Source organism: Stegodyphus dumicola, chromosome 4 (assembly GCF_044657685.1).
Source record: "Stegodyphus dumicola isolate Sdum_Otavi_A_Nest chromosome 4, ASM4465768v1".
NCBI lineage: Eukaryota > Metazoa > Arthropoda > Arachnida > Araneae > Eresidae > Stegodyphus > Stegodyphus dumicola.
Genome location: NC_140771.1, coordinates 62,341,831 through 62,630,188, shown reverse-complemented (window position 1 = coordinate 62,630,188; position 288,358 = coordinate 62,341,831). Strand labels below are relative to the sequence as shown.

Genomic DNA, 288,358 nt, shown 5'->3' with positions numbered 1-288,358 from the left:
TTGTGCAGCTCATATTCTACACAATACTATTCAAACAGCATATGACTTACTTCTGGTGAATCTTGAAAATATTATTGCAAAAATTTATTCGTATATATATACTGTTCGTGTTGAAAGTTTGAAGGATTTATGTGGAAGCTTTCATTGAAGTCTTCAAAGGCCATTGTGCACCTTCTTGAAATCAATGCAAGGAAACGCATCAGTGAAACTTAGACGAAACGGTATCACCTGGGGATTTGTGTCTGTGTAGACTTGCCTAATCCGCAGTTGAGATGCTAGGTAAGATCTATGGCATCACAGTTCCACAAAAAAAAAAAATACATTACCCTTTCTCGACAAACTGTCGAATTCACGAGAAAAAATATTTGATGACCTCAAATCCTTGTACAGTAGACAAGAATCACCGTGAAAAGGAAAAGAAAATCCAATATTGTTGCATAGTTTTCAAGTTAATCTAAATAATTTCACGCCATTGAGCAAAATGACCACGAAAGTTTAAGCCCAGTTTAAATAACAGTGGTAATCATCCAAGACCAAATATGCTTTCAGGATTTCCTTACCCCTTGCTGGTTTTCTAGACAGAATGCTTAGTAAGATAATCAGGTATTACAAAGCTGTCGAGCATCGCCACTCTTCACCCTCTCCCACATCACGCACATGTGCTCGTGAACCACCCGCAATCGTGGGAGAGAAAATTCGCGCCCGATTGAATGACCACCGGTCAGTGCAAGACGCTAATTCTCTTAACCGTGACAGGAAGAGGGGAGCATGAAGTGGGGTCCTGGGTGAGTGGTTGTTGGTGGGCCGTGCTCCAGAAAGACGCAAATTACACGACGCTTTCTCGAGTGGGGATGGGAGAAGCCGAGGGGTGACGGTACTAACCCTGTTATTTGGAAGATCCAAATGTGGGGTTAACGATAAATGTCGAAAATATTGCACATCCCAGCGAGGAACGGCTTTCAATCTCCAAACGGAACCACAATGCTTTCCGGCTTTATGTGACAATAGAAATGCCAGCCCCTGACGCTGTTTGTTATTAATAAATAATCCATTTTATTCCGGGGCATATTGAATTTCAGGAAGTCGGAGAATGTTACACTTTTGAAAATGAGGTTTGTATAGTTCTTTTTCCCTGTCGTTATGTGTATATACAGATATATTTATTTTGTAACTATTTGTTCATTTTTGCTTTGGAAGCTCTGTAAAATAGGCATGGACAAGCTGCAGCTATTTGACTCGCGTTGTAATAAGTAGTACATTATATAGATATCAAATAAAACGAGTTACTATTACCGTGAAATTTCAAAATCGGGAGAATGTCAATATTCAAATAGTCGCTTAATGTATGTGTGGAATATTTTCTAAATATTCTTATTTCTCACGTACACCGGCAAATGTCGACATTCACTGTGCATTGATAGTGCATGTTGAATAAAAATATTTTTGTTGACTTGATTATGTGATTAACGTTATACAATCTTATTTTTTGCAAAAACTTAAAATTATGACACTTTTTTTAAACTGAATTGCACAAAAGTCCCTTGCTTTTACAACGCCTCTCTGTTCACCTTCTCAGCTTCTCCGTTTGGACCTTCATCAGAGCATATCTGTACTTTTCGTCATGCATCGGTGATGGTCCGAATGTATAATAATATAACCAAATATTCTATCTTTCACCGACGTATTTGATGTGTTAATATTTAAGACAACTTTTTTTCTCCTCAAGAAACGTTATTAAAGAAAATTTAGTTACTGCGGATAGATGATGAGGAATGAATCAAGAATATTTAGTTTACTATCTATTGAGATAGCATAAGAAATATGCAGATCGAATATATTTTTTATTGTTTCGAAACATATCCAATGTTTCGAAGCTTTCTGATGCTAGAGACATGTATGACAGCAACTTGCATTCAGAAAACTAAAATATATGTAGCCATCAACATTATTACATCTAATGAATTAACAAAATGATTTAAAAATAGCTCTATCTCCGTATTTTGTTTGTCATACGAGTTACATATGAAAAACTCAATTATTATCTGCTAAGATGGGGATTATTTTGCAATAATATTAGTTACTAACTCGATTGCAATTTTTAACATCATGCACTGTCTTATTTATTTGTGGGATTTAAGAATTTAAACATAAGAAAAGTCACTGGTATTCTTTTTCAAATTACTATATTATTTTCCTCCCGAATGGAAAAATTTTACTTTATAATAAAAATCATTACAGCTTTTTCAGATTTCTTTCAACTCCTATTAAAATCATTTCATATTTGCGATCAGAGCTAAAAAAAATGGTAAATCCTAAGAAAACTCTTCGTTTTCTGTGTGATAAAACTTTTAAATACAACGTAGAAGTGATTTTATTTTATATGCAAGAAGAATAAAATTTCTCGAAAATAGGACAGTAGCAATAAAAATTTATGAGTAACTAAGTTAATAATAATAAAAAAAGAAAGAAAAAACATCTGAAATGTTTCACATTTTAAGGTCTCCCAAAAGGGTTTGTTAAGGTTTTTTATGCTCTCGCTCAGTTAGCAGTCTACCAGTCTGCTCTTGCACGTACTCCTGCTAACCCCCCCCCCTTTTTTTTTTTTTTTTTTTTTTTTTTTTTTTTTTGTCTTTTTAGTTTTATTAAGAATTATGCAGTGTTAAGTGTTTGCATACTTTTTTTTTTTTTTTTTTTTTTCCTCCCCCACCCAACCTTTTCTCAGTATTCAGTTTTTTAGTAAAATGGTTTACAAAACTTTTTTTTTTCTTTTATTATTAACGTACGTTGTAATACTTTATTTTTTTAATATCACGTTCTTCGCCCTTACGCAATATAAAATTCAATTCTGCGACAGAATAGCAAAATATTTAACAAATCTTTAGAATTTCCGATAGACTGTCTCGCGGGCTAAACATAAAAATGATTTTTTCCGTACAGTGTTTCCAAAGCTCTCTTTCGAATCGTTAAATTTCTTAATAAACAAAAAAATCCGTTAAAATTTTACAAATGTGAGATTAATAACAAAAAATATATGACCTTATTCTATGAAAATCTTTAATATTTTTAATTAAATAGATCATGAAGTAAACGCGTTTTTATTATTTAAATCAATCCGATTCAAAAATAAGAAACGAATATCGTGCTTTCAAATAACTTAATTTGTAAATCCAAAACAAACAGATTCGATTGGAAGGTTAAATATCATAGTTTGACGAAGGGGAAGAGACATCAATGAAATATGAAACAACGCATTTGTAGCGATTCGACGCAAAACCACATTTCCACACTAATAACTGTTATGTGCTAAAAAGAAAGATAAAAACGGAAGGTTTATTAGTTTATTTAAACTTTTCTTTCAAGTCGTTAACTGCTTTTACATTAAAACATTTTTAATAATTTCACTGAAACTTTAAAAAAATCTAACTGTGGCTCTTGATATTATTTGATATATCGATATACTTGTTATTTAGCAAATGCAAATTATAAAATTTGTTATACCTACTTTGGGCAGAATACGAAAAGAATAATGCGAATAACATGCAGTTTTATATATTATATATTGCAAAATACCTATGTTATTATAATATTGTTTTGAATTATGAAAATGTTATTGTTGTATATCATGATATTCTAGTAACTTTTTTTTTTTTTTTTTTTTTTTTTTTTTTAGGTTATGGAATAATAAACAAAAAAGGCAACGAAAGACAAGAATGGATTGAGGAAATCACAAATATTCCACTATGGTCAAGGGACAGATCTGTTGCCATGTTTCGCCTCGCTACAGGCCATGATTGCCTCTCCAAGCATCTATAAAATTATAAAATCGTATAAAAATACTGTCAAGTCCTCTTTGCCAGTTGTGCAACATTCGTGAGGAAATGGACGCGAGCCATTTGAGTCATTGCCCAGCACTGGGCTCGGTACACTTGGAGAAATACTGGAGAGTTGGCACAAGATGAACGATTTATAGACTTATACTGTTGTTTTAGTTTTATTACCTTTTTTTTTTTTTTTTTTTTTTTTTTTTTTTTTTTTTTTTTTTTTTTTTTTTCTGTTAATATGTTAGTATTTCTGACTACAGTTGTCTTCTAATCTGACATCGGAAATAAAGAAAAAAAATTAATACACAAACTGAATGATTTCTGCCAAAACTGTATGAATTTTTATTTACAGTTTACTGGCTTAAATTAACATATAAATTCCTTTAGTGTGCAAAATAAGTTCCGATGTGATTTTCTTCGATGTTCCAAACACTAGGAAGCTACTACAAACAGCTCTTCGCAAATGTTGTTTTACGGAAAACACAGAACCCCTTCTTTTCTTTTACGCACTCCCGGAGTAGCCAGGTCTCAGACTGTAGCGTCATTATAATTTATAAAGTAGGGAAAGCGAAAAATGAGCAATGCCCTCGCCGGGACTTGAACCTGGACCGATTACGCACTAAATGTACCTTATATATTCCCTCATACCTTATATACTCCCTCTTTTTAAAGGGCGACTGGAGATTAGGGAACTCAATCCCAAATCCTGGTGGGGAAGAATCATCATCCACCAACTTTTTTTTTTTTTTTTTAGCTCGGGCACCACTATAAAGACATTAAGATTTTATTCATGTCAGGAAATTAAAGAAATCGCCAATTCCCTCGTCGGGACTCCAACCTGGACCTCTCGAATAAGCGACACGTCTGCTATTGTTACACCACGAGCCATGCTCGAAGGAGAGAGAAGGTGCTGCCATTCTACAAAACATTAGATGTTTAATCCTAACAAGCGCAGTGATTTTCAACCTTTGTCGATTCAACTCAAGAAACACATAACACTATATATGTGTATATATATGTATATATTAAATGCAATCCGTAATATCCTCTAAAAATTTTTAAAAATCGTTGAAAATATATCAAGTCACACTTTATTTAAAAAAAATTATTATTCCATAGCATTGTAAAAACTGATCTACTAATTGAAGTATTAATAATAATGGGAGGGAGAATTGAATTAATCGAGACGTTTAGTTTTGTGGTCCATATGATATTAAAATATTCTTCCTTATTTTCATTTTATAAAAAGAGGACTATGCGATTTTAATTTCAATTTAATACTATAATATCCAGTTCAAAATTGCAAGTTTTCACGGAGGGGGAAGGGAAACAACGTCATGAAACGTGATGTGATCTGATTTAATTGGATTTATATAGGTAAATTAGTTTGGTTTGGCTATTTGAGTATGCCAAAGTAAAAGGAGGTCATCGGGGAGGACTTTCTAAAGAAAACTAGTCTTACTCATGTTACACATTGGGAAAACCACGAAAACTAACCATGCAGCCAATCCGTTCGAGTGGATTCTAACCCAGGACGAGTTACCACTATTCAGTATTCTTTATGTAAGTAATAGTTGACTACACTACGTTTAAGTTTATTAAATGGAAATTTCTCATCAATATCAATATGTACGTTTTATCATCAGCGAACTGACGACACTGAAAGGTCACCCTGGCGTTGATCTCACCTTCATCAAATCGAAAAAGTATGAAAAGCTCCAGATCCAACATCAACTTGAACGAATACCTCCACACGGTTGTCTGCACATAAAGTCTATCAAAATGAAGAAATCTTCCTTGAATGTATAACTTTCTATTTACCCTTAAAATATTCACTATAGACTTTTATGTTTCTAAACAGGTAAACTGACGTGTTCAAGATCCACGCTGTGCAGAAAGGCGACTTGAGATATTGCGGACGTATCCCGAGGGGAAGATGGCGCCCACCGTATGTCATTCAAAAACGGGAAAAAGCGGGATCCCATGAAATATGGTCCTATGAAGCGGTTATTTTTCAAGTTCCCATCAAATCCCCGCTCCTTCCGGATCGGATTGTTGGAGAAGAAAAGATGGATCTATATCGGTAAAGAAGGCGAGAGAGAGATGGCCTATCCGTTTCTGTGAATTCAAAAAGCATCAGCAAGGGAATGGAATTTAGTTGGCGACCCTCTGGGAAGACATAAATAATGCCCAGCTTGCATGGCGTGATGGAACGGTCGCCACAATCGTAAGGGAAGGGGTGGGGTCAAGAAAATATCGTATTACTCTTCTATTCAAAGAATAAGACGTAATCGTACCCTTATATGATAGTTACCATAATTTTTATTCTACATTTTGGACCACTTTCTATTTTTTTGCTGTTAGTGGCAGAATATGTCAAATCTGTATATCAATAACTGAATAACTCTGCTCGAAGTAAGTCGTGCTCCTGTATCTACGATTTCAGATATCCGACGATTACATTGAGAATAGCAAAGAAATTATGCTCCTATATATACTCTAATTATAGTGGACCGTATTTTACTTAATACTGAATATACGATGTACTTTATTATTATGTGTTAAGAATTATATAATTAATTACCTAATCTATTAATTAATCAGGTGAAATTTTGCCGGTCGACTAAATTGCTCGAGTAATCGAATTTTCAATGCTTAAAAATATATAATCCGAATTTCTCAATGTCTTCTTCAATTTTATATTAAATATATTTACTGAAAAGAAATCCGGAGACATGTGTCATTTTAAAACCTTACTTGCAGATTATTTAAATTAATGTTTTTAAGCATAGCCATTTCACGAATCATGCGCGGAAGCCACAGTACTAGACCTGAACTCCAAATTTTTGCAATACATAACACATCATAAATGTGGCAAAATCTATAGTCTCAGTTAAAATAATAAACTACAAACAGGGCATATGTCACATCCAGAGCATTACGTACTGCAGCACCGGAGGCAGAATTTAGGAGCTGAAGGTTTTTTAGTATTTCGAGAAGCACAGAGCAGCAAAATTTAAGAATTCCAAAATTTTTAGAATTCAAAAGAAACACAAGGCAGCAGAATTTAGGAGCGCAGGGGGTGGGATTTTGAAAATTTTAAGAAGGAAACGGGAAGTAGAACTTGCAACTGGCAGAAATTGCGCCGGGCGGCGAAATGCTTAACGCCGGCCCTGGTTAGAAGTAAAATTTCAGAAAGGCTGAGTGAAACTAAAGTACATGCACTGGAGATGGGAAAGGAGCACTAATTTTAGATTTTAATAAAACATCAAGCTCGCATATGTTTTCCATTTATATATTTTCAGAGCTGTATAAAAAAATTCCCTTGTTGGGCACTAGTACATGGAAGCACAGGTTTGCGCTTCCAGCTAGTAAAACCTTTAATCGTGATAAGCCATTTTGCCAAGGGATATTGGTGTATTAGCATCATAAATTGTTGTGATGGATTTTTGTGTCACATGTGTGTGGTAGTTTGATATTGCTATAGAAAGGTCGAACAACGAATAATTTTGCAACGAACTTGAGAAATCTACCTCAGAAAAACCGATTAGGCTTCAGCAAACTTACGGCGATAAGGCAGTGAGTCAGACGCAATGTTTTGAGTAGCACAGGTACTTCAAACGCGGAAAAGAATGTCCCTTGAAGATGATGAGCGAAGCAGATTATATATCAGCATCTTCGGTAAAAATGTGAACCGAATTCGGGAACTTATGCAGGCGGATCTTCGGAAAATGGTAACTACATTGATGACTTTACTGGTCTGTCGAGCGAATCGGTGCAAATTACCCCAGTATTGGAATTTAACATGTGGAGTGTCGCAGATTAAGACTGCTTCTCGAGTGCTGAACTATAACTAGAAAAAAGCATCGTGTCATAACGTAGCAAAATTACCGTGAGAGTGAAATGGATAATCCAAATTTCACGTTCAGAATCACTAGCGCGGAGAAGATCTAGCCGAATCGTAAAACAATGATGGTCCAGCTTACTCAAAATGATTTCCAGGCCGCATTCCAACTGTGGTAGGAACGTTGATGATGGGTGATGTCCACTTTTATCCAGTAGAAGTTGAGACAAAAAGGAAATAGTGGATTTAAACTTAAAATTCACTGCTAACCGGACACCTTGCAACTTTGACCTGGACTTAGCAGTTTTTTTCTTCTCCGAGTTATCCATTCGCACATTTGTCCCCGTCTATTTTCCTAGTTTGGTTGTACAGTTAGCGATAATTTACTAAACTTGACGTATTAATGGACAGCACGTTTTTCTTCGATAGAGGACTGTACTATGTCAAGCACGAAATTATGAACCAATATTGAAATAAAATTCACAGGGATATGACTGATTAAACTGTAATTTAAACCTAAATTTAAAACAAAAATCTTTCACACAGATTCACTTAAAACTGACTTACAGCAATACCTTTCATAATCTGGCTAAGTGATTCCGCCATTATCTCATACTGTTCGAAATCAGATTAACTGAAAACTAAACGTATACAAAAAAAAATTGTAAGTTCCCGGAGAAAAACTTTTTTTCCTTCCTCTTTTCAACAAATAATACCCAGTTTAAAGATTTAAATGTCTTTATCATGAATAATTTTTTTAAATGCATACTTATGATGATTAATTTTTTATTGCCTAAATATTTCAATATCGATTGCGTGCAGATTTTTCTTTCCCCTTTTCACTTCAGACATTTCTCTACAGTAACGAATTATATCGTACATCTTTCGGCGAAATGTAAAGCTACTTTCAGCTTCAGAATATATTCCCATTACAGGCTCTGGCAAAGTTTCCATCACTTCAATAGTTTTTTATAGTTCTTCAGCTGTGAATAGGAATAATAATGATGGTTGTTTAACTGTTGTCCAGCGACAGCTGTCAAGAATTCAACAACGGAGAATCACAGAAAAAATGTGCATCGTGTCGCATAACTTTAAAATCTTACAGAAAGAGACTTGATTATATAATGGAAACAAAAGTGATCACTTATATATTAAAAGTAATTTTGTGTATTATTTTCGAAGAACTTATTTTTATTCTGCTCAAATAAAATTTAGTTTGTTTTGAGATTCTTAATTCGGACCACAGTGAATATGAACTAATCGAAGTCGGACTATGCGAGATAATGCTGTAAATAAATTTGTAAATACTCTCTTTTCTAATGTTTATTAAAAAGCATGAAATTTCTATTTGATATATTAATTAAAAAAAAACAGTGAGAAACGACAAAGCTTCCTTTTTTTTTTTTTTTTTTTTTTTTTTAAAGGACGGTAACCGGCAACTAGAATTTAATTTAATGAAATGAAACCTTATATCAGGCATTCTAAAAACTATTTCTATGATACGTATGATGACTTCTGATTATTATGTTAGAATAAAACGAAATAGTCACCGATACAAGCGTGGCAGATGGGATAGATTTTTGATCCTTTAACTCACTCTCATATTTGATACTCTCACTTTGAAATTCAGTATTAATAAGTGGTTAAAGTTATGAAGACATATATATATCTATCTATTAATAATTGCCTGGCGTTTTATTTAACAGCCATTAGCCGTGTGCCATTACAAGGGCCGGAAGTGGTGGCCATTTCATTATAAAATCAGCTGCCAGGTAGCAACCGTTGCCTCCTATAAAGGAACGGACAGTTACAGCCAAAGAATCTCTAAACCAAATAATCTCCATAGAGATTCTTTGGTTACAGCCATGCGTTCTCCGCGATTCGAGCTCGGGTCCATTGCTATGGCTTTCAGGGTCACTAACCACTAAACCACTTGGGTGGTATTTATCAGGATATTGGAAATAATAATAAAAAAAAAATGATTATTAATTCGAATTCCTTTTCCATGAAAATAGCAATATAAACGTAATGTACAGTAAAAAAACTTGCCTAATTAATTATACAAAATAATCGAATGTAGTGAGGAAATGTTACTCGAAAGAATGCATAGTAGGGGTATTAAAAGTTATAACCTTACTAAAAGTATGTTCTAACAGGCGTAGATTGCGTAGTTTCAAATAAAATAGGACTGACTTTTATTTGTTTACCTGTTGCAGGAACAACGTTTTCGAAGCAGCATTTCAATTTACTCAAATTTTCCTCATTTTAGAAAATGCGAGCCACCGATTTGCATAGAACATATATGAGGTTGAAAAGGTAAAATTATTCAAAATAAGTATCCTGATGTATATTTGAGAACAATTTTTTATGGAGAGATAAGTAACAGCATCTTTCCGCCCACCCACCCCCTCCAGATGAAATTACTTTTTTATTGCACGTACTAAAGCTGAGTAACTACAGACGAGAAACACTGGCAGTTCGGATCCAGTCTTTGTTTCCAATGGAGGAAAATGCATGCTGCCCTAAAAGTCGGGTACCGAAGCATCCCTCTCTTTAGAAGGAGAGATCTCGCTTGACTTACTGTATTTAATTAATCTAACACTTTATTGGGTTCTCAAGTATAAGTTTTTTAAATAGTATGTCGAAGACTGAAATCTGAAGCTAGCTGAATAAACTAATTACGTTTAATAGTTATTAAGGAAGGAAGTTATTTCTAAATCCACGCATTTTAATTTAATTTTTTTTAATCAAAATTACAAAAAAGCAACATTTTTAGTCTTTCTAATTTACGTTTATTTCAGTATTTAGCACTATCAAATTTATATAAACTGTACTGTATGATAAGTAATTTTGTTTAAAATACGATCAAACGGAGAAAACGCCAGTAGCCTGCTCTGTAGAAGTTAGTACTATAAAATAATATGCTAAATTCGGCAAATGGTCGCCAAATATAAGCCATTGAATAAAACTGACCTTCGAATAAGGCTGGTAAATTTGCGAGGTCTTGGATGTATGGGATGTTTATTTACATGCAACCTGCTTCGTTTCACTTTCTATGTGTATGGAGGGCGGGATTTCATCTCAAAGTATACACTTTCCCCTTTCGGCTAATCTTCTACCGATTGATAAGGGCCATCAGCAGCAGAGCCATAAAGTTGGTGAACACTGGTTGTTCTGCCCGACGTTCGAATTCCGGCGAACAGGCTGGCTGCATGGGCGTTTTCCTGGTTTTCCCCATTTGTAACGTACAGAGGCTGTTCGCACATTTTTTAGACGATTTCGGTAAGAGGTAATAAAACATCGTTTGCTGCAAAAGAAGTAATTGCAATTGTACTATGTTTTTAAAAGTCAAAATTATCGTCTGTGGCTTGAAAGTTTTGTTTTTATTCAAAATGGCGAATTTAACAAAGCAGTGGTTCGAAAGCTACATTTACGCTCTTTCCTAAGAGAAATATGCATACTCCGTTATCCAAAAACGATGTGAGAGTCATGGTATTGTGATATCTAAAGCTTCGATAGGTAATATCATCAACAAGAAAGGAAAAAAACGTCAAATTGGAGCCTCAAGTGGGACAAAAATTCCAAACAAGTATCCAAGGAAAAAACGACGGACATCTTCGGCTATTGTAAAGGTACGTTGTTTAATGTTAAAAGAAAATCCCCCTAGTCAAAGGACAGTTGCAAAATCATTAAAATGCTCGGTGTCCACTGTAAACAAAATGATAAACGTTGATTTAAATCTTAAGAAAGCGAAAAACGCAATGTGCATCGTCTTCGTCCAAAGCATATCGCTCAACGCAGGACACGCTGCAGAGTTCTATATGAGAAACACTTATCCAAAGGAAAATGGAAAACAATTGTCACAATAGATGAAGCATGGATGTATTTAAATGATTGTAACAAAGAAAGGGCCGTTTATTATCATAAAAGGGGAGAAAAAAATTTAAGTACATGGTTCAAAGAATCGAAAGAAAGTTTTTCTAAGGGATTCATAATTGTTGCTGGTTTCTTATAATGGCAAGTTAAAAATAAAGAGAGTGCAAAAAAATGTCAAGATTAACTCCAAATACTATCAGGAACATATTTTATGGCCAATGTTTCTGAATGAAATACCATCGCTTTACCCACAGTGCCATTAATCTGTGAGACTCCATCGCTTTACCCACAGTGCCATTAATCTGTGAGACTCCATCAGCACAAAGCTAGCAGTCACACATCAAAATCCACTGTAAATTCCTAAAAGAAATGGAACAAAAAAACTGGTATCAAGGCCATACCCTTCACTGATATCCCTACTAAATCTCCCGATGTGTCACCTATGGATTTTTGTGCTTTCGGACTTTTAAAAACTGCATTATCCAAACGTTGTCCCAAAACCCTAACAGGACTCTGGAAAGCTGTTCGGGAAGAATGGATAGAATACCTCTTCTGCCACTTCAAAAGGCATTATTATCCTGGAAATTGCGGTGTCGAAAGATAGTTCAGAATAAGGGATGTCAAATAGAACATTTAAAGCACAAGAATTTTATGTAATTTAGTTTTGTGAATACAATATGCATTGTCTAAAAAATATGTGAACAGCCTCTGTATATACAAGCAAGTTTCCCTTAGAAAGTCCCCTCAGACAGATAGCGCTCAAGTACTTTGCATAATCAAATAAACCAAACCAAACTGAAATGACACCAAAGCGGAACGCTGATGTCAGTGTACTGCTGGGAAAGGTGTCTTTCGAAGAAGATGGATGATGTTCAAGTTTAAGTAAGTAGTGCACATTTTTGTCAACAGTGTTAATCAGGGAATTATTTTGATTTACCTTGAGGTGAATTGCCCAAAATTTGGTGATGCATGCTCAAAATTTGGTGAGGTAAATTTTGGGGAATGCATCATATTATGTGAGTAATATGTAAATATTGTTGTACATTATTCTTGGCACAATTTTATGGAGTAGTGATTTCAAAACTTATATCGTGGTTCGACTTCATGGCTTACGTCATGATTTTGCCATGCTTTTTATAATTTTGTCACTAAGTAACAGCAGCAAAATAGCAATGAAAAGTGCGCCAAATTCCATAACATTCCCCGGATGTGAAGCTAAATATTTATAACTTTGACATCTTACTAAATCTGTAAGAGCCATTGACAAGGAAACATTCTTACAGAAGAGATCTATGACTTAAAAATGTTCACCTGGTAATATTAATAATAACAGCTGTGCTTTGTAGCATCGAGTCCCTTTCAGACACCGGGGTGGAACATTATAAATGTGGGGAAAAGTTACATTATAGTAGTATGAGCTTGTTAAATGATATGAAAAATAGCATCACAATATTTTATTATAAGCTCCATTATTTTATAATTAATTTTCGTATTTTGGATGTATTTCTCTAAGAAAAGGAAAAGTAATGCAATTTATCTTTCATTTATTATGGCAGTACCTTTCATACGGCCTTCAATAAAAGTACTGTTTTATATTGTACAAATTTAACGCTTTTCTATTGTGTGATTTTGTTGTATGATGGAACACACGGATTCAAATCAACGAATATTCTGTGATCTTCCGGAAGAGAGCATAATCTGTTTTCAAATATTTCTTTTTAAGTTTTTACGACCCAACTAAAATGCATTTCTTCACCGCCGAGCGCCGAACGAGCACTGACTGACTGGGAATCATTCATGCCCCTTCCGTTGTTGTTGTCTTGCACATATTACATGGAACAATGGTTGCAGAGCCTACTCCGAAGAAAGATTGGACTTCTTTTCTTCATCCCCAATTTTGAGGAAGAGCACCCCGGGGGGGTTTCCGGGGTCTCCCTTTCCTCTCCTACCAATCCACACGAGAAGACTTTCGGCTCTCTGCATATTTAGAGTGCCTCCATGCCGCACCGACACTATACATTTACAAACATCCATGTCTTTTCTGGGATTCGAGCCCGGGCCCTTCGGTACCGTAGTAGGCTCCCCTAACCATTATACTGTCTGGGCGACACCCATTCCGTAGTCTTTAACATTAGGTTTATGGACATTTTTGTATACCTATACTTACTGACAGCAGTAAAATTTACTGGTATAGGAAACATGTATTTTCTTAAGAAAAGATTAAATTATTTTAAAAATACTTGAGATTTTCCTTTAATTTATTCATTATTTATTTTATGCTTTGAAATTTTACTGTCATTTTTCATTTTCCGATTTCCTGTCGGAATGCAAAAGAGTTCGTGTGTATTTAAGTGAGGGTTTGACGTTGTTAAGACAGAGCGTGTTCTGCCGCGTGAATGCCACGTTACTAGGTTGACTATTACTATACTTGCCGATAATTAAATTCATGATAGTGAAGTCTGACTCTACTTCGCGTTAAATTACTCTGTGGAGCCTCTGGCTGTTATTTATTTAAATTAAGCTTTACGTTTTAACTTCTAATTTGAGTATCTCGCTCAACATCTACAGAAAGGTTGGTCACAATTTCCAATGGTGAAAGATTTAAAACCTTATACCCTTATAATCTTAGCACTGGAACTACCAATAACCGTGAATTTGTCCTTTTTTTTCGGGGGGGGGGTATTTTTTGTTTTTATCGGTGTAAAAAAAGTTACAGTAGTTTCAGAGTTTATGGCAAACTTACCAGTGCTTGTATCAAAGCAATCTTTGATGATACTAACTATTTCCTCTACCAATTCAGCATTTCTACTTGAATAACTCATGACAACTAAAGAAGGATATTTCTTCAGAATAAAGTCAAATAAGTAGTTTCCTCTAATTCATTAATGATATTGCTAATACTCATAATAATCTAACACTTTCTTCTCAATCGTCTTTACTCTCACAAACTAAAATTTTATTTCAAACGATTTGACAATTGACTGAGACTCGAGGAATGTAGATTGTTCCTTAGTCTTGAGACTAACGCTTTATGTTTAAGCATTACGATTTGACAATTGACTGGGACTCGAGGAATGTAGATTGTTCCTTAGTCTTGAGACTAACGCTTTATGTTTAAGCATTACGATTTGACAATTGACTGGGACTCGAGGAATGTAGATTGTTCCTTAGTCTTGAGACTAACGCTTTATGTTTAAGCATTAGACATGTACGACTAATGGGTGATCACACGTGACATATCCCTTGCTCTGGCGAACTGCGGTGCGTTGATATTCGGTTCGAAGTTATCGAAGGATATTTCCTCTGATTTATGATTTTGGTTTAGTTTCTACATTCTAACTACTTCAGAACAGACAAACAAACAGTCAACAGAAAAATAATTTATAAATTCTTTTTTTATTACATTTAACTGTGAAACTAGCTTGCCAGTCATTTTGACGAGTGTCCGTAGAGATAGGTATACATCATATAAAACTGTGAAATTAAAGTGCTGAAAGGGAAATAAATTTGCGTATGTATTTTTTTCATTATACATCGGTAATTCTCAGCATAAGTTAGAAAACTATAAAAATAATATTTTTTGTAATTTTGCTCGTGAAATCCGAAATCCGTCAAAATGGCAAGTCTCGTAATTATAGTGCTAAGTAAGAAAATGCTATGCACGGGATTAAGACATCTTTACAAATGGTTTTAAAAATGTATCAGACTGTAGAATGTGAACCTGATATCTAATGGTGAAATTTTTGCATTAGCCACATAGTTCTAAACTGCGTGAGCTTTACGTAATTCAGAATGAAATAAGTATGACAAGACCTAATTACATAACCTAAAAACCTAACATTCCTGGAAGCAAATATTCTTCAAAAAATTACCATCTGAATTACATACAGTTTCGAAAAATCCCTATGCTCATGATTATTGTCAAAACTGTATTTAAAGAAACATGGAAGATAACTATTCGTTCAGGTTTATTTTTGAAAAAGCACTGGAGAGTTTTCGATAAAATTACTACAGCTTATTTAATTGTAAAAATAGATTAAAAACTGATATACATTTTATGAAGTTTCTTTCAAACTATAAATGGATATGAGGTAAACCAAACGAATAAAATAATTGTTTATTTATTTAGCATTTAATTATCATTAAAATTTTCAATCCATCATACTGATGGATTGAAAATGGTGACATCTGTTCCTTTTCATTGCATACTGAAATGAAATTCATTTTCTGGCACCTTATCTTCTCCCTCCTTTCAGCATGTCGTCGTGGTAGCACTCTCGGCACGTATTCGAGGGGTCCAGGTTCGAGTCCCGGAGAGGGCATTACTCAATTTTCTCGTCTTTTGCTTCAAATTAACCTAATGACTCTACAACTTTATTTAAATCTAGGTTCTTCTTAATAAAAATCCATCTTTGATTACATTAATAAATATTGCTTTGACTTTTCAAAGCACAAACATGTAACTTCTATCTTAAACACAATTATAAATACAATTATTATATCAACTCCTTAGAATATTCTTCTAAAGTTGCCATTCCAGCAAAGCATAATGCTATTTCCTTTATTTTTGACTCGCGATCTTATCGTATGTGAAAGTAGTTTTACAATTCACAGTTATACGCCATTCTTTCAACCAGTTTTTTCAGTCTACGTATCTTGATGGTCGTTAAATATTTCGAAGTTTTCTTCAAGGTCTAAAGTTTCTTGAAATAAAAGTGAGCTGTAAAAGGTGACTTATTTTTGAAATGGGAAAAACGAAACATCGATTTTCTTGAGGAAGCTTAATTAACGAAAAATCTTTGATTAATTAGAAAGTTCCAGAATTTCTAATTAATCAAGATTCCTCTATAATTAAAATCAGTAATTTTCTACAATTTCAATCAGCTTATTTTCCTGTGCTTACCAATTACTGAGGCCCTTCTGTAGAATGGGATTTTATTACGTTAAAGATGATCCATGCGAACTAACTTTCTCATACACGTACGAAGATACACAAAAAAGATCTCTACATTTTTATTTATCCTCTTACTTATCTACGAGTAGGCATCCATCTTTTCCTCTCTTGCGGGTTGAATAGCGCAGGTGGCGATTCCAAGATCCAACTCCCACCCTTGTCTACCCCCACTATCCTCACTCTACCCCCCTCCCACCAGAGAAATGGATGAAAGTGGTCAACTGATTTCTCTCCCTAGCTTTTTGAAGAAAGAAGCACCGTGTAATATATTTTGTTTTTTATTTCCATCTTTTTCTATTCATTTCTTACTTATTTAGTTTTTGGGGGAATCCAGCGAGAGAAAACTCGGCCAATGACATATGGAGTGAGAGGGATACCCTTTATTTTTATTCTTTGTTGAATAAAGTAATATATCTTGTCCTCTATACAATAACTCGAGCCAAAGTCACTCTTTTGTTATCTTCTACATCTATTGATTTCAAGAGCTCTTGTAGCTGTAATGGTTTGTTGCTGGGCTTCTTTAATTTCCTTGTAATTTCATTAACTCTTCTTAACTTCTTAAGCTGTCACAAAGTATTGTTTGGATATCGATAACGTCTCTTTAACTCCGAGTTTGGTTTCTTAATTACATATTAATTTCGATACCGAACAATTCGCTATTCTATATACTGCTATAGCCAGAATACCAAAATTAGGAATTTACTGTGCATATATGTATGCCTTAATCTATATATATATAAGCGGCTTCAGTGTTTGTCGCCGATAGTTTATTGGTTCCTTGCGTAACTGTAAATTGTTTTATTCTGCGTGCAGTGCAGCGCGTCACGAATATTATGAGAAAGCTAAGCTGAAATTATTAAAAATACAGAAGCACGTGCATTTAATATTTACTAAATAAATTTAACGTCTATATATAATAATATGCAACCGTCAAAAACCGGTAACGATGAAAAAACAAATAAAATTAAATAAATAAAGATCTTTATTATATGCGGCTTAAGTGTCTGTTTGTCGCCGATAGTTTATTGGTAACTGTACTAGCTAATGGGGTGAAGTTGCCACTGCACAGGGTTGCCGTTTCAACTGAGACATAGACAATTTCCTGTAAAACTTGCCTTTGCTATGACCATCAATAAGTCTCAAGGCCAAACGCTTAAGCGTGTTGGCATTTTTTTACCTGAGCCTGTATTTGGACGCGGTCAACTTGGTGTTGCCCGTTCAAGAGTTCGTGAAAGAACGGACGTAAAACTAAAAATAATTGATGGTCCTCTGCAAGGCGAGCTTAAAAATGATGGAAAGATCTACACAAGAAATGTTGTGTACAAAGACATCTTTGACATGTGAATTAACATTTTATTATTTAAATCACCTTTATTTATTGAGCTAGCGGTGGCTCTTAAGCAATTTACCGCCAGTGGTTTCCTTCATTGTACTCTACTTTAAACAATTAAGCACGTAGAAGGGGGAAACCCCGTGGGGCAGTAAGCAAAGGGGCGTCCTCGCCGCCTACCCTGGGTAATTCAGTTTGAATTAGCAGATAGCTTTGCACAAATCGTTTTAATTACAATTTATAATATCTAGAACAGTGGTCATTTCGTATGACCACCAGGCTTTCTAGTAATTTATAAACTAGCACACCATAATACACAGTATCATATATAATTCAGCTATCACAGTACACGAAGGAATTAATTTACTGTATACTAGTATAAACTAGCACACGGTAGTAGCATGAAAATGACAGTTCTGCATCAGGTGGATCAGGGGGCGTGGTCAATGACATCACAGAGAGCGGGGCCAAAGACAACGTCATCACACTAGGAGGCGTGGTTTCGACTGGAGTTGAGTTGTTGGTAGACTGCTGGTTGAGTTGTAGACCTCCTGCTTTTCATTTAAAGTTAGTTTTTTTTAATTTGGCAGCGGGAAATATTTTCTGCATTTAATTTTGATGATATAAAAATGCTGCCCTCTATTAATGAAAAAGTGAATTATATGTTTTAAAAATATATTTTTTAAGTCTGGTGTTAAAATTATTCAATGCGCGACTCTGAAAAGAATGTAAAAGAAACAAATATAAAAAAAGACTTTCCTTTAATGAAACTACAAGATAATTTTTTTTTATTACTCAATTTTATTCTGATACTTTTATTCTTTCTAGTTTTCCATGAAACTTTAACTTATTTCTCAGGTTTTCTGTTCATAATAACATATTTATTTACTGTCATATTTTTTTAATACTTAACGTGTCTAATTTATTTGTAATATTTTATTTAATTTCCACATACTATTTTTTTCATACCTTTCATAGCATTTCAGCATACCCTGATTTTTAACTTATATATTATATTTCACAAACGGTCCCGCACGTGCTGTTTATTTGTTACATTACTTAATTTTAGATGCAATTTCACACTTTTTTTAACGTTATAATGTTCAATATATTCTGAATTTTAACTTCATTTACATTTTTTAAACCATTCTAGTATTCTATACACACTTTAACTTAGTGGTTTGAAATTGTATTTAAAAAGAAACGTTTATTTTTCATGATCTTAGTTCTTTTACTAAATTTTCTACAGAATTTCTAATTTCTTTCACGTGTTTAACAATATCTTCCTTACATTACCGAATATTTTTAAAAAAAACTTAAGTCTATAACTTTTAATTGCTTTTCTTACGTTCATGATTTCCCTTCTGTGTTTATATTTCTTAATTCTAGTTTAACTTATTTATTATAATGTTTTTATTTCTGTCTCATAACTCGTAATTCCAACATTTTATCCCTTTTTATTCATTTTAACGATATGGATTGTTTTCATTTACTCCATATTCAAATATTTCCTTACAATTTTTATAATACTTGTTTTATTCCTCGATCATAATAGATCATCTACAGGTTTTACTCAGAAATTTCCATTCACAACTTTACAGTTTAATACCATTTATATCTAAATGTATTTCTTTCTCATATAGTTTTATGGTCTTCAAAGTTTCTAACATCATGTTTAGTTTTAAATCCCGATTACCTTTAAGTGTGTTGATAATTTTCATTTCTAATTTTACAACCACGTTCAGTGTTTCATCCACACATACCAAAATATTTCTTACATTTTCTGATATTTAGTCTATGTCATATTTCAGTACTTCAAATGAATTTACACTGCTCACACTATTATTTTTCATGTTTTAGAGACACTAACTATACTAATTTTACTATTTTTCCTGCACTAATTGCATCTATGTCAGCACTCATGATAAACTAGCAATTGTTTTGCATCACATGCATAAAGAAATTCTTAAAACCAACTTTTTCAATATCGTACTCAAATTACTGTTTTCCAGATGGGAATTACCAGTATTCTTTGGTTTTACTCTGTTACATCTTTTTAAATTTTAACATCTTACTTTTAATTCTAACATACATCTTTTAAACAGTTTTCTTTTAATGATAACCTTACCTTATTTGTTCAAATTAATTCTTTCATTCACCTACTTTGCTACCTTTCAGTACCTTCATAATTCACTATGCAAACGCAATGTCTTTCACTGACATTCTGTTTAATAATACCACAAGTTTCCTTAATTGACAAAAAGCGAATTATTTCTCATTTCAAAATAGAACTACTATATTTTTGCACAAACATTACCTTTATCCATTCAAGCCACCCCTTAACCTGTAACTGACGTAGCGATAGGAAAGGAGATTCTTATCATATGCTCTTTCGACATTTGAGGTTTCTAGAACTTCTTTGACAAGTATATCAATACCATCAGAAAATATACTTAACACTTTTACCCAGTTTAAAGGCAACATACTGTTATAAGAATGGTTTTAGTTAAATTTATAACACAAATAAACGCATTTTGTGCTAAATAGGCATAAACATTTAGATTCAGAATATTTCTTTTTAATCCGATGTAAGACTTTAATTTCATTCATGATACGGATTGTCTCTTGATTTTCTTTTTGTTTACCTTACACTAATAGAAAATTTTTATTTTACAAGTTCAGCTTTTAATGAAATAGAAATAAAAACTACGATACACCTGCTGTTTTTAAGAAAAGAAACTTTGATATATTTCTGGAAATGTAAATGCTTTTAGAGTTTTCTTTCAATAACGTTGATTTTCATTACTTTACTAACTTCAATAATTCTCTTATTAGCTAATATGAATGAAAGAAGATTGTCAAAAATGTGACACAGTATAATTCTTACGAACATACATACCTTTACCAGCATACAGATATTACCGATTGAAATGAAGAAAGACACAGATATTTTACTCCAATCTACATTAAATTAAAAAAAAAATATTTAAACTTTCATACATTCCAAAGAATAAACGAAAACTCAATAGATATTGTCATGTTTGTATATATGAGATAAAAGTTTTACGAATGGTATTTAAAGTAATGCTTAGAACTTCATAAAAGCGAACATTCACTATGTTAATACACATATCATCAGTTATTTACATTAATCAATGTAATATTAATCATTACATATACTATATGCATATATATTTAAAGTTTAATTGTCTTACAATTGAATAATTAACTATTGGGAGAAAGAGGTTCATATCATACACAATTTAATTCACATGGAACAAATTTTTCCATCAACCACATTGAACCACGTTTATTAAATTCGCCAAAGCTCTTTTATTTCTGCATTTTCACACTCACGACACATTTTAAATGTAACTATTGATTACCATTTCAAACACCGATATCATAACTCAGTGTAAAACTACATCATAACTCATTTTTTCCCTACTAACTACAATTTTATATGTTCAAGAAGTACATCTAAGACATGATCATTTTCTATGTTCTAGCAAATCGATTCAATTGCGAACATACTATTAAGACTTGCGATTTTAGAAGACTTGCATGTATTAACGATGTCAACGTTTCTTCGTTTTTGTAAGATTCGCATCAAATCATGTCGCATTCGAATGTGGTGTAAGAGATCACTTTTTCTTTTAAACACTTGTAAACAATGGATGCAATTTATAAGAAGAGAAGTATCATGCTGTTTCAAAACATCATCATCAGCATATTTCTGTTTCTTTTGACACCGGCAATATTTAAAAAAAAAAGTTTCGTGAGATATTCTTCAAATTCTGTTTTACTTGAAAAAATGTCCGAACTTTCAATACGATGTAAAGTTTCATATTGTTTTAAATTCTTATGCTCACTAAATATTTTTTATCACGATTTACTCTTAAAAGTAACTTTATAAGTTTTCATATCCTTTTTACATGAAAAGAACTTGTGATTATTCACTACAAAATTCTAAGGCGACTTTTCAAACTACAAACTTAAATTTCTTAGGACATACACTACATCTGATGTTTCTTTCATGAGATTTCAAATATCTCTTCAGATTACTCGTATTCAAGAAACCTTACAAATATATCACATAAGTTCAGCGAATAATCGCTTCATAAACTCTTAAATTTTCAACACGAATGAATCACTTGAAGCATATACTGCACTGTAAACATACAATACTTAAAAAAATTGTTATAAAAAATAAAAATACATTCATTTCACAAAGAAGCTTTTCTATTTAAATACATTTATTTATTTCCAAAGAACAAGTTTCTGTATTATACATAAAATATACTTAGAATTTTCTTTCATTAGTTAATATCAAATTAACAACAATATCCATTTACTGATATTTGATATACATGTTTGCTTTAAAATTAAAACTAAAATTTCAATATATTTCTATTAAAAAAACATAATGAAAAAAAAAATACTCATAACATCAACCAAAGGCAGAAATTTAAATAGAATAGCTGTACTTATATTAGTGCATTTTTATAATCTTCATAACATTTCGATTCAAAAAACCTATTACAAAATAAATGAAACATTTTTTTCTGCCTTAAAGAATCTCTTATATTTTTAAAATTAATACATAAAAATATATCTTCACCAATATATTTAATTCTGTCCTCAACACTTATTATAATGCAATCATGTCTTGTTTGTGAAGGATGATTTACAATGCAACCTTCGCATTTATATAGCTTTTTTATCACTGAATTTAATTCAGTTTTGATAGAGTTTATGAGTTCTTTAAAAAGTTCATCATCATCACTTACCATATCCGAACAATTGTTTTTACATTTGATTTGCAACGGTAAAATAATTTCAAAAATACTTTTATATAAAGTATTAGATACATCAGGAATAATTTCTTTCAATTTTTTTAAAATATCACAGTTTACTTTTAGGTATGTAGGTTTTAGTTTAAAAGAATTTTCATCTTGTTTAAAAACTTGTTGAAAAATACACTCACCTTCTTTGTTGAAAACTACCAACTCATTATTGCAAATGATGCTGTCACTCGTATAGACAAGATTAAATTCATATATTTTTGAGGAAAATTCTTGCCATGTTGCAGGAGTTATAACAACACCGCGTGTAGTAGGGTATAATATTTTATTTTGTTCCACACATTCACGTAGATGAATGTTCATTCTGTTTTCAAACTGATTTATGGACACAAAATATCCCCAACCAAGTGTCCACTGTGCAATCAACTTCGAACTTTCTTTTTTCTCTTCTCGATTATTCGGCATGAAGATATTTTCAGGAACAGACTTCATATAGTGGGCAAACCAGTCATCCTCTGGAAGTTCATCCTGTAGACTTCACGTTATCATGATAACGTGCAGCGCTTATCAAGGGTCTTCCTTCACTTCTGTATGTATTGTCAAACTTGGAATAGCAACAACAACCTTAAGATAATACATTCTTTCGCGTATGATTATCAGAGTTTTAGAAATTTTCCATTACTCTATCATGATAAGTGGATGATGCTTTTTAGATTCTTCTTATGCATATATGTAATATCGAGGTTCAGAATAGCAACATTAGGACACTATAACTCTTTCCCACCATCCTATCATGATTATTTTTACACATATGACGCCGGAAAGACTGGCTTCACAAACAAGACATGACAAGAATGTATTACGATAAGTGTTGATGAAATCATTTCGTTAATGTATGTTTTAGATAATTTTTGCTATTTAAGAATGCTACGTATTTCTATATCATTCAGAATTGTCGTTAGATTCAAAAGCGAATATGAGGAATATATGTGATACAGAGTTAAATGTGGAATTATACGAAGAATTTTATTCACGAAATGAAGCTGATATTTTGCTAGATGAACTATCAAATTATGATTTTAAAAATATTAGTTTTGAAATTATTGGGACTCAGTATGTTCCACGAAGAAAAGTACTCGGTTTTGGTGATGAAGGACTTAGTTACGAATTCTCTGGAACGAGCATTTGTGCAGAACCATGGACTCAAACTCTTCTAAATGTAAAAGATTATGTTGAAACGATAACTGGCAAAAAATATAATTTTGCTTTATTGAACTATTATCCTGACGGAGTGGCGAAAATTTCAACGCATAAAGACAATGAAACTTGTCTCGAACCTGAAAGTGATATACCTATCATCAGTTTAGGTGCAAAACGTCAAATGGTATTTACCAGACGAAATTTCACATCTCGAAGCGTGGACTTAACTCATGGAACTCTCCTTGTAATGAAACACCCAACGAATCAATTTTGGATGCACGGAATACCCTCTCAACCTGACGTTAAAGATCCTAGAATTAGTATCACATTCCGAAACATAAAAATTTCGAAAATTAAAAAACGACGCTTGGAAGATAATGAGGATGAACTTCCAGAGGATGACTGGTTTGCCCACTATATGAAGTCTGTTCCTGAAAATATCTTCATGCCGAATAATCGAGAAGAGAAAAAAGAAAGTTCGAAGTTGATTGCACAGTGGACACTTGGTTGGGGATATTTTGTGTCCATAAATCAGTTTGAAAACAGAATGAACATTCATCTACGTGAATGTGTGGAACAAAATAAAATATTATACCCTACTACACGCGGTGTTGTTATAACTCCTGCAACATGGCAAGAATTTTCCTCAAAAATATATGAATTTAATCTTGTCTATACGAGTGACAGCATCATTTGCAATAATGAGTTGGTAGTTTTCAACAAAGAAGGTGAGTGTATTTTTCAACAAGTTTTTAAACAAGATGAAAATTCTTTTAAACTAAAACCTACATACCTAAAAGTAAACTGTGATATTTTAAAAAAATTGAAAGAAATTATTCCTGATGTATCTAATACTTTATATAAAAGTATTTTTGAAATTATTTTACCGTTGCAAATCAAATGTAAAAACAATTGTTCGGATATGGTAAGTGATGATGATGAACTTTTTAAAGAACTCATAAACTCTATCAAAACTGAATTAAATTCAGTGATAAAAAAGCTATATAAATGCGAAGGTTGCATTGTAAATCATCCTTCACAAACAAGACATGATTGCATTATAATAAGTGTTGAGGACAGAATTAAATATATTGGTGAAGATATATTTTTATGTATTAATTTTAAAAATATAAGAGATTCTTTAAGGCAGAAAAAAATGTTTCATTTATTTTGTAATAGGTTTTTTGAATCGAAATGTTATGAAGATTATAAAAATGCACTAATATAAGTACAGCTATTCTATTTAAATTTCTGCCTTTGGTTGATGTTATGAGTATTTTTTTTTTCATTATGTTTTTTTTCATTATGTTTTTTTTAATAGAAATATATTGAAATTTTAGTTTTAATTTTAAAGCAAACATGTATTTCAAATATCAGTAAATGGATATTGTTGTTAATTTGATATTAACTAATGAAAGAAAATTCTAAGTATATTTTATGTATAATACTGAAACTTGTTCTTTGGAAATAAATAAATGTATTTAAATAGAAAAGCTTCTTTGTGAAATGAATGTATTTTTATTTTTTATAACAATTTTTTTAAGTATTGTATGTTTACAGTGCAGTATATGCTTCAAGTGATTCATTCGTGTTGAAAATTTAAGAGTTTATGAAGCGATTATTCGCTGAACTCATGTGATATATTTGTAAGGTTTCTTGAATACGAGTAATCTGAAGAGATATTTGAAATCTCATGAAAGAAACATCAGATGTAGTGTATGTCCTAAGAAATTTAAGTTTGTAGTTTGAAAAGTCGCCTTAGAATTTTGTAGTGAATAATCACAAGTTGTTTTCATGTAAAAAGGATATGAAAACTTATAAAGTTACTTTTAAGAGTAAATCGTGATAAAAAATATTTAGTGAGCATAAGAATTTAAAATAATATGAAACTTTACATCGTATTGAAAGTTCGGACATTTTTTCAAGTAAAACAGAATTTGAAGAATATCTCACGAAACTTTTTTTTTAAATGTTGCCGGTGTCAAAAGAAACAGAAATATGCTGATGATGATGTTTTGAAACAGCATGATACTTCTCTTCTTATAAATTGCATACATTGTTTACAAGTGTTTAAAAGAAAAAGTGATCTCTTACACCACATTCGAATGCGACATGATTTGATGCGAATCTTACAAAAACGAAGAAACGTTGACATCGTTAATACATGCAAGTCTTCTAAAATCGCAAGTCTTAATAGTATGTTCGCAATTGAATCGATTTGCTAGAACATAGAAAATGATCATGTCTTAGATGTACTTCTTGAACATATAAAATTGTAGTTAGTAGGGAAAAAATGAGTTATGATGTAGTTTTACACTGAGTTATGATATCGGTGTTTGAAATGGTAATCAATAGTTACATTTAAAATGTGTCGTGAGTGTGAAAATGCAGAAATAAAAGAGCTTTGGCGAATTTAATAAACGTGGTTCAATGTGGTTGATGGAAAAATTTGTTCCATGTGAATTAAATAGTGTAAGATATGAACCTCTTTCTCTCAATAGTTAATTATTCAATTGTAAGACAATTAAACTTTAAATATATATGCATATAGTATATGTAATGATTAATATTACATTGATTAATGTAAATAACTGATGATATGTGTATTAACATAGTGAATGTTCGCTTTTATGAAGTTCTAAGCATTACTTTAAATACCATTCATAAAACTTTTATCTCATATATACAAACATGACAATATCTATTGAGTTTTCGTTTATTCTTTGGAATGTATGAAAGTTTAAATATTTTTTTTTAATTTAATGTAGATTGGAGTAAAATATCTGTATCTTTCTTCATTTCAATCGGTAATATCTGTATGCTGGTAAAGGTATGTATGTTCGTAAGAATTATACTGTGTCACATTTTTGACAATCTTCTTTCATTCATATTAGCTAATAAGAGAATTATTGAAGTTAGTAAAGTAATGAAAATCAACGTTATTGAAAGAAAACTCTAAAAGCATTTACATTTCCAGAAATATATCAAAGTTTCTTTTCTTAAAAACAGCAGGTGTATCGTAGTTTTTATTTCTATTTCATTAAAAGCTGAACTTGTAAAATAAAAATTTTCTATTAGTGTAAGGTAAACAAAAAGAAAATCAAGAGACAATCCGTATCATGAATGAAATTAAAGTCTTACATCGGATTAAAAAGAAATATTCTGAATCTAAATGTTTATGCCTATTTAGCACAAAATGCGTTTATTTGTGTTATAAATTTAACTAAAACCATTCTTATAACAGTATGTTGCCTTTAAACTGGGTAAAAGTGTTAAGTATATTTTCTGATGGTATTGATATACTTGTCAAAGAAGTTCTAGAAACCTCAAATGTCGAAAGAGCATATGATAAGAATCTCCTTTCCTATCGCTACGTCAGTTACAGGTTAAGGGGTGGCTTGAATGGATAAAGGTAATGTTTGTGCAAAAATATAGTAGTTCTATTTTGAAATGAGAAATAATTCGCTTTTTGTCAATTAAGGAAACTTGTGGTATTATTAAACAGAATGTCAGTGAAAGACATTGCGTTTGCATAGTGAATTATGAAGGTACTGAAAGGTAGCAAAGTAGGTGAATGAAAGAATTAATTTGAACAAATAAGGTAAGGTTATCATTAAAAGAAAAAACTGTTTAAAAGATGTATGTTAGAATTAAAAGTAAGATGTTAAAATTTAAAAAGATGTAACAGAGTAAAACCAAAGAATACTGGTAATTCCCATCTGGAAAACAGTAATTTGAGTACGATATTGAAAAAGTTGGTTTTAAGAATTTCTTTATGCATGTGATGCAAAACAATTGCTAGTTTATCATGAGTGCTGACATAGATGCAATTAGTGCAGGAAAAATAGTAAAATTAGTATAGTTAGTGTCTCTAAAACATGAAAAATAATAGTGTGAGCAGTGTAAATTCATTTGAAGTACTGAAATATGACATAGACTAAATATCAGAAAATGTAAGAAATATTTTGGTATGTGTGGATGAAACACTGAACGTGGTTGTAAAATTAGAAATGAAAATTATCAACACACTTAAAGGTAATCGGGATTTAAAACTAAATATGATGTTAGAAACTTTGAAGACCATAAAACTATATGAGAAAGAAATACATTTAGATATAAATGGTATTAAACTGTAAAGTTATGAATGGAAATTTCTGAGTAAAACCTGTAGATGATCTATTATGATCGAGGAATAAAACAAGTATTATAAAAATTGTAAGGAAATATTTGAATATGGAGTAAATGAAAACAATCCATATCGTTAAAATGAATAAAAAGGGATAAAATGTTGGAATTACGAGTTATGAGACAGAAATAAAAACATTATAATAAATAAGTTAAACTAGAATTAAGAAATATAAACACAGAAGGGAAATCATGAACGTAAGAAAAGCAATTAAAAGTTATAGACTTAAGTTTTTTTTAAAAATATTCGGTAATGTAAGGAAGATATTGTTAAACACGTGAAAGAAATTAGAAATTCTGTAGAAAATTTAGTAAAAGAACTAAGATCATGAAAAATAAACGTTTCTTTTTAAATACAATTTCAAACCACTAAGTTAAAGTGTGTATAGAATACTAGAATGGTTTAAAAAATGTAAATGAAGTTAAAATTCAGAATATATTGAACATTATAACGTTAAAAAAAGTGTGAAATTGCATCTAAAATTAAGTAATGTAACAAATAAACAGCACGTGCGGGACCGTTTGTGAAATATAATATATAAGTTAAAAATCAGGGTATGCTGAAATGCTATGAAAGGTATGAAAAAAATAGTATGTGGAAATTAAATAAAATATTACAAATAAATTAGACACGTTAAGTATTAAAAAATATGACAGTAAATAAATATGTTATTATGAACAGAAAACCTGAGAAATAAGTTAAAGTTTCATGGAAAACTAGAAAGAATAAAAGTATCAGAATAAAATTGAGTAATAAAAAAAAAATTATCTTGTAGTTTCATTAAAGGAAAGTCTTTTTTTATATTTGTTTCTTTTACATTCTTTTCAGAGTCGCGCATTGAATAATTTTAACACCAGACTTAAAAAATATATTTTTAAAACATATAATTCACTTTTTCATTAATAGAGGGCAGCATTGTTATATCATCAAAATTAAATGCAGAAAATATTTCCCGCTGCCAAATTAAAAAAAACTAACTTTAAATGAAAAGCAGGAGGTCTACAACTCAACCAGCAGTCTACCAACAACTCAACTACACTCGAAACCACGCCTCCTAGTGTGATGACGTTGTCTTTGGCCCCGCCCTCTGTGATGTCATTGACCACGCCCCCTGATCCACTGATCCACCTGATGCAGAACTGTCATTTTCATGCTACTCACGGTAATACACAGTATCATATATAATTCGACAGTTATCACACAACACGCGGGAATGAGTTGATTGTATACTAGTATAAACTAGTGCACTGTAATGCACAATATCATGTAAACTAGTACAGCTAGAACACGCAGTAATGAGTTAAATGTGAATAGTTGTATATTTTAATACTGTATAAACTACCACAACGTGTGCTATAACATACAGTAATGAAACAAAGTATACGATGAGAGGCAATAACTATTATATTCATCATGTCCTGAAATATCCATAACCCGACTTTATTTTCGCAACCATTGCTCGCAGACATTTACTTCTCAGAACAAAACTGTTTTAAATGACGCAAAGATTCATGTTTTAACATTTTTTAATAAAAAAAAAAAAAATGCTTCTGTGAAAATTACGAAATCTAACATTTTATGTGTTCTTTCGGTCCCTATATTTTTATTCAGGAAAATTTTGTGTTCATTATAAGAAATAAAACACAAAAAATGTGACTCCCGCACAGCAAATATTGACCAAGATATGTAATATTAAAATTGGAGATCACATTCAGATGCAGTACATAGACTGAATGTTTGCAGTTGCATGTGTCTAAAAATAAAATATCAGTTTAAAAAAAAAAAAAAAAAAAAAAAAAAAACTGAAAGGTTTTCAGATTTTAAATTACGTCCAAAGGGGCGTTTTCTCAACGTTTTGTAGGTCACCTTAATTTATTAAATATCATGTTCTTAAATCGCAATTAAACCCTAAAATTCAGTTCAATAGCAACATCGCAAAATTATTTTAAAATGAGCATATCTTTAGAATTTCCGATACACAGTTCCGCACGCTAGAGATATTTTTTTTTCCCGTACAGTGTTGCCATTGCTCGCTTTTAAATCATTGAGTTTGTTAATCAAAAATTCATTAAAGTTTTACAAAATATGAAATAGGTAGTAATAAAACAAATTCCAAATTTGGGCTTCCAGATGCCCATATTCGGGTGGAAACGTACGTTATTCAACATTGGATGGCTCTAAGTACCGTTGCTTTATCACAATGCCAGAAACATATATACATTTATGCAAATTCTTCATTATTTAAATTCTTTAAATATAATACAAGGCGATAATATTTAGTGGCAACAATTTGAAAAGTGAATCGGACATTTATAGTGAACCAACGCAAAAGGCCAAAAGGAAAATAATAGTCCTTCAGGGCAAGTTGTCCCTTTGAATTAAAAAAGGGTTTCTGAAGTTGAGAGACTAAGTGATGAGCATTTCTATGCAGATTATTATGAAAATTATGCATCAATTTAATTTTTTTTCTTCAAACTGGAGATCCTACTGACAGAATCATACACTAGCAGGCTTCAGTACTAGCACGTAGACGATTCGTAATATTATTTTCATAAATTAAAAGCGAAAATTATTTGTACTTTAATTAATTTTATACGATTACTATACTATGACTCTAAAATAAAAAACATCAGGCGAATATTAATAAAATATCTAGACTTTGAAAACTTATAAATTAATGTGTGAAAATTCTTTTGGCAAAAAACTGTACAAAAGCTATAAATTAAGACACTATTAAGGAAAGAAAAGAATATGACTGAGTGGTATTTAAGGGGAACAATAATCCTCGAGTGATTCTAATTTATACATTAACAGATCTATTAATGAAAACTGATGACGATCCCAAAAATCTCAAAATTTCAAATGAAATATATCGGTCAAATTTGTGTCGTACGGGAGTCAAACTTTTTGTGCATTATATTTTATAACGAGTAAAAAATTTTCCTGAATATAAGTGTAGGTATCGGAAGAACATATAAAAAATTAGAATTCGTAATTTTTACAAAATTCACTTCTTTAAATTTAAAAATGCCAAAACCATGATTATTCACATTATTTTTAACATTTTTATATTTTGAAGTACAGATCTACAACCAATAATAAAGAGCGGGTAAGGACTTCCCTGGACCTATATATATTAATATAATACCCACATTCCTCTTATTATTGAGTATACTATACTCGCGGTCAACTTAAGTTGAGAACACTGGATATGGTAGAAAGTCTATGCGTCCGCCGTAGAATATAGTTTTACCATTCCGATTATAGTCGATTGGTTAAAATTACGATATGAAGCGTAAATATTACTGAGCAAAGAGAATGGAAAGAAAAACGTATGCGGAACAATAGATTGTGTTGTATATAGCTTTTTATTTTAAAATGTATTAATATCACGTCAAACATTCGATGACCAATACAATAGGAAGTTTGTCCCTTTTTGGTGAAACTGCGAACTCCATCAACCCGACCTCACTCCACTCTCTCTGAGAAAAGCAATTAAGCCTTCATTCACTCACTGATTGGAAGAAGAAGGTGGGTGTGTTAGGCTTTATGAGTGTGATGACTTCATGGTTTAATAAGGCACCATTTAGCAAGACGAAACAAACATTTATTAAATATATAATTCAAAGCATAATATAATAGTTACTCAGAGCAGTACGTCGCTCCTACCGCATAGTACAATCTACTACCTTCCTCTTCCGAGGCTAACATGCAACTCCTAATAAATACATTAACCCTTCTCGAAGAAGAGCTACCTGCGCCAAGCATGCTCTGTTGATCGCCAAACAGTCGCCAGATATCACACCCCCGTCGTAAGATTGTTGTTGATATTATTTACAAATCAATCAGCAATCTGGAAACTAAAATCTAGCAACTGTTTGCGATCAACGTGAAAAAGAAAAAAAAAACTACATATACTTTTATACATTCTCTCCTAATTTTCAAATCTCAATTACTATAGACATACCTCAATTTACTACATAAACATAGATAACACATTTTTATATATAAACATAGATAAATCATTTTTAACTTCACTTGTTCCGAACCTTATTATTATTGTAACAATTTATCAATTCTTAATTCAAAGAAACCAAGTTGATATTTTCTTTTATAAACATGTTAAAATATACCCTAGTATTATTCCAATGATGACAGTAAAATTATTAAGTTTCTTATATATATATAAAATTATATTCTTAACATTCCTTTTAATTAATGATGCTGCAGCATGATTTAAATCCTTGGGAGACAAATATCTAAATTTACCACTTACCTCGAATATTTGTTATCCAATAATTTCTCTATCTATTTCAAATTACATAAACATCTTATTTGCACAAAATTGTAAAATGATTATGAAAAGCAAAGAAAACTATCTAATTATTAACTATACAAAATGTTCGTGAAGATGAACAGTAAATTAATGTTCAAAGTTCACAAGTGGGAAGTCTGGATAATGCATCCGCGTTTGACAGTTTTTTTCCAGGGCAATGTTCTATTTCGAGATTATATTTCTGCAAAGCTATGGCCCATCGTTGTAATTTGGACGATTGCGGAGCATTTCTCACTATAAAGGCCAGAGGATTATGATCAGTCACAATTTTCACCGATGAACCGAATATCCAAGGTTCAAACTTCTTCAATGCCCATACTATAGCATAAGCTTCTCGCTCTATTGTCGGCCAGCTCTGTTGAGGTTTCGATAATTTCTTGCTCGCGTAGCAGATGGGAAATTGCTTCTCTCCCCTTTGCTGTGACAAACATGCACCTATTCCGATTGGTGTGTGGAAAAAATGTCACCCGGAAAAAAGGGAAAAGAAAAGAATGTCCCCGGAAAATAAGGAACGGAAAAAATGTCACTCGGAAAATAAGGAACGGAAAAAAAGGAGCTCTAAAATCTCGCCAAATAATGTCGCCGATTGGAGATGGGGAAACCTGCCAAACGGGCAGGGTTACAGCGGGCTCTCTTGAGGGAGGTTTTAAGGGTAAGACGTTGAGCTGGCTGCAGCTGAGCAAGGTCATTTCGACAGCAGGTTTTTCCAACTTGTCTGCGGGAAAATCGTATGTTCTCCCCCGTGATTTGCTTCACCCGTTTCCTTAAAGAAACCGACCCACCTCACCCGGAAGGAAAGAATTCACGGGGAGCAAATGTTTCTCCTCTGTTAAATAATGATTGCCGGTCTTTAAACTAAATTTCATCCATCCCTAACTGGAAGCTAACAGCTTGTTCACATTAAAGTGTTGATAAATGACGAATTGTTAGTAAAGACGGCACACGAAAGCTGCTAAACAGAACTATTGGCATAGTATAGTCTGTTATTTTTTATTACGGTTTAACGAATCTAGCAATAATATTATATTATGCATTCCGTTATTTAATCCATCCGTAATATGAAATATAATTTTCTAAACACTAATGGTTTTTCATCAGTTAATTTATAAAACGACAGATATTTTATAGTGTCATTTTTCTTTTCCACTTTAACGGTTTATCATTAAGTCCAAAGAGATCCTGGAGGACTATTCTTTTCGTTTTGCGATTTTGCGTTGAATCACTATAAACGGCGAATCACTTTTCAAACTGTTGCCACCAAATGTTAGAGTCCTGCATTATACTCGAAGAAATTAAATAATGCAAAATCTGCATAAATATATGCATATTTCTCGCATTGTGATAAAACAACGGTACATAGTCTCAAAACGACATTTTGCGTGGTTTCACTTTCTGCGTTGATTCACTTTTCAAACTGTTGCTAAAAATATTATTGCCATGCATTATATTTAAAGAAACTAAATAATGAAGATTCTGCATGAATGCATGAATGTTTCTCGCATTTTCAAAAAACAACAGTACCTAGAGCCATCCAATTTTGAATAACGTAGTACTCCAACCAAACATGAGCACTTGAAATTCCGAATTTGGAATTTGTTTTATTAGCTATTCCCAATTTTGCTAAACTTTAACGAATTTTTTAATTAACAAACTCATCGATTTAAAAGCGTGCAACGGGAACACTGTACGAAAAAAGAAATGTATCTCCAGCGCCCGAAACTGTGTATTGGAAATTCTTAAATTTTGCGATTTTTAAATATTTTGTGATATTGCTGTGGAATTGAATTTTATGGTAAAGTGCGAAGAACATTGTATTTAATAAATAAAGGTACCACACAAAACGTTAAAAAAAATCCTTTTGGGCGCAATATGAAATATGAAAGCTTTCAGATTTTCCTTTAAATAATGAAAAATCTGCATAAATGTATGTATATTTCTCGCATTGTGATAAAACAACGGTACATAGAGCCATCGAATTCTGAATGACGTAATCCTCCTACGAATATGGGCATGTGGAAGACCAAATTTGAAATTTGGAATTTAATTTATTATCGATTTTATATTTTGCAAAACTTTAACGAATTTTTGAGTAACAATCTCAGCGATTTAAAAGGGAGCAATGGCAACACTCTACGGGTGGGAAAAACCTTTTTGTCTCCAGCGCGCGGAATTGTGTATCGGAAATTCTAAAGATATGCTGCGGCATTGCTATTGAATTGAATTTTATGGTTTAAGTGCAAAGAACATGATATTTAATAAATAAAGGTAACACACAAAACATTAAAAAAACGCCCTTTGGACGTAATTGAAAATCTGAAAACTCAGATATTTTTTTTTTTTTTCCTCAGTGGCGTGGTAAAATGAATCATTAAAAACGAAGCTGAGCTTCTTAATTACATTTTGCAGCTTTAGAATGATACCGCTAATTTGATTATCCAGAACTCGAAGTATTGAATAAATTTGAGTTAAAGAAAATTCAAAATTAATGCGAAAGAATTTGTTTTAGCAAATTTCGTGAGATAGATTATGTTCTGCTGTTCTCTAATTTTTAATTAGGACCGTAAAAGAAATGTTTCTTGACGAAGAGGTGAAAACTGTTGAAAACAGTCAATTTCCTATTTATGAGAAAACTTTATTATGACTTTGGAGATTAAAAAGTACATATAAACATTATAGTTCTCATTTTTCATGTTTAAATAATTAGTAAGAAATATGGATTCTAATGCAGCAATTGTAGTGTAATTTTAAATGAACTATTTATAACATTGTTATCAATGAAGCAACAATCGTATAATTAAAAAAATGAATGCAAAATTCTATTCTTATTGTTTTGAGCTCAAGTTCTATGTTTCAAGAGCTTTCAAGTCTGAATTAATTACTTTTCAGACTTAAAATTGCAGTATAACTTTTGTATTTAAAATTTTGTTAGCAGTTTCTTAGCAGTTCTAAAACAAATATCATGCAGAATTTTAGCAGTATTAGAAAAGGACTCAAAAAGAGCTGACAAGGAAACTTCCTATCTTTTGGCTTTTTTAATTGTTGAAGTGTATGGAGTCAAAATTAAAGCTACTAACAACCAGTTTTAAAGGTTGTTATTAATTAAAACGTCTGTAATTTAATAAGCATCATGTTTATGAGGAAATGACAATTCAGATAATAAGTATTATCGTTTCCTAGTCATTCCTAGTATCATCAGGGCCGGTGCCAGAGCATATGCAATCGGTGCGGCCGCACCGGGCGGCAGAATTGAGAGAACGCAAAATTTTTAGAACTTTGGAAAGAGCTTGGCAGCAGAATTTTGAAGTTGTAAAGCAGACACCGTGCGGCAAAACGTCTAGCGCCGGCCTTGAGCATCATTCCAAGTCTTAGTAAATCAGCTTAGAATAATTAGAACTGATTCAGAAGTCAAACAACAAAAATCAGCGTTATATTTACAAAATTTTTCACAGGACTAGTTTCGATGGTTTTACCGAACCACCATCCTCAGCTGCAAAACCGCAAATGGTAAGAAATATTGCGGTTTTGCAGCTGAGGATGGTGGTTCGGTAAAACCATCGAAACTAGTCCTGTGAAAAATTTTGTAAATATAACGCTGATTTTTGTTGTTTGACTTCTGAATTAGTATTTATTCGGCGTGTTATTGTGTCTTAGTTAGAACTGATTTATAGGAATTTAGCAAAACTGCGCTGAAGTAACATATCATTGATAAAAGTATATCCCAGGAGAAAATATTCTTCTTATTATACTATACTGTTCCCTTAAAAAGAATGTAATATTTAGCAATCATACTTAGTATTGCCGATTTTTCAAGAAACACAAAATTCACAAGGTTTTGCAAGCGAGTACACCATTCAATACTTTACAAATGAGTCGCACTTGATCAAACAAACCATAGGCTTATACACAACCGTCCAGGAGTAATTTAGTCAGGTATTTTTTTAAATGTTAATATGCAAAATATAGAATTAATACTAAATATACATAAATTTTAGACTTGAGCCTTATTGACGTGCTTTCGTGGTGTAGTGGTCTGCACGCTGGGCGCATATTCCAGAGATCCGCGGTTCGATTCCCGGAGAGGTGGTTGCTCATTTTTCAAGTCCCCTGCTTCCATAAAATATCGAATGTCTCTGCAATCTAAGTGAAGAAATATTCGACATAACAGACATTTAACTTTTTCTTATAATATAAATTTTGCGAGGGAACAGTTTTACATTCAGCTGAAAATAAGTTTATGTATTCTGCAGTAAAAATTTACATTCATTCAATTAATTATTTATGTGTACTGAAAATTGTTTTTTCATTTTATGTAAAATTTATCTGGCGAAATTGAATTTAGAAATTTTCTGCATTGGCTATAATTTTCTTCCTTCTGCAAAGATTGGTATATACGTAAACGAGACTTATTTTGTCGAATGCCGTAAGAGCATTGCCGTATCCTTTTGTGTTAATATATTCAAAAATTTTAAATGCTATCACGTAAATTACAGCATTATATGTTACATGAAGGGGATTAAATTGAATCCAAATTCAAAATATTTACATGTCTTTTCACTCATATTTCTAACAATTTTATTTTCATAGGGAAAGTTACCAAACACTGATGATATAATAAAATTGACAGTAATTTGTGTTCTATATTCTTAAGCAGAATACATAATGCAGCTCATCAGCGCTCCAGCGGTCGCCAGGGCCGTAGCTAGAAGGGGGCAAGGAGGGGCATCGGTCCCTGGGCGCAGAATCCACGGGGCGCCAAACTGATATTACGACATTGTAGAATTAAATGTTTTCCATCCTTGGCAAGCAGTAAGGGGCGCGATATCTTCAGTTGTTCCTGGGCGCTGAAAACCCTAGCTACGACTCTGGCGGTCGCTTAACACTGATAGTTCGACAGGGGCTCAAATCCCAGCAAACAAGCTGGTTGCAAGATAATTTAGTTATTTCTTCATGTGTAAGGTAAATACAATCAAGTTTCCCTTTCTCATACTTCGTTAAGTCCTCCACGAAGGCATCCCTTCTCTTAGACATACATTATGCTTTGCCACGATTCAAATAACCACCAAAGAAGAAATGAGGAGAAAATGCAGTAGATACTAGCTATTCAAGGGATAGAACAATTATTAATAGATGTAGAAGAGCATTTTTGAAATCATTTCTTGAGTACCAATTCCGGGGAGTTCTAAATCACCGAGAGTTCTTAAATGTTAAATAACTTCAGTGCCTTAATTGGATTGATGGAGTTGAATTTTTTTAATTTTAAAATTTGCAATTTGCTAGAAAAGACGAATTTTCTGCTCAAGTGCTTGCAACAATATTGAAAATTCAAAATTTGCGAATCTATGGGCGACGTGCGTCATTAATTACATCAAATGCTTCTAATAATTCTTCTAATAACTATTTTAGAGTTTAACATAAAAACTCTAAAATTGCAGGGACTGTAAATAATCTAAAGATATTTAGAAATACAACAAGATTTGACAGTTGAGGAAAATTGGAAAATACACTATTTATCATAAAAGATGAACTGAAAATAATTATAATGTAAGAAAGAAAAATGTTCTCCTTTCTTTTTGTTTATTTTCACAATTTAAAAAAAAATTATATAAATCTAAAATTTGATTACTCAGGGAAATTGCTATAAATTGAGCATAAAACAAATCAGTGCGAGAATGGTTTTGCATACGAACTGCGACTGCAACACATTTCAACCAGTTTTAACCAGCCTCAGATGTTAAAAAGTTCCAGAATTAAGATCTTCTTATTGTAAATGCACAAAGTTTAAATCTTGGCATAAAATTAAATAACTTGGGCATTTAAAGCCCGAATATTGGAAAATATCATAATTAAGAATTTTTAAATTTTTGCAATAGCATACGTACAAAATAATGATCAACAATTGATTCAAGGCTTTCATACGAATACAATAATCCGAATGGAATGTAAAAGATTATTACTATTCTAATTTATATTGAAAGTTGTTACACGACCTTGAAAAATCAATATTATAATTTATAAGGCAGACATGTAAATGAAATTATTAAATGCCACAAAAATGCAAACATAATGAGACTTTTCTAATGCGACTACTAACGGCCGCTTCAAGCCATTTTTAGGCCACTTATATAGATGGTTGCATTAGAGAGGCAAATGTATAAAAGCCTGTTTATTTATGTTGTAGGAAACACTTTTAGAGTTCGCCGTCATGAGATTCTCTGTACTTATATGTAAAACAGTTACAAATAATACGTCTTACTAAAACGATCTGACATATTTAGGCTTCTAAAATGATGTCAAAAATTTCAAAAAGGAAATCTAACACAAAAAAAATCCTGATTTGGTTAATTTAAAGCAGTTAACACAGTTTATGATAAATAAAACATTAATTAAAGCATCACAGGCTTCAGTATGAGAAAAAATTAGCATGATCATCAAATCAGACTATTTAGGTTATGGATATGGATGCCTTCATGGAGGACTGTTTATAGCGGGTAGTTGACAAAAATTATTTCATACGTCGGATAGAAACTGACTCGTATTTATGTTACACATGGAGAAAAACACGAAAATTTCCTGGTAAGCAGCACATCCGCCATGGTTTGAACGCCAGTCGAACTACCAATATTCAACGATTTTTATCTCTCGCCTGCTAGTGGTCAAAGGCCATTTAAGTTATTCTCTGAATTTCAAAGTTATCAGTTTATGCTTTATTACACAATTATTCATGCTCAGATTTTTGGAAACAAGAGATAAATTAAAAACTGGAATTCTAGATAACCAATTTAAATAATTAAATTTATTTAATTTTCCGTTTTGATACGTTTTACGTTATGAATACGAAAAGCTCCCACGTATGACTTATTTGGAGCTCAATTTGGAGAGTAGAATGAATAAGCTTCTTTAATTTGGTTTGATTTACTTGACTATAACAAAGCGCACGAAAGGTATCTGCCTAAGAGAATGGTTGCCTTCGTGGAGGGCTTCCTAAGGAAAACTAGCTCGTAACCACGTTATATAGGGGAAAAACCACGAAAAGCTGCTTTGCTAGGAATCGAACCCAGATCTAACAACCAGGGTATTCAGCAACTTAACCGCTCGGCCGCTTTTAAGTTTCCATAAGCTTTACACGTAATTGTAATTAATATAACTACTATAAGTAAAATCCTTTCTAAGATATCTATCAGCCATCCATCAGATTTCAGCCTATCAGCGGCCGAGCGGTAAAGACGCTGAACACTGGTAGTTTGGTTCGAGATTCCAATACCGCGAAGCGAATGGGCTGGCTGCATGGGCACTCTCGTGGTTTTCCCCATATGTAATATGTATACGAGCCAGTTTCCCTTAGAAAGTTCTCCACGAAGGCATCCCTCCCTTTAGGTAGATAGCCCTCGTGCGCTTTGCCATAATTGAATAGTCCTAATCCATCCATGTTTCTAGTTGATTTTTGGTATTCTGTGAAGATCACCACCCTAGAAAGATGATATTCAGTGCAAGCGTTTGTTTATACCCATAGAAATGCCTGTCACTTTTGAAAGTGATCGTCTTAGAGATGGTCGCCAATCGTTTATGGGCTACTAGATGGTGCAGCTCTGAGTAGGTTACGCATTGGTGCATTGTAAAATGCATTAAATCCTCTCTAATACGATCATCCACGTTTCTAATTATTTTGGTCTTTGGTGGAAGTGGTCGTCTTAAAGAGATAATGCTCGGTACAAGTGTTAATTTCTACTCTGAGAAATTATTTTGGAAGAGGTTGCCATAAGAGGTTTCATTGCATATTAAATGTTTAAATCCAGATCGCGTGGTTATAGGAACCATTTTACTTAGATTTTAAAATTTTAGTAAAATAAAAAATCTGAAAGGTTTCAGATTTTAAATTACGTCCAAAGGGGCCTTTTTTTTAACATTTTGTGTGTTACCTTTATTTATTAAATATCATATTCTTCGCACTTAACCCGCGGGAAGGCGCGTGGGATGTATCATACCCCAACCCTACATAAAAGTGGAATATTCCTAACTTGTGAAACTGAAATTCTGTGTTGCTTTCAGCAGCTGAGTTTCTAGTTGTGGTTGACTTTCAGAACCACTTTTTCTTTGCCTGTGTGTTTCAGAAAAAGATTTATCGGTATTTTGTTGGAACTGGGGTATGACACACACCACGCGCCTGTCCGCGTAAGCGTTTTTCTGATTTTATTCCTAGAGTGTAACAGTAAATATTTCTACTCCCAAGGGATTTTAAAGTACTTGACATTATATTCTTAAAAATTTCCAATGGTAATTTTCTAATGCATTATGGTGAAAAGAATGACTCCCTATAAATTGGAGATGCAATGCCTGTGAGATTTATTAGAAAGATTTGAAAGCGATGAAGATTTCATTTCGGAAACTGAAGATGAAACTAGGAATATTTTCTACAGTGTTTTGGTTTCGAAAAGATAAAACATTAATTCCTGATGTTCCTAAAAAAGCAAAAACCGTTCTTATGCTTTCAACATTATATAACGATCATACTATAGATGATACTATCGGAGAAAATAAAACGTCAGGAATTATATGTTTTTATAATTATGACTAAAGGAGCAGTGGATATGGGGGATGAAATGTCAGCAAAATTATTCAATTGCCAGAATAACAAGGAGGTGGCCAATTGTAATTTTCTTTCCTGCACTGAATGTTGCTGTAATAAATGCTTTAATTATATTACATTCAACTGCTAATCCACCAACCAGAAACAGAAGTCTGTTTTTGAAGGACTTAGCATTACAATTAATGAAAAAAGTATTGAACAAAGATCAGAGATTAATACTTTACCGAGAAACTAACGTACTGCATGCAAAACAAAAGCAGAAGTTTTGACGAAGAATTAAAACGAATACATGAAATTCGAAACAACTAAGTATGAAAGATAAATTCTTTGCCCTCGCGCCAAGGACAGAAGAACGTGAATGCAATTTTTAAAATGTGAAAACATTCTGTTCCAAGAACACGTGAACTTATTTCGTTCAAAGTGTGAAGAAATAAAATAAGCATTCTGTATTAGAGATGCAATGAAACTTAGAGGCATGATGTTTATTTTTTATTATTTTCATTTATCTTAATTTTAACTCTAAGATTATTTTGGAAATTAATTTTTTGAAACCCAATTATTTTTCTCGTATTTATAATACTCGAGAATAAGAAAAACAGCTTTAAAACTAAATAAAACTATTTTTATCATATTTTAAATATCGGGGTATGTGATACCCCACGCGCCCACTCTAGTAACTTTTCTTGGTGCGCCTTCCGCCGGGTTAAACCATAAAATTCAGTTCAAGAGCAGTATCGCAAAATAATTTTAAATTGAGCACATTTTTAGAATTTCCGATTCACAGGCTCACGCGCTGGAGATAAGCGCTGGAGATAAAAATGTTTTTTCTGTACAACATTGCCATGGCTCGCTTTGAAATTCTTGCGTTTGTTAATCAAAAATCCGTTACAAAATATAAAATCGATAATAAAACAAATTCCAAATTTCAAATTTGGGCTTCCAGTTGCCCATATTCGCAGTAGGATTACGTCATTCGAAACTCGATGGCTCTAGGTACCGTTGTTTTATCACAATATTTGGTGGCAACAGTTTGAAAAGTGAAACGGACATTCAGAGTGATTCGACGCAAAATCGCAAAATGAAAACATTAGTCCCTCAGGGACTAATAATTTTGAAATAAACCTCTTAATTTTAATAACTGTGGTATTCTTGTTTTCAAACTTAAGTGCAAAATTAAACAATTGTTTCCTGTGCAGATGCGTTACTTTTAATTAAAATCAAATGAGAAAAAAAAATTATGCAAAAATTAATTAGGTAAAAAATTTAGTCCTATTCTTATCGCAAACCGTAACTTGAAATTGCATCTACAACTGTTTCTTATGCCAAAGCTCTGGATGAATTAGTTTTCTGTTGTGCGTCAATAAATGTTTCACTAAACTGCAGCTTAAGGCTATAACAACATGCGGTGCCAGGAGAGTAATTACTAAAGACCTGACAATGACCTACGCTGGACAACCCGCCTTCCCCCCTGGCTTCCATCGCGAAAGCTTCCCTCTCTAAACAACCCTCTATTTTTAACCTTAACGAAGAAACCATGGAGGTAGGCTTCATGGAAGAAACAAGCAGCCAACACATCTTCTTGCTTCTACTCGCACATGTTTCCGGTCATCCGAAGTTACGGTTGTTGAGATAAAACTTTTATCACCCAGCTTGGCGATCTTTCTAAACATGCCTTATATTTCCCATTGCAAACGTAGGGTGACATTTTTTCCGTTCCTTATTTTCCGGGGATATTCTTTCCGTTTCCCTTTTTTCCGGGTGACATTTTTTCCTACAACCATTCCGATTTGGGATGCATCAGAATGAATGACAAACGGATCCTGCAGTGTTGGGGTGATCAGCTCCGTTGACATCGCTAATCGTTCCTTCAGTTGTTGAAATGTTGACTCATGAATTTCTTTCCATTCGAGTATTTCCGGTTGTTTATTTTTCGTGAGTTCTGTGAGTGGGTAGGCGATCTCTATATACCCTGGGATATAATCGCGATAATAATTACATAGTCCTAACAGACTTTTAAGATCTCTTTTCGTTTTCGGCGTTTCCAGCTTCTTGATTGCCTCTATTTTCTCGGGATCTGGTTGATGTTTTCCTGATCCAATGATGTGTCCTAAATATTTAATTTGAGGTTTTGCAAACGAACATTTCTTCGAATTGATAGTAAATCCAAGTGACTCTAGTTTGGTAAAAACTTTATCCAGATGTCGGAGATGAGTGTCGAAATCCGTGGAAAATATAGCTATGTCATCAATATAGGCTCTTGAAAATTGTTGAAATTCTTTCAGCGCGTTATTCATTACTCTCTGAAAAGTTGCTGCTGCGTTCCTTAATCCAAAGGGTAGCACTTTAAACTGATATTGACCTCGATGAGTTTTGAACGATGTGTACTCTTTACTTTGTTCCTCCATGGGAATTGCCCAATATCCTTTCAGCAAATCTAAAGTTGTTATGACGTTGGCTCTTCCTATACTGTGCATTAAATCAATGGCATTTTGCATAGGAAAATCATCTGGCTTCGTCACTGCATTCAAAGCTCGATAATCTAAACACAATCTGATATCTCCATTTTTTTTGCTTACACAAATTACTGGATGAGCTATTTCTGCATTACTTTCTTCTATTAGTCCCGATTTCAATAATTCTTCTACTTCTTCATCGACCTTGGGTTTCAATGCTTCAGGAATCCTATAAATGTAAGGTTTCTTCCTCTCCATATTGGGTATTAATCTAATTTTATGAGCTTCAACTTTAGCTATTTTCAGCTTTCCGGTGAATAGTGCTCGGTGTTTGTTGATAAGAGCTATCAATTTTCTTCTCTGCTGCGGATTCAAATTTTCTAAATTCAGATTTGCATCTATTTTAAAATCTTCCAGGGGGGTCGAGAGATCTTTTCCTGGTAAAGTTATAATTTCTCCAAATTCTTCTTCATTTTCAAATATCACTCCAACTGCATTGACACTAGCTTGGAATTTTCTAATTTTATTTGCATGAACATGTTTGATCTTTCCATCAGGTAGTTTTACTTTATAGGAATGAGGTGGGCAATGATTCACGATTTCTCCTGGACCAGTCCATCGTGCATAGAGTTTGTTATTTGAATCTGGTATGAGTAAATAAACTTGTTCTCCGATTTTGAAATTTTTTGGTATTGATCTCCGATTAAAGTACTCAGCATATTTTTGTTGTTTATCACTTGCAATTAAATTGGCTTGTTCGGCTGCTTGTTCTAACCTTATTTTTAAAAGTTGTAAGTAATTCACTGCCGATTCACTTAGATTAGGTGGTATAGGTATTTCTCCTGACCATGAAGACTTCAGTACTGCTAAAGGACCTCTTGGTTGTCTTCCATACATCAGCTGAAATGGTGAGACACCCGTGGTGCAGTTTGGTACTTCTCTGTATGCAAAGGGCAGGTATGGGATGTGCTTATCCCAATTCGAAGGATCAGTTCTGATGACATGATGTAACATTTGCTTGAAGGACTCGTTCCATCTTTCTACTAATCCATTTGAAGCACTGTAAGCAGGTGTAGAGAACCTAGGGTGAGAACCTAGTCTTTTCTGGAATTCTTTAGTTAATTTTGAAACCAAGTTACTTCCGTTGTCACTAGCTATTGTATTAGGGATTCCTGTTCTCATGAAAATCTCCAAAAGCGCGTCGCAAGTGGCTTTTGCTGTCAAGCTTCTCAGTGGAATGGCTTCTGGCCATCGGGAATGTTGATCTACCAGACATAACACATATTTATGTTTCCTAGCAGAGGAAGGTTCAATAGGTCCAATAATGTCGATGTTAACTGTTTCGAAAGGTAATCCTGGCCTTCTGACCGGTGTGATGGGAATCTTGTCAGATCGCTTTTCTGGACTTTTCAACTGACAATCTTTGCACGTTTTACAAAAGGTTTCAACATCTTGTGCTAATCCAGGCCAATAAAATGAATATCGTATTCGCTCCTTTGTTTTTCTTATCCCAAGATGTGCACCGAAAATGGAACTATGTGCTAATTCCAACACTTGTGCTCTTCTACTAAGTGGAAGCACTAACTGAAAAACATTCTGTCCTAATATTTTTTCTTGGTGATGTAAAAGATGATCAATAAATAAATAATTTCCTTTTTTTTCTATTGCTAGCTTCCATGCTTCTCTCAGTGAGGGACAGTTAACTTGCTCTTCGCGTAGGCGTTCAGCAGACGATAAGTCTGTGTTTACATAAACACTCGCCTTCTTCCCTTCCTCCTCTTCGTTTTTCTCCTCCATAAGCATTAGCGGGGGGGAATCGACGCTGTCGTTTGACTGTGCATTGGCGAAAAAAGTTTGTAAGTTTTCGCTTCCGTAATTGTTTCTTTCTGCGTTTGGTTCTTCTGCCGCAGGATTAATCAACAGTTTGTATATTTCTGGAGTTATTAGGCAAGGCACATTTAGCTTATCAGTCACTGCAATTAATGTATCCACAAAATTAAATATATTGCTTCCATGATCTTTATGGTAAATAGGTACACGGCAAACTTTTGCTTCAATTGGTTGTCCGAAAGCAGGTGTTAGCAATATTTTACCTCCTTCTCTCTCCTCTAAATTTGGAATGAGCGATGAATGTACGATCGTTATCTGCGTTCCAGAGTCTACGATAGCTTCGATTTTCTCAGAGTTAATAAAAATATCTACTTTTTGCAGTGGTTGAACGATGCGTTCTGCGAATTCAGATCGTAGATGGGATGAGTCTACTTTAGCTACGATGGCTTCTTCTTTTGATGTTCTGTTTGAATTTTTTTGAGTTTTGGAATCATCCTTTCCCTTCTTATTTACTGCAGTTTCGTTCTTTCTTCTTTTGTCTGGACAATCTCTCGCGATGTGTTGATAATTTCCACAAATATAACATTCTTTTCTTCTCGCGTGAAATCTTTCGTGTTTTGGATATTCTTTTCTCATGGGTGGTGGAATATATTTGTCGTGTGCACATGTTGTATCCAGGAATCTCGGTGATCGCTTAATTCCATTTCGAACTTCGTCGAAAGATTTTCCTTTGGCCGTGAGATAAATATCACATTCTGTAGCTAATTCTTGAGGCTTCAGCCATTTATTTCCTTGGCGTATTGCGACGTGTGCAGCTGTTTCTTCATCTAATGCTTGGAATAATTTATCGGAAATAATTAACTCCTTGAGTGTTTCGAAATCCTTTACTTCTCTTGACTTGCAGTAATAGTCCCATGTAGCTGTTAGTCTTGAAGCGAACTGGATATGCGTTTCGCCGGAATAACGTTTAGTTTTTCTGAAGTTTTCTAAACAGGTTTGAGGAGTAGGTTGATATTCCTTCAGAACAAGAGTTTTCACTTTTTCGTAATTTTGCAGATCTTCCTCCTTTATATAAACAAGAACATTTGAAGCTTTTTCTCCAATTAATTTCAATAATATTTCTGATTTGTATTCTTCAGGAACCTTCTTGTGCTTAAATGCTCTTTCGATAGAATCGAAAAATATATTCCATTCTTCTGCTCTCTTCGGTACTGGTATAGTCAGTGTTTCTACTCCTTTGATCAGCTTGTCCAGGGAAATTTCGGTTTCTCGTTCTGTGTTTTGTATTAAAGGTGTTGTACTTCTACTTCCTTCATTTTGAGTTGCTCGAATCTTCGCTAGTTCTATTTCGTGTTCTCTTTCTGTTCTTATTCTTTCTTCTTCCATTTGCATTCTTTCCATTTCTTCTTTTCTTTTTCTATTCTCCACTGTAGTAATCAGAATTTCTTTCACGAAATCAGCATCTTCGATGTATTCCTTGCTATTCTGGAGTTTGTGTTTCAGTTCTACCAGCTTCAAATCTGGGGATGCTTCTTCGCCAATTTCCAATAGAACTGTTACTAAATCCTCTTTCTTTGCGTTTTTGAACATTTTCTTCTATTTTCCTTTAGAATCAAGCCTTTCAAACTCTCGATTAAATAATTCTCACGTTTTTACTCTCTTTTGCAAATGAACACTTCTTTCGTTAGTTAGGCTTAACTTTACGCCTCTTCCGTTTTCAACGCTCTAAGCTTCTAACCTCTCTGGTTTTCTCGAAAGAGAGCGTGTTGTGATGACTTCATGGTTTAATAAGGCACCATTTAGCAAGACGAAACAAACATTTATTAAATATATAATTCAAAGCATAATATAATAGTTACTCAGAGCAGTACGTCGCTCCTACCGCATAGTACAATCTACTACCTTCCTCTTCCGAGGCTAACATGCAACTCCTAATAAATACATTAACCCTTCTCGAAGAAGAGCTACCTGCGCCAAGCATGCTCTGTTGATCGCCAAACAGTCGCCAGATATCACAATGAGATTACAGTAAAGCCTCGAAGGCTATCTGCCTAAGGGAAGGGATGCCTTCGTGGAGAACTTTCTAAGGAAAACTGGCCTTGTACACACGTTACACACGGGAAAAAGACAAAAACGCCCCAGGCAGCCAGCCCGTTCGAAGAATTCATAATATTCATAACCAGGTAATTTAGCCTCATTTTACAAATTTGTTTTTATTTCATATTTACAGTTATCATAAAAGTTAATTTTCACAGGCATACTTTGGCTCTTTCTTTTCGTATTTTTAATTACATTATCTTTTCTTAGCGGTAATCCAAAATAGGTCTTCGAACACTTAAAACATACAAAATTACCTTCCATACTAATCACACCGAATACAAGAAATCAGTAACAGCTTAACGCTTCAAGCTTCTTATTCAGGCTTAAATTCTGCAAAGTGACAAAATTTAGTGGAATAACAACATGTCTTTAGTTGCCAATCTCATGATAGATCGCCAATTCTGTATAACAGATGCCAGCCAAAAACGCCAACGAAGCTGGTCATTGGGCGCACAAGGGGGCTCCCGAGGGTCCGGAAACTTCATCGACCTTAATTGTTTTTTTCGATTGATTATAATCCTATGTATATAGTACGTAAAATAATTCCAAACAAAGCTAACAATAATTTCAGTTCTAATAAATGAAAAAATAAAATTTCTTTTTCTTTTTTTCCCCTTCGAAACCGAACTGCATGCCAACATAAAACACCCTCTAATTCTCAGAACTGAACTATTCATTTGCTTCCTATTGTACTCTGTATTGTGTTCTTGAAGGAATTGGTTATCTTTCCTCCCTATTTTATTAACAGACAAGGTCAAAAGTTGAGTCATCTCACCACGTGCACTGGTAAGCCCACGTGACAACAAAGTCAAATTTTGTGGGCGCCCCACAAAAATCAGAGTACTAAAAAATTAGTATCAGAAACTTTCAAAAAGGGGAAACACGCTGTAGAATATTTAAAAAAAAAAAAAAAAAAAAAAAAAAACACGATTCATTAAAATATGATCAGCAATGCCTCGAAATTTACTCAAATTTGAGGGAAAAAAAAATGGTGAAAATTCTATCGTTAGTATCAATAAAATATTAGGCAAAAAGAAAGCTGAAGAAGTTTCTAAAAATTTACAAATTTTATGTAATATGAAAACTGTAATTTTCATCGGTAAGCAAGGAATTTCTTCAAGGGGGCATTCGGATTACGGTCCCTTAAATTTAACCGAGCAAACAAATAAAAATGCAGGAAATTCTCGAGCGCTGGTTAAATTTCCTGTAGTAGCTGGGAATGATTTTCTACAAAAACATTTGAAAGACAATAAGAGAAATACTTACATCAGTTGTCAGTTGGAGAACACAAAACTAAATAATTTCATCAATCAATGAAATTATATTATAAGATATTGTCAATCGTGTAAATATAAGTGAGTGTTTCAGCATCACTGCAGACAAAAGGACCGATATTTGCAGGTATTCAGCAGTTAGCTTTAGCTGTAAGTTTTATTTATGATAATTTAATTCATGAAGAATTCCTACAATTTATTCCAGTTACTAGTTGTACTGGCATTGATCTAGCATCAACGGTTTTAAAATCTTTGAGATCAATAGGAATAAATTAATAGTTTTCGAAGGGACAAGGTTACGATGGAGCTAGATCAGTCGTAAATGAAAGTTGTAAATGTTTATTTAAAAGAAAAAATAACCTCTTGCTTTATACGTCCGATCTAGTTGGCACAGTTAAAATCTACCAATAGCAATATCCGATTCATACAATATATCGGAGATCTAGTATTCGTATGGGAATTGTATCAGAAATTTAAAATTTTTTTCAAACATCAAAAGAGCAACATTGTCTAAAACCTAAAATTGAAGAATATTGCCCAGAGTAAAAAAAATAAATAAATAAAATAAATTGGTTGAAATGCGCATGACAAGATGGGGTTGAAAGACACGATTCTGTAATCGTCCTGGTGGAGCTTTTAATGCCGTTTTGGCAGCCCTTGAAGAAATTTCATTTTGGAAACACAGAGGCGCCTCATGCAGCTTTAATTCATGCCTCGTGATTCAAATATGCTTTCTTAATATCCCTTATGTGTTTAAGTAATTTGTTTGCTGTAACTAAAAAGTTTAAATTAAAAAAGTGAATATTTACAATCGATTACTCTTGATTTAAAGAAAGCTCTAAATTAGGCAGACTCAGTAATTGAAAGCCTCGAGGATTTTAAAACTAATGTCGAAATCGAAATCGAAATCGAGTGAATGGTTAAGCGGCATTTAGTAGCCTCTGCTACTTTAACCGTCTCTGTTGGAGATATGCCCTAAGGCGTTGGGAAGAATTAAAAATTAAGGTGATTTAAAACTAATGTCGATTGTATCTTCTTTATATATATAAGCGGCTAAAGTGTGTGTCGCCGATAGTTTATTGTTGCCACTCGAAAAAACGAGGGCGGAAATTAACGTTTCCGCAGTTTTTAATTAATATCTCGGCCGATTAAAGTCGTACGAAGATGAGAACGGTATCGATGGGTTCGAAGAAATTTTTGGAATTCGAGGATACGCGTCACGAATTTCAACTCCGAGCCGTTCCGTAGATATTCGAGAAAACGAATTTGGCACGTAGCCAAATCCCTGTAATAGGGAAAGCACAAGAAAGAAAGTGGAAAATGTAGGGAAAACATAGGAGAAAATTAGTTTTTAATTAATATCCCAAGAAGAAGCGAATGGTCAAAATGGCGTCCCATGGACCTGCGGAATCCAACGGTGTGCTTTGCTAAGCCCGGGAGCCAGCTGTTTCGGAGGAGATGATGTTAGTTCACCCCATATATATATACGGCTTAAGTGTCTGTTTGTCGCCGATAGTTTATTGGTTGCTTGCGTAACTGTACTAGCCAATGGGGTGAAGTTGCCACGGCACAGGGTTGCCGTTTCAATTGAGACGTAGACAATTTCCTGTAAAACTTGCCTTTGCTATGACCATCCATAAATCTCAGGGCATTTTTTACCTGAACCTGCATTTGGACACGGTCAACTTTATGTTGCCTGTTCAAGAGTTCGTGCAAGAACGAACGTAAAATTAAAAATAATTTATAGCCCTATGCAAAACGACCTTGAAAATGATGGAAAGATCTACACAAGAAATGTTGCGTACAAAGAGATCTTTGATATGTGAATTAACATTTCATTATTTCAATCACCTTTATTGATTGAGCTAGCGGTGGGCTTTTTAGAAATGTACCGCCAGTGGTTTCCTTCACTGCACTCTACTTTAAGCAATTAAGCAAGTAGAAGGGGAGAGACACCGTGGGGTAGTAAGTAAAGGGGCGCCCTCGCCACCTGCCTTGGGTAATTCAGTTTAAATTAGCAGACACCTTTGCACAAGTCATTTTAATTACAATTTATAATATCTAGAACAGAGGTCATTTTAGAAAAATTTTCGTGCTTTATGAAGCCAACTTATAATGCAGAAAATGTAAATGACTTTTTGAAATTGGTCGAATTTTATTCAAAAGGAGAACCTTTATTTTTAAAGCGGAAATATGTTTTACTTTCAGAGCTGAAACTCTTTAAGATGACATTAAAACGTGATTTCTGACCATCCGGTTTTGAATATTATTTGTCCTGCAATGATGAATTTTATCCTCTTGTTAAAAGCCCTTTAAGAATTTTGTGCACTAATCCTATTAACTGTACAAGTGTGAGATCTTCTCGAGTTTGAGAAAACTAAAAACATACATATGAAGTAGCAGGCAGAATAAACGTGGTGGTTGGACTGCTGAATGGTCTTGGACTGCTGAATTCAAGTAATATCACTATCACTCATGAGAAAACTATAAATGAAATTAAAAAAATTTAATTTAAAACTGTTTCAGATTTTAAATTACGTCCTAAGGGGCGTTTTTTAAATATTTTATCTGTTACCTTTATTTATTAAATATCACGTAAACCATAAAATTCAGTTCAAGAGCAATATCGCAAAATAGTTTTAAACTGAGCATATCTTTAGAATTTCCGATACGCAGTCTCACTTTACTTTACTTTACTTTAGCAATCTTGCTTTTAAGCAAGAAGAAAGAAGATGAGGACTTTGGCGAACGCCGTTTCCTCCAGTCCATGAGGCTTGGTAAGTTAGAAGTTGGATAAATTTACTTGTAAACAAACCAATATGAAGTTGAAAAATGTACGCACTGGAGATAAAAATGTTTTTTCTGTACAATGTTGCCATTGCTCGCTTTGAAATCCTTGAGTTTGTCCATCAAAAATTAGGTAAAGATTTACAAAATATGAAACTGATAATAAAACAAATTCCAAATTTCAAATTTGGCTTCCACATGCCCATATTCGCAGAAGGATTACGTCACTTAAAATTCGATGGCTCTATGTACCGTTGTTTTATCATAATGCGAGAAATATACATACATTTATGCAGATTTTTCATTATTTAATTTCTTCAAATATAATGCAACATTTGGTGCTTAACATTTAACAACATAATGCTTAACATTTGGTGGAAACAGTTTGAAAAGTGTAACGGACATTTATAGTGAATCAATGCAAAATTGCAAAACGAAAACAATAGTCCTTCAGGGACAAAGCCCCTTTGGACTAAAAAAGAATAGAACCTGAAAACCTGAAAAAAAAAAAAGAGGGAAGGAGCTACGGCATTTTGGACTTTAAAAATTAAACTCTGGCTGATATACACTCTGGACAATCATTTTTAAAACACCACCACTTATTTTTGGCGATTATAGTAAAATTACCATTCCCTATTTTATTTTTGTCTATTTAAAACATTTTTAAGGGGTAAAATCCTATTGGGAGGGTTTTTTTTTTTTTTTTTTTTTAAGAACGAACAAGAAATTTTCCTAGTGACAAATTTTGGATGTGGGATATTCTTTCATTCCACCACCCCCCTCTACTAATAATTTCTTCTTTCCATAATGTCTTTTCCTCACCTCGCTTAAAAACAGTCATTTTTTCTTCCCATTCCAAATTTCAATAAACGACGCCTCCTATATCATGTTCCTATATCTTATTAACTGGTGAAATCAAAATCTGCGAATAATTTAGGAAGAACACCTACGCTTCATGAGCAATAATCTAATGACTGGAATGGAATAGTTAAGGCACGGAGTTTCACAAAAGAAAGGACAATCAACAATAACCTGCTAAGAGCAAGACATTATTTTGACAATAGATCTAAAGAAGGCACCCGAGACGTGATGTCGGTTCCAAAATATTAGCTACTTGATACAGATGTCAAAATCGCCGCCACTGTCTGTTTTTGTATTGCTTTGAAGATCTGCCATAGATCTTTCCAAACCCCCAGCTATTAGAAATGACAACAGCTCCAGAAAACATTCCCCATGCCGTAGTTGACTTCCTTTACTTCTTCGAACCCTGGTCATTAGAACCCCTTTGAAAGCTGTCGATTCTTTATTCTTTCTCTTTTTCGTCTTTTTTAACTACGCCAAAATGTTTTTGTCCTTAAAAAAAGACCATATGATTGATAGAGCGAGGTTTTGAGTATTGTTTATAGCCGAAAGCATTTTGAATAAGCACTCAAGTTTCTGTTTGTCTTTTTTTTATTTTTATTTTTTTTTTTATTTTATTTTTTTTTTTTGGCGAAAAGGGATGTAGATCTTCATAAAGTTGGCAAATTTTCGCCTTTTTTGCGAGCATGAATAACGTCGTAATTGGGAAAGAAAAAAAAAAAAAAAACCCTGAAACCGTCGTAAGTGATGAATTTTTCGTGTGACACAATTTTCAACCAATGTAATCCTTCTCTCCCCCCCCCAGAAAAGCAAAGAAAAAAGTGCAGTGGTTGCAATTTATTAAATCGCTTCTTCTCCTTTCTGGTGCCTTATAATAAATAATTTAATCTTTCTAACTAGTTTTGATTTGTTTCACAATCTCAAAACATCTGCGGGCTATCTGCCTACGGGGATGGCATCTTTCGTGGAAAAATTTCTAAGAGAAATTGGCTCGTATCCTCACCGCACATGGGGAAAGATCGCAAGAACGGCCATATAGCCAGCCAGTTCGCCTGGAATCGAACCCAGGTCAAATTGCCAGTATTCATCGGCTTTTAGGCCCTGATAACCCTCTTAATCTCATTAGCAATTTTTTTTAAACAATTTACTAAATCAGAAGTTACCAGCTTCTGTATATTGAGTTGCTAGTTGGCTACCATTATTATAAAATAATTCCCTTCGTAATATATTTAAGAATATAGTGCAAGAATGCAATGCATCTTTTATTTTATAACAAGTATGATGAAGGCCAGAGCCGGTGCAACTGACGCGGCTTCATTTAGAGACAGAATTTAAAAGGCGGAAAATTGTTTAGAACTTACTGAGTCACCAACAGCAGAAGTTAGGACCCTTCAGAGATTGCCTCGGGAGGCAAAATGGTTAGCGCCGGCTCAGAATATGATCAGCATTTAAGATAATTGAACTGCGAGTCGAAGAAATGTAATATATTTGTGCGGTGAATTATATATGCATGTAGTACATATCTCATGGTATGTATTTTTTCCTTTAAATGAAATGATGTTTTCGCTATTAGCTAAAGCTCAACTCAAATTTTTCTCAATGAATAAATGTTACCAATATAACCACTCTTAAAAAAAAAAAAAAAAAAAAAAAAATCTCAGTTAATTAGACACAAATGATGTTGCTGTGCTTTATCTCAATTGTCTTACCTAATCAATAAGTCCACGAATTTTATTGCGACAAGGAAAGCAAGATAGTGTCTATTATTGGTTGTACAGATTAAAGTACGATTTTGCCCTGTTCCGTCCCTGTTTCGATGGAGAATCCCCTGCTGGACGGATCCGAAAGGTCTCTCGCCCCTCTTCACCTCCCAACAAACCACTCAAAAGGTCTTTCGACTAAAAGTACATTTTGAGTGCTCCCATGCCGCGCAAACACTATTCTGGTCTATAGAGTTATTCTATTCTATTCTGGTCTATACACACTAAAATAGAATAGAATAGAAGAACTCTATAGCCCATTAGAATACAATAGGAATATAATAGGAAATTAAAACAATATAATTGAATAGAATAAATCTATAGCGCAAATGAGTGCCAATAGAATAACTCTGTAACGCCATAGAATAGAATGCTAATCGCAATAGGATAGAATAGGATAAGCCTATAAACCGACAGAATAGAACAGAAAACCCAAATAGAATAGAACGGAATAACTCTAAAGCCCAACAGAATTCCATGCAAGCATCCTTCCCTGGATGCCCTCTCCAGGATAGGAATCCGAACCCAACAAATGACACAAGCAGTTAGGAGTTCTAACCACTATAGAAGATAGATCAAAGAAACAGAGCAGAAATAAATGTGCTATTTCAAATTTATATTTTCGCCTAGCATAACTATTATATTATTTAATGTAAGTATGAAGAAAATCAATTATAAAAAAATATTAGTTAATAATAGCTGTTTATCATTATTATTTTCCTTAATTCCAAAGTTTATTCTTATACTTCAAATAGTCTCGATACCTTCGAACAACTGATCCGATTTGCTAATTTTTTTAAATAAACTAAATAAAAAATAATCAAATAAATTAAAATATAAAAATAAAGCAAATTATATAACTAGAATTCTGTTTATAATCTGTCATAGTTCTTGTATCTTTAATAGAAATATTATTAAAATTACGTCTTAAACCATTCTAATAATCGTTTTAAATTAACCAATATTCAACAGATTTTTTTTTTTTTTTTTTTTTTTTTTTTTTTTTGTTGTTATATACACTTCTGCGCATCGCAGTTAGGCACAAGCATATGAATATGAAATTTTCTAAAGGCGTAGCCAGCTACGAACAACAAGAAATATTTCTGCGCAGCCTTTCAGAAACAATCAGCCAGTCTTATGATTTATTTTAAATAATCACCATTCCTGCTGAAGGTATATTCTTGATAATTGTAATTTTCTTGCTTGCACGATTTCTCCGAAACCATTGGACATCTACATGTTATACCAGTCCTATATACAAAAGCCCACCAGCGGCCGAGTGGTAAAGTCGCTGAACACTGGTAGTTCGGTCCGAGGTTCGAATCCCGCGAACGGGCTGGCTGTATGGGCGTTTTCGTGGTTTTCCTCATGTGTAACGTGTATACGAGCCAGTTTCCCTTAGAAAGTCCTCCACGAAGGCATCCCTCCCCTTAGGCAGATAGCCTTCGAGGTTTTGTCATAATCACACACACACACCGAAACCATTGGTCAGAATTTCAAAACAATTTGACCAACTTTATAAAAAAAGTGAGAAACTTTATAAAGAAGAATTAATGTGCTCTCTCTTAAAAATTTTAGAAATAGTCTTTAATTATGTTAAAGAATAACTGATTTTTGAGCTACGAAAATAAAATAAATAAATAAAGTGTTATTTTTTAAGAAAATATAATTCTATAATGTTTACCGAAAGTCATTATAACTGTACATTATTTTTTTACTTTTAAAAAAAAATCAGCTAAGAAAACTGGTTTGTTTCGATAATGATGTGCGCAATGATGTTACAATATTATGTAGATGATAGAAAAAGATATTTTATTAAAAATATTTTAATATCTGGGATGTGAAAGAAAGTAGAAAATAAATTATTAATTAAGTAAATTAAGTATAGGAATAAGTATACAAAATTTCATGCTCATAAACCAGTTATAAGTATACTGAGCTATATAATGCATTGCATTTGGAGGATATTTTGATATTTTAAAGGCACCTGATCCTTACGATATTCACCATTCTTTATACATTAACACATCCATAATACAAACATTTTGTTAAAATCTATATTTGAGCAGTGCAATACATTAAATTTTACAAAGCAAATTAATATTTTATTCGCCATTCAAAGTTATTGAGGTAAAGGAGATGCTATTTTGTGCGGAACTGTCACTAAACTATACAAACTACTATTATTCATCCAGCAATTAATTTTTCTTGTACGTAAGTGTCTTTGCTTTTCGATTTGTGCGCATGTGCCATTTCTTGACATTAAAATAAGGAGCATAAGTTACACTTTCGAAAAAGTATTTCAGGAAAATGGGCTTTCGGAAAAGAATTTCAGTTCGAAAAACAGTAATTTTAAGTTATTTCGTTAATTATTTTAAAATTTTATATTCTACGCAAACATTTTTCGTATTTGCATATATTTTTATCCTTTTATCCACTGTGATTTTTTTTTAATTATGTTCTTTCAGTTCTATAGCAAAGACTTAATTATTTTCGATATTATCAAAAACGTAAAATGTTACTATCTTCCCATGTCTATGCTTGATTTTTTTTACCGTTTCATCACAAACGATATCTTTCTTAAATTAGCATTTCTTTAATGCCAACTGGCAATCCGTGACTTTCAGCCATTTTGAAGGTTCTTCGTATTTCCAGTCAAATAACAATTCAAGGTGTAATTCTTTTCATATTTTACGGTAAGTAATAAACATAAATTTGTATAATGAATAAGAATTCTGTGTATATAAAGAAGTTATGTTTTATGAGATATGAATCTGATGTGTCATGATATGAAATTATGAATTATGTTTTATGACATGTGGAATAAAACTGATGTTGTATAAGTTTATTATCGCAATTTTTTACCTTCGGAATTTTTAAGTGTCCACGTATTACATAAAACTGTGTTTTTATTGACTATCATATGTTTCAACATATGTATGCATAAAAATTTTAAATATGTAATATGAAGTCATCATCCAATAGAAAAGTTGAAAAGGTAAAGATAATATAAAGTGTTCATATATTATAATAACCGATTAGTGAATTTAATTATTGTAAATCGGAAGTGATAAAATTATTTCTTAAAGAATTCAGCTGAAGTGCGGACACATTTTTATTACATTAAAATTTTTCTCAATATATTAATAACTATCAGTAATAAAAAGCAAAATTTCCTTTTTGTATTCAAGAAAGTAATTTTTTTATTAGTAAATAAACTAATCGTTTGTAAAATAAAAAATATAATTTTAATACTTTTAACTATTTTTGACCTTCGCAAGTCGTGGTTGTGTTGGCTTGAATCTAATTGCACAAAATTACTGCAAAATATTTTTTAAATATTATTAATACGCACCAAATTATAATTTAATTAAAATATAGCAATAAATTCAGGAATAAAATTAAATTCAATACTTTAAATTTTAACATTATAGGTATAATTTCATCCAAAGTGAATTTTGTTTTGAAAGTACTCAAATATGTTTATTTGGTAATTTTTTCTCCTGCTCATATCTGTCTAGTCTATCAACAATGATAACTTTATCGTAATGCAAATAATTATTTCGCTTGAAATTATCTTAAAATTGCGCATTTCTTCCTAATAGCACTCGTCTGATTTCTTTTAAAAAGCTTGAAAGTTTAAAATAGTAAAATATATATAAATTATTCCCTAATCAAGAGAATATACATTCCGGATTTTTTTATTCTTCAGAATTTTAAAATCATTAATATTGATATCTGTGTATGATGAGGGAAAAAAATGTTCTGGATTCTGTTTATTGCTTCTAAATGTTTACTCCTCAGACACTCTTTTCATACAAGATGCGATGTAAAAATATTTGAGACGTTTTCAACTTTTTTTGTAATTATTAATGGATAATAAAAGCAAATTTACTGAAGCATTATATAAAATATTTTAAATTTTTCTGATAAGTTTATATCTTTCGCAAAGTTGAGCCGTTCATTTACTTAAATATTTCTACTGATTGCAGAGGGCATCCGATGTTTTTTTTTTTTTTTTTTTTTTTTTTTTTTTTTTTTTATATCTACTTATTCAGTATTTAAACATTTCATTTTACAATTACAAGTCATAACTATTTTTTGCATATGCTATTTCTATGTAAAATATATTACTAAAAATTTGAAAAATTTATGTGTTTGTTTTTAAAAGTATATACAAGTCTAGGTAGACCGTTTCAGTTACTTTACAATTTTCGTAATATCAACTCTGCGTTATATACTCAATTATTCGCACCTCACCGGAAAGGTACAAGGTTAATTTTTCAGTCTCTTTTCTTTTGATTTCAATTTTGCTATTCAAATTTTGGAATAAATATTTTTGCTTTTGCTCCCACAACTCAATGTAGCTTTTGCCTTTGTCTACTGGATTTATTGGCGAAATGCAAGATTACTGTACTTTCTAAATCTACTACAGCTAATACGGTTATCTCTCAGGTGCTAAACCCGGCCGGAATACAGGCCTCAAAATGTTAACTAACTATTCTTTTTTTTTTTAAATGATGTTTATAATTCTATTTTCCCTATTCTAATTCCTGTACGCGATTTTCGTTACATAAAAATAAAGTTTAAATACATTATTTCTCAACCTTTTCGTATGCTGTATCCATTGGTAGCCAAATTTACTTCCAGCACATTATTTTCCTAAACACGCTTCAAAAAATTTCTACTATCTGAAGACTTTCTGGGATAGTTTTTAATTTACTGGTAATTATTGTATTAAACAATCTCAAAGCTGTTTAAATAATCTTGTTTTTATCTTAACCTTCTTCCTTAAGAGTCGTGGGGGGAGGGAATTGTTTTTATTTTTTTATTCCCTCTGAGAAAAACTCTAATTTCTTTAGACATTTAAAAAAAAATTAATTATTTTGGTTTAATATCGGAACCAAATTTTTTAAATAAAAAATCTGCAACTGGCAGATAAGGGATTCTCAAAGTATTTCCGCGAAGAAGTTGACTGCTTGGCGTCGTATGGATTTCTTTAGTTCTATACATCTTGTTATATGAAAATTCAGGGGCCCACCAGCGGCCGAGTGGTAAAGTCGCTGAACACTGGTAGTTCGATCCGAGGTTCGAATCCCGCGAACGGTATAGCTGCATGGGTGTTTTCGTGGTTTTCCCTGTGTGTAACGTGTATACGAGCCAGTTTCTTAAAAAGTCCTCCACGAAGGCCTCCCTCCCTTAAGGCAGATAGCCCTCGAGTGCTTTGCCGTAATCTAATAAACCAACCAACCATGAAAATTCAGTTTTCAGGCGGATGTGGAGCTCATAATTCAGCTCATTACAATCTTATTTCGTACATATACTACTATAGGTAAACAAGCTGATGAAAGTTTCATCAAGAAATCGCTTTTCCCCCCCCCCTTTATTTTTTAAAAGAAATAGCTCAAAATCTTCACTTGAAAGTTTAAATGTTAGTGTCATCGCCTGAAAGTTGCTTGCTACACTTGGAGATAAGCCTACCATAGTTTTCGAACTGCCGTTTAAGGTCACAATTTACCCACTGCACCAATGAGATTGCTCTATTTCACTCTTTCAAAGAACAGACTTCATGCTCTTTGCCTTAAAGTCTATTGGTGAAAGATATTCAAGGAATTGGCCAAATATCACATAGTTTGTCCCATTTTATTTTTTAAATCTTAAAAATTAAAATCCTTGTAATCCTTGTATATTTACAAGGATTTTAAATTTTAAAATCATGTAAAATTAAAATTTAAAATCTTGTAAATATACAAGGGTAAAATCTTTGAGTATAATATTTATTTGCAAAAGGACATTTATTTGATGTCTCTTAAACTTTAGTTTAGATATGTACAGTAACGGAAATTTTCTTTTGCAGTTTAGTGAAGTTTAAGTGAAGTAATTAATTAATTTAATGAAGAAATTAATGAAACAATAATCTCATAAAAAAACCTTACAAAACACAGTTTATAAAATATTCTTTTTGCTGCTATTTTTATTATTTTTCAAAATATTTGCTCTGAAGTTTTTTCTCTTTCATTTTCATACTCATATTTCATATTTTGTCATTTTTTTAAGTACAATGCAGAAAGTTTTGCGAGTTAAATCATAATTTTTTTTAATTCGGCTAAATAGAAAGCAGCCTTAGATTGGAGCAAGTTTTAAATAAACACCTCGCCTTTTAAGGCGATCAGACATAAATCCCTGTTCTTCAGATGTAAAAATATTGAGAAAGAAGTAGACATGTATCTGATCGACCTTTGAAAGCAAAGAAGTTTATTTAAAACTTTCTCCAATCTAAATTTTTCATTTTTCCTAATTTTAACTTCTACTTTGGCGATTTTCTCTTTCAGTTCGATCATAATGTGTTATTTTAACAGATTTGGCGATTAAAAAAAAAAAAAAGAAGGCAAAGCAACCCCGCTGCACAACTCAAGATTTTCGGATTTACACTACGTCAACAAGACCCTATATCATATCAACAGGTGGCACGCTCCTCTTAATTTAAGACTTTTACAGCCTTCCCTGTCGGTATTCCTCTCAAAATAGGCGTCGATTCAGATCTTTTTTTCGCCATGACTATTAACTACGTACACCATTTTTCTGTTCCCGACACCGTTGCCTAGAGGACTTAATGGCTTTTTCAGAACTCGACCTTCATTTTGTTATGTCCTACATTACATGATTTATGATGACAAAGAAGTCACTTGTGATGGAACAATGTTTGCTTTTACCAAGATGAATCGCAGTTAGTAAGTTGCACCTAAATGTTATACTCTAAGGTTTTTTTTTTTTTTTTTTTCTTTTCCCGAAAGTTCTGAAGGCACCGAAATCTGAACCCGTTGTCTGAGCATTCTTTGTTAAATTCGGCGGGAGCCACACAGAATTTTCGAGACTCCAGGCCTTTAACATCTGGAAGGTGTTGAAATTTGAACTGATGGGTGAACATATCCTGTTAAATAGTACAGACATCTTTAAGTTCTTTTGTACTTTAGGCTCAATTTTTGTTTACGTATCTGACACAACGTATGTGCATGGTTTAATTTTGCTTGGACTTCTCCGAGAAGAAGCTGTTACTAGATTTATTCGAAGCTCAAGACTGAAAGTTACCTTTCTGCACTGCTATTTAGGATGAGAAGCTTTTAGCTCCGAAATATATCCCATTAGCGTTAATGTAAAATACGTTCCTTTATGCCTTTTTACCATTTTAAAGTAACATCATTTTATACCATTTTGTTCATAATTTCTTAAATTAAAAAAATATGCTTTTACAGTAATTCTTTTAATAAATAAAGAATAAATTAAGACATATTAAAAAATTATTTTATAATACTTTGAAATTCAGAATACTTTTATAAGCGACAATAACAATACACTTGATTTAAAAGTGGCCAAATATCACATAGTTTGTCCCATCTTATTTTTTAAATCTTAAAAATTCTGTTTAAAAATTTTTGTATTTGAGTAAAATAAAGATTATCAAGCGAATTTTGCACGCTTGATAATCTTTATTTTACTCAAATACAAATTTAAACAAACTTATTGTAGATCTGCTATTTTAAGCAAACTTATTGCAGATCATGTACTTCTCACCTACACAGTTTCAGATTCCGAAATCATAAGAATTCGATTATTTTAACAAGTTAGAAAAATTAATTATTATTGAAGGATTTTTAATTTCTTTCAGAATCCAAGCTGTTCGCATTCAGATGTGGCTACTACAATTTTTGGCTTAACGTCCGTACTGGCTAAATACAAGGGTTGGAACTTTAATAGTGGCAACACAGCTGAAAAAACGCTAAGCAACAAAACCAAAGAATATCGCGTATACCACACGTAAACTACATACCTACCTTACCTCTCAGCAAAAAGACTCGTCCTGCTTACGTCATGCGCATGCGGAGTGACGCGAGGAACAAATCCTTGTATTAGCTCGCGGTCTAAAAGTAAGTGTTGTCAGGATGTTTTCAAAACAAGAACAACGATGTTGGATAAAAATTGAATGTGCCAGAGGTCGTACAGCACAACAGTGTCATCAAGGGCTTCAAGAGGCTTGCGGGGAATCTGCATTGCCTTACAAAACCGTATCAAGATGGGTGAAAGCATTCAATGAAGGACGCCAAAACGTGGCAGACATGCTTCGGCCAGGTCGTCCGAGTGTCAGCGATGCAGACGTGCAAGCTGTTGCCGCACTAATGGACAGTGATCGCCACCAAACGATTCGTCAGCTGGCCAGACAAACAGGATTAGCGCATACGACTGTGCTGCACATTCTGAAGGAACGCCTGTCCATGAAAAAAATTGCTTCACGATGGGTTCCACATCAATTGACGGAAATGCAGAAATGGCTACGATACGATGCTGCCCGAACCCACCTGGAGCGCTATGAGCGCGAAGGAGATGCTTTTTTATGCCGTATCATTACGCTGGATGAGACTTGGGCTCGATCATACCAGCCAGAACTGAAACGCCAATCAAACGAAAGGCGTCATCACGGGTCACCACGACGTTCAAAATTTCGTCAGAACCCAGCAATGTGAAAGTTATGGTGATTCTCGTGTACGACTGTGATGGTGTCATCCTAATGCATACCATTTTCCCACAGCAGACCGTCACTGCGCAGTATTACTGCTCATTTTTGGAGCACAATCTCCGACCAGCTTTGAGAAAAAAACGGCGACACTTTCTGCAGAACGCTCCTCTCATTTTGCATGACAATGCAGCGATGGCTGTGACTGATTTGTTCAAGCGATGGGGCTGGGAAGTGCTTTACCATCCACCATACTCCCCAGATCTAAGCCCTTGTGACTATGACTTAATTCCTAAGATGAAGGAACCACTTCGTGGCACTCGCTTCCAAACTGTTGCTGAGATTCTTGCGGCAGTAGACCGGTCCATTCAAACTATCAACAAAACAGGTGCTGCTACAGGTATTCTGCGACTTCCACATCGTTGGAAACGGGTTGTACACAATGCTAGCGACTATATTGAAGGACTGTAAAACATGGTGACATGAATCACTTTTGAATTCCTTGTAAATAAATAGTTGCCACTATTAAAGTTCCAACCCTCGTAATCAGATATGTATTAAAATAAATGCAAATATATATATCCACTGGCTGCACACTTAGTCTTTAAGCATTCCTCGTGAATGACAAAAGTCATCGGACATTTAGTCGTCTCTTCACAAAAACTTTGTCCGGAATGTACCGCACCAGATTATGTTACGCTCTCAAGGAAGAGGATGGACGGCTAAAACTTCCATGCTTTCTCTGAGATATGTTGAGCTCTTTTCTGGCCAAGGAATAAAGTTGCCGAATACTAGTATTTCAACATGTTCTCAATTCAAGGCAAGCAGTTTGGCTGCATGGGCATTTTAGTCGATATTCTCATGTGTAAAGTGGATACGAGCCAGTTTGTCCTTGGAAAGTTCTCCATGTAGGCATCTTTCTTTCCACAGATAGCCCTAGCGTGCTTTACTATAAGCACATAAACCAAACCCTCTAGTAGCTCTACCACTTTGAGATTCAATTCCGAGCTCGGTTAAGTGGTTGCCCGAGCTCGATTGAGTGCTCGATTAAGCCTGCTGTCATAGCAGGGCGGTCCGCTTGTATGTATCAGAAATATGGATAAATATGCAGAAATATTTTAAAAAAACTCAAAAAATATACACTGGATTTTATATAAAAATTGTACATTACAATCCTTTAATTATTCACTGAAAAAACTGGAAAAGAGGCTGAATAATTTTTATTCGTATTGGTTCTTCCGAATGGCTGCATTCTTCCATTTTAGTCAAGGTGTTTAGCGTACGCAGATTAATTATACACTGGATTATATTATAATGCTGAAATATTTTTGTATCTCTAATATTTTCTCAAAAATGGCTATACTTCCCCTTTCCATCCTCGTTTTTCAGGTGTACGAATTGGCATCCAGCCAGACCTCTCATTATCGTAATCTTAATTTTTCTGTAAGCTTTCTAAATAAATGTATTTGTTAAAGTTGAAAGAAAAATAAATTCTTATCAACGCACAAAAGTTGCCTCGTCGTCATCAACTTATTTGAGGAATTTTCTTATCATTTTGTTAACAAAACGAATCAGAAATTTGGGTATTCCTTTTTTTCCTTATCTTTCCCCTTTGCACTGATGCGGATTATCTAGCTTATTTTAACGGTCATAACCTTGTCTATATAAAAAGTCAGTACGAGTGTAACCCAACAGGGCGCAAATTCAAGGTCACTGCAATGATAAAATATAAACAGATAATTCTGAGAGTTGCCATGTTTTCGTGTTATATTTCAACATCGTAAATACTGCTTAATGAGTTACCGAAACATTTTATTTGCAAAACACTTGAGAAAATCCATAATGAATGTTTTCTTTTAAAGAATACTTTATCTAATCTATGTATACTGTATTTACTTGCATATTTCTCCATTTGGAGTACTTTTGCCCTTAGACTTTTCAGGATATGATTTAGGAACTTTTAATTTGTGTTATCAACGTGTAAGATATGGATAGAGAGCAGAGTACATTTTCTGAGGGGAAAGGAACAATATTGAAAGCATTAACTGTAACTGACATTTTAGGAATCCCGTATACCTATTCGTATGCGTTTTTTAAACTACGAAGTTTTCTTTTTTTAGTGCTTCTCTCGGTATTAGTATTACGGTGGAGTGATTTACCTCTCTGAATTTTCTAAGGTAAAGTTGGTAAAAAAAGGGAGGGAAAAACAGTAGATACAATATGTTATATATTAGTTGATTATGTTAATAAACTAAACATGATTATATTTATTTTATTCATCACTGAAGTGATTATAAATTAATTCATGTTATTATAAATAAATTATAATTTATAAACTAATGCTCATTTAATTATACCCATCATATGAGTGTTCGTAAACGTGATTATATACATTATATTCATGATTTACATATTATATTAATAAACGGAAAGGGAATTTTCATTTGTTTGGATCAAATCTTGAAAGGAATTTTTAGCTTACTTTTCTGCTGCGATCACAGTACATTATTCCTCAACAAAGTTTTCATATATTACTTAATTTTTATTTAATTTTATACTTACATGTTATCCCGTCGGCTGTGAAACTTTCGCCAAGCAGAGCGACTTAGCGCACATTATGGATAAGCTTACTGTAATAAAACACTCATAACATCTGGCTTTCATCATTCTTCGTATGCTCCGTTTTGTTTTCCATGAATAAGAATATAAATTAACTGTTATTGCTGTATTTTTAAATTTGGAATATGCCTTCTACAGAACAGATGCCATTGGATTATATTAAAGGTTACGATATCCTGTTACAAAAAAAGTGGATACGATATGGCTGGGTGAATCTGGCAGACAAAACAGTTTTATATTGAAACAATTGCTTGCGGGAAGTTTGTGCTCAAAGCTTTCTAACACTGCTTCAAGTAAAACCGAACGGCCTAACAAAAATGGTAGAAATTGACGAAAACCTTTTTCCGGAAGACAGAAACGGATCTGGTCGAATAGCGATACCCCGTTAAATAAAGAGGTGTCAGTTATTTCAGAATTTTGCAAGAACTATTGGCACAATTTTAGTAGGATCTCCACCAGCTTTCATTGTCGAGGGAATAATACATAAGTACCTTTTATTTTTTTACTTAATCTGTGTAAATGTATAAATTCTTCTCTGAAGTCAAGGTATTCATTGTAAGCTTTAAATGCTTAAATCATCTGATAAATGGAAAATAGTCTTAATGAAGATTTCTCGGAATTTCTGGCATAATTTATCCCATTTTAGCAAAACTGCTCATTTTTTAGGTACCTTAAAAATGCTGGTAATATCGGATTTTTGAATCAAACATATAAATCGTCACCGTTTGCTGTCCCACAGTTTTAAGGCTTAAGTAAAAGAACTTTTAAATCAAATAAATGTAAATGAAATCAAAGCAATTAAACTGATTTATTTAGGGTCTATCTGCCAACGAAAGGGAGACAATATGAACAACTCTTTAAGTAAAATTGCCTCTTACTCATGTTAACACATGAAGAAAACCACGAAACTGTCTGTGTAATCTGTCAGCGAGAACTGGAGTCCGGATCGAACTACCAATGTTCGGCGTTCTTAGCCACTAGGCCAGTGATGAGCATCGGATAAATTAAGAAGCTATTTATATTTGATTAATGTCTTAACCTTTTCCTGAATTGCATCATTTCGAGACTAATTCATGTCACATGATTCTTACATAATGGTCGGGACGTAAATGCAACTAAAACTCAAATCAATAAAACTTTCAAAGCATTATTAAGTATCCAGTCAAAATGCAGTGACATCGGAATGTAGAAATGCAGTGAAATCGGAATGCAGTGAAATCTATGTAACTCATTTTGAATTAAGATTTCATCCTGAACACAAGGCAATTTTCCTTCCACCTCTGCTGCCGCAAAGACTGTCATTTGTTGCTTTCCCTTCTAATACGAAATATGTTTAAAATATAACTATTCTGGAACAGCCACGATTAATATGCCAAGTACTTTTGGCCCCAAAACTTCAACTGAAATCAAAAGGATTATTTAATCTGTCTCGGCTGCCAAGTTTTCTCTTTATTACAGATCAACTTATAAGAAATGCAATATCTCAACATCCTACGCCATAAAAATTTCTACAGCATTACATGTGAATGTCATATGACATGGATTAGTCTCGAAATGACACAACTAAAAAAATGTCAATACTATTTTTAGAATACGGAAAGGAAATACTCAAATTAAAATTAAATATTATGAGGCTACGAATAATTTAAATTATAACTTATATTTACATACTCTTTGTCTTATATGCACACACATATAAAAAACATTAATACATATGGCTTTATACTTTGTTGCACTTTAGTACCTACCTGCCAACAAAATAAATTTTAAGATTACTTAATTGCTAACTTTCGCAATTGTTCTAGTCAGCAATTTTTTAATCATGGGATCTTGGAAAATTCATGTGGATTGAAAATGCGCATCACATCCTTAATCGTCAATGTCCAAATGGTAACCAAATAGCTAAATTAACTGCACAGATAGAATTGCTTTCTGGACTGGAGACTGGATTTTATTATTCGATTATGGCAAAATGCTTTAAGGGTTCCTACCAGAGGGATGGATACCAGCTTGCAAGGTCTAAATTCAGCCGGAGTTTTTCAGCAGCTAGATTTTATTTTAATAATAAATACGCAAAAAAAGAAACCAATTCTCACTTCCGAATGTATGCCTATCTCTATCTAGAGGAAAAACATTTTGATGGAGGTTGAGACATTTAAGGGAAGAAAAATCCCGCCTACATGTCAGAGGCTTATTCTCCAGAAAGCGCAATGAATTTATACCAGCGGGTAAAATTTTTCATTCCGGAAAGTTCTATTAGCGATTACGTACGTCTCGTACGTACTTGTTACTTGTACGTCCGACGCTAGTTCCATTACACAGCTCCTGTATACTTTTTAAACGATATAACTATACGCGGGGACCACTACTGTCACTTGTACAGAACCTTACATTTGTTCTCACGATGTTATCAGATCGGATTCGGAAGAATTTTTTTCCTTTGGCATTCTGCTTCACTGCTAGAATCGGCAGGGCATCGTGGTCAGAAAGCGCACTGCACTTCTGTCTTTGTTTTTGAAACTGTAATTCTCCATAAAAAATTTTTTCTATACTTTCATACTGTTTCTACCATTTTCTCTATTCTTATTAGGGGTGCTATATTCAGTTTACCTTTTTTTCATTAGCACTCTGAAAAAAAAAAAAAAAATTGTCTTTGTTTCTATCATCCCTTGAAATAATGCATTATACCGCATATTCGGGGTTTAAATTCAGCTAAAGCTCAGTTGAGCTATTTCTTAGTTTTTAAATGAAATTTTAACTCCAACTTGAGCCTCAGGTAAGACGAGGTCCCGTATTTTTTTTATTTAATTGCTTAACATTAATTTAATAATTTATTAAATATATATATCTTTTCACAAATTGAGTCATTAAATTTTAATTTAATTATTCGAATTATTTTAATTATTATTTACTTCATTACTTTATTAGTTATTTTATTTATTTTTCCTCTTCTTCCTTGACGACCTTCCGTTGAGCTCCGGCAATTAATTTTTAGAAAGTGAGCTCCGACTGGCCTGTGTTAAAAAATTGTAGGTCACTTTACAACGTTATTCCCTTAGGAAGTGTTCCGACATTTGCCAATTGGTTAAGACTACTGAATGTTGGCATTTCGACCCAGTTTCGATCCTTGGCGAATGGGCTGGCGGTATGGTTAGTTTCAGGGATTTCCCAATGTATAACATGAATGTCAGTCAGTTTACAGCTTCGTGTGCTTGACCATATTCAAGTAACCTATCCTAGCCTAGTCTTTAAAAGGTACCCCATCAGATATCAAATGCATAAGACCGCTGATTACTAGTATTAAGTCCAAACTTCAGTTTCTGGCAAATGATTTGGCAACTTGAAGTTTCCGTTGTTTTTCTCACGTGTAACAGTGAAAGCAAGTCAATATCTTTCTAAAAAGCCCTCCACAAAGGCATCTCTTTAAATAGGTAGTCCTCAAGTGCTTTTCTGCAATCTATTTAAAATGCTAAACATATGACATCCTCCCTGATCCAGATAACTTTGTCTGCTCTGGCGTAATCACTTTATACAGCTAAATCCCAACAATTCATTGATTGGGATTGGAAGACGTGTGTCACTGGTGTTTGTGTGTGTGCTTTGTTCGAAGAACGGGAACCAATATCCTTCGCTTCCAACGAAAGTTACCTCGGACAGCGTGCGAGCTTGGATTATTCAATAAACTTATTGAATTCGATTTGACTTTTATCCGATAGTCTTTCGATGATGTTTACAAAGATCTTCTTTTTAAGGATTCTATAAAGCCACAGACTTGGCGCTTTTATTTGAATTACATGATAAACTGCTTAAGGCATTCGATGAATTTCAACAATCAAATCCCTGGATCCTGAGGAGAGACGATCTCCTGGACCGCCATGTGGCGTAGATTGATTATTGATTAACCACGTGCAAGGTAAGTGTGAACTTCTTGGTGACAATCGTGATTCTAATACTAGTCTTAATTTTGTTTACCAAACTCTAAAGAAACTTGATTCTTCTAGTGATTATCAGCTCAAATTCTAGTTTTATTTCTACCAACTCTGATACTGTGAAGGTCTCTGATGTTTGTAATGTAGCTAGCTGTGCTAGTAGTCGTAATTATACAACTGGAATGAGTACTTCTAAAACTGGAAAAAAATCCCATAAAATTTTTAAAACGCAATCACAGTTAAACACAGTTAAGTTATGAAATCATGTGAAGACATTTGACTTCGTAACAATTTTTTTATTTACCTAAGACTAATGAGGAATTTATTAATGTGGAAAATGTTGTTGAGGATTGTTCAGTGAATACCCACGTGGTACGCAAGAGAAATGCTGAATCCCGTCAGGGTCAAACCAATTATGATTCAATCCTACGAGAAATTCTCACATTTCTTAAGAATTCTAAATAATTACACGTAAACAAATTTTACAGGCCGTGTTAACGGAGCGTTTTTGAAAGTAATGCTAAACTCCACGGATGATCATAGAATTACAACTAAGTTAATATAATTATTTAAACTGATCATTACTTAATCAGAAGTAATGCAGAACAACCAATAAAGCTGATAAACAGAGAGTCAGCAATTGATTTACCTAAGGAAGAAATTCAGGAAGAATAATGAATACTAGGATTTACAATAAATACGGTAGAGCAATTATTTAGGCTTAAAATCAAAAGACTAATGACCTTGTATCAAGGGCAACTTAACCCAGGTATTGAGCGAATATGATATCGCAAATGTTTAAGTTTTATTGTTTCTGTGGTTCCATATAAAGCCAGAGGCGATGTGGTTCAGTGCCACAATTGTCAACACTTTAATAATCACTCTTGTGAGTTCTGTAAGCTTAAGCCGAGGAGCATTTAGTATGCGGGTTCTTACGAAACTGTAGATTATACTGCCAAGAAATTAGATGTGGTGAAACTCTGCCGAGTTATTTCAGCAGTTGATTTCAAAACTTTCAAGTGAATTCGATTTGGGGTACAGCTTTTGCCCAAGTACCCAAGAATTTCCGTCGAAATGGTATATACAAAGGATTGCTAGCCCCCAACGAAAGTATCCTTTGAGCAGTTGGATTTCTGGATATCTAGAAGCTGGTTAATAAGTCCTTTTGCACATGGGTATAACAGGAACTTTGCACATGAATAATAAGTTCATCTGCACATGTGTACGCCTCTTAATTAAGTTTAGCTAATTTAAAGGGAAAAAGTGGATACTTTGTCTGTTTCCAATATTAATTACTTCTAAAATGTTTCGATTATTAGTTTCAAGGCGATCTACAATTGCTAAAGTTCAATATGTGGACTCACCCGCAAATTGATTTTCACTATAACTAAAAGCAAGAGAGTGCTGGCATTGTTTCCACTGAAAATGTTTATAAATCTCTTCCGAAAGCGAGGGTGAAGCTCAAGTTTATTTACAAAAAGCAAACTCACAAAACCGAAGGGGGCCCAAGGGGCTCCTTATGGCTCCGGACCCCTTCTTTACAGCTTCGTTAACTATAACGATGTCTACAGTTTTAAGAGGGGAGAGAAACAATTGGCTTTCATTCTGGAAACTTCTGCTGATGGGTTTTAAGCTATTCGTTGCCTCCAAGGACGATTTGCTAAGCTGTGTATCGAAATATCCCGATTTTAAAAGCCAGCTAATCGCTTGCAGAAAGATTATTACTTTTGTATTTATTTATTCAGGGAAAGTCAATCCCTTACCTTGCACATTCTTTTGAAACCTTAGTAGTTCAGATAATTTGAATTTTTCATCGTGAATGTGTGAAGAAGTTAGACTATAAGGATTCTTTATGCTTTCTAACATAACCTAATGCGGAGTTAGATTCGAATTCTGCAGTTGTTACCATCACTTTTTTTTGGAGGGGGGCAGGAAAGCACACGTATAGCCAGCCTCTTTGCAGAGATATGACCCAACTATCAGCATCCGAGTGGTAAAATCGCCGAAACACTGGCAGTTCGACCTCGGTTTTCTTCGAAGCGCACGGGCTGGCTTGTATAGACGTTTTCCCCACTTTCCTGATATGTAACGTAGATATGAGACAGTTTTCCTTAAGAAGTGCTCCAATAAGGTCCCCCTTCCCTTAGGCAGATAGCCCTCACCTGATTTGCAGTACCCAAATTAACTAACGGGAACAAAGCATCACTTTTAAGATTTTATTCCTGATATAACTATTTAATTAAAAATTCGTTTTTATGAAACTTAAGAAGCTAATTGTTGGTATATATCCCGGATCTCCACCCCCCCTTTTTTTTTTTTTTTTTTTTTTCTTTCCATTCATTTTTTTGAAGGAATGATTTTCCCAATCGACCCGCCTAATATTTTTTCAATAGGAATTAACACACAACATAATCATAATGCAAAAAATTGCGTATCTATATAAAGAAACTTAGAATAAGACCATGAGCAAAAGTTTTCAAAAAAGGTGCTGATTAGATTTATTTTTAATTATTTTTTGTTATTATTATTTTTAATTTAACAAACTTTAAGTTTTCAGGCACAAAATCACAGATTCTAATTACGCAGAAGTTCGATTTTAATTAATATGATAGCTGAGCATGATATATTGATGTAATTTTTTTTAATACTTGATGTAAAATTGCTTAATTTGATTTTTAAATCACATCGTTAAAAAATACTTAACCCGTTTCTTGTTTCCCATACTTAGTTTTCGTTCTTTTTGTTTGATTTTTAATTGCGTTTTTTGTGTTATATTGCACTTAATGCATTAAAAAATATTTGAAAGATATTGTTTTTATAACATATTAAATAATTTTAGTTAATTTTTTTTTTGTTTTATATTTATTTTATGATTTCTTCCTTACTACCTGAGGCTCAACAGTAACCGAATGGTTAAGACCTTTAAAACTAGTAGCTCGATCTGGCTTTTGTTCAAACCAAAGGAACAGGCGGCTGCATGGTTAGTTTTCGTGGCGTGAATACAAACCAGTTTCCCTCAGCACGTCTTTCACGAAGGCATCCGTTCTCTTAGGTAGATATCTCCCGTGGCTTTGCCATAAATAATCTAATATAACCTTACTACCTGATATAGCTTTATATCAATAAGCAATTGATTATCAATTTATTATAATTTTTTTTTAGTAATCGATGGAATTTTGATTATGTCGAGCAGTTTGCCGTGCATATTTGTCTGTTCACTCCCAAGTCCATCCTTGGATCATCACTGATCGCCTTTAAAAGTTCATTGACCCACAGAAGGTAAATATAGACTCCAATGATAAACTCTGATCTGCATAATCTCTGCGTAAAAAATAGTGATTGCAGAATTCTTATTAAACATGATCAGTGGAGTGGAATGAATTTATTTATATTAAATAATAACGTAATCGCATAAGTAGTTATCTAAAATAAGGCAGCTGTTACTGTTCATTAGAGAGCCCACCAGCCGCTGAGCAGTAAAATCGCTTGTTTGATCCAGGTTTAAATTTCTCCAAAGTGGTTGGGTGCATAGGTGTTTTCGTGATTTACCCCATGTGTAGAGTCAGTGCGTGTCAGTTGCCCTTAAAATACCCTCTCGAAGGTATCTTTCCATAGGCAGCCCTTACTTATTTTGCTATAATCTAAATGATCCATTTCCCTATGTGTAACGTAAACATAGAACTTATTTCCCTTAGAAAATACTCGAAGAAGATACAGCTCTCATTAACTAACATTAATGTGTTTTGCACTATCAAATAATCAAACTCAACAATACGTCTACCTAGTCACAGTAATGAGCCTTTGGTTCTTAATGACATAAATATTATATATTAGTATAAAGTTTTGTTATCTAACACTCTAATCGTCATTGCCAGGATGGCTAAAGCCCTCAAAATGATAATAGTCTCAAGTTTGATTCCCGACACTTGAAAAAATTAACTGAAAAGTTTTCTTTAAAAAAAAGGTCCTCTGAGGTCTTTGATTTTCTTTCCTTCAGCAGATAATTCGCAAATGATTTGCTAAAATTAACTTTTGCACTTAATCCACACGAATAAATTAATTTCTTCGAGCTAACCCACCAGAGCCGAGTATTTAAAAATCCTAACATCGGTTCTCACTAAAATGATTTTTTATGAGATTCACTTCTCTATACGTAATGTTAGGCCTAATCAGTTTCTGGTAGAAAGTCCTTTCACGAAAAACATCTCTTCGAAAGACATAAACCCTCGCACGCCTTGGCGTAATCGATTAACCAGTCAGCCAAATAATGCCGAGACCTCCTTGCTTCCACGTTTTGGCAACACTAATGTAATTTGTGCTCATTTTTTTTAACGATCCTCATTTTGTTTACTGCAGCATCGTTAAATCATCGGATCTGTCGTATACTGCAGAGACACTTGTAGTTCTACCCATTTTCAAATGTTCGCATAGGTTAGGCTGTTATTTCGAATTTGAAAAAGCAAACGAATGTTATCTGCTTAAGGGAATGAATGCATTTGTGGAGTACTTGCTAAGCTGGTTCATGTTGAAAATTGTGAAAACAAACTATGTAGCCATCCCGTTTGGCTAGGTTCGACCGAATGAATTGCTAGCATTCAGTTTTCTAACACTCGGCCACGGTGGCCGGGTACAAAATCTCCACAAAGATAAACTAACCAACTGAATTGATTTCGAATGCCTTAAGAATAAGGCTGAATTGTTTTCGAATACCTTAAGGCAATAAAACTGCGATGCATTATATCTTTTTTCATACTGGAGATACAAAGTTGATACAAAAATGTGCATCCGATTTCTAATTACTAATGTAGAATCATGCTCAAATGCTATGTAGTTCAAAAAAATCTTGTTTATAATGCCATTAATCCTTCCAAATTACTTCACTAATTATCATGCAGACATTACCAGTTTTCGATAAAGGGAAATCTTAAGCAGTTATGTAATGAATGCGTTTTGTGTCAATTTAGGGGCGTTACTCGGTTTTGGCAGACAAAAGCATGAAAATGTTCTTTAATAAATAACCTAACAATGTTTTAAGTCGATCTAATTGTAGCTAAAATAGTATTTTATTCATAAAAATTGCACATTATTATTATATTAAAGTAAAATTTTATTTTTTATCCTCAGTAATATACACAGTGTTTTACAAAGAATATACGTATTACAAAGTGTTATTTTGTCCAAACTATCGATCACTGCGCCTCGGCTCGGCTATTGGCGAAACGAATACGTAGCCTACTTTATATTAATAGCCGCTAAATGTCAGTTGTCTTCTGTTTTGCGTTGTAACCGTCACATGTTTGAAATGGCTACTCCGCAGCAGAAATCATTTTGTGCTTTCAAGTTTGCGAAGTGCAATTCCTTGATTACAGTGCAAAGACGATTCAAGTTGAGGTACCAAAGTGATCCTCCGAATGGGTGGAACATTCGCAGACGGTATCGACAGTTTGTAAATACAGGATGTATATGTAAAGGAAAGAGTCCTGGCAGCCCTCGTGTTCCCGACGAAATGTTACATGAATTCAAACTCCTTTCCAACACAGTCCTTCAAAATCAACTCTTCGTGCCAGTCGGGAGTTACAATTGCCTATAGCAACAATTGGTGTGTTTTAATATGTCGGTTGGTTATGAAGCCGTACAAGTTACATTTGCTACAGGCTCTGCATCCTGATGACAAACGCAAACTTGTGGCATTTTGTAACGAGATTATTGATGCTATTGACAATAACACTTTCGCATAACGCATCGTGTTCAGTGAAGCAACTTTTCATGTTAGTTGTCATGTAAACAAACACAATGTTCGAATTTGGGGCCTACAGAACCCACATGCAGTCACTGAACATGTAAGAGATTCGCCCAAAATCAATGTGTTTTGTGCGATATCCCGATTATCTGTTTATGCCCCATTCTTCTTTCATGGAAATACGGTTAACGGTCAGCAGTATCTCGCCATGTTACAAAACTGGTTGTTTCCGAGGCTGCACGAAGACAACTTCATTTTTCAACAAGACGGGGCACCCCCCTCACTGGTGTCGCCAAGTGCGTGATTATGTGAATGAAACTCTACCGAACCGTTGGATTGATCGTCAAGGAGCGGGCGACTTAGCATGTCTCAACTGGCCTTCACGGTCACCTATTCGTCACCCTGTGACTTCTTCCTGTGGGGTTTCATTAAAAACAAGGCTTATGTACCACCACTCCCACAGAACCTGGAAGAGGTGAAGAATCGGATCGGTACTGTCATAACATCAGTGACGACGAACATGCTTTCCCGAGTATGGGAGGAATTTGAGTATCGATGTGACATTATTCGTGTCGCTGATGGAGGACATATTGAATATCTGCAATCTGAACTTGAGAGGTTCGTACATATGCGAGTAAAATTTCGTATGTCATACAGTTTAATAAATATATGCATTCGAAATATCTATATTCTTTTTGAAACACTCTATATATCTGGTAATAAAAGGGACTTGAAAGTTAGATTTCATATATCAGATTATGCATAGGTACAGGTAAAAATTTTTCTTCACAGAAACACTTTTGCACTCACCTTTATAATTACATCAAGAAACTCAAGTTAACATATTTTTATTCTAACATCCACAGTATTTTTTTAGTCCAAAATTGCTCTGTCTTGAAACGTAATTTTTCGTTGCTTTACTTTAATGTGTTGTTTAATTTTTTTTTTTTTTTTTTTTCATTTAAGTCTGCTGCCGAAAAATTTAAGATATTTACTTTTCAAATTTAATCTTTTTGTTAACTGATGAACAAACTAAGCTGCTAAAAGCAATGCATGCAGTTCTTAAGAATATTATCTTCTTACTAATTCAGAAGTCAAACAACAAAAATCAACGTTGTTGTTTGATTTCTGAATTAGTATTTATTCGGTGTGTTATTGTGTCTTAATTATTATCTTCTTAGTTTTGAATCTGATACAATTAAATAAAAATGCATGATATGTCTAATTAAAGCATTAAATATTTGCACCAAATTGTACTGCACATTTTTTTCTTTTTAAATATGCAGAAGGTATATAACGTTTCCGTATTAATTTAAATGCATATTCATCTAATATCCTATAAAATGCTTTGCTATTCTACCCGGACCATGTCTATCAATAATCTCTACTGATAAATCATATTAAACTTTAAAAGAACCCCTTTTTGGAGATCGTTAAAACCTAAACCTTTTCCTTTCTTTTTCCAAAACTTTTACATTTTCTCTTTTCCAGTTTTTTACTTCCATGTAGGAAGTAAAGGAAGTTTTGTAATCACAAAAAATTTCGAGCATCATAGTTCAACGAAAATATCCATTTTGACAGCTATCGAATCAATTTAACGATCTCTTTCAGTGACATCTGTACATAAGAGTTCTTTCCCCCCCCGAAGCGAATTACAAAACTGATTTAAAATGGATTCAAAAGACATTTTTTTCGTAGCGTCTGTATGTATGTATATATATTATTATAAGGGCACAGCCCGATCCTCCTAGCCGGCCGTATGATCAAAAAAATAGGACTGGCCATAGCTGTATGTACGTATCTCGCATAACTCAAAAACGAGTAGCCTTAGAACGTTTAAATTTTGTACATAGGATTGCTATAACATGTAATTATCTCCCGGTTGAGGTTTATATGCCTTTAATTAATATGCATGCAATAGTTGTAGAATTATCAACAATTTAAAGTTATTTAAGTGCGGCTAAGTCTAATTTTGTTTACTATAGCAGCCGTATTTGTTTGCATTTGAAACTTAGCAGAATAATAAATTAAGTTTTTCTGCACCTTCAGTGTCTTTTTGCCGAATGGGAACAAAAGGAAACTTTTAGTTTTGTGCGTCAATAAACCTGCCCGCTGGCCGAATTGCTTGCGTTTATGTAGAAACTGCAATTTTAATTGTAAACATTGTTTTTTAACTTGTTTTAACTGCATTTGGTGTTTTATGTTTTCTATATCTTTGAATTTTTAATGAAGATATTTTGAGTTTTTATGTACTTTTACCTTACTGCGAATTAATTAAATGAGAAATATCTCAATGAAATTCAAGGAAATAAGTTTAAATGAAAGGCAGGGGAAAATGCGTATAATTTAATATTCCGTACAAGATGTCATGTGGTGTACACATCAGACTTCTGCTCTTTAATTTCAAACAAATTCAGTGACTGATTAATTTTCAGATTTAAGGCAGGTAGGCAAATAGTATTTATTATAAAATAAAATTTCAGGTTTATCCGATGAATTCAATTTTTTTAAGTGTGCCTAGTTATTGAAAGAAACTCGTTTTGAGAAAACATGATAATCCAAACAAAGTGGTTTAACAAAGCACCTAATTTTTTTTAACCTCATTGCACCATAATCAAGATGTGATGATTGTTCAATAGCTTGACATTTTCTCTTAGCTTTTAAGGGTTCCTGCTCTCTGATTTTTTTTTAATCATTATTTTAAATTTGAAAAATTGTTCCCGTCAATCTATCGAAGCCTTTTACTGATTGGTTTCCAGCTGTACAGTTCGATAAAAAGTACCTTCATTAAAATATGCAACTATATCAACCTCTTCAGTTTATAACATGCAGCATAACAGACGCATAAGTGTGGCTCTAGTAGCACCAATATGAACATCTTAATTTGCTTTAAATACATGCTGTAAAGTTCGTAAGTGTTATTTATCGCTGAGATTTGATATATTGAGTTGATGTTAGTCAAGAATGCCTTTAAGAAGATGAAGAAGCCATTGTCAACAGCTGAGTGAGTTTAAATGAGGTCGTGTTATAAGGCTACGAGAAGGTGGATAATCTTTCTGCGATACTGCAAAAAGACTGTATCCACTGTATGTGATTATTGCTAGCAGTGGTGAAGGGAAGGTACTGACTCGGAAAGACCAGGTTCCAAGCGGCCACGTGGCATTACTGAGAGGAAAGACTGCTGTATTCGGGGTATGCTTGTGGCGCATCGTACTCGATCTCCAGCAGAAATTCGAGCCAAAGAATACGCATTGTAATAAGACATTCTTTATTCGAGCTGCAGTTGGCACCCCACCGACACAACGAACTGTTCGGTTACTTGAAGGACAACTCCAAGCTAGGAATGTGATTATTCGCCGTGGCCGTTGCGTCGTCAATACATATTTTTCTTTATATGATTGTATTCTAGCTTGCCTTATTATATTAAGTTGATTTAGTTTAATAATTTTGTTTAACCTATTATATATTTAAGAGTATTTTCCTTTATATGCCTATATTATATCTTGCCATATTATATTATTAAATCTATTTAATTAAAAAATTTTGTTTGTCTACTGTATACCTCTAGCTGTCTTAAATCTTAAAAGAAGAAGAAGGAAAAAAAAAAAAAAAAACTTTTTTCAATTGAACACATGTTCTAGAATTACTGAAATATTACCTAGAATTAATGACTTTTTCCTGGAAAAGAATTTATTTAGAAGGGTTTTCTCAGTGTTGATAATGAGGTGTATTGTATGCATATAACAGTGTAACAGTAAACAAATTGTTTCATTAACGCTTAAAAGACGGTTGTCGAAAAATTGTTCAAAATTGCAGTATCTCAAAAAACGCCTCCGACCGATATAGCGACCAGAGAATAATAGCGTGAGATATAATACAGTAATATAAAGAAAAATGTCTTTACGGTGAAAAGTCCTAGATCACGGCCAGCTGGAAAACACCGAAGGTCCCGAAAAGTTCTAAATTCCCGAAGATCACGGCTAGATGCCGTGTAGCGTGCATTCCATTGCTTCCAAACCACTGTCGTTTCCGACGTCAGTGGTTTCAAGCTAGTCTCATTGGGAGACGGAGTGGACCTGTTGTGTTTTTTGATGAAAGCTAGTTTGCCTTGGTGACAGTGATGGCTTGTGTTCCTTAGAAGGAATTTAGATGAGCACCTGCAACCAGACTATCTCACAGGAGACCTATACCTGAAGTTGTGGCCTGGGGAGCGATTTCATATGACAGCAGAAGCGCTATCATGGTTGTCTCGCGCACCCTAATTGCAAATTGGTACGTCAGTCTGATCATTCAACCTGTTCTGTTGCTATTCATGAATAATATTTCATTAACTGTCCCTGTATTGACCTACTGAGTGTAACAAGCATAGAACTCCATACCCCAAACTGACATCCGTCACATGTACTATTCAATGTTTGTACGTTTGCAAGCTTGCATAAATTCTGGCGGTTGCAACGGTTAACCAGCATTTCATATTTCAAATGGCTTTTCTTGCGCATGCGTTAACCTGTGATCTTGATCAACTAAATATGTTACCTAGACAAACGTATTACCGAAATGTCATTTGCTCTGCACTAAATTATTCTTGGTGTTGGGATTTGGGATTTTATTTCCATCAGTGTACATACCGTATCTACAAAAGTCCTTAACTTTCCCTTACTTCCGCAATTGTTGGTATACACTTCCAGTAGAAAAATGTTTAAACTGAAGCAAATATTCATGTTTTGTCATTTTAAAATTTAATAGGATATTTTTCGAAATTACAAAATTTACTTTGTTATATTCTTGCCGTTTTTAATGCAATCAACACTACTAAACGTGTACATATTTTAGGTAGCATTAAAAGTCAGATTTCCTTTTCTGTCTTCCGATTCCTGTACTTATATAAGAAACTGTTACTCGTAAAAGATAAAATAAAAAGGTAAGACTCCTGTACGAAAAAAAAAAAAAAAAAAAAAAAACTGAGATATTTCATTTCAAAGTTCGAAATTATATCCAAGGGCCCTTCATAAACTGAAGAGCGAAACGTTTGTATTTCTGCGTAACTAAAAATAAATAAATGAATAAATAAGTAACAGTTAAAAAAGGCTTCTTATCTTGGCAGATTAAGTGAAATGCATTTCTAAAAAAAAAAAGTATCTTAAAAAAGCATTGATAAATAGAACACTTTTCAGAAAGATTGTCTACAAAATTTGTATTCTAAAATTAACCGACAGACTTCAGTATTGGCACACATAGCAAAGAGGTAAGATTATTTGCATAAATTTAAAAAAAATTATAATTTATGCAAATAATCTTACCCTATAATCATACAGAAAAGTTAAATTAAAAAAATTTATAATTTAACTTTTCTGTATGATTATTAAATTGATTCTAAATTAACAAATTTGTGTGAGAATACTAATGGCGTATTTTTAGAGTTTGAAATCTTGTAAATTAAGAATTCTGTCGTCCTACCAGTTGTAATAAAATTATACCTCAAATAATGTTACACATAAACCACAAAAGAAAATCAATGCCATTCAAAGAGAAAAAGTCAATCTCTATTATAATTCCTTTATTAACCGACCCAAGACAAATTCAAAATATCAAAAATCGGAAATTTTAGTATTAAATATCTCGGTGAATATTTATCCCACAGAAAGCAAACTTTTTGAATTTTATTTTTATAATAAGTATTAAATTTTCCTAAATACGAATATAGGTATCGGGAGTAGCATAAAAAATGTTAGATTTCATAATCTGTCCTAAATTTCCCCTCTTTTTCCCCTTAAACTTGAAACTGCTAAAACACGACTATTTGTTTAATTTAAAGCATTATTACTTCCTTGTACCAAGTAAATGAAGTATTGTAATCGCCAAAAATTTCAGTTATCAGATTTCAATAGAAATATCCAGTTTGACCGTCCCGAATCCATTTCAACTATCTTTTTGAGTGACATGTGTACAAAATTTACCCTGAATGCAACTGTCGACTCAAAGTGGCAATAAGAACGGAATTCTGCTTTGCAAGGCAGAAGAGTCCACGATTTCCCAAGAACTGACAAAGTGGCATTGCACTATGACCATGTTTTGAATCAGTACATTACAGGTCCCCCCTTTCCTCACGTACTTCCATGACAGAGGTATGTGCCCACGGATCTCTGCACATGCGAAAGAAGTGACCCTGATCATTACATTTTTGACTGTATTCTGATAGACGGTAAATATCCGATTAAGCCTAAAAATAATCTAATACCGTTTAAAAAATACGCAATCAAGAACAGACACCTTAGTCATCAGAGACATTCTTATACATATCCAAAGACTTGGACTGCATATTTGTCATATCTAACGCTAATGCATCTCCAAAATATTACTAAAATGTATGTATTTAAATTTTATAATTTAATGTCCCAACAATATCATTTTTCTATATGCAATGCTGATGGGCGGGAATTCCAAGGAATTGCTTGTTACACCTTCCGCCATAGAAAGGACATTTATATACATATACATTTAGACTTTTGGAATCGTCAGTTGTTCTACTTTTCAAGGATAGTCTCTTCTCCGTACGATTTATGTATGCTAATAATACCAGAAATCAGTGATACCAGAAAGTCCTCTCGAGTGGTTGATGGTAGGGGAGAGTGGTGGGAGACTCATGGACCGACCCCGGAGTGTTCTCCCTCAAATTTGTGGGGAGAAAGCTTAACAGTTAGCTAGGTTCAGCAATACCTTAATTACCTGTGGTACTACGGAGGGGCTGGCCCAGTTTCTACCTTACCTGTACATAGGGACAGAATAAAGGACACTGTATTTATCTTGCATAACTCAAGAACAAATTAACCGTAGAACTGTGAAAGTTTGTATATGAGACTGCTATAACATCTACTCGTGCAATGTTTTCCATTATTGCAATTGGCAATATACACTCAAGAGCCAAAACATTATGACCAGCCCTACATTTTTCGATGAACGCGCCTGGATGACGTGGAAGGTACGTGATCAGGTGGAAGTGGTATTTAACTGCTGCTGGAGAGTCTGAAAAATCATTCTTTCACTTAACTTCTGTGTGTGATGGGAAAGGCTGCGGATCTAAGCGACTTTGATAGAGGGCAGATTGTAATAGCTCGAAGGCTCGGAACAAGTATTTCCGAAACTGCACGACTCGTGGGTTGTTCGCGACCTACAGTTGTTAGTACGTATGAAAAGTGGATGAATGACGGTGAAACCAGCAGTAGACGACGTGGTGTTGGACGTCCACACGCTATCAAAGAAAAAGGTCGTCGGAGACTGTCTCGCATGGTGAAACAAAACCGGAGCCAAATAGCGGCTCAGCTGACAGCCGAATACAATGCAGGGCCAAGTAGAAAAATATCGGAGCCCACTGTTCAGCGGACACTGTTGGATATAGGGCTACGCAGCAAACGTCTCACTCGTGTGCCTTTGATGATCAAGCGTCATCGCCAACTGCGCCTGCGCTGGGCCCGAGAACATCGCGACTGGTCCATGGATCAGTGGGAGAGAGTTGCCTGGTCAGATGAATCACGGTTTGTCATTCATCACGCCGTGTCAGGATACGCCGTCTTCCAGGCGAACAGTTGCTCCCTCAGTGCACAGTAGGTCATAAACAACCCAGTAGAACGGTGTTCTGGTACACCAGGGTACCTGGGCCGAAGGCCCTACCCCTTGTAGAACAGCTAGAAGTTTCGATTGTTGTGAGGAAATAACCAAGATGAGGACCTAGAATAGTTGTGAAAAAGAAAAATATAATTACACAACATAAAAAGTACTTAATCTTGGGTAACGAGAGCTGTAAATACTGCCGAGACAGGTAGAAAACGCTAAGCTGGTACGAACAGTCCTGCAAATCATCGAAAAGCGCGAGATTCGAAGGTCCTAAATTCTGATTCGCCGGAGCCAGTCACGTGGGAGGTCACCCTCCCAAGAGCTGACCCCGAGCGATGCTGCTTAGGAATCCCGTCAAGGGACATTGAAACGGTGTAGAACAGTTGAGAAAGTAAGTCTCCTCGACACTGGAATGCAGAACTGTAGAATTCTTCTTCAGCAATTTTCATTAGGTAAACTGCAGCTTAGAAGCCAATTGAGAGCTTTTCGGCAGAAGTTTTGGCTTTCTTGATGCTTGTGAGTAGGTGCAGTATTTTTTCAATGAAATCCTGAAGTTTATCTTCTTGGGGCCCAGACTGACCTTCGTCATTTTCAGCTGTGCGTTGGCTTTGTCTCCTTTTTAGCACTTCGCTGTAGAGGGTACCTCTAGCTAAGGGTGTTTTGCCATCAGGTCCTTCAGAGAGGCGTGGGAACATGTACGCATTCAGTGTTGATGTAGTGTTTTTCCGGGGTGCTTGATGTCGGTCAAATTTCTTCTTATAAACTTCACATCCTCGATAGCTTGCGACATGATTCTTTCCGCAGAATAGACAGGTGGGAGTGCCATCTTGGTTCTTAGGGCAAGTGTTACTGCGATGGCTATCGCCGCACTTACATCTTATTTCCCCCAGGAAGAATGCGATTAAACCAGTAGTCTTTTGTCTTTTGCATGCGCGAGAGCCTTGTGAAATTCAGAGCGAGTTAGTTGACCCATCTCAGAAAGAACGTCGGGTGCCGTCCAGTACTATCTGAGTTTAAACGTGGTCAACTAGCGATCATTTGCTGGTCGCATCCGAGTTGGACCTTGTCGTGGTCTGGGGGCTCCCTCGCAAGAGGGTCTAAAGCAACTCCACCCGCCAAGTAGCAGTTCCGGTGAGAACTCCAGGGTACCGGTTCTGTGAACAGCAGCTACCACGTAAGTCGGACCCCTAACGGTTCATGTGGTAGTCCCATAGGAAGATAGGACACAATCCCTACACCCCACGTACGCAGTACAAGCACAAAGTACGATGGCGGGCAAGCGTTCCAAAGATTCTAAGAGATCTGATGATCCAGATAGCGAAGGGCTATCAGAGAATCAAAACTCCAACAGCGGATGGCAGTTGGAAAAGGAACATCACACGGAGCAGAGCAGACCAGTAAGTCCTGACAAAGATAATTTGTCGGTCAAAGCTCCAAAAACAGATAGGTCACACAAACAGAAAGGACACAAGAGCTCAGAAGAGCACGAAATTGATCCGGTGGATCTGTCAACTATGAAGAAAGCACATGAGTGTTTGATAAATCTAGAAGGACTGTTAGCCAAAGAGGCCATTCCTAGAAAGTTAGTCAATAAAATCAGAGATGAGTTCGTAGGATTATTAGATCTAGTGACTAAGCAAAATCTAAAAATAGCGCAACTGGAAGGACAGTTGGAACAGACGCAACATTTAGAAGATTACGTACAAGGATTAATCACAGTGGAGAAAAAGACTTTTGCCGAGGTCGCCAGAACAAGACCCAGATCGCGAAACAAGAGTAGATAAGAGATGAAAAGATCAGTGTCAAGAAAGAGAGAGGAAGGTCAGGAACATGTCCTATTGGTATGTCCCACCAAGGACAAAGAATGTACCTCAGACAAACTAAAACAAAAGTTAGTGCAGTCAATTAACCCGACTAAACTAAAGATAGGGATTAAAAGAGTCAAAAAGATAAACAAAGGAGGCTTGCTCATAGAAGTTCCTAACAAAGACGACCTAGTTATCCTAGAGGACGCCATCAAAGAAAACAGGAAAACAAAAGATAACATGGAGACCAGAATTCCAGCTAAATGGAAACCCAGAGTTATCATATATAACGTAAACTCCGAAATCGAGAAAGACGAAGTGACAAAGCTAATTAGGAAACAAAACGAGAAACTAGAAAATGGAGAAATTGAAACACTTTTCCCTATAAGAGCCAAATACGGCCAACACTGGGTATTATCAGTAGACCCAGCAACTTTCCAGACGATGACAACTATATATAAGTCAATATCAAATGGTCTCGACTAAGAGTCAAGGAATACCTCAAAGTATCCCGTTGTGCAAAATGCTTGGGATTCAATCACGGTACGAAGAACTGCACGAGTCAAAGGGTCTGTGCAGGTTGCGAAGACCACGACCATGAAATGAAGGAATGTAAAGCAAAAGAGAAAAAATGCATAAACTGCGCGATGGCAAATAACAAATTCAATGCAGGTTTCAATCCGAACCACGACGTCAGAAGTACAAAATGCCCATGCTATGAAAGAGAGTTAGAAAAAGTCATAAGTAGAACCAACTATGGACTGTGAAATCTTACAACTAAATTTACAGCACTCTAGGAGTGCGACAGAAAAAATGAAGATAAAATTAGCACAAAAAGATAGAATTAAAATAGCATGTGTGCAAGAACCGTACATCGTGAAAAACAAGATGTACGGACTACCAATAGTATACAGAAAGTACTATTACGAGAAAAATGCCAAAGCTGCAATAATAATAACAGACAACAAAATCCCAGTCTGTCAGATGTACAGTGATCCCCTGATAGTAGCACTCAGAATAGAGACAGCGGTCCCATTCCTGTTAATTTCGGCGTACTGCCTACCTTCACAAGAAATGAATGAAATAATAGCAACAATGCAAAAACTAATTATGGATAATGCGATGACCACAATAGTATGCGGTGATCTAAACGCGAAACACCCCATTTGGAGTCCGACCCCAGCAGACCCACGAGGTACAAAAGTCTGCGAATTCTTAGCAGCAACAGGACTAACGGTGATAAATGATGATCAAACAACCCCAACCTTTGCAGGAGCAAGGGGAAATTCATGGGTCGACCTCACTTTAATCAAGCAAATAGATGACAACATTCATTTACAAAACTGGAAAATAGATGATGATGAAAACGGCAGTGATCACAACAACATTTACTTTGAAGTGTTCATAGGTACACTCCCAATAACGAAGTGAAAGAGTTCATGTAGAGAAAACGGACTGGCTGGACTTTAAACAAGAAATTATGCGCAAGTACAAACTCAAAGATATCCAGACTCCAGAAGATATTGACGAACATATAAGTCAAGCCACTCGGCTGATCCACGAAGCATACGATAATACCAGAAGAGACCGTAACTCCGGAACTCTCAGGAAAAGATACACCCCATGGTGGTCTCCAGAAATAGGTCAGATGAGAAAACTCGTATGCGCCATCAGGAAGAGATTCCAGAAGGCTCCGCCCGAAGTAAGACCACACTACAGGCAAAAGTATAAAATCTATGCAGCGAAGTATAAAAAGACGTTGTACAAAGAGAAAAGGAAATACTGGAACGACTACTGGGAAAGTATTACCACGAACACCCCATTCGGTACTTACTTCGAGATGATAAAAAATAAGCGAACGAGTCCGCTCCAGATTAGTGCGATTGAAAAAGAAGATGGCACGATGACTAGAACATTAGCAGAAGCGATTGAAGTGATTATAAAACATCACTTTCCAGAAGACGATCAAAATGACGATGACGCACATCACGCTCAAATCCGAAGTGACTCCAAGATCCCGCCCGATACAACAAATGACCTCCCATTTACGAAAGAGGAAATCCAGAGGACGGTGAACGGAGTGAAGAAGAGGAAAGCCCCAGGGCTAGACCACTTAACAATCAACGCAGTAGAAGAATTAAGAATCGCGAACGAAGACAGCTTCTGCAAATTAATGAATAGCTGCCTCGACCACGGTTACTTTCCTGACTCCTGGAAGAACGCTGAACTAGTGCTTATCCCAAAAGACGGAAAGGACAATAAAAGACCAAATGCGTATAGACCCATATGCCTGCTCTCAGCTTGGGGTAAGGTGTTGGATAAGCTGGTCACGCAGAGACTAACTTACCACCTAGAAAAGAACAACCTTCTAAATGACAAACAGTTCGGGTTTCGAAAAGGAAAGAGCACGGTTGATGCTGTCGACCACCTACAACGTATGATCCAGAGAAATAGGCGAGAAAATCAGCACACCTGTGTCATCTCACTGGATGTCGCCTCGGCGTTCAACCAGTTGTGGTGGCCAGGTCTTAAAAAGAGATTGAAAGAGCTAAGATGCCCCAGAAACATCTATAATTTAATAGACAGCTATCTTACGAGAAGGAAGGTCACCTACAATAGAGATGGTCTTAGCATCACCAAAGAATACTTCAAAGGCGCGCCTCAAGGGTCGAACATCGGCCCCATCCTATGGATTATAATGGCCGACTCCGCCCTATAGATAGACTTTGAAGATGCAGCTACAATCCAGGCCTACGCGGATGACTTTATTATAATCATCAAAGGAGGTAATCGCACAATCATAGAGAGAAAGGCAGCGATCGCCCTTAGCAAACTCACAGAATGGAGTACAAGAAATAAACTCAAATTCAGCGTGGAAAAAACGCAGATGATACCATTCCCGAAAGGAAGTAAAATAGAGTCAAATCCTCCTAGAATCAAGTGGAATAACATCCCACTGCGAAGGCAAGATACCCTGCAATACCTGGGTTTTCTGCTGGACAAGAAACTTACCTGGGTTCCCCATTTAACTGAACTGAGAAACAAGACGAATATCATTATAAACAGCATAAATCGAACCATGAATGAAAGATGGACATTAAGAGGGAAAATTATGAAAGATCTCTACCTCCGGGCAGTGGAAAGGATGATTCTCTATGGCAGCCCAGTATGGATGTCGGATACCGTCAGAGTACAGACGAAACTAGCACAAATACAAAGGATAGCCCTGCTAAAAATGACATCAGCATTCACGACCACCTCTACGGCAGCCTTGCAGATCTTAGCAGGAGTCCTGCCTCTCGATCTCAAGGCGCACAGAGAAAAGATGATATACCGAATGCTCCACTATAAAGAAGACGCCACTCATGATGGCATACGTATACTACAATTCGACGCTATAGAGAAAGTACGAGACGATGCTCAACTACACCCAGCAACCCCTAGAAAGATCCCATGGTCAAAGACCCTGCCTTCCGGACAAGGACTAGAGATATTTACAGATGGATCTCGCATAAACAGTCAAGTCGGCGCCGCTTTCGTGGCGTTTTACCACGGACAAGAAATACACAGAGAAGGCTACAGGCTCTCAGACGATGCAACGGTTTATCAGGCAGAGTCACAGGCCCTCAAAAAGGCAGCCCTATGGGCAGGAGAACACCCTTCAGAACAGATTAGCTTCTTTACAGACAGCATGAGTGTTCTACAAGCGCTGAATAAAATAGGGAAAGTAGCGGAACATGCTGCCACGCTAAAGGAAATACTAAACTCATTAGACCGAAGGACTCTCCTATGCTGGGTCAGAGGCCACACTGGGCTCCACGGAAACGAGCTTGCGGACGCTCATGCCAAGGCAGCAACTTCCAGACCAGCAATAGACGTGGAAGTTCCAATATCGACAGATGCAGCTAAACGCCTCATCACAAAATACCTTTGCGACGTGTGGCAGGATAGATGGCACGAAGAAGACAATGGACGGATTGCGTACCGCTTCTTCCCGTATGTAAGCACTAAACGCCTCCGCTCCAATTTCTTCATGATGCAAGCTTTGACCGGACACGGCAAGTTCCCAGCTTACTTTCAGAGATTCCTGAACCGCAATGTAAGATGTGCCTGCGGCACCCCAGGCCATCAAGCAGACGCCCTTCACTACATCAAAGACTGTAGGCTGGTAGACGAAATAAGATCCCGACACTTCCCGGCAAATTTCCAGGATCATCCGTTAGCCTCCTTCGCTACAGACTACTACAAGGTGAAAGGAGTGACCAGAATTATTACAGAGCTGAACCAGAGGCCAGATGTCTTCCTAGAAGAGTACTAAACCAGGTCTGCGTACCTGATGATATCAACTACCTGTACATATGTAAATAGCTAGTCCAAATAGGACACTATATGTTAACTTCTAATTTTTCTTTACTAATCTAGATGTTGTCATGTTTTCGTAATAATGTATTGTATGTTTATAATAAAGGACGCAAGTCCACCACAGCTAGATTACTAGCGCAACGATCGGAATGATTTCCAACCCGGTAGTGCCTTCTCATGATATGGCGGAACCGGTTAGTGCTAAAAACACTAGTTACATCTTATTTTAAGGTCATACACAGGCCGGTGGTGGTGGTATTATGCTCTGCGGGACGTTCTCTTGGGCGTCTCTGGACCCGTGGTTGTGGTAGAGCACACCATGAATGCTACAGGGTATCTGAACATCATTGCGGACCAGTTGCACCCTTACATGGCCTCTGTTTTTCCAGCTGGAAATGGAATGTTCCAACAGGACAACGCCCAGTGTCACAAGGCTAAAATTGTGTTGGCGTGGTTTCAGGAACATGATGCTGATTTCCAGTTAATGTCCTGGCCGCCAAACTCATCGGATCTCAATCCGATAGAACACATTTGGGATGTCATGGGACAGCAGCTCAGAGGTCAAAGACCACCAATTCGCAATATCTCGGATTTGCGTGATCGTTGCTACAACATCTGGTACAATCTGTCTCCGGCCATCTATCAAGGACTTGTGGCATCCATGCCAAGGCGGGTTGAAGCTGTGTTGCGCGCCAAAGGTGGCCCAACTCGTTATTGACAGGTGGTCAATAATATTTTGGCTCTTGAGCGTATATGATAAAATATACCCCCTTACCCGGCCTTTATTTTCGCAATCATTGGTCCTACAGTCACATCCTATTACAGAAGTGTTTTAATTGACAATAACATTCGTGGTTTGGCAAAGCACGAATCAATTAAAAAAAAAGTTTGGGACAAATAAAAAATCTAACTCTGTTTCGGTCTCCAGATGGGTGTCTACTACCAACGCTTACGAAAATAAAGGCCGGATAAGAACTTTTATGAATACGGTGTACATTCAAGTAAATGTTCTATCAAATTCAAATATCTGAAAATTTTTTATATTTTCTTTATCAAACCTGATTCAGAAAAGTTTAAACGTAATAATGTTGACATATATCGAACATAATAATGACAAAGAAAATGATTTATTTAAAAGAAACCTTTTAAAAATTCTGGATCAAAAGGGGTGTGGCAGTCTTATTTTACATTTTTACTTCCTTGTACGAAGTAAAAAGGAAGTATTGTAATCGCGAAAAGTTTCAGGCATCAGCATATTTCAACGTAAATATCCATTTTGACCGCTATCGAATGCAATTTAACGATGTTCTTGCGTGATATCTGTACGTAAGGACAGAATAAAAGACTCGTTTCCTCCAAAAAAATATAAAACTGCTTTAAAATTAATTCTGAAGAGAATTTTTCGTGTCGTCTGTACGAACGTATGTATGTACGTACGTATTTCGCATAACTCAAAAACGAGTAGCCTCAGAACGTTGAAATTTTGTATATAGGACTGCTATAACATGTAGATGTGCACCTCGTATTTTGGTCGCAATCGGCCGCACCAAACGTATATAAATATATTTATATATATATCCACTGTGTTACCCGGCTCAGTGATTTCAGTTTCTTTACTCTTATATATTTGTAAATTGTACATTTTTTGCTTTAAAAATGATTGAATTATGTTGTTTTATCTTCCGGTTGAGGTTTTTATGCCTTTAGTAAATCTCTATGCAATATTTTTAGAATTATCAACAATTTTAAAGTTGTTTAAGTGCCGCTGAGCCTGATCCTTTTCTTGATGGCGGCCATTTTTTGTTTACATTTGAAACAGCAGACTAGTGGATTTGTTGCCAATCTAGAGAAACATAGCTTCGCAACAACAAAGATAACGCCTTCATATATTATTGCGAATTAAATCATGCTTAATCCTTTCTGGAACTTTTTCGAGGAAATAAGTGTTTAAGATTTACTTCGTAATTTTTAATATAGATATTTTGAGTTTTTATGCATTTTTGCCTTCTCACGAAGTGAGAACTGAATTAATTGAATGAGAAATACTCAATCGTCTATGAAAAACTTTTTTTTTTTTTTTTTTGGTTGTTGTTTTATTTGCTTAATTTCTTTTATACATCATTCTAGCTTTATTACAGTATTTGAATAGAAAGTGTGGCAACGATGAGATTCTATAATTCTATTCTATTCTATTCTTTAAATGATATAAATTTTGTGCATTATGAGTTATAATATGAACGAAATATAATACTGTTAAGTGAATCTAGCGCCAGAGTGTCGCTATGGTAAACAAATACTAGAGTGAATTTTAAAGAATGCATTTATTCTATTGTAGTTTATGCGCTGTCGGCGAAGTAGATTTAATTCAATCCAAGAAGTTTAAATGAAATGCAAGAAAAAAGGCGTATAATTTAATATTCCGTACAAGGAAGTCATGTGGTGTACACATCAGATTTTTTATCTTAATTTTCTAATGTTTTCTAATGTTTGGCCTGTCAGAATTAAACATGACATATATTTCTGGAATCAGCAAGGTTCGCTTTATTTTTTAAAATCAGTTTTTAGATGGTTAATTTGTTCTTACTCCCCTTCAAATATTTCGGTAATCTTGTTGGCTATTCGCAATTGTTTAATAATGAGGAAATAAAAGAAAAAGGTGTATATTTCTTTCCCCCTTTCCAAATTCAGCTACAATCCCTCAAGCTTTGACATGATTCCCAGAAAATAGGAATATCGCTGCCAACATATTTCTTCTTTTTTCTTATCTTCTTTTTTACCGTATCTCCCATTGTGTTACCATGAGTTGATTCTTGTTCTGTTTGCTTAGCAACTTCTGTTGTGATGACTAGTGCCAACATTTCACCCCCCTCCTCTTCTCCATTACAAGCGATGTAGAGGATGACTGGTATTCGAGACATGTCTATCTACATCAACACCCTGTGTTTCTCACGGGTTCAGAAGTAATTGCAAAGTATTTTAATAATAGTGTTAACGATCACAATTCAGTACGTTATATTATGCACCAAAATATTGGCATCGCTATTTATTATTAACACCTCATGAAGGCATTAGTGGCTTCATTTCACGAATTTCCTGCGCTGGCAAAAAAGAGATTATTCTCAAGCAGCATGGGTTCAAATAAATAAGTATATTATTGTGGAAAATAACTTATAATATAATAAATGTATCGGGTGGCCAAGATAAACCGAGCCGGACTTGCTTTGGTTCAGATTATGTTGGGCCAATAATCTGAACCAAAGCAAGTACTGATATTTATCTACTCAAAAGTAATACGAATAATTACGTAAAAAAGTAATACGAATACAACAGTAATACGAATTTATTTACTCAAAAGCAATACGTCCGGCGTTATGCTGCTCCTCTTAATACAGTACTTAGGAAAATATTTATTGCAAACTTTGCCAGCAAGTAATTCAAAAAAAGATGCACGACTACGCCTTGAATTACTTTCTTGTTAAATAAGAGCAAACATCCCCACATAGCGTCAATTGTATGATCGAATATTACCATAACAATACCTTCTCTTCTTACCGTTAGGCACTACTGTTTTGAGCAGTTCCCTTTAAATACTTTGGATCTTTATCTTGAACTTTTTGTCCGTCTCCATCTGTAATTTGAGAATTTTTACTAAATTTTGGGCTGCTATTTCTAGCCACTATTTTCTTGTTGCTGTTTTCAGCCACTATTTTTAGCAATTGTTTACTGCTCTTAGTAAAGGCATAGAATCGATTTACTCAGGTATAAGTTATTAAGAAATAATTCGATCACAGAAATGAACGACTGAAGAAACTTTAATGACTGAAATTATTATTTTTATTTCATTCAATTCTAATATGCAATAATCAAACTCAGAGTTTTCTAGCAATTCTAGGAAGTCTTTCTCTGCTACAGGCAAGTCTGGGTGGATTCCATTCGCCCTCCATTTTGCCATTAATAAATTTATATCGCTTCATAGTTAATATTTTTAGTCCTGTCCATATAGCATTTCTGCGACGACATTTCTTGAACGATCGGAAGATTTTTTTAGAGTTTTTTTCGAATGTATAAGACTTACACTCAGTTCTATCTACTCTCTTAGATTTAGTTAAGTTAGACGACAAATTATTTAAATTTTTGGTTATAGCTGGATTTCTAAAGCGATATTAAATTTTGCTTTGCTGAGTGGTAGCATTCTGGAGTCGTTCTAGTAACATTTCTCTAGTCAAGTGGACGATGACTGTGCGGTAGCGTAGGTTAATGTAAAAGGTTCAAAATTTCGATAAGGACTTTTCAAAGACCAATGTTATAGGTTAAGCTGGATATTCAGTTTCGTATAACATTGCAATTTCTTTGACCTTATCAGAAGAATAAAAGATTTCATACGCCTTTACGGAGATCAAGACGTCATAATTAACACAATAGCAAATACTCTTCTGAGACGCACACAGATAAATTTTTCTATACATGCTTTTTTAAGTATGAACAAATTATAAAAGCACGTATTTCACATGAATACATTCCTGCTTCCGTTATTTGCAAGTATTAATCACTAGTCCCCTTCTCCTGCGAGAATACTGTTGGAAGGATTTGTCAAAATAGGCACACCTTTGATGTAGGTATCAAGAGTGATTCATGGTAAAAGAATTTTCCAATGGGCTCAACCTTCCGATTCATTTATCCACAGAATGTTTGCTTTTGCAGAAATAAAAGCAAACCCCCCCCTTTTTTTTTTTTTTTTTTAACATTTAGAAGAAAGTTGGTGGTATTTTCATTAACAGAATTTCCTTTCCAGGCAGAATTAAAATTGTTGCCAGAAATTTGTATAGTATAAGCCTCCTGGCCAAGCGATTCAGGGAAAATGAACGTCTCGAATACACAATTCAGCCTTCTCTTTATGGCATGAATACAAGTGGCGTTTTTATGTTGGAATAATAAAATAGATATTTTATTTCATTTTATTTAATAAAATAGATAATGGTTTTTTTAACGAATTGAAACTGGTATTTTGAATAGCTCATTTTAAATTTATGATCTTACGTTTTCTATCTGAATTTCTAGCGTTTTATTCTGAAACTAGTGCACCAGTTGTTAACTATAACTTTGTTTAATTAACAGCATATGGCAAGGCCCACGTTAGCTGTTCTAATCTAACGTGAAGAATGTTTTTGGGAAGAACTTTCTTTCATTTAATTTAAAACTGTTCCAGATGTTAAACTGGAATTCGAATACAAAAAGCTGTCAATACAAAAATCCATATCACTTTTCAAATGATGCTGCCAAATGTTGTCGCCATGTACATTATTTGGGTGGGTGGGGGGAAATAAGGTTTTTTTTTTACACTCTCGCTGAGCTCGCAGTCTTTTCATCCGAGGGAGGCTGTATAGAAACGTGTAAGGCGCTCAAAGAAGCTGCCAGGGAATGTAGCCCGACTTGGTGTTAATGTCCCCCTTTTAGCTTTGTTATTAAGCCTCCCCCCCGCACTGACGCCATAAACAGTTGAACAGCAAATTAAAAAAAAATTTAAAATTTGCATAGCAGTATACGCATAAAATTTCCGATGCAGTGTTAAGTATTGGCATACATTTTTCTAATTTGTTTTAGCCCAAACGTCGTTAGCCCAGAACGGCTATTAAATTCGTTTTGGCATTTTGCGTCGATTCACTTTCTGCGTTGATTCACTTTTCAAACTGTTGCCACCAACTATTACAGCCCTGTATTATATTTAGAGAAATTAAATAATGAAGAATCTACATAAATGTATGTATGTTTCTCGCACTGTGATAAACAACGGTACCTAGAGCGTTTCCACCCGAATAACGTACGTTTCCACCCGAATGTGGGCCTCTGGAAGCCATAATTTGGAATTTGTTTTATTACCTATTTTATATTTTGTCAGACATTAAAGAATTTTTGATTAAGAAACTGAATGATTTCAATGGCAACAATGTACGAGGGGAAAAAAAATAGCTCAAGCCCGCGAGACTGTGAATCCGAAATTCTAAAGATATGCTCCTTTTAAAATTATTTTGCGATACTGCTGTTGAACTGAATTTTATGGTTTAAGTGCGAAGACCATGATATGTAATAAATAAAGGTAACACACAAAACGTTTTAAAAAAGGGAGTTGCTATTGGGCTTCATGCTGGAGGAAACGTTTTAAATGTGAGAAGGATATCGGAATGGATTTTTGTCTGCGCTGATGCTGTTCGCCGCTTTTTTGTCGAGCCGATCTGCAGCTTCGTTGCATTCTCTTTCACATCCATACTAATTTTGCATTTGAGTGGCTGTGGTTGTTAAGAAGCATTAGTATTTCTGATACAAGGGGTGAGTTGTGTCCATTATTATTGACAGCCAAAAGTGATGACATGCCATCAGTACATATTGTTGTTCAGATGGGACAGTTGTTAGCGTCTCAGACTGAAGTACCAATGGTTCCAAGTTCGATTCCCGGAGAAAGCAGGGATGTTTGTAAGCGTATAGTGTCTGTGCCGCAAAGGGGCACTCAAAATATACAGTGAGCCAGAAGTCGTCTCAAGAAGTTGGTAGTAGGTGAAGCGAGATCGGGGGTATTTTTATATTCATATTCGATATTTATTATACTGCATTATTGTTCAGTTCTCTACAAATATCCAGAAAATTAAAGGGAAGTGTTTCCTATATTGTTTGAGACATTAGGATTTTTTGGAAGCAGAAACGTGAAAAATGAGCAATGCCCTCGCCGGAACTCGAACTTCGGATCTCTCGAATATGCTTCGAGCGTGCTGATCGTTACACCACGAAGGCATGCTAAGAAGGCGGGAGAAATACCTTATATACTCCCTTTTAAAGGGCAAATTGGGATTAGGGGACCCAATCGCCAAATTCTGGAGAATCCTCATCCACGACCCTTTTTAGTTCGGGCGCCACTGTAGAGACATTCAGATATTTTGGAAGCAGAAGGCTTGAAAAATGAGTAGTGCCCTCGCCGGGACTCGAACCTCTCGAATACGCGCCGAACGAGCTGACCATTACAGCACGAAAGCATGCTAAGAAGGAGGGAGAAATACCTTATACTATTATGTACTTCTTTGTCCCCTGTAGCCTTATGACTGAAGCACCTACCTATCTGTCATTATCGTGTAATCTTTTTTAGATTCCATTGGTTTTGCAATAGAATATTTTGGCACCTCATTTCTAAGTGTGATTATGATGTAACTTAAAAAGTGGTGTTCCTTCTATTCGCGGAAATATTTGGCCTGACTAGAATTGCCGATTTAGCTTTAACTTATAACTCGAGTAAAGACGAAACACTTTCGTATTTACGTATTTTTATCAATTAATGTTCATTGAACGGGATTTGGTTTGTTCCCCTTGAAAAGTCAACTAATTTCCGATCAATGACAATGATTACATGTTTTTATTTTTCCTTTTACAATTGAAATTTATTCTTCGTGATGATTTAACTCCAGTCCCCGTTAAAACATTATTAACATTTTGCTTTCAAATTACTTCAAAACATCTTTCAAAATATAACTTACCAGTATGGATTCACACTTTTAAAATAATTCTACTTTAATTAAACTTAGGAGATAATATAATCAATTAATCAATACTGTTTAGGAAATAAATTATTATTAACTAACTTTGCAGCAATTGCGCAGGTAATAATAACTTGTATTCGCACTAAATGGATTTAAGATCATACAACATTTAATAACTACAAGTATATATAGTATTGTAAACCGGTAACGCACTGTGTTATTGTACCAATATCTGGTATTTAATATTTTGTATATTCAGTATTTAATCGCCAAATGTGTCGCACAGAGTGGAACTACCGTATGCTACTTTTTCTCCCCTCTTGATATCTATAGATTTCACTATATTAATTGTCGCCCAGACGGTATAGTGGTTAGAGGAGCCTATTACGGTACCGAAGGGCCCGGGTTCGAATCCCGGAGAAGACATGGATGTTTGTAAATGTATAACGTCGGTGCGGCATGGCGGCACTTTAAATATGTGCCGAGCCGAATGTCCTTTCGTATGGATTGGTGGAAGCAGAGAGGGGTGGGAGACCCTCGGAATTTCCCCCGGGGTGCTGTCCCTCAAAATTGGGGATGGAAAATTAGAAGTTCAACCTCTCTTCGGAGTTGGCTCTGGCAACCATTGTTCCATGTAATACAACAACAACCTATATTCATTATTGCAGTTTTTATTTTTAGTTTATTTTTCCTGTACTAAGAACTCAGCATTTTGGAATTATATTTACATTTTGTAACTATATACAGATTTAACTGGCACATAAATATTATCTCTAATATACATGAACAATGTTTCTCTAATAAGTATAATCAACAATATATAATATTCGTTAGTTCTTATAATTGTCCACAAAATGTGTATGAACAAATAATAGTTCATGTCAAAAAATTGTGATTGCGTAAAAACTATGTTTTTGGGGAGAATCAATAAATACCTTCTCATTTGCTACGACCGTCCTACGGCGAGGAATAGTAAGTAGAAGAAGGTTGTGAGGCTTTAATCAATCGGATCGGCAGCCATCCCTTACAGAATTTCGGGTGTTCTCCAATAAAATTTGTGCAGAACTGCACAGTTAGTGCAGCGACACTATACCTGTACGATCCACGGTAAACTTCTGTTTCCCACCCCCTTCACATCTACCTTACCTGCCAGTACATATATGATATCGGTGCTGTTTCATCTGTTGCTACGTGTTTGATGGCTGTACTGGTTGCTAAAGCTTCGGCATGGAAGATGCTACTATACGGATGCAGCTCAGTTTTCTATGTACGGGTTATGTCGTGGCCGTTGTATCAGATGTATGCGCTGCCCACTCCTTCATCTGAGTTTTCTTAATTTTATCGACAATGATTCGCATTCATATGCCTTTACGTCGTCATTTGTCGTTCCAGGTAGTCAGTAGAGCCGTAGATGATATTGCGAAATATGGCATCCCTTCGAAGCTGTATGACCTATGTGTATGTCGCTTCCTGTTCTACTTCTTAGGCTGTTCTACTTCTTAGGTACTTTATTCTACTTCTTAACTCTAGCGAACGGGCTGGCTTCAAGAGCATTTTTGCGGGTTACCGCATGTGTTACATTGATATGAGACAGTTTCTCTTAGCAAGTTCTCCACGGAGGCCACAATACCTTCAGTTAGATGCTCTTTCGTGCTTTGCCTTCATCAAAAAAATCATTTCAGCTTAGAGCGATCCTGGGTGAGAGCAACGTGTACCTTGGTAGCCTAAGAATATAAATCATTATATGGATATAACATAAGGGCTATTTCCTACGGGGAGGGTTGCCTTCGCAGAGGGCTTTTTAAGAAAACTAGCTTTTATTTACGCTATACACGGAAAGAATCGTGAAAACGCTAATGCGTACAAGTCATTCGTCGTGATTTGAACGAGGATCGAACTACCGATCTTAATCACTCGGGCGCTGATAAATAAAACATTATAAGTATTTTTCATTCACGTCATTCATTTTTATTTATATACACGAGATGGCTAAATAACAAACTTTATGCTTTAAAATCAAATGTTGAGGTGTGCAGTGGGGGATATAATTGACGTAATATAAACAATTAACTGTACCTTTTCTTTCAACATTCTTTATTTTTGCCATTCTTAATATTAAATACAAAATTTATGGAAATAGTTTGCGTTATGTTTGAAAATAATACATAGCTAATTGTGGCCGTTGTTAGACTCGATTCGACTCGACATGCTCTATCTAAGTAATTCACTATGTTACATTTTCGATTTCTTATTCTTGAACTGTTAGTCAAACATTGATTTGAAGCTCAAAGAAGAAAAAAAAAAAAAAAAAAAAAATGCAGCTATTAGATCGGCGATTAACAAATTAAAAATTCGAAAATCGTAAATTATATGGTTGAAAAACAATTTTTCTTAAAAAAGCCACAGATTGTCGCTGAACCAGACCATGAATTATTAAAGCACTAGGCATATTCCAAGACTATAAAAAGAGCGGCCGAGAGGTAAAGATGCTGAACACTGGTAGGGACGGTTACGGTTTCGAATTCTAGCGAACGGGCTAGGTGCATGGACGCTTTCTGTACCTAGCCCGTTCGCTAGAATTCGCTAGACCAGACAATTTTCTGTATGTCTAACGTGTATACCAGCCAGTTCCTCTTAGAAAGTCTTCCTCGAAGGCATCCCTTCCCTTAGTCAGATAGCCTTCAAGTGTTTTTTAAATAAACTAAACCATTCGAACAATAAAGAAGCTGAGATATACTCGTTGCGTGATGGACTGTAAATTTTTCAAAGTAAAATGCAGCAATTTTCAACTTTTCGTCGTGTAATGGAAAACTTTTCTATCGTAAAATTCTCATGTGTTGGCTTTTCTGAAATAAAAACAGAAAAGGCTGGGGGGGATACAAAAAATAGTTATATTGTAACTCTAATTAAGCGACATGTCGTGTAAACTTTAAAACAGATCTTAGAGCATAGATAAGGAAATGGGGTATCTGAGGTCGTATTAGCGTCGAATATATGGATTCTAATTCCAAATGAAATGTAGTCTGCAAAGACTTCCATTTTTACTCATTAGAATATAAATCTAGAATCCGCATAAGTATATTAAATTTCTTGCTTCTAAAGCAAATCGAAGTGAGAAGAAATGGAGGTGGGGAAAAAGGAAACATTTTCCTGATACAATGAATGAAAATTATATTCCTTATTTCCTAGGTGCGTCAATAATTCACCTATAGCTTAGTTGAAGAAAGAAATGTTATTAGTATGACTATAAAGTAATATGATAGCCTGAAAATTTCACATAAAATTAAGTTATGGGAAACATGAAAGTTATGAAATTCGGGTAATTCAGAAAGCTTTTCGCAAAACAGAGCATGTGCAAAACCGAAACTATTTTCCCGCCTATAGGCGAGTAGGTGTCCACCCCCGACATGTTTGAGCCGGTTATGATTGGCGAGGCGTCGACATATTCATAACTCTTCATAACTTTCTCCCTTTCCCATTGATCAAGATTATCCAACAAGAGATGACATCATATACGTACGACCAATAGTAGAAAGGCGCAATAGTTGCGTCATAGGAGACGAAAGGAACGAATGAAGTGCTAGAATTTTGTATTTAGCGCTTTTTTGGCGAGATTTGCGTTTTAACTCCTTAATTCTCGTAAATGCATCTCTGAAGGTGCAATTCCCAAGTGCGAATTCAAACCTTTCCAAGTGTAATACATATATACAGTTATAAATACGTATATATGCGATGACATCATATGTGAACAACATTCTTACTAAACGACACATTAGTAACTTTTTGGATCCAGGTGAGTGACATATGACATCAGGCACATTTTTCAATAGTTACAATGATGACGTAAAATGTTCATAAAATTTTTATCAGCTAGCTAGTTGTATTGCGAATCACAACAATCACATCGCTTAAATACATTATAAATTATTTCAGTTAGCTATAGTGTTTAAATATAAAGATGCAAATTATTAAAAAGTATTGCTTTTAAATATCTAAATTTTCAAAAACACTGCAATTATAATTTGAAAGTTTTCTTTTTTTAAATACGACAGAGGACACTAAGAGAAGGGCTACCTTTGTGGGAGGCTTTCGAGAGAAAGCTGGTTGATATTCACGTTACATTTGGGAAAAGCGATGAAAACCAACCAGGCAACTAGCCCTTTCGCCTGATATCAAACCTGTGTCGAACTTCCAGCACTCGAAGGTTTTTAACCATTCGACTACTGATGGAGCTTGAAAGTTAAATGATCAACACCAAGAAAATTATACTCTATGAGGTCTAAGATCAATTTATATCTTATACTCTCGAAAGGAGCTTTTGTTTCTGATTATTTTAATACCTGGAGGATGCTAGTCTTCGCTACGCAAATTTAGCGTCCTAGTAAAACATCACTTTTTCCACTTTACCAGCTGGAAAATATTTGTTGCAAAGCAAGCGATGCAGTATTAAAAAGTGTAGCGCTGCTTCTAGAAGAAGTCTTTTCTTTATAAAACTATCTTCACGTATCCTTTATTTATGACAGAATAACATAAAAAACTTGTTATTGCTATTTTAAACCGTTTCTCTCTGGCATTACTATTTTGAACAGCTCGTTTTAAGTATATGATTTTATTATCTGTATCCTCAATCTAAAAAATAACTCTTAAAGTAATAGGATTATTGCAATTGTGTCAAGTGTGAAACATAGTTCTGAACACCACAAATATATATAATATATATATATATATAATTTATTTCTTAAACAGTATTGATTAATTGATTATATTATCTCTATATATATTAATATTAGCTCAAAAGGCGTTAGCCCAGGGGGGCTATTAATTTCGTTTTGGCATTTTGCGTTGAAAACTTTAAATGTCAGTTTCACTTTTCAAATTGTTGCCACCATAAATCTTACCGCCCTGTATTATATTTAAAGGAATTAAATAATGAAGAATCTGCATAAATGTATGTACCGCATTGGGATAAAACGACGGTACCTAAAGCCATCAAATTTTGAATAACGTATGTTTCCACCCGAATATGGAAGGCCGAGTTTGAAATTTGTTTTATTATCTATTTCGTATTTTGTAAAACTCAACGATTTCAAAGCGAGCAATGGAAACACTGTGCTTAAAAAAAAACATTTCTGTCTCCAGTGTGCGAAACTGTGTGTCGGAAGTTCTAAAGATATGCTCATTTAAAAATTATTTTGCGATATTGCTGTTGAAGTGAATTTTATGGTTTAAGTGCGAAGAACAGAGAATGGAGAAAAGTTCCGATATAAATCCTTAATATTTTATCTAAGGAACTTGTTATTCAAAATTTAACACATGTTTAGTGCTATGCCATTCACTTTAACCGAATTTGGTTAAAGTTACTGGCTTCTTAGTTGTCATTCATATACCTACCATCTTAAGCAGAAGGCCATCTAAATAAACCATGGGTTATTTAATTCCTTAAAGAAGTATTAATTAATTTAATTACTGAACCATGAACCGCTTAATTTTTCAGAAAGTTTCAATAGGATTCGAATACTTAAACCGTTAACTAAAACCATTTTTATAACAAAAATTCACGACACTTGGGCACGATACACATACCTATCGTCTAAAAATTTAGCCCATTATTGTTCAATGGGACTCGTTTGTAATATTTTCAGTTTAGTACTTTACCAATTTCATACCTTATTCTTTTACTAATACTTTTGTTCATTTATAAACAGATGTGAAAAACCCTTCGGAAAATGTAGTAGATAAAGAAATGGCTTGGCATTCTGTGGGTGTTAGGCCTCGATAGGAAGCAGTATGACAATTCGTATCGATTCCGTCTTCTCATTACAAGGTAAGTGTTTCTTATTACCCTTGTTTTTAAAAAATTAAAATTACAGTAATTTTCTACCACCCAAGTAAGGAAATTAGTTATTTAATTTTATATCAATTTGAATCATTTCTGGTTGAAAACAGTGATCATATATTAATCTGCCTTTAAAAATAATAAAAAATTAAATTCAAAGTCGAAATTGGCTCTGGTTTATTTCTATGAATTAATTACTGGACATAAATAAATTTTTAACGTTAAAACCAACAAACAACAAAAAATAAAAAGGAAATTTTTTTAGAAAGTTAAGTTCTTGAAAAACGTCTTCACGTATAAATAAATGGTTTACTGAAGCAGCGCAGTGTTACAATCGCAAAACTTTCGTTTTCAAATATGCATTTTAACCAATAAAAAATGTTCTACGCAAAATCCTGCTGTACATTAGCGTGTAGCCTCTTACTTTACAACAGGCACTATAAAGCTATTCTTCACCCTAAACCATGACTCGTAACCATGGCAACGACTATTGCGGAAGAAAAAAAATTGAACCCTCTAATTTGCTAAAATCTCTTAATTCGCTCTATGCGGCGATGACGGTCATGAGGGGATAATAGCTACAACCATAAATGTCTGTTTTAAAATACCAGACTATAGCAGTGGGGATATCTTTATATTGAAGATAGGGACATTTTTTAGGGTTTCAATAGCACCAAAATGTATGTAATTTTTTAAATGGAACTATGTAATACCAAATATTATTTCAATTAATAACAAAAATAGAAGGATTTCTAAAAACACTGGCGTTTTGTTACTTCTTATTTATGACGTTTTGAAAATAAGCTAATGAGGGCTCGAAAACAAAGCTTCAACATGTTACCAGCAGAACAGCCATCATTAATAAAACACACCGTTAATAAAATATTATAATTAATAGAAACATTTAAGAATTTTTTGAAGCAAGGAAATCGAAGAAATCCACAGTGCTCTCGCCGGGATTCGAGAAGCGGACCTTTCGATTGCTAACCCTACGTGCTAACAAGTAACACCACGAAAGCATGTGGAAAGAAGGGAGAAAATACCTTATAAATGACTCTCTGTTTCTTTTTAAGATAATAGTGAATAGAAATAAACAATATTTTCTTAATAAATAATAATATTTTGTAATAGAAACAAAATGTCAGCTTGCATCTCTTACACCCCTTCAAAAAAAATCACTTATACGTGGGTTCTTCCATCCTACCATGAAAACAAAATTTGCCAGATGCTTATAATTACCGGCGGCCTACCAGAGAAGAAGCTTGAACTCGGTTAGTTCGATCTAGATTCAAAGTCTTAAACAGGTTAAGGCCCACCAGCGGCCGAGCGGTAAAATCGCTGAACACTGGTAGTTCGGTCCGAGGTTCGAATCCCGCGAACGGGCTGGCTGCATGGGCGTTTTCGCGGTTTTCCCCATGTGTAACGTGTATACGAGCCAGTTTCCCTTAGAAAGTCCTCCACGAAGGCATCCCTCCCCTTAGGCAGATAGCCCTAGTGTGCTTTGCCGTATTCTCAATACACACTTAAACAGGTTCAGCTGCATGAGCGTTACGTGGTCTTCTAATCGTCTTACGTGAACACTAGCTATATTCCCTTGAAAAGTCTTCCACAAAGGCACCGTCTTATTTGGCAGACAACTCCCATGGTTTGAAAGATTCTTATAGACTTTGGTTCATATTCAGGAGGAACGGTCTGACTGCATACGTTTTATGTGAATAAGTGACTGTTTTCCTCAGAAAATCTTCCGTGAAGACATTCCTTCATTGACAGAGGTAGGCCTGGTGGGCTTTTTAGTAATTCAGAAAATAGAAATGATAACCAGCGTCATTCTTATGAAAATTGGCAGTTTCTGCAGCAAACCCTGTGCCCTATAAAGGGAGAATTGGTGATTTTAGAGCTGGCCTGTCAAACGTAAAACTAGATCTTGTAGATGTTTATTAATCACAGTACTAAATGGTTACAAAAATTAGCATGTAAAGGGCAAATACAGAATACTTGGGATATCTATTGTTTATCGCTTAAAAAAATTAGTGATTTCTAGAAGTCGTGCATGGATAATTTTTAAAATACCCGGAGGAACAAGACTGAAATTTTTTATGCTCGATACCTTTTGTCTTAATCCAATCTAATTCCTACGTACGTGTAATTTTGGGGTATATATTCACACATATCGCCTGCAAAAGTTTTATACATTAGTACAATGAAGTTTTTCTCAAAACCTCGCGATACGCATATATACAGTTTCCATTTATTTTGGAACAAATGCACATTTTTCCTCTGGGGAAAAAAAAAAAAAAAAAAAGAGAGAGAGAGAGAGAGACTAAAGAGAAGATTCTTGAAAGATAAAGTAATAAGAATGCGATAATAAACAACATACATAACTTTGAGCAACTGACTGCTAATTATAAATTAATTCGTAATTAAAAGTATAGATATATAGATATACAGTAAGACCCCGCTTAACGCTGTTTCGTTTAGCGCTGTTTCGGTTTAGCGCTCTTTTATTTCAACCCGGGGATTCCACGAAATCGCTCGCAGCATACGGGAATTCCCCGAAATACTATTATGCAGAGATAGGTTTCAAATACATATCCGAAAGAGTGTACTTGTATTTCTTGTTTGTGTGGTATTGTACAGACATATTTTGAAGGGGTAAATGTGGAAGATGTCGAAGAAATAATTCAAGAAGCAGCGGCTAGTCTTTCTAATGATGAGCTCAAGGAATTAACTGAACAAGAAGAAAACAAAAATGTTGACAGCAGTGATTCAGAAGAAGAGCAAAAAGAACTTTCGATGGCGTTTGTAAAAAGGAGTTTGTCTATCATAACTGAAATAATGGATCAATTCATTGAAAATGATCCGAATTTTGACAGGAGCTCAAAAGTAAGGCGTGGTGTTAGAGATGCTCTATCCGTTTATAAAGAACTTTTAAGAGAACAACGCAAAAGAAAAAGGCAAACAACATTAGATGCTTTTGTCACAAAAAGGCAGAACACTGAAAACGCGGACGGCTAACTAAATATGACTGAGAATTTTATTTGTTTTTTTTTAAGAATATTCGTTTTGTTATTTATATTTTGTTTTTATTTTTGCAAGAAATAATAATGTGATATTAATTTGGGCTTTAAGAAATAAATGTTTGGTTTTATTTTTATTAAAAAAACATACTTTTTAAATTTAATACCTAACCAATTTCCTAGCCATCTTCCCCTAACCCCAATATTTACATGTAAAGATAGCCTCGTTTAGCGCTGTTTCGCATTACGCTTTACTTTGATGGAACGTATCCCCCCGCGTTAAGCGGGGTCTTACTGTATATAGAGGCAGAAAGCGACATCAAAACCATTCCTGACCCAATAGAAATTGCCTCCAATTCATTGCTTTAGGAATCATTGATGCAGACTAAAGCTACATTAAAAGAAGGTAATTTTTTAAAATGAAAATGAGAGAATTTTTTGATTTAATGATAATTTTAGCAATGAATTGGAGGCAATTTCTTGGCAGTCACTAAATAGAAATATGACTAAACAATGAGGAGACAGTTTCTTTTAAGCATCAAATTCTTAAACATTTCTCCTTCAACGGTTGAAATTAATTTATTTCAGAAACTTCTAATTTTTAGCAGAAAATTTTCCTTTTTGGATTTGTAAGCTATTATGGACGTTATTTTCTGATTAGGAACGAGTTATATTGCATAGCGAGAAACCGTATCGTACGTGGTAACAGATTTCATTATACCTTTTGGTATAATAAATTAAGATTTGTTTTAAATGTCTGTTTCGTTGACCCATTTTGTGCTCTTTGATACGATTGAAAAATTGCTTTTAGCATTTGTTAGCACTGCTTATATCAGCTTTAAATTATGCGTAAGCTCAGTTACTTACATAAAATTTAAAACTCTGAAATCAAGTATTTTGTAAGTTTTATCAAGTACTTCATAATCTTTTAGGATCAAAATAGTTGCCAGTGCCTGTCAAAATTTAGTACAAAATTTTGTCGAAATCTTAAAATATTTTTCCAACAGATTTGTTACACTTATTCAACGTCAACTTCAAAGACTTTGTTAGTTTCATTGGTATTATCTGATATGCCATCTAAGAAAGTTGAAAGCAAAACCTGACTCGCAAATCAAACTATTTATCAAAATCTTATCAGACTTCTCTTTGAAGTTCTCCATCTGTGGGTTTTAGGAAATAATTAATGGTGATTCTAATCTTCGGTAACTATTTGCAAAGTAATTGCTGCTCTCTATGAAAAAGAACAATAGACAGTGAGTCAAGGAAATCTCAATACTCCTACCATACATTCTGATAACTAAATGTTGTGGGCTCATCTAGTTAACTGCCGAAAAGGCCCCGCAAATTCCTGTTCGTATTGGACAACAACATTACGAAGGTCCATGTCTTTTGTGACGTTTCCCGGCCTTTCAGATATGACCGAGTTACCACACTCAAGATATTGTGATTAAACATTTATATTATGCACAGTGTCACCAAATCAAGCAAAACAATTCCTTTTCGTTATACTTTAAAACATCATTTGTTCGAACAAAGAGACTTTACTGATGTTTCGTGGCTAGGCATGCTTCTTTTCATATCTACAGTCAAACATATTCGCTACAACAAACCTCCAAGTATAACGAACGATCTTTTTAATTTCATTTAATTTCCTATTTAAATTATGTTACTCGGCTAGAGCGAACTACCAGATGTTTGAAAACTGGATAGAACGTAATTTAAGGATATCTTCTACTGAAACTTTTTCGTTCTGCTTCATGCTTTAACTGAAAAATTACTATTGATTAAAATCATCCTTGTTTAGGACGTTCGAATTTTATCTATGTTTGAAAAGCGGAAAATATTTTTACGTTACCTGTCATTTTTTATCTTCCCCCTAATCTTTATCTATGTTTTAAGAAAAAGCTGTGCTAGGTAACTGTATTATACACTGACGTATAATAAGCATATCTTAGGTACCCAACAGTATTCTTTACTACTAAGTGAACGAATGTTAATGGATTATCTAGAAGGCCGTCAGACAGCTCTTTTCAAGGCTGGTGCTATAACGGAAATTTTTGCTATTCAGAGAAAGAGGTAGTATTGATTAGTTTCTTAAAGGCGTGAAACTACACAGGTGAGTCATCTTTTAGGGAATGGAAATGTTTTATCTTTATCAGTTTGTTTCAGTATTTAAAATGTCGTCCGAGTTCTGTCTTACGAGGGATTTTTCATTCTTTTCATCATAAAGAACTATTGCACCTTTGCCCTGCAATGTACATATTTTGAAAGAAGTGTAGGTTTTCTCTTTGGGTATATTACAGATTGGGGAAGAAATTATGTTCTTTTTCTTATTTCCCAGAACGACAAAGCTTCTTCATGTATTCTTTTACTTAACTGTCTCTAAATCGAAAATCCATACGTGTGGCGAACAGTTAACGAGCAGCATTCTGTACTGAAGGTGAGATGAGCATTATTGAAAAAGTACAGACTCTATGTAAGTTAAATCTGTACCTTTCCGCAATATAATTTATCCAGATCTATAATTACTAGCAGCAACCTAGTAATCATGGGGAAAATGTTTGGATACGAGGGAAAAGTTTGAAAAGGCCGAGCATTGAAGATATTCAAGACGCATTGTTGAAATGAGTCACCCCTCAAAGAAGCTGCAACTCGTTATCTGGATATATGCTAAATATAAATGTATATTTAGATGGCGGTGTGTAATTTTAGGGACGGACCTAAACCATTAATTTAAGCTGACTAATTCATCGTGTAAAATATTAATGTATGGCGAAACTAAAAAACTAACAGAAAGAAATTTATTAAGTGCCGTTCAGTATAATTTTTTTTTTTTTAATTAGACGTAATTACAGGAAACCTGACAACAGTTTTATTTATTTATTTTTTTTATTTATTAGAATTTTTTTTTTTTTTTTTTTTTTTTTTTTTTTTTTTTTTTTTTTAGACAATGGATATAGCAGGACACCAGATTCAGCAAACCAAACTTTCGGCCCCCTAAGTTCATTAAGCGGGGTTCAAATGCATTTAACCAATGGTCAAGTGACCAGACCCACAGGTGAAATTACATCACAGTGTGCCTGACGTCATTAAATAATTCCACTGTGACTTGTTTGTGGGACCCAATCATATCTCAAAGGCAGGAAATAAACTTTTTGTCGTGCTTTCGGTTTGGTTTCCAATCGCTAAATGGGTTAAGATTTATTAGATGTAGAAGAACAGTAGGGACATCTATGTCTAAAGGATTAATGCCTTCGTGATGGATTTTATGAGGGACACTAGCTCATACTTACTTTACAATGTAGAAAAAAAACACATGAAGACTCACGCAGAGCTTTTGTAATCAACAATAGTTTTTCCCCAGGATCAATAAACGTACCTTAATATTATTCATTCTTCCTTTATGAACTTAAGGTCTACGACAAATCCTTCAAGAAATATTTATTTAATCGCCTAATCTTATGGCAACAGCCATGTGCATATGTTCTTGAGTTCTAAAGTTTACGTATTATTACAAAATAATAATAATAATGAATCCGTAAGTGAATAAATAATAAGTGCGAATTGTTTATTTTACTTCTCGCATTAAGGTGAAAATCTACATATGAATGTCATCTTTAAACAAAATATATCTGTTCCTATGTCGGTGGATCTAATTCACCCAAGAGATAATTATCAGTCGTATAGAAATGCTAATTACTTTTAGTGACAGTGAAAACTGGTTTGCCTGCGTAAATGAAAGAACACTTCCTCTGCTGCTTTTCATGAATGAATCTTGAGGAATAAAAAGTAACAGAGGATGATTTTTAATATCTATAGTAACAATGAAAACCCAGTTTATAACAATTTGATTCAATTAAAGCCAGTTGATTTGGAGTTATCGCAAATGAAAGCTGTTTTTCAGATTCGAATCTTCTAAAGATAAAAGATATAAATATAAATATATATATATATATTTCCTACAGATAAAAGAAAATTCTTGGCTTTGAAGAATTCTTTTCAAGAACAGAAGCATTTAAGAACATTGTCTCACAAAACTAAATGACTGGGAAAAAAAATTTGAAGATCTCAAAGCCGATTTTATTATAAACTGTTGAATATCTTATTTAATACTGAAATCGAGTTTTATGGAGGAGGGGATTGGTTATTTATAATATCCACATAAACTACCATCCAGTTATTTACATGCATATCAATTTATTTTTTTTTAACCTTTGGTCTAGTTTATAAAGCACTCAGTTTCATTTCCATTGTGAAGCTAATTTTTTTTTTCCTCGTTCTACATCTTTACTTGCATAGAACGCAACGAAATGCTTGTAAGTCGGTATATAAACTGGGAAAGTCCATTTGACAAGTCTGCAAACGACTAGCAAAAAAAAAAAAAAAAAAAAAAAAGGAATGTGACTGATAGTTGACAGTGTAAATTCTTCAGCCACTTTGTAAGTAAAATAATTCTTCAGCCACTTTGTGAATGGGGAGGAATGGGTTATACTGGTAATTCAGCTAAAAGAACAAAACGTATTACCGGATTCATTACATAGGTTTCAAAAACGCAAAAGAAAAGATAAAAAAGAATGAAAAATTAGAATACTCTAGCAAATCTTTAAACAAAACAGAAAACATACGGGCGTTCATTAGTATAAATATGCATGGTAATATAGTGCTGAAATGAAAATGCACTTATACAGTTTGAACTGTATAGCTCATGTTAAGAGTATTATAGTAAACATTTTAATTAAACTGCAACATTATTTTAAAGATATATTCTGTTTAACCAGCAGAGTTATACGGAAGGCCGAGTAATCGGGAGTTAATTTGAGGGACTAGTGTTTATTTCTTTGGAATTGAATTTTTCGGTTTTATGTATTCAAAAGACATATTTCTACTATTTTTGAATTATTAAACTAAAATATTGTTTCTCAAGTTTTGGAATACAAAATGTACCAATTAACTGTGAAGCTGTAGTATAAAACTGAACGAAATAATTATTTTATAATGTGTCCATTCTGTTTCTTTTCCATATTTTCTTGTAGTTTCTGATTTATGGGTAAATTCACTTCTAAATATGTATCAGACAATTAATTATTAATCTATGCCACTTGTAATTTATTCATGAGCTGAAATCTTCCTTAAAATAAGAAAAAAATCCCAAACAGAATTTCTGACCTCTCCCCCAAAAACTTCACTTTTTGACATTCACACCTCAAATTTTAACACACATGATTAAATTTATACTCAGATACAATACTTTAATATTTTTATTGTCTTTTTGTAAATATGGCACACCGAATTTCACATTAAAGTGAATATCTCTTTTTGTATCTTCAGTATGTGCGCAGTGATTCATACAAACGGCAACTGTAATGGTGGCCAGCGATTGCAAACTTGAAAACAGGTGTTTTGTCCCTTTATGCCATGGCATCCTTGTGCTTGAAAAAGTGCCCCTGATTACATGCACAAGTTCTTGATGCCACGGTATGTGCAGTGGTATATATTAAAAGGTCATGCAACTTGCGCCTCTGAATAAAGGACAACTTCAGGCTTTCTCTAATGCTCAAGTGCAATTACGAAAGTGGGAGAAAAGAAAATTAATCTTCTGAAGAGACGATGAGTCAATGACGTTACAAAAAGCCAGGAAAGTTAAAGACTGCTAGTCGAGGAGAGCAAATTTTCTAGTATAATATAAGTATCTTGTACCTCGGATAATACTGCAAATGAAAACTCGTATAAAATTTATACATTCGATACACTATATAATACCCATTCGTTATAGCGACGATTAGATTACTAGGATTAATGTCATACAAAATATCCGGCTGACGAGGATGTATTAAATCTCTTTTCGCTATATTGTCTACTAGATATAACTTGATTCCCACCCAGAGTCGTAGCTAGGGTTTTCAACGCCCAGGGACAGCTGAAAATTTCGCGCCCCCTACTGCTTGCCAAGGATGGAAAGCATTTAATCCTAAAATGTCGTAACATCAGTTTGGCACCCCTTGGATTCTGCGCCCGGGGACAGATGCCCCCCTTACCCCCCTCTAGCTACGCCCCTGTTCCCATCCCCTTATAAGACGCAAGAGACCATTACAACGTGCGTCACCTGTAGAATTTTAGAATGATAGTTTGCGTCTTCTTGGAATTAAAAAAAAAAAAAATTACAACATGAAAAAATAGATGTATAGGATAGATTAATAGGATTTTTATACAAGTCCTTAAAAAGTGCTTGAAAATGTTTCTTTAAAAATTTTCAATAAAACAAATATTCCGAGCGTATACAGAATATCTTACTTATTCTTGGACCAATAACGCCTCCCTGAATTACATTGGCGCCCATCGGTGGACTGTATCGCCCATATTGAGAAACTGCTGCCCACCAGCGGCCGAGCTGTAAAGACGTTGAACACTGGTAATTTGGTCCGAGGTTCGAATCCCGCGAACGAGCTGGCTGCATGGGGGTTTTCGTGGTTTTCCCCATGTGTAACGTGTATACGAGCCAATTTCCCTTAGAAAGTCCTCCACGAAGGCATCCCTCCCTTCAGGCAGATAGCTTTCGTGTGCTTTGCCATAATTAAATAATCCAATCCATTTGAAAACTGCAGTTTACCTGAATAACGAATCTGCAAATGCAAATAGTGGTTAGGGAAGCCTGACTGCGATATCGAAGGGCCTGGGTTCGAGTCCCGGAGAAGGCATGGTTGTAACTGTCCGTCCCTTCATAGGAGGCGATGGTGGCCCGCCTATTAGGTGCCTCCATAAAAGAGACCACCACACCTGGCCTTATATAGATTAATGTACTATGTTACACTGTAACTGTTCACAATCTGCCATTGTGGGGGAGAGAATCTGCAAAATACTTCTATAGCTCACGCTAGTGATGATAAATTTTCAGTGTTAAAGGAGAATGAAAACGTTCGTAATAGATGTAAACGTAATGTAATAGATGCAGAGTGCTCCAAACACACCCATTTACTCTGAAGGGCTGCTACTGTTTATCAGAACTGGAGTAGTCGATTTCATGTGTCGAATAGCTCCACTATATGTGAAGTTCAAATTTTTCAAATGTCTCCATAGTGAAGAAAACTAATTTTTTGTCAATGTTCAACATTATCGATTGTGCCAGATTCTCCGTTAGCTCAGATAAACCCTATATAAAAGGCCCTTTAAAGTATCCCAGAATAACTGAGTAAGGGGGCCGATACTCTTTAAACAAATCAGCTAGTGTTAGCAGAACATGATTAAGAGTATAAGAAGAATCCTTAGTATGCACATAATGGCCCAAAATAATCGAAATATTTTGCAGGATACTAGATGAATATGCATTTAGACTAATGATGAAACGTAACATACCTTCTACAGATTTGAAAATTTAAAAAGTATAGCGTAACTGAACAAAAATATTGAATGTATAAGGTATTTTCCCTGCCTTCTTAGCATGCTTTCGTGGTGTAGTGGTCAGCACGCTCAGCGCGTATTCGAGAGGTCCGTGGTTCGAGGCCCGGCGAGGGCAATGCTCATTTTCCATCTTTTTTGCTTCGAAATAACTTAATGTATCTACAAATGAAATGCATTTTCATTTCAATCAATCCGATTAAAATTTAAAAAATAATATTTTTAATAATATAAATGCATATATTGCTTTTAAACAACTTAGTTTCTCAGTTCGAGCGATAAATATTTTACACTTTGCCAAATGAAAACAGACTCGAATGAAAAGTGAAACAACGCGTAATGAACCAATGTAAAATAGTGTTTGAAGACGAGCAACCCTTCTGGGCTTATAACTCTTCAAAAAAGAAAATAAATAAAATAAAATAAAATAGTAACTTGAAAATGCAGGTGAACCCCCTCCCCCCCCCAAAAAAAAGAGGAACTCGTAATTTGCTTTTGTCATGCAGAATTAAATATTTGCTTTGTTACGTCGGTAGCCGATTAAACATCTAATTTCACATTCAGTTTTATCTATGGCTATTGCAAAGAAATATATATATAACACAAATTTTTTTTAAAAAAATGGATTCTTTGTAACGAATGTAGATTTGAATGAGTTATTAAAATGAGTAAAAACGAAATGTACGTCACATACTTTTTTAAAGGGGTAATGTAGAAAGGCATATTTTTGCATAAATGAATTAATATTTTAAATATTGAATACAGTTTTATAGTTTGAATAGTCTATTAATTAAATATGAAGAATGAGACTTATTTTTCCTTAAAATAGATTTTACCCTTTCCACATAGGGAACCATTTTTCAAACTACAAATATTTTCCATATTTTTTGTTTAATTTTATAATGCCATATAAACCTCAATTGTTTTTATCCCGGACTTATGCATAACATTACACAAGTTTATATTGCGAGAAAATTCTTAATAACGTTGAAAGTTAAGATTGAGAAATATGTCATTTGAGATTTTAATTGAATACTTATTAATCAAATTTAATTGTTATATACTTCATAATTTCCATGCATATATATACACATAGGACTGAAAAATAAGTAATAAAATATCGAAGGGTGTATATTAAAAGTAGAATATCCATTAATTTAAATATACTAATGCAGAGAGTTGGTCAGGTTTAATGTAATATTATAGTTATGTTTTAAGGCAATTATAAAAATTTTAAGCTGTTTTACATATAAATACATGTATGTACAATATATATGAAAATTATCCATCTTGAAATGAAAATCTAACACTACACAATTTGCAAAATTATTTCATCTAAAAGCGTATAAACAAGATCTTTTATTGCATGCTTATAAAAGAAAATACTCTCGATTCCCGATGAGTACTACGTTCTTAACTCAAAATCGTGATTAATCTGAAGAATAGTTTAAAAAGAAGAAAAAAAAAAAAAAAAAAAAAAAGAGAGAGAGAGAGAGAGAAAAGAATAACCCATAGTAGAATTAAAATAAAAATGCATCATCAACAATTTACTTGCATCATCAACCAGTTTAACCGGGAAAATAAATTCGCTTGTACACTAAATTCAATTGGTATAATAAATTCATTTGTATAAATCAGTATACTAAATAGTTTGCATACTATATTCAAACAAAAACCAAATTAAAAATGAAGGAGCTGAGTTTTAAATGACAGTTATCTCGGTTGTAGCATTAAGCTGAGTTACTTTGTAGCACTATACTGTCATTACTGATATCACACGCATTTTTCTTTCCTTCTTTTGTGTTTTTCTATGGACAGTTTTGCTTTATGTTGAGGATAGTTTTCCGTAGGAATTTAGTAAACAAACTAACCTTTATTCTAGATTCAATTCGCTTAATCTGCAATCCGGCTAATCCTCCTCCGGTTAATAGGGAGTTGACTGTGTAGCAAAAAATAGAAGGTACTCAAAACTTTCTCTCTGCTGACTATATAGTCTGTTAAAGATATTTCAAGGTCTTCCACTGCCTCATTTGCGATCGTAGCATGTGTCGTGATCACTGCATAGTTCTTATTTTCTTCACCTCATCTGAGACTCAACAACAGTCAGCCTTCGTTCGCGTGCTTTCATGAAACTAAACTCGCTAAATGGAAATGAAGTGCATTTGTGTGTGTTGGGGGGGGGGGAGACAATTGAGGAGACTTGGCTATCTGCCACAACTATTGATTACGAGACAAGCTGGTCAGGAAAATTACATTGAATTGTCAATTTTAGAGTAACAGACTATCTATATTTTGATATAGCTATCTATATTTTGAGTTCTTCACCGTTCAATGAAGAAAACTAAGAGGAACTAATGGTCTATAAAACGTGTTGAAAAACATGATCAGGGAGGTTCCATTTCAGGAGTTGAAGTAGTGTTAGCACTGGAGGACTCGAACTGGGACTCGAGGTCCAACCTCTGTCGAAACTGATTGATTATTACGAAATACTGTATGGTCCAAATAACTGAGTGCCATGAAAAGTAAGTATTATATTCTGAGGGAAATTTTCACCCCCAATGGAGTATGCAGTCGAGCGAATAATTCGGCAATGAGCAAAAAAAACGGGAGACGACTTGCTAGAAAATATTTCTTTACGGAAGGCGAGATCTCCTGTAACATGTCTAGATATGTCACCTCATTTATTTCACCCCCCGGAAAAACAAAAGGAATACACTAACATAAATACAATAACTTCAAAATTCCAGAGATGCATAAGCACGATAACAGAAATCTTCTGTTTTCTACAAAGACTAGTTTTTTTTTTTTTTTTTTTTTTTTTTTTTTTTCTCCCATACTACGAATTTTTGTGTTTCAAGCATGAGCGAAAATCTTTGTATTTCATTGTATTCATTTTGGAGAAAGGGTCATCAGAGAGGAGGTAAACATATTTTTTTCAGTCAGAACCATGAGCAGTACTGCTCAATTTTTGAACGAAATATTAACTGCAGAAAATCGAGAAACGAACATACATACCTACAGATTATTCATTACTTAATAATTAAAGAAAATCAAAAATATATATTCGAGAATATATTGTTGCCAAGCGACGTTGCATAAGATCTTCTATTTAACATCGATATTCTAAAATTGTGCTGCTCATCAGTATAAGAAAATAAATCATTTATAAAGTTATTTTATTTGTGCTTCTTAATAACATTTTTCATAAACTTGTAGAGTCATTAGGTTATTTCGAAAGAAGAGTATAGGAAAAAAGAGCGATACTCTCGCCGAGACTCGAACCATGGACCTCTCGAAGATGCACCGAGCGTGCTGATTACTACACCACGAAGGCATGCTAAGATACTGCGATATACTGTATTGTATTGTACTGGGTTTCTATTGCCTGAGCAATACTTCCCAGTCATGCAAAGAGTTCCATGCGGAGCGTGGTATTAGAAAATTCCTGATTGAGTTTCCTCTAAGGGGAGAAATAACAGGGAGAAAAGGGAATACGGCGCAATTTTCGCCTGGGCTTAAGAAGGCGGGAGAAATACCTTATAAACTGTTACACTCTAAATCAACTGATATCAATTGTTATACTTTGTGTAGTAAACAAAGATCTTTTTCTAGTCCAATGCCACAATTTACTAGGTCACACAGATGAAAAGGGCCTGACAGTATAACATAACGTAGTGCAATACCTAAAGAATTTGAAAAAATTCGACTAAAGACATCTGTAACATAAAAATAAGTAGTGATTATTATATTTTAGAAAGCGTTTCAAAATACTTTAAAAGGGTACTGAGTGTTACCACTAAAAACTAAACTAAACTCGGCGGCACAAACACCCTTTAGATAGCCATGGCCGGCCGTGACCTGATATCTGCTTTCTAGACCGTGGTCTCAGACTTGCTTGTGCATCTTACCCTGGACAAGTCGTCAGCTTGTCGCAGGACTACCGGTGTTTAGTCCCCAAGTGAACTTTGTACTCATTTTATCGACCCACTCCAGGGATGAAAAGCCAAGTCAACTTTGCCCAGCCCGGGGATCGAACCTCCGACGTGTGGTGCTGCTGTGAAACGCGTTAGTCACTGCGCCACCAGGCCTAGTGCTACGACTACAATTAGCAAAATTTGCTAATTGTAGTAATCGAGTAGATGATAAATATCTCGATAGCGAAACTTCACGTGAAATGCCCTGAAATTTAGACTTTTATAAATAGCAAAATAGAGATTAATTAACTCAATTTGAAAAGGATTCCTTAAAATTTTAGATATAATTAATACAACAAGTGTTAATTATGAATGTAATTCATACTTAAGCATTAATTATACGTAAAACAATCATTAATAATTCAGCTTTCATTAATACTCATTATTAATTTAGCTGTAATTAATAGTGACCCTTAATACACATAATAAAAATAATAATTTAGAATAACGTTAATAAATATATTAGGAACAATTTTTAAAGATTAATTTCAAATTTTTTCTTTTTTTTTTTTTTAACTTTTAAAATGAAACTAGAAGTATGAACAAAATTTTTTCTATAGTTTCATTGAGAATTACGTAAATTTTATATTTAAAAAATAAACTTTGACAGAGCATCGCAGAAACTTAAACTAAACATTTTCTGAGAAACTAAAACATAAACTAAACATGCTGTTGAGAGGAGCAATTCAAATCGAAAAGAATCCGCTAATGATAGTAATCCGCTCCGTTGGCACAACTTCGCATAAATAACAGTGGAACTGTTTTGGGAATTTGGCGCTATCATTTGGCGACGCATAGTTGACTCCACTGCGTACTGTCATGGGCAACCCTTGCGGTCGCCTTACTGCGAGGTGGAGGATCCCTGTTACGCGATCAGTATCGGAGCGAAAGTGGCTTTTGCAGCACTCCCCGTCGAGCAGTGTTTCGGGAGCCAGAAAACTTTCTCTTTTCCTCTCAGGAACATCAATGTGATTATTCCACCGATTCTTCTCTACGGAGGCCACGCGCCAAAAGAGCTCATTCCACCGTTGCCCGAAGTTGAATGCAAAATGGCGTCCGATTAAATAATGAAGTCCTGTTTCTGTTTACCCAGTGACAACCAGCATAATGGACGAGTTGGACTTCAAATGATGTCTGGTAAACGGAGTGATCAAGATTGAGAAAATACTTGGCTAAAGGATGCGAATTTGTCTCGAGGAGCTATTCCATGCGGTTCGGGAGGCACACGTTCTATTGCGGAAGAGAGAGGAAAAAACTGATATGATTCTTAAAATAGCAGACGATGTCAGTCAGAGAATGATTAGTAAAGAGAATCAACATTGGCGGGAAATATAAATAACGAGAAAAAGAGATATAAATAAGAAAAATAATGCTTAACAGATATTGTTCAAAAGCGATGATTTATCCCCTAATGCAGAATTAAAGAAGTTCATGGACTGCTAATAGTATTTAATAAGTTTGGTACAATTCGTATTTTATGAAATCATTGACTGCTCTATTCTTTGAAAGAAATTAGTGATGGATGCTTTTCTTGGATTCATGTAGTTCAATATCTTTCTAGGACCATACAGCAAAACAATACTCTTATTATTATTTTTTTTAATCTGTTACCAATGGAATATTTAAAACAACTTTGTTCAGCAACTCTTCAGTTACTTTTATAGAAGATTTTTCAGAAAGTTTAATAAATAGAATAAATTTATAAACTAAAATTCGAAAAGCTAATATTTGAAATCACCTCGAAAAGAACTCATGACCAAAAGAAAATATTTTCTACCGAGTAATATTCTTTTCGAATTGCTGAGTATTGAGAAATACCCTTGGTTTCTATTGTCAAAAAGTTTTTCAGGGTAAAAATTCTTCAGATTTAAAAAAAAAAAAAAAAGCATATTTTGTTCTTCAGAACGGAAAAATTGAATAACACAAAAATTTAATACTCGATTGTGGCAACAGGTGTCTGAAGCTATAAAAGTTTGAGCTCGGCAATTTTATAAACATATGTACGAATATTGTTGCATCTATCTTTTTGGGAACTGGCAACATGATACGCAATATTACTTATTAAAAAAGTGTATTCGAAGAACCGTGAATACTTACTAAAAAATTAGAGCATAGCCATCAGTTTGGTCGACGCAGAAATCTTTTAACAGAAGTATATCAGCGCATTCATCTACTCTCCCCCTGCTTCCCCCTTCTTTCGGAAGAATAGATATCTCTAAAAAACTTCAGCAGAATATTCGCGAGTGACGTCACCGCAAGTTGAAAGATGACGTGTGCAACTCCTCGCCCAATCGGAGGCCGGCCAGCAATTTCATTATGTTAATAAGCGCGGTCGCAAATTGATAATCATAGCAGCGTCATTTAGCGCATGCGTATAGTCATCTTACTGTCAGGGGGGTGTCAGTTCACTGGATCGGACATCAGCTAGCTTATAGTAAGCAGCCGATATGGCTAGGCGCAAGCAGCCGCGGCCCAAACACTTGGAAAATTCCGAAGAAATAGCAACATCTCTTCAAAACGGTGAGTCACCTTATTATTTATGTTGCATAACATGTGCCTATTTTTAAGAATTCGGGTTTTTAACTAATTGAACTTGAATATAATTTCACCGTGACAAATACAATATTAAAATGCGTATTAATATTATCAGGTGTAGTTGAAACGTTCAGGTTTCAATAAAAATATTTCGCTTATAATATTTTTAAGCATGAGCAGTAAACTAAAAACGTTTTTAGTCTTATAATCTAGTCTCCAAGAAATGTTTTGAATGATATAATGTGTGTTTTGTTTATTATCGACGGATGCTCACGAGTTGTTGAGGAAATGAGGCCTAGAAATTTAATGGATTTCATTCGCATCTTGATTTCGAATAATTGAGCTTTTATCGGCGACATAAAACATTTTATATTTTTCAATTTTGTATTTTATTAATTCGTGTATTAATTCATTTTTTATACTTAGCTTATTTTATTGATAATTTTCAGTTCACTTATTTTTATTTAAAGCAAAATTTTTTCAGTTAAGTTTTTATTATTGTCTTTCAATAATTATTTGCGAATTTAAATCATTCCTAATATTGGCACCGAAATATTTTTGGGATCTCTATAGGTAGTCAAAATTTGAATCCTAATTTAATAGATGTTGCAATTTTTTAAAAGCTTTTCGGTGGAGGACTGCTTTTATTGTTAACAGGGGATACTATTATGACTTAATATTTATAATTTTAAGGAAAAAATGGTAGTATATTTGGAATTTTTTACTTAAAATTAAAAACAAGAACATTTTTCTCATTAACTTCAAAGGAAATTCTCAAATGTCTGCAAAATTATTTTACAAGATGAAGATATTGCGGCAAGGTATTTTTGTTTAGCTTTTATTAGTTTACTTAGATACTGAATTTATTAGTTTTTGAATAAAGTAATGAAATATTTTTATTTTATAAATATTTCCGCAAGTATTCTGGAAATTTAAATTGGCAAAATTTGGTAAAATATTTAATTAATTTTAATGCATGATATTTTCAGTTTGAGCGTCTTTGTATGAATTACGGCGAAAATATTTTACGTCATTTTATTTTCTGCGTGAATTTTTACAACATGAAAGAAAAAAAGAATTTTTTTTCCTCTTTTACCGTGAGGTTAAATTTGTTTGCTATTTTTGGACTAATGATTAAATAAAAGGGAAGTAAGGACATTAGTCGGACATTTTTTATTTTTCAAATACGTTGATGGATTTGACTTTAAGAATACGCATTGCTAATATCTTTTGAAATCAGGCAACTGAAATATACATTAGAAATGATAATTCATTTTCCCCCTCGCAGTTAAAAATACTTTGTCTATTAATAAACTGTTTTTATATTTATTTGATGCTTAATAAATTTTTAATTAAGCATCAAAATAAAAGCTCAAATTCATTTAATATTTTATACTATTTTAAAACATAATATTTTAATAATTATTAATAAACGAAAAAATAAAATATATATTTTATTTCATTTTGTTGCTTGAATTATTATCTATAAGCAGCATTTATCAAAACAATCTGCCAATGATAATAGCCCTATTATGATACGAACTTAATTTTTTTCTTCCCAGTGCACAAAAATTGGCAAAATGTTAGACGCATATCTGTACAGACATTAGGTTAATTTTGGAAGCCGGAAAGATGAAAAATTAGCAACTGCCTTCGCCGGGAATCGAACCACGGACCTCTGGAATACCGGCCCCGCGTGCAGAACCACTACACCACGAAGCCACGCTAGGAAGGCGGGAAAAATACCTTATAAAGGAATAGTTATAAGACAAATATATCAAGATATTTAGTCTATTTATCATAAGAGTAAATATTTAATACGTGATTTCAAGCAATATGCTTGTTATCAAATTTCAGATATTTTAAATGCGAGGAATAAAGTGCAACGCTTTCAAAAGGGGAATTTTTCTTAAATTAATATAGATGAACATTGAAATGAAATATAAAGCAATAAACAGAGAAAGAATACCTTTCTGTTAATTAGGTAATATTTACCACGTAGTGCAAATGTGACACGAAGCGTTAGCTTAAATAGCGGACGACATGGTATTTTAGTATTGAATACTCTTTCAGTTAATCGGAGTTTTTACGCATAAACGTTCTTACCATTATGGTCATCGCACGTGACCTAGTAAGCGGCGCATCTTCACAGGCCGGAAATAAAAGATGTTAAAATTTTATTTTGAAATTTCTTGAAATAATTATCCCTGCTCATTTATATTTCTCCTTTGCTTTTTTTTTTTTTTTTTTTTCCTTTCCGTCTCTTTCTTCTCATACTTCATTAGCAAGATCGAAGAAGTTGAGCTTTCTGTGTACAATAAATAATGACTGTCTTTTTGAATACAAGTTACACTGCTCTTCAAAAACAAGAATGAACTAAATGGGTTTGGCTATATTCAGATTTCTTATTTTGAGCATGTCAGTTTCAATTCGAATTCTCAAGCTAAAGATTAAAAGAAATATAGTGTTTCCTGGCTTAAAATTTTTATGAACTATAATTAAAGCTCTTTTATTTAGATTTAAACGTAAACTTTCTTTAAACATAATTTTAAAAAAAAAAAAAAAAACTGTCTTTTTCTTTTTAGCTCAAAGTAAGGTCTATTAATTTTGTTTTGCGTCGTCCACTATAAAATAGCCTTTCACTTTTCAAAGCTGTTGCCACCAAATAGTACAGCCCTGCATTATATTTTAAAAAATTAAATAATGAAGAATATTCATGAATGTATGTATGTTTCTCGGACTGTGAAAGAACAGTGGTACCTAGAGACGTCAAATTTTGAACAACGCAGACCTCCACTCGAATATGAGCATCAGGAAGCCCAAATTTGGAATTTGTTTTATTACCTATTTCATATTTTGTAACACTTTAACGAGTTTTTGATTAGCAAACTCAACGATTTCAAAGCGAGCCATGGCAACACTATGCGGGAGGAAAAAATTATCTCTAGCGGGCGAGCGAGACTGTGCATCGGAAATTCTAAAGATATGGTATTTTTAAATATTTTGTGATATTACTGTTGAGCTGAATTTCATGGTTTAAGTGCGATGAACAAGATGTTTAATAAATAAAGGTGACACACAAAACGTTAAAAATAGCCCCTTTGGGCGTAATATAAAATCTGAAAGCTTTCAGATTTTTATTTTTCATTTAATTATTACTAAATAGAAATCCTATTTTATCGACGCACAATCTGATCTTTCGGTCAATACCATTATGACTTCAGGATACGAATATCGCTGTCACAACCTTGAGATCAACGCGTGTTTCGATCACAGTTAATAATTTTTTTTAAAGTTTCATAGTAGTGCTGTATGTTACAGTGCTTATGTAACTGATAATAATAATTGATTCCTTGCTATGTTATGCTAAAAAATTTTATTTAAGCAATACTGCTGTTTTTTTTTTAAAAGTCATTTTATTTTCAAAAATAGTGGATAATGCTCTCTTTTAAATATCGATTTCGGAGTAACCGGTATTTGTATTAATCGAAGTACTTCTTAGGCACCTTTAGGGAAATACGGGCAAGGCATACGAGAGCTATCAGCGTAAGAGAAGAGATGCTTTCGTTGGGTTCATATTACCTAGGGAAAAAAAAAAAAAAAAAAAAAAAAAAAAAACCCATTTGCCTGGATCTGAAGCTAGGTGGAACCGTATGAGTAATCAGAGGTTTGAATTACTCAGAGTCAAACTCATCAAATATTTCTCAGTTTACTGGAAATATATTGCAGCAATATGGTATAATTTGACGTTTACATGGCAGTTTCCCATTATTCCTTTTTAAAAATTTCAACCCAATGTACAAGAATGAAAGTATTTAAGAGTAGTTTAAGAAAATTTATAATATCAATTTTTATTGAATTCGCTAAGTTAATTGTGCTATGTAAGTAGTATGTGCTTATTTTTCTTTTTTTGTAAATATTAAAGAGGTATTAATTTTCACATTTTCCTAAATCGCGTTATTTCTTAAATTTAGCTTCATTTTTACATTATTATTTTCTATTGAAGCGAGTATTAGAGTCGAGTGAAGTTATTATAAAAATAAGAAGGCTCTGTTTGATTTATTTCAGTATAAGCTACAGAACTTGAACGTGCTGACCTTTAAATTAAATTAAATTTATTTATAACTCCGAAAGAGGATTCTATTTCGTACTAAAAAATCTAGTTTTGATCTGAATTAGGATAAAACAGTAACGGTCCCCGCTATCCAGTATCTTTCCCTTACCTTTTAAATTATATCGATGCTCATCGGTGCAACACTATACCTTCTTAAGAATACTTTTCAATGGTGATGAGACCATTTATAAAACGTTTGGTATTTAAATCGCATATTACACGCAGTTTTATTGTTATTTGCAAATAGAATGAGAAAAGATTTATGCATTTCAATTATTTCAAGCAAACTTTAACTAATAATAACAACTAACTAAACTACATCTTTATATTGCTAAATAAAATTAATCTCTAAAAACGCATGTCAATTAATGAAAGGTAACACACAAAACGTTAAAAATAGTCCCTTTGAGCGTAATATAAAATCTGAAAGCTTTATATTGAATCTGAAAGCTTTTATATATATTTATATTTACTCCCTTTCATTATCAGTATTATTTATTATTATAAATGGTACGAATAAGAAAATATAAAAAAATTTAAAAGTTTAAAAAATTACCGTTTGATTAAATTTGGAAAAGAAATACACCTATAAGAATTTCAGTTATAAATTTTGCAATCAAAGTATGACAATGTATTAGAAACCTATTTCATTCATAACGCATATTTTATTTATTACGCATGTATAACACTTGTTGCAGTTTTGCTAATAAATACAAATAAAATTACTTTTTAAATCGCTTACTTTGCTGTGCTTACGAGCAACTCGCTTTGATAACATATAAATACAAGAGCATGGGCTGTCGTCGCCTGACAACCATACTTCTGATCTTTATTTGCTGGGGATAAAAAACGTTAAGTGAAAACGATGATATTTTTCTGAAATTTTTGTAACAAAATTCAACAGATTGTATTTAGTTATTATTATTAAGGGAAATGACGTGTAGAGCAAGTTTTCACTGTCGGCATTTTAATAAGAGACGAGGAAAACAGTTATGAGTTCATGTTTCAGCAAAATTCTATAGATCTTATTTAATTTGAACTTCGTATAAATTAAGGAAAAGAACACTAAAAAAGTGATTTGATAATCTTCTGTATTTTTACTTTGAAGGACCTCGTGTTTAGTTCTGCATTTGTTAAGTGCAATAATCTTTTTGTCTCTGCTAACTAAAGTAAAATTTATTAATTTTTAGAGTAGATTATTTTATCAGCAAAATGAAACAAGAAAGCGCTAATTATTCTCCACATTTAATTTTCATAATTTTATGAGGTATTTTCTCCTCCTTCCAGCATGCGTTCGTAGTGTATAGCATGCTCGGCGCGTATTCGGGACGTTCAGGTTTGAGTCTCGGCGAGAGCATTGCACATTTTTCAGGACTCTTGCTTCAGAAAAAAACTAACCCCTCTACAGTCTTATTTTTGAATGGATTAAAATATGCCTAGAAGTTATTTTTTTTTTAAATCGAATGCGATTCATGAATTAAGGGCTAATCATTTCTTTAAGCGGATGTTAAGATTGCCCTCATAAAGTATCTGAAAGATGCAGAAATTGTTTAAATAGTTTTAAATTTATCTTTCTAAAAACTACCAGATATTTTATAATTTTTAAGCCAAATTCGGAGTAGAAATTTTTATATTATTATTTTGTTATTGACACGAAAAGCGATTTATAATAAAGATTTATTGTTTTGACTTTTAATTGCTAGCTATTTATAAATACAATTGAACTGTCTGATAATGAACTGGAAGCACCAAAAGTTCGATTCACTACATCTGGTAATTCGCTATATCCGATCTGATCAGAAAATGCGAATTATCTCGCAGAATAACGTAAAAATTGTTCAGTGAATCACAAGGAATGCGTGATTAGCCTCAAGGAATAGTGATGTCCTGAAAAATAGGAAAGTGAAGATAATTTCATCACTAAGCTTTGTTATGTCCTCTGAGAACTCAATCACTCCCCCCCCCCAAGATATGATTGCGAAACAAAGCTACAATAGCCCTTTTAAAGGCCATCTTAAATGTTGCGAAAGATCTAAATGCAAAACTCCCTTTCAAAAGTAAGAATTTCGACAACGTTCTAAATAGTGAAACAAAGCAAAGTGATAAGGATAAAAAAATTAATATTCACTAAAAGACGAATCCCCTGTATAGCCCAAAGCTCATAAGATCGTCCAATACTAGTACTACTTTTCTTGAATAGCAAAATTCCATCATAGCATCAGCCTTGAACAGAACTGCGTCTAGCTCAAGAACATTTAAATTTTTGACTGAATGGTAACGGATACTGTATGGTGTCCTCAGATATGCTTGCTATGCTCCCTGGTTTTCCAGGAACAAAGTTCCTATAGCATTTATTTAGAATATCGAGTAGGGAGAGACGAAGATGAAAGAGCGTGAAAATGTTTTCTGCTCTTCTAAACATGGATAGAATCCTGGCATTCTAAATATGAATGATTTTAATGAATAATAATTTTTCAGTTAAAACTTTCAGAAATTCTGGAAAAAAGTGTAAAAAATACTAAAAATGTTTCAACCGAAGATATCCATAAAGTCCTTTATATCCTATATTCATATATTAAGAAGTTCGTATAGCTTTAAGTGCGTATGCATTAAGTGTGTAGGACACTGGACAGAACCCAAAAGTTGTTCGTTTTAACAGGGATTTAACTAATAAATTTATATGTTTGGTCTTGAATAAAATTTATGAACATTCCGGAGCCTTGTTTATGCTGAAAGCAATGGCATATTAAAAATACTTTTATGCCGGAGTCTTCGGAGCAGCAGTCTTAATGGAGTCTTCAGAGCAGCAGTCTTAATGGAGTCCGTTAGCAGCAGTCAATCAGTTTTTTTGCTTAAGCTCGTTGACGATTATTACCGTGATTAAAATGAAACCAAAATGCCGATTATTTATATCATTCTGAAATATTTTCTTTCTCTAGTCACTTTACTTCATTTTGTAAGGTATTTGTTTTATCAAACCGATTATTTATGTTCAGAATCTATACTGTCATATATACCTTTCCGATTTATTGTCAGAATGCTGCTTTTGGTTTGTGCATATTCAAATGATGTAGAAAGAGATAGCATTTAAAGGGAGGTTAGATTGTTCAGACCGCGCGTGTTCTGTCTGATAAAGGTCACGTTACGTTATTTCAACGCTAGCATTCTGTCTTAGAAGCTGCTTTATTCTTGCCAATAGCGTTTTTCAGGTTGGTATAGGTTTGAGCCAACTTGCGAGTTAATCATTTCTGCATTGTCTTTCGCTAACTTAACGACTCAATTTAGATTTAATTTGAAATTCTATCTTTTGAGTTGCGTCATAAATGTTGTCTGGTTTGTAAGCACAAGAAGTGCCTTCTGTTAAATTATTTGAGTTGTTTACGCTGTCTGTTTCTTTACTGGACATAGCGATAAGTCGTTGGCTCCATTTCAGAGTCTTGTCCGAGTGAAACGCTTCCATGTGTATGCTATTTACGCAGTATATGTATTGTTTTAGTTTCAAGAAATCCCGATTTGACTGCTAAGAATAATTTCTATGACTGTTTATTATCCACCATATTGTTTATCTTACGCTTGGTATTTCTTTCTGATACCTTATATGTGGAGACGATTTTGGAAGTGTTTAACCTGAAATAAATTTTTTCCTTTACTGTAATCTTGCTCCAAATGGGTGTTACTGAAGTCTTCGCCTGGAATTTGACTTGATAAATTGAAATAACTGAATAAACTATACAATAACATGTTTTTAAAACTAATAAACACAAACACTAGTAAGTATCTTATAAGCTCATACTGTACCCCGATATTAAATGTAGTTATAAATATCAACTGAGTTTTCTTCAACCCTTTCCCATGAGCTATAAGGCCCAATTTTTTATTTATTAGGGTTATTTAGTTAGCTATTTCTACAAGAAGGAGCGGAAAACAAATCAACAGTGTCTTACACTTCCTAAACAATGTCTTCCACTAAAGAGTAAATTTTAATCTCCATAATTTACTGGAATTTCTTGAGACACATTTAAAGTAGCGATGAGCTGGACATATATGTCCCATCCCTCTGGAAAATGTTAAGATTGAAATAATTCCCAGCATGTCAAAATGTAGGGCATATTTTCAGACTCACAAAATTATGGGTTTAAAACCGTATATTAGTAATCCGATTATTACTCTTACTTCAGATGAAAGTTTCCAAGGGAAAATAAACATCTGGTAAAAAGTCGAAAATCGCTACAAAACACTCAATCTAATTGTCCGGACAGACACCATTGGAACTAATAACCTTATTCCACTGCACTATAATTTGAAATATCACATGATGATAGAAATCCAGCGATTAGGAGGTTATGAAGTTATCGAAGCATCGCTTTATCTCATCATCATTAACCAGCTCTTCCGAGTCAGAAAACATGATAAAGACCGGAAAAGATGAAAATCAGGTGGGGCAAGATACGAACAAAGTAAGTGAGACCAAATTTCTCATCCAAGCTCATGTAATTTTTACTGGGTCAATAACTTCATGTATAGGTTTGTGCATTATTCCAGCGTAATATTGTTAATCAAAGCTGGGCACTATTTTTTTACTGTTTCTTAGTCTTATTTGGTGCCTTTTCCATTTGGTAAATTGTATGTGTCAATACTAATGGTTGGTTTGTTATATCGAGCTATAACCACAACGGAGCATTCCTTCCATAAACATAAGTCTAACTAGAGGCTAAGTCAAAATATTAATGCATTAATAGCATGGTTTGGTAGCGTGTGTGTTCAGCAGTGTATTGGAGGCTACATTAATTTCACCAAAAACACTACAAAACCTTCCTCCCATAGGTCATAAGTGATCAACAAATAATGCAAAAAGTAGTCTTACTTTTGACATACATATAGGATTAGAAGGTTTAAATGGCAAGACATCTAGTTCTTGTGAGATAAGTTCTACAGTTCACGTGTCATCAGTTTATAAGTGGTTTATAGGTTCACGTGTCATCAGTTTATAAGTTCACGTGCCATCAGCCATTTATATTGAGAAATATTATTAATAGTATTACTTAATTTTTTACATTTCATCATAAAAGTTCGTCACTAGGACATGCTTCAGACAATCTTAATAATTCGTAGAATCGGATCTCTTACTTCTGACAGCACCTGAACATGTTTAAAAAAATACTAAGTTTGGATGTCTTGCTCATTAGTCCTACTATTCTGCCAGCCTGACTTTAGCTTTCGTCATCAAAACGCTTTCCTAACTTTTCAAGTTCATCTTTCTATTTTACATTGTTTAAACGTCCACAAATAAATATTCGAACTAATGATATTCTTTATATATCTCTGCTGTATACTCGTGACGTTCTGTTTTTCTATTTCGCTCAGGACATCTTTTCCAAATATCATTATATACAACTGTCTGCTGTATTTGCATTGCCAACTGCTGGTTGGATTTATCGGTCCAAACAGGCCACGCTGTTATTCTTAAAATTTTAACTCTAATATTTAAATTCTTGAAAAATCTCTTAATTTAATTGCTTTCAATTGATAGTAACTTAGTTCTATTTATTAATTAAGATTAAAATAAGTAATTCAGGAAGTGATATTAGTTATTGAAATAAAAAATAATTAAAAAAAAAAAAAAACTTAAAAATTAACTGGGCGACACCCAGAGGTACTTTACAACTTTGGAATCACCAAAATTTAAATAATATATTTTAAATAGTATACAAATTGTAAATGTTTAATTTATGTGTTTGGATGTATATACATAATACGCATGAAATTCCCAAAGAATGCCTGATTTAATCATACTTGTATTATTTATACTTCACCTACAACGTGATATATGAACAATATTAATATCAAAGTAATTTTTCTTTGTTTCCACTGAATTAGCGTTATATAAACCTTTAAATAGGATCGGGTATATAAAATGCATAATTCAATAACTATAATAAATGTTTTCATAAATAAACAGATTTATTATCCTTGCATTAAATATATAAAAAAATTATATTTTACATGAAAATAAATTAAGCAAATAAAGAGGAAATTAAAATAAAAAAAAAAAAAAAAAAGACGATACTTGATATTGCTTAAAATTCATTATTGGATTACATTTGAAAAGGAATAAAATTATTCCTCATAATGCTTGCTTTAACTAATGAAAAATATAGTTAAAAATTCGTTTAAAAAATGAGGAAGATTCAACAAATTAATCATGAAGATATTATGAAACCAAACCATCAACGACCTAACAAAGTGAAATTTATATTTTTCAAACATCTATTCTTCGCTAAATATTTCGTATTAAAAGCCTTGTAAAACTTGGGTATTACGAGGAAATACTTTGAAATAAAAATTGCCGAAATTAAGTTTTAACGAAAGTGTTTTACATTTATTTGTGCAAAATTTTAAGTAGAATTTCATAAATAGTCTTTCTTAAGTCAGCTTTTTATTACCCTATAAAGCAGTACCAATAATACCGGTTATTAAAAAGTCTGCAAGGATCCGACGATAAGAACTCAAATTTCAATTATTCTCAGCAAGAAAATATTTGTGAATCCCATGTTTACACTTTCTGCAAGGGTACAGGATATAATAAGTTTGCGGAAGTTCGCGTGCTGATAAGAAATACGATTTCATGTTAAAAGGGTGAAAAATCTTGATTCGCCGCATACGAATTCCTTATCAGTAATAAAGCAAAGGTCAAACTTTGGATTGACAAATCCTGTCTGCACGTTTCCAGCTGTTAGTACTGAGTTAATTAAATTAAGATTTTCCAGCTGCTGAAATTATTTCATTTTCAGGTGTTATTTCCTATTCCTAGAGCGATACATTCACAGCTGTATTTTCTCAAATTTGGGTTGAAAGAAATCAGTTAAATTCCAGGAAATATGAGAATAAGATATTAATCACTCACTACATTTATTTCAATTTCCTTCCCTTTCTGTACTTTTATACTATGGGCTTAAGAAAAGAGCCAAGCATTTTTGTCAAGAAATTAAAAAAACTATATAGAATACTTTTACTTTACTAATATTTTTTTACTTTTACTTTACTAAATATTTTTACTTTACTATAAAGACAATAAGCAAGAGCATTGGTGTAAGAATATCCAGGCAACTTCCCAAAATCATTCAAGCCCAAAGCTACCAGCACCTTTAGGAAGTCGATCAATGTTCGAAAACCGTAAGAGCGTCTCAGCATAAAGGTGCTTCCACCTTTATGAAGATAAACATCTGACCTATTCAAAGCTTCTTTTGTAAAACAGCTGGCATTTAGGTTTTCATTCTGATTAGTAAAGTGCATGAAATCCTACACAGATAACAGGTTTCAGCATAAAGAAAGCAGCATCTTTGTAGTGACTGGTCCAATCAGCGGTCGAGTGCTTAAAGACCGCTCAAGACAATTCGACTCGAGTTCGAAACTAAGCGAACGGACTGATTGCATGCTTGGGTTTCGTCGTTTTTTCCCTTGTAATGAAAGTACGAGCCAGTTTATCTCAAATAGGCCTCCATGAAGGCATCCCTTCATTTAGGCATACAGCATTCGTCTGCTTTGCCATATTCAAATAACTTTTACGGTGATTTCTTTGTTTAAAGTTAGAAACTAAACTGCATAATTGTGCGGGATGTCTTTATGCTTTATCACACTTAAGAAAGTTTCTCTTTTTTTTAGCAGATGATTTGCATAAGATGCCTTATGAAAAGGTCCCAAAATACCTAGATCCCGTGCTTTTCGTCTTTATCTGCCTCTGCTAATGAGTAAGAGCAAGCGTTTCCTGTAACCTTGTTAAAATTATGACTTTTGGTCTGCAGACTCTTAAATTAGAAGTTATCGCATATCAAGATTTAATTATTGCAATTACTTGATTCATGTGCAGTGTTAAGGCCGTTTATTATAAAAGAACAGGTTATTCTAAAGACTGCAGTCACTATTTGTATTATATCAACAATCAACTTCCGCAAAAGATAAAATTTTTTTATGCCACTTTTTCAAACGAAAATATAATTGCAAACTGCCTTTGTGTAACTTTTACTTAAAAGGAATGTTTTAAAAATGGTGTGCGAATAAAAATGTAACTTTTATTTTTAAATATTAAACTGTTAAGGTAAAATAATATTAGATATTCAAGCGCTCGCTAGTGGGCAGATGGAGTTTGACTTTAGTTCGAATTTGGTACTGGCGATTTGACTTGACACAGAATCCTCAGAATTGGCTGAACATTTCATGTTTTTCCCCTGTATATCATGAAAACGAGCGGCTTTTTTTAGAAAGTCCTCTGTGAAAGATAAGAACTATTTCCCATTAGCAGATAACCCTTGCATGTTTGCTTTTATCAGATAACTACACCAACTATAGAACATTTCTATAAACTAACTCGTTTTCATTTTCGGAAGAACACTAATAGTTAATCTTTGATTTTATTGCTGAAAAATGGGTTAATGCTTTTGGTTTTACTTGATTCTTTCCACATGTAATGGGAATACAAAACCTTAAAATGTCAAGTTGTCAGGACTTGTGTTTCTCTTGATTTGCTTTGGAAACATGAATGATCCTGAATAGGAACAGGGAGCTTACTCAAGCTATGTTCAAGAAGGTGGGAAGTAGACAATACAAGCAGGAAGGGTATACAAAACCCTTTATTTTCAATACTTTACAGGTATTTCCGAACTTCAGAATACAGAGACCAATCACTTGTTGTCTGAACGTAAAAACTACTAACTAAAAGCTAACTTTGAATTAGTACACACATGCCTAGCACTAAGACTGGCCTTTATTTAAAAAAAGTACGTATGTAGTACGCCGAGCTTCTTAAACTACGATACGTCTGCAAATATCAATAGGGCTAAACCTCTGGCCTTAAAGGCAACCAGCAACCGAGTGAAAACTCGTAAAACTACAGTGGCAAGCGGCTTGCTTCCTAAAACTCCTTCTCTCTCTCTTGGCAAAGGGCCCACCAGCGGTCGAGCGGTAAAGTCGCTGAACACTGGTAGTTCGGTCCGAGGTTCGAATCCCGCGAACGGGCTGGCTGCATGGGCGTTTTCGTGGTTTTCTCCATGTGTAGCGTGTATACGAGCCAGTTTCCCTTAGAAAGTCCTCCACGAAGGCATCCCTCCTCTTAGGCAGATAGCCCTCGAGGCTTTGCCATAATTACACACACACACACACACTCTTGGCAAAAAGCCACAACTTAAGTACTTGGGCGTTAGCAAGACAACTTGCATAAACAAGTTAAAGCATTTAATTCTGGCCGGAAGTAGAAAATAAGAAGTGATAGTACAGTTTTAAAATAAAATAAACGTTAGTAAAACTTAGGATCCTTACAAAGTAACTTGTCAATCAATAATTTGCTCTAATTCATTCCAACCATCTTCAGAAAATATTTCGAAATACTATGAATATGTTCTTATTTTCCTTTTCACTACTGATTTCTGAAATTACCTTTTATTGTACAGCATTTTTTCTCATATTTTAAACAATTTATCTTTTTTAACAACAGTTTTTAACAATGTGATCATATATTTCTAGCCATATGCTTAATCTTGCATCATTTGAATACGATTTTCATAAATGTATATTTTGAAATGTTTCACCCGAAACGTGCATCAATATAAGGTATGTATAACTAGCTATCTTCTCTTTATTATAAAGATACGTTATAGTAGAGAAACTTGAACATTAAGGATATAACACCTTTAATATGCCTAATAAATAGGCCTAAATTTTAAGCGGTTCTTGTTTACCTGGAGAAAAGTTAAATAGTGAGTCATAAGCAATTGTTTGATAATGTCACTGGCAAGTGATGCATGAAGACATTGATGACATCACTCTTATTCTAGATTCCTGGTTGACGTACTTTTTTTTTTTTTTGAGGGGGGGGCAGGGCGATTGTACCAGTGTAAAAGCAGCTGATAACCTAGTTATCAATGACAAAGCATGAAACACACGAAGCTGAAATTTGAGAACATACACATTATCAAAACTGAAAGTTAATAACACAAATAAAACATAAGTGATACTTAACGAAAAATTATTAAGAGAAATTGTACAAAAACATTAGTTGACATAAATTACAAATTTACACAACATAAATTACAATTGACATAAATTACAATTTTACAGTTTAGCAATTTTACACAAATGGCAGTTGATTATTAGCAAAGTGGATAAACCATTTTCCTCTACTGAGACATTATTCATATAGCTTTCCAGCAGTGTGTACTACATTTCGTTTCAACGTATGTACTTTATTCTTAGGAATATAGCGTTAATGCTGGTGGTGTGGTGTATTTAACTATGGCAAAGCACACTAGGGCTATCTGCCTAAGGGGAGGGATGCCTTCGTGGAGGACTTTCTAAGGGAAAATGACTCGTATACACGTTACACATGGGGAAAACCACGAAAACACCCATGCAGCCAGCTCGTTCGCGGGATTCGAACCTCGGACCGAACTACCACTGTTCAGCGTCTTTACCGCTTGTGGGCCGTCTTAATGCTGACGTCCGTTAAATAGAACTCATTCCTGTACTGAGTAGCCACGCTTTGAATCTTCATAACAGTTGCCTCGTACTTTTTTAATTTAAAAAATAATAAAAAATTTTTTGTATTCGAATATACTAATGTTACTTCGTTTTAATAGTATTTGCTTTCTGTTATAAGAATCGCTAATTATTATGCATGACTAATTCTCAACGATTTTCTGATAAATTTTTGATTTTGATCTGACTTTTTACCTCTTAATTCAGACTCAATTTTCCTTGTAATTGTATTACACTTATGCATAAATATAAGCGTTAGGCGTTACATCATTTGGACCAGCATGAATGGTTTTTGCATACATATTATTTATTTAATTGTGTATTATACATGCGGTAATTGAAATTTTTTCTTGGGAAACTTTATAAAAATCTTAGACTAGGTTAGATAGAAACTTGGGTAGGACTGCTGCATAATACATACTTTGCATCAATTATTTGAAGTTTCAACCAATTATATTGATGCACTTTCTTTAGGACTTCTGCGTATTTCTCTTGTATTTTAATAAAAATATGCTATTTAAACAACTAACAAGTTTGCCGTGCTTGTGGCAATGTTTGCTGGAATAAAGATCTGCCCTTGATCTAATGGCAGGAGCATTAATAGTTCTTCCCGTCTTTGGGATCCTATAAACGAACAAGCTTAAGCAAAAATTTAAGGCTGTTTAAAATTGGCCATATTTAATTTTGTGTTAAAACAGATCTTGTGTTTTTTGAAGCTAAACAATTAGTTATATTTATCCTGAACTAGTTCGAAACCAAATAAATAATAATTTTTCTTTGGATTCGGCCTAAGTTTTTCTAAACATCAGTCTATGAATTACTAATTTGACAGCTTTAAAAGGATTTAAATTAACAATTTCTCTCTTCTCAAAATCGCATATATTTCCTAAGTGTAATTCGCATATTTTAAAACTCCGAGTAGAAATTTTATTTGCCATTGTCTGGAATTCTTAATCCTTCTTGCATCAAAATTATTTGGAAATTTACAAAATTTTTATAATAAAAATTAATTGCCAATGACATGCATTGTTCTTTTAAGTGCTATCTTTGACTTTACAACAGTAACAAAAATAAATTAAGTTCATTTCAAACAACTGAGTATATCTGAGTTAGCTTTTACCTTTAATCAAAAATATAAGTATTAAGCTGGTCTTCAAATAAGAAATGCTGATATTAGATAACTTTATTTATTCATTGCTTTGTTTCACACTTTATTTATTGCATTCATTGTATTTGATTCATTTGTATTTAATACATTCGATGAAAGAACCAACATCTGAGTTCGGGGAAAAGGACTGCTAAATTTTGTCATCATATCTTTCCTTCAGTGTCTCATTATTACTAAAAGAAAGTCACTTTGCACTGTATTGATGATTTCTGTCATTAAACCTAAAGAAGCTAGTTTTAGTTGACCTCGGCACGAGATCTTTAATTCCTTTTTCAAGTTACAATCACAGAGGCTTAATATTTTGAGCGATTAAAGTCAATTTTAGAAGCTATCATAACTGGTAGGATTTATAACATAGCCAAATGCTAATTTTTAGAATATTTTGCATTATTGTAATTGAAAATGCTTACGCGATATATTATGGTCTTGGTACAGAATAATTGTCGGCTTTAAATTAAATAATCAGTGTTTAGTTAGTCTTTATTTAAAATTATGACATCTTTAAGAGCAGAGGAATCTTCGTCTAAATAATCCCGAGATCAACAGAGTTGTTTTCGAAGTCTACTCCAGTTTGTGGTCGCGTTTTTGCTTAAATTCTACGTTAGTGAGTTTCGCTTCCAATCAGATCGTTAAATATTCCAGACAGGCACAAATTTTTATTTCTGGTCATATAAACATTAAACATAGTGTTAAAGATCTAAAAAGACCGTGACTGTTCATTTCTTCAAAAAGAACGATCAGTTGGTGCTATTTTTCGCTTATTAATATTTCACATTTCCTCGCTTCTTCCTTCCATTAGGCCAATCGACGCGACGCGACGGCACCGTCAACGACCGCAAGCCGCCGGACGTCGGACCGCACCTTTTCGCCACCCTCTACCGCAGGCAGCGGCGGTCTCGCGCGCGTGCAGCCTTTCCGGAAAAATCTATTCATCTCCGCACGCAGCGCCCCCTCCCCCCATCGACTGTTTTCACATTTAAAAAGCACTGAACGAGCTTCACTGGCAGTCTCGAGGATTTCAGCAGTCCGCGTGGCATCTGACGTGCAGACGAGGAAGAAGAAAGTTTTTCGCTCTCTCTCTCTTAAGCCTTGGAAGTTATCTCATTCACCCCCCCCCCGGTACCTCTCTCTTACTCGTCGTACTCTCCTTTTTGATAAATGGTCACGGGTATATTTTACTCGGCTTGCGAACTGTCAGAATACTCTCTGCTCTTGCCCATGTGCGGTCCGTTATTGTGCAGGTAATCAAAGCTTCACCGACAGGAAAGAATGCCTCTATTACTGTAATCTTCTACTTAACCTTCCGCATTCAAAACAGCCGCCGTCTGAGATAACCTGTACACTTAACGCTTTCCGACGGAAGCCTTGACGCCTCTTTTACCTGTCGTGTTGACCAGCTATATATATAGAAGTAAAAAAATATGATATCTTAAAGGAAATGACGATTACATTTTAACTCGAGGCGCCTTTTATTATTAGTTCGGGGGATCGGAATTACTAACAAGGTGTAATCTTTTGTAGATAGGATGAGGAAAACAGGACGTCTTCATGACCATGTTCGTTCCATCATAAAGATGTCGAAACCTTTGTACAACCAAGCTGTTCGCTGTTCGGAATCTTCATAAGGGCGGTCCATCATAAAAGTGCCAGCACCTAAGCAATCTTCACAAAGACGGAAGCAGCTTTTATGCTCAGGGCACTTATGCAAATCTTGGGTCATCTCGTAAATAGCGCGGTAATTTTATACTTCATTTATTTTTCAAAACTGATACGCATAAGTGTTCTTAAGTCTAAAATATACTCTTCATTATCCCCTTCTAGTTCTTAATAGTTACTGTGGGATTTTGTTCCACCTAGGTTTTCAGGACGTCCTCGTCGAGCAGTACAGATCTTCCAAGAGGAGTTTTGTCATCTAGACTAGTTTATAACTCGTAATTTCTGGAACCACCTTTGACGCTATCTTATGCTTAATCCGATCCTCATACACTGCATTAGTATTCCTGTTAATAATAATTACTTAACTGAACTCATAAAGCAAAATGTGAAGAATGTGCTCTTTTGTCATGTCCATTTAGCTTTGACAAAATAACTATTAAAATCGAACTGCGCACTTCAAAACTTGCACTAAAATTAAGAGCAAAATATAATTACTGCTTGCTTTTATAGAAAGTTGATGCGCCATTTCCCTGCGACTTTCAGCTCAGTTGAAGAAACCGCATTACATTTACGGAATGGCACACTAATTTTCATTTGCTATTCAAAGTCCCAATCAAAAAATTGCTTGTAAATAGTGATTCCCCAATATGTCCGCATGTTTATAAAGATTATGTTTTACACATTAGAAACTTAGAAACTGTTCTTCACAAGGGTGAGAGCACCTTTACGCCGCAGCACTCAAATGAAGATGTTAGCGGCTGATTTGCGTTTAAGCGAAAAGATGACTTGTGTTTATCGAAAAGCGACTGACTTTCGTTTAAAACAGCCAGAACTTTTAACAGGGCATCGGAATGGTCTTGGTGAAAATAAAGTGCACGTTAATAATTATATCTACGAGTTCAAACAGTTGTATGGCACAGCGTGTGTTAATGTATGTGTTCATATTTTTCCAATATCTACAGGGCATTTTGACAGACTGCTATCGCTGTCCTGAAATCTTTTATATAATCCTTTCAATATTGCATTGCATGTTTTAGAAGCGCATTCCCATGTACCCCGTTATGTGAACCGTGCATTGTGTTAGGGAATTTTGAAGCACATGACACAATGTATATGTTATTACATCGATCTTTTAAAGCCAGCTTTTTTCTATATTTGTTTGTGTGGGACAGTTTGTGGTCATTATGATGTAGCAATAAATAGACTGGGGTCACTAATATTTCAGTTTGTGGGAGTTCTTTGTCTTTTACATCAGAACAACTCAATTTTCAGTTTAAATATTACTTAAGTAAAATTAAATGCAGTCTATTAAGTCGTCTCGGGGGGGGGGAAGTATAAGTAAATCCAACTAAAGAAATAAAAGTAAGAGGTAAAGTTATATTATAGAATTAAAGAAAAAAGAATCATATATATATTTGTCATACTTTTTATTCGAAAGTAAAATCAAGCCAGTTGCACATGCTAATACGTTGTATTTTGTGAGTGGCAGAAAATATTAAACATGAACAACTAAAATCTGTAATATTTACGGACTAAAAAAAATTTAAATGGTTCAGCTTTTAAAGATCACCCAGAAGGATTTGTTAAGGTTTTACTCTCTCGCTGAGCTTGCAGTCTACCAGTCCGCTGTTACACTCGCTCTGATAAACCATTTCTCTTTGTCTTTTAGCTTTATTATTAAGCACCATTTTCTTCGCATTTCCACCATTTACAATTGATCAGCAAAATTACAAAAATTTAATGCATGTGTTTAGAATTTCCGATGCAGTGTCAAGTGTTGGCATAAAACATTTTTTCTGCTTTTTTCAGTGTTTTCTCAGTTCATCATATCAATATTCAATTTTCAGCGTTTTGTGTGTTAACTTTATTTATTAAATATCATCTTATTTTGCGCTTACCCACGTCAAATTCAATTCAACAGCAAAAACACAAACTATTAAGAAACAGCACGATTTTAGAATTTCTAATAGACATCTCGCGCGCTGCATTTCATACAATATTGCCACCGCTGGCTTTCAAATCGCTGAGTTTCCGTACAGTGTTGCCATTGTTCGCTTTCAGATCGTTGAGTTTGTTAATTAAGAATTCAATAAAGTTTTACAAAATATGAAATATAAAATTCGGTCTTCTAGGTGCACATGTTCGGGTAGAGGATTAGGTTATCCAAAACTGGATGCATCTGGGTATCGCTTTTTTTGCACAATCTGAGAAACATACATACATACATACATGCAGATTAATTATTATTTAAGTTTTTTTTTAAATAATACAAGGCAATATTATTTGGTGGGGCGGCAATTTGGAAAGTGATACAGCCATGCAAAATCCCGTTTCGAAACTAATAGCTCTTTCGGGCTGACGCCTTTTTGAACTAAAAAGGAGGATTTTAGACTTTTCTTGCATATTTTCATTAATGATTTCATTTTCATTACAGCATTCTGCGCGTTCACATCATTTTTATTTCTTTCAGTTATATGAAAGTTTTTTAAAAATATCCTTTATATTAAAAGCCCAGAAGAAATGGGGGTGGAAAGGCTATTCAACCGTGCTATGCCAGTTTAGGTAGAACCAAAGATGAAAGTTATTAGAGCAGCTCTGACAAAATGTCAAATGCTGTTACATTTAAAATAATTAACAAAACGGGGAAAGAAAAAAAAAAAAAAAAAAAGATAAAACGTTCAAGGAAACAGTGCGCCTCTCTGCCATTGAAATATTTTGTACCGTTGAAGTATTTTGTATCACAATGAAAACTTTTTGAAATTGTGTTCTTTAACACAATAGAGCAATAGTAGCTTTGAATTTGCAATGTGAAAACTATGCTGAACTCGTTAAGCATTTGCCAGTATATATCATAATTTTACTCGTAAAATTTTTTGAATTCCGAGTATATTAGCATTTGTTTTTTAAAGACTTGGAGATAGACTGTATAATAAATTTCATTCACTCAGATTTGAATATGTGTAAAAACTTTGATTTGTTCTTTCTTGGTTGTGTAAATCTGTTTATATCTATATGTAAAGAAAGAGATGGCTAAAAAAAAAAAAAAAAAAAAAAAAAAAAAAAAAAAAAAAAAAAATTCTAAGCCGTTTTCTGTCGCTGACAGATTAATAAGTGAAAAGAACGCAACAGAAATTTTAGAATTTACAATATATTAATTTTTACCAAAATCTTCATTACCTTATATTTTCTTTGGGAATATTCTCCTTTGCGACAGATATTGTTATGACCGACTAAACCCAATGCATTCATTTTAAAGGCTTTTGTAATATTTTGGTCTCCAAGAGGAGGGTGAGAAATGTCCTGAGATTACTCCGTGGTCTTGAAAAAGAGCGGGTAGGATATCTGTCGATGACTCTTCTATCAGCAATCGGCGACAGTCCGCCTTCCAATGAGAATGAGGGATTTTTTACGGCTTAGATGACCTTCGTAACATCACCCTTCTCAGAAGAACTCGCAATGGACCACCGTCGGGGCGAATATTTGTCTTAAGACGTGGCAGTGTTTTTCAGCGAGATATGAACTCCCGCATATGTTCGTTGAAACGGACTCAAGTGTCATATCGTAGGCTTACCGGACCCCTCTCTCTGCTTTCAAAAGTCCTATAAGCTTATTTTTAATAAGACGCAATTCCAATCCAATCGAGTAACTTTGATGCATTCATATTGCAATAGCCAAATGGTAACGTTGATTAAGGTAATGTTTAATTAAATATCAAATATTCAAACTTATCCTCCTGTATCTGTTTCCTATGGTCTAGAGAGTAAAATAAAACTTTCTCTTCACAATTCGGTAAAATTAAAAGCTTTAGAAAATTTCTTGCTGATTAACTTGAATTTTTGAGAATCAGTTTGGGAATCTTCTAATGGGCAAATAATTGAGATCTGCTGGGTACTGTTATTTCATTGAAATATTGTTATTTGTTGATTGTAAAATGGCTTTAATTATAGAAGACTGGAAGTTGACAATTCGAGAAAAGAAAAAAAATTGCCGGGCGAAAAAAAATTTTAATGGTGTCGAGTATAATAAATAGGAAGCAGTATTTGTCACGGTTATGTAATAATTGTTTTTTAATTTCAAATAAACTGAATTTGTTGTTTTGTGTCATCTTATGATCAACTTATGAACTTCTATACGCAAGCCGAAGTAACGATTTGTTATATACAACACGTAAAATGCAATTAAAAAATATTTACATACAACGATATTCGCATTATATGTAATGCAAAGTTTATATTTAGAGCAAATATATGTAAACTTTATATTACATATAGAGCAATTTGTATAAAATGCAATGCAATATTTCATTCTTGCAACGCCAAATTTCAAACTTTATTTCTTAAACATTATAGCTTAGATTCATAAGCGTCCAAGCATTATTTGAGTGATTAACATTATTTGAGTAACATTAGTCCAAGCATTATTTGAGTGTTTAGTGCCAACGCATTATATCCCAGAACGCAATTCTTTTATTTAATCATATATTACAATTCTTATTTTAAATCTTACTACGTCTCTTTAATTTTTGATCTGTTGAGCTTTCTTGTGAAACGTTTCGATTTTGCTATTAAGGAAACAACTGTCTTACACTTGAATACTAACCTATTGTTTTCGCTAAATTTGGACGAATAAAGGAAAATTATTTGCATATTTATGATTAAAATTTACACTGATTAAAATTACATTACACTTACTAGCGTACCATAAACAGCGTTCCCAAAATGTAGGTTCGAAAACCACTAATTAAGGCCTTTTTCTTTCATACTTATTGTCGATAGGACCGTTAACTTCTAACCATCATTAAGTGAACCACTTTTTTGACAGCTCCAGTTTGTACTGTTCATTGAATCGGGTTTACACATGAGTGAGAACTTTCGTTTCTTTAAGAACTCCCTCCTCACCCTCTTCGAAGAGGTGGTCAAGCAACTCTTTATCTTTCCTCCCCTTCCGCGGACCCAAAGGGTTTAAATTATTAGCATGTGTTTTGACCGCTTGACCATGGGTGTCATGTCAGCTTTTCATGCTGTGAATTTGTGGTTTCTGGACAATCTTCTATCCTTTTGCTTCTGTGATTATGATAGCTAGGACAAAGGTGCTTTTGTTAATATAACATCACCTCATCGAGCTACAAAAGGAAATGGATTATAGATACCGAAGGATGCAAAGCACATTAATCAAATCTGCTGTCGATCCAATGACATTTAGGCGCCTCTTGGGAACTTCAAATACACATTAATCATTTTATTTACTCCCCTAATGATGTGTACAAAAGGTCATAGCAATCTGTAAGAAAAGGCGCTATGATGTGGTCTACCACAAAACGGAAGACTAATGATAATACAGTTACTGTCTGTGGGCAGTTCTGAATGCGAAAGCCGCTGATATTTTGTATGCATCAAATTCTGCATTTTAGAGCGACCAAACTTAGAAGCTTCGACTGGGAATTTGCAACAGAATGTAACTGAAGCAAGGAAATCAATACGAGCACGAGCTAACTTTTTTCACCGAATTTTGATTTTTCGCAAAATTTAAATCGAAAAAGCACAAACACAAGTATTATAGCCTAGCTCAAATTTGTTTGAAAAACATATACTACTCTTGCAATAGAAAACGAGTATAAATCAGTAGACATTTCTCCCTATCTGTAAAATTTCTGAGAAAAAAAAAAAAAAAAAAAAAAAAAAAAAAAAACTTTAATTAATGCCATTTTTTAAATATTTTTACCGATATTTGTAGACTTTGTTAAAATTTCATGCAGAAAATACAGTAAAATCTCTATTTATATCACAGTCTGATATGGGTGAATGAAAGCCAATACGATAATAAACAGTTTACGTACAAACACATAATTTCATAAAGTAATGAAACGTTCATTTTTACGATGTTATAATTTTCCGAATTTATATGCTTCATACATGAAATAAAATTAATTTTGTTTTTGGATTAAGTTTCGTCTATTAAAATCATTTTAAACTTCTCAGCTCGATAATTTTTAACTTAATATTCTAATTATTGAAAAAACGCGTAAAAATTCATTTTTAATCGAATTTTTAAAAATGCATTGCATTTGATATGAATTTATTATTAGTATTCTTGCATTACTATTTTTTTTCAAATGACGAAAACTTATTTTTATTCAATTAATTAAAATTACAGAAAAATTCAGCAGTTTTAATTATTCAGTCGAATTGCTTCCATAAGATGTTTCTTGATGTTTAATAATGTTTCTTATGATGATAATTTTTTTTTTTTTTAATTTTAATGTAATAAAACAGCAATAATGCAATTTTGTATGGTTTGGTGGTTTTTATGATTAAGATAGATACGCTATAGACAGTCAGAACAAACAACTTCGTAATATTATATGTAGATATGGATAATGAAATTAAAGAGTAACGCGTAATTTATTATATTGTATCTAAGGTAATATAGTATTCACATATCTCTTAAATTATGAAAAATTTTAACTTGGTGCTCGAATATTACGCAAAATTGTGCATTATTTTACTTTTTTGCTATAATTTTGCAAATTGTTAAAAATACGTATGTGAATTGCATTTTTTATATTTTAATTTCTTTATGAAATGATTTTTAAACATAAAATTTAGTACATTATTATATTTGGGACTAATGCTTAATATGACAGTATCCCCACACATAAGCACTGCAAAAATTTGAATGCTGTAAATACATTACTGATCACTAAAATTGCAACATCAGGAAAGAGTGATCTGAAGAACGTCAAAATCAAATCAAAGGAAGAAGTTGGGATATGCAAATGATTAGTATTTCAGCGCATTTAGACGACGCAGGGGTGGAGGAACGACATCTGTAGCACTGTATAAAAGAAAAGTTGTGTAGGGAACTTCTGATTTGGAATGTGCTTTTTAGGGTTGGAGTTTGCTCAGAATATCGTATTATGCCTCGAATAAGAAGAGGAAATGCCTAACAGCAAGTTTCGGAATTCGATAGAGGCAGGATCGTTGCCTATCGAAAGTGTAGATTATCGTTCGGTGATATCGCCCATCGCACTAGTCGATATTTCAACCACTGCCATGGGAATATGGAATCACTGGATTGCTGAGGCACATACTGAAAGGCATGCAGGATCTCAACTCCCTCCTATGACTATCGCCCAGGAAGACAGACTTCTTGTGAAGGCAGCCCTGCAAAACCGTACATCGACATCGTAGATCGTTAGTCAGGAAATGGGCATATTTGCAGCACGCCCAATATCCGCTTATACGGTGCATAACGTTTGTAGAAGCGTGGACTACGAGCACGGCGACCATTACTTCGGCTTCCCTTGACAATGCAACATAGAGAGAGATGGCGACTGTGGTGCGCCGAACGACAGAGCTGGATACAGGAGTGCCACAACATCTTACCTCCAGTGATTGTGCCCTATCTTCGAGGCCAACCAAACGCCATCTTCCAGCAAGATAATGCAAAACCTCATGTTGAATATAGTGTTCTGACCTTCCTCGATACACAGGGTATTCGTTTGCTGCCCTGGCCTGCACGGTCTCTAGATCTGTCATTCATTGAAAACATTTGGTCATGGGTTGCTGAGAGACTAGCCCGCCAGCCCTCTCCAGCTGATACGATTGATTGATGAAGTGTGGCATAGACTTGAAGTAGCATGGAATGGGTTGCCCAATTCCAAGCCCAGTTTGATTCCATGCCTAATGGGATAAGGGCAGTTTTAGCTGCCAGGGGTGGTAGCTGTTTCTACTAATTTCGCACCGCTGTAAATCTCCAAAACACTTACAAATTTATTTATTTTGTCTTCATGCCATACTGTTTACGTGCAATGAATATCTTTTTCGTATTTGTTTTCCTTCATGGTGATGAAATTTTAATGGCCAGCAGTGTATAAAAATTATTATATTGCATTTAAAATAGATTTAAAAAATGTATAAATGAAGAAAAAATTATAAGTGGCGTTTTTCTCTTCAAATATTTTTATCTCAGGATTTTCGTCAGTTAAAAAGCAGTATTAATTTTTTTTTTCTTTTCAGCATTAATGTTTTGCATCTAAGGATATTTCTTCTATCGCTCATTGACACCGAAATGAAACATTTGTCATAAGTATAAAATCTATTAACAGATAAAAAATCTACCATTACGATTTTTTTTTCCTCTCATTATTTGAACTACTTAGATATCCGATATAGAACTATTTGTTCATCACACCTCATTTTAATGAGAATTTATCCCAAAATTCGAGTTTCAAAGTTAAATTTTTTTGATGTAATAAACTTCGAGATGCATCTCATGCTTATCTCTCTAAAAATTCTGAACAAATGTTATTCATAATTCTTATATTTCAAAACATGAGCATTAATATTTATCCTTTTTGATAAATGTAATCAAATCATCCAACATGTTTAGTTCCTAATCATTGTTGATAAAAATAAAAAATTTGCAATTCAAATTTTGGCCGGCGTATATTTTTATGCATGGACACTAGAAACTGTGTTTCAAGCTTATAGCAATAACCAATGAAAAAAAATATTGAATTCAGGAAAGCGTTTAGTGTTTTTTCCCTCGTGTTTCGCATTTCCTTTAAGAAATTACAAATTTGTTTCTATTTTTATTACTTTTTCAGTGTTTAGTTACCACGTTATTTCGAGCTTTTAAAAAGCTTGCTTCTGAAGAATAAATATGCCACGCTCTGCACGAAAAGATTATCATTTAAGTAAGTCTGAATATTTTAAAAACATTCTTGTGTAATATTCAAAGCATCTTTTAAAAGCAGTATATGAAATCACAACATTGTAGTAAATTTTTTATCATATGCTGTACTATAAAATATACTTTGTTCTTGGGTACAGCATCATGTATTACATCACACGAAATTCAGTTGTTACTCACCAAGTTCAACGCCGATATTTATTTTCATGTCCTAAAAACTGATTGTGTTGAGAGGTGAGACATAGAGAGAGATGGCGACTGTGGTGCGCCGAAATATAACGAACTCGCAGGCGAGTTCGTTATATTTCCTATTCTTGACATAAATTCGAAAAAATGATTCATGTCTTTACCTTTAGCATATTTGTCGTACATTTATTATAAGTGTGTCATCGCTGTGGTGTGAAGCTTTTCTTTATTTGCTGCGTGCTTAATTCTTCAAATGATTCTTGTGGAGGATATTGAAAGAACGATGATTTCATCTCTGCATCTAGTACTTTTAATCAACAGTTTTTCTTAAAACCGCAGATAATTAGCTTGATTGTTCTTACATAATGTCATCTTCCGAAACACTAAACAGCACACCATCAATGTCTTCTTCCACTTAAGAAAACAAGAGGTTAGGACTTCGTTTAACTTGACCATTTCCGCATCATGTCGGCCAAAGGGAGACGGAGCTAGCTACTTGTTGCAGATGGGGCACTAGCTAGCTGTAACTCGCCCTACCCCCACCCGTCACATTTAAATATCGATTTAGAAGGGTACACGTGCGATGGTTTCTGTTCTGTATGCAAATAGGCAAACGGCTCCACAGCACGTGGTTGCTCTCGAAGAGCCTCTTTCCGCTCTCAGTCCGTCTATCAGTCTGTTTACAGAGGCTGGTCACGTTTCCCCTTTGCCCTCAATGTGCTCTTTTTCATTAAAATCCTACGTAAGGGAGACCTCCCCCTATCTCGCTGATTTAGTACGAACCCCGCGGTTTGCGTGTATTCTGACGTCTTGTAATTGCTGTCTAAAGTGTGTATGTTGTGCTGGTTCGTTCCCCCAGTTTAGCTCGTAAATACACCTGACATCAGACTTGAACAAACTGGGTTGCCTTTTTGACAAATTTTCGTTTCAAAGTATTGCATTTTCAATGGTGCGTGTTATTCTGAGGAAAGGGCGTTGATTGGTAGCTCATATGATGTAAGGTTTGCTCTGAATATATCTATACAAAATTTAACAACTATAGCGGCTATAAGAGAAGTAGAAGAAAAATAATTTGGTCCTAGGAGGGGAGCGAAAAGCTATAAACGCATCCAGTGTATCCAGCCTAATTTCATCATCGGCTATCGAAACTAGAGAGTCAGTTCTATTTTATTTTACGATGACTTTTCTTCATAGGTAGGTAGCCCTTGAATGCTTGGGGAAACGCAATGAAATTTCTTGGATAATGTTGCTTTAAATAAAAATAACTGTCCAAGAGATTAAATTTATTTAGAAAATCGTATTGCATGCCTATTAATAATATAATCAAATACGTAACATTATTGTTAATTTATTTGAGATAAAACATATTGATATAATTGCTAAATTTATTCAAATGCGAAAGTGAAGTTGCCTCGGGAACGACCGAATGGTAATTTTCAGAGATTCGTGTATTAGTTTTTCAACTATGGTTCGTATATCGATGAATGGGGTGTAGTAGGGGAAGTTTTCGTAGTTTTTATTATGTCTAATGTGAATACAAGTCAGTTTCCTTAATCATTAACGAATGTTCTCTGGTACTTTATCAAAATCCAAAATAATCGAATAACAATTACGAATAAATACTGAATACGACGGAAAACATTCGTGTATTAGTTCTTCACTTAATGATTAAACATTATAGCATTAATGAATTATTTTCGTTTTAATATCTTACCGAGGATCAATTTACTATACTATTGTTAGTTACTTTTTTAAAAAATTGAAATCGTGCTTATTACAATAGTTGGTTCTTTCTTAAAGCAGCAAACAAATGTAATTTTTTTTTTGATCTGGTCAAAATGTTATGCAATAGATCTGTACTTCATTTAATCATAAGCTTCGTGTGATACTGAAAGGTACAGAAAAATATTTTTTTATGCAAAGAAATATATTCTTGAATTGTGTTTTGTTTGTCTTTCATTTACAGTTCTTTAGTGCGGTTGCAAGCAGACATGCGTGATATTTTATTTTTTCCTCCTTGTTTCCTTAAGTTCGTTTTTTTGTAGCCGACCACCCGTCTTGCATAGGTCTTGGAATTTCACACAGGAAATCGAAAATAAACCCTTAATTATAACTTTCGGTAACCGAAACTTTGATGATCATTGGAATTGTTAGAAGTGAGAATTTAGCCTAAGCAAAGAGATAAAAATCTGAGCTACTATGAATTCAAGGACGCAGAAGTTTCACTTTCGAAAATGTAAAATTCATCTTAGGTAATTAGTCTACTAGATACTATTTCCTTTAAAAATAATACATGTCGATAACATTTTTAGCAAGATCCTTTTATTTGTGTTGCCATACATCTTTTTATATTCGCTATATTATTTCTTAAAAAATAAAACATGGCGACATCATTTAGATGCAATATCCTTTTATGTAAAAAGTGATACGGGTAAATATGTAAAGATCGTTAATATCAGCATCTTTGTTGCTAATATTCTTGGCATTAACGGAATGAAAAATATTTTTATTTTAAATTTAAATTCAAGTTGAGAAAATTCCTTCTTCGCAGGTTATTTTCATTCGTTTTAATTGTTTTAAACCATTTTAGAGAATTGTAGAGCATATTATTGTCTATTATAGGAATTTAATTTTTCAAGGTATATATTTGTATTTAGTATATCTTTTAAGTTTGTAAAAGTACTCTTCTATTTAAATTTTTCTTTCAAATTTATTCTCTTATTAATTAACCTCCTTGAATGGCATGACTGCCTCTATCCGGGCCATGAGATTTTTTGTCGCATACATTTATTTAAAATTATATTACATTATAATTTATACTAATTTGTTTTTTTAATACTGTAAATATCATCTTAATGAAGGGAAGCTTTTTAAAACAGATTAAAATAGGTATTTATAAAAATTTACCTGATAAAAGCTGTTTAAATTCAAGTCTTCATGAGCAAGTCCAAAACGCTGTTGGGAATGTTAAAATTGGGAACGTTAACAAGTTAAGCGATTGAAATGCAATAAGCGCATATTCGTTTCCATTATTATTAGTTACTAGGTGGGCGCTTGATATTATATTAGCTGGATTTATTAACATCATTATGTATTTCATTTTTTAAAATAACAGGTTTCAGCGGATATTAAATTAAATAATTAAAGTTACACATTTTGCATAAAATCATGCTAATAGTTCGATTACCAGAATCAATCGTTATAAAGGAAAACTCTTGTAATCATGTTACTAAGTAGCGCCAAAATTTGCCAGTTTTTGATATTTCAAGCGTGGTAGCTATGGGTGATAGGTGGTGTCAATTTTTTTTTTTTTTTTTTTTTTTTTTTTTTTTTTTTTTTTTTTTTTTTTCCTGCGAATCTTGAGCTAAAGTAAACTGGTGGTTTGGCGGGTACAGAATTTGTTGAGCGTATTATGAATTCAAGATAATTGGAATCCCTATTCTGAAGTTGTTAGACCACATGAACGAGCAAAACATAAGCGCAGCCAAGGCGTCTCAAATCAAGATAAAGGATGCAGTCACTCTAATTTATTGCATAACTCGGCGTAAACCGAAATGTCTGAGAAGAATGTGGAGTGCAATCGGACCCCGAACTTCTGTCGCTACATTTATCTTTTCCTCAACCCGGTTTTAAAGTATACACAAGATAAAGAACTGTCGAACGGACATACTGACCCACAGAAAGTTTTTACCCAGATGTTGTTTTCAGTGTCGTCTCCCTCAACTGTGATGGAGGGGGGGGGCAGAGGAAGAAACAGAGTTTGTATTTCTGATACTAGATACTAGAAGATAATATATGAACACTTCTGTCTTTTTTTGACGCTTTGGGGCGGTACCGAAAGATGACTTTCAAGTGGTAAGGCGCGCATACCGTCACTTCGCCATGCCATTTCGGTTTCCTTCAAACTGTCGCACACATCTTTCAGCCCCAGGGAGAATGAGGTAATGAACGGGTAAGATGATAGGACGAGTCGCTTTCCTCGTCTGTTCGGAAAATTTCTTAAAAACAAAGGTGCGACTCACCGGATTTCGGGAGGGTCGGAGTCTCCTGATTTTTGACCGAACACTCTTCAACCCGATATAAATCATACATCTCTCGCTTTTCACTTATTCAAGGGCTTAATTTCTAATATGAAAATTGTCGGAGGTCTATAGAAAGCTGTTAGTAGAGGTAAAAGAAATACAATAATACATATTTTCCCGAAACCCGAAAACTACTCTATGAACTCCCCCCCCCCCGAAAAGCACTCTATGAAAGAGATACAAGACCAATACTTCCATAATAGTAGTTCTTAAAAGTAAATTTTAAATCTTAAATTGGAATTTTCCTCTTGGATGACATTTCCATAGCAGCAACATCCTCCATTTATGTCTTTAACTGTATGCTTGAATTTCTCATTTTCATAAACTAGTTAGTTAACAAAAGGATTCGTTAATTATTTTTTTAGTAACAGTTATACATTTAAATAAAATATAAACAACTATTTTAACATATAAAGAAATGTGGCTTAATGTGCATGTAAACTTAGTTTAAAAAGGATCGATTACTGTATTATATATATATCGATTACTATATTGACTAAATTGTTTAAAATCGTGTGTGTTTAATTTACGCAACTATTTTACTTAGTTTTTACGTAATACATTTTAGTTATGATTAAAGTAAAATTTTATATGCTGCATTCTCCTGTTTTTACGTAACTATATTTTATTTTTTCTTTGTGGATAAGCAGTAATTTTCAGTCACGTTTTATAAACTCACATTAAGCCAATTCAGAAAATTTCTTTTTATAACACTTTTAGAATCTTTCTATGCTTTACTCAACAGAAATTTTCTTCTTTTGTTGGCAGTTACCTTTCTCGCATTACATAAAAATACAAGAAAATTGCATTATTTATTACATTTGCTGTCTATACGTGTAATAAAACATTTTCGTTTCCTTCACGAGGAGTTTTAAAAGGAAATTTCAGCTCTTCAATAGGGTGCTTACTGCTGTATTTTAGTGAAAGACATTTTTGAATTTTCATTTTCTCCATGTAATTTGAGACTGTAATTCAAGTCGGCTTCACTCGTGCATTTTTCACAAAGCGAAACAGGAATGAAGTTGGGGAAAAAAAAATAATAATAATTAGGGAACTCGATCATTTAAAAAGCTGCCGTTACCATGGTTGCGAGGTAAACCGATTGGGGATAAAGGACCCTGAAGTGCCTGTTTTAGAGTAACGGACTATAAGTAGGCATCCATTAGAGAATTTGAACTGTGGTTTTTGGTGCTAGGTTCAATTCCAAGCGGAAGAACTAACCCCAAGGCAGTTTTCTGGTTTAGTTCTGGTTCAGCTCGTTCCTATTTCAGACTTAACAATTTAATTTCCAATTGAACCTCAGAGAAGGGGGTTCAGCTATTTTATTCTCAAATGAAAGTGATCTGAAAGCATACCCCTTATATCATTAATAACATAGTTTTCATTTTTTATATTACTTATAAATAAATGAACTTGGAATCAATGCTCCAAATTTAATAATTTCATTGCAATCGATCGATTGGCAGGTTCACTGTTTAATTTCCATTTTTATTGGAAATTTTCCATTTTAATATTTTTTCCATATTTCCATTTTTATTGGTCTCTATTTAAACGATTAGTCATCATACACTGAAGGGGGAAAAAATCCAATAGCAAGAAAGATTTGTGCTAGACAAGCGAATTTTGGTAGACGTTTTTATACATTTGAAAAATATCTATTTGAATTCCGCGCTAGGGGCATAAAATGTAGTGCCACTGTGACTTGCAAATCAGGTTGGACTAACTTAAAAGAATTTCTGCCGTAAAAATGACAGAGTAGTACATTGGCTTAACAAAAGCGAAAGGCGGGGGATCGCTGCTAAATGTTGAGAGAGATTAGACGCCATGATAGGTTAATCACATGGTTGTTATGGAATGAAAGACTATTGATTGTACGCTTATAAAATGAGATGGTGAAAGAACATATCTTGTTAGGGCTGAGTTGAGAATAAAACTGCCAGTAGTTTGAAAAAGGCTGAATCGAAACATAACCAATTTTTCAATGTGTAGCATAAGTACGATCCTTTAAAAACTCCTTTATACTGCTTATTACTGTCTTTGTCATTCTTCTACGGCAGACAGACCTCCGGGTTTCTGGCATACTCAGTTAACTCTTTCCGGCACGCTACCTTTTAAAGTAGGAGTTTTGATAAAAAAAATAAAATAAAATAAAAAAAAATAAAGAAAAGGTAGGCAGTCTAATTAGGCCTAGAGGAGTACACAAGTAAAATTTTGTAAAGATAGCACTTATCGTTTTAATTCTGTGGGTGTGTCCGAAGTGGCCCACTGATTGAATAGAACTTTGAAACGAGCATTGTTGTCAATGAACTGACCGATGAGATGCGGAGAAACAAAGAATACAGATTCTCAGCTGTCCTAGATTATCGGTGAGCGCGGTCTGGGAACACCTGGGGTTCGCCGTTCGATTTTAAGCAGGATTTTAAGGTAAAAATTAAAACTAATATGGAATAAGGAGATTAGCATACAGCTAAAAAAATAACATAGAAATTTCTTTTCAAACAATGCCTTTTATACCCTAAAAAATCTGGAAGATTTCATTGAAAAATGAGGGTCTTAAAAAACTAAACATGGCTAAAATATATGTACTGGTTTGTGTTGAGCTGCCATCTACTATAAATAAAGAAGGTTCAGAGTAACCTATAAATCCTTTTCATTCAATTTTTCTGTGCGTACAGAAGGAAATTTTTAGGTGTGTCCAGACTGGACACACTGTGCCGCAAAGAGTTAACCAACCAGCTCAGAGAAGTACTCCAGATGGATTGAATTTTGCTTTCATTATGTCCTTAGCCCTATTTCTGTACGTTTTTCAGCATCTCTAAGCCCTATCTCACTGAATGTCAATTTTGAGTTAATTATCGCACATTTTTCTCATCATTACCTTATAGCAAGAAATCATTCTTTCAATGTTTTCATAGCCGTTGCAATAACTATCATTTTCGTTCAATGATGCAGCAATCGGAATACTTTTTAACCTCAAACTGAGTTTATGTGGACCTCACGCGATCCCGATTTTGGGTGAAAGCACTCTATGGCACAGCTCCTTATTCGTTGTCATTTCGTTTATTGTGAGTTTTCACAGCGAGGGGTTAAGTGTTTGCCATTAAATAAGTTTTACCATTTGTTTACCGGAGTTTCCATAAAATGGATTCCAGAGGAGATTGTTAATTGAATGTTTATTTTTATGCATTTCTCGAGGAGATATCTTTTCCGGAAAGGTTAATTTATCATTTAGGGAGGGGATGGTCATATGTTTTAGATCAGAAGATAAACACGCCTGAATTTTTTTTTTTTTTTTTCCTTCTTGAGAGTCGCTTTATATTTTGAGAATTTATTTACAATAGAAAGTGCTTGGTATCAATCTTTCGCAACATTTCGAGTTTTCTTGAAGTGGTTGCTTGAAATGAACACGTGATCTGCACTTTGCGAAGATTATCTCGCCTATTTTCAATATTACTGCGAGTCTTTTACTGTTGTTTCTCTCTGTGTTCTTTGACTTCAAATGGTAGCAAGCCAATGCTATAATTTGAATCATATCGTATAGTTGGTGATGGTTATTGCCTATCGTATAGGTTTAGAAATTTGTAGTCCATAAACAATCTAAAATACCCAGTTTCTTAAGAGAATGGTTGGTACTCATTCTTTAATGGATGCATGCCAAAGGGTTGCATAATTGCTGTTTGCTCAGACATCTAAACTATAAATGTGTCGCCAATTATTATTTTCTCAAACTGGAAGACGACATGAAGTTATTTACTGAATAATGCTCATGCGAATGGCACTCTTCAGAATAGGAAGAATAATTAATTATGTCGTCGGTTTTATTTTCCCGTATTCTTGGAATAAATTGAATGATTCCCAGCTGTCACTGCTGATTTAAAGAAGTTATGTGACGAGGCTAGTAAGACCTTTCTTTCATGTTTTAAAAGATAACTCGTAAAATTATCAAATATTTCACTTTCTTAAATTCTAAAGAATTTACAAGAGTAATTTTCTCTGTGTTCCAGTTAGAGCTGATTTAAGTGCATTTGATTTGCAAGATGCCGAATGTTAATATTTGTGTTTGGTAACTTAATTTCTTTTTTATTTTTCATTGAGAACAAACAATTTTAAGAAAATGTATGCCTGTAATGTTTGGTATCTTACGGTGAATTTCGATTATTAGGTTATAATGATTAATTTATTATCTTGGTTTGGGTCGCCTGATCTTGTGCATTTTCCCAGTCTCTCTGTCACGTAAATATGGATTTAATTATTATTACTACTGTATATTATAGTCTAATGCAATATACCTCTTATTTGTAAAGAATTATCGCATTTATCCCGTGCATCTTTGTGTAAGTAAATAGCATGTATAATTAGGAATGGGACAAATGTAGCTCCAATCAAGGTGACAGCGCAGTTGATTGCATGTTTCCTGGTTTTAAAAAAACTTACAGACCGGTTTACATTAATGAAGTGGATAACAACTTGTCACTCTGGATTTGGTTAATTGAATCCCATGTCTTGGCCCATTTAGTAGCGCAGAATGTAAGAAATTATCTCGTTTTCCCATATGTGCTGTTGTAGTGTAAGCGATAAGCACGTCTAACATGGAAGCAGAATATCCACAGTTCGAATCCAGGTGAGGGAGTAGTTAATTTGCCATGTTTCCCTGCTTCGAGAAATCTAAAAGTTTTGGAAGGGCAATCGAACAAAAATAAGGTAGACGACAGTTCATCGCTAATTAGATTTTGCCGTTTGAATCTGGAGTCCGCGTCCTTTAGATGGAAGAATGTAAAGAATAATAGGATTCATATGCAACTATCAGTTGGAATATCATGGGTTCGACTCCCGGAGAGATTCCAACTGATATTTCACACTTTTTGTATCGAAAATCTAATATATTTTACTGCTTCAATAATCAAAACAACTTAGTTTTTTTTTTTTTTTTTTTTAATCTTATCTAAATTTAATTTCCAAACAGTGGCCGAAAGGAGGATTTGAACCAGTTTTCTTTAGAAAAGTGCCCTCCACGAAGTTATCGATCTCTTATGCAGATAATCCTCACTTGCTTCCCGTAATCAAATAAACAAAAACAAAACAACTAAACTATTTTTTCTGGCCCAAAATACAACCCTTTTATGAATCTCAACATGCAATATAATTTTCTCATCCATTACTGTTAAAACTAACTGACGTAATCTCTGCTTTCTGCCCTTTAAAAGACACTATCATTTGTTTATTTCTTCATAGGATGAAGATTTAGGAGAGCATGCATAAGGCATGCGAAAATCCACAGAAAGTTAAGTGTAACTGAGGTTAAATGATTGTATAACAATTATAACTTCACTGAATAGATTGAAACTACAAAGAACTAGAAATAGCAAAGAAGAATCAAGATACAAGTCTGGTTTAGGCACAATCAGTTTATTTTTAGACAGAAGCAAAACTCCGTCAGACATAAGTACTTGAGTGCTGCTGATAGAGCAAATGAATAATTAATCCGAAATACTTTAGTGTGTACTTCTTAAAGGCATAGTAATACCCACAAACAATGAGTGCTGCTGATAGAGCAAATGAATAATTAATCCGAAATACTTTAGTGTGTACTTCTTAAAGGCATAGTAATACCCACAAACAATGGTTAAGTTTATAGACTATTCTCCAAAGAATTGCCTAATTATGTCTCTTCTGAAACTTTCAAATACTTCTTTCTTGTAAACTACTTTCTGTAGTACAAGAACATTCCATGTATCTGACGACTGTACCGTAAGCACATATATTTGTTTAGCAAGTCGGTAGTAGTAACGGTATAGATTATTCATATTAAAATATCTATCTGCGAGATCGCATCAAAGAAGTTGGTATATATATTTTTGCATAGCACGAATAAAGTTTGAAATCTAAGTTCCTTTTATTAATTTCTCAATGTGTAATGTGGATTCGAGCCAGTTTCCCTTAGAAAGTCCTCCAAGGGGGCATCCCTTCCTTTAGACAGATAGCTCTCAAGTGCTTTGCTATAAATTAAAACTCACTTATTGATGGCATCGAAACCAAGGGACTTACGCTGTTATCGTAGGAGATAAAAATCAGCTCTGACCTGCAGACCTGTAGATGGAGAGTATCTGATGTCACGTCTTTAGTCAAGCTACAAACAGATGGATATTCTATTCAAAGGTCCCGTAAAGCTACATCGGAGATTTTTATGGCAGGATACAAAGCTATAAAGAATAACCTCTCTGCGGGAGCGAAAAAGAGAGCGGAAGAAAAAAATCTCTGCAATCAGCCAAAGTAAGTGGCATTCGCAGAGCGCATACTGCTGACAAGGGGTTGGGGGCAAGTGCACGTGTTAAATGCCACGCAGGGACACGTGACCGATTGGGGGTGGAGAGGGACCGTTATTGCATTATACAAGAATGCTTATAGGGTCGAATCTTCTCTCACGCTCCCAGTAAGCATTTCTGTTCAGAATACAGATAAATGGACGAAAGGGGAGAATCTGTGAATTAAATAATAATAATAATAATAAAAAAAAAAAAAATCAGAAGACAATGCAGTGTATGACGAAGAAAACTCGTTTTTCATAAAAAAAATAAAAAGGAATTAATATTGAAGTTAACTAGTTAAATATAATAGACATGCGATGACTATCGAAGAATTTCGAAGCGCTTTATCGGTAGTCAGTTTGATATACAGGGTGATTCTAAATCGTTTTTATAAATTAAGAGGGGTGATAGTACTCACCCAGATGAGCAATAATCATCATAGAACATAGGGTTGCATTCCACTCTAAGAGGCAGAAAAGAGGAATACTAGAATTCCAACCTGAACTTACAACAGTGTTGGGAGAGCGAATGACCGAGACCAAAAGTTGCACAATCAGTTTAGTGAAAAACTCGCAGAGAGTGCACAAAACAGATAAAACCGAAAACTTGGCGTTTGAGTGTTAATTCGCGCTCAGAATTTGATGGCAAACACACAAATGCACATCTTTGGTTGAACAAGGTCTCAACCTCGCAAACGATTGCAGCAAGTTAATTATCTAAACTGTTAGGGGAAAATTATCTATTAGGGGGGGGAAAGCTGCTACTTTGATAATCAAGTATCAAGGTAGGAGTTCCTCCCCCTTCGCCATCTTCTGTCCTGTCCTACTGGACTTAACTGTTCTGCGCTCATCCTACTTGAAGCGCTCTTCTATGGGACACGAAAGTCTGACAGCAAGAATACAGCATGAACCTTTCATGCTAATCTCGGCATACAGCGGAAGTTGGAGTTGGTTGATAATATTCAGCCCTTGGTTAGATAATTAACTTGTTACAATCGTTTGCGAGGTTGAGTCCTTGCCATCCGAAGATGTGCACTTGAGTGTTTGCTATCAAAGTCTGAGATCGAATTAACATTCGAATGCGAAGTTTTTGGTTTTATCTGTTTTGTGCACTCTCTGTGATTTTTTCCCTTAACTGATTGTGCAACTTTTGGTCTAGTTCATTCGCTCTCTCAAGACTGTTGTAAGTTCAGGTTGGAATTCTAATATTCCTCTTTTCTGCCTCTCAGAGTGAAATGCGACTCCATATTCTATGGTAATTATTGCTCACCTGGATGGGTACTAACACCCCTCTTAATTTGTAAAAAAAAATTAGAATCACCCTGTATTCGTTCAGTCCTAGCCTCGCTAAAGACTTGCAGAAGATCAAACACGAAAATACATAAGACACTTATCTGCCTTACTACTATCACTGAATCTATAGAATCTTGATAAATAAATTCTTACAGATAACTTGATGTTAAATGATATAAATAAAATCCTTTCCAGTTATTTTAAGATCTCTTGATAATGGTGTTCTGTGGTAGTAATGAACATTTTAAAGCAAATCTGCTGCTTTTCGCAAAGATAGAAACCTTCAAAAGTGGATACTTCAACATGAAGTGCCTTCTTCATTTTGCATGTGGGATTTAAGATGGAATCATGCGTAAAAATTGGTTTATACTGAATCAGCAGCTAATTAAAATATCTGAAAGATTCTGAATATAAATCATAAGTTGTACATTTGAAATCTCGAATATTGTATAAATTATACTATTCAATTTTATTTCAATCGCTAAATGAAAATTATAAATCATATTAAATATAATATTAATAATATGCATTCAATGTAATTAAAATTCAGTACTAGGGTACTTTTTCTTACCTCGTTGACTACTTCTCTTCTCTTTAACTATAATATGAATGGGTATAAATTATTTTAAATATAATTTTTAAGTCCAACTTCTTCAATATAATACAATATAAAATAAATAAAAAAATTCATTTGAATCGTTGAATGTTATATAAATTATGCTTAACGCTAGAGGCGGTAATTTAATACGATAAACCAATAGTATAGCTTTAAACCAATCGTTAGCGTAACCAATAGTGTGCAACAACTTCCTTAAGGAATCGAGTCGTATGATGTTTCATAATTTTTTCATGTATTTCAAGATCTTACTATTAGCCCGTAAACTCATTCCGTTCTGTTTATTATTCACTATGTTACTTTTTCAATATGTATACCGTCCTCTGCTTGAAATGGAATTGGGGGTGGAAACCGTGAAAATAAGGGCACACTCCGACCGGCTACCCGCAATAGAGAGTATTTTCGGTGAATGTTTCAATATTCCCCCTCCCTCTGTTCTTGTTATTTGATTTATTTTCGGATTACTGCAATACGGCCATTACGGTATCTACTGTATATTTTCATAGCAGTTGTTATTGCAGTAGGGTGTTTCAAATACGAGACTTTAGATTTTAAATAAATTTTCGAGATTAGTAATTCAGCGAGAAATCCGTGGAAAAGAGCGAGGGTAACGCTGGAAGTTGGAATGATGTTTACAGAACTAGATACATAAACATCGTGCAGGACTGGAATGACATACAGACTGAATGAATAAAGACACGTCTGGAAAGGTTTTAAATTTTATCCATTAATTCCCATAAAATTAAAACTTGCCACCGACTATTATTTTATTCCCCCACCTCCCCCCGATGCGAGTAATTTAAATTGCTGTATAAATTCTTTTTTTGGCCTATTTTTTGAAGATTTGTTCTCAATTTCCTGCATGCGTAAAATTATGTATATCTTTAGAAATTGATTTTAATACAGGAATCGATTTCTAAAGATATGCATAATTTTACGCATGCTGGAAAATCGAGAACAAATCCAATTTTTAAGGCTCCTTTTGTGCTCATGGCTTTTTTATTCATAATATTATTTTAGAAAATAACTAATAATCTAAAGTTTATTCCCTTAAAGTAAATAAATTTTCAGGTCTCCTTTTTTCTCATGAAAATACTTGCTTCTAATAATACGCTAGTGCCTTTCGACACTTGTGGATTGAACATTATTTAATTAGGACATTATTTAATTTAGACACAAAATTAGTTTTATAATTTGTTCTATTTGAACAAATAATATCATTCGTTTGTGCTAAGTCGACTAAAAGAAAGTGTCTTCATTTCGGTGAAAATTATCAAAACTTTTTGATGCTTTGCTTTAAATAACATTTTATGTTTCGCTGAAAAATGCCTGTTTAAAAACATTTATATTTAATTTCGGTTAAAATATTTAACAGTATGCTATTAATTTTATAAATAATAATATAAGCCCATTAATTACTAATTTTATTTTTATCGTATTTAAAGTCTTTTGATAAATAAAAGCTCATGCTTTCCTACTTAGATTTTTATCAATAATGTTTAAAAAAGTAACATAGTCAAATGCTTGATTAAAAATACAAAGTAAGGAATTAGCAAATATTAAGTTTAATTTATTTTATCTCATAATTTTGTTATAACAAATTTATTAATCTGATTTATTTATTACAAGACGACCTTTATTTATTACAAGTCGAAGAATTTGTTAATTTCGTGTTCTTTTCATCGCATCGTTGCGCAGAGCCTAAACCTCCCGATTTTTCATATTTCGATGATGGGAGTCATGCGACAGAAATTTTTTTAAAAACGTTCTGCAAAAAATGGAGTATATTGAATCGAAAAGAAACAGAAAGCCTTTTTTCATTCTATCAGACATTTTAAAATGGAACATGCCCGCAAAAATAGACTTCAAACCATAAAATAATTAATTAATAATACTATAAAATAATAATAATATGACTTCAAACTATAAAATAATTAAAAAAGTCGTGTATGACAAGGTATGACGCAGAGCATTCTCTCTCTAGATATATATGTGTATATATATATATATGTATCGCTGAACATTATTATTTATTACAAGACGATTTATTTATTACAAGTCGAATTTGTTAATTTCGTGTTCTTTTCATCGCATCGTTGCGCAGAGCCTAAACCTCCCGATTTTTCATATTTCAATGATGGTAGTCATGCGACAGAAATTTTTTTAAAAACGTTCTGCAAAAAATGGAGTATATTGAATCGAAAAGAAACAGAAAGCCTTTTTTCATTTTATCAGACATTTTAAAATGGAACATGCCCGCAAAAATAGACTTCAAACCATAAAATAATTAATTAATAATACTATAAAATAATAATAATAATATGACTTCAAACTATAAAATAATTAAAAAAGTCGTGTATGACAAGGTATGATGCAGAGCATTCTCTCTCTAGATATATATGTATCGCTGAACTCATCGACTCTACTTTCTTTAAGAAACGGGTGCAAAACTGGATTATAAATGAGTTGTGGGGATATTTCCAAATCGTGGTCAGTTGAGAGTAAAATTAAAGAATTCTTCCCTCTGAAGCTCATTCGGGATTAAAAACTGCCGAGGTTCTGAACTGCTTCAAGCAAAGTAGGTATATTTATTTCAAATCACTTCTGTAAGCATCCTTTCTGTTAAAATAATACCCAAACCAAAGATAAAATTACACATAACGAATTAAAATGTTATTTTTAATATATATTTCTGTTAAACATTTTATATGTTTAAAAAATTATATTCAGTGCGCTTACTTAAAGCAACAGGTTTGCGAAAATAAATTTCCAAGAAGGTTATTGATACTCCCAAAACATTAGTACGGTCAGAAATATAAAAATATGAACTATCTAAAGGTCCGTGATCGATAATACTATTAATAAATATTACCTTATTGCGAGTCACGTAAGATAAGCCACATGCTTCCAGAAAGCCTACATGTCCAGCAAGACTTGTCATGTCTGATTAAAATTAATAGCACTGCACTTGAAATAAATAGCTCTGGGACCAAGCTTAGTTTCTTAAATTTAGAAGCTTTGTGAAAGGCAGTCAAGAAAAATGAACAAGATAAAGGAATCAAATAACTAACAAAATAATTAATAATTAAATCAAATTGAATAAAATGCAAAGAGATAAATAAAAATAAAGAAATATTAAATTAATAAATAATTTAAAAATAAAATATTGGATCTCGTCTACTTCTGACCTCCGGCTGGAATTATTATTTCACTCAAAAACTAAGAAATGGTTCACTAAGACTCCATCTGAATTTAAGCCCTGAATGTGCAGTGTAATGTGTTATTTTAAAGGATCTATAGAAACAAAGATAAATTTTTTCTCTGCATGCTAAATAAAAAAAGTTAAAACGCCTCACTAAGGAGAATAAAGAGAATGCTAGAAACAGTACGAGGAAGCAAGGAAATTTTAAAGGAGATGCTTAGGTATAAAAACAAATAAAGAACAGCCCAACGCTTTCAGACCAGGATCCTCTGCCGATATATTTCTAACTGCAAATAAAATATATTGGGGAAGGGATCGATTTTTAAGGTTAATTTATTTTACCAAAATAAAATTTCGAAATAAAAAATGTTTTCCGATGAAATTATAGTTCAATTACGTAAAAGAGGTACCTGAGCCCTCATATTTAGGGCTCCAATGCCCTTCGGCTAGAATTACGATTTATCTCAAAAATTGAGAAATACCGGAGCCATGCTCCGGGGCAGTTTAAGCTCTGATTGGAACGAGGGAAAAAAAACAACACTGTGCACTTTCGTCTAGGGCCTTTAGAGATTCACGTAGTCTTGGGGTACCACTTCAGGTAACAGCAAAACCATGTTGTAACTCTGATATCTTAAACCTTTATAAAAACAAAGAAAGTGGTTGTTTTCTGCTCTTGGAACCTCCTGATATGGCTGTACTTTGACTGTTTGATCCTTTGAATAACTAGTCGGATGAGTAGGAAAATTAATATTTCCCGCCCCCACCCGTAACTGAAATCGAATTAATTTCACACATAATGTCCCACACGAGAAGTACTTCAGATGGCAGACAGAGGGGTACTTTGATAAATAACTTTAAAACTCTTATATAAGATAATGATAAACAAACGTTTTCATTTTCTGAAGGATTTCGTAACAAACAACCCTCAGATACAATTTATGCAGTTTAATCAAGACAAAGTATATAGTTTGTTTGCAATAATCTGCGTAATTTATCTAATATTTTTCTTTAAAACTTTTCTTTGAGAATGATATTGAAAAAAGAAAGCAAAACCGGGATCCATATATCAGTGTCAGTCTGGAAAAATTAGAAGCAGGTTTAGCGGCCTAGTACCAGAAAAAATTTCACTTGTATTTTGCGGAGATTCTTCTTCTTTCCAACTATTTTTTAAATAGTTGGAATAATTTACACAATTACTTAAAATTGTTTTGTTAAATTTATTCAATTCGGATTTTAGAGTCTACGGACTATCAAAGTATGGGATCTTTCGACCTGGAATCATTTCTTAACTAACGCGGTTTAATGAACAACAGTTTTTCTAATGTTTCCCATCAAAGCCCTCATCTTTTTTTCTCTTCTGAAACTGAAGAAATATGGGCATGGAGCTTATCAAGGGATGGAAGTCTTCTCTCATCCAGATCCGAGGAGAGAAAAAGAGAACTGGACTCAAGTCTTGCGGTTGATGTTATTTCAAAAGGAAGAGTCCAGCTGGCTGATCCTCGTCCAGTGACCATGAAGGGTCCCTAGGGCACAGTCGCCCTCAGGTCAACCCGGGCCCTAATCCAAACACAAGCACCTCTCTCCGCCTGGATTCGCTCATATGTCACCGGAGAAGAGGAGCTACCAGTTTTGGCGTATTATCGCCCATTTCCTCCTTAGAAGCGTGAATTTATTCTTCAGAAAATTATATTTGTTTATAAGGAAGTAATTTATTTGGCATACTGGTGATATAATTGCCGCAAAGCTGATATTTCTGTCGATTTTCTGCGTTGTATTACGGAATATAAATTGAATGAAATAGTAGCTTTACGTTTTTAATACTGTGTATGATATTAAAAGTGAGCCTCCTTGCTTGCTATACGAAGGAAAATTTTCCCACGAAATGAATTTGTTCTTCATATCCCGCAATGAAAGATTAATTTAAAAACACCGGAATATTTGGCATTTTATTTTTAGCAGTGCAACGAATTTGAATTATCTGGCTAAAACAAACCGACACGATCTTTATACTGAAGAACGTAGGTCCGGAATGTTCCTTATCGGTTCTCAAAAGGGATTCATACGAGTTAAAGTTGCACTCTTTTACCTTTGCTTACTGTTTAGTCTTCGGATAATTTTATTTTGTTTTCCAATTATTCCACTGAATCTCCGAACCGTTGCTTATTTTTCACAAATTGGATAGTTCTCTCCATTGATTTTCCCCGCTTGTATCGAAGTTTATATGCTCTTCATTTTGCACTGAACGCAAAAACCTGAAATTAACATTTGAAACTGTGATAAAATCCCTCGGTGATTACATGATTACATCTCAGAAACTTCACCAGGATACGTGATGCTCAGCGCGCTTGCTAGGTATTTTATTGGTGTTTATTCTGTTGGATTACATTATTTGCTAATTTTATCATGGGTTAGCTGCTGTTAAAAAAAATGTCTTCCGCAAAAATATCCGTCTACTTGAGTATTTTGTTATAGCCAATTAAACCAACATACCTAATGTAAAATTAGGCAAAAATCATCCTTAAGTTGGTTTTGCATCTAAAATATAAGTAAAGGATGAAAATGGCTTCAAAATTCCCAGGAACAAAAGTAAAAATAAATACATAAAATAAAATAAAATAAAAACAAATAATAATAAAAATAATAAAATAATAAATTAATTTTTTTTTCAATTAACATTGCATTCTTTTTCATTTCTCAAGATATCTCTTCTATAACATACCATAAATATGCTGAAACTTACTTTTCTAGGCTAAATATTTTTCATTTTCTTAGCTTCATATTTGTACACAACACTCTTATTTTATATAATTAATGTAGCAATTTAAGTTTTGACACCTTAAAACAACATGCTTCCCTTTTTAGGTCACAGCGTGACAAATTGTAACTGTTACGAATTCCGATTAAGAACTTGAATGTTAACAACCTAGCATTTCAATATTCTTCTTCAAACCAATCCTTCTTGGATATATTTTTCAGTATATAAGCGCTATTCTTGAATATACTGAACAGTATACCGAAGCATCAATAGCACCAACAAAATTTAATCAAAAAAATAAAATTCATCAGCAAGTCAATACGTTAAAACTGTTAAAAACTATTTTTCGAAACACTGTTAGCTTGTTTTGAAATCTTCCATAGCCGAACTAAGAAAGTGTAGAGAAAGCATTTTGTGTTTTTCTCTTCTTGACGGTCCAACAGTGACCGAATGAAGAAAGTAGCTAAGCACTGGTAAATTCAGTCTGGCACTGAAATAAGCACTGGTAGTTAAATTAAATTAAAGAGGCGTAAGCTGACTGCTTAATCGTTTTAGTAACTTTTCTCATATGAAATATGAGCCATTTGCCTTCAGAAAGCTATCCACGAATGAATCTTTCGCCTTAGGCAGAGGCCCCTATATACTTGGTCATAATCAAATAATCCAGTCGATTTTCTCGCTAGCTGGAAGGAGGCAAGAAACAGGTAATTCCTTTCGGAGAGGTAATCCTGCAAAAATACGTAGATGCCTAGATATGTAGCCATCCTCTTACAGATGTAGCCTGGTTTTCCTTATAAATTACTCCATGCAGGGACCTTTTTATTTTAATACCTGTAAGTGTTTAGTCATTATTAACCAATCAACGCATACGTTAATAAGGTAAAAAAGAACTAATTTCGCTTAGGAATAGTAGTTCTTTTTAATGCTGTTAAAGTATTTGTTGATTGTGTAAATTACCCCATAGGAAAATTTCACAATAAATGTTCTTCCTTTCATTGATAGACCCGCTAATTTTCCTAAAATTGTTGCTGTTTCAGTATTTACTCACCTGTAGAAAATGTAATGGATGCTCATATCTTTTCAGGAAGTGTTCTGCCTTTCCATAGTCTTGTCTTTCATTTTTGCACCTTGTCAAATTTCTAAAATCTGGTAATGTCATGGAGGAGGGAATTTCCTCCGTGGGTAATCTACGCAGTTGGCATGATGATATGCCTTGGCGGAAAATCTTCGCCAATAACGCAATAGCGAAGAAGATTTTCCTATCCAGATATAATTTTCCAGCAACCCTTCTCCCACCTACCCTATATCGGTCGTGTTTATGAGAAACAATTCCGGAGCGGGCGCTGCAGTTATGAACTCCGCTGGGATCTCCCAAGGGGTACCGCATGCCTACTGCTGGAACCTCAGCCCCCATCTTTCTACTACTACTACTACCACCACCACCACTACCACTACTACTCGGACTATCTCATTGACGTAAATCTCTACTCTGGATAGAGGGAGGCGGAGGCAGATCCGTGGTCAAACCGGCGATCAGGATTTACAGCTGCAATCCTCTGCACAGGCGGATGGGTCATATTTCTCGCTTTCACTTCTTTGCCATAACCTTCCCGCGTGTGGCTCTTTCCCCATTTTGTGGACTGTTCTTGTGTTTCTGTCTATATATCTATGTGTTTTCTTTGTCTGCCGTCTCCAGCTGCGTCCCCGACGCCTCCCCCCCCGTGGGATTGCGAAGTTTCGGGTGGGTGCGTTAGTGGCTATGGAGGGGAAAGGAAGTACTCAGATCGCATTTGATCGAGAAGGTGGGCCTTATTTCTGAAATATTAGGTCCATTCATACTTGGCGATCCATTTTGCCTAGGAAGATTCTGACAGAAGCCACGGAAGGTCGTCATAGGCATTTTGCGAGGAAGTCTTAGCATATACCAGCTCGTAAAATGCTTTCGGAAAGCTGATGCTTCTACGAGCCTGAGAAAAATAGGAAACTTGGAGCGCTTCCACTTATACTGCATCTTGAGAAAGCACATCACTCACTCCACTCGTTTCCACTGCTGAGTATTTAAATTCTCCGGATAGTTAAATCCCAGTAGATAGAATGTTAATTTTTTATGCTGTTAAAACTATACTAAACGTGGAACTATGATAGAAAATTCTTTTTATTAAATTTCATAATAACATACTTGACACCTTTTTATAAAGATGATGACAATATCGATTGCTTTAATTTATTGGCGTTTGCCAAACCTTTTAATAAAGGGAATTACGTTAAAAAAGGTCGAATTTATTTTTTTTTTAACTTATTTTTTTCCTTGAACAAATAAATATCTAAGGAAATCACAATTTCTATTTTTTTTTTTTTTTTTTGCATCGAATTAGTGCTAAGTTGTTTTTCTTGCTCTTATTAACTTTGTGATTTAATTATTAATTTAAATGCTAAGGAAACCAGATTAATGTTCATAAATATATTAAACATTTTTATCGGTTAGTGACAGAAAATTCCTTTTCTTTAAGCCTCTGAGTTTGTTGATTAAATCTGAAAGACATTTAAATAACTTACTGTTTGTGGAGTGGCAACATATTTCTATTAAATCGTCGAATCTTCCGATTAAATTTGATTTATAAATGTCCGAGTGGGAAAAAATCGCTTTTAAATCTCCGAATTTGATAATAAAAATGTCATTAAATTCTCTCAAAATATGAAATAAATAAATAAAAAAATAGAGGTGCACATGCTATGTTCCGATTTTGTAGACGCACATGCGTGTGCTAAATGTGATGCCTCTAGGCACCGTTCTTTGCATAGTACGAGGAACAAACACACAAGATTCTTTATTGTTTAATAACAGAGGTATCCCTTTTTGTCTTGCTTTTCATCATTCCATTAACGTTTTCAGTGCTATTTATTTGAGTATCAATTTGCGTTTAACATGAAAAAGTAAAGCCAAATTATAATCGTCAAATTTTAGTCATGTGCAAATTCCAATTGTATCACTCTTTCTTCTGTCTTTTTTAGCGCAAATGGGGCTATTATTCTTGAAATGGGATTTTGCTTTGGTTCAATTTAAACGGCATATCACTTTCCAAATTTTTGCCACCAAATATTATAGATCTGTATTATTTTTCAAAAAATTAAAGCCCATGAGTGGCCGAACGGTAAAGTCGCTGAACACTGGTGGTTCGGTCCGAGATTCGAATCCCGCGAACGGGCTGGCTGCATGGGCGTTTTCGTGGTTTTCCTCATGTGTAACGTGTATACGAGCCAATTTCCCTTAGAAAGCCCTCCGCGAAGGCTTAGGCAGATAACCCTCGAGGTTTTGCCTTAATCACATAAACCGAATTTGCATATATTCCTTGCATTGTGGAAAAACTACGGTAAGAGCCATCGAATTTTGAATGAGGTATCCTCCCCCCGAACATGTGCACGCATAAGCCCGAATTTTGAATTTGTTTTATTGTATATGTCATATTTTGTAAAACTTTCATGAATTTTTTATTAACAAATTTGGCGGTTTGAAAGCAAGCAGTGGCAACACTGTTCGAAATAAAACATTTTTATCTTCAGCGCGGGAGACTATTGCCATTCGGAAAAATGTGAGATATTTATCTTTCGGTTTTAATTAACAAACTCGGCTGCATGAAAGTAATGGTTGTCATGTCCAAAAATAAAATATTTTTATCTTCAACGTCACAGCGTTTGCCATTAAAGCCTAAGATACTTTCAAATTTAATTTGGAAGGTTACTGAGTAATAAATAAATGATTTAAAAGTAATAAATAAATGATTTAAAGGTAATAAACAGAGTTCTTAAGAATATTTTTCCTACTTTTAATGTGATTGAGGTAAATAAAATGTATCAAAATCAAGAGGTCTAATTAGAAATGCCCAACGTTTTATGAAATTACTCTAGCCGGACTCATTAAAATCATTATATACTTTTCCTTTTTATAATAACTATTTCAGACGGCTAGCTGCGCAAGCAATTAGTTTTTAAAGAAAAAATAAAGCAAATATAAAAAAGTGTATGGCAACATAACACTAGATCAAAAATTCTAAAGATGTGCTGCTTTTAAATATTTTGTTCTTAAAATTTATATGGCGTAAATGACGAGAAAGCGATGTTTAATAATAAAGCTAAGCAGGAAAAAAAAAAAAAAAAAAAAAAAAAACTGCTAGTAGAAGAGTGAGTGCAACGGCAGACTGGTTGACTGCGTGTTCAGGGAGAGCGTAAAAAATCTCAACATTCCTTTTTGGGTGACCTTTAAAATCTGAAATTTCTCCAATATTAATTTTTCTTTTTAATAAACACTAAAGCTTTCAGAGAGTAATTTTTTAAATCGAGTTTTAGTTTTATTCAACTCAGCTAATTTAATTTTGTGGGGTGGCCATAGTAACTATTAGAAAGTAGCAAAAAGTAAAATATCTTCATGATTTAAAAATTTTTAATCATGTATTTTTTCTTCAAGGTTTTGATTTATCTGAAATCTTTAGACAATAAATTAGTTTTTCGGCTTATATTTACGGGATCCACAACATGTTGAACCGACATTGCATAGACTTGAATTGTATAATCGACACTATCCAAAATCCACATTATATAGGATCGACATTCCGTAAAATCGACACCGTATAGGATTGACACTGTAAAATTGACACCGTATAGAATCGACATCGCAGGAGATCGATACTACACCGTATAGAATCGACATCGCAGGAGTCGACGTCGGAACTGGATCGACACTGCGTAAAGTGTTGGTGAATGTGATTATGGCAAAGCCTCGAGGCCTATCTGCCTAAATGAAGGGCGCCTTCGTGAAGGACTTTTCTAAGTAAAAACGGCTCGTATACACGTTACTCATGGAGAAAACCACGAAAACGCCCATGCAACCAGCCCGTTCGTGAGATTCGAACCTCGGAACGAACTACCAGTGTTCAGCGACTTTACGGCTCGGCCGCTGATGGGCCCGACACTGTGTAAATTCGGCACTGGTTAAGAATCGACACTGTGTAAAATTGACACCACCGCCGGTGTGACGTTGAGCAGGAATATGTTTAGCAGTGGTACGTACTCGAGAAAAGATTTTGATGAAATTATGGTAATTTGAAGGTTACTTGCTTAGAATCGGCATCGGTTTATGAGCAGCCTTGTTGATCGTGGCTCTCTATCGTGAGACATATTTCCAGCTTTTTATGAATTCAACACAGTACTATATAAACTCACCACATTGATTTCTTTTTTTGCTTATAAATAGTAGTTAGAGGAGAAACATGCTTGAATCCATTCAGTTTTTGAGAACGTCTGAACCACCCAGCGTCTTCCCAGTTTAACCTTTGGTCATCCAGAGCACGTGCGGCATTCAGTGAGAGTGTCACGCGTCTAATCACGTGCGGGAAGCCTATTTCTCGGCGACTGAACGGAGCTATTCCATTTGCGCGCGGATCCCCAAACCGTGTCGCGTTTCTAAACACAGCTTCTGCTTATACCGTCGGCTTTCCTTCTCTCGACGAGTTTGGATCGTATTTTGGGTTCTGTAAAATGCATTGCGGAGGGAGACAATAGAACACCGTCCAGTCTAATTATGTACAGAACCCGGCGCCGAAGAAGTTAAAAATCTTCGGCGGGGAACTAAAGACGAGTGTATATATATGTAACAGTGTGACGCCCAGAGCCATTATGCTACTTTGTTGGCTTCTGCTTCCATTGTTTTCCCCATTCGTAGCTGCTTTTAAAAATAGATACCAACCTTATAAACGTGCATGCCCTGGAGTGGGGAGGAGAGGGTAGTAGTTTTCTGTCTTAGTTTTTCGGAAAGGGATATATTAGTCTTTTTCCCCCTTTCTCTTTGCTATCTACTGCAGCTTTCTGTTAAGTGAAGGGGAAACCCTTATGAGTAAGGATTAAGGTACATTTTATAGATGGCTCAAGCGCTATGTGTTGACAGAAACTGCTTTATTTGGTTCAGAAAGTAAATCTAGCAAAACGCGGAGATGGGTTACGACATTTTTTCATTTTAAATATATTTTTTAAACTTAATTTGAAACTTTAATGCTTGTAAGGACAGGAGAAGAGCAGGCTATATGGAAACGCAAGTAAGTAATTACAAGCATAGGTCTTCATCACGGTTTCTCGGATCATTTTATTCTTCCATGTTACTTACTTGCATGAAAGATCAGCTTTGGTATCAGGCTATAATTGGTCTATTGTGAGTTAATGACTGAATTAATTTAGAAGGTAGAAAAGCAAATGTTTCCCCCCTCCTGATTCTAAAAAGAAAAAAGCATTCTATTTTATGTCGCAGAACGACATCAAGCAACTAACAGATTTTTAACGTAATAAAAAAACAAAACAAAATTTACACAGTATTAAATAATTGAACGTTCTTTGGTCTTTATCAATGAAAAGTCAAAAGAATTTTCAACAAAGCCATGTTTTTGTTTGTATCTGAATGAAAAACAAAACTAATTGAAAAATTAAGTTTAAATTAATAAATAGTAATTAAATAAGAGTACATCTCTGTGCAAAATAGTTAAGAAACTTCATTATTTATTAATTATTATTAAACAATAAAGTTTGGTGTTATTTGAATTAATTTATGGAGATATAACCTGTTCCTAACATGTGTAACCTACGTGACTTGAAGTTAGTTATTCATCCCACACACAAATAAAATACTACTTCTAATAAGAAGAACAATACTACTACTAATAATAATAGTAATAAGAATTTTAATCCAATTAAAATCTAGAAATTTTTAAAAACTACTAACCTGAAAAAGGCTTCTTACAAAAAAAAAGGGGGGGGGAAAGAGGACTAACAAATGAGGAATCGAATCTAAAGCCGTCCAAACTCTGCAAATGCGGAATTGTTAAAAGTAAAACATTTTCAATCCAGATTGGGGGGAAATAGTTAAAAAAGCAAAGCAAACATACAAGACAACCAAACCAGGGTAACAAGCTTCTGCAAAATGTGGGCCACCGTTGAAAAAAACAAAAGTGAATGATTTGGTGCCTAAAATTTCCGAAGTGATTCCAAATCAGACGCCCAATATAAAAAATTAAAAACTAAGAAATTTTTAAGAAGAGACTTTAATAAGAATAAAAAATTAGTAAGTTGTAAAACCTAAACGAAAAAAAGATACGTAAAAAGATAAAAGTAGATTCCAAAAACCACAAAAAGGCAAACATTTTCGGATTTGTAAATGTGAAATCGGTAAATTTTTAGTATAAAATTCAATTTATATTGAATAATCAAAAAGCAAAATTGGTATATGTGAACAAAATAGATAATGCCATTGAAATCCAAACCAAATGGCCATAAGTGAATCCTCAATGTTAGCAACCCAGAAGTGAGACACAAAAGCATAATTTCCAAAACATAAATAAAAATAAAATAGTACACAAAAACAACAGCAAAAAATTAAATTTTCAGTATCTCCTAAAGCCCTTTTTTAATTTGGTTAATTTCCATTATGCTTGTATCTTTCTAAACAGCGCCGTTTCAAAATTAATTCCTGTTATTTGATTCTGATATAGTGCAAATAATGCCTGTTTTTACATATCGGCAAAAGTAAAAGCAATATTTTATTTACAAATATAGCTTCTATTAACCAATAATAGTAAACGGGTATCATACTGTGTAGAAATTAAAGATATAAGGTATTTCTCCCGCCTTTTTGGCATGTTTTCGTGGTGTGATATTCTGCAAGCTGGGTGCGTATTCCATAGGTCCGCGGTTCGATTCCTGGCGAAGGTGTTGCATATTTTTCATCTTGCCTGCTTCCAAAAAATAACGTAATGTCTCTACAAGAAATATACCATTTTTAATCTAACATCAAAATTTTCTCCTTTCTCACGCGTTCCACCTAATGTACCGGTAGCAGTTTTTCCTTTGTTGCCAATTATGAAGTAAATCTGTAAAATCTGTGCTTGTAATTATGGAATAAAATGCATTCATTAGATATTTATTTACCATGGAAGATGGAAGGAGCCTTCTATTCCTACCTGCATCGTGTTTACGCCGATAGTTCTGTGCTATAAATAAATAGCTGCATCAAACCGCCATGATTACATCAATCTTGTAAACATCCCGTTGTCATTATCTTTTATGTCAGACCCGAAGTTTCAAAACGTCATTAAGAAAGGGGGGAATATTGTAACAGTGCAATTTTTAACCCTTTTGCGGCGGTAAAGTTGCCATTAGTATGCTGTTAATGAATCAGATGAGTTGGTATTTTGCACTTTAATATGACCAATTTCTTCTGATATCCCTCGGTTTTCTTTTGATGAACTTTCGATTTATACGTGCCAGTGTATAATAGTTAAGTGACCACTTCACACAATATTAAAACTTTACGAAATTTAATAATGGTGTTTCATTTATGCATGCTCTCTGTCTTCCAGAATCACGGGAAGCGTGCATTTCTGCAATGCTCGAGATAAATGCGTAGAAAAATCACTGTTATAATTTTTATCTCTTATTGAGACTTCAGCCTGAAAAATTCAGTTTACTTGTTACCCACCTGACCTACAACGACTCAGCCCGTTCCTAATGCAGCTTCAGATAAAGTAATTTTTATTCCCGAATAAGCATTCTCTATGAAAAGATCGTCTCATTTCATAGGCAATATAATCAGCGTTTTATGCCCCCTTTTATAAATAAAAGAAGGCAGAATTATTGCTCTCAAAAACACTTTTTTTAATGTGATTTATCATTTTAGAACATTATTGTGCATGAAAAAACAATACAAAGTGTTTTCGTTTTAGCTTCTTTCGAAAAATTTTAATGGAAGCTTTTGATTTAATTTAACACTGTTGCAAAATATGTCACAAGAAGACATCTTGTCGTCATCTCAAAAAATTTAACAAAGAGTTTGGCATAATTTGTAAGTTATTAAATAACACTGTTTAATCTTTCTAACAGTTGAAATGCCATTTTTAGAAAACATTTCCATCTTAGAAATAAGTATTAATTTCTCTCTAATCTGGGTCGCAATCTGTCGCTGCTTAATCAATAATGGCTGCAATTTTGAAAGTGGTCTTTCAAGAAAAGGAAAATAAATGCACTTAATGCCCTTATTAAAAAAAAAAAAAAAAAAAAAAAAAAAAAAAAAAAAACACCCTGTATGTGCTAAAAATACATATGTTTATCATTACAAAATTGAAATCGATATGATCCGAAAATTTCATCGTCAGCGTACTTTCCATTTCCGTTTAAGCAATTGATTGCTCTCTCAGCTCTGAATGCAAGAATTAATAAAAAAATTTTCAAAGTACTCGTCTAGGTTAATATTTTCTACGCTGTTGAACACTAAATGAAATTCCAAAACCTTAAGGTGATTTTCTGCATATAGATAAATTTAATTAAAATTCGTAACAGTTGTTAAAAAAAAATCTAAGACTTAAAAAGTAAGATTTTTTTCTAGAACTTATTTCGTAGTCTGCATACTATAGCGTAATAATTAAACAAAAAAAAAAAAAAAAAATTGTCACTAAAATTCCATGCTTAAGTTAAATATGTCGTTTCATTCTAGTTAGATTTTTGGTGGAATTATTTAACTGAAGATGAATTTTGAAATTTTGTTCATGTGTAATATGAATCCTTCACAGTTTCGAATAAATGGCTCTCCTCGAAGCTAGCTTTTATCGACGACCTTCACATCCATTGTAATAATCATTTGCCTTAATGGAAGAAAGCTGCAGCCAGTAAAATTCACTTAGGAGAAAATTCCTTTTACACAGAATGCACATTAGTGAAACTGTATTATGCTTACTTTTTACACATTTTTTCATTACAAACGCCAAAAAACCAAATCTATTGAAAACACATTTATATGTCCCTCGAGAGAAAACACACAGGTGGATAAACGAGACCGTCTGCCAGCAACAACACCTGTCCTCATGACCCAGTTTCAAGTACCGACTTCAAATGAACTTTTACAACAAAGTCATCTTTTCATTTCAGCGTAAAAACCTTGCTGGGGAGAGAGGTGGAGAGCCACTCGCCACGAATATTGAGGGGTTGGGAAAAGCAAGAAAAGAACAACAGACTTTTTCAAACCAAAAATAGCATAGCTTGGTTAGGCAAAAAGCAGTTACTGGGAAGAGGGTTAAGGATCCAGAAAGACAAACATGGGTTTTTCTTCGCCACTAGGCGCTTGCTGAAAGAACTTATGGGTTTTCATCTCTTCGGGCGTATGCTAGTTGATGCTTGAGGGGCTGCAATGGTGGCTTTCGTTCGCGCTGCACGTGCCGTAAATCAGGGGCATCCAAATGGTAGCTCTAAGTAGCTGTTGACGCTACAGATGGTAGTTTTCGTTCGAAGCTTTGTTTCAATTTTTCGCCCCTCGAGTTTGCTTTCATTGTTAAAAGGGAACTTTAGTCGTTATTTTCCGATCCATTTCTCTCTTTTCTTTCTTTTTTATCTTTACGATTCTCTACGAAACTCGATAATTTAGTACCATTAAGTAAATTTACAATCAGACCGGATTCTTTTTAAAAGAACACGTCCTTCCGAAGCAGGAAATTCTTTTTGTATTTGCACTTAATGATGGCTTTTTACTGAGTCTCTTGATGCTGTTAGATAGTAATAATTAATAATTTACATGTAATGCACAAAATATTTTAAGTAACTCAATGTAATGTTTTACTAGGATTGTGTTGTTTTAATACATAATGTCTTGGTAAAGGTCTTGGTAAAGTAAGGAAACATATAAAAAATTTTAGATTATGTATAGGGATTAATCAAAATGTTGGAGTTAGTATAAAATACTATAAATAGAAAGACAATTATGGGACAAATTATGAAAAGTTTGAATGGCATGCTAAATGATTTTAAAAAATTAGCAAGTATCTTACTAACCTTCCTGTTATTTTGCATTTCAAAATGGAATGCCTAAATTTTTCAGAAATATGCTACACATATCTGCATTTAAATGCATAATTAATTGTTTTCTCGCTTCTCATCGGAACGAAAAAAATAAATAAATAAAATAAATGTTGGCAGCAGAAGTCGGTAAAGTGGTAAAATCGTGGTATTTTTCAAATAGCAATAATACATTATTTATCTCTGTTATTAAATAATGAAGAATCTGTTATATGCATCACATTATGGTTCGTCACACTGTGGAAAAACGGGTCATCCAGAGCCACCAATTTTTGCACTTGCGTAATCCTCTACCCGAGCATGTGCATTCATAATTTTGAATTTCGAATTCGTATTTCCTTTATTTCGTATTTTGTGCGAATTTGATGAACTTTTGATTAACAAAAGCAGCAGTTGCAGGTTTTGTATTGTTACTCTGTGAAGTGTAAGATATTTATGTTTCAAATTTAATTAGAAACCCAGCGATTTAAAACAAATGTGTTGTCCCTGGTCGATATGAAATATTTTTAATCTTCCATCCTCCAGTTTTTTGCCATTCCTCGAAGCATAAGATATTTAATTTTTCTTTCAAGTTTAATCTTCCGTTATTGATTAACAAACTAAACGATCTAAAAGCAATAAACGCTGTTATTTAACTATATTATCATTAACTGGTAACTGTACTATTCAGATTACACTATTATATATTCAGAAAGAGAATTAAGGAGAATGAGACATTAAAATAATTATATATATATATATATATATGTTATAGTAACTATTTTAGGCTGTTGGCCGTGCAGGCAATTAGTAAAGTATAACGGAAAATAACCTCATAATTTTCTTCGTAGTATGAAACTGAAAATAAATTACCGATGCTGCAAAGTGTAGGAGAGTAATGAAGAAAGTATATTTTTAACTATTTTTAACACATACGAAAAATCTTTCTTAACAACACAGCAGCGAAAGTCCTCTTCCCCACCTATCAGATCATGGAGGAAAGTTACTTCCTACTTCCATGTCTCAGATATCTCCGGTCTATCCGTTGGTGTTGCGTTTGGTTTACAAATCCGATCTCATTACCTTTAAAAGTAAGGACCGCAATCGTCTCTGTCGATTCTGCAATGCAGTCACTTGCACAGACCAAATGTTGAAGGCAGAAGCTACAATGTTACATCTTGTTAATTTGTGCAAGTGAATGGAGATGTATGCTATAGCACGCGACAGCAAAATTTCAAAGGCCGGCATAATTGCTAACAACAAAGGATTAGACTTTTTAATTTAAATAGCTTCTAGCAATAGAACATTAGCTAAAAACATCAAACACTTTATAAAAAACAGCTAAAATTTGATAAACTGTTAGGAATTCTTTATTGGAATATTAGTTTTCATAACTGAAAGATACAAATTCTGTAATAGTTGGTGTGACAGTTAAACAATGAACTGTTAGAAAATTTCTACGCACTAAGTTAAATATGAATAAATATCATCAAATATTTTTGTTAAAAATGTTATTGGCATTGCAAGTAAGTTTTGCGTGGAAAATTTCAAGAATATCCCATTTATTTCTATCAATTAGGGTCTTAAATTAATATCAATAGCTGGACCAAGCAATCAGAGAAACTACGTTAAATAAAATCATAAATATAAATGCAGGTAGCAGAAATCTTTTGAAACTTCTCAGTACCGGTAAGATTATTACTAAAACACGTTTTGTTTCAATAATGGGTTCATTATTATTTATAAATAAAAGCATTTTAATTAATTCCTCAAATATATCCCTACTAAAGTTAAAAAACGAATTATATTATTAACAATTCTGCAATAAGGGGGACAGAAAGCGAAGCCGCTTGATGTGTAAGCCTGATGTGAGACAAGCGGCTGGAGTGAGACGGAGTTATTCTGGAGGCTAACATTCTGAAAAAGGAAGCTACCAACTAGATCTCCAGATCTAAGCTCTATAAAACATATCTGGGACGTTCTTTGGAGGACTATTGCAATCCATCTTTCTCCTCCCAAAACCAGCATCTCCTGACAAAACCTTCTGTTGGAAAGTATTGCCGAAACTCTTCAAGATCTGTAGAAGTTGAGAACCCTGCCACAATGTAGAAACATTAGGTTACTTCGAAGCAGGAAAGATAAAAAGGGAGCAATGCCCTCGCCGGGATTCGAACCACGGACCTCTCGAATACGCTTCGAGCGTGCTGACCACTACACCCCGAAGGCATGCTAAGAAGGTGGCAGAAATACCTTATAACAGGAACTGCACCTTTTCCAGTATAGAGTGTCGTTGAGAGAGATTATATGACTGTAAAAGAGGATCATAACTCCATTAATCTTCTTTTTTTTTTTCCCTTTGGTAATCGTTGTTTTATATCTCCTTGCACGGATGAGGTTTACTTACAATCTTGTACGTTTATCATAACCTGTTGTTTAACTTATTATTTATTTATTTATTTTATCAATCTATGACTATAGAACTCATCATTGGCCTTGGAGATAATCGGCCAAATGGGAAAACTTTCGTAAATTTGAACAATGTCTGTTAATTTATTTAATGAGAGAAGTTTCCTCAGAGTCATTTAACAATTCTTAAAAATAAGAAAATAAAAGAATAGAGCATGTTTCCATAAGCTATCAACTGGCTGTAGATGAAGAAAATTCAAGTTATTAAACATTTCCTCTACGCTAATATAAGCAAACTTAAATAACACAGTGTGTATGCTGTATTCGTCTTTCCTTTCAGTAAGTCAAATTATAACATCTTAATTTTTCTTAAATTCATTTATGTAAATATTTATTCAGATTTTTCAAAATGTGTACATTTTTAGCGGTAAAAACGACTTTAAGTTACAAAAATTTTCATCAAAGCTCTTTTCTTGAAATGAAAACTTTTTTAAAACTAGTTATATCTTATATCTGAGATTGTCTGTTAAATGCTGGAAATCTATCAGTCCACAAAATGCAAAACATTTATTAACACAAGGAATAAAATATGCTACCAGCATTGGTGCGATTCGGGAAAGTGAACATTTAATATACTCAATCCAAAGAATAACAACCTTTTTTAAAGAAAAAGGAATTTCAATCTTTAATTTTCATAATATAAAACAAAAAAGTTACAGACGTTGCCACTCACAAACTCAATAAGAAAAACCGCTAGGAAAAGAAAATCGTTAAAACATGGAGTTAACAACTGAGAACAATTTTTAGTGATTTCATCCAGTTATTCGAGGGAGGCGACATGAAAATAGAACAAAATTAATTTCATTGTTTCACATTCAGAGTAATATCAGCAACTAAAACTGCTGAAAACTCGGGGAACAAATTTCATTATTTGTATCGTTAGTATATCGTATCAGAAAGTATCGTTAAATGGCAAATAAGAAATGAATTCGCAAGTGCGGATCGAAAACGATTTATTTATTCAAAAAAAAAAAAAAAGAAAAAAGTGTCAACAACCCGTGCGAGGGACACGTGGGAAACGATACGTTTCGAACGGAAATGAGCTCTTTCGGGTCGCTTTCCCTCCGTCAGCTCGAACGCGAAGTAGAAGGGAAAAAAAACTTCAAATCAAAGCCACACAAACGAAAAGAACAACAGCATCAACTTCTAACCGAAACCCCTTTTGTTTTTAGCCACCAGTCGTGAGCATTTTGAGGTTTTCTACTGAACTTTTTTTTTATTAGCAGTCTGTTCTCAAAGTCTCTTAAAAGAATTCCCCCCCCCCTTCTCTACTTCAGGACTTACCTTTTAGGTTTAAAGGCAAACTGGTGAGGCATTGTGTTTGAAAAAGATGTTACAAAATTTAACTATCTTCGAACATCGGATAAAATAGAAGCCACTAGTTGAAAACGAGCATGATGGAAGGTTGTCGCCTTTTTGTTTTGCTTTATTTTGTCTAGTTTTTTTTTATAGTGATAGAGAAATTTTTCACAGGATTGGAAGTAAAGAGAAGCTGGTCAGGTTTATATTGTATGATATTCGCTTTCTGGTCGGTTTCCAGCTCATTAATTCCAACCTCTGATTTTATATACATTTAACTCATTTTGTTGGCTCTTTAGCCTTCAAAAGTTTTAAAGGTAAAAGCGATTTTTCCGGATGATAATTTTTGCATATTGGGTGGTGATATTGAAAAGGGAAATGAGACGGAAATGGGGGAGGGGAGATGAATTTGTTTAGTTTTTTCGCTGATAGTCCTGTTCATTGGCAATCTTGCAATGGCGTTTGAAACCACTGAAGTGTCGTCGTAAATTTGAAATTCATCCCAGAAAGAGCTGATACGTAATGCAGTTCTTCCTGCATTATGTAGGACGACTGCCCTACATCGTCAGCTCCTTCCTTAAGATTATCAAGGGCCAAAACTGTCCAACAAACTTAAATATTACAACCAGGCTCCTATTTATACTGTACTCAGGAGAACAAAAGAAATTTGTCCTCTCTGTATTGTAAATTAGGAGCAAAGCAAGATTTAGACAGTATCGTGTCCTAGACATAGTTTTACATAGAGCACACCTTCTAGGTCCCACTTTCTGTGCTTTTATGACGCAGAAATAGAATATTGAATTATACAGCGATTTAATGCCCTTGAAATCTAGGAATATACGTTGGACCTTATTGACTTATTGTAATTAGGTTCGAAATAAACGTGAGTCCGGTTTAGTAAATCCAACACAAAATCATTTCATCATTGGTATTTGATAAAACTGTTAATTATTCAGTAGCATAAGCCAACAGAAAGCAGAATGCGTTGATGTCCCAGGTTGAAATGGTTAAAAAAAGTTGAAAATAGTTTTTAGCTCATAAATATTAAAAATATTCAAATCTTAACCAAAGTAGAACTTGCTATTGAATGCTCCGAGGAAGACCATTATGGGCTGTCGTGGAGTTAATGAATTATTGACTAATCATTCATGTGGTTTAAGAAATATCCTTCACTGAAATTTTGTCTGTTGCTATATTGGGAGCGTTTGTGTATATCCGTAACATTTTAAGAAATGCGCAAGTAAAAAAGGATTTTGTATCCAGTCATTTACATTGAATATTTATAAAAAAATTGTTTAGAAATAACAGTAATTTTTTAACATACTTTTCCGAATGTTACTTCTTGCTAGCCAAGGAAGTCCAAGTCTATGTATTCGTTGAAAGTGAAGTAATTATTTACTTTTTACAAGTTTCTTTTTTCATGGCTAACTCGTAACTTTCGAGTTATGCCCATATAAAACTGACTTTATCAATAACTAATTTTCCACAGTGGTCCTTCAAGTTTGAAAAATTCATTCGATGTAGACTTGCTATATGTATTAGAGAACGTATTTCCATTTTCAGAAATTAAATGTTGTAATTACACGTACAATTAGGGCATATGGAGTTAATTCAATAGTTAGGAGCTGCATGTTCTTCTATTTTAGCAATTTAGTTCTGAAACTTGCGTAGATAACGGTGTTTTACGTGCAATGAGGGAGAACTGTGCAATAAATGAAAATAAAAGGTAGTTTAGTGTCTACATGGTTGATCAGCGAATTGAAAATCCCGTTATCGGCTGCATGTGGTACTTTTACAAGAAACCATAAATTCAAAAGACTGCCAATTCTGTGAAAGCTTGGTGTAGCCAGTTAAATTACCAGTGAGAAACCATCCCTCTAAAACAGTAAAACTTTTAATCATTCTCGAAGCAGAAGAGAAATTTTATGAAGTAAAAAAAAAAGTATTCGAACTTTATATGCCTGCGTAAAGAAGGCAGAAAAATATGTAAAATTGAAGGAAAAACTTTTGAGATAATTCTGAATTTTAGATATGATAATTTTATTACTCTGCAAGTATTACAAAAAAAAAAAAAATCCATGAAGCTGATGCCGACATTCTAGATCGATCGTTGTTGAAACATAATACTACATTAAACAGTAAAAACAGTAGTTTGGTTAGCTAATGGTGAGCATTTTTGATATTCGTAAAATCCTGGTGAGTATTTTACCATTTAAAACAAATTTTGCATTCATATATAGTTTATATCAACCGTTTCTGAAATATCTTTTTCTAAAAGTAAAAGAAAAAAAAAATCAAGTATCTATCGACAAAGACAAGAAGTAAGATTTAAAATTATTGCTAAAATCGTAATATAATAGTCTTGTTGAACAGGTGGTGTACTTTTTAAGCTCACAGTTATCGAATGCATAATCTTACTTTACCTGGAAAGAAAAAAGGAAGTTAATAGTTCTCTAAAATTAACTGTAGTAATATCGCATCTTTCTCACTTGAACACTATCTGTTGTATTTGTAGTATTGTAGGTATATTTTTGAACTTTTAATGCAGCTAGTGTAACTATAATATAATCTCAAGAAAATGATAAGTGAGCATTTTTGTAAATTTTTGGTGTTTTTCTAAATTTGTAGTTGAAAATTAGAGCATCGGTAATTTTTTTAAATTTTATTATCGTGTGTGTGTGTGTGTCTGATTTGTTTCTCGATTACTTTTTAGAGGCATTAGGTTATTTCGAAGCAGGAGACATGAAAAATGAGCACTGACCTCGCTGGGACTTGAACCTCAGACCTCTCGAATATGCGCCGAGTGTGGTCGCCATTACACCGCGAAGACACGCTGAGAAGGCGGGAGAAATACTTTATATACTAACCCTTTTAAAGGGCGACTGGGGATTGAGGGTCCCAAATCATGGTGGTGGAGAATTATCATCCACCACCTTTTTTTTTAGTTCGGGCGCCACTGTAGAGACATTAGGTTATTTCGAAGCAACAAACGTGAACAATGAGCAATGCCCTCGCCGGGACTCGATACTCGACGCTCGGACCTCTCGAATACGCACCAAGTGTGCTGGCCATTACACCACGAAGGCATACTAAGAAGGCGGGAGAAATACCTTAGAACTTTTTTCTTGAGTTATGTTTTCATTAACCTTATCTGTCACTGGTGAAAAATATTTATGAAACTTTTTTTTTAATCGACGTTAGTTTTTTTAAATTTAAAATCATAGTACTTTTTTTTTTTAGAAAACTGTTAGTCATTTATTTCGTTGTTCCGAAATATATGATTCAAAGGCAAAATGCGAACTTTTAGGGCAGCAATGTGCTGCTCCTATTCCTCACTTCAATGAAATTGATGATTCAGTTTTTCAGGAGAAGTTAATGACTTATTTATGTGCTGTATCTACCTCCAGCCATTGCTCGTCTTGGTCGTCTTCCATGGTAATAAAGTGGGCAAATATATGCTGCTCGGGATGTAATTCTTTTTACTTTTAAAAAATCTGTATCATATAGCTCTGGTTTTAAATTAATTTCACTAGATTAAATATTATCTTTGCTAAAATACGAGGTACACACAGCTAGTAATTGAATTGTTTTCGGATAGCGAGTAGTGATAGGGATCGAGTAGTGAGTCTCCATTGGTAATCATTACTTATTACTGATTTGTAACCAATCCTCATCATATTTTAGATAAAAGGCAAACCAGACGCACTTTTAATGATAAATTGACAAAGCGTAAGATTACGATTCAACTGTTAATAGTAAGAAAACAAAAACTCGTCGAAAAATGATAAATATGGAATTTTGACTACTGTTTTCAGAAGTATAAACGAACAGTCTCTTCTAGGGCCTATTTGTTGTATGCTTTTACACTATGCTTTAGGCATATACCTACAAATTTTCAGTAGGGATATTCTTGATAAAGTTTCTAAAATTTCCAATGTCTCGTTCACAGGAGCTATGATATCAGTTTTGGATAATAATGTAAAGGAGCAACGGACTCTGTTCAAACTATAAAGATCAGTCGAGAAAAAAATAAAAAAAATAAAAATAATAAAAATAAAATCGATGTTTTTCCCTAACCGAATACAAAATCCCTAAGGAAGTGGATAAGAGGAGGGCGGTTGGGAGGGTTCTTCTGCCACTTTCATACCCATAGTCTAAAAGTGCATAAGGGAAAGAGAAATACATAAAAATTTCTGAACACGACTCTTGGGCGTTTGAGCTTCCGATACACTCAAAAAGGGAGAAAAAGAGAGAGGGGAAAGGCAGCAAACTCTGAAGAACCCCCTGAGGTAACTTATTGCATAAAACTGCCGAACAACAACGTTCTGGTAATAGTAATAACAATAAAAAGGAACAAAAGAACACTGGAAAATACATATAAAAACGTTAGCTGAGGGGCATACAAGGGAGAGACTCAATTGGATTTGTGCCTTCGTCCCTCGTTGTAGCGTAATGAAATCATCCGCGGCGAAGTGGTCCCCTATCTGTGTGTACGCATGATCACGTGCAACGGAATATATACATTTTTCTAGCTGCACCGCTCTGCCGAAAACGCAACTTTGTTAGTCTGCTGTTTTTCGTAACATTTGCTGTTGGACCAAAATCGGACGTAGGGAGAGGGATTATCCCGTCTCTTTTTCCCACTACTATTTTGTCATAGCCATTTTTAAGGCTATTCGAAAGTACCCTCTTCATATTTTGTTAGAATTTGGATGAACTCGCGTCTTTTTTGAAAGAAGAGTGCATTTGCTGACGTTCATTGCTTATTTTAATGTATTCGTAGAATATCAATACGTCATTCCAAGAACATCATATGATATCCTATGCAGTTCGCTTAACTTTTTGCTGCTATTCATTTTGGTTAGCTTTTTTCCAAATTTTTGTTTCAGCGACTACTACTTCCAGATAGCAGGGAATTCTTCCATAAACAGGTCGAAACATATAATAATCTTGATCACTGATAGAAGATATTTTAGATTGCATTTATAGAATTGACACGGGCGTACGGCAGACACTACAATCGACACCGATATATGATTGACAGACTTTACAGTCATCGACATACAATCTGCGTGATGTGGTAGATTGATAATGATACACTAATAAGAGGATTAATGCACATGTGTGCCCTGTACAGAACTATCACTGATACGGCATATGATCGCACCTACATTAGAGTGAACCGGCAAGCTATCAACACGTAGGATACAGGCAAAAGAAAAGACTGCGTGGATCCGACTCACTCGACATCGGTTACCGGCATACAATCCACAAGATAAAAAGAAATTCTGTTAGTAATGAGTAAGATTAACATTAATACACATTTGTAACTTTCGCAGAGTTGTCATAGACCTACCATTGATACAGGCGTGGGACATTGAGTCGATTCGTCATCGGCGTACGATCAACAAAGCGTAGGGCTGATACCTGCATACAGTCGAGCATAGAGTATTCACGAGACTTCAATATATTACCATTTTTGACGTACCTACGTATGACGCAAACCAGTTATGTACCAAACTGGTATGTCGATCATATGCCGCTAGAATATGCTGTACACCCTGTAATTTTGCTGACACAGGAGCGATAATAGTGGAAAACTAACTGCATTAAAATGAGAAATTCGGATAATTATATTGAAAATGATTGACTTGTATGGGTAAAGAAGAAAAGCAAAATGATATAATACTGATCATGATAATTTCAAAAACTTATACTCTATACAGTAGTTGAAAAATATTTTTTAAACGTAAAAGTGTAAAGAAATCATGCCATTTTTTATAACGCAAATGACAAAATGGAAAAAAAAAAAAAAAAAAAAAAAAGAGTATTTTTGAAAAAGTAATATCATTTTAATATACTGTTAACACAATATTCCTTTTTATGAAACCCATGCTGAAAACAGGTTTACATCATTAATACATCTCACGTATTGCAAATTCGCATTTCGCAAAGTTTAATTTCTGTGGAGAAAATGTGTTAACATAAATGAGATTAAGAAAATATTATTATTTAAACTAACTTGAATTGTACTGTAATTAAAAGGGAAAAAATAAAACAAATGTTAATTTAAATTATATATTTTTTTAAAGAATTCATTTAGCTTCTTTTAAGTTAAAAGCTCTTTATCCTTTTCATTAATCATTAACACTGATTTTTCTATTCGGTTAGTGATCATTCAATTATTGTCATTTCTCGGTTATATTTTTGACTTCTCATTCAGTATCTGTAAATCCTTCGCCGCCAATTGCTTTTCCAGCTTGTACAATTTTTTGGTATCATTTTTCAGTCGATGAAAATCTTTTAAAATTGTTGATAACTTTTGACCACAGCTGATGCCAGCAAACATGTAGTGTTGATGAATAAACGTTGAACAGCGTGTGAGTGTTCTAGAGTTGAGAAAATGAAATAAAAACGATTAAACTAAGGCATATATGCGAAAACGCGTTCCCTAAATCTGTGCTCGACAAAGCTCTATTGCATTATTTTAAAAGTGAACTTTTAAAAATAACTTCTAAAATAACTAGGCATACTAAAATAGAGAACATTCTGGAGTATTTTGAACGAAAGCGTCAGTGTTTTTCTGAAACAGACCTACATTCTTTTCCAAGAACAATAAATGGCCGATATATTCGTTCATCTTCTACACACTTTTTATTTCTCAATCGTGTGTCATGTTTAGGTGGTCTCGACGTATGCATAATTGTACAACAAAGGAAAGTTAGCCTAGAAGGAATAAAAGTGAAAAATAAAACACTTTTTATTTATTTTTTTATTCCTGGATATAAAGAATATCCCCATACATTCCTTCTCCAAAACTGAGGAAAGCTCACGCGCAGCCTGCGTGAAGTTTTTCTGTTGTTCACGCATTCTGCGTATTCTTCTGCCGTATCTTATACAGGGGTGTCAGATTTCTCAGAAGCACTTTTTTTTCTCCATTTGCCTATCAACCTCACCGGCTCAGTAGTTAAAAAAAAAAAAAGGCAAAACAGGAAAATGTATATTTATTTAAACCAAACTGATGACGGAGCAAAGAAAAGTTGTCAGTCACACCCCTTCTGTGACAAAAATAAAGATGGGACTTTGAAATCGATGGGACGTAGTTCCTGCTTCGTACAGAAGGACAGACAGATCAACTTCGAAAGTTTCCGCACTGGGCAAGCGTTGAGCATTTTTGATGCTGGTGGGAAAAATACTTGGACTGTTTGAGTCCTCCCTCCCTCACTTGACTATCTGCTTCAAGCTTTGTTGTTGTCTTCTGCTTCTGATAACTCGTGTTTTCTGTGCTTTTGTTTCCTCTTCAGTGATGTTTGCTGTTGGATTGCTAATCGACCGTGCGCATAAAAATTTTAAACATAATTTTATTTCTTTGTTTGTTTTGGATAAAGAGCTGCGAGATGGTCTTATTTGACTTTGATTGATAAAGCAGTCACTGCAGAAAATGTTACGCCGTAGGTTACGCTTTTACCTTTGGGTAAAAGTGATGAATTTCTATTGTTTAGCACGGGTACTAGTTTAAAACTATTTTAATTGTAACTGTATAATACTAACTTAGTGTCACGTTACCAATCCATCTAAAAAGCGTCTAACATAGACAAAACGAAGAGCTGTAGACAGAAAGGAAAACATAGGGAATAACTTCGTTAAAGCTTTTGAGATCCGAAATCACGTCCCCCAAACTCTAGCTGCAAAGCTAAAGAAAGTCATTTATAAATAGAAAAGTACAAATTTGTGCAGCTTATTGTATAATAAAATGGAATAAATAGAAAGCCAGTAAATTTTAATTTCTAAAGTTTGCTGTTAATTTTTTATTTGATAGAAAAATTTTCTGCCAAAACCATGTCGCATTTGCTACAAGAGCTTGAGACAGGCAAGAGTCTCACCATTTCTTATTAAAAGTAAATGTGTATGCAGAACTAGGACAGCAAAATGTCCTCAAAGTGTTTCCAATTCATGAACATGAGCTTCGTTTTGTACGAAGTAAAGGAAGTATCCTAATCACGAAAATTTTCGGGCATCATATTTCAAGCAAAATATCCATTTTGACCGCTATAAGGATTTGAAATGGATTCAGAGAAGACCTTTTCGTAACGTCTGTACGTACGTATGTATGTATCTCGCATAACTCAAAAATCAGGAGCCAAGAAAGTTGAAATTTCATATATAGGACTGCCATAACATGTAGCTGTACACCTATTTTTTTGGTTGCAATACCCACTGTTATTCGGCTCTGGGAGCTCAGTTTTGTAATTCTTATATATTAACAAATTAAGCGGTTTTTTTTTTTTCGGGTAAGATTTTTATGCCTTTAGTTAACCTGCATGCAATAGTTGTAGAATTATCGACAATTTAAAAGTGTTTTAAGTGCAGCTAAGCCTAATTTTTTTTATCATAGCAGCCATATTTGTTTACATTTGAAACTTTGCAGAATAGTGAATTAAGTCTTTCTGCACCTTCAGTGTCTTTTTGCCGAGTGGGAACAAAAGGAAACTTCTAGTTTTGTGCATCGATAAATCTGCCTGCTGGCGGAATTGCTTGTTTTCCCATAGAAACTCTAATTTAATTGAAAAAATTGTTTTAACTGTATTTGGTGTTTTTCTTTTTCTATTTTTTAAATTTTAATGGAGCTATTTAGAGGTTTTATTATTTTTGCCTTGTTGGCAAGTGAGAACTGAATTAATTGAATGAGGAAATAAGTTTAAATTAACTGCGGCAAAAAATGCGTATAATTTAATATTTCGTTCGAGGAAGTCATGCGGTGTCAACATCAGATTTTTTAAAAATGAATTTCGAACATTGGTTATTACTTTGTTCCGATAACTAGGATTAAAGGATGCAGATTTTTTAAAACTGAATTAGATCAGTTTTTTCTTTCCTCTTTTTCTTTAACAAGATACTTCCTCCCTATAATATCAATATTTCTGAGAACTAGAAGAAAAAAAGCAATAGCGTATCTTTTCCTTAAGGGGACTCGTACACCTTAAAACTCATAAGATCTTCGAATATGTGACTGTTGCAAGAATTATGATAACTTATTTATTTTAAAAGCAATGACTTCCAACTTTCTACAACTGACTTCATAATATAGCTGCTTTCTGAAATAGTAATCAGAAAGTTTGTGTTGCCACAAATATTTTTATAATTTAATAGGCTTTGTGGCAAAAATGTGTTCTCGTGTTTTCCACCTTGCGCGCATATTTTAAAAATGGCTAATGGTACATACTTGAAATTTGATTGAATTCTTTATACGGGCAGTAGTTTCTAACTGAACCAAAAACCTGATGAATATTTTAATATTAAAAAATTTTATGCAAGAAAACATTACGGAATTTTTTAATAAAATACATTTTATAAACTCAACACTTAACAAAATAAAAATTTAACATGAATTTCTTAGAATATTTGGTTCACAGTAGTTTCCAAATGTTATAAAAGCTATTAGACAGATTATTATAAAAGTTATCAGATAGATATATACGCTGCAATAAATGGTGTGAAGCAGCATAAAAAAAATAACAAACAGGAATTACGCAAACAAGGCAGGAAAGAATCGTGGATTTACTTAACAAGCGCAGGTATGGAATGATTTCACGATTAGAATTCCTAAGACGTGTTTCATGTTACCCAAAAATTGTGAGTTAATTATTGCAGTCCATTGTATTCAAACAAATTAATGTGAAATATCATAATAAATGTAATAATTTTAAATTACAAAAGTATTGAGAAAAATATTTAAAAGCAGGTTAGCATAATAAAGAATAAACTTAAAGAAAATGCTAAAGTATGAATAAAATAAATAAATAAGTATAAAATATTAAATCATGAAAACGATTTCTAGAGTAAATTACTAGGGGTTGAAATTTAAAAAATAAAGTAGAAATGAGAAGAGAATTTATATCTCTTTCATATCGTAAGTTTATTAAGCATTATATACCCTACACGGAGCACGCATTCCTTGAAACTGAAATACGGACATAGTGACACAGAAAAATATTTTTTGAAAAGAACTATGTAGTAATGCATAAATGAAAGAAATTAAATAAAAACTATCAAAGAAAATATATAAGAATTATTACATCAAACACTCTTTTGACCGCAAGTGATAGAATTTTGTTTTCTCGTTTATCTTTCAACAAAGCTTATACAATTAAATAATTACTTTCATTCGCGTAAAATTATAAACAAATGTAAATTATTATAGAAAACGCATAAAGTTAAACACCACAGTGTGAAAGGAAAATTCTGGAATAAAAATGTTAAGAAAATTAGAGGAGAAATAATCCATAATTTATTGATATCCATATAAACTCTATGCTTTTGGAAAAAGTTACACATAATTTGCACTGAGGTATCATTTACCGAAAACAGTTAATTTCTTTCCTTACTTTTCTTATCAGAGGGATTTGTAAAAAGATACGCTAAGGTGAAAAATTTTGCAATATTTTTAAAGAATAAATTTTATTTATTCTTTAAAACTTTAAAATTTATTTATTCTTTAAAATTTTACTTCATGAACTGAAATTTCTACTATACATTTTTACACAGTAAAAATAAGTACAAAAAAAGAAAGAGCTAGGGGATCACTGGGACTAGAAACTCGGGTCGAAGGAATGTAGCATAAAAGCATGAGTGAAGAAGGCAATGGCTATTAATTTCAATACTGCTGAAAAAATTATAAATGAATTATATTATAAATCACATGAACTCATTGCATTATAAATTACAACAGTTAGTAATATTATTAGCGTGATTTAGCGACCATCTTTGTTAACAAATAATTTCAAGTAATTAATTTTACAAATAATTCAGCCTGAAACTAGGTTGGAAAATAAGCTACATGCTGAAGATTAAGCTTTGCCAAGGTGTTAGAAACATCTTCTGTTAACTAGAGTTGTGATGCAAGAATTTGTAAAAATTATCATTTAAATATAAATTGGCATAAATACAATACAAAGTATATAAATTTTACATATATGAAAACTTGAGTACAGTGCAACAATATGTGAAAAAGGAAATGGATTAAAAGGGAACTGAAAATCCCAGGATATGAATATAAGGGGGTTTGATTTTTTTTGGGGGGGTTAATCATGAAAATTCTGCTGACGCTCATAATTATTAATTTATTAATTAAATGTGTATTAGAAATTAAATGTATGCCAAAGTACATCAGGTGGAAAACAGAATAAATATTTAAACGTTTCTAGTATTAAAATATGGAATTTGTAACAAAGTTAAATAACCTTAAAATAACATCAATGATTAAAAATGGAAAGCTTAATACGGGAATATATTGCAATAATATTAGTGTGAATTTTGAACGACTTAAGAAGTCCAATTTTTAGATTTAATAAAGGCAATTTTTATAATTAAATTAGAACTTTTCACCTAAAATGGTAAATTTGAAAGTTGAAACCATTCTGCTTTCTAAGAAGATTTGTTAATATTTATCTAGACAAGAAACTTATTAAAGGTGAGCTACAAATCCAATATTTGATACGTTGATTATGTATCAGTTTTATGTATGTCAGTAATCTATCAATTTTACTATTCAACTTATATATATATATATATATCAGCGACTAAAATCTACAACTTGGAAAGTTTTTAATTCTTACACAGAATAAAAAAGATATGGCTCATCATTCCTTTAAGCATCATAAAACTTTAAAATGAGTGTAAAAGAAATTTATTTTTTAGCACACGCCAGACTTTAAATTAATATTTGTTTTACATGCACAATTTTTACAATATTGATAAACGAAAATAAAGGCTTTCAGTCTCAATAGAATGTCCCATTAATGGCGATAAACGACTTTTTGTAGCACCCAATCTTCTTGGAAAGAAATGGGAGACAGGAAACGTCGCGCAGTTCGTGGGTTAGAAAAGAGGGGGACGGGGATTTTCGATCAAATTTGGAGCAGTTCGTACCCTACCATTCTTGGACCAGTGGTGGAATCTCGGAAATAGCATGGATATCTGTAATTGTGAGTAACAGATATTTCTGTAATTGCGAGTAACAGATATCTGGAACAATGAGCATGGACATTGGTAATCTTAGCGGTATGAGAGAATTTAAAATACTTTCGAGGTGAGTCTCGAGATTCATAATGGCAGTGAAAGAAGAGGGTTTCCCATCAAAATTGGGATGGATCAAATCCAAGGGTAAGATTAACAGTGGGATTGCTAAAAACCTTAGATGATAGGCTGCCCGTCATAGGTGCCAAAGACGCTTTAAAATTTTCTAATAGTTCCACGAGTTAGATTAAGTTCTTTGAATCTGGCAAAGCCCGCGGAGAGCTATCTACTTAGCAGGAGAGATGGCTTCGCGAAGAACTTTAGTTCCTATTCACGTTACACAAAGGGAAAACTTCGAAAATTAATTATGCAGCCAAAAAGTTGGTTTGCCTGGAATCGACTCGAGGTCAAATTACCAGTGTTCAGGGAATTTACCGCTCAACCGCTAGTGGGCCAATAGAATCAGTTGTTACTACTTATTATTATTACACTATGTTATTCCACACTGTGTACGTATAAAGTACAACCCTTAAGAACATACTGTTTTAAATTTTAGATTCTTAATTTTTATTTAATATTATTTCTTGCAGGGAAATATCACTGCATATTCCCTCCCTTTTTTAACCTCCTGAAAGTCGAGCAATTACATAATGTGTATCATTTGTGGGTAATAAAAACGTTAAAGGAAGAATTTATATTAAAAAAAGCATACGTATATTTCCGCTCTTTATCTCACTATCTCTTCTTTGGCTACTTCTGCAACCAACTGCTTAGGTTGCAGAATTTAAATAGAGAGATTCTTGTTACAGAACAGGCTATAAAAAAATAATTTTTCAAACGATTCAAAAAAGTCAGTTTTCTAAATTCAGGCAGAAAGTTGAAAACGCTAAGAGCAAATCATGTCTCTAAATCATACTTCAACAGTCTATTATGCTTGTACATACAGTAGTCGAATTATTCACTCCCATTCATTGTACAGTCACTTTTCCATTAAGAGCAGAATACCAGAACTGTATTTTAAATTATTTTCCGAATCGGGGGGGGGGTTAGTAGTAGAATTTCGCCAGTACTGGAGCTTGCACTCAATCCACTATTGTCAAAATCTGCGTGCAGACTAAAAACGTAATTATTTACAATGCAGTATTTATAGCACCGAAATAAAATAGACTGGTACAGTGGTGGTTTATCAGTGACAGATGTTCTAGCAGTAATATAATATTCGGAAAAGGGGTGGGTGAGCACAGTTAAATGATGCATCAAAATCTGAACGGAAGTTGTAAAAGTGGTTATAATCCCTGCCGTACACCATTTTGCAAATGGAGGCACGCTTCGACGATTTCTTTGCACAGCAGCAAGGCCCCTCGGAGTTGCAGAAGTTGCTAATGTTCTTTCGGTAGTTACTTCCACGCGAGCATTCTTTCCCCCGCTCTCTTTCCTTTTTACATTGTCTCGCCGACTAGATGTAGACGATATGAAGGTGCCGCAAAAACCGACAGTAGCCCATTTTTTTTTTTTTTTTTTTTTTTTTTTCCCACCCACACGTTGTGCGGTTTACTTTGTGGTAAAATCGTCTCTTTGAAACTTCAGTATCTCTCACCTGAGGAGAAAGCGTCAAAAGAGAAATATCAAGGTGAAATTTCAGTTTTTTATTTTCTCTTTTTTGTTTGGTTATTTTGATCACGTATCAAAATGCCAAGGAGCTTTAAACACTTTTTAATACCAATCCTTTCCCAAAATCCTTAACATTACAAAATGAAAATAATTGTTATCAATGCAAGCATACGTGCACACGAAGGATAAATAAATAGATAAATAGATTAGCATACAAATAAAAATAATAGATAGATTAGCATAAATAAATAGATTCGCATACAAATTTACAAATTTCCATTTTCAGAGGATAATCGAATTTGTTCATAAACATTCTCCTCGTTTTTCATTTTGGTAAATTTATTTTTAAAGTATTTTATATATAAAGTAATATTTGGGAGAAAAAAAGGGCTGATTTTTCATTAAAGAACTTTTTTTTAACCGACTTTAGAAACATTTTTAAAATTTTCAAATTCTTGGGGATTTTTTAATACCAATCCTTTCGCAAAATCCTTAACATTACAAAATGAAAATAATTGTTATCAGTGCAAGCATACGTGCACACGAAGGATGCTTTAAATAAATAGATTAGCATACAAATTTCCATTTTCAGAGAATAATTGATTTTTTTCATAAACATTCTCCTCGTTTTTCAGTTTGGTAAATTTATTTTTAAAGTATTTTACATATATAAAGTAATGTTTGGGAGAAAAAAAGGGCTGATTTTTCATTTTGGGCTGATTCAGAACTTTTTTTTCTTTAACCGACTTTAGAAACATTTTTAAAATTTTCAAATTCTTGGGGATTTTTACATATAGTTTCAGCATAAAAACCAAGCGCTAATGCGCTAAATGCTAAAAAATTAAGAAGGCAGTTCTTGTAGAGTTAAGACGAGGAATCTTGGCTATTATGCAAGCTCTCACTTATCTTATCCAATAGGGATGTACCGTTTCTAAATTCAGGAAAGAGCAAATCATACCTGCATATCTTTAAGTTACTTTTCCCTTTAAAAGGGAAGGGCCCACTAGCGGAAAAGTCGCTGAACACTGGTAGTTCGATCTAAGGTTCGAATCCCGACGAACGGGTTGGCTGCATGGGCGCTCTCCATGCGTAACGTGCATAGGAGACAATTTCCCTCAGTCCTCCACAATACCTTTCCTTAGGCAGACAGTCCTCGAGTGATTTGCCATAATCCCATGAACCAAAATCCAACCCTCTAAAAGGGACTTTCATTTGAATATTCTAATCTGGAGAAGTGGAGAATATTTTGCATGCAAATAATATTTAGCCTGATAGACCTAATAATGTAGCCTGATAGATCATTTCGGCTAATCTATCGATGATTTAGCTGTTTTTTCTTAAATATAAATATATATGTATATATATATTGTCCAAGGTACGTGCACCCCATTCAGCATATGTTAGTTATCATATGTCAAGAGTATGGGTTTAAATAGAGACAATTTAATGCATATGTTACGAAAGAAATAGAACTAATTAACTGAAAGAATTTTTTCATAGTAAATCTTAGATTCACAAAGAAAGTGACTCAGTAAGTGTAAAGAAATTTAAACATCATGTGTAGGAGCTCCATATTTGTACAATTAGCATTTGAATATACACTATCTACCAATAAGAATTTGGACAGCTATAATAGAAAGGGAAAGTAAAATTTATTCATATTTAATGATTTGTAGTGCCTCCACGAGCGGCAATAACAGTCTGAACCATCCGGGGCTTGCTTTTCACAAGTCCTTGTATGACGGCTAATGGTAATTTCTTCCACTCAGCTTTGAAAAAAATATGTATTAGGTTCCTTCACTGATGTTCGACGGTTATTGCACCCCCTTAATTCGGCGATCCAACTCATCTCAGAATTTCTCGATAGGGTTCAGGTCTGAGCTGTAGGCAGGCCAGTCCATTCGGCTAAACCCATTTTCACCATAGTAGTCCATGGTGGACCTCGCTATATGACAGCTGCCGTTGTCATCAATATATATTTAGTCACAATATGGGTCAGTAATATAGGTCCAACCCGTAAAAATGCACAACGTACGAAACACACTATCATCCAAAATAGTGCAGTAGGCCTCAATGTTGAGCTTACTATGAATATGGACCAAGGATTCTCTTCCATCTCAAGAATGATTCGCATTAAGAAAATGTGTCGCATTAAGAAAATGTCCTGTTTAGATTTGTTGATTCATTCTAGTTGCATTAAAAGAAAGCTAAGCCTCCGAATCTCGTTATTTATTTTAGTTAAACATTTTATTCCTGCGTAGCATATTTTGCTTGAAAAGAATTTTTATTGCATGTAAACTTCGAAATTTTATTTTTATTGCACGTAAATATATTTTTACATCTCTTTCCTAACATCTAAAAGCCGGAGGTAAAAAAGAAATGTATTCTGTTATTTATGTGGTATAACATAAATCTGCAAGCAGCAAATTTCTTCAAATCTCTGCAGTCACACAGTCAAATGAATTCTAAGAAATCTCTTTAGAATTCATCGTTGAACTTGCGTGATACAAATTTGTAATTCCGCATTAGATTGAGGTGGGGGGAAGAGAACCTCAGACGAGATTGGGCTTTCTCTCTCTCTGTAATTAAATTTAAAAGATTCCAAAAACAAACAAAAGAAAAATAAATCGCAAAACAATTTTACCGAAGTCATCAGCCGGTAAATCGGTCTGCTGGCTAAGTGCGTGTGGCGCCATCTGTTGCAGAAGGTAGCAACATATGAACTAACTGCGGATGAGAATCAATGCCAACTATTTTGAAATCAGTGTCGTTCTGTTGTATCTTAAGGAGTATAAATGAACAGTGCGATGCATTAATCTAAATTACTTTTTCCATGTCTCGAGATGCTTTATATTAGATTGACTGCTAAGAAAGGGTAGGAACGATCGTTTTGTTTTTTACTCTAGAGCCCAGAATGACGGGTTAATGAAAAGTTTTTTTTTTTTTTTTAACCTTCTTTTTAATGCTCAGAATTTAGTGTATTGTCTGGTATTTTTATTTTTCGCAACACTATGTATATAAATAATACATATGTTACATTTTCTAAGGCTTAATTTCTCATAGTCGTTATTACTTGTTGCGATTGCAAAATATCAGAAATGAAAGTAGAATTTCCTATTTAATAACCGAATATTTGAAATTTACTTTTAATTAGGATTGATTGTTTAAACTAAAACAGATCACAAGAAGAACTAGCATTGAAGAGAAGAAAGAACTAATACTGAAGCTATATTTTAGTTTACTGAACGTCCCCTAATAAACTTCAAAATATATCCAACTAACTATTTACCCCAGAAATATTGATTATTATCTGTCTGATAATTATTATGTATACCATCTTTTTATTCTTAATAGCAGTATTTCCTCCCCTTCGTCGCAACGTATTCAGCAATAAAAGTGCAGAATGATGAAAACTTTATGAAAACCGACCGCTTTTTGAAAAGGCATTCGCTGCTTCAGCATAGAACATTTCGTAAGGTGCTTGCATAAAAGTACACCGTACAATTCTGGAGCTCAGTTTATAACATAAAAAAGCGGCCTTTATAAGATGCATGTGGGTGGCTTTATGCCGCTTAGCCATAGAACAAAATACAACATTTGCACAGCGGTGCGCGTGCGTATGCTTTCTCCATGAAACAGATCTACAGAAAAATATGAAGACATTTATGCCAGGTGTCTCGGCATCTTTCCGAAGAGCATCTAATTTACATAAAGATGCAGGCACCTTATGAAGAAAAACTGTTAATAGCATGTTGTGGGAGGTTCTAATACTATTAATAGCATGTTGTGTGTGGTCACAGCACATCCTGATGCGCATACTAACTAGTTTTCCTTAAAAAAGTTATCCACGAAAACATCCTTTTCAATAGGCAGATAGTCCTCGACTTGGCTTGTTTGGACATGTTTAGCTAACCTAATCTAACTCGTATCTGAGGTCTTTAAAAAAACTATAGTTTTATTCCGAATCTGCGCCTAACTAAAGTTGCTTCTTCTTCTAATTTTGAATTCACCGGAGGGCTGTTTTCCTTTTATGAATTTAATAAACGAATTTTATAAGCATCGCATTTTATAAACTGTCCCTTTACACAATCACGATTTATGAGGCTGACTGAAAATAAGCTATCTGTTTTCTAAAAATCGTGTGATATTTTGTAAAGAAATGTTAACTTGGCAGTTATAGATAAGAAAAATTATTTCCTTCTTAGAAACTTAAAATAATGTCGTATGAAATTTGAAGTAACTTTCTGCATCTAAATAAATTATGTGATGTTTCTTCTTTTCCTTTCATTCTGTGGGAAAGTACTGAATTATCCTTAGAATTAAAAAAAAAAAATTATTATTAACATTTTATTAGTTATATAGTTAGATGTATTATTTATAAAATTACATCGTGTCTGATGCAATGGCGGGGGGGGGCATCAGTGCCCGAGAGATAAAGTCTCTGAACACTGGTTGTTCTGTCCGAGGTTCGAATCGCTCGAACGAGCTGGCTGCACGGGCGTTTTGGCGGTTCTCTCCGTGTGTAACGTATATACGAGCTAGTCTCCTTTAAAAAGTGGTCCACGAAGGCATCTTGTCCCTGAGACAGGTAGCTCTCGAGGCTTTGCCGTAATCACATAACCCAAACCAAACCGATGCAATGGGTGTTCATAAGCGTGCGAAAACTTTGCGATTGTATGATGCCAAAACTTTCAAGAAATGTGTGAATGTGCAAGAAGGAAAGAACATGATGATTGACTCTGATTAAGCAACCTAATTTTTGAGATTATTTTATTCATTGAATAATTAAGCTGCAATTTTTTTTGGGGGGGAGGTTATGTGTGTTCAATCAGTCAATATGTGACAGAATATTCAATGGACCGGCTGATTTGATTTATTTGTCTAATACTGATGTTTGTTCGTTTCAAGAAATTTGCTTATGCCCTATATATTCATTCAGTAACCACTTTGCGCGTCAAGGAAATTTATTGAACCGATTGAATGTGATCTTTTGAAATGCGGCCTAGCCTTTCTAGCTTTAAGTGTATCTAAATCTGACGTCTTGACTTTGAATAATAAACATAAAAGCATAAACAATATTTTATTTCATTTATGAATATGCTGTTTATCATACTGTACAGATAGAAAACTCTGAATATCTGGGATTTCGTTATCCAGATTTCTCTAATTTACGAAGTGTATCTTGATATTTAAAAAGAAACCTAATACAGATCGTATTAAATAATGCAATAAGGAAACATGACAAATACAATCAATTTATGGTAAACACGTAAATTGAAACCTATATAAATTTAAACATCTTTGGAAAAAGAAGGATTCTCAATTTTCGTGCATCAGGACTATGTCTTAAGTTTCTTCGTTTGCCTGTCATTGGTTGGGTATTTTGGCTACTGTGAACAGTTTTATACAACACCAAGCTTGATTTCTGAGGCTGTCGCATTTTCCCTTTTGTCCAGTTTTTCTCGGGCAATAAAAAAATTCTGGAAAAAAGTAAAAAATTTAAATGCTTTTCAATAATTAAAATAGCATTTTTTTAATAACTGCATAAAATAAAAGCTTAATGATATTTTCTCCCTTTTACCTCGGTTTTTGGAAATAGAATATTTTCTTGGAGCTTCAAAAATGTGCAAATGGCTGCGCCTAAGGCAAACATTGATATACCCCCCTGATTTTAGAAGTAGAGACGCTAGATACGTTTCTGAAGAATACGTGTCTTTTTTAAACCCCTCTATCTATATGCAATAATAATATATCTATATCTAATAATATGCAATGAAAATGTATTAAAGTAAATTTGCATTATTTGCATTTGGAGGTAAAAAACATTTCACAGATAACCAAAAAAAAAAAAAAAAAAAAAAAAAAAAAACGTTTTCCACATAACAAGATTTTATTCCTTTTCACTTTCTGGCAGTAAACTGCACATATGTTTGCGCACGACTGGAATATTACTGCTGTCACTAGAAACATTGTAGATATAGTCGTCTTCCTCTAATAAAATCCTTTCCGTAATCTCTTCAGTAAAATCAGCAAAATTCTCCTCTGGTCTCGATGTCTGTTTCACTGGTTTTACGAATGAATTAGTTATTAATCGTTGTGTTCGTGTTTTGGTTAGGCTGTTATATAATTTTCGGTAAAAAAAACTGTCAACAGCTTGAGTTCAGGTGAAACTTCACAGCGCACTCTTCATTAGACACTTCACTTGATAAAATGATTACTCAATTTTCTTGCTAGTTCCAAACCTTCTCTTACTGAATCCGCATTTAGAACTAGATGGTTTTCTTCATAATCACTACATTCTGTGGGATTGGGAGTCTCAAGGGCAACCTCCAATATTTCACCTTCGCCATGCCTAGCGCCAGAACATGTGCAACCAGTGCGACCGCACCGGGCTGCGGAATTCAAAGGTGGCAAAATTTTTAAAATTTAGAAAGAAGCCGGGCGGTATATTTTTTCAGTTAGTGGAGTTTGCAATGGGGGACAAACATTCTATCACAGCTCTGATCTTCGCTTAGCGTTTTATCGTCTAACAATGCTGTTAAGTTAGAATACAGCGCCACCTATTGGATAAGTAGAGAAACTCTCATTTGGCCATCTGGATTCGGCTAAGCAACATGTCAGAGCATGTATTAGATCTCAATGTAGTTAATTACTGTAAATAAATTAGTTAGTTCTTTTGCTATACAGTCCACTCATTAGTTTAGAATCATATTACAAATGCATTAATATCTTCAAATGATTGATCGTCGAATCCTTCTCCAACAAATGTGCATTATTGTAATGATGGTGGGAAATTCCGTCCATATTACCGAATGATAGGATTCATTGTTTTTTACACATTGTGGCAAAACCGTTTTCCAACACACATTCAAAGTTGCTGATTTTAATTGTTAGCTCTAATCCAACTTTTTATTGATATAATCAATTAATATTTTCACATCATTAATTCTTAGTGTTCCATCACTCAGTTTGTCCCCAAATGTGTTGAAATGCTCGTTTACGTAAAATATTACATGCGTGCGTATAATACTATGAAGCAAATAAAAAAATTTCTCATAATTTAAGGGGAAAAGGAAACAGCTATTAAAAACTGCCTTCTCCCGCTCATGTTAAATCAAACTGACATGCGTAAAAAAGAAAATGATCAAATGGTTATTTTGAATTCGTGTTAATTCGTGTAAAAAAAAAAAGAATTAGATGTATAAAAAGAGCAAATAAAAATTGGGTCAGAAGAAGTGATCGAAGAAAATTAAAAGTTTGGTTTGTTTTAGTTTATTCGATTTTGCCAACACACTCGAGGGCTATCTGCCTAACTGGAGGGATGCTCTCGTGGAGGACTTTCAAGGGAAACAGGCCCGTATACACGCTACATACGGAGAAAACCACGAAAACACCCATGCAGCCAGCCCATTCGCAGGATTCGAGCCTAGGACCGAACTACCAGTGTTCAGCGACTTTGCGGCTCGGCCGTTGGTGGGTGCCAGGAAATTGAAATACGTCCATATCTGTCTGCCCATTTAAGTAACCATTTATTTAATTTCAATAGTTGAGCGAAACTAACTCTTCCCCTTAAACTCAAGCATTTTCATTTGTTAAATCCATGAAGAAAATTTTTAGTAACAACTTTCTCCGTGGAGAGTGAAAGGCCGGTTCATCGTTAAGAAAATGCGTTCAAAATGGGTAAAATATCACAGTGTGGCGAGCGAATTACACAGCTTTCCCGTCAGCAATACGCGTCAAAACAATTGCACATTCGTCACTTAGGTCATGCTCCCGTTCCTGTACTCGCATCTTTAGAGAAGCTGACGCTAATCTCCTTGTTCCCTGAGTTTATCTGCCTTCCCTATCAGTTAGGGGAACAATCGGATTGTATCACGTCAATGGGCCCCTTCGTTGAACTTAATGTTTTTTTGGAAGGGCATCGATGGCGTGCTTCAAAGCAGCCTTTCCTTCTGCAGGAGACGATGAAGAATCAGCTTGTTCCTTTGTCTTTAGAAACATGATACTTTTCCTGTAATGTTCGCCGTTCCGTTTCTATAACGGTCTGGATAAAGTATTAGGTATCGTCTTTAACTTGAGGTTTTCTGCTGTATCTGGAATGGATCTTTGCCCATTTTGAAACAATCCATCTTACTATTAGTACAGAAAAAATTAACGTTAAATTACAATAATGCTAACGTCAGTGGGAATATAATTTTTGTTATTTAGGTATACTGCCATAGTTTAAACAAACAAACAAAAATCTTGATCTATTGAGAAACTTCTAGCTTTAAATACGAAGCTTTCATCTCTTTAATTTAACATAAAACTTAAGAAAAAATGAAGACTATATAAAAATATTTAAAATAAAGTTTTATTAAAAGTTAAAAAAATACCTAAACTTATTTTATTGAATTTATTTATTAACTTTTAAAATTCATATTAAGCTCTAAATCTGAAGCAAAAAAGAGAGAAAAAAAAAATCGGGAGAATTTAATAATAGTTCGTTCGTTAACTTTCAGAAATTGGTTAAATTGCTAACAGTACACAGAACTACCCTTTTCTTGGCTTTTGTTCCTTCGTATTCCCTTTCTTAATCTTTGATTTATTTCATCTTTCTTAGAATAGTTAGCTTTTATTGAAAATAATAAAAAATAGTGAAACGGTTCAAACTGAAATTATTTGAGACCATAGTTTAAACCTTTTTTATTGGCTGATAAAGCATTTTAACTGACTGATGTTTTGAGGAAGGATATTATCGATAAAAATATTTTCAAAAAATAATTATCTTTATTTACATTTGTTACTTTATGCTTTATACTAAATATAAGTTGAAAGAAAATCATAGCTTAATTCGGATTCGATACGCGCGATATTCAGTTAACGCGACTGTCAAAATCTCTCATTTTGCAAGCGGTTAATTATTTGATGCTATTTCGTTAATGTAGGTAAAAATGTATTGCGCTAGTCCGTTACAACAATTTTCCGCTTTAATAACTTAAATGATAATTCCAGAACAGATTAAGCATGATTTAACGTTAATACGTTACTTTGTTGTTGCGAAGCTTAGTTTCTCTAGATTTACAATAAATCCACTACTCTGCTAAATTTTAAATGTAAACAAATATGGCAGCTATGCTAAAAATATTATGCTTAGCCGCGCTTAAACAGCTTTAAAATTGTTGACGCAGTCAAGTAATTAAGCAATCTTCACACTTCTGAATATCCTATATTGTTGTCTTATGATATTTCTAACTGTTGTAATTTTTAATAACCTATTCATATAATTCATAATATGTGCAATTTGCATAAATCTAGCGCCATTATGATTAGTAAAAGATGTCTATTATGAAAATAGAAATTTGTAATGTATATTTCGCAAGTGTGTAAAGAGTAATTGTTTACTGTGTATACAAAAAGGAAATTTTGTAGTCTAGTCTGAAATACAGATATTTTTCTCTAAATCTTTTTATTGCCTAAGCTTCCCGTATCCAGAATTCTAGATTCAACCGCATTCAATTTTCTCCACAAACCCGTCAAAGCCCCCCATAATGCTATGATATCTCTAACCAAATCCTTGCCTGAAGCATTTTAAACCCCCAAAAACTTAAATTCAATTTTTAGCCGCGAAAACTTTAGAAATGGTCTGGTCGATTGCTCTTCCTCAAGCAATGCAACAAGACTCCTTGTCATATTTGACAGACCGCGATAATCACAAGGTCGCGTGGAAGCCAGAGAGGGAAAATAGAGTACCCCGCAAGGATTAACCCCCACCCCCATGATGATGTCAATTCCTCGTCCCTGCATGGCTTTTCGGAAAGATACAGAAAGAGAGTGAGAGAACAACAAGATCATCTAAGAGTTAAGTGCGCCAAATCCTCTTGCCATGGCTCCCCTCCCTCCATTAAATCCCATATTTGTCAGCGGCGTCTGTCATTTCCTCTCAGATTTTGTGGAAAAAGGGAAAAGATCCTTGTCCAGATATGGAACTGAACTTTTGTTTTGTGTCTTCTAATCTCGAAGTGAAATTTCAACATACTTTCTGATGTATTTTCACTTGCCAGAAGATTCTTGCCAGTTTATGCTAAATGGAGACTGAGTTAATTTGATTTGCATGGTAGCATAGATAACATTGCCATCTATGAGCTTAGGTGAGATGGTAGTGCCCACTATTAAGATTTGATTCCATTAGTTTGAACACAGCGTTTGCCCCTCATCAAATATTAGATATTCCAAAGGCTGGTGTCCGTTGAAATTTTGCAAAACACTTTCTATACTGAAAGTAAAAATGTTTTATAAATACAAAAAGTTTAAATAGTTTTGCTTTAAAAATTATCCAGTTATTTAAATAGTCGTTACGCATTAAGTAAGTAATTTAACTGCAAGAAGTTTCATTGCATTTCAGTGCAAAATTCGCTGAGTTATCAAGTAATTAATAATTTATGTGCCAGCAAATCCATTTTGTTCTTTGTCAGTTTTTCACATAATGGTGTAAAACATTTTGCATTTAGATTCGGAAAGCGTAATAAAACAGTTTACTCAGTGAGACTTTTTAGCCCAAATGGGCATTAGCCCAGGAAGTCTCTTAGTCTCAAAATGATATTTTGCGTCGAATCTCTTTAAATGTCTGAATCACTTTTCAAATTGTTGCCACCAAATATTATCGCCCTGTATTATATTTAAAGAAACTAAATAATGAAGAATCTATATGAATGTATGTATGTTTCTCGCACTGGGGAAAAAAAATAAATAAATAAAATAATAATAAAAAAAATAAATAAAAAAATCTGAAATGTTTCAGATTTTAAATTACGTCCAAAGGGGCGTTTTTTTAACGTTTTGAGTGTTACCTTTATTTATTAAATATCATGTTCTTTGCACTTAAACCATAAAATTCAGTTCAAGAGCAATATCGCAAAATAATGTTAAATTAAGCATATCTTTAGAATTTCCGATATACACAGTCTTGCGAGCTAGAGATAAAAGTATTTTTTTTTTTTTTTATATATAACGTAGCCATTTCTCGCTTTTAAAGCATTGAGTTCGTAAATCGAAAATTCGTTAAAGTTTTACAAAATATAAAATCTATAATAAAACAAATTCCAAATTTGGGATTTCAGATGCCCATATTCGCAGTAGGATTTCGTCATTCAAAATTCGATGGCTCTATGTACCATTGTTTTATCACAATGCGAGAAATAGACAATCATTTATGCAGATTTTTCATTATTTAATTTCTTCAAATATAATGCAGGACTCTAACATTTTGTGGCAACAGTTTGAAAAGTGAACCGACGTTTATGAGTCCGACGCAAAATCGGAAAACGAAAACAATAGTCCTTCAGGGACAAAGCCCCTTTGGACTATAAAAAGATACCTAGAGTCATCAAATTATAAATAGATAATCCTCCGCCCGAACATGGGCAAGTGGAAGCCCGAATTTGGAATTTGCTTTATTGTCTATTTCATATTTTGAAAAAAAATTAACAAATTTTTGATTAAAAATCTCAACAATTTCAGAGTGAGCTGTGGCAACACTGTAGAAAATGAAATATTTCTCATCTCTAGCTTGCGAGACTGTCTATATCGAAGATTCTAAAGATATGATGATGTTTTTAAATATTTTTAATCCAAAGAAACGTTAGCCCAATTGTTCTCAAACGTGTATGTGTCTGTAAATGGGGGAAAAAAAATTTGGGCGTAATATAAAGTCTGAAAGCTTTTAGTTTTTATTTTTTAATTTTTTTTTTTTAAATTTTTTTTTATTTTTTTTATTTATTTATTTGCCAGAGCCATTGAAAAAATAAACTTTAATTTAACAAATCATTCTTCGCTCATTTTATATCACTTTTCTTAAAATTCTCTGCTTTGTTTGGAGAAGTTTTATAACTTAGGAAGTCCCTTATTAGTTAAGAAAATAAAACCACTGTTTCCAAGATTCTGAGTATAAGTTCAATGTGTCAAAATTTAGATTAGAATGAAATTACTACTTGGGCACAAAAAAAAAAAAAAAAAAAAAAAAAAAAAAAAAAAAAAAAAACATGTCAAAAAAAAAAAAAAAAAAAAAAAAAAGCAAATGGAGCGATAGAGTTTCTTTCTAATTTATGTCGAACGTTAAGCGTCGCATTGGCGCTTTATTTATTTAAATCGAGAAACACTAGATGATTTCTATGAACAGAATTAACAATGTTTTGTAATTGGACGCATATTTATTTGTGCGCATGTTGGAAAAGTGTTTATCCAACATGTTTTTGGAATACTGCTTGTTTGTAAAATTTAAAATATATTTAGGTCGTTATACATTAGTTAATTGTATTACGTTTAATTTATAAATATTTTATAACAAATATTGACTTTTAATTTCATTTTTACTCCGTTATACGAAGTAAAGGAGTTAATGTTATCGTGAAAAATTTCGGATATCGTATCTCAACGAAAATATCCATCTTGACAGCTCTCGAATCCATCTAAACCATTTTTTTCTTGCGTGATATCTTTATATAAGTACAAAATAAAAATCTCTTTTTCCAAAAAGAATTAAAAATGTATTTAAAATGGATTTAGAGGAGATTTTTTTCGTGACGTCTGTAAATACGTACGTATTTACTTATCTCGCATAATCCTAAACGTTGAAATTTTGTGTATGGGACTGCTATAACAGGTAGTTGTGCACCTCCCTTTTTAATTGCAACCGGCCGCATCAAAAGTATGCATATATAAGAAAAAAAACTTACCTTATGGAGCTGAGTAAGAGTGGGGTGTGTGTATATATAATTAAAGACAGAGTAAAAAATTTAGAACTAATATTTCACAAAGACCACAAATTGAAATTTCAAATAATCATATCTTTTTACGATCATCATTTTAAAAGTAATTATATATATATATATGTATGAATTTAACAAATACAATATTATTATCTCATTCATATAAAGCAAATTAAAATTTTAAATTATGTAAATTAATTGCAAACAAAATAAAGTGATTAATTATTGCTGCGAACTAATTTGCAATAACATTCAAGTTCATAAAGCATAAATAAATAAAGTGCAAGAATGTAAATACATGAACAAATATAATACAATCCAAAAATTTTATAAAAACTTTAAAAGAATTAAAAAAATAATTTTAATTTCCATAAAGTGAATAATTATTGAGCAGGCAGGAGACAGATCTCTTCAAGTGGTAGTTGCACCCAAATCTAACTCTTCGATAACTCAATTCGTGTTTCGTCATCCATATAGGCATGGATTAAGAATATATACTACATATACACCCACTCTGTTAGTCAGCTCCGTGAGGTCATTTTTTTTTTTATTCTTATATATTAGTAAATTGTGTATCTTTTGTTTTAAAAGTTATTGAAGTTATTCTTATGTTCCAGTTAAGGTTTTTATGCTTTTTGTAAAGTTGCATGTAATAGTTGTAGAATTATCAACAATTTAAAAGTTGTTTAAATCTTCCAAGACTAACGAGGGCGACATTTGTTTGCATTTTAAACTTTAGTAGCAGAATAGTGAATTAAGTCAGTTTCTGCACCTTCAGTGTCTTTTCGTGGAGTGAGAGGAAAAATAAAGTTTTAGTTTTGTGCACCGAAAAATCTACCTTCTTGTCCATTGGCCGAATTGCTTGTTTTGCATAGAAACTCTAATATTAATTGTAAAATTTGTTTTTTCATTGTTTTTAATTCTATTTGGTGTTTTATGTTTATCTATATTTTTCAATTTTTAATAAAGATGTTTTGAGTGTTTATGTATTTTTGCCTTCCCACGAAGTGAGAACTTATTAATTGAATTAAATACATCTCTAATTAAATTCCAGAAAATAAATTTAAATTAAATGCATCAAAAAATGCGATAATTTAATAGACCGTACAAGGAAATCTTGTGGTATCTACATCAGATTTTTTTATTGCATAAAAATAATTAAAAAATAATGGCAACTAATAAAATAACCTATAACTGATATTCTTTGCAGTAAAAGTTTGCCTGAGGGTGTCATATAATCGATTTTAATAAATTTTTAATTTTTGTTTTAAGAGACAAATTTATTGGGTAAATTAGATTGCTTTAAATTGGATTTTATTTTTCAATATGAAAAATTCATTATGTATTGGAAGTTTATCTCTATTGGTACAAATTAAAAAGAAAACAAAACTATAACCTGCATGCTAATCGCGATTAAAACTGTTCAATATAGAATGAAAGTAGCATCCAATACGACTGCTATCTTCATTGTGTAACATTCCTACCTTTAAATAAAGTCGCTGAACACTGGTAGTTCTGGGTTCGAATACCGCGCACGGGCTGGCTACATGGGCGTTTTCGAGATTTTCCCCATGTGTAACGTGTATACGAGCCAGTTTCCCTTGGAAAGTCCTCCACGAAGGCATCCCTTCCCTTAGGCAGATAGCCCTCGAGGTTTTGCCATAATCCCACACACCTACCTTTAAATACGTGTCTTTCTAAACTTGTCAAAATTTTCACTACAAATTTTTGCTGCATCTAACGCATCTTTCGCTTAAAACGTTTTTCTAATGCCTTCAGATGTAGATAAAGAACAGAGTTGATTACTGTGCTCTTGAGCATTTTTGTAGTGATGAACTATTTCTTAGAAATTTTTTTTGACTGATTTCATTAAATTTGCAAAAATAACTTTTCCGACTTTCTAAGGAATTATTATACTCCTCCCTACATGCTTTCATAGTGTAATTTCAGCAGGCATTTAGAAGATCCGTGGTTCGAGCCCCGCCAAGTTCGTAGCTGATTTCTTTGGTTTTCTACTCAGAAAACCTAAGAGTGTACACAAAGAAGAGACGAATATTTAATAAATTACTTATTTAAGTACTTTCTAAGCAGAATCTTTTAACTCATTTTAGTTTTTTCCTTTGATTATTAGAACTTTAAAAATTAGCGTTAACTTAAATAATTAATAACTTAAAACAAGGTTTTAAAAATTTTCAAAATGCTTAAATTTTTACTTTTATCACCAGTCAAAACAGAATAATAATAGTAAACTATAATAAAAATAATAATAATTTACATCTTACATCAAAACTGGGCCATGAGAATGAAAAGTAGGAAAATAATAATTTTTTTTTTTTATACTTACGTATTAGCGCAACCACCTTAGTAGAAGTCGCCAAATTTTCAGGAAATGTGAAACACTGGCAACCATACTCATAAAAATTTTTCAAGTGACGTCACCATTTTAGATTCCCCCCCCCTCTCTCTTTGTTGCTGTTGTGTGTGTTGTGTTCTATATTCGAACGTTTTTTATACGCAAATGGCGATTATTTTAGGGGGGCTAAACTTCATTTTAAAATATGCACATGTGGAATTTGCCAACAGTGAAAGAAACTGAGGTAAAATTTCATTAGGAATACAGTGTTTGGCCGCCAAGTCGCTAACTGGAAGAACTGTTTTAACCTGTTAATCGAAATAGCTAATTTTTTAATCTTATTGGTGAATCTTATTGATGAGTGTCGTGTTGATTCTTCTGAGACAGATCTTTTTTTATGGCGCGAAAACTTGTTTTGGTCTTTTTTCTATGATGCCTGCCAAACGACGCTTGCATAATGAGGTGTAAAGCCATCAGATCTTGTTTGAATTCGAGATTTCTTTCCCCGCTCACCTATTCTGCTGTTAATTAAGTCGTATTTGAACCATTAACCTTCTTCAATTTACTTTGTTTCTTTTGCGCACGTGTAAGCACGGCATTAATCGAATTCATCTCCTATTTCGCCCGGTTCCTCACTCCGGTTCGAACAGATTTGTTAATGAACTCCATGTTCTTCATTTAAAAAACTTTTCTTCTTTTGAAAATAATTTTAAAAACTACTTCTAGTTCTGCACAGTTTAAAATACTTGGTAAGATATTGGAAATAAAAGGGAAATCCAAATTAAGTTTACTCATAAATTAATAATCTACCAATTAAGTAATTAATGAGAAGAAACGTAAATTTTAGTTAATTTTGAATAAATTTATGTAATAAATTTTAGGCAATTAAAGTTACCTACTTGTTTACAGCTACAGTAATAAATTACATATAGTAATAAACAAACTGCAATCTAAACCTTATAACTTAACTTTAGAACCAGGAATTTTTGTTTTAGTTTCATCAATTACATAAGTTCTATAAGTTATACATAAGCATTTAAACTAATGCAGTATAAAAGTTTATAACTTATGCAAATAATGTAAGGAATGTTATTTGAAAACAACATATAGAAAGAGGCAAAACGGTAGAAAGCACAAGTATCCCAATTTATCAGAACTAAATTCTATGACGCTTCCTTAATACTATTAACTACACTTTCACTCTTAAATAGCTACTCAGACTTTCCAGCAACGTATCGTACCGTTGAATTTGTAAGCTCCCATATATTTTTACTCTTCTAGATCTCCGAAGCTCTTAAACTCTTCGGAGGGGACACGAAACTTATATTTTGTCTTTTCATTAGCTTTCTTTGGTTCAGTATCTCACTTGTAACTGTCACGTATTCCTATAATAAATAACTTCTACCATTGTTATTACCATTCAATATTTTAGAAACAATGTTACCTAAGCCGTCTGGTATATATCCTATATTCTTGATACCCATATACTTAAAACTTACCGCCATTGATACATATACTAGTTGCTGTTAAGACAGAGAAAGACAACTTTTATAAGAAACCACCGTAGTATTGAAGAAATAAATATCTCGATAGAAATTAATAATAAATTATTTAGTAGTTATAGATAACTGTATGAAACTTTGATATTAATCATTACGTAAACTCAAATCATCAGTGCCCGGATTGGGTAAGTCCGCTAAATTCTGCAAGTCTGCGTTTGAATGTCAATGAAAGGGCAGGCTGCATAAGGGTTTTTAGCTCTGCGTAAAGTAAAAGCGACGTTATTTAGAACGTAAACGAACTTTCTACTTACAAAAGTTTTCCACGAAAGCATTCCTACTTTTTGCACATAGCCCTCGTGTTTTGAATTTTAAAGTCACTTGACCACAACTCTCATGTAAATATATTTGTTTTCAGACTTTCAAGTCACTTAAGAAAGAAGTTGTAGAATGACATATTTGTTGCATTTTGGGAAGTAACTTCTTTTTTGTAACTTGCTGTTTCTCGGTGAATCATGTTAGCAATTTTCCCTCGAAAATGAGCCCTCGTAAAACAGTTACCATTTATATACGCCAGCAGAATAATGATGATTGTTTACAAATTACAGTTTTGATATTTCGCAATTTGCATTTAATTTTTATTGAAAAATAAAAAAACTACCAATAGTTTTCTAGAACCCGATGTACTTGTTTTCACAACGAGTTGATTTAAATTCGGAAATTGCTATGGGAAGAATCCGATTCAGAATTTTATGTAAAATCTCTATGAATACGCTAGATCATAAATTTATGTGTCAATATTTGTAAAATACGTTCTTGCTGCATTCGGTATTCAATGCCTGCAAACATAGTTAAGATTTTAAAACAAACTAAACGCAATTCAGATTATTAACTCTCCTCTCTTTTTAAAATAATTTTGGTTTTAAAATATTTTCTAATAATACCAAAATATCGTAATAGTATAATTATTACAATTATTAAACATTTGATCTGCTTCAAGACTTTTCAGGAGAAGAGAGAACATTTCGCAGAATCTGAGGCAAAACTTCATATTTTCGAACATTTTAATGATTTACGGATGCTTATTTCCTTCAACTAAATATTTTCCTCTTTCTTTGATATTGGATTAGGTTTAAAATTATTAAGTAATCTGTAAAAGAACAAAATCTCTGTGATTTTAATAGCGCTGAAATGAAAATGTAGTCACATTAAACATTCGCAGTCGATTATTATAAAAGGAAAATTGAAGAGGAAGATGTTGCCAGGAAAACAAAACCAAAAAATATTTCACAAACCGATCCCCTTCTAAAGTACAGGAAAATTTGAATTTTAAAATATCACAGCTATTGAAATCAATGCAAATTTTAATATTAAAACGCCGCCGCAATCGAGCGTATAAGTATATCAAAAATTATATGACCTTTCTTCTTTATTCACTGTTCATACACTGAAATTATGAAACTTTTTAAAACGCGTTTAGATTACACTTAGTAAATTTACATGAGTTTTTGTTTTCACTTAACTAAAATTTGTCTTAGAGCATTTTAGTTATTTGCGTTTTAGCACAGGGTCGGAAGAAGTAATGAGAATGAAAATGAAAGGATAATATATGCATTATTTATAGTTTACTTTTTAATCGTATCGACAGTTAAATAGAAACAAAAGAAATGGAATAGGTAATAATAGGAACAAAAGAAAATATAAATTTCTAATAGAACAAAAGTAATGCAAACCGAAAATATTGATATTTCTTCATATTTAACCTTTCCATTTTTTCTTTCCTTCTCTAACATCTGGTAATATTCTATTATGCTTAATATTTTTATGAAATAGTGTAAAGCTAGTTTTAAAGAAATTTTAATTTTAATAAGTTAAATTTTAATAAGTTTCTGTACTAATATCATCAAATAAGATAGAAATATGATAGTGATACCGTTCTGGTGAACTTATAAGGGTATATCCCAATTTTATAATAGTTATTTTAAGTTTATACCACTTTCCCATCTCTTCTAGCTTCAGCTTACGGTTCCTTACCAGAATGAGTTTTTACAGTCGCGTTAAATGCAAATGAGAAGCAGAAAATATTTAAATTCCACTGACTTCGAGAAAGAGAGTAAGGATTGCAGAATAGGGCGCGTTTGCCTTTCGGCTACGTCTCTCTGACATTTACTAGGCTCTGCCGTATTACGCGCCTTTTGATAGCTTCGCTTTTACGCTGCTTTTAACATATAGGATTTGTGTTAGCTTCGGCCTGATCTCTTTAGTTAGCCATTAGTTAGTTCCTATTTCTTACATTTTTGAGTTTAAGTCCAAGTGGAGGCTTTGTTTCACGCCTGAGAAAGTGCCATCTATGAATCTTTATTTTAAGCAAATAAAGGGTAATTAACCCTGAACTTAGTTTAGTAGAACACTACAAACTTTACACTTCAATTATACAATCAACACTAATAGTAGTATAATCGTAATCAAGGTAATACATAATCATAAACTAACATAATCAAGATTGTATCAACTATATCCGTCAATCACCTAAATGGTTTAAAAAAATTATGTAAATTTAGAAAAGTATGGCCTGTAATATTAATACATTGGATAATAATAATTGCATTCTGTCACTTCATTATCTGTTTTTAGTTCTATGATTTTCTTTTAAAATTTTGGAATGTTTCAATGTTTAGGATGGGGAATGTTTTGAATGTTTCCTTGTTTTATACCTAGCAAAAATACAGTTAAAAAATAATATCATTAAGTAAGTAATATATTATTTTTAACGTTTTTAAGTCTCTGATCACAACTGACACTATGAGTGGTAATTCATACACTGGACATAACTAATTAGCCAATATGCTTTATGTATGACTAGTATATTGATTATTGTACTGTAGATATTCTAATGCCACTTCTACGCAGAGATTTTTCGGAACAAAATAGTTAAGATTTAAAATTATTGGTTGTTCATTTTCTTTTCATTTTTATATGCATTTTTGCTATATAATATGCAGGAATTTTTGAAATTCTCTTTAAACTAAAATTTTTATACCTGTTGTTTTATTTCTTTTCTAGTCATATTTTTCCTGTCTACAGTGTTTCACTTCTGAAATCTGACCAGCACCGAAGGTGACTGTCTTATATTTGGGAAATGCGAGGCTTTCCCATCACTTCCCCCCCCTTTTTTTTTTCTTTTAGAACAAAAGCGTTTACCCTTAAATAATCTGACAGTTTGACAGTTCGCTGTTGCACCATCAAAAGAGCACAGCTCGTGATTTTACTGTTTTAGGATCACCAACGACTTTTCAGATCGTGAACTTTAAACAGCACAGCACAGCAGATGGTGTCCCCGTACATGTATATCTATATGCTCACATATATCTATATAACTCTTTAAAATAAAATAAAAAAAAATCTCTCGAAAAGAAAAGAGTATTTTCGACGGTCAGACTCGGGATAGAGAGAGAAAACGAAGAACATAAAAACATCGATGAATTGAGATGGGGATTGGTATGGGGAGGGGTATAAAAAGAGATAGAGGGGGTTGAATAGCATTCCTAGCGGTGACAATCTCCGACAACATTCTTGCTGTGGGCCATCCTAGTCGCAATCTTCAACAGCCTCCGATATTGTTGCATCTCGGCTGGACACTAGCCTCTGCTGTTACCTTGGATACATCCCTTGGGATGGCCCGGTCACTCTGGTCTCTGATTGGCTGACTGGTCGCCTTCACTCTCGCTCCTCTCTCTCGTTCTTTCTCTCTCTCTCATGTTCTAGGATTCCTCTCCCTTCCCCTCCCCTCTTTTCCTACTAAAGTGACAGGAGGGCGAAATTTCTCGCCCTTTAAATTGATAGCGCTTCTCGGCGATGGCCAAGTTGGTCCATTTTGGCGAGTTTAGAGTCTTTTTGAAACAATACATTGTCTTGGGGCATTTCTGATCAGCTGTGGTATTTCAGAGGATTTAGACTATGTATATTGAAATGCAAACTGCACAAACTAATAAATAGTTAAAAGGCCGATCCAAATATTCAGTAGACCAATTATCTAAAACTCAAATATTAACTAGGGCAAGTTTTGTTACACAGTAAAGAGAGTACCGTTTTCATCAATACCTTAATTCAATTTTTTTTGTTTTAAGGACTCTTAATTTTCTCTCTAGGTCTTTAAAAGTAATTAGATTTTTAAGTTTTTTGATGGGCTCAAATGGAAGTTAAGTACCATTAAAAGCACTTAGCACAATTGAAAGGAACGGTCTTTTGATGGTTCCACCTGGCTTCCAGAATTTTTAAATCATGCTTAATGTTTTTCTGAAGGCCTTCTCCAGCAAGTGCTGCAAGTTCTAAAGTTCACACGTAGCTTCTTAAAGCTAATCTGTTGTAAAAGAAAACAATCAGTAGCAGTTTTTTAAATTATCTTTTTGCTTCTTGAGAGTAGTATAAACATTAAAAAAATCTTTTAATAATGCAAATTATCAAGCGTTTTTAATAAGTTATCGTAAACGAAATCTGTAGTCGCTAAGAATTTTAAAATAGCTTTTTATCACTTGTCTTGAACTTATATACAAAATTTTTATAATTATTATCCCAATATTTAACATTTATTAGAAACGAATATTATAGTGATAGCCACTTATTCACTCCTTGATTAAACTGCCGTTCAGAGTTTAAAGGACAGGGTTTTTATTTTATTTTATTTATTTATTTTTTAACAGCAAATCACGTTAGCAGCTCTGCAAGTAATATGATGGTTTACTGTATGCAGTTCATGGCATATGACAGAACAGAATTATGTCAAAACTAATCAAATTAAATATTTATGCATGCACCCAATAGGATTCTCTACGAACCGAATAAAACATTTACCAGTGAACAGCGAAATATAGACAGACATCAAAGCGTTATCAAAATACCAATTTGTATTTCAAAAAAAAAAAAAAAAAAAAAAAAAAAACTGAAATTGTATGCGGAAGAACGCATGATGGAGACCGGCAACATGAAAAAGCTGCTCAGATCGCTGCACATTGTGTAGTGGATTTCTTGTTGGGCTAGAACAGTGGTATGACGGAGCAAAACCTGGAAATCCATAGGCGAAGTTCTGGGGCTCCGTCTACTTTACCCTGTCTCTGTATTTTTTACTTTTATGTAACGTAGAACTGAAAAATAAAATTATTTTTAGGGGCAATGTTAAAAACTAAGTAAATAAAAGATATTTCATTTGCTGAGAATAATTAGGGAAATTCGCCCTAATCTAAAACTTACTTTGAACTAATTTGAATTCGTATTGTTAATTAAAATACAACTTCTATGGAGCCAGTAATATATATGCCTCAATCATTTATTCTGTCTTGTTGCTAGCGGCCGAGCGGTAACGTCGCTGAACACTGGTAGTTCGGTCCGAGGTTCAAATCCCGCGAACGGGCTGGCTGCATGGGTGTTTTCGTGGTTTTCCCCATGTGTAACGTGTATACGAGCCAGTTTCCCTTAAAAAGTCCTCCACGAAGGCATCCCTCCCTTAAGGCAGATAGTCCTCGAGTGCTTTGCCGTAATCTATTAAACCAAATCTATTCTGTCTTGTTTAGCAGGGATGAGTAAAAGGTGATGGAGCTAATCGGTTTCTTGGTGAGTAACTTCGTCTTCAAAAAGACAAAAGTGCTGCATAATGACGAAAATGTCTCGTTGCCTTTTATTTACTAACACATAGGAATACGACAGTTTAACTTATTGAACAAGAATTCCCTTTGATACTTCCGTATATTTATAGTTCTATTGGTAAATGACAGCGGATGGTCGCTGGCAGAATCGTCTGTTCAAATACCGACCGTACACAGTACGCTCGGTATTTGGACAAGTAATTTGCTTGCATTTGATTCATTTCTTTCGCTAGCCAAAAATGCAATTTTATTAAATTGTAAATCGATTTGTACTCGTTTTACAATTTGCTTTGAATCTCCATTACTGTCTGCTTCAAATGACTTACTGTCTTATGCCGGCGTAGTCGCACTTTTCTAATGGTTTAAAAGTAACACAGACATTATCCCCATTTGCATATTCTTCCTAAATTTGTCTTCTCGTATTAGTATCAAATATTTTATAGCGATTACCAGAATTTTCGTTTAGGATTTGAGGAACTATTGCATTCCTTCTTTGCTCGAGAATAGCAGCATAAAAATCTTCGGAACAACATATACAAGTATCAATCTGAAAATCGTATTATCTTAACTTGGATTTTTTAAATCAGTGCCTAAAAATTCCTAGTCCGAAGATGAGAGATTAGAGCATTTTTTGCAAAAATTCTTTTACAAGCCTTGAAATTATATTTATACCTTTGTCTTGAGAGAATTAGCAATAAGAAATAAAAAGCAAATGCATGACTAGATGGGAAACCACAGCAAAGTTTGGCTTTTGAAACTGGGACCAATAGGCATAGAAACTGTAGACGCAATAATCTGTTCGGCATAAAATTTTGATAAAATATTAATTAGTGACCTTCGTTCCTTCTCTGTCCCCTACACCGAAACTTTGTTGCTCAATCTTGAAAGGCAGAACGTTTTTTATTATTATTACTACATTTGCGATGTCAGTCTGAAAGGTCAAGTTATATCCGACATGTCATTTACATGGTATGAATATTTATCACACTGTTACACTATTACTTTCATATTTTAAGATTTTTAGAGATGTTTGGTATAATTTAGCACCCTACTTCAATGATAAAACGAGGGAAATGGTTACTTCTTTATGAAGTGCTACACAGCTATGCTATTAATATTAAATTTCAGTTCTTTTTTCATTATACTTAGAGATTGTCGTGTCATTATGTCTTCTGATAATTATTTTTAAGATACATTTTGAATTTTGAAAGCGAGGAATAGCTGAATTAACACCTATTATAAAAGCCCTGAAATTCCATGCCTTAAACACAGTTGATTGCCAATATGCATAACATGACAAGCTGATGTCCTTCCTACTAATCTCCACACTGAGATAAAAAAAGAATCATTCACTATTATTTTTTTATTTGCACATTAAAATGTTAACATTAATTAGTAAATGTTTGGAATTTAAATGTCTTTAAATTAATGCAGTCAACTATTTTGTTCTAGCATTAAATTTTATAAACATGTTTCATGAAATTGAAAGCAAATTTTACTGTACAATTTTTCGTTTGTTGCACATTGTCATCTTTAATTATAAAAATAGCAAATATAATTATTTAATAAAAAATAACTGACATTAGAAATTCGTGCTTATCTGGAGTATTGAAATGATATGGTAGAGGATTTTGTTTCTTTCTTTTGAATTACTGGGTTTCGTTTGTTTACATGATGGGTTTTTAAATGCACAAGTGTTCTTTTTAAAATGTATTTGATGAGAAGAAAAGATTCTTTCCTTTAATAATATGTTATTTGTAACAAGAAAAGAAGTAATACATACGTCATGGTTTAGAGAATAAGGTGAACTAATTCCCTTATGTTTTGATTAATTGTCCTGAGTTTCTTTTCCGCCATCAAATGCAACATGAACAGTCCAAAGTTCCCGAATGAAGCAGAGAAGAACCGTGAGCTTTCAAGAAAATTGTTTTAATTTGATTAAATGCTACGATCATATGTGCAGCTGGTGGTGAAAGAACATGAAGTTTATAAGAATAATACAGCGGTTGATGAATTAGTAGGAAAAGTAATTACTTTCTTGGTAATTTCCTATCAAGTTTTAAAAGTTGAATAAACTATGTCTTTTGTCGCGAATAAATGTTACATATGTACGGTAGAGGTAGCCGTAGCATTTAGACAATTAAAAAAACAACCAATGACATTTTCGACTTGTTTTGAAATGAAACCAGCAAGCAATTTTAAATTTCAATTTTCGTATAAAAGGTATTCATTAGTAAAAATAAAACTGACCAAATTTTTGCATCATTAGAATAAATTTGTAAAAATTCTTTTTCGAAACATCACTTTTTTGATTGCGACATCGTAAATGTGAATGAAAAGAAAAATGTGATCACTTTTGATGACACAAGAATATGCGGAAATTTAAATGTTCAAAATATAATCAATAAATTTTGAGGGCTACGAAAATTAGAAACCTCAATGTATGATAAAAATAAATAGTTATGTTTTCTCAATTACCAGATATAAATTTCATAAATTTCTCCCTAAGCGCTTCTTTTTTTGGTGAAAAACTGTTATTTATAATTTTCTAAACCTTCATCAGTGAAATTTTCTTAATTTTTAAATCTTTATGCTCAAAATAAATATTTTTCAACCCTAAAAAAATTTTTTTGTAATATTTATTTGTATTTAAAATGATTTTATAAAAATATCCTTTTCCTTAATGTTGAAGCTATATATGCGGTAGGAAAAGAAGGAACAAGATGTATGTATAAACTGATGAATAAATAGAAAAAATAATTATTTTCTTGGTAATTCAACATCAAGTTTTAAAACTTAATAAATTACTTCCTGTCATTTGATGGGAATAAATTTTAAAAAAATCTGTAAAAGCAAGTATAGTGTATATGTGCACAATAAATAAAATGTATTAAAATAAATATGTGGCGGTAACTTAAAATTAAAATAGCAGTTAAACAAATATCAAAAAATGAACTGATGCATGTCTTATAAATAAAGAAATAAATATACAAAGAGCCAAAAATTAAGCCTTCTTTCAATACATTTCATTTTTTAAATATTATTATTAGACTAAATTATGATTCAATACATTCTTAGGAAAAGACTACAAATATAAAAAAAGAAAAGAATAATTATAATATTAACTTTGACCCATATGAAAGCAATATTATGAATTATAAAAGCTAAGAGCTTTTACAAAAAATTGAAAAATATGCCAACTTGCTGTATAATTGCTTATCCAATTTTTTAACGTATTCCTTAACTAGCAAGGTGTTCCATTAAGTATTGCGCCAATTAAGTATGATAAATGAATGATAAGGAATGATAGAAATAATAACGTATCAACTAATAACTTTTAAGTGCATGCAAAAAAGCTCTAAAAATTCTAAATCACCACTAGCCAATGATTTCATCTACAAGTAATGTTGAAATAATGTTGTTCATTTCCAGTTTGAATAATGAATTTAAATACCACTATTATGCAGATAACTGCTAAATTTTACGCAACTCATTTTTTTGCTAGACTTCAGTACAAATGATGATAAAAAAAAAAAAAAAAAAACCGTCCTTTTCCTATCGGATATTAAGAAACGCAAAGTTTCTCTTAGTATTATCACCCATATGATAAACATTTCCGATTCATGAAAATCTTTACCATATAAAAATAAGACGTTTAGGTAGCCCAGTTGATATCTGAAATTTTTTTTTTGGGGGGTGGGGTATGTTAAAGAAATGTGTGTTTATGTTATAACTAAGTAATTGTCGAGAGATTCTCAAGGTAGACGGATGTGTAATCGCCAAGAGTGAGGACCTTGGCGAGTTTCTTTTGGCGTGGATGCTCCCTACAACCCTGGTCATTACGGAAGAGAGAGCCAAGACGTGTCCACTGCTCGATCTTCCCATTACTTTGAATTGAAGCTAAGTTATTGTTTGGTATTATGGAAGTCCTTTTTTTACCATCGCTTGTCTAAAACTTGGTTCCCCAGCTGACTGACAGGTATATTGGGCCAAGGCTGCACTCTTCCAATAAAAACGGAATGGCCGTCCAGGAAAAAAGAAAACTATTTCTCCTCCTCTCGACCGCTTGACCATTAGCACCGCTTCTCTTCTCGTCCCTCCCCCTCATCCCGGAAAAGAGAACAATGGAATGGAATGCCTTTGGAATTTTTTGTCCGCTTATGAAGGCGAGAGATGAGAAGAAATCGACACATACGTTAAGTTTTTTAAACGATTTCGCCGATGTCTCCTCTCGCCATCCTCCTTTCCTGTTCGTGAATGGTGCTGCAGAAGGGAATGGGTCTCTTTAGAAAAGAAGATTCTGACGCTTGTGGGTTCTGTTAGGTTCTTCCTCTTTGTCAATCTGAGTGCAAACTCTTCCAATGTGTCCTAAATCGGCTTGGAGGTTCGTTCTTCATTTGCACTTAGAAACGCGATTTACAGCGTGTGAAACGACTTGATTAATTTTTTTTTAATTAAGCATTTAAAAAGTAAGTTTCATCACTAGCAGCTACAGCTATGCGTGTGAATGTACCTGTGTCTAAAAACATCCTTTTTCAAACCTCCAATGGCCATTAAGACCAGCTGCATATCGTCTTGCTCATATCAGCTAATAAGCCAAAAAAAAAAATCTTCCTTAAAATGATGCAACTTATAAATATTTTTGCTGAGGTTACCTTAAATTTGTATATTCAGTGATTTATTCTACAAAAGTCTAAACAGTAAAGTAAAATATATATATATAAATAAAGTCTGAAAGCTTTTAGATTTTATATTACGCCCAAAAGGGCGTTTTTTCCTTTCACAGACATATACACGTTTCGAGAGCATTTGTTTTTCAATGAATGATTCTACAAAAGTCTAAAAAATGAAATAAAATAAAAAATATTTAATTTCTTAAAATATGATGCAGGGCTCTAATATTTGGTGGCAACAATTTGAAAAGTGAAAGGCCGTTTCATAGTGAACCAATGCGTTTCTGTCGTCGTTAAACAGTGTGAGTTTTATATACTTTGAAAAGTTTACTGATACAAAATAAAATGAAAGGTGTTCGTAGAATTTTAAAATATAGTGAACTAGCTATCCAAAATAATGCTGGCTGTCTTAACAATCCCCTTTAATAGTAGAAAGTACGGTAGGATACTAAGAAAAGACTAAATTTAGATCTATTATTAATAGCAACACGATAAAATAACTTTTATTAGCAAAAACAGGAAGCTTTATTTTCTAACAAAAAGTAAATTTTCTAATACCCGAGCATTTTTTTAAAATTTGCATTCGAGAATTTTATTAATTAGATTGAGTTCATAATTTTTTTAAAGTTAATTCCTGTATCTTTATTGTTTAAAAATTTTTTTTTATCGAAAAAATTCTCCCGATTTAAAAAAAAAAAAAAAAAAAAAAAAAAAAAAAAAAAAAAAAAAAAAAAATTCAGACTTTACGGCTTGGCCGCAGATTCTCCTGAACTACTAGTGTTTCATGACTTAAGTCCTTGTGGAGGGGTGGGGGTTCTGGTCGGGTGGACTAATGAAGGAGTATGTTTTGTTTCATAGTATATTCAGTAGTTCCTGCAAGCTGTAGCTTCTTTCTTTTGGATTGAAGGAATGCAGTTGAAGCTTCTTAAGCTGGAAAGATGAAGGATTTTAAGTTCGGGTGTCAATCTTTTTCCATGATGGCTGATAACGAAGGGCCGGAGGTAATAAGGATCTAGGGATCAAACTACAAACGCAAGTAAAATTTTAAAATTAGGTAAAAAAAAAAAAAAAAAAAAAAAAAAAAGTAATCTTAGTCTGGCTTAGATTTCAAATAATATTCTGTCGATTTCGAGGACTATCAGACGTTAAAAGTCATAGTCAAAGAACAAAAACGAGATTGCATTTTTTTTTTTTTTTTTTTTTTTTTTTTTTTTTTTTGCCAAATTTTAAACTGAATAGGGCATTTTGATAGGAGCGATCGTTTCAGATCACTGTGAAATTTGAATCTGAAAAGAAATCACTCGAGTTTAAGTAGTACGCACTCGCAGAAAGCTGAATCCTGTTATATTCTGTGCATGGAGAAAAACCGTTGGCCCATGCACGAAGATAAATTAGTCTGCGTTTCCACTTTCTTTCGGCGGGCACTAACCATTACAGGCGTTAGTCACTATAAGGCTGGAAGCAGTGATCACTTTATTATGGAGGCACCTAAATGCGTTGCCTCATGTGAAGACAATTTACATACATGTCTTCTTCAGGATTTGAACCCGGACCCTTCGCTGCAGCAGTAAGTTAGTCTGCGCGTTAAAGTGTAATTGAGAATCTCAGCAGCACTGCTTTTTCCATTATAACGCAGAGCGAAATTTTCTTGTCTACTATGAGTTTCTCTTTCATGGAATAGTTGGCATATGAGAAACTGGCTACATGGAAGTATAAAAGATAACTTTTTCTTCATCATAAGCTTCGATATTGATAAAACGTACTGTAATGCTCATACACGGACGGGAAAAATTTTTCGAGTTCCAAACGAATTTCAGCCAATCAGCTACTTAGCGGATAAGGCCGTTGAACACGGGTAGTTCATCAATACCAACTAAGAGGCTAAGTGTATGAACGTTTTCATGGTTTTACCCCACGTGTAATATGAATACAAGGCAGTTTTCATTAGAAAATTCTCCATGAAGGCATCCGTTAGACAAATAGTCTTAGTGTGCTTTTCCATATTTAATAAATATAATTCAATCCAAATTAAATTCATGTCTGGGCAAACATTTAGTGTTCTTCAACTGTAGAGAGAATGAAATGGTTTCGTTCGCAAATTGTGTGTGCCATAGCATTTATCGCGTGAAACGTAATTCAGCAATAGAAATAAATAAATTTGCATGCGCGTAAGAATTACTTTCAACATTAGCTGACTTTTCAAAGGCCGAGCAATAAGATCATTTGTAATTCGACCCCCTTTCAAACACTGGCGAAAAGACTAGCCGCATGGTAATTTTCGTGATTCTTCCCAAGTGTAGCACTTATCCAAGTTTGCATTAAAAAGTCCTCCACAAAGGCATTTCTTCCTTTAGACAAATAACTCTCGAGTTGCTATGTCTTACATTAATCACCCTAGTTAGTGACGGTTGATGTTCACCTACATGAAGGAAAATAAAAAATTACAGATGGAAGCAAAATATAATTAATAATGAGTTCTTACCCTTTTAATCATAACATGGGTATCAAACTAATGATGAGTTGAATGGGATCAGTTTTAATTCATAAATTCAGGAAATAAAATGTAATGATATCTTATAAAACTAAACTTATTCAGCTGACTCCACAGACACTGGTAGTTCGGTCTGAGGTTCGAATCCCGCGAACGGGCTGGCTGCATGCGTGTTTTCGTGGTTTTCCCCATGTGTAACGTGTATACGAGCCAGTTTCCCTTAGAAAGCCCTCCACGAAGGTATCCCTCCCTTAGGCAGATAGCCCTCGAGGCTTTGCCGTAATTAAATAACCTAACCAATTTAATAGTTAGCTTTGATCTGACTGAAGAGGGAGAACACGAAGAAACAATAAAAGTAACATTTGTGAAGTATCTTACTCGGCACTGTATTCTTTGCATTAAAAGCCCTTTTAGTTATCTAATCTCTATAAATTCTATCAAAATTATTCGATATCTACAATTTATTCTTTTCACGGCTAGTTTAATAAGCAAAATTGCAGGAAATTCTAGACGCAGTGCAATGCGGACTCTTGCTTTTAAGGTCAGATAGTCATTTGAAACCTATTATTTTAACGACTTTTCGGAGTAATTATGAAGCATTAACATAATTTATTCCTCCCACGAACAACACGTGATACCGAGAATGTGGAATGGTAGGTGTGGTCAGGCAAGAATGTAATTGATATTTACTTCGGCAAGGATGTAACGTGATTACTGAAGAGGAAATTACGTAGCGTGTTAGCCGCAAGTCTTCAGTTAGTTTAAAATACTCTTAAGTCCATCCACCCTCGATATTTAGAACTAAAGTATTTAATATTTAATTTTATTCAATGAAAACTTTTATTTAATGGTAGCTTTGGTGCTAGTAGAAGTTTTTCAAAGTTTGTTATGCATAATAACCAACCGTAATTAAAATTTCACGTTTCATGGAATTTAAATCACTTCATGATTGTTATTAATGATATATTAATCATTCAAAAAAAATTCAGTTTCAAACAGAGTTTGGAAATTGCCTTATTTTTAAATGAAAGGGGAAAAGAACAATGGATAAAATTTCAAGATTGATTTTGAATCCCGTTTTTTCGGCATCCTGTAACTGATAAAACGAGGACAAGTACAACGAGATAAAATTTTTTTGAGTTACATTAAATGTTTTGACATTTTTTCATTCCTGCCTTTAAATTAAATTAATAAACTCTGCAAACGAAAATATTAAAACAACACATTCAGTTGAGGAAATAATGATTGATACTTTTGTTTTAATCCTTAATTGCTTAGCATGTCAATTTCGTGGGTTTGTTCTGATGTTGCTGCCAGACAAGTGAGATAAGCCACAACACGGTGTAGCTAATGTCTTTCACAAAGTGTTCCTATCCTCAGGCAAATAACGCACACTTGTTTTAAGATATTCAGATAACTATTTCTATCCAAATCGAAAGAAGGTACCTGTAACATTTTTAATAGTATGAAAACGAAAAGATATGTAGCAATATTCTAAACTATCATCAGTATCTTCATTGTCCTTTTGTATTAGTGAAGAATTTGGAGAGATATACCAATTTTATTTAATTTTCAATTCAGTTCGCTTTTCTTGCACGCTTCCGATAACTTTGAGTGATTAACTTTTCACGCTACCATAAACAATTTCCGAGCAAAAGCAGAAATGTTAATTAGCAAACACAATTTGGCGCATGTTAAAAATAGTTCTATAGCATGAGGTACAACGCAGGTATAAATATTTGTATTCACTTAATTTTTAATCAAGGAATACTTTTTTCTGTGAACTATTATTAGGAATTGCAATACGATACTAATAGTATTAGGCCTCTCAAGCCTAATCTTAAAGTAGCCTAACCCATGATATTAAAGACTTAAAGATACGATTTTAGGTTAGCAGTTATAACTCAAGTAGTAGTGCGATGTTGTAACTGATGTTTGTGTTTGTAGTAGTAATAACTGATGATTTGAATACAAAATTTCGTATAAAAGCATGGAATAGGATCTTCCTTAGACAATATTTTTGATTTAATATAAATCAGTTTCGTTTTTTTACTTTTAAGATCATACTAGTCTGTAAATATTCATGCTTTCATTATCGCCCACGGAAAGATCCTAGAGTACGACAAGCTTCTTCTAATTAATCGATGGCAGCTCCGTTCTCTACCTGGATAATCTCGGAGTTGTGTCTTTCTGACAGAACGACTGTCCACTTGGCAACAGATTATTATAACTCGTAAGTCCATGCTCCAAGCTGGGGCCGCAATTACAGGGTACAACCCCCCTTACTGCTTATCTGCCAGAGAACTGTTTGCCTGCTTCTGCCCCAATGACCCATCCCATCTGACAGCTGGGCTGAGGACGAGGGTGGGGGTGTAAGCCCTTGTAATCCCTCTGTAGCAGTATTTGTATGGATGAAAGTCTATGATTTTTGGCCTTCGCACAAACGTAGAAGTCAGGCTTAGTATTCTTATGCCACGAATATTTATTCTGAATACAGAAAGCTTGCGATTTCTAAGCTGTAATGAAAAAGTTAATGACCAATATTTGTTACTGGTAATTACAATGTATTATTTGATAGTATTTGATTGATTGTGATGCATCCCGCAGATGAGATGCCTGTTCTATACATATAATTGTACAAAGTTTCTGTTTCTAGCATTTGGCCTTAATGTGCGATTACATAGCTAAAGCTGAATGAATGTCTGATATATTTTTAAATATATGTAATCAATATTTTCTTGAAAATATTATCACAAAATTAATTAACTTTAGCATTCACTACTATCCATATTGAAAATAGTAAAGGAAATGTTATTAAAAGGAAAACATCACCGTAAAATTTACGTAAAACTGCATTGAACTTTCACAACTGTAACTAAAGTGTTTGCTAGTCCAAAGGGGCTTTGTCCCTGAAGGACAATTGTTTTCGTTTTGCGATTTCGCGTTGAATCACTATAAATGTCCGTTTCACTTTTCAAACTGTTGCCACCAAATGTTAGAGTCCTGGATTATATTTGAAAAATTAAATAATGGAGAATCTGCATAAATGTGTGCATGTTTCTCGCATTCTGATAAAACAACGGTACCTAGAGCCATTCAATTTTGAATGACGTAATCCTACCGCGAATATGGGCATGTGGAAGACCAAATCTGATATTTGGAATTTGTTTTATAATTGATTTCATATTTTGTAAAAACTTTAACGAGTTTTTGAGTAACAAACTCAACGATTTAAAAGCGAGCAATGGCAACACTCTGCGGCGGGTTTAAAAAAAAATCCTTTTATCTCCAGCGGGCGCGGAACTGTGTTTCGGAAATTCTAAAGATATGCTCATTTTAAAATTGTTTTGTGACATTGCTGCTGAACTGAATTTTATGGTTTAAGTGCAAAGAACATGATATTTAATAAATAAGGTAACACTCTAAACTTTAAAAAAAAAAAAAAAAAAAAAAAAAAAAAAAAAAAAAAAAAAAAAAAAAAAAAAAGGCCCTTTGGACGTAATTTAAAATAATTTTAAATCTGAAACCTTTCAGATTTTGGGTGGGGGTTTGTTTTATTTAAAATTGCCATAAAATTTTAGAAGTTCCATTTAAGAAGTTATCTGACGTAATAAGATTAAAAAGTGTATGCGATTCTAGAAAGCTTTATCCCTTTTCCTAATGTTTCTTGTCTTGGTTTTAACAAATGTTCTTTCTGTTATCTAAATACTGTTTTATTTTAAATTTGTGATACTGTGTAGGCGCATTGTCAGTCCAACGATTCGTTTTAATTCATTTATAAAATTCTCTTCAAAACTTGCAAATAATATATAGCAAAGGTTGAGAAAGCTCCCATCCTCCCGAAATTGCTTACGTTTATAAATTCATATTCCCTCTTCAATGGTTCAGTTGGCCTTGCTTTGAGAATTTAAATAATCATAACTTTCCATATTTTGTTGTTTCATGAGTAACCAAGTGGTTATAAATCTGATTATTGGTAGTTAAACCTGGGTTCATGTACTCTTGAACGTCCAGGCAATATGCAGTTTCCGTGGTTTACATAACAAGCCAGTATCCCATAGTCTTCTACGATGCTATTCCTGCCTTAGGCAGATATAGCTGTCTTGGGCTTAGCCCCATTTAATTAATTTATTAATCATTTATAGTTATTATTCTTAGTTAATTATTAGGTTTCTCGTTGATTTCTGCTGTAATGAATAAAGTGTGAAAGCTCTTTTTTTAATCAAATTGGCTGCTGCCAAATGTAATGGGAAAAGTTACTTGGCCTTATGGTAAAAGTTTCTGAAAAACTGACCTATATTAATTGGAAGGGGATGAAATATATCTTAACATGCATAAAGAATTAAACATTTTATATTTCAAAACATAAGATAAAGTTAATATCCTGGTTAGTATCAGGAAAGCATACCGGAAGTATTGTCTGAGATAATTTAATGAACTTCAGAAAGTAAGATCTGCCTCTTCTTGAACTTCTGTCGTTCTGTATGAATTCCTGCCATTCTACAGTCATATTTTAGACGCGTATACTTTATTCTGCTTTTATGTGGCCTCAGTTTGGAATCCATAAAATTCGTAGATATGCGTGACGCAACCGTCCAATTTTAATGAAAGAAATGTTACATGCTTCAGGACTTCCACTGAGCCAAACTGTACAAGGTAAAGCTTTATTCTTGGATTCTTTGTTTATAAAAAGTAGTATTTGAAAGGCCGTTGAGGAAAAGTATACATATCCTCATTGCACTGCAATGAACTTTCTCGAAGTTTTGGAATTGACAGTCGTCTTCCCTTTAAATCCTGACAGTGACTCGCCGCTTGTAATTGTGACCTACCAATGCCAACAACCGATTCGAATCACCGCATGACTGATGAATTGAATCTTAATATGACCTCTCCGTCGGACTTAAATCGATTACGTTGCGAATAATTCACACCGTTGCGATTCTCGAAAGCATCGATTAATCAGAGGTAGGAGGCCATCGATTTTTTGCCCACTTTTTCTCGCTTGCGTTCCAATCGATGGGAGTAAACTGTTGATATTCTGTTTCTGAATGTCTGCGTAAGTGTGAAACAGGACTGAAGTGATCCAAGATATTCATTAATCTTGAAAAGTTCGTGAACGCGACCTTACAAGATAAGGAAGATCTTGAGAAAGGTCCCATGATTTCTCTTAATTTAATGTATTTGAAATGTTCGAAAATAGTAACTGTAAAACCATAATAATGTTTTCGAAGCATGATTTCTGGAGTTCCCTCTTAATGTTGCTGTTATACAGATTGAAATGACGTTGAATTGAAAATCACTTGCGAAAGCTTTGCACGTTCTAGCAATAAATTACTCACAAACTACTAGTGCCTGCTCCCGAAGACAAACATTGTGCTTTCTCCTGCAATTTTGTCACCTTTGATATCAGATATTTAAGATAATCCATATTAAAGCAAGAATTGAAAACTTGGTAGAGAATTCTTATTGGAGAATGAAATTTTTGCACCTTCAACAAAACTTCTAAATTGCAGCGGTATTCTTCAGCAAATATACCTCCATGTACAGGCGTAGTTAAAATTAAGGCATCAGCATAGTGCTCATAATTTGCATCCTTCACCATTTATTGAACTTCCCAACTTCGTAACATGTCCATTTTTACTCCCGTATGTGCCATTCGAGAAGGTATTGAATAATTGTTACTCATATTCTTATGTATTCACATTGCCTGTTGTACTTTTATCCTCAAAATGCTCTCGAGAAATGCTTATAGGGTACTTATATATGTAAACCTTAATTCCCTAAAATTGTGTTGATAAGAGAGAACAGCAGGTCAGAGATTGAAAAATTGGGAAATTAAGTTGTGGTTTGGCGAACCTGCTTTAACTGAAGAAGCCCGGGGATTATTTGTTTGAAAACAATATCGAGCCCAATGTCTTACTAATTGTTAGCACTACAACACAGATAACGTTGTTCCATATTAGTGTTGTCAATGTCTCGTAGCATTCATTATTATCCGCGGGTACGAGGTTACTACTACTACGGTAAAAGATTAATAGATCATACCCGTGACGACGGGTTTTTTTTTAAGTTATAACACCTTGAAAAGAAAGCTTTAATCTTTCTCCATTTTTAATTGTTAATCTTTGAACAATTTATTTAACTTCTGCAAAAAACAATTTTTTTTTTTTTCTTTCGATTCTTTAAAGTTGGCCGTCTCTTAATTACATCCCAGCGACTTGTATACATAGATAAAAAAGATAATTTTTTCAGTTAAGAAATTCGATAGTGAATATTAGTGAATAAGCACGAACCGTGGTCCCCACAACACGTCTTTACTATTTTTTGAATGATGTCCGTACGTATGCATGAGACAAATTTTTAGTTCACTATTAACGCGTTCCATTCACTTTTGTCGAATCATTTTTCAAATAAAAAGATGCTGAGATCAAATGCTGTTGCTATGCATTATTTTGAAAGTAGTAACATAGTACATATGAATAATACTATATATAATATGAAAAGAAATGTGTGGCAATACTTAACACTCTATGGAAATTGCTGCTTTTAAAAATTTTGTGATTCATTTTTTCGCGAATCTGAAGCCGCTGTATGACCCAAAGTGGACTATATATGCTGCTCTAGAAGATATACTACGAGGAACGCGATATTTTCAAATTAAGGCGTGATTGCTGTGTGCATGAGTACGTATAGTTATCATTATCCATTGTACGGGAGAAAAGAATAATAAAAATTGATTGGTGTTTATAATTAGCATTGAGCCATGAAGTTTATAAATAAATTATATTTTATTTACAAGCGATCAATCAGAAATGAGAAGTTTAGTTAAAGGACGTTGCTATTCCGTCAATTCCATGTCTTAAGCAATTTGGGAAGAGGTCATGTCCTGGTCACATCAGATTTTTTATATTTCATTTTACTTTTATATTCTTTTTTTTTTTTTTATATTTCATATATTTTTTTCGGTGCTTATTACACATCTGTTTTCAGACGTTTTGTTACGTGATTGCGATTACCTTGTTTATTCTTTTCTCAATATGTAACATAACGCATTGTTTGCTTCACGGTAATCGAAATATTGTAACTAAAATGGATGAAATTTTGCTCTGAGAAAAGTAGTATGTTTTATATCAAAACGCGTCCAGCTTTCCACTCAAAGCGTTTTATGTTCAGAGTGATATTATTGTTGATATATCTCTTAACACTTTTTAAAAAGAAAATAATGATAAAATCGAATAGTGAAATTTCTTCTTTTCAAGTTACTTTTTCAAAATAAAATAATATTATTGTTGCTATTGCACATCCCTGGATCTGAAGGTAACCATGGCCAAGAGGATAAAGGCAGCGCCTGCTAATTTAAAGAATTAATAACAGCTGTAATTAAAAAAAAAGGGTTATGACATAGTTGGTTTGAATTAAGGATTTCCCATTGATAGTCAAGGTTAGGCTCTTTCCAGCGCTCGAATTCAGTGACGCCACTTAACGTAAAGAAGTGGGAGAGACAAATACACAAAGAGAATATAGTATAGTTGTTTTTGAGCAGACTTATGAGTCAGTGACGTCACGGAAGAGCAAAATTTGTCATTAACCTTGATTAGCTCCATGTGAGACAGTTCAAACTATAGACGCTTGTTGATAATTAAAAAAAAAAGTGTTGGGGGATTTAAACATGGCTTCGAATTTAGGTCTTGAATTTTCTTGATTCAGCGTTTGTTTTTTGAGAGTATGGGCTGTCTGTCTGTTTAAGCATATATTCACTAAGATTTCTAATTTTGTAGACTTTGGTGAAATGGATGAGCTCATGACTCCTTTCATTAGGTTTATTTTTTAAGTGTTTTGTATGCTTAACAGCGTAAATTTCTGTACAGAATTTAATGCACTAAAAGCTTAAGTACTCGGGCGATTTTTCTTTATCAGATTCGAGCCCACCAAGGGGTGAACGGTATGATCATTGAACACTGGTAGTTCAACCTGACATTGAATCCCTGCGAATGGATTAGCTACATAGGGATTTTCGTGGTTTCCTTCATGTGTAACGTAGATACGAGTCAATTTCCCTTAAAAAAATTTTTATGAAAAAATATCTCCTCATAGGCAGGCTGCTTTAGAGTTGCTTTTCCTTAATCAATTAACCTAATCGAACCTATACCAGATTCAAAATTTAAATGAGGAAGAATAAAGTCACCAAAATCTTTCGTGTACCTTTTCTGTGGGTGAAGGTGAATTGTATTCTAAATATTCTGATTTGTAATATTTTAATTCAAATAACGGAAATCGGAAAAGCCAGTTCCAAATTGCAAAAAAGAAGTTCATTCAAAAACAAGAATTCATTTTTAAAAACACAGTTTTGTGGAACCTTATCCCGAGAACTTTGAAGAAAAGGTATAAGTGAATGCTCAGTTTCTAGCATTATCTTGTAACTTGTCAAAACCTGTCAAGTGGATAAGTTTAGAAATCTGAATAGTTTTCACAGTATAAAAGAAAATATTTGGCAAAATTACTAATTCAAATCTGAGCAAGTAAGTAAGGAGTTTTTCTTTGAACAGTAACAGGAAGAATGGAATAAGTTTTAATCATTCGAACGCACGTGTGCTGTCAATCAGTTTTGAACATACGTGTCGTTGCTTACAGTTTTATGCTGTTATGTAATGAATGTACATCTATTCAACTTTTCATTGTTCTGATGAATTTTAGTCTGCTATCCAAACAAATTCGGATCAGAAGAGCAATCAAACTTCCCAATGCAGACCAGAAGGAAATCTTAACTTCAAAGTTTATTAAAATTTGCCATGACCATGTTTAATTTTTAGGTGTATTCGCCGTATAACGCGCACTCTTTTCTTTACGAAAAAACCTCAAAAATACAAATACGACGATCTTACCTTTTTAAGTCATTCATTCGAAAATCTTTCCCAAGCTTTCGAAGAATGGTATTACTGGATTGACAAGCGATAATGGGAAACAATATGTGTGAGAGCGAAATGCTTGAAGAAGTAAATAATTCTGCAGAGAGAGTGGGTAGTAGGTAGTATTCAGTGCAGATGTGTGCAAGAATATTAGTCTTAAACTCTAGAGTTTCGATATAACCATGGGGAACATAATTTAAGTAGGAATGCTCTTCTGACCCGAAAGAATTCGCGGAAACAACAGTCAGATTTTTTCTCTTTCTGTAGTTTTTTGAAGTGAACATCTCGAAGGCTTTAGTAAATCAGATTTTCGATAGTTAAAATATAGTTGACCTAACGTTTCTTTTAGTAGTAAACAGGGCTATCGACAAACGAAACAAGCACAGTATTGATTTTAAATGCTAAGTCATTCAATTTGCGAAAGAAAATGGAAATCGTGCTGCAGCAAGGATGTTTGGTGTTGGTGAAAGCTCTATACGGGAGTGAAAGAAAGAGGAAATCATAATGGTTAACATATTAGAGGATAAATGTGCTTTGTGTAAACGAAATAGTAACGAAATAGCCTATCCTTTGAGGAAGTGGTGCGAACTGGTGAATCGAATATTTCGTAGAATGGATTAATTGGGAGCAAAAAAGAATGCAAATGAAAGTGAAAATATGAAATGCGGATTATGGGCATTTAGATGCCTTTTAGGCTTCAGATTTAGTATGCATCAATAAACGGTTCAAAGAAACTTTAAAGCAGCGGTGAAATACGTTGATGTTAGTAGATGAAAAACATTTACAAAAGGAGGGCAAATACGTCATGCCAGTCTAGAAATAGCGTGTGAATGAACAATAAAAGCATGGAATAAAATTAAACAAGACATAATGCAATAAACAATCCATCTAACAATCTAGATGGATAGGAAGATGATTATTTATTTATGGATCAGAGTATTAATGACGACGAAGATGAAATAGAACTCCATGATGTGACTGAAGATATAACCGGGAAAGAAGAATATGATGAACTTTGTGTGTTATCCGGTGGTGAAAATTTTTAAGTTCATAAGGTCGGTCATTTCTTTTAATAAACTGCATTTAGGCACATGCAGAGATCTTATTTTTTTCAGCTCATCTTTTCCTTGTTTTAAAGTCTTATCAGTTTTATATCCGGGTACAATGCGAACCCATAAATTTCGATCTTATTTTTTTGTATTAAAAGTGTGCGTTATACGCCGGAATATACTGTAAATATTTAACGGATATGCCCTCCTGGTATATGCCCTTTTCTCAAAACTATAAAATTATATCTTGATGTCCGAGTTAGGAAGTCATGTTTCTTAAAATTAGCGAGGTTAGACACAAGTATCCGTAGGTGAAACATAAAATAACGTCAAGCAAGTATAAGAAAAATAACTGATTTAATATCTGCTTTCTATCTCTCTCTTAAATGGTAGTTTTATAGTGATGGAGTTATTTTAAAATTACCTTTATTTTGCTGCACAAAATTATCGTAACTAGAAACAGTTAATTGTGGGACATTTAACGCATATTTCATTTTAAGGTAATTTCAATCACTTTTTGCAATATGTTTGTTCACACTTCAAGTTTATGTATAAAAACTGACTTTGCAGTGATGGATCATAAACTATATCTAACAAAAAAATTAAAATTATCTTATAAAGTCAGTCGGGCTCTCACCCGAAATCGAAATCAAGATTTTTCCAGTTATTAGCTGGATGCGCTGACCGCTATATCATAATTCCATAATTATTTATAATGCTAATAAATTTGTTACAAATATCTAAAAAAACTTTAATATCTTGAAAATGGGTACCAACTGGCCTTTATCTGCGTATGTTATTGATTGTAATAAAGTTGCTTTCTCTTGCAAATATCCAGCCTAATGTAAATTTTCTAAATCAATAACCGTTGAAAAATTACTCTGTTTTAAAAATAAAGCTTAAAAGGAGAAAAACGGAATCTTCTGCATCGGCGATCAGAGACCAATTAAAAAAATCTTATTTCCACATTTGTTTCTTTATTACGTAAAAATAGTTTTATAAAAAGCAGTTTAGTGAGATGATTAGCTTCTTCGAAAGGGAAGACAAGATCATTTTCCATTCCTTGAAAAGCCCTATCGCTTTACCATCGGCAACAAATATAACAATCACAGAGAAAATGGATGAAAGGAAAAAGAGGAAGGGGAAAAAAAAAAGTTTCTGTGCAGCCAACCGCGAAAGAGTATTAGTTTCACATAAAATAAAAATAAATAATAAAAAAATCCCATTTCTTAATCACCTGTGCCCGAAGGACATAATCCCAACGCAGAGAATATGCGCTTAACAGCCATAAACAAAAACGATTTCCAACGCTTGGCTACATAAAGCATTCAGAATACTCTGAAAATATCGTTTGGGACCGTAAAAAAGAAGGTTTTTATGGAGCCGATAATTTCGCTGCTGGTATTTTTGCGTAAACTGTTGTTGCCGTAAAACGATTAGATAGTTATTCGGGACGTCATGCCGATGTTATGACCTAGGGAGGGGCTATTAATTCGGGTTATATATATATAACCTCCCATCTCCGCATATTCTGCTCCCAAGACGATGTTCAGTGGGCGGGAAAATGAAGTTATACCTATACTCCGTCGCCATATTACGGCGTGTGTTCGTTGTGGTGCGCTCGATTTGCCTGTTCCTTTTAGGGTTGCTGTTTTATGATTGTTTACTTTTCCTGGTACATACAGCCAAGGTGCGCCAAGATGGGCGAGTATAATGAAGGAATGTCGTAAAAGTCGGAATAGAAGAATTTTCGCTTTTAAGCCCCCGGGCTGCATTAAAGATGATAGTGAAGATGGCGCCAGAACTTAACCGTGGAATAATTCGTCATGTGTCATCTTAACAACAATTTGATTGGAATCGTAAATTATACTTCCCTCGAAGTGTAGACGAACCCCAACAACATTTCTGTTATTCTCCGAGTATTTAGTCTCACATGAATGGTCGTCATGCATGATCATGGGTGGGAAGTGTTGATGCTCAAAGATAATGGTCAGTGGAGACGAAAGAAATCAGTTTTAATAGAAAGCTTCCCGAGGGATTGAATATAAGGAGCTGGTATGCTACTATCAACCATTCGAGAAACTAGGCACATTTAAATGACTTCATTACGCAATGAATCGTTTTCCCACACCTTTCCCAGGATTCAAACCCGAGTCCACTCAACTGTTTCTTCCACTTCTATTGTTTGCGAATTCCAGCCATATTTCTCTTACCGTCTGAACTCCGTTTCTGGGTATATAACTACATATAAATTTCTATATGTGTATGTTCTGTCAGGGATCCAAAATCATGGGTGATAAAATCATGGGTGTCAAGATATAAAATAATACCCAAAATCATGGGTATTATTTTATATCTTGCTTCACCTGAGTTTTAATTGAAAGCAGCTCGGAGAATGGAATATAAGCCTCTCTCTTATCTTACCATCAACAGTTCGAGCAGATATGTTATTTCAAGTGACTCTGTACAGTAGCTGGATGTTTGCCCACGCCTTGACCAGGATTTGAATCCGAATCCAACCAAAAGCTTCCTGTCATACTGTAAGAATAATTACGTTAGCGTGCACCCGTATCTTGACGTCAGGGCTGTCTGTGCTTTTAATAAAAAAAAAAAAAAAAATAAATAAATAAATAATAAAATAAAAAAAAAGACTCGTTTCCCCCACCCAGGTATTTTAGAGTGCAATATGATTATTGGTCCGAACATATATGAATATAAAATTATCAGTCAAAATCAAGTCTGAATGTATTCAGATTTGAAATCTGTATTGAAAGCGATTTTACGTTTCGCTTTTGAGGCTGAAGGCAATGCATCTTCAATTCCAAGTTCATGAATACTGAAAACTCTGAATGTGAAGCAGAGTCGAAATAAGTACTGTCAATCATAAGCTCGTTTCCTTTACTTTGAGAGAATGTGATTCAAAATAAGTGTTCCGATTACTCCTAACGCTATGCTGACTTCCTGGAAAGATAACGAATGTAACTTCATAGGGCTTCCAGTGTAGTCATCTTTCTGATAATACAGTTACTTAATATGCGATGAAAGAACCTGTCCCTTTTTTTCGAATACAATCGCTTTTCATATTGCTTACCGGCAAGCAGTTCTCTGGCATTAAGCTGCATAATTTTATAAGAATCGTGACCTGATATCTTTGAATTCGATTTTATTTTAGTAGTTTTTGTTCCTCTGTTCATATTATCCTAATTAAAAAACTTAAAGAGTAAACTTAAAACATATATAATATTTCCGTCACGGAAAGGCTTCATATCGAGTTTTATTTTATTTTTTGAGAGGGTAAAGATAAATGTTCATCTGTTTAATGTGTATGAGGATTATATAAGTAATAGGACATAAGAAGAGAAAACTATGAGTTTGAGCTTTTCAAATAAGCAGAATCTAAGATCGCACAGCACAGGAGCCATAACAAAAAGACAGAGGAACGCAATTCTTGGTTGCAGACGTCTAAAAGTTGAGTTGAGCCCACATCCGTCGTTACAGTAGTCGTATTAGAGACTTCAGATATTAATGCAGAAACCTTTGTGTTTAGGGACCTTTTGTTTTAAATCATGTCATCCGACAAGTTAGCTTCATTTTATTCCTATGTTTTCCGTGCTCTTCAAGTTTGCTCTTTCAAACTATCCCTTGATGAAGAACTAAATTATTTAAAATCAATAGCTATTGACAGGGGCTTTTCACCCAACATTATTAATCAAGCAGTTAAAAAATTCTCAGCTCAACACACTAAAAGGCACACTCTTGTTTTAGGAGATTATAAAAATTCTGTTGTCATTCCCTTCTTTCCATTAATTAGCTATACAGTTACACATATTTTGCAGAAATTTAACTTTCGGGTCGTTTATTCTCCCATCAATAAAATTCCGAGTTCCATACACAAGGACCCCATTCCAGATATGAATTCCTGGGGTATTTATAGGATTCCTTGCCAATGTGGTTTAGTTTACATTGGCCAAACTAAGAGAGCCTTAAAATTTCGCGTCAAAGAACATGAGGCATATGTTAGAAACAAGGAAACACAGAAGTTTTCTGTTGCTCAACATTGTTGGTCCGAAAATCACACTTTCAATTTTTCTGCTGCCAAAATTATTCAAAAAACATCTTCCATTGGAGAACTGGATTTTCTGGAGGCATTTCACATTCAAAAATATCTTTCTGGTCTAGTTAACGATCCTAATTCCAATCCAACTTTGCCTTCGGCCTTTAAAGAAATTATGTTTTAGTTCAGGTTTCATCAACAGATGGCGCCACTTGATTATTATTGTCCAGGCTTTCTTATCTTATCTAATCATTATTTCCTATCTTGTTCATTTGCGGTTTTACAGCTGAAGATGGTGGTTCGGTAAAACCTTCGAAACTAGTCCTGTGAAAATTTCGAAAATATAACGCTGATTTTTGTTGTTTGAATTCTGAATTAGAGTTTGTTCGGCGTGTTATTGTGTCTTAATTAACTCAAATTCTATTTCCATAATCAATGGTTATGTCAGATCTCCTTTTCGTAAACTTAAGCAGTTTCCCAAGCCTTGTCAAATCCCGTTGTTTGAACTAATTTTTATAACATCCGATAGCCTTTTTTTAGTGGGTGTGCATATTTTCATATACATAATATCAACGTAATTATAATTAATACATAATTTAATTAATTCTGATAAGAAATATTAATTATGTATTGCTTTAGTGCTTTTGTGTTAAAAATTACTTAAACATGTGGTCATACAGTGTTAGTAATATTAATAATGCTCTGCAATAGTATTGCAAAAATATTTTAATATATAAATAATTGACGGTGAGCCTTATGGGAAGCTTGTATATTGGGACTGTGAATGGTTAATACAATCTTAAATTACCAAATGTCCACAAAACTGTTGAATCTAGTAATCCACATTCAACAGCTTCTGTGAAATTAAAACAAAATGCAATACTAAAACCATACTTTACTTGTATATTGAGAATGACTGTTAGTTAGAAAATGCAAATTATGGAATTATTCTATATACAATATGCAAGAAGTTCTTTGCCGTCAATTTATTGCTCAATCCTCTCTATCTCTGCCCCCTCCCCCCATGAGAACACCAGGCTACCCCATGAGGCTAGTAAGCTTACAGGGTGCTATTAAGTTTAAGTTGTTATTGTATGTCCTCTGGAGGAGAAAAATCTACTACCTGTGGGCCACTAGGAGGAAAAGCGACATAAGTTAAACAATTATTGTTCAGAAAAATCAGGCCTTAACTCCAAAAGGAGGTGTATTTTCTACTTAAAGAAACACTACCCGGCTGTAAAGAAGTGAAGACTGCCCGGCCGGTATGGTAATTAGTGATGCTGACTGTCGTAACCGATGGACCCGGCTTGAATCACCGAAAGTTTTCTCGAGAGGTTGGTGGGGAAACTCTCTAACCGCCCCGGGCTGTTCTTCCTCAACACTGGAGCGGAAGCTAGCTAGGCTCAGCAATCTCTCAATTGTCTGTGGTACTGCAGAGGTGCTGGTTCTACCTGTACCTGTACAGAAGCGAGATTGCAAAATATACGTCACACAAAATTTAAAACTATTTCCATAATTTATGTGTTTATTTTAAGGATTTTGGAGCTTGATTTTTAACATTTTAGGGTTGAAATCGAACAAAGGTTCATTAGTTTCCGTGAACCCCCTCCGTTAAAAAACTGAAAACAAAACAAATTCAAACAAAACAAAACAAAACAACATTTTGGCACGCGAGATCATTTTCCATGCGTTAATAATTTGTGTAAAATTTAAAAATGAATTGTGAACATTTAAAAAGAATGAAAGCAATATGCATAAGGCGAAACCATTACAGTAATGTTTTTTCCCACGAAAATCATTTAGTCTTGTTCCACGATACCAACCTTAAACATATTCTAACACAATCAAAGCTATAATTTTGCGGTGATCCAGGTCAGATCTTTTACACTTGAACAGACCTTCATAAAAATTATAGTGTTTTGATGCTTTATTGGAACTTATTAAGAAAAAAGTCTTTTACTTTTTTTGGCTTGATGTAGACGACAACTGACACGAAATTCGTACACTTAACAACTACCACTTATTTTGTTTGAAATGGAAGAAAAACCATCTGTGTCACCTACTCGTTATGGCTTGCCACTTTTTGACTCCGTTTGCTCCGTCTTCGTCGATCAAATTTGTTGAAGCATTAACATTTCCGGTCAGCGTTTTTTCGTGTGACGCCTGTTAGTGTTATTAGTTGCGACTGCCGATGACATGAGGGTCTCTTGCTGTGCTCAAGAAATAAACATACATGAGGTGCATGAATTTTTTTTTTTTTTTTTTTTTTTTTTTTTTTTTATAATTTAAATTTGATGTATGAAAAGTTTTTGTTTGGGATAGTTCCAGTGGTTAAACGAAAGGAGACAATTCTATATCTTCCGTTCTACTTAGTCAATTTACAAAATTCCAATTGTACTTTTTATATCTCGAAAGCCCTACTTAGATCATATATTTAATTTACATACAGCATTGTTCGGATTTACGTAGTTGAACCGGCAAACAGACTTGTTCCTCCAGTCAATCCGCTCGCAAGGTTTTAAATCCAGACCCGAACTACCAGCTATGCGCACGTGTAGGGTGATAACTCTTTCGAGACTTCCTTTCCAATAAGGGAAAGTTGTTTCAGAAGCACCGAAATACCATAAGAGGTCTAATATACATGAAAATATATGGAAGGGAAAAAAATAATAAATTGATTGATATCTTTTTATCATTAACTTCTTTTTAATTTTAAAATTTGTGGTACTTAACGTATTATTCCGTCGATCGCGAGCGCCCATCAGTGGCCGAGCGGTAACGTCGCTGAACACTGGTAGTTCGGTCCGAGGTTCGAATCCCGCGAACGGGCTGGCTGCATGGGCGTTTTCGTGGTTTTCCCCATGTGTAACGTGTATATGAGCCAGTTTCCCTTAAAAAGTCCTCCACGAAGGCATCCCTCCCTTAAGGCAAATGCCCTCGAGAGCTTTGGAATAATCTAATAAACCAAAAAAAAAAAAAAAAAAAAACCGTCGATCGCGAAACTGTCATCAAGTAGAGCGATTTAGCGCCAGTTATATAAAAGCGTGACATAACAACAGATTCATAACATCTGCGCTTTTGTTTAATCCCACCCCAATGATTCTCTAAGTCACCTTTTGTTTTAATGAACAAGAATAAAAATTAACTACTGTTGCTGCTGAGATCAGCTCAGTATGGCCGATGGACGGAAAAAAAAAAAAAAAAGATTGGGATAATTGCCTGTGAGAAATTGCTACCCACAGCGTTCTAAACCAACTTTCAGTAAAATCGGAAGGCCTAACAAAACAGTCGAAATTGACAAAAGCCTTTTTTTCCGAAGAGCGTTAATACTGACTGTTTATTGAACAAAGACACATTAATTTCTTCAGAATTCTGCTGGAAAGATTGGCGCAACACTGGCAAGATCTCCGCAATCTTTCATCGTTCGACAGTAGGCACTTTCACGGTCGACGGAACAGCACGTAAGTGCCAAATTTGTTTTACGTCGATCCTTTTTCACACCACGAATTGATTGCTCTATAGAAGGTACTGCATCTCATCAACAGCCAATTAAAACTCACCGACGGTCACCAAACTATACATTTTACCTTCAGCTTTTGACCAGAGTAATAAATTTGATGAAACACTTTTCTGGAATTCAATACTAAAATAGATCTTATTAATTGATATAACCTCGTTCAGATGTCAATGATTTATACCCTTGTTTCAGCGATAAAATTGTCCTTCTTAGGTTCAATAACTACACCCTTGCAATAGTATAATATATTATTTGAAAACGATTTCACTTAATAGCTGTGGGTTTGCCAAACATTCCTTCCTACAGAATGAAGCTTACTTCAGTTTTCTACGCTCACCAGCGGCCGAGCGGTAAAGTCGCTGAACCCTGGTAGTTCGGTCCGAGCTTCGAATCCTGCGAACTGCATGGGCGTTTTCGTGGTTTTCCCCATGTCTAACGTGTGAGCCAGTTTCTCTCAGAAAGTCCTCTACGAAGGCAGACAGCCCTCGAAGTTTTGCCATAGTCTCATAAACCTAAACCATACTTCAGTTTTCGATGTTTAAGTCTGAGAATTATAATATGTATTTCTATTTCTAATGCGTATAAGCTTTTTACTCATCTTTATTATTAAGTATGGTGGAAAAGTGAAGTCATATAGAGCCACTAAATTTTGAATTCACGTAGTCTTCCATTCGAACATATACACATCGAAGTCGTAATTTTATGATTCAAATTTGTTTTTAATCTATTTCACATTTTGGGCGAATTAAATGAAATCTTGATTAACAAATTTGGCCATTAAAAGACAGTGCTTTGCCACTCTGCTAAGCGTTATTTGTATTTCAAGTTTCATAAAAGAGCTGAGTGTTTTAAAAGAAATGTGTAGTCACTATCTGATGTAAAATATTTTTATCTCCCATACGCTAGTTTCTTGCCATTTGGTGTGAAGACTAGGATGGTTTTCTTTCAAAATTAATTTACCTGTTATTAACAAACAGAGCGATTTTTTTTTAAATTGTAGTTCTAAATCTGTATTATTGTTGATTACTAGCTGGACTTATTAAAAGAATATTTCTTCTTTCAACTATTTTAGAAGGCTGGCTGTGATGGCGGCGGCTAGTATAATACATACGTGTGTGTGCGCGCTTATATGTATGCACATAAATATATTACATTCGGTTAAATAATAATCTTAATGAAAAATATATTACATTAATTATGCTTCTCAAACTGGATTGGTTGAAAAACGTAAATTTCAGTTAAAATTGTCTAATATAATTTTTATTTAGTTACATATTAATTACTTGTGTTAGCATTTGATTTTTCTGTTGTCTGTGTAGATCTTTGGAAGCAAAATTTGTTGTGAAATTGTTAGTGTAAATCTCATAAAAATTGCTCGGGATGGTCCTGTGAATTTTGTACTTCTTGTCCACCACAAACTGACACCACACTGACGTTGGAACGCGAGTCTTAAGAAATAAGCTAAGAGAAGCAGATAATATAGCTGAGAATCTCCATACGACGATTGCTGCTGTAGATCACATAGTTTCTAGATTAGGTTTCATTTAAATAGCTAAGATACGCAGTCATTTTAGATCACAGTTTCAAAATTACGCTTGAAAAAGAACGAAACTAAGAAAAACGGCCCTAAATTTTTTTCAAGCTAGTATTAGAGAAATGAACACTTTTATAATCTCAACATTGTGAGCTGTTGGGGGGAGTATTGACGAAACTGCGGTCGTTATATGGTTTTATGCGGTATGTCCAAACCGATATAAAAATCTGCCAAAGGAAAGATTCGCGTCGCCATATTGCGGTGACCAATCCCTTAATCCCGTAATGGTCATCTCTGGCGACATATTGCGATGTTTATAGACCGACCGGATAAGTTTCCGGTTATTTGCTCCTTCACTTCCGGGATGGCTGAGCACTCCTCTTGCTCCCGTAAATGGCCGGGGGAAGATGTCAGTGTTCAAGATAGTCATTTTTGTCCACTTCCCTAACACTTCTGCCCCCGCCATTTCATCTCACTGCTGGCAATTCTCTCTTCCGCCTCTTCGATTGCATATGTGCATACTGCCGCGGAAATTTTTATACGACATAATCATATTCCAGTGTTCTTTTTTCCAGAACCCTAAAAATATTTTTTTTAACTAACGTTACTAATTCTTTTTAAAATTTACTCGTCAGACTAATGTACCTTTAGGTGTAGACATAGCATTTTTATCCAAGAACTCTTGGGTGTTCTGAAAAATATTTCATTTCATAGAATGAATATTTCATTTTATAGACCGACTGGATAAATTTCTGTCCGTTATTAGCAAACCAAGCGACTTAAGTAAGAGTAAAAAACATAGTTCTGTATTTGATTACTAGCTGGACTCGTTAAAACCATTATATATTTTTACTTTTTTGTAGTAACTATTTTAGACGAATGATCCTGTAAAGCGTAAAGCTCAAGGGACACAATTCGACTTGATCTGTACCTGTTATGATCTGATTTTTCATTACGTTTCTTTAAGTATTTAACACACTTTGCCATTTGCTTTATAATAATACTTGCATTTTATCTTTCACGAATGAAAATGGGAAATTTTACATGTCTTCCATTCTAAAAAGCAATATGCGATAGTAACAGAACATTGTAAAAATAAGATCGAAATCCTGCTAAATGACTAAAACGAGGGAAGTTATAGTGATGGGAATTGAGTGGGATTCGTGATTATTTTGTAGACACCTCTTAATAAGTATTGAAGAAAGGCTTCGTAGATTTCAAAAGGATATATTAGCTGATTTCATGAAGTAAAACGTATCATATTGTTGAGAAAAGTAAATATCAAGGGATCGAGAAAATACCTTGAAAAAAATTTTCTTCCCTAAATTAAATTTCAGATTAATTGGTAAATTTCAAATTCATTCTGTTTCAATTGGAATAATATAAAAATTTTCGAATACCAAGTTCTTGTAACTAAGAATTGCTGTCAGGTTTAAAAGAATTTTCTTTTATTTTGTGGGGAAATGAAAGTTGAGTTTTCCATTGCTTTATGTATTTTTCAGTTCTAATTCATAAAAGAAATTAAAAGGCGCCAAAATTTTCTGAAAATAAGAATTAAAATCTGATTATCATTTAAACCAGAGAATTTCTCCTGCGCAGATTTAGCGTATAAAATTTCTTGACTTCTAGCTTTATATTTAAAAGATTTAAGGAGCTAACGCGAAAGCAAATGAGGCACGTAAGACAAGCGTCGATTTAAAAATAGAAACTTTAGTTACTGTATTTTGCAAAACAAGCATACTTATTAAAGCTACTAATTCGGTATTAGATGAAGAAGCATATAAAGAGAGTAAATATAAAATATTGAAGTTTGGAATTGACGTATTTATTTCTGATTACTATAAAGATGCTACAATTCGTTTTCCCGCCGGCAGCAAGAAATACGAATAATACAAGAAATACTGTGTCATCGCCGGGGTTCAAACCATGAATCATCCATTTTGTTAATTACACGCGCTAATCATTTGCACCGTAAAAGTACACATGAGGAATGTGATAATTCCTTCGAATCTCCTCCATGTAAAGAGCGATTGAAGAGAGCCACCACGTACAGTGGACTAAACATTTATTGTAATATATTGTCATCCAGTAAATTTTAGTTCTAGAGCAATTTTAGCGACAGCTAATTTTTTTTTTTTTTATCAACCAAAAATCATTTGCTTCCGATGCACGAATCTCCCCTTGTTGGATATATGTGTTAATCATTTACACCACGATAACACGCACAGGAAAAAGTAATACTTTCTTTTAAGTAAAATGACCTAAATTTTACTGTTTGTAATTATCTTTTTTCAAAATAAAAGTTTCGTTTTTAAACTTAATCTTACAGATATTTCACTCAAATTCGTGAGTTTGAGAAATTATTTGAACTCTTTCCTTCTGAATGTTAAAGATAATTATTTTTGAATTCAACAATACACGTTAAAGCGGGAGCTAATTTTGCATTCACTCAGCATTAGGGTTCGTTACCAGGCAACAAAATTATTCTTCCTGAATTAGACTCTTCCATGAACAATAGTTGTCTGAATACAATTTCCTATGAAAACTAAAATTTATTAAATGGAAAGGCATTAGATAGCGGTATTTTAGTAAACTTTTACTTCGTTTTGTGGAGCCATACTTATGTTCCAAATAGCATTCTTATGTCAGTTCAGAAACTAAATAAAACTTTTGCTCCCAAATATAACTTTTGTGCCCCGACCAAGCACTTCTGAGAGTGAAGGATCGAAACAATTTGGCTTATGGATTGTCCGGCACTATCTTCGACGACCGGGATCAAAAATTGTGGTTCTTCCCTCAAATATCCATCGCCCTTCTTGCTGCTTCCAAGAAGTGCTCCAACTCATTGTACCTTCTAGTAATTCTCGGCTTGTGCTTTCGCAGACACTAAAATCTCCCTCCTGCCGACCCCAATCTATCCGGTCCCCCTCTTACCTACCATAATAGGAAGAAGGACTATTAATCCCGGATAGCCATAAAAGACGCCCGGACACGGCCCCGACCTAAAGGGATAGGGGGTGGAAGGACACGAGGCAAGACATGTGGGGACATAGTTGCCAGGCGAGGATGGCTTGCTGTAAATCGAACTCGATGGTCGAGGTAGTAGCGAAATAAACGATGAAAGAGAAGAGCAAGAAAAGAGGAGACAGGAAGATGGTGAGATGGAAGAAGAAAAGAAACAAGCAATCGGAGAGGGTGGAAAGAAAAAAAAGGGTGGAGAAGAAGGGAGACGTAGGTGAGAAGAAAAGTTAAAGTGACTAATCTAAGTCCATTGCTTGAGGGGGGGGGGAAATGGGGTATGGGGATGTCACAAGAGCGAACCTCGTAGGAAAGCGACAAACGCGCGCGACAGACTTAGAATTTAATTCCTTTGATGAGGAATCCCCAGCCGAATGCGCAAAGATAAAGAGGAAGGAAAGAAATGTAGAGAGCGAGAGAATGTGTGAAGTTATATTGGCGGCGTGTACTGTCACGTAAAAAAAAGAAACGAAACAAATGAGAGCAGTTGGAACTAAGGTGGTACGTATGAAGAAGTGGATATTTAAAAAAAAAAAAAAAAAAAAAAAAAAAAGATAAAAAGAAGCATTAAATCTTTTTTATTTGATGATAGAGTTTTTTTAAACGAGTGTCCTTCCCCCCTTCCAGCGGATGAAGCTAAAGGGTTCGCATACTAATAAGCATGCATGGAACGCTTTGAGCAGTAGAGATGCAATGCTTAAGAAAATGCTGAAACAATAAATACTTTTCTATTCAAAGGATCGACTCTAGTATCAATACCGGCATTTGATCGACATTGCATGAAATCGAATTGATGTAGGATCAGCACTAATATGCAGATGACACCGCATATGCGTATCGAATTATATTTAATAAGGAGTATGTTAAAAAGGGAAATTGTTATTGAATTATTATTTTTAAAATTTGGTGTACTGTCGATTATTTGGTCTAATGCCGGGAAAGCAGATCACGGGGAATCCAAACTATCAATTTTCATGCATACTCTTCGTGTTTATTTCTTTAAATAAATAAAAATAATAATAAAAAAAAAAACAATAATTTTACCTTGTAGAGAGCATTTAAACCTTTGTCGAATTTAAGTGCATATTTTTCGAAGTGCTATTTCATTACTGTATTTGAGTAACCTTTGGTCAACTATACAAAAAAATTAATTATACGAGGTAATCGTTAAAACTAAAAGACGCAATTAAGTTTTTACAGCATGCTGGGATTAGCGTTTTTTTTTTTTTTTTTTTTTTTTTTTAAACATACATTTGCGCATAGCATTGAGTGCGAGAGTACAGCCGCCGGGTGTAGATTATCTAGAAGGGATCATTCGCACCTGAGTAATCGGGAGTACACTGTACCTGCATCGAATCGAAAAACTATTTTTGAGCTGCCGCCTTCCCCTCGTTTGGGTAACAATAATTTTGAAATTTTAGAAATAAGATTATTGTTCATATAAAGTGAATGCAGGGGCCGATATGGCATTTCTTGTCGTATTACAAGCGACTTTAATTTGTAGGAGTTATAGTGCCCCAAAAATGCGATAGCGACAGAGATATCAATATTATTATAAGTATTATAGAGCTGTAAGTATATAGAGCTGTAAGCTGTAGAGAGTATTATAGAGCTGTAAAATAGCTGTAAAAATAACATCAAATATATAGGAAATTGTAAGGAAACCAAAAAGTTTGTTATAAGCCGTGTTTATAACGAATGTCTTATTTTGTTATAGCGGAGTCTGACTGTATTAAAAAACAGTGCTGCAGCGGGATGCTTTTCTTCATTACCACTATGTAACCTTTACAGCATTTAAAAAAAGGGGGAGGAAGTATTTTCTATACCAATAGTAAATGCCGCATGATATTCTCAAAACTCAAATAAAAGATCTAAATAAAATATAACAATAATACAGAAAATTAAAAATGGAAAGAGAGGTCAGGTAATATGCATTAGCTATTTATCGAAAAGCTGGCATCACTTTTATCTGGCTTCGAGCGCAAGTAACAAGTCGTTTTAATCGAAGAGGAAGTACGAAGCAACTATGTTAGTCTGTCTCCAGGCCGGCCTTCTCTCTCACTCTAGGAGAAAAAAAAAAAAAAAAAAAAAGACTAACGCGTATAGAACAAATCGAGACAATTCTTTTTATTTTTACTGTCGGAAGAGGCTGCAGTGGGGGAACGAGAGAGAAAGGAGGGAGGCAAAACCGCTTTTTTTTTTTTTTTTTTTTTAAAGCACGCAACCTTTTCTGTTTGATCTTTCGTTTCCTTTGTATTTCTGTGCATCCGGACTCGTGTTTTTAAAACTGGTGGGCAGCGGACCTATATTAGTCTGTTGTTCTAGTCTATGAAGATCGCTCCGGCTCACATCCTCCACAAAGACATAATGCTGTAAACCTACCGGTGAAAATGACTTTTTTTTATATATACCCACAACCTCTCTGTTCTATCAGCTACTGCCTGGGTGGGTTTTCCCCTTATTCCAACCTTTTGTGAATGTGTACTTAATTTGTTTGTTTTGTCGCATTCTGTTCTCTGTCTATTTCGTTGGGGATTTCAACCTTGCTGGATAAATCATGGTGGAAAGAAAAGAAAAAAAAGTCAGTTCTAAGCACTTGACAAACCACCTGTTACGCTGAAACTTTTTTAATGCAATTGCGATATATTAGTGTGACTGACATTTGGAAACATTGCACATTACTAAGAATTTTGTACAGTTGATAATTCTTAGTCTGAAGATATAGCTGGAATGTTTCTCAATATGAAACATCTAGTAATATATGAACTGTTCCCGTGTACTCAGGCTGCAATGTGAAATTCGCACGCGATTGTGCTATTTGTCCAGCAATAACTTTTGTTTTTAACAAATTAAGAATATAAAAATATTTCTTGATAGGTTCTGAATAGAAGATAATTCTTTTTAAAGTTCAATTAGATAAAGAAAGGGATGTAAGTTTCAATAATTATTTCTTACATAAATTACTTCGTATTCTGTATTAGTTAGATATAGATTTATTAAAATATAAATTTTTGCTCTTAAAATTGCCAAGAAATAAGTATAAAACATAGTACTACGATTGAGATAACTCAGCATATGGTTAAGTTCTTTCATTAAAGCTTAAACGGGGATGGTCTTTCAGATTGCGAGCTATGGGAGGCAATAATAGAATAATTCCACATAAAAATATTTTCAGTGAGCTTTAAACCTTTTATGAACTATTTTATAGACTTTTATGGAATTTTATACGTTCTCAGCTTTACTTGGTCCTACTTCCCCCCTCTCTTTTTTCGGGGGGGGGAGGGAGAATGGATCTTGTCGTTTAGATATGAAGTAAAAGTCAACGAGAATAAAACATTTTCCCTTCATTTTTGATTTATTTTAGCTGAAGATTGAAATCATAAAACTGTAAGAAAAATTAGCCGTTATTGAATTAAAAAGAACTTTGGAAGCTGGACTTTGGGAGAAAAAGGGAGACAAAGTTATGTTTTCTTACGTTTATTTATAGGAGAGACAATTATTGTTCAAAATAAAGGGAACCAGATTATTGGAGGGGCAGATTAACCAGATCGTGTCTTCTTGTTGTGGACCGATGGAAAACTTAGTATCACAAATTACCAGCATAACACAAAACTGCCTATTAAGGCACAAAGGAAAAGAAAACTGAATACGATAACAGTAGAGATGTCATAGCAATATTGGACATTAGTTGTTTTTTATCCACATTATTTACATTTATTTATGTAAATTAAATTACGTATTGCTGTTTTTAAAACTGGTGTAAAGCGAATTTAGTTTACATAATGTGAAGTATTATTTAATTTACATAATGCGAAGTATATTACCATTGTTAAATCACCTGTTAAAAGTAAATTACTCTAAAAAATAAATCAAGTTGTAGAGTTGCTCACTCTTATTCTGCTAAAGTAAATGTCGAGGAACACTGGAAATTGTTAAGCGATTTATCGCTGAGTTCAAATAACAGAGGTCGAAGACTCAAGAAAGGGTTAACTACCTTTTATTTCACTCAAAATAAGATGAACAGTTAGCCCTTTTAAGAAATAAGAACTATTTAGAACTATCTAAAAGAGACTTAGCCGAAACTAACACATATCTAACGTAGTTGGCCCTTAATTTAAACTAGCCGACGAATATCAAAAGGCAAGTAGTAAACGGCCCAGTGTAACAGCTTGTAGAGAGACCTAGCCCGAAGGCAACGCGCTGTACTCGGGATTACGTTGAAACAAGAATCGATAGGAAAGTATATTGAAATAAAAATAATCGTTATAAAATTAAAATGTACCTTATAAAGTATACAACCATTAATCATTTGTTTCACATTGAAGGCTTTCGAAATTCAAAATTAAAGTAAACGAAACGAAGAGAATATACACCATGAAATCGGGAAGAAAGACTGTGCACACAACGCTCAAAACAAGAAATTTAAAAAAAAAAAAAAAAAAAAAAAGGTATTGTTTATATCACCAGATAAATTTATTATCCAGATTAAATAGTGAAAAAATACTCGTAGTTAATAAAACTTTCTTTTTATTAAAACATGAGTTATGTGTTCCTCTTTCATGTACTTTTTAATTTACCTTTTTAATTGCCTCGGATTTACTGTGATTTTATCATTATTGTATCTAGTTAATCGGAAGTTGAGTGAATCATAATTTAAGTACTGAATTGCACCCTTTAATTGTAATTTTTTAAAGTCATTAGATTTGTCAAGTGCACAATGTCCTCTCCGGGACTCGAACCTCGGATCTCCCGACTGTTAGCCTGGTGTGCTTCCTTACCTTGGCAAGGGGGAGAGGAAGAAAGTACCTTACATTTTCCTCCACTTAAAGGGCGACTGTGGATACCCAACTGCCAAATCCTTATGGCGACAAATTATTGCCCACTGTATTTTAGTTCGGGCGCCACTGTGGTTTCATTAAGTATTTTTCACATCAGGCAACATGAAAAACGGGCAGTGCCTTGGCCAGAATTTGAGATCTGGATCTTCCGGTTGCTAACTGGGCATATTTTCAGTTATACTTCAATACAAGTTACTTCTTCTGTTTACTTGACACACACATACAAATAAAGCTTGTATAACATACTTGGAAGAAGTATAAATGTACTGGAGTTACTTCATTTCGTTTTTCTGAATCTTCTGTCAAATGTAATGCATAACTTCTGTGTGCATGGAAAAGTTTATAAACTACAAACATAAGTCAGTATGGGGGGAGTTTTTTTCCCCTCTCGCTATATTGACTCTAAAGTCAACAGTTTTATTACAAAATATTTCCATCCAAAGTTAATATTATCTGATAAATTATTATTGATTGACAGTCAAATGATTGCAGAGATAGCTTCTTTTAGCATAAAATATAAGTTCAGACATCAAATTTATTTCATGAAATGTTTGCATCATAGGATGCAAGCAGGGCTATAGGGCTTCGGAAAGGTCGATTTGTACAGGGTGGCTTTTTTTTTTTGGGGGGGCAGCATTTTTTATGCGAAATATAATTTTATAGGTTTCATTATATTCTCAAATATAGCATTCCAAGCACTTCAGATATTGTAGTACTATCGCAAACATTTCTTACATAAAATAGCTACTGAAATATTTAAACTTCTAGAATGTCTAAAGTCTGAATTTTTCTAAAGAGCAAAATAGCACTTTAGGATGCTAGAATTTTATTTCAAAAATTAGAGGGCCTTCAAATGAATCGTCCCAGGTAGCATAAGTTTTAATTACGTCACAGGGAACATGTAAAAATTTTTATAGTCTGACGATGAAAGAGCTTTCATTCGTGTGTTGACTGAGTCGATGCTAAGTTTTTAAATAATCCATTGTGTTTAAAATTCCATATGTCGACACATGGTATTTTTAAATGGCTAGATTTGATTTTTGTTTCGCTCTCCTTAGGTATCTGTTCTGCAAGTGACACAGAAGACGATGAACATGTTTGTGGAAAGTGTCGAGCTGAATTTCCCTCCTTGTCTGAATTTTTGCAGCATAAAAAGAGCTGTGTCAGCAAAAGACCAGTGCTGGTTGCACCGCTGGACTCTTCTATGGACACAGAAGAAGATGATGATCCTGACGATTTGGACGATAGGTTATCTCCACCTCAGCTTAATAATGAACGGAATGACAATGACAGATCTTTACCACCTAAGGATTGGTTCTACGGTTATAGCACCGGGGACATTCGATCCCTTCTGCTGTGTTCACAAAGGCCGGACTCCAATGTCACACTCGAACAGTTGAAGAATACAACAGTAGCAGTTGCACAGCACAGTCAATTTGATGAAGTTCATCTCCGTGCGTTTTTCTCAAAGTTCCAGCAGCAGCAGGTTGAATCTCTACAGTTGATCAAGACTTTAGAGAAAATGCTCCTAAACTCACAACCTTTGGCTCCACCACCTCTGATAGGTACGGCGGCATTGACGCCTCCACAGAATGCAGATCTTCCGCCTTCAGTGGGTTCTGTTTCAACACCCATCACGTCTATAATGGCAGCCTATCCACAAGGAACAACTCAGGAAAGCCCAGGGCCACCAATACCTCCTCCCGAAACGAACAATTTGGCACTGTTAGAGAAGCAAACAGAGAGGTACATCCAGGACGTAATGACAAAACGGTCATTTTTAATCAATGGAATCGATGACGATAACAGGTTAGTAGTTTTTACGTGACTTCCTTTAACATACCAGATTATAACCGGGAAATATTTATACGGCAGTAGTGATTTCTTGGGTATATGACTTCGATTTTCATAAATCTTTGAAAGTATTATAAAAAGTTTAAACAAAAATTTATATCTTATGATTAAGCTGCTTAATACACAAGAGTCAGTGGGTCATCATTGTTTATCTGTTATATATTGAAAATGAGAAAAACGTTATTTTTATAAATGTTTATTAGCCCAGAAGGGTTATTTGAAAATTATTTTTTCATGCTTTGTCCAACTAAGTGATAATCCATTGCAAAAATACTTTAACTCCTTAAAGTAAATTAAATAACGCTGTGAAAGCATTCAACTTTTTAAAACATTTTCTGTTAAATATGACTATTGAAAAAATCGTTTAATGCAATTAGATTTTTTGCTTCTTGAGTCGGAATATGTCGTAAAAAATGTAAGAAGTGAATGGTTCATTTTATAGTAATTTTAACAGTATTGATCAAAGAATCTTCAAATCTATATGTGCATTGTTGGTAGACGAGTGAAACATTGTAAATCAAAATGTCCAATTAGCTTTTCTTTTATATTATTTCATTTAAAGCACGTATTGCTGTATAAGCACAATATATTTATAGCTTGTATTTTATGACACTCGGATTGTAAAGTTTAAACCCTCTACTTTTGGATGCCGATGTTATTTCTTCATTTATTCCTACAGACGCATTTGGTTCGCGCAAAAGCTATTGTGAACTACAGCTTTTTATCATGCAACTTTTTCATAGCCCTCTTGTAGAATTCTTCTCTTCTGTTATGGAAGAAATTTTATAAAAATTGAAAGACTATTGCCATAATTGTCTTTATTTCCCAAATTAAGGAAGTCACACCTGAAGCTAAATTTACTGGCTGCTCCATCGTGAAGCTTTAGTAGCCAAAGCAATCCCCTAAAACCGGAAAATCGTTTTGAAGGAAGTTTGTGAAAATTGTTATGTTCATTAAAAGCCGAGCTTTAAATTCGATAATATTTAGGATTTTTTGCGAAGAGATGGGCAGTGAACGTGAAACTCTTTTGTTACATTCCGAAATGAGGTGGTTATCAAGGGGCAAAGTTTTAAACCGTCTTTTTGAACGTCGATCAAAAATTTAAATTTTCCTCTGTGATTCAAAATTTGAATTGCAAAAATGTTTACTTAGTGAATTATTGTTGACTCTTTTAGCATATTTAGTTCATATTTTTGAAAAGTTGAAAGTATTAAATTTAGGATCACAAGGATAAAATGTTAATTTATTTACCATGAGAGATAACATAAATAAAATGATAAAAAACTCGAGCTAATAATCCAAGAATTGGATAATAATATTTTAAGCTTTTTATCCCTTTTATAAAGTTTTCTAACCAAAAATAATTTGAAAATAAAAAAAAAAGAATTAGCATCCTACATTAAGAAACCATTGTTTTCCATTACTAAATAATTTCAATATTTATTTTCCAGAGGATCACGAAAAAGAGAATTGGATTAGAAATCTACTTTGTTCAAATATACCTGAAATTTTATCTTGTGAAGAAAAAGAATAACTGATAGAAATTTCATGTCATCGAACTCTAACCGAAGATTTTAAAAATAACACACTTTTTAACTTTTATCTGACTCGAAGGAAAGAATTTAAAGGTACTTCAAATAAAGCTATTAAGTTTTTATTGCCTTTTTGCATAACCTATTTGTATGAACAAGGATTTTCTTCCATATTATATTTGAAGAATAACTACAGAACAAAATTGAAAGTGGATCTTAATTTACGGTTAAAACATAAAGAAATTGATCTCCCTTAAACAGGCCCAAATTTCATACTAAATTTTAGAATTAAATTATTGTCACGAATTTTGCACTTAGACAGATAGTTTTAGTAGTAAATTGTTAGTAATTAGTAATTTTAGTAATTAAAATTGTTGTATTTCAGCATGCAATGCAGCGCGAGACAAATTTTAAGAGAAAGCTATGCCGGAAAAGTAAGAATACAGGGGCACGTGCATTTAACATTGAGTATATTAATTCAGAAGTCAAACAACAAAAATCAGCGTTAATTTTCAAAATTTTCACAGGACTAGTTTCGATGGTTTTACCGAACCACCATCCTCAGCTGCAAAACCGCAATCCTCAGCCGCAAATGCGGTTTTGCAGCTGAGGATGGTGGTTCGGTAAAACCATCGAAACTAGTCCTGTGAAAATTTTGAAAATTAACGCTGATTTTTTTTTGTTTGACTTCTGAATTAGTACTTATTCGGCGTGTTATTGTGTCTTAATTGAGTATATTGTTATCTCGGTAATTTGTATTGAAATTGAATAAATGTAATTGACCACTATCTTAGCTGTAACCGTAATTCTATCCTCTTATTGCTCTCCAGAAATCTCGAGAAGCAGAAAGTACTAGAAATTTCTCGCGACTGGTTGAAAACTGTAAAATGGTAACCAATTTTTAATCTAATATTTCTTATGCGTGCATATTTAATACAAATAGCTAATAGGTTGTGCAAATGGCAATATATATATATATATATAGTTTAATATTTCTATTGAAAAATTGAAAAAAAAATGTATTGGTGGTACCAGTTTCTAAAATTTTATTTAGAGATGGTAGGCTTTAGTAAAAAAGTTGAGAACCGCTTTCCTAGGTCATGGGCGTAGACAACGGAGTGCAGGAAGGTGCACTTGCATAACTCTAAACAAACGCATTTTTTCCTTCTCAGATATTAACCAGCAAAAGTTTCCGAAACATTTATTATATTCATTGTTATTCTGTTGAGCATTTTCAGTGCAAAAATTCAGACCTCTCGAGCAACAAAATTTTCCTGACTTTTTTAATGTGCATATTGTTAGTATTATCATCATCAACAGATTGATGGATGTGTATTTAAACAGTTTTTCTTCCAAGTTACCATCAGAGAAAGTTTTCGATACAAACTAGAAAACGCATATCGAAGCAATAGGACTGATTAAATATCAACTCAAAATATCTTATGTGCTGTAACTGCCGTATAAAATAACGAGAAAGTGAAACGAACACATTGTCAAATAATTACTGAAATTGATTGTTCGTTAACCTTTGTGTTACACGTATAGTATATAAAGAGTGATTGAAAATTATTTGTAAAAATGTAAAAGCAGATCGGACACCAGTAGACTGCTCTAGTTGGCGTGAGCAACTTAAAAAAAGTGCCGTAATCTTTTCACGTTCCTCATCTTTCGAAAAAGTTACCAGTGCATAAAGACACAACGATGCAGCACCATTGCGGAGCTCATTGTCGTGAGGAAAGCAATTCTCACAAGGCTGCCAGGACACCAATCTTCGCAAACAGTCAACTTGCACAAATGTTCCAGCACCTTTTTTTTGACAATCACTCAGTAAGCTATAAGGATACCTTGACATATAAAGGCACAAATCTGTCGACATCCTTATGAAGTTCAGTATGAAGAAAGCAACCCTCACTAAGACTGCCGGAACACCCATGTAAAGGTCTTAATCTTGGCGAACATTTGCTTACATGCATAAACGTGTTGCTCTCTTTATATTATATTGCGGAATCATCCGTGTAGCGGGACACGAAAATTTCATGCTTTTATGCAGTGTAACAAAGAATAGAATAAGTTCTTACAATTATGGATATGCAACGAGTTAACGGTGATGAGGTTGAGACATTTTTACGGTTACCAATTAGTTTATCTTTTTTTAGAGTCAAAAAATCTTTTTCTTCCTTAAAGTTTATCATTTTTTGTTGCATGAATTCTACAATTATGTTTAATGATTTCATCTTTTTTTTAAACAATTGGTATTAAGCAATAAAGCAGCGTATTAGGCAAAATGTCCTGACTCCCCGATAGCTTCATCCATTTCTGATTATACTCATGCAAAATACTATGCATGATATGCTACTTTTTTTTTTTCCTTACTATATATTTTAAGTAAAGTGCAACCCTTGAACTTTACTTAAAATAAACCTTTTCTTTGCACAAAGCATACCTTTTCCCTACAACCCTACACCTTGCCACTAACTCCAAAGCACAGATGGGCCCACCGGCGGCCGAGCGGTAAAATCGCTGAACACTGGTAGTTCGGTCCGAGGTTAGAATACCGCGAACGGGCTGGCTGCATGGGTGTTTTCGTGGTTTTCCCCATGTCTAACGTGTATACGAGCCAGTTTCCCTTAGAAAGTCCTCCACGAAAGCATCCATCCCCTTAGGCAGATAGCCCTAGTGTGCTTTGCCATAATTAAATACACCACTACACCGCACATCAAAGCACAGGCAGTTAAACAAGCGTTTGGCCAATTATGGCCCTCAATTTTCTTCATCCATTCACTCATTCTAAGCATAAACCAAATTTCCAAAAGTCAAAAGTGTTACCCCAATAGAAACTCAAAAGCTTTTGACCATGTTGAATACATTACTTTATGAAGGTATCGTTTAAGTCAGAATCGACTAAAGTTTACATATAGACTAACGCACGTATGTTAAATATTCACAAGTAGGTAAAGAGCAAACCATATACAGTAATCTGAGTGAACACTTGTAAAAATTAGTGCCGGTTTTTCTCCAAATTAAGAACAAATTCTCTTCATTCCTGCTTATATTGCGAGTGCCTCAGTTACCGATATGAGTAAAAGAAATATTGACTTGTAAGCCAGCTTGGTATATTGTTAATGTTGCGGGGTAAAGTAAAGATAGATTAAGTAGACATAGACAGATAGAGTGTGGTAAAGACAGATTTAATGATACCTTAAAGGTCACAGTGCGATCTTAAATTGTCAGTACTTCAATGTAGATTCATTAAAAAGTTTGTCTTTTCAGGTCCAAGAACAAGAAATTCGAAATGGATCCAGCCATGAGACACAGGTGCAACTTCTGCGGAAAGCTTCTTGGCAGTGACAGCGCTCTCCAAATTCACCTTAGGTCGCACACTGGTGAAAAGCCCTTCAGATGCAACGTATGTGGAAGCGCTTTCTCAACAAGGGGCAACCTCAAGGTGCACTGCCAAAGGCATAAGGAGAGAATGGAACTGGTCGGAAGTGTAGAAGAACCCAAACTGTCCACTGAAAGCAACGCTACTGGGGCAGATGGAAAACAAAGTCCATCAATGCTTTTCGCCCATGATGGTACAAACAGAGGTAAGGCAGTTACCCGTTTCTAACCCAGTTCATAATACCTATTCTTATTATATGGTGGGACTGATTGATGTCTGCTGTTACATAGCAGATAATTATAACAGTCAGCTGTATCTAAATATTTAACAGCAAAAGAAATCGCAATGTTTGTTTGTACTTACTAACCGTATTTTCTTAATTTCGACTTTGTTCTGTTCCTTCTGAAATTGCATAGAACTCACTTTGAGAATTATGAAAAACAGTTGGATTAAAGAAAGAGCTATTAAGGTAACTAGGAAACTAATACCTAAACCAGTGGGAGAAGAGATTCAGAAATAATTGGGTTATTCTAAAGACCATTATATCCTGTCCATATCGAACCTTCTGAGATCTCTGGCCAAGAAAATAATTGAGTAGTAAATACTTGATTATGATTGACCTGTAAATGTATAAACATACAAATTAAAATCAGCTTCCTGGTTGGAATGTTTTCATATAGCTCCTGAAGAAAAAATAGCATGTGTCTAAAATTTTCCAGTGCTGATAACAGTACTAGGAAATGAACACTTTTCTTTAAAATAATAACCTGCAACATCTGTATATTTTATGGGAGCTACTGCACAAGTTTTTCAAATAGATTTCATTATCATTTGAAGGCATTCGTCGAAATTCTGCCTTCACATTTTTTTTTTTTTTCCCAATTTCTTTTACATCAAAAAAATCACCTTTTGTAGTGAACTTTTGTTTCATTAAAAGAAAACAGTCCAATGGGGGGAGGATATCAGACAGGGTGATTTATTTCTGCTTTTCGTCTATTTGATCAAGAACTGCTTCACATTAAGAGCAGCGTTATCATGCGAGGGAAACAAGAAGCCTTTCTTATGAAACAGTTTAATACTATGTAGTCTTTTCACCAGTCTGTCCAAAACTTCTGCAGAGTAATCTGTGTCAGTAGTCTGACCTGGAGAAGTGAACTTAAGGTGCATTAATACCTGTCTATCAAAGAAAGCCATTCACATCACTGACTTTGCGAAGAGGAGTTTGCGCTGTCATGGAGAGCTAGGGTTTGCCCTTCTATACTGATTCTTTACGATTCCGGATCAGATGGCACCAGCTTTCATCACTCATTACAACTTAAGTCAAGGGAAAAGAACGCTATTCGAAAACTCGAGTCGATGAGAAGCTTCCAATCGGCATTGCTTTTACTATACTATAAAATGCGGCACAAATCTTAAGGCTCAGATCAATCGCAAGCATCCTAAATATCGTTTGACCGCTTGCAGCCACTAAATCACAAACGTTTTTAAAATTTTATATGTTTGCATGCAAATATGAAGTGACGACAAGAGCATTATCTTCTGTGCTTTTTGTTCGGTCACGGTCTACTCAAAAGTGCGAGAATGGACATTGCACTATCCCCATATACAATTTTTCATCATTTCATGATTTCTATTAGTGGTTTCCTGAGCTTAAAACGAAATATTATTCCTACTTTCCATTGTTTTGGTAAATAATATATGAGTATAAAATCTGAAGAATTTTTTAAGTCGCTTTAGCCCAATTTTAATATTGTTATTTTCACTGTATATATAAACTTAAAATAGGTTTAAAAAGAACTGTGAGAAACACCGCAGATCACTAAAATCACTCACAGAGAAAGCAATAATCTCTAGGCAGGTCTCAGTACAATCGTAAGACTCTGAATGAGTAACTGAACTGACAGTCTCATGACTCCAGTGTAGCCTTCGTTTAAGTAAATTTCCAAACTGTTATTCATTTGGGGAGTTAATTGATTAAGGTAAAGCAACTTGAGACATATCTGAGAAAAGGATGCCCTCATGGAGAACTTTTTAAGGGAAACTGGCTCTTGTCCACGTTACACATAAGAAAAAACACGAAAACCAATCAGGATTCGATCCCAGTGGAAACTAACATTGTTTAGCAAATTTACCGCCTGGCCACTGGTGGGTCCGTCATAGGAAGGCTTATATCTATATCTTAGATTCAAACGGTATTCGGTTTTAAATTATAATATCTATTACTTCGTTTTTGAAAGAAATATTTACAATGTCATCATAAACAAAATTATACAATAAAACTATTCTATAAAATGAGCTTAATAAAAAAATAATTGAATAGAAATAATACTTAATACTACAAAAAAACCTAAAATCTAATTATAATCAAATAAACACAAATATTTACTAACAAATTACTATATATTTTGTAATGTGTAGGAAATGGGGATTTAAGAGGTTTTATTTAGTTATTTATTTTTGTTATCATATTTTTGTTTCGAATTTTAATTAAAAAATTGCATTATAAATTCATATTTCTTGATATAAGACTATTATTCTTTACTTTAGTTGATACATCAAAAGGAGAACAAGCTTTGGATTTTTCAACTTCTATCAATGGCCGAAGATCTCCTCAAGGCGATGCTAATAGTAGGAGCATCTCGCCAAATGATATGTCCAACTTCAGTGACAATTCAGCGGATAATTCATCTGACGAGAACACAGCCAATGATAACTATGGAGATTTAAAAATCGATGTAGAACGATTTGATGATGATGATAGAGATAATTCTAATGGTTTAGACGATGAAGGTTCAGAAGCTGCATCAACACGACCTTCGTTTGGTCCTTCTCCCACCTTTTCTACTTATTTCCTTCCTTCCTCTTATGATAACTTTACAGCATCTGCATCGCAAACAACAGGAAATAATAATAATAATCCTTCGAATACTGATGGCTCAGATACTATACTTCAAGATCCTACATATTACCAAGACCTATTGCCAAGGATTGGGTCCAATGACAATTCATGGGAAAGTCTGATAGAAGTGACGAAGACTTCTGAGACATCTAAACTTCAGCAACTCGTAGACAATATTGAACATAAACTTATAGAACCTAACCAGTGCATTATTTGCCATCGTGTATTGAGTTGTAAAAGCGCTCTACAAATGCATTATAGGACTCACACTGGTGAAAGACCATTTAAATGCAAGCTCTGTAGTAGAGCGTTCACTACAAAAGGTAATCTAAAAACGCACATGGGAGTTCATCGCACAAAACCAGCAGCAAGGCTCATGCACCAATGTCCAGTTTGTCACAAACAGTTTCCTAATTCTGTAATACTTCAGCAACACATTCGAATTCATACAGGCGATCCATCAGTGCAAATGCCACCGTTATATCATTCATGTGAAGACAGACCTCCTACATTGTTGCCTCCGTCATATCCGAGACAATACCTCATGCCTCCCCAGCTGATGAATAATGAACCTTTAGCATTGACCAGTTCTAAAACGCAAGAACAACAGCGAACTTTGCCAACTAGCGAATCGGTCATCAAGACAACAGGAATGGACACTAATCTTCCGCAAACGTCATGTGCATCTCCTGAACTCAGTGCAACGAGTAGTTGTTCTCCATCATCAAATGTAGATGACAATTCTACACTTAAAGAACCAAAGCCTCCTGTTTTAGATTTAGTGCAACCACATCATGATATGTCTCCAAAAGAAAAAATTCTCCAATCACCTATGGATAATTCCAAAGCCAATGAGATGAATATCACTCAGGGTAAGGAGACTATCTCTGGCAACAGTACACCAGCAGATATGCAGCCCGACTTTGAGGCTAATTTACAGCAAGAATCGTGTACTCCAAATCATAATCAGTCACCTGTTAGTGCCGTTGCAAACCAAGAAGTGGAAGACAAAAGTCCGACGAACATGTCCAATAAGTCTTCACCAAAGTTTTCTAGTCCTCCGGAGAATACACTAATAGTCAGTTTGGCTAGTGATAGACCTTTACCTATGACCTTACCGAGTGACTGCCCTATACCTTTTACAGTTCACGGAAGCGATCGCCCATACCCACCTATGAGTATATCCGGCTGTGCTCCTGAATATACCGCATCCCTGGCTGCTTTAGAGAATCACGTCAAAGGTATAAATAGCAATGTTACTCATCCCTTGCCATTCCCTCCACATTTTGGATTGGGTTTGAATATGGCTAATTATTTCCGCGACTACAATTATCCGCAAAAATCAACAGCTTCTTCTCCACCAGCAAGCAAGAATGGATCTGATATATCAACTGATGACAGGTCGACTCCTGGAGGTGCAACAAGTGGTAACAAAAGTGATTCACCTAGATCGAATGCAAACAATAGTCAGTCTACTCCGAAATCTGAAAGCTCTAATGGAGGAGGAGCTCTGGACCTTACACCCAGAAGTTCTCCTGCATTTCAACGACCAGGAGCAACAGACGTAAAAATTTTCGCCCCTTTAGTAGGCCTTCCTTTCGGTGCACCTCACCACCGTATGAGTACTACTTGTCGTGTGTGTTACAAGACGTTTGCGTGTAATAGTGCTCTTGAGATTCACTACCGCAGCCACACCAAGGAGCGTCCATTTAGGTGCGAAGTATGTGACAGGGGTTTTTCTACAAAGGGTAATATGAGGCAACACATGTTGACTCACAAAATCCGCGATCTCCCCGCACAAGTATTTTCCGCCAACACCAACAACAACAGCTCGTCATCAAATACGAGCACGACTCTTAAGTTGGAATCTAGCGGGGAGAAGTCTCCTAAGAAACCACCAGAAGAAGCAGCAAAACGTCCACCTACTGAAAACAGCTTACCCCTTCCTCAACCTAAGAGATCTCCTGGGCAACCAAAGCATCTCTGTCAAGTGTGCAATAAACCGTTTTCTAGTGGAAGTGCGCTTCAAATACATATGCGCACGCACACAGGTGATAAACCGTTCCAGTGTCATATTTGCCATAGGGCCTTTACTACAAAAGGTAATTTGAAGGTCCATATGGGAACTCACATGTGGAACAACAGTACTTCCCGTCGAGGCCGACGCATGTCTTTGGACCTTGGACCTCTCCAGCTTCCTCCTAGTGGTAAGCCAGGAGATTTTCCACAAACTTCGTATTTTCCCTACCTCCCACCATTCATGAATGGACTTCCTCCACCTCAACCACCCCCACCGCCACCACCGCCAAAAATGAATGAAATTTCAGTCATTCAGACAGCAGGCATGACCAACGGAGGAGCACCTCCTGTCACTACCAGCTCTGCTGGAAATTCTCAACAACCTCTGGCCCTGCTTTCCTCAGCAAGTAAGCAGCGAGACAGAGAGGAGTCAAATATTCATCAGAATCAAAATCAGCATTCTCAGGGAAAAGACTCTCACCCACTTTTACAACCAACTCCCGAGATGGCAGTCTCGTGGCCTTGGAAGATCTCGTGCAATATATGTAACAAGATCTGTTCCTCATCCACGGAACTTGAGATACACATAAGAAACAATCATTGCAAAAAAGAATCATCCGATTCAGATAGAACGGATTAAATATGAAAACCTTTTACAGGCTTTTCTTTTTGTAGCAGTCATCTGTGTATTAAGTTCCTAAATACGCTAGTCGTTGTCAACTCAAACTCGTTGCTCATTTTCTATTTAAAGACGAGTCATAGAGAATCTTTTAACTGTGATCCATCAGTACTGTTTCTTTGTGCTTTGAAGGGAGCATTGGGTCCTCGTACAATATTTATACATCTCATGTCTTATGTATTATACTATGGAGGGTAATGTGTTGTCCTCGTTGTACAAATATATCTGTTTATCAGCACAAAAGGACATGTGTGCTTTTACTTTGAACTAAGAATTTCGATATTCTGAACTATTTTCCTTATTTACGCAAGACGTTCCAAAGTGAGAAATATTAGAAAAAGAGAATGGGCATGTTCAATCAGTCTGCTTTCTATTAAAATCAAATAACTAAATATGCGTTTTAAATGTACATTATTAGTGATAAACAGATTTGGTAACTAGGTGATTTCCATCGTTACCTGTAGTTTGAATAATCTCGAAGACGAGAACAACATCGTGTTTCAGTATTCAGAATAGAAATATAATTGTGACAAACTGTTTCTGTGTTAGGAGGAATTTGTTTCCTGTTTTCCCTTCACTTTCAGTTATTCTGTGATAATCGCGTCATGCCATTTGATGTAAGCATTATATAACTTAATATGTGTAGTTTTCATTTGTGTGTAAATTGAGTGTTTGGATATATTGCTTGGAAATACAAGCTGGCAACTTGTTAATGTTTAACTTATGTTTCCTCACCATATGAGTTCAAATTTTTTTAAATTTCATTTATAGAACTCAAATTATCTGAGTTGTATATATGCATGATTAATATTGTGTGTTATGAAGGAAATTACGATTATTATTTTCAAATATAAAAAAAGAAGAAAATTGCTTAAATATAAGCTTCCGCTGCCAGCTTTGATACTGCAATACCGGCATTACTCACTAAAAATTTTATAAAGTTATAGAATGGTTCTGTTTTAGTGCAATCTATCTACAGTATGGTAAAAAAGTTTTAAGTGTAATTTATGGAACCAGAACTTACATTTTGTAATATGGAAAGGTGCCAAATATATTTCAGTTTAGCAAAGCAATTAATAATTTTGATTTTTTTAATTTTCCTGTTTTTATTGTAGTAGTTTTCGAATTTGTAGTATTTATTTAAAAAGTGATTAATATTTTTTACAAATTAGTGAGTATGTTTGTCCAAAAATCAAATTTGAATTATAATAATGCACGCAAATTTTTAACTTAAATCTGACCTTGCGTCAGGCCATTTTTGCCCCCAATATATTTTATTTTTCAACTGAATATAATTTCAGATTATAATTTTTGAAGTCTATAAATGAAATAAGTATCTCTTTTTTTTTTTTTAATTTTCAATTTGAAAATCATTTTAGATAAAATTTATTTTTCAATTAATATTAAAATCACCTGAATTGCAAGTGCAGAATTCACAACTATTGCATTTAGGTACAGGCAAAATGTTCTAATTCTTCTTTATTTTGTTGTTTACCAATTGATTCAGTGGATATAACAACTGATTTTAATTATTGTTTTTGTGTAATTTTTTTGAGGCTATTTTATTTCAAACATTTTATAGCATCATCAAAGTTTCAATCATGTCAAAAATTTTAGCTCCATTCCTTTGCTATTCAGTTAAGAAATGTGATTACTATAATAAATAGTTGAAATAAATTAATGATTATTTTTCACTTATAATTAAAAGTGAAACTTTTATTAAGATAATTTTTTTAAACAATTACTGTGTAAATAAAGAATTTTTCTTTTATTTTTTAAATATTTTACTTTATAAGAGAATTATTAAAACAGGAAATATGTTTTTATAAATTTGTTTTACTTTGTGTTAAAATGTTGACTATGTTCTTGATGGAGTCAAAAACGACTTGATACTAAAAATTTTGTGTATAAAGTGAATAGTTTTTATAATTTTTTCTTGTATATAAACATTATTTATGAATAAGTAAGATTAAAATTGAATTGAATGTTATACTAATTTTTGTATACAAATGGAAATTTTCTTTTAAACATTCTTCAAATCAGAAATGGAATGATGTTTATTTCATAAATTCTAATACATGAAATTTGCAACCTTTTTCCTTGTTTGAATTGTTTTATTTCTTTTCTTATATGAGTGCAAATCTTGTATCACATGAATTTTGATTAAATTTTTACTAATGAAGCTCATTAACATTCACATATTTTCTAATCAGTAAAATTTATTCAAATGTGTATATATATATAAAAATATTATGCTAATGAAGAAATCAACTTAATGTTAAGTATTTATATTAACAGCAATTGAAATACCAAATTCCTCAGATATGTATATATTTATTGAATATAGCTTTATTCTTTATATTTGGAAGGCAGTTACCAAAAAAAATATGATTAACAAACATCTGATTCATTCATAATTTATTCCTTTTTATATTATGTGTCATATTTTGGGGAATAGTAAAAAAAAAATTTCCTTGGAAAACAAAGCATGCATTTCTGAATGATTTCCTTGTTTAAAAAATAAATAAATATGAAGGAAGTTGATTCAGTAATTTGTGATGTTACATTTAAATCTTCTTCCTGCTCTCTGTTTGTGTAGATTTTATGTATTGCAGTAGCTGTGGCACGGAGGCTAATTGCAGTGTTGTTAAGAAGCTGCTGTTCATGACTGTTGTTGGTATTTCTGGCTACCTCCATGGGTTGGAGTCATATCACAAGCTGTACAGAGCACCCTTAAGGAGAAGCCAGATTATATATCTTGAAACTACAATTTAATAAAATTCTTTTGTCAGTTGATAGTTGCATTGTCTTTGTGTTGCATATCATTTGTTTCTGTAAATAAGAAATTTAAAACTCACAATCCATAAGACATTTTGTGTTATTTCAAAATTATTCTCGACTAAATATCACTTAGAGTATTCTTAATCCATTCTTCAACAGATACAATATCTTGACTAATCGTTTGTCTTATCCGTTAACTTAAAAGAATTCGCCTATTACTTGTTCCAATAGATTTCAGCCTATATGAAGTCACTGATTACTAATACAAGCATTATAAATCAAGATTAACGGCTATTTTCTCGAAAGCATTTTATAAGGGGGCCGCACTTTTATACAGATTTTCCCAATAGAACAAATTTTCACAAAGTTTATTATTCAAAGAAGCTAATTGAAACCATATTTGTATAACAGTACTCTCATTTTTATGAAAGCTGTTTTTTTCGCATTAAAAGCTGATCTTCGTTAACGTGCCCTTATGTTGAGATGACTTTATGAACTTCTAATGACCTGGTGAACACTGACCAGTCTTCATTAGAGTGACGGTACCCCTTATGAAGATTTTTCGTTTCCAGAGCAATGGATAGGTAGCTGAAGGATAGTTGCATGGTTTTCAGGTAGCTGAAGCCTAACGCCAGTTAATTAACAAGATTTCTTCTTTGTTAACGAAGTCTGTCAAGGTTGCTATCGCTTTGCTCTTGCATGATGTCACTGCCTCGGTCTGCTCGGAAGCAACTTCTTCCCTGTTCGCTTTCTGTCTTCTTTTGTCCTATTCTTGTAAGTGACGTTAACGTTTGGGAAAAGCCTTACCTTTTTTGTCTATTAATCTTAGAAATCTGTTACATGATATATGGACACTATATAGAGGCTAGATGAAAAAAAAAAAAGTTTTCTTATTATGAACTTTAAATAACACCCAGATTTCCTTAGTACAACTTTCTAAGCGAATCTGCTTTGAATTTTATTCTTAAGACAAATGTATTCACGAGCTCTCTGCCATGTATGTCCACCAGCATATACGATTATCTGTTTTAATTTTTATAAATGAAATGAACTTACCCCTGAATGCTCTTAAAAGAAACCTTTCTGGCCAGTGTGAGAGATCTCTTAATATATAATTGGAGTTACATTTTGAAGACTGCAATATACTAGTTCCGTAAGCAATATTTCTGAAAATCGTGCCAAATCCTGTTGCCAGTATGTTTCATTCAGTCTGGTAAAAGCTTAAGAAAAATCTCATATAACCAGTCTGTAACCGCCAGGAACAGAATTCAGTTTGAAAAACGAGTATTTTGCAACTTCAATCATTTGGCAATTTGCTTTTACCATTTGTCAATTCAGTTAGCGTTCGATGCTTTGCATGCAAATTTTGGTATTAATAATGAATTGAACAAAGGCTCAGTTTTGTTTTCTTTTGTCTTATCAGAGGTGAAAATTTAAAGACAAATTCTGTAGTAGTTTCACAATATGATGTTAGACTATAGAAATTAATGGTAATCATCCAGAATTTCAAAATCCATGGTAGGGGAGTAAGTAATATAGCTGAGAATTGAATATTGCATCAAGTCGTTGTCTATATTTAGTACGTTATAATTGAATCAACAGTAGAAATCGAAAATTTTTGCTTGAATTACTAAATTAAAAAAGATACCAGCCGTTGTTATTATTATTCGATTCCATGGAAAAGATTAGTACCACCGATAATTCTTTGATATTTCATTCCTTAAGGTCCCTCCGTAATCTTGATCTTGGATACAAAGGCTAAGCGCAAATGTAACGAAATTTTATTCTGTATTTTTTAAATGATTTTTTCGGCTTATTATATTTTTCCGTACTTTTTTAGTCCAAAGGGACAATTTGCACTGAAGGACTATTAATTTCGTTTTCGCATTTTGCGTCGAAAACTTTAAAAGGCTGCACCACTTTTCAAATCGTTGCCACCATATATTATCGCTCTGTCTTATATTTAAAAAAATTAAATAATGAAGAATCTTCATAAATTTATGTATGTGTCTCGCACTGTGACAAAACAACGGTACTTAAAGCCATCAAAATTTGAATAACGTAATCTTCCATAGAATATGGCAATGCGGAAGCCCTAATTGGAATTTGAAATTTGTTTTATTATCGATTTCAGATTTTTATAACACTTCAACGGATTTTTGATTAAAAAAACTAAACGATTTCAAAGCGAGCGATGGCAATACTGTACGGAAAGAAAAACATTTTTATCTCCAGTGCGCGAGACTCTATATCGGAAATTCTAAAGATATGCTCATTTTAAAATTAATTTCCGATATTGCTGTTGAACTGAATTTTATAGTGTGGGTACGTAGAACATGATATTTAATAAATAAAGGTAACACACAAAACGTTAAAAAAACGCCCCTTTAGACGTAATTTAAAATCTAAAACTTTTCAGTTTTTTTTTTTTTTTTTTTTTTTTTTTTTAATTTTATTTTATATACTGTATTTGAAAAATGTGGCACAACTTTATTCTAATTCTGCTTTTACACGACCAGCCTCGAGTAACAAGCATAGCCTGTTCCACTATGGCGTTCATTATCCAAAACACTGTTTACGATAAATTATCATGGGAATAATTTTGATACAGCTTTATTCAAAATCGCGAAACGTAAAAATTTCAGAACATACGTATTATATCCTTACTAGCTGTTTTCAGTTTATCTGAACCTTCACTGTCTGGTGAAAGACTGCTGTTTTTGAAATGCACATCTGCCATTGGTTTCTTAGAAAAACCTAGGTTTCAAAAAGTTGACGAGTACTTGTCTCAAAGAAGAGATAAATTCGTGGAGGATATTTTATGGGAAACTAACTCGTATTCATGTTAACATGGAGGAAACCGCTAAGATTATCCTTAAGTAGGGCATGGCATTAAATGAATATATCAGCCACTGAGATTGACGAGGTCCTAAACCTCATTCCAATTGGCACCTATGGAGTGGTGCTGTGTGTGCAGCAGTGGTGCTTCAGCTATTGTGAAAGTAGAGTTTATAAGGTCGGCTCTCGAGTATAAGTTAGGGAAAAAAGAACGCCATTCGAAGAAACCCTTTGGACCTTATTTCACGTCTTCGGGAGAATATTTTGATGGTTGCAGTAGGGTATGGATATTTGGTATTTTCTTTTATTTAGCAATACGAAAGTTTCCTCAGCTTCTATGAATTCCTGTTAAATGTTCTTCAGTAACAGTATAAATTTAAAAAATATATACTCTATTCGTTGTTACCATTTATGCCTAGATGCATTTTTTGCTTTTACATATCGCCAAAACAAAAAAGAGGGGGGGGAACTAATTTTCCTGTTTGAAGTGTAATGAAATTCAAATCCAGTTCGTAATACAGGACAGAGTTCATTACGTGGGACATTTTTCGGTATATGAGAAACTACCATATTAAAATTTCTCAAAGTAAGCTGATTATAAATATATATATATTGAATACTATAAACAAATAACTACAAAATGTATGCAAAAAAAATAAATAAATAAATAAATAAAATCTGAAATGTTTCAGATTTTAAATTACGTCCAAAGGGGCGTTTTTTAACGTTTTGAGTGTTACCTTTATTTATTAAATATCATGTTCTTTGCACTTAAACCATAAAATTCAGTTCGAGAGCAATATCGCAAAATAATGTTAAATTAAGCATATCTTTAGAATTTCCGATATACACAGTCTCGCGAGCTGGAGATAAAAGTATTTTTTTTTTATATATAACGTTGCCATTTCTCGCTTTTAAAGCATTGAGTTTGTAAATCAAAAATTCGTTAAAGTTTTACAAAATATAAAATCTATAATAAAACAAATTCCAAATTTGGGATTTCAGATGCCCATATTCGCAGTAGGATTTCGTCATTCAAAATTCGATGGCTCTATGTACCATTGTTTTATCACAATGCGAGAAATAGACAATCATTTATGCAGATTTTTCATTATTTAATTTCTTCAAATATAATGCAGGACTCTAACATTTTGTGGCAACAGTTTGAAAAGTGAACCGACGTTTATGAGTCCGACGCAAAATCGCAAAACGAAAACAATAGTCCTTCAGGGACAAAGCCCCTTTGGACTAAAAAAAAAAGAACAACAGAACTGATCTTGGTCTTTCGTTCTACTAGGATGATTGGCGAAATTCAAGTTGCGTTTTCCATGTCTCAAAAGCGTGACTTAGAATATATATCAGATTTATATGTAGCGGTGTTCTAACATATACATTTTGATACAAAATCGGACTTTTTCTGAAAGGAAATGCCAGGGGTCCCCCCCCCTCATATTTGGATTCTGCGTCTCAAAATATGACAAACCTCTCGAAGTTTTGTAAAAATCGCAGTTGCAGTTTTTTTTTTTTTTTTTTTTTTTTTTTTTTTAAATCAGCAGTCAAATTCTTTTAAATAAGTTCGCATATATTTAATAATATCGACTATTTCATAACTTAAAACTGAACTAACTTACGAATTTTGCATACAAATAATGCTATCGACTTCTTTCTTAATTCGAGATTTTAGTTTGATCCAAATAAAATCCTTGCATTTTTTTTTTTCGGGTTTATTTTTAAAATTTGTATTTTTAAATTGTTTATATAAATTTTTCGAAAGTTAATTGGAATTATAACAAATAAAATTTTTGCCATTTTCTTAAAGTAGATGCATATCTAGGCAACCCTGAAAAAAATTAAGAGTATTTTATTCAAAATTTCTGAAGATACACGAGAATTTATGCATTGGCGCGTTTTGAAATTTGGCATATTTGTTACGAGCGATAAGAATGCCAAATGTGGTTTGCTTTCTTTGTTTCAATATTAAATGAATTGAAACAGTTTTTTACTTCCTTGCACAAAGTAAAAAGGAAGTTTAGTAATCGCGAAAAGTTTCAGGCATATTTCAACGAAAATATCCATTTTGACCGCTATCGAATGCAATTTAATGATGTTTTTGCATAACATCAAAGGACAGAATAAAAGACTCTTTCCCTCCCTCCCCCCCAAAAAAATATAAAACTGATTTAAAATTAATTCTGAAGATAATTTTTCGTGACGTCTATACGTATGTATATCGCATAACTCAAAAACGAGTAGCTTCAGACGTTGAAATTTTGTATATAGGGGATTGGGATTATTCAGTTATGGTAAAGCACATCAGGGCTATCTGCCTAAAAGGAGGGATGCCTTCGTAGGACTTTCTAAAGGAAACTGGCTCGTATACACGTTACACATGGGGGAAAACCACGAAAACGCCCATGCAGCTGGCCCGTTCTGTTACCCGGCTCAGTAATTTCAGTTTCTTTACTCTTATATGTTTGTAAGTTGTGCATTTTTTACTTTAAAAATGATTGAATTATGTTGTTCTTTTTTATGTTGTTTCAGTTTGTTTCTTTTTTGTTTTGTTTGCTTAATTTCTTTTATACATCGTTTTAGATTTATTATAGTATTTGAATAGAACATGTGGCAACGTTTAGATAAATCTTCAACTGATACAAATTTATATGCATTCTATATATTATAATATGAACGAAATAGAACTAATGAACGAACTGTTAAATGAGCCTAGCGCCAGAGTGTCGCTATGGTAAACAAATATAGTGCATTTTAAAGAGTGTATTTAGTCTATTGTGGTTTATGCGCTATCGACGAAGTAGACTTAATTCAATCCAATAAGTTTAAATGAAATGCAAGAAAAAATGGGTATTATTTAATATTCCGTACAAGGAAGTCATGTGGTGTACACATCAGATTTTTTTAATCTTAAATTTTAAAATACATTTTTATTGAGGATTACTCACACGGAATTTCTTTATTCTCATTTTTATTAATAATGCTTAATAAATATTTATTAATAAAGTAATAATATATAAAAAACTGTTTTTTTTAATTTATAAAGAATATTAATGTAAAGTTTAAAAATGGTTCTTTCCTTTAATAGAAATATTTACATTCGTTATTTTATCGTCTGCTATTTTGTTAATTTCATTTACATGCAATGAAATTTATTTATTCATTTCAAAATTGTGCATCATATATATATATTCAATAATTCTCAGTACGTCAAATAATGTGGCGCAATATTATGAATAAAAAATCAAATTTTATTTTAAGCCCAAAGAGCCGGTTTTTTTTTTTTTTTTTTTTTTTTTTTTTTTTTTTTTTTCATTTACAAATACATGTGCGTTTCGAGAGCACTTGGGCGAAGAATATTTTAAAACGGCATATCTTTAGAACTTCTGATAGTCAGCGCTTCGGGCGCTGGCCATAGAAATAATTTATTCCGTACAGTGTATTGACCCTGCTCGCTTTGATATCGTTGAGCTTCTTAATCAAAATTTCTGTGAAGTTTAAAAAATCTGAACTAAGTACAGTATAAGCAGTAATATACAGTACTAAAATGAAAATATGAACAAAATTACATTATTGTTATCTGTGAGTTTATTTTCCCTGACAGAAATTAATATTACACACTACATACATACATACACCATTAACGTGATGATTTACCACGGTATGTGTAATGTAAGTATTCAAAGTGTGCACCCCCTCTCTGTAGACAGTGTTCATATCTTTCACGCGCCCACCAGCGGCCGAGCGGTAAAGTCGCTGAACACTGGTAGTTCGGTCCGAGGTTCGAATCCCGCGAACGGGCTGGCTGCATGGGCGTTTTCGTGGTTTTCCCCATGTGTAACGTGTATACGAGCCAGTTTCCCTTAGAAAGTCCTCCACGAAGGCATCCCTCCCCTTAGGCAGATAGCCCTTGAGGCTTTGCCATAATCACACACACACACACACACACACATATCTTTCACGCAGATTCTAAAATATATTCTGGAACAAAGGTTGCTGTAGACTCCTGAAAACGTAATGGCATCGGTTGGTATAAGATCGGAGGAATGGGAAGTATGTGAGATGATTCGTCTTGGAAAGTTTTTCTGCAGCATGGCTAGAGATTCTCGAGCGGTATGGCTGTTCGCCCAGTCCTGTTGTTACCACTGTCTATTTATCTGAATGTTCCTTGCGTGATAGAACCTTCTCAAATCCTGGAGAAATGGCTCGATTACTAAGACCCTGTAGCGTTCTTGGGAGACGGTAAGAGCATTGCTTTCCTCATCTTCAACAAAACTCGGTTTGCCTTCACGACTGCTTCCGTATGAGCGGAAATAATGCTCAACTCTGAATATTTTTTCCTCCGTCGAAAGACCCATTTCCAACAACTGCACAATGCCTTTTCACAATTGCGGAACACGTGCAGCTGGAGCTATGCCCCGTCAACAAGCGCACACACGTGTTCCAGATGCGCGAGTTTCAGTACTGTATATTTTGCCGCATACTGCAATAATAATAATAAAAAAAAAATCTGAAAGTTTTTTTTAACCTTTATTTTTTAAATATCATGTTTTTCGCACTTAAACTACATAAAATTCAATTCAGCAGCAATATCATAAAATATTTAAAAACAGCATAATCTTTAGAATTTCAGATCGACAGTCTCGCGCGCTGAGAATAATTTTTCTTTCTCTGTATCATGTTGCCATTGCTCGCTCTGAAATCGTTGAGTTTGTTAATCAAAAATTCATTACAATTTTAGAAAATGGGAAGTAGATAATAAAACAAATTCAAAATGCACGCTTCCTTGTGCTCATTTTCGGGTGGAGGATTAAGTTATTCAAAATTTGCTGGCTCTAGGTACTGTCGTTTCTTACAATGCGAGAAACATGCCTACATTCATCTTTATTTAATTTCTTTTAAAATAATATAAGGTGATAATATTTGGTGGCGGCAATTTGAAAAGTGATTCAGCCTTTTACTGTAATTCAACGCAAAATTCCGTTTCGAGAGCCTTTCTCAGCTAACGTTCCTTTGCTCTAACAAATTCAAGATTCGGGCTTCTGGATACTCGGATTTGAGGAAAGACTACGCTATTCAAAATTTGATGGCTCTAGTTATTGTTGCAGTTCTACGCTTTTCATCAGATTTGCCAAAAAGGACAAATTAAGTGAGTTTAACCAACGAAATCTAAGTCCCGAATGACGCAGTATCTATGATAGTCCTCTCGACTGGATAACTACACTGGTTTTCGATGAGTTTCCGAAAGTTAGAAATCTCGCATATATATATATATCTATTTTTTTTTTTTTTTTTTTAAGGGGGGAAGAATTCCTTAGTGGTGGATTTTTCTACATAAAAGTGGCTTAATTCATGTTACAGATAGTGAAATCCATGTACGCAGACAGTTTGCATCGGTTGGACTCCAAGACAAGTTATTCGCATTATCAGCATTGTGCGGCCACTGGTAGGATCGCTTAAATTAGAAGCCAGGCTATTAGATTCTAACTTACTAATTTATTTTCAAAGATTTAAATTAATATTACGTTCTCCGCACTAACAGCATAGTCTTGTTAACGCCTTAGTATTTAAACTATTAAGTCGTAGTGCAACATTCAGTTATATTTGCTATTATTATATTCACTTAATTTTCTTGAAATTTAACTAAAAAGGGGACGATTACCTACATGCGTCATTCACCTTGTGAAGCTTAAACAGCTGGTTACACTAAATGACTTTAGGCTTTTCTTAGAAGTAGTGGTGTCAAAACAGTACTGCAGTTTTTAATATTTGGCTGAGTAGCGGACTTAAATAGCTCAGAATTAAGCAATTTTTAATCTTAATGTTATTAGTCGGACACTGTTCTATTGCATGATAAAGTATATTTCCACCAGTCAATAACTACTTCGCAGAGCCGCTCTGTCATGAAAATAAGTTATATGTACTCAGTCACCCCGCGTGAAATTTGCAGATTTGTCTATATGCGATTATTTTCTCTTCCCCCATACTAAAGTGTCCTTCCAAGTGAAAGTTATGTTTTACACGGAAGAATTACAAAAAACGTGACGTTCTGCTCCTACGGCCGTGCTGAAAACGAACCTCTACAGTCCTTTTCTTTAATTACCTGTCGTTCTCTATTCAGATAAGATTTGCATCTATGTAAACTCTGCGATGACTCGGGTTTATTTTAACACACTCTGATTACTTAATTGCCGTATTGGGAATATACAACAAAACTTCGATTACTTGAACTTCAGCTCTCGAAATTTTTGACAAATGGTTGCTGGAACTAGAAATTCGAAATTAAATTAAAGAGAATATTAAAACATACTAGTAGAAATTGATACTGGTTCAAAGTCAAATTTTTAATGCACTCTGTCGTAAAAAAATATATGCACCCAGAAAAATCGAGTTACGACTATGGAACTCGGTAGTAATATAGTGTTCGAGGAGATAAGCGAATAATCAAAACTTGAGAGAAAATTTTTTTTATTTACGAGTAGCAATACAAAGAATGCAAAAAACAGTAGGTGGTAAAGCTATAGCAGTTATGCAAGCCGATGTTCGATTGGGCATGGAGTTCATTACGTTGCTAATGTCCCTTTGCTGTAGATCGTGCCACAAATGGAGCAACTGGTCAGCGAGTTGAGAAGTATTAGAGTATACGACTTAATTTGCCTGCCCCACATGTCCTAAACATGTTCGATAGGCGACAAGTCTGAAGACCTGTCAGGACAGTCCAGGACATTAACACATCGATGATATTATTGGGAAAGTCTTGCTGTATGTGGCCAAGGGCCGAACGTTGTCCCGCTGGAAAAAAAATCTGGACTACCTGCTAGCGTAGGCAGTATGATAGGCTGCAAACGTCTTCAAAGTACATGCGAGCAGTCAATGCCTCGCAGCATGACTAATGGTGAAGGGCTGTTCAAACTGATCGCTCCCCAGACTATCCCTAAGTTCTGGCTGTGCGCCACTTGGTAACAAATGGTACTGGAGGCCGCACCTCTCCGTCTCCAGACACGTATGTGGTGGTCATCAGCGTTGAGAGAGAAAAGTGATTCATCGCTGAAAATTACATTTCTCCAATCGGACACTGTGTAGTTTGAGTGAGAGCGGCACCATGAAGGACGACACTGCTTATGGCGGAGTATCAAAGGCAAGAGTCTTATGTATATCGAGATTTGAGCTCAGCGCCACTTAGTTGATTGCGAATCGTATTACTGGATATCCCGGGAACAGTGCGCGTTGGCAAATAGAATTGAATCAATGATAGCGTAACTGTTAGAGTGGGTATGCGAGCTCTTTTAATTGCGCGACCGTCTCGCGCATTGGTGCCCCGGTACTCCCGAGCCACTGAGTCATTTTTAGTAAAAATAAATGAAATATGAATTTATATTAATAATCTTACAAATAATGTTTTGAACAGCTAGTTTTTCTTCTCCTTATTACAGATAATTAAAAAAATATACTTTTAAAATTATTTTATTGATCTTAAATGTTTTGAAAATTATATGACTCAGAATATTATCTCCCGATATTAAGATCCGATCAGCTTCAGTTTAAAGTTTTTAAAGACTTTGATAAGAACACAAAATTTAGGAAAATATAACTGTCGGGGGGAATGAAAATTTTTTGTATCAACACTGAAAACAAATGTTTCTGAATATTTCAACGAATGGCGTATGCTAGCGAAAAAGAAGAAATAACGTCGGCGTAGGGCTACTATTTTTTCACTGCAAGACTATATAAATTGAAATTACCTCATATCATATCATAAATTGTGAATCCAAAGATGTCTCAACCGAATCTGTCGAAGATTTATGAATTTATCTAAAAAAGTGTGTGGATATCAGCTAAAAATATTTTCAGTATTAATGAAACTAGTCTTTACTTTCATCTCCTGCCTTCAAAATGCTTAGCCTCTGAAAACGTTCAGTATCATGAATAAAATCACTTCACTATTCACGGACCAGTTACTGATAAAAAGGAAGGCGACACCTCTCCTCATAAGAATTTTACAGAAAACAAACTGTTTCAAAGGCGAGTATGGTATATAACCCCCCCCCCCCCGAAAAAAAAAAATGATTGTGGATATATAGGGAGAATGGCTCAAGAAAATCAATAAAACTTGGAGAAGAAAAATTCAAGGCAATTAAGAAGGTTGAAAGAATTTAGATTTGTTCCGTTTTGTTTATTTATTTATATATTGCATAAATGTTACTCTTTTTATGTTATACTATCTGATTCTGGCGATTTTTTTTTAATTTCTAATGGCGATCACTAGCCGTCATAGGCATTGGCCACTACTAAGGCCGGAAGCGGTGGTCACTTTATTATGCAGGCACCTAGCAAGTGGACCACATTTGCCTCATATGAGAGGAGAGACAATTTACATCCATGCCCTCCCGAACCTGAGCCCTTTGGTACTACAATCAGAGTCACTGACCACTTTCCCATCGGGGCGGTTTTCTGGCGATTTAAAAAAGGAAACACGCGAACTCCTTTGGAAACATGGCTAATATTTTAATGAAGTAAATGTAGGATAATAAAATTGTGTAAATCAACGGCACAGCGATAATGCTGTGAAAAATTGTTTCTATGCTTATCATTCTAAATTAAAATGTGGATTATATATCTTTCTCATTTACATATTTTTATGAACTGCACATTGAAAGACGTAGATTACACATCTTAGAAAATATACATAAACGTAGAGAAAATGTAGATTATATATCTTTCTCGTTTACAAATCTTTTATGAGCTGCACCTTGAAAGACGGATTAACCGTGCTTTACGGTATTTTTTTTTTTTTTTTCCTAATGTAGAATGCAGTTTTCAGAGGCAGCATAAGAATATTGGATGAAAAAATCATAAGAAATGCTTTACAAATAAAATTAAAACACTTTAAAAAAAAAAAAAAAAAAAGAAAGAAAAGTGTATGTGGATAAACGGTAAATATTTGAAGAACTATACTTAAAATAAGCGAGTGAAATAATTAGGATAAAATTCTCAAATAATTCATAAAAGCAACAACTGTGATTGAAAATATTCTATAAAATAGAAGTATTTTCAAAAAAGAAAGAACTAGACATTTTTTCCGCACGTTCAGAAAAGAAAAGCGAAAAAGTTATCATAAAATGTGAAGTTCCCCAAACTATACTTTAGAAATTACTGGGTACGTTTCTAACCAAATTTTACAAAAGGCTTTTAGGCATATTTTGAGTCTTAGAATCGAATGTGGAAAACAATTGGCATGTTTCAGAAAGTCCGATTTTATGTAAAATTTGCTTATTAGAACAATGCTATATATAAATCTAACACATATTCTGAATCGCGCTTTCGAGACATGAAAAACGCATGATTAATTTTGTCAATCGGCAGAGTAAAAAAAGCCGCAGGTATAGAATGTTCCTTATTATTATTAATCGGTATATTCCTCAACAATATTAACGTTTATATAACTTTTCCTTTAAAATTATTAATTAGAAATATTTCCTAATTTTTCTTGTTAATGTATGGAACTTTCTGTACGCCACTGATTAACAGTACAATGAATATTTTACCTGATAGATATTTTGCTCTATGACGATCATATAAAAAAATCGTATTGAAACTGTTTTATTAAAATTTATCTCATAATTTGAGACATATTGCATTTTGAAATACGCGCATTTCTAGAACCTAAAGTAAACGAAATTAACCTTTTACAAATACCGTATAACTGGATATGATTATTTGGTTTGTGCTAAAGGGAAAAGATACTTTCATGGAGCACTTTCTAAAGGAAATTAACATTCATTCACGTCATTCATGAGAAAAGACACGAAAACTTCCATGCAGCCAGCCCATCCACTAGAATTTGAATCCATATCGAACAAATGCTTCTGTCTGCGAAATGATCGTCTGTATGAAATTCCCGCGGTTTTTCTCGTGTGAAACGTAAACTAGAGTCGAATTCTAGTGGAAAGGTCGTTTAGGAAAACATTCACCAGGGTTCGATACTTAGTAAACGAGTTGACTGTGTGGGTGTTATCGTGACTTTTCGCACGTGTAACGTAAATGGGAATCATTTTCTCTTAGAAAGTTCACCCCCTACAAAAAAAGGCATTGCCAAGAAGATGCCCTTAATGTGCCTTTCCATATTAAAATAGACAAACATGAAGCCATTTCTTCTAAATCAGATAACATCCTCGGAAGCCGTTTATAGGTGTGGGCATCTTAATGCAAATCAGGCACTGGTCGAAAATTGATAATGGTGCTCCAGCACCAAAGATGCCTGTATGCAGACCAATTTCTAATTTGTAAAAAGTAACCTTCTTAAAGGTGCGGTCACCTTTATGCAGGGGCACCGCAATATAAAGAGTTTTTTTTTTTTTTTTTTTTTTTTTTTTTGCTTGAGTCTTATTATCAAAGCAATTTAAAACCCTACTTCCATAGCTGTACGTCAGCATAAAAGTGCTCAAGCATTTATAAATGTTATTTTTATACCAAAAATGCTCTTAGTCTCGAAACACGGTTTTACGTAGATTCACTTTAATGCCTTGTTTCACTTTCTGAGTTTGTTGTCATTTGGCAAAATGTAAAATATTGATCTTTCGAATTGAATGTCTGCTATTGACAAACTAAGCCATTTAAAAAGGTTTAGTGGTACTTGCGGCATAAGAAACATTAATTGCTAGATGGGTAGTGTGTGTAGTTTAGTGACATTTCTGCACAAAAGTACATCTTCTTGACTATCTTTCGATAACTTGAAATAGGGGAAGTATTAATTTTCTTTACAAAATTTTAAACTACTGGACTGCACAAATACAGATTTTTAACAAAATGCTCATGTTATGTTTGTGTTAAAGTGTGAAGTGTTAAAAACGATACGTACCTTAAAGGAGTCGGGTACTTTCAAAATATCAAACTATCCCCAAAATGTAATGCATTTTAAAGTTCAATATTTTTATAATTGTTTTATGTGCGTAATATTTCAGATACTTATTTTGTATACTCATTATATTTCTATGCTTATTTTTACTCTTATTTTACTTTTATTATCAATGTATTTGCTACATTTATTTTATATCTGAAATAATAAAATATTTTAAATGAAATACTTTTTTTATCATCTATATAATATTGTAATACATCTTATTTATTTATTTATTGTATTTTCGTAACTCAAAAATCAATTTTTTTAATAAAGATAAAATTTTTACGAAAGAGGCTTAGTAATTGCTCCTTTTAAACTTATTTAGGATTTATGAAGTAGATCATTTTCTTTTGAAATTCTGATCAGTGGTTTTGGAAGGTAATCGCGCATGCAGGTAAAAAAATTACAGTATGTCAGCAATCTACCTTCAGAGCCGGAGTGGGCACTTCTTAAAGGAACATGTCAATAAAAAAAAGGCTGATTGGTTATTTTTGACATGTTATGCTGAAATATCTCTTGTTGTCCGTAACTTGTTTCATTGTTAGAAAATTTGATGTTCCCGCGGGGATGATGTGTGCAAATTACATTTAATAACTTTAACAAGACTCAAAATTTGGAGATTTATCCAGAATGTCTTACTCTTAATAAAACTAATAATTCACAAAATATAGTCGACTGTCTTGATCTTCAAATAATTAACGACAAAAAGATTCTACCGTTTGACAAAACATGCGACTTCAATTTCAATACTGACAAGTTAATAAATTGGACTTCCAACATTTCCAAGAAAATTATTAGAAAATACTATATTAAATCAAATACAACGCATTAAAAATTCTTTGTACAGATACAATAAATCTACAACGCGAAGTTCTGCTACTTATTAAAATTATCAAAAATAATCAAATAACTAATAACTTTATTAATCATTGTCTCTATCTAAATCAAGGGCCCACCAGCGGGCGAGCGGTAAAGACGCTGAACACTGGTAGTTCGGTCCGAGGTTCGAATCCCGCGAACGGGCTGGCTGCATGGGCGTTTTCGTGGTTTTCCCCATGTGTAACGTGTATACGAGCCAATTTCCCTTAGAAAGCCCTCCACGAAGGAATCCCTCCCTTTAGGCAGATAGCCCTCGTGTGCTTTGCCATAATTGAATAACCCATAACCCATAACCCCTATCTAAATCATTTGGCTGATAGGAATATGAAAATTTATTCCTAAACCTGAAAAGGAGGTATATGTTGGATGACTATCAGTTAAAGGATTTGTAAGTAGTATAATTACTGAAATCATTGTATATAATATAAAAATCGTTGTTTCTAGCTTTCTCTTTAATGCAGTTACTGAAACAAAATGAGCCTATTTCCATATTTTCTAAGACTGCTTATTAGCACATGAGCAGTGAAGATCATTAGTATTTTTCCTCTTTCTGCTACTACAGTTAGCCAAAAATTAATTTCCTTTGTCTGATCAGTATAAAGTCAAAATTTCAACAGACACCTCTTGCACTCGAAAGAGAATTCCACAACCCCTTCTTTCCCGCATTTCAAAAATAAATTCTCAAAGTCCTCGACTGACACTAACTCATTCGTCCCTCCTTCTCTCTCCATCTTGATTCGAATTCCAAATCCCATTCTGGGTACACAGTAACGGGCATGTCTCCATCTTAACACTCGCATGTACACAAGTTAATTAATTCATCTTCTGGCCATTTATGTATATTTTTTACATTTTAATGTACCTTATTTTCTATAAATATGTTTTCAACTTTTATATTTAATAATATTTTGAAAAGATTGCATCATGTTTACGAAGATTACTTTGAAATAACATAAATGAAAGCGAGGGTGTCGGCGGACACTTTAGTCAATTGAGAAAATATTACTACTACTCACTCTAATAATAATAATATCTCACATTTTTTTTTTAAATTATAGACTAAACGGAACTGCCACATTCATAATGAAATCTATATAGTATAGTAACTTAAGGGGACTTGTGACATATTGACTGACGAAATGCAACTATTTCGAGACAAAAGTTATTAGAGTATAACTTTTCTCAAAATAAACGTACACTCTAAATTTTTTTTCATTTAAAATAGACAGCTTTTAGATTATATAAAACACATAAAGTGTAAATTTAAAGCTTCATGTTTTTAAAAACTAGTTGTTTAATTTCTCTTACCCTTTGACGAATCGTTTGTGACAGTGTGCGAGTTTGGTACACTTTTCTTAAAAAATACTGCACCAAGCTCCTTCAAATGTTGCATGATGGTTGAAAACATCATTTAAGAACAATAAGAAGTATTTTACATTTTATTTAAAAAGAAAAAATATTAAAAGCAAATTAATAAAATTGTTTGAAAATCACAGAAAAAATGGTATTAAATTTTTAATATATCCAAAACTAATAATCATAAATTTTATATCCTACGTAGTTTCAGAGAAATAGTTAAGATAAATAACTGTGAAGAATTTAAACCTTCTAGTCTATATAGTTTTCAAGAAAAGTGTACCAAAATTTAAAAATATATATATATATATATATATATATATATATTGAGAAAAACTGAAAAAAAAAACCATTTAAACGCTAACAATATTATCTCCAATACATCCAAGAAACGTTTCTGTTTTTCTAGTCAATTTAAGGCTAAACTGTCTAAAACGAGTTCCACATTATTTACAATAACCTTCTTAAGTTTCATCACTGAATACAATTATATTTCCAAACATTTCGTTTTAAAGTTTTTGCGGACGTGCAAGGTAATTTTAATTTCCTTCACGAGTTTGATCTTTAAATGTTTAATTAACTACTTTTTGTTAAACTTTAATTTAAAAGATAATGCAAATTCTGATCTTCTTTGATTTTGAATTTGACTTTTTTAATTTTAAAGAATGTATCAATTTTGTTTTTACTTTTGAGCTTGAGTTTGAAGTTGAGAGTGTCGGGAAATGCTTTTTCTAAAGTGAGGATCCCGTTTAGTTGTGTTCTTAATCAAGTTAATTTAAAAGATCATCTTACTAGTTTTATTTTGTTAATGAATGATCTATTGGCTAAAATGGACTAATGTCTTTCTATTGATTTAGACTGCACTTCACTTGTGATCTGGGTCTGTAAATATTAATTAGATCCTTACTTGGAAGAACGGCGAAACACACGCTTAATTTAGTTGTTGTTAATTGATAGCAGATTGGTTTGTTCCCCTTGACAAGCCAATTAATCTGCAGTCAATGACAATAACCACTTTTTCAATACTTAAAATGTTTACTTTTGATTTTGGTATTTTTGCAATTCAGGATTTTTTTTTAAAACATTTTTATGGTTTTTACTGCAATATCCTTACTTGGAAGAACGGCGAAACACACGCTTAATTTAGTTGTTGTTAATTGATAGCAGATTGGTTTGTTCCCCTTGACAAGCCAATTAATCTGCAGTCAATGACAATAACCACTTTTTCAATACTTAAAATGTTTACTTTTGATTTTGGTATTTTTGCAATTCAGGATTTTTTTTTAAAACATTTTTATGGTTTTTACTGCAATAGAAATCTAGAAATACTAATTAAAATACTGTATAAAAAGTTTATTTATTATCATACTTTATGCTTTTAATTAAATTTCTGTTTCTTGGAGATGGTATTAAAAAGACTTCTAACAATAAATTATATGTTTATATATATATATATATACATAAAGAAACATAACAGGAGGCTAAAAATTAAAAACAAAGTTTTAATACCCGTCCTGCGCTATAGGATGCAGGATTGAAGTAAAATAAAGTTAAATCATCTAAATAAAGTTAAATCAAAAATAAAGTTAAATCAAATAAAGTTAAATCAAAATTGGAATCAAAGCAAGGCAATTCCTCAACAATATTATTAATTGCAACTGTGTATAAGAGGTTTAATACAATATATAAACAAATCAAAATTAAAATAAGAATTCAAGTTAGTGCAAACTGGAAAAATAAAAATGCAAAAAGGGAAAAAATATGCAAGATAATAGAAATATAAAAATGAATCTCCTTTTATTGAAACTCCAATTCAGAACTCATCAGGGGAAAATGAGTTAAAGCTTCATAAAAGTCGATTCATATGTTTCAACAACGTGTTCCGCTCTCCTGGTTCATTTGAGATTAAAAACCGAAAAAGGAAGCAATTAAACTTTCATTTAAGACACTAAAAATACATATAAAACCAAAGAATTTCCTGAAATAATATACTTTTATCTTCTTCGCGCCAGCGTGTTGTCATTCAATAAAGCATAAGATAAGATATTGAACTTTGAAATTGAACCAGTCTGTTGTTCATTAGCGATTTACAAGCAATAAGCACGAATCTTAAAAATATTTTTCCACTTTTCATCTGATTGGTTTAAATAAAAATGCATTAAAATAATGAAATATTTAACTGAGATACTAAATATTTTTATAAAATTATTCTAGCTGGACTTATTTAAACATTTTATATTTTTTATTTTTCATAAAAGAAATTTTAGGCGACTGACAGCGCAAACAGCTGGCAAATACTTAAAAAAAAAAAAAAAAAAAAAAAAAAAATCGGAATTAAGTTAGAAGCTTCGACTGATATTTTGAAAAAAAAAATTTTTTTTTCTCTTTGCTATGTGGTGAAAGCTCTGCAGTAATGAAGAAAAAATACATCTAAGTAAAAAAAAAGCAAGAAAATAGTTAAAATGTATTTCAACTATCAGTTTGAAATTAAATTAAGTTCATTAACCAAGAAATGTCAAAGCATGTTATGACAGGAGAGAAATTAAGAATGAACGTGCATTAAAAGTCTCCCTTTCATCTTAATTAATGCTGTCAGCGACCTTTCTTTTAATAATTATTTCCTCTGCATTTCGATTCACACACGATAAATTGAATTATAAGTATTTTTTACATCCCTTTTTGAGTTTATTAGAAGTGTCAGGACTTCTTAGCCACTTTTCGGTACAAAAGGCATTCTTTTGTTTGAGTACTTTTTTATGCTAATATTGATTTTACTAAGCAAACAAGTTTTCAAATTATTACTCGTGACAGAATTTTTGGATTTGTTACTTTTTATAAGTAAATGTCTTTCTGTGTTCCTTCGCTATACTTCGTTAAGTCAATATTTATTTATTCTTTGTATATTTCCATTTTATTTAAATATTTGCCTTATTTTACGAAAAGAAATAGTCTTTGAATTGCTATATAAATTAATAAAGACCAACAAATTCGGAAAGCTACTCGTGATGCATCGTGATTTTAATTAAGTTGGAGTAATATTATTTATTCAGTGCAAGTCCGCACAATGCTGGAGAAATGCAATTATTCTCATATATCTGTACTACTGACTCACAAATATTTCACCAAATAATAAATATTTAATGTTAAACTTTAGTGAGACTTTATATGGAACTTTCAGAGTAATTGAGAATATTAAGAACTACTGTATATGAAAATTAAAATACATTTTAGATTTTAGGGCATAAAGAATGGAATTAAAAGCAAGGTGTTAAGCCTAAAAATTTTGAAGGTACATTCGTAATTATTTTCGTTGCTTAAAGAGGTATTAGTTATATAAATATTATATACATATATTGTAACTTCGATTATCTAATGCCGGAGAAGCAAGTCACTGATAATTACAGGGATTATTCAACAATTTTCGTGCATATTGTATGTGTTTATTTCTTAAAAAATCAGTAATTTTACTTTATTTATGAGAAAGTTTAAATATTGTCGAATTTCACTGCATATTTTTCGAAGTACTATTGTATCATTATATTCGAATCGCTATTAGTCCAATATGATTTCAACAGAAGTCATAGCTGTTCCAAAGAGTGATGTAAATTTCCAATGTATTCTTCGCTTGTATTTTCGGTATCATTCTCTGTTCTTGTGACATTTGAAACGATATCCGCGTCACTCACGCACAGAAAGCCCGATTGAGCTGGATCATCGTCAAATCTTTCCTCGATGTTTTCCCGATCGACATAATCAAAAAATTCTAATATTTTTCAATAACTGGCGAACAACTTAAGTTATTGAGTTGTTTGGAATACAACTTTCTTTGGTTCATTTGTTAGTTCTAAAACTTTATATCAATTTTTAAAACAGACAGAATAAAATATGCTGGAAACGAAAGAAGTTCTACTCATCAGTCGAAATGATGTCGTTGAAAACCACTGAATTGCGTCTTAGGTTTACTAAAGATGCAATTCAGCGGTTGTTTAGAGCATGCTTGCACGTTTTATACACTCCTAGGCATAGGCTAGAGTGTGCGAACGCACAAGGATAATCCGCACCTGATAATCGAGATTATATTGTATTTCTGCTTGAAAATAATTTATTCCTGAATTATAAGAACTTTAGTTTTGAAACACACTGAGAATTTTTATTTCAGATTACCAGAGCTTAAATTGCCTCAGAACTCTTTGCGCTCTCTCTGAGCTGGCTCCGGTTGGGATAAATTCTAATTCTAGGCGGAACGCACCGGAGCCCTAAATTAGAAGGCTTCGGTACTTCTTTTATGTAACTGACCAAGAAATTTCAGTAGAAATATGATCTCGAAAATTTTATTTTAGCAATAAATTATATTAAAAATCGCTTGTTAAATTTTAATTTATCTCTTTACATTTTATTTAATTTTAATTATTGAATTACTTTATCCTTTAATTATTTAAATAAATAATAATAAATGAGTTTAATGATTATCAAATAATAATTAATAATTCCAATTACATAATTATTAATTAATTTGATAATCATTAACTATTTAATTTTCAAATTAATTATGATTTTAATAGTCATTTATTTGTCTTCCATAGGGCTCTGGCACTTTTCAATTTTAGAAAAGGAGCCCTGTAGATTGCTCTTGGATTCTAAAAAAAATAAAATTTATCTCACTGATTATTGAATGATATGGAAAGAGCAGGAGCATACCTCATCAAAATAGTTAATTAAGCGTTTTAAGTAATAGTTAGTACAATTTTTTTTGCCCAATTAAGTAGTTTATGAACGGCTGGTTTTAGATCTGTAATTCCAGATTTAGAAATCAATAAAATACGGTTGTTTTTAGATTGCAATACCTTTGGTCGCGTTGTACTTATATATATTTTTTGGGAACTTGAGATCAAAATCAGTTGTACGTTCATCACGGTTCGAACCGCGGATTTTTCAACTGCTAGCTATATGCGTTAACCACTTACACTACGAAAACACTTATGAGGGAGTGCGATAATTCCTTGTATTTTCTTCCATTTAATGGACAAATGAGCAGATCAGTTGACCAGACTCCGACGGCGAAGAATTATCGTACATCATACTTTTCGGGCGTCCCTATAGAGAATTTTGTTGCTATTATTATTATTATTATTGCTTTGAAAGCAGAAAACACGTAAAAATTAATTGCGCCCTTGCCGGAATTCAGACCATGTTTCTTCTAATTGCCAGCTGATGGTACTTATCACTTACTCAAGTGGGGAGGTATGATAATTTCCTGTTACCTGTTTCTTTTAATTTAAAAACTGATTATTTGCCAGTTAAGCAAAATAAATTGCTATTAATAATTCTATTCGCTATAATAATAAGACAACTTTAACCGCTGTAGTAAAAATAATCTTTCCGTAAATTTGATGCATGCTAATAATGACAACTATAATGTGTAATAGAGAATTTTTCCTTCAATATTTCTTCGTATTCTGTATTTCCACTGTATTTCTTCGTATTTGGCGTGGACATCCCCTCCTAGAGGTGCCAACATGAAAGTGGCTGAATGCTAATAACTCGACCCGTGTTCAAATCCTGTCGAAGGAGCTAAATACATGGCCAATTTTTAGGATTTTCCTTAAGTGTAATGTGGACATGAGTTTTCCTTAAAAAATCCTCCACCGAGACATCATTTCCTATAGGCAGACAGTTCTCACATACTTTTGTTATGATCAGGCAGACCAAACCACTCTAAATAAAAATCGCTGAAAAGAGAATGCGTCTTCGTAGATTTTTTTATTATTACCTTAATATTTATTAATTAACATTATAATTAATATTTCCTTATTACCTTAATATTTATTAATTAACATTATAATTAATATTTCCTTATTACCTTAATATTTCTTAATTACTACGAAACAATAAGCTTTTCTAATTTACTAATTTAAACGGAAAAAAAATATTGCTGCTAATATATCGAATCTGATTTATTTAAAAAACATTTGCTAGACGCATTTTAATTTCTTAGCATCAAAATCTTTTGTTCTGGTGATGATATCAAATTACGCATATACATTTAATGTTAATGCGCTATATCTATTTTAATAACAAGCTGTTTGCGCGGCAAGCCGCCTGTAATAATTATCACATATATATATATAAACTTTAATGTATCCATTCACGAGTCCGGCTTATTTAACATTTTTAAGTCGCTTAGTTAGTTAATAACAGAATAAATTTAAAAAAAAAAATAAGATTTTATGCTTTGATGAATGACAGTACACTGACGCGAGGAAGATAAAAATATTTTAATTCGGACAGTAAGAATACATTTCGTTTAAATCTCTGAGTTCTATTAAATTTGGAAGACAAATATGTAGCATGCTTCCCATCCTTTGCTATGCTTGCTAGTTTGGGCGTATTCATGCAAATCCCAAAGAAAAAAATGCAATAAGCCCAAAATCTTGTACTAAGACTAACTACCGGTGTGTCCATAATGGTATACTTGGTATGTCCGTAATCGGAGGATACACGAGGAGTTACAGATTGAAGAATTAAGACATTTCTACTGCTGGCTTGCTCGGAAATTCTATGATAACTTAAGTAACATTACTAACCCAGTTATCAGAGTCCACAATTACGATGTAAACATGTAAATAATAGTAAGCGGCCGATGGCCATACTCAGTAACAATATAGATTAACCGATTAATATTATCCTGATTATGAATATGTACTCTCTTGTTGTATGTATAGATGTATATTTGTTTTTCCTACTTCCATTTTTTAATATGCACCGTGAGACTCACACTTGCTCTATGTACTTTGCCTAGTTTTTAACTGTCTTTGCAGGTTTACCACCAGCTCTTCCCTCTTCTCAGCTTTCCCAGATTATTTTTTCTATCTATGAATATCTGATTTTCGGTACGTTCTCAGTATGTTAGAATCACTCGTTTAATTCCTTCTTAGTATCAGGGGGGGGGGGAAACTCTCATGTAAATATACATATGTTATGCTTACCTACAAGTTATTTTCTTGACCATGATTCGCAATTGCTTACGTGTTCTACATATAAGGGGTAGGATTCTCGTCAACCCAGGCACCCTGGCGCTACACCGTTTTCTCCAGCATCGAGTACGTAGCATATTGCCGAGTAGACTTTTCTTATATGACTGAATTTTCTGATTAAATTTGAAACTTAAGTATCTAACCCTTTGCTGAGTGCAACACAAAGTTTTTCATTATGTCTGGATTTAATTATATAAATATAATGATTTTGTTTTCTATGTAGAGTTCCTCCCTTTTATTCTACTAAACTAAGTGCTGAGGAAACTAGTGAACTATTAAGCGAATAATCGCTTAAGTCCAAGAACAGAAAAGTACACTCAAGAAGGGTTAATTACACTTTATTTGCTCCAAATAAAGATGTACAGACGGTTCCTTTCTCAGTGCGTACAACAAAGCCTCCAGTTGGGCTTAACTTAAAATGTAAGGAATAAGAACTAATTAATGACTAACTAAAGAGATTTATCCGAAGCTAACACAAATTCTAACCTAGTTCGCCCGTAATATTTAATTAGCCAGCGATGCTATCAAAAGGCACATAATACGGCCGACCCTAGTATTAGTTAGAGGCGTAGCCAAAATGCAAACGGGCGCTATTCAGGAATCCCGATTCTCTCTCTCGAAGTCAGTGGAACTTTGACTTAAATACTACTCTGTTTCTCATTTGCATTTAATGGGATTCTAACAAACTCATTCTGGTAAGAAATTTTAAGCTGAAGCTAGAAGAGATAGGAAAGGTTCATAAACTTAAAATAACTGTTATGAAATTAGGATATACCTAACATCTGTATATGTGTTTTTAATCAAACTTTTTTTTTAATTTCCACAAAACATGAAATAAATTTAAAAAAATTCCGACATCGAGGTGCACATGTTTGGATGAAAGATTAGGATTAGAGTTAGGTGACAGACTAAAATCTGGTGTCTCTAGCAGTTTTCCCACAATGTGGTTAAATTCGAAAGAATGCAGCGTTTTGCAAATTGGCGACACATTTCTTTTATATTTTCGATTTTTCTGACTACAGGGGGGGGGGGAATGTATTCTATGAACTAAGAAATCTGTTGATTAAATTTTCTTCATAAGGCATAATTTCATTCCAATAGATTATCTGTAAGCCTCATAGATACATAAAATTATTATAATTATTACTTAATTATTTATAGTTTAGGAATAAACCAAAAATAATTAATGCTGAAGCATGAATAAATTATTATGTTATTATACCTACACAGAGTCATGTAGGATTTATTGCTCCTTAGAAATGACCCACCCCTTTTTTTTTAATACCTGGGTCAAAATTGCTAGTTCAAACACTTCGCCGTTATTGATATAAGATGGAAAAGACTTGGAATAAAAACACGATGTGCTTAACGGCGGAAAAGTCTCATTAATTACTCGAAGCTATTTTTGAAAATTGGGATTTGCTCCATCCACACCTTAGCTTCAGCTGCATAAAAAATAATCATACCTCAAAAGAGAAGAAACGATATAAAATCTTATTCCTTTTTTTATCAGACGATGAGGTAGATGGGAAAAACTTCTCAAAAAAAAAAAAAAAAAAAAAAAAAAAACCTCCAATTTCACGTGAAATCTCCGCATTCTGTTCTTTTGGGCCCCCTTGTCTTCTCCCCCACCCCTTTGCCCGATATCCAGATCGATGCCCATCAAAGGGCCAACGCAGGGCCGTTAATTTGAAGTGGACATGAGTGACGGCTTAATAGACGGTCCCTCGTGTCACGTGACGTCAATGGTCTCGGAGATGACCAGTCATTAAGGTAGATATTACGCGGGGTAACCGTAATCCCGGTCTGCGATTTGATCAATAACTTTTACCCGCCGACCCCAAGCAGAAGAGCGAAGAGGAAATGTTATAGACTAGCTTTCTGGCTCTTTTTATGATATTGGATACTAATTGGCCCGATCTAAGAAGAATCTTCAATTTTTGCTGCTCCTCCTAGGCAGCGGGGGGGGGGGATTTGGCCTCTCCCCCATCACTGCCTTTTCCCCATCTTCATTATTATTTCTTTACTTTTCCTGATCCAGATTTTTCGCAGATGGTGTAATAGGAGAGCAGTTCGTCTCGTCAAGAAAGGAAAAGAAAAAAAAAAAAAAAAATCCACCTTTCTTTTAAATTCTTTTGTAGTTTACTGTGGTAAATCGATGGACTCATTATTTCACTTTTTTAA

The 288,358-nt window shown here is 33.7% G+C and overlaps 1 protein-coding gene across 2 annotated transcripts; it reads left to right on the top strand.

Moving 5' to 3' along the window:
• The first annotated feature begins 56,617 nt into the window (after positions 1-56,617).
• On the top strand, positions 56,618-263,173 carry LOC118189200 (sal-like protein 1). 2 transcript variants are annotated; one of them, XM_085815019.1, is made up of 5 exons: positions 56,618-56,697; positions 101,802-101,920; positions 249,071-249,821; positions 254,669-254,985; positions 257,328-263,173. In XM_085815019.1, exons 2-5 carry the CDS (start codon positions 101,884-101,886, stop codon positions 260,336-260,338), a joined length of 4,116 nt encoding a protein of 1,371 aa, XP_085671145.1. In that variant the 5' UTR covers positions 56,618-56,697; positions 101,802-101,883; the 3' UTR covers positions 260,339-263,173. The 2 variants fall into 2 exon arrangements, with proteins under 2 accessions (XP_085671145.1, XP_035215649.1); XM_035359758.2 differs by lacking the exons at positions 56,618-56,697; positions 101,802-101,920 and adding an exon at positions 117,168-118,835.
• Positions 263,174-288,358: the final 25,185 nt, after the last annotated feature.

What these genes read in the sequence shown, in the direction of transcription:
- LOC118189200 (XM_035359758.2), top strand. Translation starts at nt 118,763, where the DNA reads ATGGCTAGGCGCAAGCAGCCGCGGCCCAAACACTTGGAAAATTCCGAA. An exon ending in AGCAACATCTCTTCAAAACG is followed by an intron (nt 118,836 to 249,070) that starts GTGAGTCACCTT and finishes CGCTCTCCTTAG; the next exon opens with GTATCTGTTCTGCAAGTGAC. An exon ending in GGAATCGATGACGATAACAG is followed by an intron (nt 249,822 to 254,668) that starts GTTAGTAGTTTT and finishes TTGTCTTTTCAG; the next exon opens with GTCCAAGAACAAGAAATTCG.